Here is a 239,319-nt window from a genome sequence, read left to right as displayed (position 1 = left end):
AATGTCTTGCCCAAGGACACATCGGACATGTTGCTCAGCTGGGGATCGAATAACCCAAATGTCAGTCATCATTAGAAATTAAGTTAATTATTAATAAATAAGCTAAGCGCCAAATCTGCGTTTGAGAGGAGCTGCGGCTACGATCAACGATTTGTGTCCCCGTAGATACAGTCTTTATTCATGACCATTGTAAACAAGATTACTGTTTATATCAGAGTATATCAACATTTTGCATTACCAGCTGCCAGGTAGGTCAGGTAGCATCGCATGACAGGTGGATGCCGCTGTAACCGTTTAAAAAGTTACCATGTTAACTGGCGACTTGCAGCCTAATGTGTCTGATTAAGACGGAAACGTTCCTAATTTATTAGGAATTCATTTTTATTATAAAAAAAAAAACCAACACATTGGATATGTCTTCATTAAAAAAAAAAAAACATCTCAACATTAGTTAGGAAACTTTCCTTTTTAGGACTTCTGTCACATCTACGATCACCTCAGACGCTTTTGGCGGTAAGTCACCATTTAACTTGGTCACCATTTAAACTGTAACACCACCTACTGTTAGCTAGCTGAAAGAAAGCTACTAACCAGCCGGCCAATAAGTCTGCTGCGAGCTTATTTTGGCGAGTAGCCTACATTAGCTAACTAGTTAGAAAACTAGTAAACAAGTTAGTTAACTAGTTAGCTTAACATAACAAAATAATTCACGGCCACATTTTGTATCTCTAATAACTTTTTATTTTTGTCTACACCTGGATCTTTGCCTTGATGAAGATTGAGCAACTCTTCGGAAGGTCTTTGCCTCTGTGAATGTGAGTCGCCTAAATATTAACAGCATTTCGGTCACATTTCTGGCTAGTGCTAATTGAAAAACTAAAACCCTGTGTCATGAAAATGAGGCTACCCTACAGTTAACTCAAAACTATATTCTCAGAAATGTATTCGTAGATAAAGTTGTCTCATTCTCCAGAGTTCAGTGGTCTGACCTTTTATGAGACTACGTGCTACTAATGAAACCATTAAACATTCTTAAGCACTGCTTCATATGGTCCCAATTGTGTATTCTAATGAATGTTGTTGTAACTACTAGCAACTTTTAAATGCTTTAATTGTGAAAGCCAATGTGCTCAGTTTCTGGTCTCCCCCTGCCTCACTCTGTTTGACTTGATGCAGCTTCTGCCAGACTGGCACCTCCAAACCGGTGCCAGTCAAATGTCAGGGGAAGCTTCAGGACTGATGAGGTGCAGAGGAACACGGTGTTCATCTGAGAAATACTTTGTTTGAGATCATGTGAACGATCTCACGCTGTATGTTCCTGAGATGGCTGTACAAAACATAGAGAGGACAACTGCAGTCTGCAGAACATGCTACTGCAGTGGTCCCGGCTTTTGAGGCTAATGCCTTTATATATTGTTGATGTAGTGCTTTTTAATATCAGGAAGCAATTGAAGACGATGCACATAAATCACTGGATTGATCATCTGGTCATGTTCCACACATTGCAGGCATAAAATAATAAGATCTAAAAGTTAATCTAATAATTACAAGCTTTATGAGCTTTGTAGTAATGTGAGATGCATGTAAGGCTTATTTAATGCCTTAACCTTCTAGATTATTCTTTCTTACAGCCACTCTATTCTTCACCATAGAAGGTATTCATTTACAAACTACTTTAATCACCACAAAAGTTTTATCTTTACCTTGCAATTTTCACAGTTCGTGTGCCAGGTGTGGAGGAGGTTGTTGTTAATGACATATTGGGACAATAAAAAAGAATGTGGCTTTTTAAACAGCCCCAGGAGTATTTTGTATTTGAAAGAAAGGTCACACACATCAGTCAGTGCATTTAGAGTTTGGATATATCTGAACCTAAGGGCAGACTGTCCACCTATAAACCAATTGATGATCGTGCTGATCTCTTAAAATCTCTCTCTAAAATACTACTGTTAAAAGCCGATGATATTGTGGCATTTGTTTTCATCGTGTTTACAATGCTGTGGACAGTTTTACAAAGTTTGATCAGTGGCATCAGATTGCTATGAATCTTTCTCAATTCTGTTGACAAGTTTCTGTGCTTAAATAATCTAACTTAATGCAATATTTTAACAGCCCTAGATAAAAAACACATCTTGCTCTCGTTGACATTACTGCACCTCTTTAGATCTAATTGCTTTACAACTTACATAAGCTTGTTCACCGTTAATTATACTCATACTCAACTGAATATGAAACAGCTCTGGTAGAGTAAATTGTGGAAAGATCTTCATCAATCAACAACTCTGATATTGTACAACGACAATCTAAAGGAGTGATCTTCCATAGCTACCATAGTTTTTGATCAGCATCAAATGTAGATGGTGCAGCGTCCATTCATACTGCTGTGGGGATCTACCTGCAAGATCGGTTATAGATATGTGGCATATTTAAAGGGCACAGACAAGAAGAAACTGTGAAGGAGTAGTTTGGCACAGAAATTCAGATTATCTTGACGCCTTCTCCAACTATTCAATTGTTTGGAAGTAGAAGACAAGTTACAATTACAACAGTGACAAGCTAACCTTTAGCATTAGGGCTTCATGTCACATTCATTCAAACCTGGGGGGGAAGTTCACATTCAAACTGTAATGAGCTGTTCAAATGCAAATTATGCAGTCTATCAGCGCATTGGCTGTCTGAAGTAGTTTGCGGTTTGAACCAGGAGAGGGAGCTCTCAGCATAATTTGACCATTGCATGCACTCTTGACCTCAGTAAAATAAGACGGTGATCTTGCAGCAAAAGCATCGGGGGCGCAATTAAGGAGATGATTTAAATTTACATGAGTGTGACTCTCGGCAGACAGCAACCCACTGCTTTGGTGTAGAGACACAGGTTGTGCTACATAGCCGCAACTCTCCAAGCTGGCTCGCAAATATTTTTGTACCAGCTATCTCTGTTAATTTATTTCTAAAGCAGTGGAGAACTCCAGATTTAATGGAAGATCTTCCGAAGGCTTGTCATCTTCAGGTCAAGTTTCAAGATTGAATGCCATGCTGGAGGGATGTCAGAGAAAGAGTTGGAAATGGCCGTTATCATCTCGTGATGTCCCAAGGTATAGGCCAACAGAAAATGTAAGTGGAAGAAAAAGGTAGCAAACAAAATCCTGCTGACTGGACATGGCTCCCATCCTTTCTGACTGTTATCTGCATTACTGACGGCCCCTGTTAAATGGGATCAAGGCTTAAAGCATAGAGTGGTTCCCGACCCTGTTTAAGACAGAGAAGACTGGAGAAACTAGTCCAATTATGACAAGATGCACTGTACATCTTGTCACAACAAGGAAGGCATGTGAAACTGTCACGGTCACTTACTTAAGTTGCTTTGCAGTTGCTGCAAATTACTTGAGAACCAAATTTGATCATGCCATATGAAATGGCCACATCGAAGGGTTCAGCAGAAATTTCAGCAGCATGATCAGGAATGTACCCCTAAGTAGGGACACAGATGCTGCAGGCGCTGATTTTTGCTGTACAGTCCATGAGCTGACTGGTTCCGCTCCCTTACCTGATTCATGAGTGGATTTCCAGCTAGCATCACAAGACAGATTTGTGTGAGTCATTGAGGTGAGAGAGCGGGTTCTCTTGGAGGTTCCCATTTTTTAGGGTACATGGAATATAAGTTTACACCTCAGAATACAATACCATCCTGAACATCCTGAACTACCCCTTGATAATACCAAATAATACGTTTTAGAAGCCACAAACAAGTGACAGTGGTAGGTTTAAAGATTGTACTCTGAACCAGCTGTTTATGTCAGAGAAGCTGCCACAGGCAAGATATCTTCACTCTAAACCAGACAAAGACAGTAGCAGTGGAGCAGAGTCTAAGCACAGTGGAGGATGACCAAAACAAAGTGACAGTCATCCAGGAAGGAGAACCAACAGGGCAACCTCAAAACCCAACAGACTCAGCTGGCTGGTAGCTCAGTGGGTCACATTAGGGCAAGAGTATCCAGGATTGTAAAGCCAGTTAACAGACTGATCCGGAACATGACACAGAGAAATTAAGAAGCAAGCAAACTGGTCAGTGGGGTTGCCAAAATTCCAATTACTGTATGTAGGTTATTATGTCATTAGAGAAGTCTTTAGTTGACTGTGAATGTGCAGATATTTTCAGTAGGCTCAAAATAAAGGTATTTCATTTTTTTTTAATTATCAGTGTGACATTGTTTATAAGATATTCTTTATGGCAGATGATTGGGGTTGTGTGTATTGACTTTAACCCCATACTTTTTTTCATAAAATGAATGGGAATGCTGTTCTTTGGCATGTTGCCAGCGTACCAAAGCTGCTACAATTTGCCATCAAAGTGCCGAAAAAAGGTTTGGCAAAGTAGCCTGTCAAACTGATCACATGGCAGAAATAAGAATTGCTTGTGAGCTGATATTGTCCTTAGGTAATGAAACCACTTGTAGATTATCCTGCTGCCAGTGTAGGAATGGCATTCTTGTTTTCTGAATACATTTTGTATGATTTCACAAAGTCCCCTTAAAAATATTATAAAAATATCTTATTCAGCGGTGGTCTTCACTAGGGAAAAGGGAAGATCTTGTGGCTTAAACCATCAAATATACTGAATATATATTAGTTTTTTTCCTGGATTTTTTAATTTCTACATTTTTGATAAATGGCTTTGATTCAACATTTTTACAAACTGCTTGCGATCATTACTGTGAGGTAAAAAGTGTAACCTGATTGCACTTCTGCTATGTGGTTGTATTATTGTCAGAAAACCCAGATTTTTCTGCAGTTTAAGAAATTGTGGCAAAATGACTTATTAAGTACAGCATACGAAGCCTATTGCACAAGACTTGCTTTGGGCAAAGCAGGCCTTACATTTTCATGGGATTCTTCCACTAAAGAAAAAGCGGAGTCACCCCAGTCACGCTAAGAAAAAGCCAGCACAAAGCTTGTTAGCATCACTGTAACTTGCTTAGGGATTTACGTTGACGTGTCACTTTAGCAGGCTTCAATTGCCTTACTGTTCCTTCTTCATAATTGAGAGGAGATTTAATGTTGCTGATGGTTTAAGTATGTCATCCTTTTTTCCTGTTTGTAGGCCTGTGTTAAAACCTGCTTAAAACATATAGCTTGTTATAATTGTTGGAATGAATCCAATTTAGAGGACATAGACCACTACTGTAGAACTTTCTAGCTATGTATGGCTTGCCCAGAATTTTCACGAGTAACTGGCCTTTACTGAACTTGTGATTTATTCGTCCACTTGTTTGGAATCCAAATTAAGTATGCTGTCAGAATTTCATTTGGGAATATAGCTTCCATACAAACACTCATTGGTAGGCAAGAAGACAAACACACTCAGACACTATCTTCACTAAAACCATATTTTATTTACAGAAACACATTGAGATCACTTTCAAAATGAACAAAACAGTCCATGCAGTTTTGATGAGATCTACCTATTTGGCAAATTGATTAAAAATCTAGACAAGTAGAGCCAACCTATGTATTAAAATAACATATTTTGTTCTGAAGATACCCATCAAAATAAATTCAGACAGCTTCTCCATTTTCATCCGGATTCCTTCTTTTCCTCTTCATCCAGGATTTAATCAGTGCTTGAAGAACCAATGCTGGTGCTAAACACCTCACCTCTAGCAGCCTGACAGTCACGTAAATGTCCTTTTTTTCTGAGCTAACTTTGAAAGTCAGTGTATGTTAGAAGTGGTCAGCAATGAACTCCCAATGAAAAATCTGTTGTTGGAGGAATATCCCATCTTGACATTGCCCTCACATTGTTGCTTCAGTATCAGTGCTGCGGCAGTCAATGAGCAAGCCAACAGAGAGTGACTGAACAATGCTTTTGCTGGTTTGTTGAATTCAGTGTGATTAAACCATTGTTTTGTTGATATCTCCTTTTGTCAGGGGTTAAGGGAATCCAAGCAGAGAAAACTTTACTAAAAAGCCCCCAACCCCGCATGACACAAAGACAAGCTATATGTACAAATTTACAATATATACAAAAGACAGATGACTCATAAGACTGTGTCCTACCTTCCTTTATGCCTGCTTACCCTAAATGTTCTCTTGCATTCAACACAGTTTCTTTGGGGTTGGGCACAAGAGGAACTTAGTAAATACTTTTCCCAGAAGACCTTAGATAAAGTCTCTTGTTTGGGGTCTTGGAGAACCCAAAAAGAAGACAATAGCTGAAAAAGCTCAAGACACAACCAGACATGTTCTCTAGAAGATGGCAAAACACATGTAAATGCTCAATCTGCTGCAGCACACCATTGGAGATGATCATTGAAGTCACAGGTCCTCCTGTTGATGTTATATTACAACCCTGTGTAATTTCCTGTCCACCATTTCAATGCAGTAGAATCCATGCAGCATGTTTCAGTAACATGTTTCATGCACTGTGGGTGAAGCTGTTGTGAACATGCTCTGCAGTTAGTGAGTAAAAAAGTTTGGGTCTTGTTTGCATGCAGTAAACGTCTTCTACAATTTGGTAGAAAATGTCAGCATGATGTTAGAAGCATTACATACAACATTAAAAACAATACATAACCTGGGTATTACCATAACATAATGAAGGTAAAAAACAAACTGTGGATGTACATAAGTCAGTCTTTTACAGGACAATAACATATCAGTCCCATTATGGCATTTCTTTTTAAAACATACATGTAATTAAATGTTGAATTTTCTGGTAATGACAATCAGAAAATTATTCTAAACTAAGTTTTAGAGCATGTGTTCATCTTTAGATACAGTTAATGAGGCTGATAAATTAGGATGAATAAATCCTTAAGAGTGGATTAGAATTTAAACCGACCCAGAAAAAATAAGTACCTTTTATATATATATATATATATATATATATATAAAAATATATATATATATAGACTATGAGATGAACAAACCAGGTGCTTTGTTCAACATTTAGATCATGTCTCTTCTTAAATGAAATGTTTTAATAAAAATGCTCACACATGCTCATACAACGCAATACACGGCCGATTTTCGACCACAGATCTAAACCGTGGGTTGATGTTGAAACATCTATTGTTCCTGTCCATTATACCTGAGATGAATATAACCACTGTTGTAGTATATACCTTTGGGATAATCATGATAAAAATCTATCCAATATCTATACAGAGCAAAAATATCAGTAAAATTACATACAGTACATGAAGTATTAGATGACACTGTGTCACTTATTTTTAGACACATTCATCACAAACCATTAACGGTATGGCCATTGCTGTCCTCTAATTTAAAAAAGGTTTTCTGTAAAAGACAAATGTTGAACATATTCAACACGGACAGTTACCTCTGTTTGGCTCATTTCTGTATCTCAGAGCCTCGGGGGGTTTAGAATGGCATTGATCTACCAAAGATACGAATTAAGAGAATGATAATCCCCAAGAAAAAATTACGTTAGTACAGAAACGATTTCAACATATCCAACAGATGTGATATTGCTGCTGCTTGCTTTTGTTGTATGCAGAGCACAGGTAAAGTACTCTGCAGTGAGATGTGGACCCCTCCTTTATGTTTCTCTCTGTGGGTCCTTTCTGAAAAATCTCACTTTTTATTTTGGGATTGGGGGGGGGACTTGCTAGCCCATCTTCTTCTGTCGGTCCAGGAATTTTTGTCTTCTATCAGGAGGTACCTCCTCTAAACTGATGCCATGATTGCTTCCCCTGTGTAAGGAAACAACCTATGTTTTAGTTACTGGAAAGAGACACAGTTCACAAGACAACATGACATCAACACAAATCGATCATTTGATTACATTAGACTGTTGTGTGAGCTAAAATCAAACGGTATACATTTAGTGGAAAAATCACTATGATGCATATGGAGAGAGAAACCACAACAGACTCTTACCCTTGAGTGTCTGGAGGAATAGGAAGAGGCTTGGTGAAATCTTCCCTCCCTACCAGCCAAAATGTGTTCTCAACACCTTTTCCCTACAAACAAAGAATCATTATTCAGTATGGGGCCAAATAATATGGGTTGACTCTGAAAGTGCTTTTCAGGGTTACTTTATTTTACCTTTAACTCCGTCATGCCTCTGCATTGAATTTTGTATCCCAACTTCAGTTCATTCAGGATATCAACTGTGCTTTGATTGACATGGATTCTGTAAGCTATGATAGAAAATACAGAAAAACCATCAGCATTAGCACATATTCACTTTGCTTTGGTATTAATAGAAAAGTAAAGTCTGCTTTGGTCTTTGAACCCTTTAAAGGTTTCACATTTGTATTTTGATGACATCCAGAGCACCAAGCTGTTACTCCTGTATCATGCCACTAGGTGGCAGTAGACTTCTCAGCACTTAGTTCAACCTTACAGAAATAATACAATGTAAGATAGAATAAAACATACAGGGAATCAAACTGATTATACTATTGATGTATAAATGTGAATACTTTGACTTCTGAACTAAGTACTCGACTCTGTAACCCATTTAAACGGCTTTATTTTTCTATTTATTTTATCCAATATTTAGACTCGTGCAAAAACTGAAGAATAATACCTATTCACTTTGAGTTGGCTGGTAATAAAAACGAGCTTTGTGGGCTTTATGTTGTGGGCGATCACTGTTTAAACAAGCATTCTTTTTACAAATCTAGAAAACGTTTATTTGATATTATTATCATGGACTTATCAAATCTAGTGTTGGCTAGTGTCAAGCTTCAGATAGCTTATCAAGGTGTCACTTTTTTATCTATTTGTAATGTTGTGTTTGACTGTACAGTACTTGTATGTCTTGTTTTTTTTTAACAAGTTCAATATGCTCTTCTGGTTGCTCCATGAAGTGTTAGTATTCTACTCAGATCATGAGAAAAGTGTGTTTCTTTTTGTTTTCTGACTTAATTCTTGATATTAACAGCACGCAGAAGGATCCTGAGGCAAACTTGGTCATTGACGACATTTGACTGAAACTTCAAATTGGCCTCTAACTCTGCTGATAGCCTTAAAGGATTAGTGAGGACTGTACACTTAAAGCCCTGTTTAGCCTCAGGCAGCATGCACACTAAATAAACCTGACCTCCCAATGACTGTCAAAAAGTGATAAAAAGGAAGAATATAGTCTCTAAAAATGATATATGAGACACTCACGCAACCCTGTGGACTCCATTCGAGATGCTGTGTTGACAGTGTCTCCAAACAGACAATACCTTGGCATCGTAAGACCCACCACTCCTGCCACCACGGGACCTGAAAACATAGTGTGCAAGAACACACATAGATACACACAAAGGTTAATTGAGTTTTGGTTATTACAATTCCTCTTGGCAAGTAAAATCTTAACACTCTGAAGACTCAATTTTTAATATATTTATTTTGTTCTACACTTTTTTTAAAGGCTTACATCCTGTTACTTTTTTATGGTTCAATAAAAGTATTGGTTATTATTCAAGCACGTATTGAACTACCTGGTCCATGTGCAAACAGAAAATCATAGAATAGTTAGAAATCCAAGGTATGCAGTGTGTTAATTGGATGACAGAACTCTAAGTGGATAGCGTTTCACTGTTCCAGGAATAAGTTCCAGACGGGGATAAAGGCGTTAAAAATATCTCCCTGCCTTAGCGGCTTGTCTTTCCGTATTCTTATTCCACTGCAACACACTTGCTTTTACTTACTCTGAAATAGAGTTCAGATTGATTTCATACCACATGACTTATTACACATGTAACCATGTTACTGTGTGCACTAGTTAGAGCAGCGTTTATCCCATCATTGGACTGATGAACACTCACCGGAGTGCAGGCCGATGCGGATCCTGACTTTCAGTTCAGGCATGTGCCTCATCTTGAAGGTCCCGATGCAGTGGAGGATGTCCAGAGACATGTTAGCCATCTCAGCAGCATGACGGTTGCCGTTTCTATTGGGGACTCCTGAGGCCACCATGTAGGCATCTCCAATAGTTTCCACCTAAAGGCCATAGAAATAACAAGGTTATAACAAAAACGCGAACATACAAAGTGATATACGTACTTGATGTGATCTGAAAAACCAATGCAAAGTTTCAAAGTACAGGCTATCAATAAATAAAGGAACTTTTAAGTAGTATGTTTATGTTATAGCTAGAATGATGTATTGATACGGGTCGTACCGTACCATGCTGTCTCTACCTTGCCGTATCATATCTTATCGTATCCCATGTCATGTCATAATGTATTCTATAATATCACATTGTATCACGCATACAATCTAATTATTTTACATAAAATAACCTATATGTTTGTAGTAAAAAAGACAAATTTTTAAGAATTTTGTTAAAAATGGACACCAGAATGAGAGGTTCCCCAACACTCACCTTGTAGACATCATGCAGTCCAATGATGGCATCAAAAAGTGTGTAGAGGTCGTTGAGTAAGTCGACCACCTCGATGGGTTCACTGAGAGCCGAGATGGTGGTGAAGCCCACGATGTCACTGAAGTATAGCGTTACCTCGCCGAAGTGCTCTGGCTTGACTGGCTTACCTGTCTTCAGCGATTGAGCCACAGACCTGTAGGACAGAGATGATGAGTGGAAGACAACTCTTTCTCAGCACACAGACTTTTACAGATATTTGACGAATGTCAGATGACTCTGAAAACATGAATGAGATACAGGACGTTGTGTGATGATGAGATGCAGCATAGTGAGTTATATTTTGAAAACATATGTAGCCTCATTGATTCCCAATGCTTTAACACCATTAAAGAGAAACAGACTTTCTTTTAAAAAATCATCTAGAAGGACATTGTAATAAATATATCTGCTGGTTCATTCTGAGTGTTGCGTTTGATACAATAATAGGCCTAAACCTACTGTTCTTAAGAGCACATTCAAACAGAGTTTACTTAACTGTTTTGACAGACAAATCAAAGGAAACCTAGTAATGTTGTGTTATTTATGAAAAGCATAAAATAATTAGAACAACCAAGCAAACAAAAATGGAAAATATGGAAATGGTAATAATGTTTTCAAGAGTGATGATTTCTTTATACAAGCTTGATCACAGCCATATAATTGCTTGTGGTACTAATCATTCCCACAGTTGATTAATGCTGCAATACTACTGCAATTGCTATGGTGTCCAAGCTTAACTAAGAACCAGCTTCTGGGGTGGTGTCTCTGGCCTTTGACGTACTTTAGGATGTAAAATAGCCCCATTTAAGTGTCATTTTCTATCGTAGTAACTGAGTAGTGCTAACTCTGGGCTGGCCTGCAGAGGCTGTGACTTACAGCTTTGACACAACCATTTTAATAAGTCTTTACTGTGTCATTTAAGGTTGCTGGACACTCACTTTGGTAACATCTGTGCCACCAGTTTGTCAGTCTTCTGTCTCTCCACCTCCAGCTCCTCTGTCCTCTCTCTAATCAGATCTTCCAGGTTGGAGGAGTACTGTTCTAACATGCGCAGCATAGAGTCAATGATGTTGGTCTTCTTTCCCTTTGTGATGCTCTTAAACTGTCACACGGAAAGGAGAGAATAGGGATGTCATCACCAGCTTGTCTCTTGTATAGCAATGTAAAAAGTTGGATCTGATCTAGAGCGTTTGTTTCTACCTGTTTGAAGATTTCCTCGAAGGTAGGCCTCTTGTCTGGCTCTTCACTCCAGGCCTGTTTCAAAACTTGTATTACATCCAGCGGAGCCTCATCCACTGACAGAGTTGGCCGACACAAAGGAGGAGGGTCTTTGACCTTGTTGATGATCTCTGTAATCACACATACATTCAAGACATGAACACGCAGAAGTTAGGAACACACACAATTATTTACAATTTACTTTAAGCTCTGCTTTAACAGTTTTTGTATAAAGTGAGTGACAAAAATGGTTGTGCAAGTCATTGCCCTTATACTCAAAAAAAATCAGATAATCTATTCAAATAGAAAGCAGATTTAACGAATGAAAAGTGTTTTGCACATTGCTTCAATTCCTAGTTTTTCCTGTCATGTTACTTTCTTCCGAGGTGACTAATGCTATGTCAATTACCCTTTGGTGGCATGTCCAGCATGCAGAAAGGTGCAGAGCGAGAGATGACTTCTTGTGAGACAATGGCGAAGCTGTAGACATCTCCCGAGAAAGTGCCCCGCCTCCTTTGGCTAGAACTTCGCAGCAGCTCTGGAGCCGTCCATAGTAGCTCTTCATTGGAAAAAAAAAAGATATGCAACGATAAACAAACAAGCGACATGTACAAGAAAACTCAAAGAATCAATTTGTAGATGCTTATTAACTCACCCTCTGGCTTTTCGTCGTCATTGTCAATGCTTTGGGCGATTAATATTTCATTGAACCCGTAATCTGTCACCTTTAATACAAAGCGACCATCTACGACACAGTTACGGGATTTGAGGCGTCCATGGATGACGTCACGATGGTGCAGGTACTTCATTCCCTGTAGGACAATTTTTTTTTAAAGGTTTAAGTGATGAAAAATCATAAAAAGATGGGAAATTAAACTATTTTCTTGACTCTTACTCGTATCAGATCCATTAGCAGGGACGACTTGAACATCCAGTCAAGACGCACTTCATCGTTGCTGAGCAGATCTTCCAAGCTGCCCCTGGTGCAATGCTCAGTCACAATGCCAAAGATCCCAGAGTCAAAGAACAGGCCCAGGAACAGATTCAGGTTTTCATGCCTCATGTCTCTTAGCTGATAGGAAGCGAAAAGGAAACATCAAGGCTGTGAACTGCAAGGTTTGATTCATGGATGTTTCTTTGTTTTGCAAGACGATGATGAGGAAAACTCATCTTATTATTTTACGCTTAATTATTCAGCTGAAGGCGATGATTACCAGATCTGTCTCAACACATTGAAGCATCAGCAGAGTATATGTAAAGTCTCAAGGCTCCAACTTAGTTATATCTTTCATTAAAGAAATTGCTCTTTGTAAAACATTCTCAATCAAAACCTGCAGCACCCCCAAATCCTTCAACCAGATGCGGCTCCTGTCCCAGCAGATAAATGAGAACAAATAGTTCTTTAACTAAGGAAATCTTGCATGCAAGATTCCCAGAATCCACCAACTGCAACTTCTCAACCAAACATAGGACCAATCAGATTGGTATTTTATTTATTTACAGTATGTGTTAACATGGATATACAGTAACATTGGTTCTGTAACATTTAAACAAGTCCCAGGTGCAATTGCTCTTAGTGTTTATAGCAAAATGCTAATTTGCAACACCAATCAGATTTTGCATTGGCTGTGGCACTTGTCAGTTCTTTAGCTATGAATTCAGATTGCAGGATATTAAGAGACATTTTTTACATAATGAGTGACATCCTCAGACATTGACTTACCCTAACAAAGACATACTCCGTGCTATTGTTGACACTTGATACAGATCCATTGGGGCATTTCTTCAACCAAACCCAGTCCCCCTAGGATATACACAGAACAAAGCTGTAATTGTGAAGCCAATACTCGAGGCATGAGCAACAAAATGGAAAACAGAAGATTACTGAAGGTGTCAGGGCAAACTAGCCTCACCTCGAACACAGCAACATTTGAGCTGTCAGGTGTTGAGGCCATATAGCTGCGACCGGATACTGAGTGGTGTGGTGTCTTCATATCAAGCTGGCTTTTCATGATGCTATCGTCATTGAGCTTCTGCTCACACACACAGTAAAAAGAGGACAAGGTAAAGACAGCATACAATCATTCACAGAACAAATAGAGGCAAAAGAAAATATACAGTTGGTATTGTTAGATTTAGCCCTGTACTAACCCGTTTGCTGACTTGAGTGTTGATGAAGACTAGGTCGTCAAGGGTCAGGACTACCTTTGATGATCCACTGCTACCCCCAAAGCTAAACCCAACCCTGCCCATTTTCCTGGACAGACACAAAGACAAACCATCACAATTCAATTTTCTTGAAAAATCACGTAAACTGCTCTGGATTACATTTCAACTTGATTCTCAACTGTACACACTTGTAACGCATAAAGATGTTCATTCCACATCCGGACAATGCAATGAATATGAGGAAAAGAAAGAGGAGAGTGACTGTATCCATGCCTTAGGGAGAGACAGAAGAGAAGAAAAAACACAAAGACAGTTTAAATGCTCTGAATGTGCACTGTATCAACTCATAATTTCTGTGAGGACAATCATTTTGCACTTACCTCCACTGCAGGCAAAGTATGGGCTAAACCAGCAGCCTGAGTCTGTGTAGGGCGTGCTACCTGCAAAATGAATCGAACGGCTGAGGTATTTCAAACTGCCCACCCCGCCGTCTGTGTGCATGGCCTGTAGAGAGTGAGTGGAATAGAGAAAGGAGCCAATGCCACTGTAGTCCAGGACGACATAGTTAGCCTGCATGCCTTCACCGTCTTTGCCAGCCCTCAATGGCTGATTGAAGCCTTGAAATTCTATGTTGCCCCTGCTTTCACCCAGGATGTGACCAGTTACCCAGCGACCTCCACTTTCGCGGGCTTGCTCAGTAGCCATAGCTGTGTAGTACATCATGTTGTAGATTGAGCCAAAAAATGGTGAAACCTGACAGATAGAAGAAAAAAAGACAGTGAGTTTAAATAAGCTTAGTTTTTTTATCTTTCTTTTTTTGGTAATTTTTAGAAGATATTATTTGGGCCATTGTTGCCCCTATTGGAATGGACAGCTGAAGATAGAAAGGAAATGCCAGGAGGAAGAAGGCAGCAAACGTCAGAGGCTGGACCAGAACCCACAGCTTCTGAATCAAGGACCAAATTCTCCGCACACAGGAGGCACACGACACGCAGGCCAGCCAACACCCCTGAATTATTTTAATCTTTCTTCTACATTTCTTATATTGCTTGTAGAGAATTGTACCTGCTCTGGTGTGGTGCTGCTACGGATTTCATAGCTGTCTTGGGCATCTCTGAAGGCCTCGTAGAAATTGCGCTCTCCAGAGTCCATAGTGATGGTAAGGACTCCGTCATAGGCTTTCCTTAGCTTGGTGTCATTGCCAAGCATATAGTAGGGTGAGTCCTTGTAGGGTAATGCATAGAGTAGGGTGTCATAAGGGATGAACACGTAGCCACGGTCGATCATACGCATATCCAAGGCCGTTGTCAATAGTTGGTACTGGGCTTGTCCACCAATCAGGACAGAGGGCATGCACATGATGATCACTGTGGAGATAGGAAGGTTAAAAACAAAGTTACTTACATGATTTGTATTTAATAAAACAGTTTAGAGATTGCTATATGTCATAAATGTTTTCAAAGGTTTTTACATCTTTGATTTACCTCTGACCCGGTCTGCATCTCTAATTTTTGACAGGGCTCTCCTAGGCCCATCTTTGTCATCCTCCATGGTGACCACAGGGCTCACAGGCAGGCCAAGGGCCCTCAGTGATGAGGCCAGCTCCTGTCCTGTGGATTCCCACAAGTCTGTCTCCTCTGAGATGATGGCCACATGAGCCCAACGAAAGTAGCGCAAGACTGAGAAAAGTACATGCGAGGACAAAGGTAGCGGCCGCAGGTAGGTGGGATACATGCCTCCTTTTTCCATGTTGGGCTTGAGGCAACCCCAGGAAAGAATCCCAACATCCCACTCTTTTGCATACAAAGCAGCTGAGGAGCAGTAGCCTGGGTTGGCCGGACCAAGGATGGCAGCACCATAACCTTCCAGTTCGGCAAATCGAGCGAGTGCTCGGGATGACTTGCAGTCTTCGCTGATCAGTGTGTAGTCATACCAGTAGCCTTTGTTGAGGTAGGGGTCCTTGTTTATGCGGGCAGTGGCTAGTCGCGCTGCAAGATCAGGAAGGGCTTTGGAGTACAAGAGGTCACACGTCCAGGGTCCAACCAGGGCTATCTTGAAAGTGGCTGCCCAGGCTTGACAGGGAAGAAACGAGACCATGAGTAAGGGAAGAAGAAACCAGATTGGCCGGTAGCTCCTGTAGCGTTGCGCAGGGGAACATGGCAACTGTGGTTTTGATGACAAAGATTCTAATGATTTAAACTGACTATGTTCATTGCAAATGTTTGAAGCCACTGTCCGCATATGCCTTTTTCTTTTCACTTTTAATGAGTTATGCTGCCATCGTGGGTGGTAGGAAAGGTTGTGCAGAAAGCGAGGGTCTCGATGATTGGCCATTTTCTCACACACAAGTATTCTGATGCCTCGCCACAGAAGAGGAGTGGAGACTTTATGGTGATTAGTGTGACAGGGACTGTGCCTTTGTGGGTGGCACTCTAGGCACTAATCTGCACTCCTCTAGTCCAAAGCTGGACAGGTGATGAGAAGACCCCAAGCCATCACTGCCTCCAGAAAATGAGAGGAAAAAGGAGAAAGGAGTTAGATTTTTTTTTTTATTAAGAAATACACTTCTGTCAGTTGCTTTTCTCAAATTCTAAGATACAAACAAGCATTCAAAAAGAATAATAATTCTGTCAGGTACAATTCTGTCACTGGTTGAGAGAAGCTTAAATCCATAAGAAGTTCAGAACCAAGTTGTTGAAATCTCTCTGAGCAGAGGGAGTTTCTGGTCAATATTGAATATTCAAACATTACAGAAAAGAACAGACTATATACGAGTTGTTGGTGGGGATGAGAACAAACAAACAACCAAAACCGAAAAGGTAAAGATCACTTCTTGAGGTCCTTACAGTGGGCTACACACCTGCACTAAAAAGGTACTCCAGGTTTTCTTGGTAAACTTTAAGCATTGTTTTGCACTGAATTAATAAAGGTAGCTTATATAACAAACTCTTAATATACATCGTGTTTCTGATCTGAATTTCCTAAACTTATAGGTAAATAATATTTAAAACATTTGAATAAAATAAGAATTCAACTATTATTATTATTATTATTATTATCATTATTATTATTAACAAAGTTAGCAAATAAAGCATTATTATCTAAGGTTTTTTTGTTCCCACGCAAGGCTACCTCAGGTCTTGAACAGTCCTCAGGACACAGTCATGATCTCTGACCTGACCTTGCACCATCCTGAGCTGTTTCACTTCACAGAATGTGATGTTGAATCTTATCAGCATCCATCTGTCTCACATAAGACATGGTGATCAGAGTTCCAATGCAATTCCTCGAAGAATTAGTGCCATGTGTGTGGCAAGCTGATTAGCTCTGCCGAGGCCAGGGAGTTTAACAAATCAAGTGCCAGGTAACGTGGGGCTAAATCTGGACTTGATGTTTTAATTTGGTCTTGGTATCTGTTTTGACTTCTTAAGTCAAGCTCTTCACATCTTCTCAGCCATCCATTTCTGGAAGATTTCTCTTCTTTAACACCAGTTAACCCTAAGATTCCTGAAACTAGCATCTAAATTTGTACTAGTTGCTGCTGGGCTTTCTCAAGATTAAGTGACCACTATAGGTCCAAACAACATCATGTGTGATGGAGCTCATGCTGGAGTTTCAGGACTATCAGGCCCTATTTATCTTTAAACTTAAACATTTATTTAGAGAGACATTATGGCTGGGAGACTGTTACACATAAAATGATCGTGATCCACAGTGAAGCTTAGAATTTAGAGGAAAGCCCTACCGTTAAATCTTGTTTGTGACTTATAGACTTGCTAATATTGTGTTTAAAGACCCACACGCTCTTTAAAAATGGCTGCCAAGGAAATTTGTGCAAAGGGCCTCAACAACATGTCAGTGGTGAGGAGTATTTGATGACCGCTCGATCTGTGTAGAGTCATTTATTTTGAAAGGGAACAAAATCCAACAAAAAGTATTGGTGAATCCAAATCATTAAGCCGAGCAGTTTCTATGTTTTTTAATACAGCTCGACTGACATGAGAGTTCACCAGGGCTGGTAGTTTTACTTTAGAATAAGAAAATATTTGTTTTGGCTGGTGGAGTGGAATTTTTTTTTACCTGGATACAAAGGAAAGTCTAATGATCATGATACAGATCACTTTCATTATCTTATTTTCCTTTTTATTTAAAGGGTTGTTGCAAATACACTTTAATTTGGACATTGCTTAGTCAACTACAATTTTTAGTGCTTTTTAGTTTATACACTATGTAATATTTACACTGTGACGAATAATTCAACCTCAATTTGTATTTTCCCTTCCTTACTTTGAAAAATACATGAACGCATGCATGCTTGGAAACAGCCAGTATACAGTATATGTGCCTCACTTTTTGTGCTCAAGTTTTGATTGGCACGTCTAAGATGAGGCCTACCCTGAATGAAATTCTGAACGTGAACTAGCCGTTACAATCAGGGGTTAAAAACGGACATTTAAAAAGCATAAAATCCCAGAGAGTGATGTCTCTTCCTGTCTTAAAGTGGAAATGCAGCCAGCGACCAAGGTGACCAGCGAGCCCTCCAGAGTGACTAATACATACAGTACATTGGTTTACCAGTTGCTAATAGATTAAGAGGAGCGCTAACTAATATTCAAGCCTCGTTTAGAAGTGCGACTGAAAATAAGAAGTGGGTTAAATCAGTGGGTTAAATCATACTATTCACTTAAAGCTAATTACATTTAACATGAACAGCATTTTTTAAGGGTTTTAAGTAACTTTTGTAAGCATTAAACAATCATTGGTGTTAGAACAGTGTCCCCCTGACTGGAGTAGCTCTGCTGCAAACAGATAAAACAATGCTTAAATGACATGATACAATTGATAAAATGTTCTTCTTACTAATAATTTATCTATATTATGGTAAATCAGTGGAAGACAATTGAAGGAAACAGATTATATAAGAGACAACTCTGACCTGGAGCATTTTTTCTATAGGAGCCATGTCAGCATCGGAGCCTGTTGTTGAATAGCACCATCCAAGTTCCAGGTGGATTAAGCAAACAGAAGTTTACAGCAGGAACAGTTACCTTTGTCCTTTTGTTTGACAAATATATCATATGTAATCCAAATGTGGCATGAAAAGGAATAAAAAAAGGAAAAAGAATCACATTATTTCCTCTCGTATCGAAGTTCCTTGAAGAATATATCAAAAAGGAAAAACGTCTCCAGCAGGTTAGTCTCGCTTAAGTTCTTGCTGTCCTTGTTTTGGACTGGGACCCACCCCAAACCACAGAGCAAGGGACGATGTGTGAGTAGAGCGGGGATGGTAATTGAGGGTCTGGATTGGTAAAAATAAAACATAGATTGGCAGAGAGCTGGGGAAAGGTAACGGGTAAAAGAACGGGAAGAGTGGGAAGGACCGGCAAGCTTTGACTCCTCAGCCCTCTTTAGCTTTTAATCCATACTAGTGTGGGAAGAGTGTGTGGGGGGAGGGCCAGAGGAGATGGAAAAGAAGGTGAAAGTAGAGGCCTATCTTGTACACCTAGGTGCTGATGTAGCTGGACATTCAAAGCTGTTTTAAACTAAAACACCTCTTGAGCTTGGCTAGACTTATTTGATCGATACATTTCGATAGCCAGGATAGTTTGGGCGGATCTACTGTCCCTCCTACAACCTTAATTGAAATCAAAAGGAGGAGGAACGACCTAGAACAGCTGTTAAATGATAGATACATTCATCAGATCACTCACCTGACATCTTATTTGTGAGGTGAAGAGCACCCTGAAAAAGGTACATGATCTTGTTAAGGATCTCATCACTCGATTGTTGCAGTAAGGTTGAAGCTTTTTGTTCCAGAGCTGGGACACTTGACTCATCAAAATCACCGAAATTTGCCTTTATAGAAGTCTCACTTTAAGGCCATATTTCTTTTCAGTGTCTTCTCATTCAGAGCAGAACAAAGAAAGCCTTTTGCTATGTTAATACTTACATACTCATCACTGATACTTTGAATTATAGAACTGCTTGCAGCCACTGGGGGCTTGAAGCTGGTGCAGTCATTATGAAACTTGTGTTCGTAGCCTCATATAACCCTGCTGCTGCACTTCAAATCGTGAGACCTTAACTCAGGCTCTCCCTCTAGTCATACTACTGCAGATAAAGATGCCAATTGAAATGAAGCACAGCTAAAAACCCTCCTGTTCACGCTTGTAAAATGAGTACCGTGTCCAATAATTTGACCAGCTGAAATACAAGAAAAGGGAACATGCCAAATGAAGTCGCTGATAGATTCATAAATTGTGCTGATGTAGCTTTATTATGAACTGTTTCTGACACGTCGTATGATGTGGACTTCATACTGACATCTTTGTGACCTCCTTCTCTTCCTTGAGGTCATGCATCATATTATGTACAGGTCACAGCCTCAGTGCAAAGGTCACAGTGAGCATTTTACATACGGAGAAATGCTAATAAAAGCGTAAGAAGTATGTGAGCTGTGGGCAGAAAATAACTTCAGGTAAGCCATTGAAAGTCTGCCGTGGCTCTTTTGACCTGGCAGCATGTACAGCTGGAATTTAAGCCTGTCGAGACTAGGCTGGCTGGGTGGGTCGGTGGGTGGCTAATCTGAGCGATAGATGAAATATTACAAAATTAGATTTAATATGCAACAATTACAACACAGTATATGAATATGGCAAAGCTCCTGCGTGGCTCTATGAGGGGCGACGCAGGGTCCCCTATGTGTGGAAGCATGATGATGTGTTTGTTCTTGTTTGCCCTGCCTTGCAGATTGATAGCAGCCTTGTTGAAGTAATCAGATTAGACAGGTGAGGCTGTGCTAAACTGATCCGCTGCCTGCAAGCCTCTTAGTGACATGACTAACGGCACTGACAGAGATCACTTCAAAGCAAGGTCAGACACACAGCCAGCCCGGTTGAGCACAGAACAAGCTTGGCCGACTGCAGAGGCAGCATCCCCGCTCTGCGCAACACTGACAGGAGAATACATACACTTTTGACCTGTGATGTTCTTATTATAGTAAGCCCTGGTTATCCCCGTTTTGGTGTCCTGCCTTAAGCAAGATCAGCCATTTAGACAGAACATGTAAGGTATCGCACAGTATTTGTGGTAGAATTGTACTTGACATATGAAACATTAATGGCATCTAAATCTTTAACAAATGTGTGAGGCTGGCAAGCGCACGGTCACATGACTTTCAAAGCTGTCCTGTGATTTCTCTGAGTCAGAAGTACATCTCTCTTAGAGTGCTTTACTTTCTTTAGTGAAGCTTTTTGTCAACGTTAATTAATCAGGTCCTGAGCAGAAAAAAAAACGAAAAAAAAAAAAACAGGTGGGAGGAGCGATAGAGAAGCTTAGACATTTGCCTCCTCCCTGACCCCACCTAATTGATCAGGTGAATTCATTTGGCTGCCTCGTACGTTTGACGTCACCTAGTCTTTCCTGGATCACAGATTCAGAGCTATAGGAGTATAAGTATTTGTACCCGTTATTTACATTTGGTTGTTACATAACAGTAAAACCCCCCCTGTTTAAGTTCTTAGAAAGTGAAGTTATTTTCACCATGGAGGTGGGACCAGAAAGCAGGTGTTCTGAATAATTAGTCAGAAAAGTACGACTCATCGTATAACAAAGCACATCCTGACATCAGGAATAACACAAATAGGGTTACTTTCTCCAAGACTTGATTTAGTCTGACTTTTTTTGCAATCTCAAAAAGCACAAAGGTTCAATGCACTTCCACATTCACCATTAAAACCAATAGGCTAGCCCCTCCTCTTATTTACAGTATAAGGACCTTTATATAAACTCTTTTAATGTCAGGGACACTGACATTTCCCCAAATGGTGTGTTTCTTTTACTTCCACACTGTAACCCGCTAATTTTAAGAGTTAATTTTGCTATTTTCTTTGTGGTTTTTTTTTTGTGTTCTAATGCTGTATTCTTTGACATTTAACTTTGATTGTGTAAACTGTTCAACAACATCAACATTTTCTCTGCAGAATTTCTGTCTGTCAAGTCCAGCTCCAGCTGTGGTCTATTAGGGGGCAGCAGCACCCTCTGGTGGTTAAGGGGTTAAAGGCTGCAGAGATCTCTGTACCTTATGTCAACATTTACTCTAGACAAACTGGCATGGTTAGAATGACGTTAATATTTCATTGATTTTGTGTGCCTAACCGATAAGCACATTGCCGGATTCTGGCATCAATTTTGCAGCTGGCTTCATTAGGGCCTCGGGATCGTTGATGGAACGATCCGGTACCTGTGGGTACATCTAAATGTGAAAGCACATCTTAACAAGCTAACTGTCTGCTTTAAACATAAACGCATGAGGTCCCAAAATCCAGCTTTCTCCCTTTAAATAATCAAAACTACCACTGCACCGTTTATAAGCCAACAGATGCTGTGCAAAGTCTCGTATGTAATTTGATCCCTGATGGGCAACTTTGGTCACAGCAAGGGCCACATTCATTTAATTCTCACTGCCAGGGGGCCGAATTGTAGGATTCCAAAAACAATTACAGTCAATGATGTCTCAAATTTAGCTCAACATATACCACTGATCAAATATTATAAATGACATTTCTGGTTTTCATGATTTCATGGCAAATTTTGTCATGTTTTCTTGATGTTTCCAATTAATTGATATGTTAAAAATTGATCTGAGGGCCACGTTGAGGGTTGATGGGGGCCGTATGTGGCCCCCGGGCCGCCAGTTGCCCGCCCCTGTTCTACATTAATTGACTTTAACTGAAGATGAATGTTTAACTTCAGTGGTAGGACAGATGCTTTTCCAGAGTTAATATGGTTAACGTCACATAAACTGTAATCCACCATGACAGACTTTATGGTTTATCTGAGAAGTGTTTTATGTTTTCTCTTGGATGATAAGCACCTTATTTTCCTCACTATCACAGTAATGCACGATGCGAATGCAAACTGGAATTTGTTGACTATCACAAATGTAATCACGGTGACATTTAATCAAGAGCATTTTCAGTTTATCTCTGTACAAACGCTGATTTTACAACCTGACAGATATTAACTCTGGCTAACAGTGACTGAAATACGCACCATCAAAACTAAGTTACTGTTTTTTATCTGTATTGGAGGGATTATATCTATGTTTTTTCAGTTTGTGTTTTTGATTAAATGTAGAAGTTACTCGAGTAATGACAACAGTAATCTGATAGAAGAGGAAAGTGGTGCCAACAGTTGAACAATGACCTCAATGGCTTGCCAGAGTTTGGGATGTTAACCCTGATCATGTCCCAGCAGCACACTAACAAGTGTACAGCATGATGTGAAGACAATACAGGCTGCTGTGGAAAAGAAAGACGAAGACTTGAAGAAGACAATGGACATTTCCAAACCTTTCAACCCAGGCTCCAACCACATCAAGTGAAGGACACTCGTAGGGCCTGAGGTTCATTTTACCAGTCTTTAAAAGTTTAGTTTTGTATCTTTTCCATTTTGTACTACAATCAAAGCTATTTTTTCATGGATAAAAATATAGTTTTAGTAGCTTTAACCAACTTAACTTAATTTAACATTAAGGTTAATTTAACATTAAGGCTGAGATTGAAAGATCTAGGAATTTTATCTGCAGGAAGGTTTTAAAGTTACATGATCAGAAATACAGGATCCAGCTATGTTTGACTTTGATTAAGAGCAAATTCTGTCTCTTGGGAGCTGCTCAAGGTTATGAAAACAAAAAGTAAACCTCAGACACATTTATCAGACATCCTTTTCAAGTTATTGAAGAAGCTCAACCAACCAAAGAAGTAATTTATCTGGTGTCTAAACTTAAGACACAGCAGTCTTTAAAACACAAGCCTCCTTTTCCAGATCACAGAGGCTATCATACAGAACACAAAAGAATACAAGAAAGCACCTTTACCCTATCTGTTTGACGTGCAGCTGGAGAAGCCCAATCACCCAAAAATAATCTATTTCAGTCCTCAAACTCTTAATGTGTTATCTAAAAGTCATGAAGCCAAATAGTTGCATGAATAAGCAGAAGCAGTTGAGGAGGAGGGGGAGCAGTGTGGGAGGAGCACAGTGAATAAATGTAATTTCTTTGGATATAAAAGAAGGACTCCCCACCTTCTCAAGCGTTTGTAATCATGTCCAGTCTTGAGCACTGCTGCAAAATGTCTTTCTCTGCAGCTCTGGCCGTCGTTGGGGGTTTAACTGTGCTTTTCTTTGCCTGGAGAGTTTGGTGTGAACTTCGAGAGTTTGTTCTGGCACAGTTCTGGAAAGCAGATTTAAGGAAGTTTGGGCAATGGGCAGGTAACTAAAGCAAATTTACATTGTTTTTTATTTTCAAAATCAAATGTAGTTTGATGTTTAAATAACAGATCTGTTTAGATGTGAGTGAGTGAGTGAGTGAGTGAGTGAGGGAGGGAGGGAGGGAGGGAGTGAGTGAGTGAGTGAGAGTGAGTGAGTGAGTGAGTGAGGGAGGGAGTGAGAAAGTGAGGGAGTGAGTGAGAGTGAGGGAGTGAGTGAGTGAGTGAGTGAGTGAGTGAGTGAGGGAGGGAGTGAGTGAGTGAGTGAGTGAGTGAGTGAGTGAGTGAGTGAGTGAGTGAGTGAGAGAGGGAGTGAGAAAGTGAGGGAGTGAGTGAGAGTGAGGGAGGGAGGGAGTGAGTGAGAGTGAGTGAGGGAGGGAGGGAGTGAGTGAGTGAGAGTGAGTGAGGGAGGGAGGGAGTGAGAAAGTGAGGGAGTGAGTGAGAGTGAGTGAGAGTGAGTGAGTGAGTGAGTGAGTGAGGGAGTGAGTGAGTGAGTGAGTGAGTGAGTGAGTGAGTGAGTGAGAGTGAGTGAGTCAGTGAGTGAGGGAGGGAGTGAGAAAGTGAGGGAGTGAGTGAGAGTGAGTGAGTGAGTGAGAGTGAGGGAGGGAGGGAGTGAGAGAGTGAGTGAGTGAGGGAGGGAGTGAGAAAGTGAGGGAGTGAGTGAGAGTGAGGGAGTGAGAGTGAGTGAGTGAGTGAGGGAGTGAGTGAGTGAGTGAGAGTGAGGGAGGGAGGGAGTGAATGAGTGAGTGAGTGAGAGTGAGTGAGTGAGTGAGTGAGTGAGTGAGTGAGTGAGTGAGTGAGTGAGTGAGAGTGAGTGAGTGAGGGAGGGAGGGAGTGAGAAAGTGAGGGAGTGAGTGAAGGAGAGTGAGTGAGGGAGGGAGGGAGTGAGAAAGTGAGGGAGGGAGGGAGGGAGGGAGGGAGGGAGTGAGTGAGAGTGAGTGAGTGAGTGAGGGAGGGAGTGGGAAAAAGTGAGGGAGTGAGTGAGAGTGAGTGAGGGAGGGAGTGAGAAAGTGAGGGAGTGAGTGAGAGTGAGGAAGTGAGTGAGTGAGGGAGGGAGTGAGAAAGTGAGGGAGTGAGTGAGAGTGAGGGAGTGAGTGAGTGAGTGAGTGAGTGAGTGAGGGAGGGAGTGAGTGAGTGAGTGAGTGAGTGAGTGAGTGAGTGAGTGAGTGAGTGAGTGAGTGAGTGAGAGTGAGTGAGGGAGGGAGGGAGTGAGAAAGTGAGGGAGTGAGTGAGAGTGAGGGAGGGAGTGAGGGAGGGAGGGAGTGAGTGAGAGTGAGTGAGGGAGGGAGGGAGTGAGTGAGTGAGAGTGAGTGAGGGAGGGAGGGAGTGAGAAAGTGAGGGAGTGAGTGAGAGTGAGTGAGGAAGTGAGTGAGAGTGAGTGAGTGAGGAAGTGAGTGAGAGTGAGTGAGTGAGGAAGTGAGTGAGAGTGAGTGAGTGAGGAAGTGAGTGAGAGTGAGTGAGTGAGTGAGTGAGTGAGGGAGTGAGTGAGTGAGGGAGTGAGAGTGAGTGAGTGAGTGAGTGAGGGAGTGAGTGAGTGAGGAAGTGAGTGAGAGTGAGTGAGTGAGTGAGTGAGTGAGTGAGGGAGTGAGTGAGAGTGAGTGAGTGAGGGAGGGAGTGAGGGAGTGAGGGAGTGAGGGAGTGAGTGAGTGAGTGAGTGAGTGAGTGAGTGAGGGAGTGAGTGAGAGTGAGTGAGTGAGTGAGGGAGGGAGTGAGAGTGAGGGAGTGAGTGAGTGAGTGAGTGAGGGAGTGAGTGAGTGAGTGAGTGAGTGAGTGAGTGAGTGAGTGAGGGAGTGAGTGAGAGTGAGTGAGAGTGAGTGAGTGAGGGAGGGAGTGAGGGAGTGAGAGTGAGTGAGTGAGTGAGTGAGTGAGGGAGTGAGTGAGTGAGTGAGTGAGTGAGTGAGTGAGTGAGTGAGGGAGTGAGAGTGAGTGAGTGACTGAGTGAGTGAGTGTGTGAGTGTGTGAGTGAGTGAGGGAGTGAGTGAGAGTGAGTGAGGGAGGGAGGGAGTGAGAAAGTGAGGGAGTGAGTGAGAGTGAGGGAGGGAGTGAGGGAGGGAGGGAGTGAGTGAGAGTGAGTGAGGGAGGGAGGGAGTGAGTGAGTGAGAGTGAGTGAGGGAGGGAGGGAGTGAGAAAGTGAGGGAGTGAGTGAGAGTGAGTGAGGAAGTGAGTGAGAGTGAGTGAGTGAGGAAGTGAGTGAGAGTGAGTGAGTGAGGAAGTGAGTGAGAGTGAGTGAGTGAGGAAGTGAGTGAGAGTGAGTGAGTGAGTGAGTGAGTGAGGGAGTGAGTGAGTGAGGGAGTGAGAGTGAGTGAGTGAGTGAGTGAGGGAGTGAGTGAGTGAGGAAGTGAGTGAGAGTGAGTGAGTGAGTGAGTGAGTGAGTGAGGGAGTGAGTGAGAGTGAGTGAGTGAGGGAGGGAGTGAGGGAGTGAGGGAGTGAGGGAGTGAGGGAGTGAGTGAGTGAGTGAGTGAGTGAGGGAGTGAGTGAGAGTGAGTGAGTGAGTGAGAGTGAGGGAGTGAGTGAGTGAGTGAGTGAGTGAGTGAGTGAGTGAGGGAGTGAGTGAGAGTGAGTGAGTGAGTGAGGGAGGGAGTGAGAGTGAGGGAGTGAGTGAGTGAGTGAGTGAGGGAGTGAGTGAGTGAGTGAGTGAGTGAGTGAGTGAGTGAGTGAGGGAGTGAGTGAGAGTGAGTGAGAGTGAGTGAGTGAGGGAGGGAGTGAGGGAGTGAGAGTGAGTGAGTGAGTGAGTGAGTGAGGGAGTGAGTGAGTGAGTGAGTGAGTGAGTGAGTGAGTGAGGGAGTGAGAGTGAGTGAGTGACTGAGTGAGTGAGTGTGTGAGTGTGTGAGTGAGTGAGTGAGTGAGTGAGTGAGTGAGGGAGTGAGTGAGAGTGAGTGAGTGAGTGAGAGTGAGGGAGTGAGTGAGTGAGTGAGTGAGTGAGTGAGTGAGTGAGGGAGTGAGTGAGAGTGAGTGAGTGAGTGAGGGAGGGAGTGAGAGTGAGGGAGTGAGTGAGTGAGTGAGTGAGGGAGTGAGTGAGTGAGTGAGTGAGTGAGTGAGTGAGTGAGTGAGTGAGGGAGTGAGTGAGAGTGAGTGAGAGTGAGTGAGTGAGGGAGGGAGTGAGGGAGTGAGAGTGAGTGAGTGAGTGAGTGAGTGAGGGAGTGAGTGAGTGAGTGAGTGAGTGAGTGAGTGAGTGAGTGAGGGAGTGAGAGTGAGTGAGTGACTGAGTGAGTGAGTGTGTGAGTGTGTGAGTGAGTGAGGGAGTGAGTGAGAGTGAGTGAGGGAGGGAGGGAGTGAGAAAGTGAGGGAGTGAGTGAGAGTGAGGGAGGGAGTGAGGGAGGGAGGGAGTGAGTGAGAGTGAGTGAGGGAGGGAGGGAGTGAGTGAGTGAGAGTGAGTGAGGGAGGGAGGGAGTGAGAAAGTGAGGGAGTGAGTGAGAGTGAGTGAGGAAGTGAGTGAGAGTGAGTGAGTGAGGAAGTGAGTGAGAGTGAGTGAGTGAGGAAGTGAGTGAGAGTGAGTGAGTGAGGAAGTGAGTGAGAGTGAGTGAGTGAGTGAGTGAGTGAGGGAGTGAGTGAGGGAGTGAGAGTGAGTGAGTGAGTGAGTGAGGGAGTGAGTGAGTGAGGAAGTGAGTGAGAGTGAGTGAGTGAGTGAGTGAGTGAGTGAGGGAGTGAGTGAGAGTGAGTGAGTGAGGGAGGGAGTGAGGGAGTGAGGGAGTGAGGGAGTGAGGGAGTGAGTGAGTGAGTGAGTGAGTGAGTGAGGGAGTGAGTGAGAGTGAGTGAGTGAGTGAGAGTGAGGGAGTGAGTGAGTGAGTGAGTGAGTGAGTGAGTGAGTGAGTGAGTGAGTGAGGGAGTGAGTGAGAGTGAGTGAGTGAGGGAGGGAGTGAGTGAGTGAGTGAGTGAGTGAGTGAGTGAGGGAGTGAGTGAGAGTGAGTGAGAGTGAGTGAGTGAGGGAGGGAGTGAGGGAGTGAGAGTGAGTGAGTGAGTGAGGGAGTGAGTGAGTGAGTGAGTGAGTGAGTGAGTGAGTGAGGGAGTGAGTGAGTGAGTGAGGGAGTGAGAGTGAGTGAGTGACTGAGTGAGTGAGTGTGTGAGTGTGTGAGTGTGTGAGTGTCATGATAACAGTTTACAAACAACAAGTTAAGAGAGAAGAATTATTTACGATGTGCAAATTGATTTTCTAATAAAATGCAGAATCTTGATCACAGATTACAAATCAGAAACTCGGACGCTGTCCAATCGTCTCATGTATTTTATCTTTTAGGATTGAGCCAAAGGCTTCAAGCTTTCAAGTGATCATGATTTTCAGATTTTTGGCTGAAAATATTTACTGACTTTGAATCTTCAAGGTGTCACAATACGCTCAGATTTGGGGAGGATTTGATGACGCCCATACATGCCTGCCATATTTCATACATGTAGCTCCAACCTGCTGTAGGGGTTAGGGTTAGGGTTAGGGTTATTTAATATTTCAAAGGGGTGCTATGTAGCCATTTTGCAGAAATCCTGCGACCTAAAATATTTCCACATTTTCACCAATCCTGACAGGTGTTCAAATTCGGGTCAAAGTCCCCAAATATGAGATTTATTGGGGAATAAAATTATACAGTTGGTTATAATAATAATCCCTTGCATTACAATAAGGCCCTCACACCACTTTCACTGCTAGGACCCCAATAAGACAAACTGAGAAAGAAAAGGTATAATTACATCTTTCAAATAATGGAAGGCCATTCTGAAATAACTGTTAACAGATTCCTTTGAGTGATGTATCTCTGCTCTCTCCTTTGCACAGTCGTCACTGGTGCAACATCAGGGATTGGTAAAGCTTATTCCAATGAGGTGAGTACCTAACCTCCATGTAGTAACTCTCTTTATGATTCAAATGTTACGTTTCCAGCGTGAAACATTTGATACTTTCAAGGTCTGAGTGTTTTATCTCTCTCTGGTGCTTTGTGTTGTTGGTTAAAACTGTCCACATTGTTTCACATCTTTCAGCTGGCACAACGAGGCCTGGATGTTGTTTTGGTGAGCAGATCTTCTGATAAGCTTCAAGCCATCGCAAATGAGATAGGTGAGCTAAATCAAAACACTAAGTTAACACTTTGTATTTTTATGTTAAAAACTGGAGAAAATACATGACGTTTGTGTTTCTCTTTTAGAGGAAAAGTATGAAAGAAAGACTCGCTGCATCCAAGTGGACTTCACAGACGGCCCCAGTATCTACCCTACTATAGGGAAAGAACTACATGGATTGGAGATTGGAATTCTGGGTAATAAAACCACCAAATACAGCGCAGAGTAAAGCAGTAGATATTTTTATCACATGAAGCATAACTTAGTTTTTGTTTTGTGTTAAGCTAACAGTGTCCTGGCTGTAGCCTACCTTCATGTGTATTGTAAAGGCTGAGCTGTATTTATTTATTGCCAATTGCAAGGTTGATTAAATCTATTCATCTTCATCATACAGTTTAAAGTCAGCGGGTAATTCCCCAAGCAAATTCTGTTTTAAGTGTCCAGAAGTCAAAATACAAATATGGAAGGAAAAAGCCACAAAAGGCTGCAGTATCATTACACTAAATGTTAACAAAATCCAAGAAGAGAAAAACCAACGTGTAATATTCAGGAAACTCCTCTGATGAACATGAAAAACTTGAAAAAGATTTAAAGACACATTTTGCTCGTCCTCTGCAAAGGGACACGCGAGGGGAGTTAGTTTATTGATTTCAAACAAGCTGACTCTCCAACTATCAACTCAGTCTACTGATAAGGAAAAACGTGATGTCCAGGTTAAAAGGATTCTCCACTCCAGGGAAAAGGTCTGATCTGACTCAATGTTGACTTTAAAAACAAACAAACAGGGCAGGATCATTTTCAAGGAATATATATTTCAGCCCACCCTCAATTCCACTTATCCAACCAAAGCATAATCACCTTCAGGCAGTTTATGTAGGGGCATTGGTAAGGTCTAATCAACTAACTGAGGAACTAAATATTTACAAAATGACTCTGATTAAAGATTAAATTCACACAGAAGCAGCCAAAATGCCAAAAAAAACTTCAAAATAAAGGATGAGGAAATGATAGAGTTTAAGGTAAAGGCTTACGATATATGATTATTAACGGAGCGTCTTGTTTGCGTCTTTGTAACCCACACAGTTAACAATGTAGGAATGATGTATTCTGAAACTTGTGAGTATTTCCTGGATGCCCCGGATGCTGAACAGGTAAGTTTAGCATTTAAAAGTCATTTTCTGAATAATAAATGATTAAATTCACAATTCAGATGTTTTCACATTTTCTCTCTTGTGTTCAATCTGACCAGAAAATCACTGATGTCATCAACTGTAACGTGCTGTCTGTCCCTCATGTAAGATATATTCATGTGATTGTTCTGTACTTACGTTGTGTTTTCTGTTTTTCCACTGCATTATAAAAAACACATTTTTTTTATTTTGCACACAGATGACTCGACTGGTTCTTCCGGGCATGGTTGAAAGGTATTGCCATAAACGTAAATAATAGAAATCTTGTAAATGTAGGACTGCATTCATGAACGTTTCTCTGCTTCCCAGGGGAAAAGGCCTGATCATCAATATGTCCTCTTTAGCGGGCCGCCGCCCACATCCTTTGGTGTCTCTTTATTGTTCTTCTAAGGTACTCTCATCCATTTGCACATGATAATTCTAATCAGAGCAGATCACATACATTCCCAAATCAGTGCACACCAAGACACTCACCCACTGGTCTGGTCTTTCTTCTCTTTTCAGAGTTTCGTTTCATTTTTCTCTGAGTGTCTGCATGCTGAGTACAAGTCAAAAGGAATCATTGTTCAGGTGAGAATGAGAAACTCTTTGATAGACGTAGGCTCAGTCACATGAACTCCATCCATCCATCGAACAGCATGAAGAAGAAATATGTTTAGAATGAAAAGATTTACATTTGTTTAATTTAACCTTTATTTAGCCTGGTGGCAGAAAAGGGCTTGCTAGTGGAAAATTAAAGCACAGTGAATTTGTATTAATATATTGTGCATTTATCCCGTTTTTTTTTTTTTTAACTTGGTTATTCTTAGAATCTGCCAAATTACATGGAGCAAACATACTCATCTGATACAATGTATAGCCTAGATTCAATGCCTGCCCTCCCGCTTTTTTTATCAATAGTGGGGCTGAATAGACTAATATCTTCGGTGGCTAATATCCGTACCTCATATAACCCAAATTAAAAAATACAAAACAATCCCTTTAGACTAGATTTCATTCAACTCACCTGTTATTTATGTTTATTTGTTTAGAAAAGTTGCAATAAAAACAGGAGCCTACACTGTTGAAAAATGAAGCCAATGTAGAAGTGCAAAAAAGACTGCAGTTCCTTGAAAGTCCACTTGAGGCCAAAAGCTTCAGAAATCACATTCAAATCCCATTTTAAAAAAGCCCTTCATTACAACAGACAAATGCTTACCTTGTACAAACTACAGTTGGATAGCTGATGTCTTCTTTGGTAAACACATAGATGTTTTTTATAACCCACAAACATATAATGTTTTCCAGGAGGCACCAGGCCTGCCTCTTTCTTTTTGCCTGTGTCAAGCTTGAATGAAAGTTAGTTTGAGAACATTATCAACATGGCAACCGCCATCTTTGGGCTTCAAAATTCCACTTCAGAAACCATTGAATGACAACACTGAGACTACATCCATATTTTATACAGTCACTTCTTTTTGGTTTAATTTAATTTCTGACTTAAATCTTGTTTTAAGCCACATTTTAATGAATGTTAATGCAGGCCAACATATTGAAGGCATTTTCCACAAACAAAATCTCTCTGAAATTATTATCCAGTAGTTTGGTTAGACACTTTTCAATACACTAATATTGACCTTAGTGCTGATGCCTGGTTTCTAGGTTGATATTCTAAGGACTATGATTGTGACCATATTGAAGTTACAGTTTTTATCATATTCACCAACCTGATCACAGTAAATCTTTCCCCAGTGTGTGGCCCCCTTTCTGGTGTCTTCCAACATGATTCAAAATATTAAGAACAACTACTTTGTGAGGAGCGCTCCAGTGTTCGCCCGGGAAGCCTTGGACACTGTGGGTCACTCCAGCTACACCACCGGCTGCCTGTCCCACACGCTGCAGGTCAGGGGAAAGACAGATAACAGACTGTGACCACGTTCAGTCATTTAAATACTGCTTTATCCCAACACCTCTGCTTCTCTTTCCCATCACTCTACAGAGCATGGCCCTCACAGTGCTCCTACCCGACTGGCTCCGTATGTCATCGTTCTTTGTCCGAAAGCAACACGACTTCTTGAAAGTCCGAAACAAAAAGAACGCCAAAAAATCAGACACTCAGTGAAAAGGAAGGAGACAGAGATGTGCCTGCAGCTACAAAGAGGATTCAGACGACTAAATGCAAGAAAGATTTATTTGTAGTTTTTTGTATTTCAGGAAACATAAACATATCCCCAAAAAGGAAATATAGAAGCCTGTTTGTACACCACTACCCTTCTTTGACACCAATTTTTTTAATTTACAAAAACAAAAAGAGTAAAATTAGGTTTAAATAATTTAATAAGAGAGGATAAATAAATAAAATAAATATTAAATAAAATGTATGACGACAAAGGGGTTAAGATTGTCCAGAAAAGGACCCCTTACTGAGCAGACACTAAAACACTTAACCAAAGAATGGAAATTGGTCTGGGTGCTGGAGAGTTGCCAGTTTACTTTCTGAGTACTGCAGAGGTGCATTTGAGCAAGTAACAGAAACCCAGACTGCTCGGCGTGTCCCTGTTTATGCAGCCCCCCCGCCCCCCCCCCTTTATGCAGCCCCCTCATTCTGACATCTCTATCACTGCATGTCCATGTTTGTGCACGAGTGTATTTCAGATCTATGTGAGTAACATGACGCTCAATGATAGAGAGTAAACTTGAACGTCTCCTTGGCAATAAATAAAGTAAAGAAAATAAAATATACCATAAAAACCTTAAGTTAACCTGAGAGACTGGCCCGGTCCTCCAAGGTGCTGCAGAATCCACCAGCGACCTGCAAGAAGACAAACACAGAACAACAAGAGGAAGAAAAAAAATTCCCCAAATTGAGTTTTTTGTTTGTTTTCTAAAGGGCCCCACATGGGCCCCACATGGGAAAAGTGATATTCAGTAGATTATGAATAGATGGACTACACACAGCACACATATTTACTCCTTTGACAAACAGCCGTTTATTATGTACATCTTCAGTAACAAATGTCCGTCCTTTAAGGCTCTCTCATTGTGGAACGTGCCAAAGCGGCAGATTGCTTTCTTAGCAACTATTTGTGTTTTTATTAAAAGTCCAAGTGAAACATGACAAGTAGGCGGTACAATATTTGGTGCATTTTTTTGTATGTATAGTGAATTAATTGAGTAAAACAAGCTCTGGCATCGTTCTTCATTTGGTCTGAATCATCATTGGTCAAAGTCCTGACTGAGGCTTTTACAGTAACCACGACTACACCTCTTATCTGATGTATTATAGACAATCTGCGTTATTATGTGCATTATAGACAATCTGCGTTATTATGTGCATTATAGACAGTCTGCATTATTATTCACAAATGTTTGTTTTCTTAAGTTAGGACATACAACAGTGTCTATTATTTTGAGCTCAGGTGAACTAAACTGAAGAGCTTACACGTGAACAGGACGAGTGTTTGCACAGGTGCTTCAAAACTAAAATCAGTAATTAATACAGTAAATGTCTTTGCATCATTGGTCCTGCAGACACCAGCAGAAGTGTGAACATGTAGAAGCAAGCAGAAAATAAACCCTAGGAGTTTAAAAAAACAAAAACGATTACCGGTAACACTACTTCATTGAGAAAGTGAACCAGGTCAGACGCTCTCACGGTACGTAACATAAACTCTACAAATTCATAATTTCATCCCTGCAATTATATACAGACAACTCTATATGTCATCATCTGTAATGCTCAAACAAATTATTTTTGTTCGAAAGTCTTTGACACATTACTGTCTTGTGTTTAAGGACAGTACTACAGTTAATGACAACAAAATATTATATTTACTAAAATCAGGCAGACACACCCAGTTTCTTGGCTTCATCGCAAAGCCATTTCAAGTATTTGAAACTATCCTCACTGAGCGCAAAAAGTGGGAAGTGTTGTCGAGTGGTGTGACGTTTAAAATGCATTCAAGTGTGGTCCTTTCCTGCGCTTCTGTAAAACTACCCCCAACCTCCGAGTTTCATTCAGTTTTGTGTCAATTTTAAGAGTTCTTATAGTGCTAAAATAAGTGGACAGATAAGCTGCTGCTTCATGTACATTATCGAATGATGAGAAGTGATGACGGCTCATGCTCACAGTCCTGTGTATGTGACCGGGGTGACGCCGTGGATCAGCAGCGTTGGCCCCAGGTTATTAGTGACTGCTTCCAAGTGAGCCAAATACTGCTGCGAGTGGCCGCGCTGAGCAGGAGGCCGAGGCAGATACAGGAAGCGGACGGCGGCCTGTGAGCTGTGCTCCAGCAGCATGCAGTTCACCGCGGACAGGAAGTCCTCCGACAGAACGTGTTTCGGTTCTTCAACCGGCTCGATGTGGTGCTGCACCACAGTGTCCCACGGCACGATCTTTATCGACGCCCTGATCCTCAGCTTCCTCAGCAGCTCTCTGAACGCCTCCTCATTCACCACCCAGCCCTGGTCGTTGGACTCGGTCTCCACGTTCAGGAAGATTCTCATCCTTGCGCGGCGCCACTTGTGAGACATGTTGAGCACGCAGGCCATCTGCAGCAGGAAGAGGCTGCACACGTCCTCGTAATCACGGCTGCCCGGCTGGAGCAGGTTGAGAGGCCACACGTCGATAGTCCGCTCCGAGCCATCTACCTTACTATCTTTATCCTCTCCCTCCAACTGGAAGAAATAGCGGGCAAGGCACGCATTCTTGCCCATTTTTAAGGCGTCAGAGATGATCCCTACGTACTCCTCGGGCGACAGCGAGCGCGGGCTCTCAACGTGTCGGACCGGGGGGAAGTGGGCTTGCAAAGACGGCAGGTCGACCCCGAAATTATACTCGCCCTCGCTCCCTTGTCCCATGGAAGAGTTACAGAAGGCCGTGTCCTGCAGGAAGAAGTCGTCTGGAGTGCAGCTGTCATAGAAACCCAAAATCAGGGTGTTGGGCTTCATGCCACCTTTGGGAAATAAAAACAAAAACTTTTTGCTCAAAAGTCACGAGGTAGCAAGAAAGCTGCATCATGATGAGAAAGAGAAATGAGAGCTTACCGAGGCCTGTGATTCGCAGCAGATGCTGTGTTCCCTGTCTGACAGAAGGGGACAGTGAGAGGTCCACAAAGGCCTTCACATCCAGTTTATCAACCAGGCTCAACCAGAAGTTGTACTGCTGCTGGACCGGGTCTGTAGGCACGGTGTCTACAAGACAGGGGAAAGCAGAGGTTGAGAACATGCTGAGAATACAAAGAGAAAGCAAGTAGTGAGTGGAGGAACATTTAGTGGAAATGTCAGACCAAAGCAGTTCAGGTGAAGAAGAAAACAACAAAGCTTCCTGAATTGAAATGATAAGTTGAAAATAAAAACAAAAATGGATACACTCAAGTTGAGTACTAGCATTTCCAATTTGTACTGCAGGTATAGAAGTAGACATTGCGATGCATCACAATGGACACCAGGGGGCATAAAGAGAATCTGTGACTAAGTGACTAATAAAATAAATATCCAGCAAACACTGTTTGTATATCCAAAGGGTGCATCATACTGAATATGTTTACAAAGTAAACATGTGAGGCGCTAGACATCTGTCTGGTTCAAACTCTCAGGCCCGGTGCTTCAACGAAAACTTACTCTTTCATTAATAATGCAAGAAAGGCAGCAGATGGAAAGTGAAAGCCCAGGAGGCAGCCTTCCATGAGGGCGCCCACAGACTTTAGGTAGTCTGAGCAGAGCTGGTTTAGATCATCAGTGGTATGCAAACTACTTTATTATGTCCTGTGTGTATTGATAATGTGACGGCATGCTTTTTGATTCAGGACAAATATAATGGATATTGGACATCAAAACCGTTTCTCCTTTATTCTTTAGGGTGTTTTGTAGCTTTTTACAGATGCTTTTTCTGTCCTTTGATTGTGAAAGCCTGAGGGAGACAGGAAATGTGGAAAGAGTGTGGGTGGCTTGAACATGTAAAAACAGATTTTAGGATTTAACTGGTGCTGCTGTAAGTATGACTTTAAGACTCAACGCCAACTATATACCAAGAGCTCCATCGGGGTTCCCCATTTGAGTTTTTTTCATCCATCATTTTTTGCTGGAAATATCCTTCATGGAACAAAATCTAATTTCTGGGCAACTTATTTGCTTCCATAACTTAAGTCTAACATTTACACCGCGTGAAAGGCACCTTAAACATTTTCAAGCTAATTTAGCTTTGACCTTAACCCAGTGACGTCACCACCCATCACCGGCCATCAATTGAATCTGAGTCTCTATGTTAGTGGAGGGACTCAGACAAAGAATGAAAATCATGAAGTTTATTTATTTTGCTTTACTTGTGAAAAAAAAAAATAGAGAGAATTTTGTCACCTCACCTCAACTGCACTCACCTTCCCACCCTGTAGTTTGCTGAAGGATGGAATTATGAATTACCAAATGAAAAACTATAACAGGGTCACTACTGTTTCATCACCAGCTGAATCAGACTGAATAATTACATTACAGAGTTGAAGGACTATTTCAAAAACCTTCCACAACTGCCTCCAAAACCGCCTCAAACACAACGTCTAATCCGACGTCAACACAAAAGAGGGATTCATTTTTTGTTTTTCCAATAAGAGATCCACTATGAAAAATGTGCCATTTTACCGAACGCGCACAGAGAGACAGCTGTCTAAGATAAACAACTCGTCTGCAGCCGAGGGTGATTCTGTATGTGAAAGGTCATAAACGTCCATACTGGAATAACTTTCTTTCAATAGCAACTGTTTCAAGGAAACATCAAAGCCTTAAACGAATCCCTCCATTGTGTTGAAACGTGTTTAGGCTGTTTTGGAAAGTTTGAGAAATAAGATTACAAATATGAAATGCATTTAATGATTTAATCTGAAACAGTGATGAAACAGTAGTTACCTTATTACAGTTTTTATTTGGAAATGTATTATTCCTTATTTCAGAGTGTGCAATACAGCTAGGTAAACATCAATAATCCTATTTCTCTCAGCTTAAATCTAGCTCTAAAGTGAAGTTTATGCAGGAAGTTGATAATTTTTTAAAACTAGTTTATTTTGTGTTTCTTTTGAATGCTTAAAAATTCACAAATATGCAGGAAGTAAAGAGGCTCAAATCTGCCCAAGCCCCGCCACCCTAACATTACAGGCTGAAGGGGTGAAATGTGAATCAGGTTGGAAAATGATTCAAAGATAAAAAAAAAACAACATAATTTAATAATGTAAACTGCACATGGCCATCGCAGGCCATCCACAGTAAATTACCCAGATCTCCCAGCTGCACGTGGCCCAACACGAACAGTCCTCCCTTCTTCAGCTGGTTGACAAACAGGATGAGCTGACAGGAAGAGCGAGGGTTGGCCACCATTAGCAGCACCTGCGGCCTCCAGAACTTCACGTGGTCTTTCCTCACGTCCAGCATCAACAGATACTTGCGCACCTGAAGAAAACAGAAGACAGACTTTACAGCGGACCGCAGCATATTGTCTGTTTAGATCTTTATCGAACAGGAGATGTCGATACCTGATGGAAAATGAGAGCCTGGCTGATGTAGCCCCAGCTGCTGGTGGGTGATCTGTAGTGGAGGAATAGCAGCAGCACCAGCAGGAGGACTATGCTGCCCGAGGAATAAACGGGGTTGATGACGAACATCATCACCAAACAGCTCAGGATCCCCAGAAGGCAAGTGTGCCAGGAGAAGACTTGGAAGGTCGGTCTGTTGAATACAAAGAAACAAAAATAATAAAGCGGCCACATTTCAAATTCAGAGATCACTTTTACTGTCTTGAAGAAAATAAAAGAAAGATCAAATTAAGTGTAAAAAGGCTGTGAAAAATAAGGATGTTTGGAACTTGTGCTAAACTTTTGGCTTTCAAATTCTTCATTTTGAGCCCGCAATCAGCGAAAGAAAATACCTTAAGCTACTCCACTTTTTTCAGCTTTTCTCGAATCACTGAGCAATTCAAGTTTTTTTTTCCCCCTGCACCCTAAGCCCGAGCACATGACATCACTTAACGATTGAAATAGGAGTAAATGGCAGGCAATCCCAGTGACACTTTGACTCAGAATTAAGGATTTTTATCCGTAAATTTCCTTTTGAACATTTGGCTTACCTGTCTGATTAGTTTAAGGGGTTTTGGATGTTGCATCACCAGTATGCTGGTCAAACAAGTGAGTGAGATAAAGTGACTAATCTTCACCTGAAATTTGGTGCAGATGCCCATTCCAGAGCCAAACAGGCCAGGTCGACGGCAGCGTAGGCAAGCAAGTAAAAAACAGTCACCAAGGCTGCTACTGAGTTGAGCTCGCCTGCGAACACTACACACTGAAACACAAACACAAACACAACACAAACCTCAGGACACTGCTTGTAATAATATATGATCTGCAGTCTGCAGAAAATATCCTCACTTGTGCCAGACCCCAGGTGTACAGCACAGCCACCCATGGGTTCCCCGAGCTTGATGTGATGGCGGCAGGCGCTAACGGCAAACCTGCGAGGAAACCAAAAGTCACTTAGGAAATGCCACTTTATTAGAGAATCCACTGTTGGACAAAAAAAACATCTGTCCTTACCGAATAGGTGATCCACAGCGAGTGCATGAAGGATACGGGACGCTCCGATTAAAGAACACATGGCAGCTGACAGTGAAGCGCAGTATATCCCGATGGTGACTAATGGTGGCCAGACGTTTATTTTCTGCAAGAACCCATAATCCTGAATCAACAGGGTCCTGAAGGAAAAGAAAAAAAAATCACAACCAATTAGGGATCTGTCTTTAGTTGGTTAAATCACACCACACCATAATGAACATCGTCTGACCTGTCACAGGTGGCGCTGACCATGAGGAGGAGGAGGACATAGACCGTGAATGTGTAAAACACTGCTGAGATGGTGCCTTTAGGGATGGCAACACTTGGATTCTTCAGCTCCCCTAAAAAGACAATAAATGTCAGTGTGCATGTTTGTCTGTTAAAACAATATTAAGATTTACTAAAGGTGGATAGGTGTATTTAAGAATATCCTGTTTGACATGTTATCCACATCAGAGCATGCACAATAACCAAAGGTAAAATTAAAAGGCAGTATGGAGAAATACTTTCAATTTAGAAGTCCTGATAAAAGATAAAAGACAACATGTATGATTAGCAAATTGTATTCAAATTATCAAAAGAAAAACACATCGCTTTTGTTGTATTAAAACAGTGTTGTGGACAACATGCTGAGCAATTTGATTGGAAGAGAGGCCTTCCATGAGTGCTGATAAAGAGTACCACAGCTTTTTTGCCTTTGTTTTGAAAGGGCAGCTGTAGAGAGACAGGAAATATGGTGAGAAATTAAATGCAACAAATAGCATCGTCACCAGGAGTCGAACCTGCGACCAATGCAACGTGGACGTGTATCTTCTGTACATGGGACGCCCGCTCTACCAAATGAGCTAAATTAGCAGCCCAGCCTAGATTATTTTTTTAAGGTTTATTTTGGGACTTTTATGCCTTTAATTAGAGATAAGACAATGGATTTAGTACACAATCAAGGAGAGAGAGAGAGAGTGGGGAATGATATGCGGGAAAGTAGTCACAGGTCGGTACATGAGGCACGCACACTCCCCACTACCGGCGCCTCCAGCACTCAAATTTTAGCTAAAAGTATCACTCAGCTTCAGGTGCTCTTTATATCCTTCATTGATGTTATAATAATTGTTACAGAAAGCTGTACACAAAGAAAGGCAGGAAAATGTTTGTGTGTTGTTGGGAAACAGTCCAGTCAAATGATTAAAGAAACAACTACGATATCATTTTTACTTTTTTGCTACTTGAAGCTGTAGCAAACCTAGTCTACTGTAAAGTAAGATTTGAGTAATTAACTCACAATTTGTATTTATATACATAATATCAATCAATGTACTTTTTAATTTTAAACTCGGACAATGATAGATGTAAGACAACAAACTTGTACCTGACATGTTGGCTCCAGCCATTATCCCAGTGCAGCTGGTGAAAAAGACGGCAAACACGGTGGCAAAGGACATGACGGTGTTGGTGCTGTAGTCCAACGAGTAATCGGCTGCAAGTACAAAAAAAAAAGACAGGAAGGCCTTTAATAGATGCTCCTAAATTTAAACCCACTGTGTAGCTTTTTCTTGTGAAATCACTTTTATGACCTCCCTAACACAACCCCAGCTCACAGTGCCCCAACACTCACAGTTCAGGTTTCTTCTCAAAGTGGTAGAGCTGAAGCCTGTGAAGCTGGCGTTGAACTGGGTGGACTGGTTACCAGGTCCCGGATGGCTTATGATAAAATCGAACGGTTTGACCGCCACAGAACTGATGAAGATGGACAGCAAGGATGCAGTGACCACCAGCAGGATGACGAAAGCGGTACGGGAGTAGATGTGGGCGCCCACGAGACAAACAATCAGGCACAGCAGAAGGACTACTGATGAGTACAGCACCGTGTACCAGTAACCATGAGGGAGCACTCGGAACCCCTCACCCACATGTGTGTCTATTACAGAGGAAACAAGGCAAGGAAATTGTTATAATTATCATAATAACTGAACTGAGAACTCTGTGAAGGAATGCTGAAGACATGATGGATAAGAGGCACAGAACAGAGCCTAAAACTTACCAGGATTTGTCCCAAAGACATCGAGGATGGCCTCAACAAGTCCAAGAACGTACTCTCCACATGCACATACTTTGGCTAAGAAGAACATCAAACCAATGCTTCCTCCAAACTCCGGGCCCAGAGAGCGACTTATCATGTCTGGTTTCATTCCGTTAAGGGGGATGTTTTTAAGCCAAATTAATGGAATTGAATCGCATCGATTGGATACGACTCGGAGGTGCTGACTCTTTTCCCCCAAAAACTGCAAACTCAGCTTGCAAACCACCCAGTGTCTCTGCTGGAGGCCAAAATGTGATGGAGCCAACAGAACTACGTCATCTAGAGAAAAAAAAAGCAGAGATGCAGTTCTGTTTTCCCCAAACTGGACTATCTCTTCTTCATGACTTGAGATCCTGTCCATGAAACTCACAAGCAGAATCAATGAAAGGGTTGCAATTGTGACTGACTTTGTGTCAAGGATGCGTACACAGATCTCGCTTTTGGTTATACGACAACTGGCTGGCACCCTGAAATAAACTTGCCTTCCCACTCTGAATCGTTTAAAGGTTTGGCAGAACTACCTTAAGGCCAAACATAGGAGTGGCTGCTGTTTCTTCAACCACAGAAGATACAGCCCCTTGTAGCCCCCAGGTACCTGTCTGCTGCTTTTGGAGACCCCCCCCCCCGTGTATACCAAGGCCAGAATGACCTCTGGCCACAATTCCCATCATTTGCTTCCACAATGAAGTCTTCAAACATGGCCCACTCGCATACAAGAAGGCGGCAGACCCCAGATAATGCAAAGAAATGGATGGATGGATCGGGTGGTGGATCATATAGTATCATACATGTACTATGGTTTCCTGCCTCTAAATACTTACTGGAATGTAGTATTGGTAATCCATGAGTACGGTTATAGCATAATCTGCAAAGCCCCACACATGAGCTAGTTGTTCCTCCATCAAGAAAGCCCAGTGTGGGATATCAGACATTGATGTGTATACCACTAGTGCCTTAGCTCCCACAAAAATCTACTCGTGTCAACATAGTACAATGTTACAAAACTGCATTGGAACATCTCTAACCGAGTTGCATTAAAAAACATTTTGAAATTTTGAGTAAGGATACAGTAGGCACCACCGCCCTGCACAGCACCATTGGTGGAAATGGCGCAGATGGACAGTATTGTAAGGGATATAATGGTGTAGGCTACAAACACCATTAAGAGTCCCTGTAACAGCCCCGCATGACCCACCACAAACCCTGCAAGAGAGAGATCACGTCTACGTTAGTCACAACTGTACCCCCAACACAATGACTCATTTATACTCCGACATACAAACACACACTGTCTGCAAAACCAAATCAGCTTTCTGGTTTTTTCTAATCTCTCCATTCATGTAGCGCTCACCCATTCTCAGAAACAGAATAATGCTGAACATGGAGAGGATGGTCGGCACCATCACGCCAAAAAAAGTGTCCAGTCGCCGGGGGTCGTTGGTGGGCGTGTCGGAGCCAGAGTCCGGGGAAGAGTCTGTCTTTGCGCCACATGCTGCTGCGGCAACGTCCAAACCGCAGACCCCTGAGGGGATCAGGGGGCTGCGTTCGTTCAACATGGCTGGTAAAGAGTCTGATTGCCCTGCGAGACACAAAACAAACGAGGACAGAAAGAGACATCTGACTAATCTCTACTGTAGAGCCAACAGTTCATTGGCAGTATAGAAGTCTGCATTTCAAAGGCTTTCATTGCCAGAGAAAGAGCTTTCCATCCTTAAGCCCAACAGGAAAAATACATTGCTCAATTCACTTTTTTTTTTCCACCAGACGTATTACGGTTAATAAATGAAAAACCTTGAAGGTAAAGGTTAAGACGTGCACCGCACAAAGTCCACTAATAAGTCAGTTTTTTTTTGCCCTTTTTGTGCTTTCTTTCACACTTTCCATTCTTTCAGAGACAAACCAGGTTCACTTATTGATGACATGTTTGTGTTAAGTTTTAAAGATGTTTTACTTTTCAAAGCTAATGTATTGTATCGAGACGTCACAAACTCTTGCTTTGGCCTTCTGTTTCAGTGAGTTCTCATTCTTTTACCCTCTCCTCACTGAAGATCATCATGCGCACAGTAGCACATGTCCTGCACTGCCATGTGAACGCCTGGAGCCTCACGTAAACACATTGTTTACTTCAAAGGGTTGTAAGGCTTCAGGGCATATACAAGTATTTGAATAAAAAAAGGGGAATCTGAACATAGTTTGAGATTTGGACTCGATCAATGAATATGTGCAACCTTTTTCTTTCATCTCAAATTATTTCTGCTCCGTACAGGTATGAAGTAATACCAGTTCAGCAGCAGTCAGGTTCAACACAAGCTTGTACTAAAGCGGGATTTGTGGCTGTGGAGGTAACTTTAGGATTAACTCTGGGTTTTCAGGACTCAGAGGTACAGTAGTTCACTTCTTACCGCGGTAGACTGCCAAGGTTACTTATGCAGAACACCTAACTTAGATATTTATGTTTGGAAAAGAGATCAGTTTGAAGGAAGAAATGCCCGCTCTACTAACCTGTAAGATGTCTGTGAGGGAAGAGATGGGCAAACACTTTGTCTTTCCACTTTGATTGACATAAATTCATTTTCAAAAAGTTGTATTTCTGCTCTACTGATATCATCCCACAACAATGACTGAAAGTTGTTGATCCTACAAGACTTAAGCTCATTATTAAATGTACTATCACAATTACTTTCACTTCCATATTCTCTTTTATTAGTCCCTTACCGCTCTGTTTGTTACAGTCGGGCCTGCAGCTAAAATGTAACGCCTTTAACTGTCAGACACGCCCATCTTGTATATGTGCAACAAATTAATGAAGGGGAATAAACGGAAGATGTTAGTCACAGCTGTGTTGGTTTTTGTGTGTTTAAGTCTAACTTCCTCTTCTTCTAATATCAATGTTTGCTCATGTGCTGACGGCAGACTTGATCATGTCTGGAAATTGGTCGTATACGGCTACGACCGCCTCATTCATTTGAACGTGCACACACAAACTGTGGATTGATTTATAGAGTCTGATTGATTTAACCAGCCTCAGGAGTCGACGGCCTTTAACGGGGTTAGTGAAGCCAGGTAACCCAAAGATACTCTGGATCAGGTTGAACTTCAGCACAGGCCTTTAATTCTACAACAAGGGATAGCTCATCTGTTCTGTCACTTTTCCTACATTAAATCTCTTCTTTGCGTCCTATTACAACCACAAACAGTCTCGGTAAAACTCTACCACAAAGAGCCTGTGATTGAAGTTTGCATCTCTTCACACTGAAAGCCTCTGCTCACACCTCATGCTGGTATTTGCAGTCAGCTGATTCACAGCCGTGTGTCTGATTTTACACACAGCTTAAACCAAAGAGCAGACATTTCAGCCATCTGTGCGCTGTCTGTTTTCTGTCTCTCAGCTGCCAGTGGTCACCTTTGCTATTCTCTCACGGAATGAGGCGGTTTTCCATCAATGAGGCCGTTAGGAGCTGCTTTAGATCAGCTACTGAGATCACATGATTCCCGACTGGCACATTTTACACAACAAAGCATGATCGCACATGACGGACATAAGCTCCTAATCACTGTATGGTTCACACCGTGTAACTTTTTTTTTTTTTGTTGGGGCTACAGCAGGTGTTTACATTAGTTTGACTGAAGATCAGAACCTTTGAATTGATAAATCATGTCACAGAATATTATTCATCATCGGTTTGATCATTCAATCCAATAATAAAAGCCACTTTTCAAGCTACTTTTTGCACAAACAGACTGGTGCCAGCTGCTCAGGATTTGGGATTTTTCTGCATCTCATATATGTAACTGAATATGTGGAGCTTTAAGTCAGAGAAACAATTTGAGACTTGCTTTACTAAGAATGATTATAATTGATTATTTTGAGAGATTTTTTAAAGCTGAGCAAGTGAGCTAACGTATTTAAACTTCTGTCCACAGCTGGTGGACTTAAAGCCCTTTAAACACACAAATCATAATGAATGCAATGGTATTTATTCACACATTTATAAGCACTAAATAAAATACATGTGGTATAGATAAACTCTCAACCTCATCATAATGAGAAGTCAAACATTTAGACGCCTGACTTCCTCCTCCTTCACTAAAAAGTGTCACTCAGTCTCAGGGCCGTGCTCTGAAGGAGGCTGTTTGTAATGCACTTTACAGATGTTCGTGAAGAAGAAGAAGCAGTCCGCCTGAAAATACAGGCCGGCCCTCACAAGGTCCGCGGACCGTACTTTTTAAACAAGTCGGTTACCAAAATAAATCATCGCTACCGTGGTGGCTACGTCGTATTGGGTGGAGTAACTGCGACAGGACAACTTTGCGTCTTTTCGGATGTCCAAAAATGTCAACAACAATGCGCTACGCGTTCAGCTGCGTGCCGGCTGAACGCGTGTTTACGTTTTGAAGCTGTGTGAGAGGAAGTAGCCGCAGAAAACACCGAGAACGGTCAAACTTACCCCCCCTCCTCCCCTCCACTCCGAACCAGCTCCAGAGAGTTTCACGCACTTCCTGCTTGGCACCCCGTGTTTCTGTGCGTGATCCCGGGTTGTCTTGTGCGTGTCTCAGCGGCGAGCCTCCGGGAGGATGTGTCCAGGGTCGGATGCGCAGAGGACGGAGCACTGTGACCACAGCAGGCCGGCGCACAGGGCTGCTGAGTTGTGTCTGGAGTTGGATGCTGTGAAAGATGTGCTGCCCAATAACAACAGTGCAGCCATGGCACGCCTCGTCCCCCCTATTATTTGTTCTTAAGTGTCACGGGAGAGCTACAAACAGCCCATGTGACTGCCGAAAGGGGAGGGCAAATATCTCAAATATGAGCAAAGGTACTGTTTGTCAAAAACTAACCCCGCCCCTTACTGTAGGATACGCCAGTAAAAAACCTGACGTCACCAATGAATATTTACTTTACCTTGACATGGGCTACAGTACATGTCCATGATGTCAGTTTCACTACGATTCAACTTCAGTAACACATCCAGTGTATAAGCATCAGACCTTAATGTTAAGTTGTACTGTAGTCTGGACTGTAATAATAGACTTGCTCGCCAGAGGTCACTGTTGAGATGTATATCCTTATGGAGGCCTTCATTACATGTATAGTCAGTCAGAATTTCCATTAAATAAAAAATACAAAAATAGGCTACTACAAAAAAAGCGAAAATCTATCCATCTATGATTTAGCACTTTTTCCCAACTTTATCCATTCTGCTCCAGGAAAATAAAGTTAAAAAAAGAAGAAGAATAATAACAGGAGGGTGATTGAATGTGGGAATTTCAAGATGTCTTGGAGAGGAATAGGGGAGGGTTGAGGTCAACCCTTTAAATCAACCTCTTATTGGGAATATGGCATTCCCCTTGGGAGACCCCCTCTTTTTCCCTTTGCTTCGCAGCCTGTACTCTGCAAATGGTTTATGAGACCCATCCATGTTTTTTACGGAAGCCCTCAGGCGGACATGCATCCTTTCTTTTTATCCACCCCTTAGTGATAATGAGTCATTTCTGGTTGTGTTCTTGAAACTTATTTGATTTGCAATCTTGAGATAAGGAAGCTAGTTTTCTGGTGAAAACAGGATAATTGTCTAAAGATCCAGAAAACAAAACGATAGTCCGTCAGTGTTAGAGGCCGGACCAGACATGTCATGTTGACACTGCAAACACTAATGAGGTAAGTTGAGCCTATTAATATGTTTATTTTGTGCTTTTGCAAGTCTGGGGATACGGGATGAATAAGTCAAGATCTCGGCAAAATAACAGGAAATTACGTATCACAAGATAAAGCCTAAATAAATTGAATGAATGCATGCACACTTAGGCCTTTTGAGTTTTCTATAAAACGGTTTGTTTGGGGGGCAATGGTCAGAAATCTGGGAGAGAGAGTGAAGTATGACATGAGGGAAGGGAGCCACAGGTCAGATTCAAACCCAGACTGCCCACAATCGAGGACTCACAGCCTCCATGCATGGGGCGGGCACATTGACCACTAGGCCACTGGCGCCCCCAATTTAAGGTGTTTTTAATACAATTAGTTGACATTACTGTCTAGATTGTGGCAATGCAAAGATAGCCATTTTTTCCAAGTAGCATTTGAATTAAAATATGCATTGTTATGAGCTGCAGAAAGTAGCAAGTGTGCAGAAAAGCAAAACGAATTAGAAAATATACATATATATGTATGTATATATATACATACATATATATATAGTCTATTGTAGCCTGTTGACTATTACCACCAGTAGAGCTGTTGTACAAAGTAATACACTCGTGGTTGTGCTGTTGTTCTGAGTATCAGCATTTGAACATCTATGATCCAATCACCGACGTGCTTATGTTCATTTAAACATCACTCCCACTTTTGTGATATCACTTTAATTAAAACAATGTAAAGATTCAATGACCTATGCACAAACAATAAACCAGAGAGGAATTAAGAGGAGTGAGTAAAATATGTATATATCTTTTGAATTATTAATCTATTTTTGTGCCTTAATCCCTGCTGGGCTGTTAAATCCCAGCACCAATCATTGACCGAAGAGATGGATTAACAGCATGAAGAAACAGAGATACCAGAAGATGATATTTTTATGAAACATAAATCACACTTGGATTATTATTTGTCTTTTTTAATTTACTATTATTATTATTATTATTATTTACTAGTTACTAGTTATGTACTAGTCAAAAAATAAGAAGCAAACAAATACATTTACGTCATCTCTTATGTGTTTACAGTTTATTTTAAGCATCTTTAACTTCAGTGACATGTCCATTCTCGTGCTCTGCCACTTTAAATGTATTTTGTAAGTTAGATGAAATTAAAATAATTATAGGAAAACATTTTGGCAACAATTGGACATCATGAAAGTGAGATGATGTGAAGTAAGGTGAATAGATGATGTTTAAGTTGTGACTGCTGAAGTTCTTTAGTGTCACACCAAATAAAATACAACCAAATGTATAATTTAAGTATTAATATTTTGTTTATGAAAACAGTTACACCGTTTCCTTTAATTATTGGAGTAATAATAATAATAATAACTTTATTTATATAACACCTTTTAAAAACACAGGTTTACAAAGTGCTTTGACAAACAACAAAAACAAGAACAAACTAAACCAAACACAGAAGAACATAAACAAAAACAAGAACAAACTAAACCAAACACAGAAGAACATGAACAACAGCAAGAACATAACAAATTAAAAATACTAAAAATAATGAAATACAACTCAACAGAAAAGAACCCAAAGTGCACGATACCCAACAGACATATATATAACCCCGACCATCACAAGAACCATCATAAGAACCCAACAACACAAGCTGACACCAAGAGGAGTAGAGGAGGTGTAGTAAAAATGTATGCATGCACATAGTAACTAAAAGAAGTAGACTAGAAAATAGAAATAGAAAAATAGAAAATATAGTGCTTTAAGTTGAGGCCCATTGAAAGAGAAATGGTACAAGCACATAACTTGGGACACTTTTACAGTGATTTCAATTTCTGAACACATATTTTAATAACCTAATACATGACCCTTTAACAGAATGAATCCTTGTGTGGACCAACTCCATATCCCATTGTGAAGCCAACATGTTTGACTAACTGTGCTGAGTTCTATTGTACAAGCAGACGTGTAAATATAGGCAAATATAAATGTAAATCAGATGGTTAACGTAGCCTCTATCGTCATACTTTTAAATAGCATACTTTCCTATTGTCATGCAGTCTGCAAATATCACAAATAAAAACACGTAGGCATATTCACAATGGTCGTTAAAGTCCCTGATTTACAGCGAAGAGATCAAGTGAATGCTTATATGTTTAAAAACACGATCCATACCCTACAGGGCGCTGTGATCAGAGGGGGGTCATGGGATTTATTAGTATTTAAGAGATGGGTGTGGTTGACACATGCTTCTTGCCCGGATTTGAAGATCCTCCTGCAAGCGTTCACCGCGTGATCTGCTAGTCTGATTCTCAATGATGATATAAAAAAAAAAAAAAAAAACAGGAACCGTGTGGATAGTGACCGAGAGGGCAGCCTTTCATCTGACCAAAAAGAAACCCCCCCCCCCCCCCCACACAGACCATCATAAACAATGTTAGGTTGATTTCCTTTCTGTAGCCCTTTTTTGTCATTTAAATATCGTTTCCTTCGCTGTGTGAGGAAGCTTTGCAGATCTTCCTGACTTTTTCATTGTGGGTTTGGAGGCGTCTGTCCTGATGAAGTGTCGGCAGGGGAGGGAGGAGGAGACCAGAGAGAGAGGAAGGAAGGAAGCGAGGATAACGTCACGAGCAGCAGAATCGGAGTAAAACGGACTCTGTGGTGTTTCATGGACAGTCCTTGATGCGAGCCGGGCTCCGAGCTGCTTTTTGGGGGGTTTTTTAAAGACGAAATTTCGGTGTGTTCAGAGAGAGGATGCTTTTGTGAAGAGAGAGGAGGCTGTTCGCAGAGGAAAACGGCGACCTATAAGCAGCAGATTTCCCATCTCTTCTTTCTGGAGCTCCACTAAAGCCGAGAAAATGTGTGGAGCCCTCCTCCGTTCGCCTGCTTGCTGAAAGGATTTGCCTTATAATCGTGACATAAGTGGACCCTCTCTGCTGCAGCTTCTTTCTTTTTTTAATGACTGGAAAAAATATCTAGTTTAACCCTGCGTAGGATTTGTAAGTGGACTGTTTTTTTTTTTGACGACGGGGGAGAAAAAAAAGCAGCAGAATCATCGGGAGAATTAACAGGTAGCCGCCCATTATCAAACGCAGTGACAGCAGCTGTAGGCCAGTGTAAGAGTGTAAGATGGCTGGGGTGATGATGTTGCCTTTATTCATGGCATCATTTCGACTGAATTCATTTAGTCTCACTACATCCGCATTTTTCTTCTTTTTTTTTTTTTTCTACAGCAGCTTAGAAAAAAAGATGTGGGCAAAAGCCTCCATCAAGCCGCTCTGTGCTGATCAATATGTGATGTAGCTGCATTCATGGGGCCTGCCTGCCTGTTTGGGAAGCCCTCAATGCTGCAGACAGAGAAATATAAGCCGACATTTGAATCCGGCTTCCGCTCGCTTTTATTTCTCTCCCTACGGCTTTTTATTTCCTGCCTAGTGTTTGTTAGTCAATCGGGGGGGGGGAGGGGGAGGGAGGTGGCGGGGGGGGGGGGGGTGAGCGGCGTCTCTGTGACTGTAACATTTACTCTTGTCAAACATGCAGTGGACGGAGGCTGAGTGAGCACCGACTCTTCCTCCAGCTGCAGCTGTAGCCATGCCATGTCGGTGTAGTTGCACATCAAGATGTGCATCCAAAAGGGGTGGGGCAAGTTATACACTTTGCATCCTGTTTCTTCGAATTTTACGTCTGCTTGTGTGTGCGTGCGTGTGTGTGTGTGTCTGTGTGTGTGTGTGTGTGTGTGTGTGTGTGTTACAAAACAAAGCACTCCCTAAAAAAATGCTCAGGCTGATTAGCTTTAATGCGATAGGCCCTCCTCGTTACCATCATTATGAAGTGTATAGCCTCTTGTCTGCTGAAGACAATGCATGACTGCAGGTGGGATGTATCTATGGGGGCTTCTGCAAAAAAAAAAAAAAAAAATCCAGCATATGCTCTTTATAAAGATGTTCCAATATGACATTTTTTTTTTTTTTTTTACCTGATAAAGATTTTGACACCAGAGTATTGACTGCTTCAGAAATCCCCCTCAAAAAACCAGTTTGATTCAAATTACATGATGCAAAAACACTGATTGGTGACATTAAGATAGCTTTGACTAACATGTATCTCTCTGGCAGCACTGCTGGTTCTCATCACAAGATAATTACCCTCAAATTTGTCCATTTTTTTTTTTTTTTTTTTTTTTTTTTTAAATCCTGCTGAATTGGTGACCAGTATCATTACTGGTATCGGTGTCGAAACAACTCTATAGCTCACACGCAACATGCAAGCAAGCATCTGGCTGGACCCATCCAGGCCTGATCTCTGATGCATCAACCCCCCCACCCCCACCCCCCTCCCCCTCCTCCCCCTCTCCTCATTCTCTCCTCCTCATTGGCTAAATGAGCAGCTGTGCCAGGAGACCGAGGCCCATGATGATACACCCCTTTTGGCCTCCATTAGTGCTGTGTGATCCATCTGGTCGCAGGTCCCTCCAGGGAACAGTGACCTACTGTAGCTAATTGCTCTTCCTCTGCAGCGTGCACTGTATGCATGTTTGCTGCGCGGCCGCTATCATGGATTTGAATCGCCTCTCATATGCAAAAAAGAAGCTCCCTGTTTGAATGTGTAACTGTGCCCCTGACAGTTACAGGAAATGCTGCTTCCTACTGAGGGCGTGATGTGATGTACAGTGTGTGTGTGTGTGTGTGTGTGTGTGTGTGTGTGTGTGTGTGTGTGTGTGTGACCTGGGTTGGCCCTCAGCTAAAGGATCTGCAGCCAGCCTTTGGGTATATTTACATTTTATGTAAATCTCTTGGAGCAACAGCGCCTAAGATTACAAGACAACCACAAAAATGGCTGTGTGGCATTAGCACAAGTTTTGCCTTCATACACAACCTGCTGGGAGTTCATGGTGTAACAAGTTAACCCTCTGCTTTTTATAGAGGGAGTGTTCACTCTGTATCTGCTGCCGCCTGGTAGCGATGCTTGCTGCTCAGTTGCAGCTTAGTCATTACAGATTATTCTCCTCTGTAAAAACCCGGCATGACTGCACAGACATAAACAGATTACAAGTTTTTTTTTTTCTCTCACTATATGCAGGTCACTAAACCCCAGAGATTAATATGTGTTTTTTTTTATTAAATATTTTCTCTTGAAAATCTGGAACAAACAGTATTTAAAGCAAATGATTTAGTTAATTGGTTCATTTTTGCTTAAAGTGGATTCCTGGATTACTGGATTATGAAAGGCATGCATCTATGCTAATCCCAGTTGGCCTCACTGATACACATTATCAGTTATTTTGATGCATTTGCAGATGATTCTTAACGTAAGTCCGCATTTGGTCATTGACTAGGTGACTGCTAAGACAAATCCAAAATGAGTGAGCTGGAGCAGCTTCGCCAGGAGGCCGAGCAGCTGAGGAACCAGATAAGAGTAAGTGGGATATATTTTATTAGTTCACTTTTCTTCCCTAGCACGTTAATGCTGATGCGTGTTGCCTGCTGTGCAATGTGTTTGTTTTTTCAACCTGTAATTCCGTCTTCTTCAGGATGCCAGGAAAGCATGCGGAGATTCAACCCTGACACAGGTAAGAGGTGGTGGGTTCAGATGCTGTGCTATAAAAAGGTTCTTTAGCTTTTATTTATTTATTATTTGTTCGGGGGAGGGGCACTGTTCTATAGATAACCAGAGTTTTGGAGACCATCGGTATGAAAAAATGACACAAAACCTGTGCAAGGATTATAGTTTAAAGACCTGATTGTATATTCGTTTACACACAAATGTAAAAAAAAAAAGGCATACAATGATGTTAATCAAAACTAGCATCAGAAAAAAAATAGATGTCATGGGTTCCTAATAGCCCTGCATGAGTTTCCTACGGTGTTGTTTTTGTGTATTAATCTAAAGTAACCTTTTATGCACTCGTGTTTTCCAAGTTGTAAGTATCATTAAAGGTCACAGATTACACTCCTTTTCTACAAGTTTATATAAGTCTCACTTCTCCCCAAAACTCGTCTGTCATAATTGGGGAATTTGTAGTCAGACTAGGGACACATATTAGTGTTAAGAAAACATGGTGAAGTGTATTTAGCATAAAATGTGACCTTTAAACTTGGCATGAGTTAACAGTTGTTCCCGAGCTGTTTTTAAGACTCTGGCAGTAGATGTAATGTATTTGACTTATCTGAGGAAACCATACAGAATAATCTTTTCGTAACACACAGTTATGAATTGAAGGTTGGATTTTCATCTTTGGTTACCCTTTCTGTGCTTCCTCAGATAACAGCCGGTCTGGATCCAGTGGGGAGGATTCAGATGCGGACGAGACGCACCCTCAGGGGCCACCTCGCCAAGATCTACGCCATGCACTGGGGAACAGACTCGAGGTGGGTCCACGCTGACTCAAACATTTTCTGTATGTTTAAATGTTTTGCTCCGTGCTTTGCTAAAAGTAACATGACAATTTTACATGAAGTGTGCCAGTATAAAGAAACATGTTAAAGCTTTCAGCTGAGACACATTGTGGGATTATGTATTCAAGATCAATACGGATTTTAATACATAACTATGAAAGAATTCTGAACCATCAACCCGAATAAAACAATGAAAGTTACATCCCAATAAGAAAACGGACACAAACCAAACATGTTCATGCTGCAGGCACATTCGATTTAGAGTAAAACATCTACGCTCTCTGATCCAAACAGAAAAACAAACACAAACCTATTAACATACTGGTGCAGGAGTTTTACATGTTGCCATTCCAAGAAATGCATTTGCATGTTTATGTTATGCAGTCAAATCTGTCTGTGTCAGAATATTAAATTTCAAGATGAACTTTTAACTTCCGCTGGAAAGATCTAGAGAAACCAAATCGAATGTTAAAATCTGAGCTGTTGAAAAAATGAAGCCAATGTGGTACTTCAAAAGACTGCAGTTCCTCAAGTGTCCACTTGAAGTTGGCTCCAAATACCAAGAACTTCTCATTAGAGCCCATGTTAAAATGCCAGCTTTTGTTCAGCAGAAATAAACATGTTTACAGCCGAGGACAGAAAACAGTTTTGGTTTCAGTTTCTATAGCAGAACTCTTTATTGGTATTAACTGAATGAGCGGAGAATTTATAAAACTGATCTATTTTGACAACATTATGGCTAAGAGTTCATCGTAAAAATTGAATAATTAGGGGCGTGGTTGAGTTGACTGACAGGTGGGTACTTTGCAGCTGTTTGCCAGGAGGCTAAGGCCCGCCTCCTCTTCATCATGTCGCCTGTTTCTAGAGATTGGTCAAAAATTAGGAGGTAGTATTTAAAATTTGTCTTCATAGTGCCTCCAGTGGGTGAGGTCACTGAGTCCACGGTCATGTTTCAGTCTATCAGGGTCCCGCCTTTTTTAACCTAAGCCATTGGTATGGCTTGATATCACTTTATTGGTTGGAGGTTCAACGATTTGGTCTTATATGAAGTATTTCAACGATGCTTTCAGTTGTAATAAAATCTGATATTAACATTCATAGTGCTCAGAGGAGGAATCATAATGTCTTAAGTTATCTCTGACTCTCCCTTCAGTGCCATCATAATGTACTGTGTTACATGTTTGGGCATTATTCGGTTGGTCTGCACTGAAACTGGTTACAGACCTTGGAGATAAAACACCAGAGGCGTATCAATACCTCTCTGATTGGTCAGACCCAACTGGGGAACTGACTGAGGGGACACACACATGAAAGAATAGCATTTAGTTACCCTTTCTGTCTCCTGTAATAAGATCTGTTTGAACTATTAACTAGGGCTGTCAAACGATTACAATTTCTAATCACGATTAATCGCTAAATTGACCTCCACCTCAGCGACAAGGAAGTGTGGACAACAGGAACGCGAGGAACACAAAGGAGAAATCTTTCCTGCATATTATCTCATATGCTCTTTTGTAAAGCGCCTCGAGGTTACACTTGTTATGAAGTGGTGCTTTAAAAAATAATGATTGATTGATACGTTTCATTAGTTTATCACAAATAATCACATTTCTAATCTCATGTTTGTAATTCCATTATTTCTCATTTAAATTTAAATAATTCTACAAATTTTATTTTGTATATTTTTACTGTCTTAAGCTGAGAGTACTTCACTTCCTTTTTTTTTTTAAACTAAAGTAAGGATCCTCCTGTAGATTGAAGGTTATGACATTAGCTTAACCACAGAAAAAGGAACTCGTTACGAATCAAAAACTAACTGAAAACAGCTCAAAGTAATGGTAAAAAAGATAAATGTCCGATGTCATAAGGTGGATCACCGTGACTACAGCGAGACACTGCGGAGGCTTATCCACCTGCACCAATTAAATGCTGACAGCCCTCATATTAAAGGCAGGGTTGGTCATTTTTAAATATTAGCATGATTTTGAAAGTAGCATTCCCTCAGTGTCTGCACCCACCCCCTCCCCTCTGTGCTCCCTCAAAAGCCACGCCCCTCACTTACATGCACAAGCGCCATTGGTCCAGAAGTGGAGGTCAGCTCATGCTTTGAGTGTGGGCTCGTGCATACATGTTGTAGAGAGCGAGCAGGGAGATAGAGAGACGTGTTTGGTTCATCAAATCGGAACTTCCTGGCAGACATTGGTCAAAGTCTTTCCAGACTTACAGCTGCTACAGATGACAGATTTATTTCCTTTTTCAGAGCACCTGAGTTATTAATGTCTGTCAGGACCTAAAGATAATTTCAACCAAAATCTTAAAAACTGTATCTGGAGAAAATTACCAACCCTGCCTTTCACTTAAAAGTATCATAGAGATGATATAATCGTGTGTATAATTTTTAATGTGGAAAAAGTGGCACAACCTAAAGTCACAATTTGAAGTACTAACAAAAAAATACATGTGCTATGTTGAAATCATCGACTGTGTAAAACATGAGCGGAGTCTCAGTGACGTCAACCCATTGGTTTCCAAAGAGGCGTCATGAAGTCCCAACGACGGTGGTCTCCATATTTGAAATGTTAACTCTACGAATCTTTGGATGAATCTAGAAACGGGCACAGAAGTGGAGCTGAGGTGGGCCTCAAGCCTTCTGAGAAACGGCTAAATGTGCGCCCACCTGTCTGCCAGCTCAACCACGCCCCTAATTATGCAAATCTCTGCATCAATATGTAAATTAGGATGAGTATTGCAAAAATTCCCCCTGTACAGTTTTTACACATAGATAAGGTATTCTGAGTCCTGCCTCAATCATAGTTAAAGGTTTTGAGTTGGCACAGAGGCTGATTAATCAGATTTCAGTGCACTAATTTTATTTGTTTAATGCTTTGGTTTGAACGAGTTACAGTTTCCTAAGTGTGTTTATTACTAATTAGCAAATGTGAGTTCACTAATTTACTAAATTGAGATGATGAGCCTGGTAAACATTACACTTTATTCGCATGTTAGCATTGTCATTGAATGCCTGTTAGCATGCTTATGTTAACATTTAGCTCAATGAACTGCAGTGCCCAAGTCCACCTTCATCAAACTGCAAACATCTCTTTAGTTTTCTCTCTTAAAGAGCACAGAGGGAAAACATCAATCACATCAGTGTCTCTCAAAATATGTCTGGAGCAACCTGTGGGTTCGGGTTTTTTAGGTCCAGATCTGTCGAGTCAAATAAGATGAAAGTAGACGATCCTTTTATAGTGGAAGGTGTGTGTGTGTGTGCTTTCTGAAGTACCTGTTAAATGGTTTTTAACATTTTTGTCTGATGGTTACATCGTCAAACAGTCACTAAGGAAGAGTGTCTTTTCAACACTTTATCGTGAAGAGATAAGATCAGGTTTGAAACGTTTGTGTTGTTCTCTCTGTAGGCTTCTGGTTAGCGCCTCACAGGATGGAAAACTGATCGTGTGGGACAGCTACACCACTAACAAGGTAAGGTCAACTTCTCATCAGGTCATCAGCTGGCTCATTAGTCCGACTTTCTCTCAGCCTGAACTAAAAAATGATAATAAAGTCTTTATTTTGTAGAAGTGTGCGTCAGTCATGTAACAACGTGCTTTGTGCTATGACGTACGGGAGCGTTTACAGTGAAATAAGGAATTACATTTTTAGAAATCTAACCCATTTTATGTCCTTGGTAGGTCTTTACATTAGCTGTCCTTCTATTTCCGAAGGTTAATTAAGTGTCATTTCTGAACACCTTTCCTTTTTAAGATCCATGCCATCCCCCTGCGCTCGTCCTGGGTGATGACCTGTGCGTACGCTCCCTCTGGGAACTACGTAGCCTGCGGAGGCCTGGACAACATCTGCTCCATCTACTGCCTGAAGACACGTGAAGGCAACGTCAGGGTCAGCAGGGAGCTACCTGGCCACACAGGTGAGAGGACTCCCGCACTCTGCGCCGCTTCTATTTGAGTCTTCCTGGGGAGTCAGGCTGAGGACACGTTTCAGATAAGCACCAGTCGGCCCCGCCTCGTGGGGAAAGCTCTGCTCCCAAACGCCCTGAACAATAAAGATTTCATTTACATGGTTAATTAATCGCAGGGCAACACAGTCTTAATGGGCTGAGACATCCACTCCTGTCTGTGAGACTGTAGCTGCTGCGCTGCTGCTGCTGCTGCGTGCTGTAAGTTTAGCACCGTTTCTTCTGCAGATGTGAACAAAGTTGAGACAATTAAAAAGAAGATCCATTAAATTACACTTAATGGTGGAGTAGCTTGAAGTTTTCTTTTCCTCCCAAAGAAAGAAAAAAAACATCACCCAGTACATCGACACTCTACCTGAAATAAGCTTTATATCGAGATGAGCCTTTTCACACGCGCATATATCTCCTGAAAATACCCCTTCAGGCATGGCTGCACGTGTTTACACAAGCGACCACAGTCACCTGCCTTTAGCAAAGTGTCCACAAGAAGGGTGTGTCGAAGTGGGAGCGCAGCAGGTAATATTCAGGAAAAGTCGTCACAAGCGAGCGGGTGCAGCTGATGACATGTATATAACGCGATCTACACACATGTGAAGAAACGGCCTCTTTACTCTTTTCCTGCTCACCTGCATTTTCTCTTCTTCTCATTCGCTGACGCTGTGGATACGTCCAATTACAAGAAGAACTGACATGAAGACAGAAATGTTTATCGTGGCTCTCTGTTGCCTTGTAAACCTTTCAGACTTTAGACGGCATCCTTTCAATGTCACGCTTTGTCACCCTTCCCCACCCCCCAGTCTGACTCAGAATCTCCCGCTGTGAGGGATGTATGCGAAAGAGCATCTCAGTATGATATCGGGGGGGCGTCGCCGTCCTACAATTTTCAAGAAATGTTCAGGAGTGCATGTGTGAAAAGGGCTAAGATGTCTCTAAGGGAAGAAAGATGGCAGGTGACATATTAAACTCTAACACGGTCTGTGATTTTCTTACTTTAGTACCCGTCTGTCCTCAGCCGCTGTAATCTGCATTAGAAGAATATGAAACCTCCCCCCATCACTTATTATGGTGTGCTAGCAGCACTAACACTATTTTTCCCAGGCCCAACCCCTCCTCAGGCTACATCCAGTCCCGTTCAATATATCGGAGCATGTTTGCCTATTCATTGGGGCAGAACACAGCTTGAGAGGAAAGCAGGTGGCACTGCTGCTCTGGATATTTTGGAGGTCATAAAAATAATTCAGTCCATGAGGGGCCAGTGCCTTTTGTTAGGAAAGCTGTAAATACAAAGATATTATTTCATATAAAATGCTTGTACTGGCGCTGGTGGCGCACGCGCCCCATGTTTGGAGGCTATAATTTTCCAAGTGGGTGGCCCAGGTTCAAATCCAGCCTGTGGCTTCTTTCCCGCATGTTATTCGCCACTCTCTCTCTCTCTGATTTCTTTCTATCCACTGTCCTATCTCTCCATTAAAGGCGCAAAAAGCCCCAAACATAAATCTTTAAAATGTATGTAATGTACTTATAAGATAAGGGTAATAATAGTTTCAGAGATCTAATAAAGAGAATACTTTTTATATTACAAGCGCAGCTGTAAACTTGACAACAGCTCCATTTAAAATAATAATGAATAGTGCTTTAATATGTCGCCTACTCTTGTTTGTGTAAGTTGTAATAACAGTAACTCACCCAGTACTCTCTGTTCTCGTCTCTCAGGTTACCTGTCATGTTGCCGTTTCGTTGATGACAATCAAATAATCACGAGTTCCGGAGACACCACATGGTGAGCGGCAGAGATCATAAACACAGACGAGCAGGTCAAATCTGTCCCCCCCCCCCCCCCCCCCTGCATTGAAACCGGTGTCTTTACTCTGGGTCTCTCTCTCTGTCACAGTGCACTGTGGGACATCGAGACGAGCCAGCAGACCACGGTTTTCTCCGGCCACAGCGGCGACGTCATGAGCCTGTCCCTGGCGCCCGACCTTCGCACCTTCGTGTCGGGAGCCTGTGACGCCTCGGTCAAACTGTGGGACATCAGAGACAGCATGTGCCGGCAGACCTTCACAGGCCACGAGTCAGACATCAACGCCATCTGTGTGAGTGTGCTCGCGGCAAACTTGAGTTTTGTAAATCGGGAGAGTTTTTCGCCTATGTGCAATGGCAGACAGTTTAAAGGGTCATATAACATCAGAGGCACTAATAGGGCACAATTTGTCTTCAGAAGCGCTGACAGAGCTCTGTTAAGTCTTAAAAATAGCTCTGATGATGTCATCAGTATGCCAGGAAATGGCAGGGTAACTCACTGTATGATATGGTGATAAGATGATGTGCATGGTTCATGATCATGACAACATATCGATAGAGGCATTCTGCTTTAATTGATATATTACAAGACACTCATAAAAAGATAATTCACAATATCTGATTAACTGAAGAATATAAAATGCCCCCTTAAAGGTAAAGAGCAGGATTCATGTATTTAGTGACCGCTCTTTGTTGTTGATTTTTCATTAAATCCAACCTGACAGAAAGTAAATAACAGACTACGTCACTATGATGGATCTAAATATAAACCTGAACCCACAGAGCATGTAACTTCATCGTTTCTTTACCACTTTATGTTGAGCCAATAAACAGATGTTTCATTAGATTAGATTTCAATGCTTTCCGCCCCCACAGTGGTCCAGCATGTTGGTTTTTCCCCCCGTGTGTTTTTTTAATAACACTGTCATCAGAGCGGCTCCGGGATTTGTCTCTTGTGACGTCACACGCTGTCTTGTCTTCAGCTTTGGGAGGGATTTAACCCATGAGCACGCTAGAGGATTAACAAGATTATCAATTAACACCATATCTGAACATCTGCCATCAGTCCAGACTCCAGCTGAGACCAGCTCATGTTTGAGTCTGGACTGAGGCACAGAACCGCGTTATCTGATGGTGTGACGGCCGAAACAGTGACACGCTAATATTATCTCCTACACACACTCACTTTATATGTTTGCATGTGCTCTCGTTTTATCTTAAATACTCAATTTTCTTCCCTCAGTTCTTTCCCAACGGCAGCGCCTTCGCCACAGGCTCCGACGACGCCACCTGCAGGCTGTTTGACCTGCGTGCAGACCAGGAGCTCAGCCTCTATTGCCATGACAACATCATCTGTGGCATCACCTCCGTGGCTTTCTCCCGCTCTGGCCGCCTGCTGCTGGCTGGTTACGATGATTTTAACTGCAACATCTGGGACGCCATGAAGGGAGACCGAGCAGGTGGGTTGGGACAGAAAAACACCTGGGTGGAGGTTTGATGCCAAGAGGTTATATCAGTTATTTTATTAGTTAATTTGACTTTGTTTTCAGGCTCAGTAAGGTTTTGATATGATCTGAGAACTGGTTTGTTTGTTCATTATGTTGTGGAAATGCATCGTTAAAATTTAGCTTTTATTGGTTTTAGTTCTTTTTTCTCGATGCCTTTGAGGGTCAGTAAAAGTATTGTGTAAAAACAAAACATCCGACTGTTACAACAAAGTATTTAATCCGAAAGATTTTGGGAAAACAAAATGATTAGAAGATCTAGTTTGTGTATTGTCTTTAGTTTTCAGTGATGTAAATGTTGGTTTAAACGGAAATCTATCTGCCACAGAGGTTTGTGTTTCTGTATTTTACATACTTCATCTCATCAGGATAGTGAGTCGGAAACTGGGGGAGTCGGGGGTGAACGGGGAATAACTTGCATGTGAGGAGCCACAGGTCTGCCCGCTTTGAGGAATACGGCCTCTGTACATGTGTCACTCAAACTAACCGCTAGTCCACCAGCTTCCCTGTATTCTTATTCTCTTATTCTTATCAACTTATATTTCTACACTAGTTTGAGCAAAAGAAAAAACTGCGACAACAGACATAACTGAGGGACGCTGGTTCTGATGTACGCCACGGGTACGGACGCTATAGTGAAGAAAGTACGATGAAAATGATCTAAACTCCAAAAAGTGTTTCCACTTTTGTCAAGCAGCTTTTCACATGATTTGCAATTTGTATGACGTTACAAAGAGGTTAAGCTCCAGAATCTAACCTAAAAGCTTCATCACTAATTCATGGTGACTTATTTTAGAGGGGAATGGAGCTCCATGTCAGACTGGCTGCTGAATAACCGCCTGGTTTAAAAAACAGAAAACAACTCTTTGGTTAAACAGCCCGCTCTGTGTTACAAGTAAAAGCAGTGATAAGGTTTCTTTGTTCTCTGTGTTTTAAAAAAAAAGCTTTTCACAGCAACAAGTCTTCTTTTGTTTCTCCTCGTTCCTCCTGCAGGAGTCCTGGCCGGCCATGACAATCGTGTGAGCTGTTTGGGTGTGTCGGATGACGGCATGGCGGTGTGCACCGGGTCCTGGGACAGCTTCCTTAAGATCTGGAACTGAGCCACATAAAACCGCAAACACACATACACACACACACACACACACACACACACACAAACACACACACACACACACACATGCACACATACATGCAAACATGCACGCACATGTCCGACAAACAGGCACCGCTCCCACTGCTTGGGACACAGTTTGCACCCTGTAATCACTGTATGTAAGATTCAATCCGCAACATTTTACTGTACATAATATATATGACTTAGGTATGAGTTTACACACACAGACAAACACACACACACACACACACACACACACACACACACACACACACACACACACACACACACACACACACACATATGCACGCACACACATGAAAACATCCCGCTGTATGCAGAACAAGCCCTGAACACATGCCCACACTACCTTCAGCTGATTTAAGTTTAAAACAGCAAGGCTATAGTTACACAGTGACTTGGTATGAGTTGAGACACACACACACACAAGCACACACACACACACACACACACACACACACACACACACACACACACACACACACACACACACACACAACATTTGTGAAATGTAAAAAAAAAAAAAAAAAAATGTGACCAAAAAAAAAGTTGGATCTTCAGCTGCTCGAATACACAAATGCCACTTTTAGCTGAAACCTTTTCACACGTCTAACATGCTCATTTAGAAACACACATAGACATGCACACACACACACACACACACACACACACACACACACACACACACACACACAGACATGCACACACACATAGACATGCACGCACGCACACACACACACATAAAAACACTTTTTCCTGAGAGACACAGCTTCTCGAGTCAAACATGGGGAGAGACATTATTGGACAATTCTGTCTTTGTTTACAATGAAGTAGAAAAATGCACTTCAGATAAATTTTTTCTCGACTATTTTGGTCTCGGTACCCCCCACGTATCTCAGCGATGCTAATGTGAAGGAAGAACAGTGTTTGTGGCAGAGAGTCATGTGAGTCCTTGAATACTGAAAAACAAACAACCACTGAAAGCCGGGCCGGGCCGCCGATCGCCACAGTCCGAAGAAAACATTAACTCCTGTTTTCAACTGGCTCCTAACATCGAAACAGTCAGAGTTTTTATAGATATGTACCCCCTGCATACAGTACAGTACATCTGCTCTTCAGTTTTTCTTTTATACTTATTTTATTCATGTTCTCCCTGTGTGCCTCAGATACACTTTAAGGATTATTATTAGAGAATATTGATGAAGTTAAATTAAGGAAAAAAAAAAAAAAAAAAGATTTGAAACTCAGAAGGTGGGTGAAGAAAAAAAAAAAAGCATTGTAAGACGCATCTTAATAAAGCAGGAGCCAGCATTCGTACTTTGACTTTGTCATTGTATTGTCTGGACATTATGATGGTATAATTGTACATAATATTAATAAATGATAGCCTCTCCTGCCAGCTTTTGTGGTTTTTGTTCTTGGAGCACTTTGTCAATTGATTTACACGTCTGTGTTTTTGTACAAATCTAGTAAAGAGGAGTTGTTGTGGGGCTGATGTTGGAACATGCCTTTAAGTAACCGAGTATCGTTAATATGAGTGGGAGAAAATAACGATACCGCAATATATCGTCTTCAGGACTCGGGCTGTAACCAAATATCGATAATATTGATAACAACTCTAAAAGATTTGACACCGCGGCACCACTTCATGACTCCTCACGGGGGCGCTAATGACGTGAATGAGGGTAACGTGAGCGAACACAAAGTGGACATACTTCTAACACAAAGTATCCATAACACAATTGATTAACACTCTCTGTGTGAAATACCGCGATTTAAAACGGCAAGAGTATCTCCATGGCGCCTTCAGACACTTCCGTCTTTTCACTGAGACTCTTCAACAGGATTTACCGGCAGTGCATTTATTTTACACATTGATGATCCCTTGGGGGTCGATTTGAGCACATCACGGATCAGCTGTGATCTGTTGCACCACTGGCGGAATAAATAAGAAGACGACGACATGGGCGGTTCTAGGCAGGGGCCAACAGGGGCCAGTGTCTGTAACAGTGTAACACCCCCTGTGGCCACCGCTCCAAAAGGAAGAGCCCCCCTCATAACACATGCACAGTATTTGACTCAACAACCGGACTCACAATCTAGTATTAAATACTGTTACTGAAACAAATATAAATCATGGTATTTTATGATGAGCGCTATTATTTGGCATAATATTTATATATTTTTTAAAGGGATCATCTTTGTCTATTTTTCATCTGGGTTTGATGTTCGCCTCTGACAAAACAATTAGCCCCAGTTTGGCCCCCTCTGTAAATGTGGTCTAGAACCGCCACTGGACGACGATGACAGCGGGAAAATGTTGGACTGCGGTGAAAGAAGGTAAGAGAAAAGCGTGATAAGCGGTGAACAGGAAACCATATTTCAGTGAAGAAATACATTAGGGCAATCAAATAATCAGCCGAGGTGAATCACAAGTTAGAGAATTCTCTTTATTTAGGTGCACTTTGCAGATTTGGTGGTGAAATTTCAAAGAAGTGAAACGATTCTCTGCTGTATTTATGAACACATATCACAGAATCTGTACATTTCACCAACTTTCACTTTTCTCTACCAAAACTCCACAGTGCACCTTTAAAGTGAACCATCATCAAAATAACTACTCACTACTTGTTCTCCTCCATTGAATTGAAAGAACTGAATTATTAATGTTTCATTTTATTTACTCATTACTGGTCGAAGGAGCCGCACAAGCTGTTCCAAATGAACACTATCATTAAAGACTCAAACCAGAATAGTATCTTATAGTTTATGTTGGAGATGAATACTGATCAAAGATTCAAAGTTTGACCTCATCTACCCAAAATATTATTTTTATAATATTTTGTTTGTTATACTTGGTGTTTAAAACCAGTTTAATAGCTACAAAACAGTTATTATCTAGAAATCCCCAGCAAACTAACAAAACTAAGATTTTTATAATCATCTAATCAAAGCGCTCTGTGTTCCTGCTTCTTCTAACAGTTATTATTCAATTAAAACAGAAAGGATGAAACAGAGGCCACTTATCTGCTTCTTTTATTTGAACTGTGGTTTTCTTCTACAGCAGGACGTGCTGCTTTTTCTTGCAGGATTGAAATGTTTTTACGCTCAGCCACCACCAGGAGGTGCTGCAGCTTTGTAAGCGCGTCACATGACGGAGAACAGCAGGTCCAAAGCAGACTTCAGCACCACCCTGTGGACGAACACTGACATACGTCGTTTGGTAAAGACACTGCAGGTTTTTTATCACACAGATGTAGTATTTTTTATTATCTCAGGATGGAGTGGGCTTGTTCACACACGTTTTATGTTCCTCACTCTCTTTGTACCTGTGCTGCACCCGTCAGGACAAATGACACCTTTATTATCTCTCTCTGCAAACATCAATCCTGAGAACAGATCTAATTAGCCCGAGTCACTGTGAGCTCCTCGGGGAGGGGGGCTGCGTCGGGCCTTTAAAAAGTATGCAAAGTGGAAATTATTTGATCATTTTAGAGACAGAAAGCAGAAATTAAAGATGACTAACAGACGGAAAATCAGATCAAGGTATTTATTTTTCAAACAATTCCGTATTAAGACATGAATTCATTCAACACAATCTTTTGAAAGTTTAAAGTTTATCAGTCTATGAAATACAATCTGCAGTGAACCTCTCACAAGTAACACAGACGCGCGCACACACACTAAAACATTGCAAAGATGTTTACCGTCTTTAAAAATAAAAAAAGAGAGAGAGAGAGAGAGAAAAAGTTAGTGAAAAAGAACAAAAATATTTTAGTTCTGTCCAAAGATCCGAGTTGATTTAGAGCTCCCCTTAGTTAGATCTGCCTCACTCCCAGCTACAGCTGCTAATCCAGTCATACATTATTGATTAGAAATAAAAGCTAAGAGAGAGGAGTGCCCCATCACAATATCATCAATCACTCCTTCAGCCGCTGTTCAGAGTGATAAAGGCAGGTTTCAGGAGGCGATTGTAGCAACACAAGAACAAGCAACCAAACAGGAGAATGAGTCAAAGTGTCAGAGATTGTCAGTTCTTTCATGTGATCACAAACGTCATTACAGAAGTTACGTCTCTCATGTATTGCTCTTTTAAAAAGGAAATATCGTTTGTCTTTGTCGAGTCTGCCAAAGTCACAAACAGTGCCCGTCAAACTAACGCGTTGTGAAGTTCAGATCGTTTAAAGGCTCTTGGCACGATATGAAACAGCACTTTGGATTCTTATGGTGCCTTCAGGGGAATCTCAAAAACAAGATCAAAATATTCCTCTGTGTATCAAAAACAAATAAAATGAGGTTTGCTTTACTTTAAAGACAGGCTTAGTATTTGTGAGAGACTGACTCAGTCTAAATAAAAGGCATTCATTATTTTGATGTTAAGTTACACCCGGTTGAAGCCCATTTTTAAGGATAAATATTTAAAGTGTCTTAACAGAGCCCGACCGATGTACGGGCCGGCCGATAATACTGGCCGATATTAGCATATGAAGTGACTATTGGTATCGGCTAATTTCATCTCAGATATGTGCAGATATAAGAAGGTTTATTCCAGTTAAGGTTAATATGTATTTGTATAATTGTTAGTATCTACATTTCTAAATAAGTGGGTCTGTTGAGCCGTCCAATTGTTTTTGTTCAATGGTAAAAAAAAAAATCTTGTCTTCATTATACATCTTTTTCACTAGTGTTTGATTTAAGGGATCAATGCACTAAATGTGTCTGTATCTATTTCTTAAGATTGAACATAGATCCAAGAAGGATATCGGTCAATATCAGTAATGAATATTTTTCTCTGCCTAATATCGGTATCGGCTCATAAAAATTCCATATCGGTCTGGCCCTACTTTGTAATATTTCATAAGCTAGTATTTCCTTTATCAACATAAATGTCGGTCAATCAAGGCAACATGGATGGTTAAATGCATTTGATTTCATGATACTTTTGTTTGGCTTGTGTACAAGCAGCCGAGGTAGAAATACAGCGACGTATTTCAAGTAAATCTTACAGTTTGTGACTTCAGTCTGTGTGTCGAAGGAGAACGTCCATTCTTCACTTCAAACTCTGACTAGAGGGCTCAGGGAGCTCTGCATGCGCGAAGAAAGATAAAAGCCCTTTGTGGCTACGCTATCAGATAAAGTGCCTCTAGTGATGTCACTTGAGTCAGTTAATAATAATAATAATAATAAAAAAGGATCTGGGGCTGTGGAGGTAAGACTGTTTGTGGTCCAATCTCCGTCTTTGTTTAGCCAATCAGGTGAAGGCTGAATTAGGAAAGTTAGGATGAAACCTTCAACAAAGTGTTAGCAGTAGAGGTGCATTGTGGGTAATGTAGGCATCAGGTGTGCCAAAAACAACAAATGCCTTGAATCAAAAATATGGTAGGCATTCATTTACACACTTTCTTTTTTTTTTACCGCTCTGTAATCCTCACTTAGTGCTGAGACACTTTGAATTCACTAAATGCTGCTTTAAAAAAAAAAAAAATCTCAAAACCAAGAGCCAATAACCTTTGACACAAGGGGTCCCTGTGCCCTTCATGTCACCTCTGCACCACCTGTGTGATGATCTCCATCCACACCTGAGCACACTGACAGCCACAGCCAGGAATGGGCAACTTTGGTCACAGCAAGGGGCCACATTCATTTAACTCTCACTGCCAGAGGGGCCAAATTGTAGGATACAAAAACGATGACAGTCGATTATGTCTCAAATTTAACTCAATATAAACCAGTAATGAAATATTATTATGGATATATTTCTGGTTTTCATGATTTCATGGCAGATTTCATCATGTTTTCTTCATGTTTTCAATTAATTGATGTGTAAAAAAATGACCTGAGGGCCACGTTGAGGGTTGATGGGGGGGCTGCCAGTTGCCCACCCCTGGCCACAGCCGACTCTTTGGATATTCTTTCTCTCTCTGGATAACTGAACTGAAATGTTGCAGGTCCACATACAGACCGCTGTCTCAGCAGACTATTCTGTCCGCTAGAAGAAACTACTCACTGATTACTCGCTGGCAACATTGACGACTGCTGACTGCATGAGGGATGGGGCGGGGGGGGGGGAATGGTAGATGGGGGGCTCCATCTCTTTGTTTCAGTCACTTACAGCGACCTCTCTGCTCTAAAATACATTGTGCTTTGATTAATAGAGCGGTACATGTTTTTATATAAATACAACTCTGTCTGATAGATGTACATTCACTTTCATTTCTCAATATAGACTAATTTACATCGTTTATAAAATAGGCTTCTGAATATATCAAGCTAATTTTTCCTACTACGAGATCACACAATCCACATGTTTAGAGAACAAGCGCTTTCCTCACCTCTGATGCGAGAACCCACATTTTCAGAGCGGACATCACGAGTACTACATTTCCCTACAGACACGATTCATACGTATGGCTTTACTCTATGCTGGCTCCCACTGCGAGTCCATTCACTACATGTCACACCCGATTCATCGTACTAGCTCGTTCGTTATTGCAATTTACCAAATAGTTGATCTGCGTTGATTTGATTGAATGTGTGGTGCCAAAAAAAAAAGCAAAAAAAAAGCTTTTCAAGTCCATCTACAGGATGTCGTGGATTGGACTTAAGTGCACTTGACTGGCACGGGACAGAAATCTCAACAAGGGTGCAAATGTAGTTGTGCCTCCTCTTCATGAGATTTCAAGTAAGAGACAAGTGGAGGGGGGCGGGGGCGGGGGGGCTCCTAACCCATCACTTAACCTTTCCAACTCCAAGGCACTGCTTAAACTGTAAACAGATCGATAAAAAAATCACCGTTGAACCATAAAAAGTACGAGTGCCAGAGCTCCGAGTGGATTGTAGGTGTGACATTTGACATGAAAGTCATGGCACATAACGTACATTTAAGAATAAAAAGACATTCGCTAGAAGGGGAAAACAACTCCGATACAGTACTATATACTCTTCTTCAATGGCTCACATGCACACCAACATGTCTGCTTATATATTTGTTCATATTAGTTTCATCTCAACATAGAATCCTCTATTTATATCATCTTTGATTAAAAGCCTTCTGGCCCTGACCATATACTGCAATCTGAATAACTGTCTTTAACCATATAAAATATTCATCTTTAGCATAAAGCACAACTTTTAGCTGATAACCCCATTGATCACCGACCCAGGTTCCTTTCATTAAATCCACAATGTTTACAGCTGCATTCTTTTCGCATCAACGTGTCAGCCGATGAACTCACATGTTGAGAAATGAAGATGTTTTGCCAACAACTACAAGCTGATAAGATGTGTCATAAATCATCTCGACTTCAAACATGTCCAACCCTCTTAATACCAAAGTGCTGAGGCAGCGTGTCGCCGTGAATCACAACAACAAAAACAAAGCCTGATTCATGTGTTGACTTACCCGCCGCTCACAGATCGTCACCGAGCTACATCCTGATTACGCTGCCTACTACTTACTAACATCGCACTGCCTGGAGTACCAGAGCAAACTGTATCATCTTCAGCTGCTTTTTATTTGGTTCATGTCCTTAAAAACACGATTTGTGCCATGACATCAGCGAGAAGTCGTCTGACATTGTGGATGTATAATGTGAAATGAACATCGGTTAGTGATCAATAGGAAGTTTCTTTCTTAAGTTGCACATAAGCTCTATTTTCCTTTGGCCATTATTCCTCCTCCTGTTGCACTGAACTTTGGCAGAATGTACAAAATATATTAAGTCTGATGTGTTCCTCTTCCTCCAGAGTGACTATGTCGTATTACAGCCACCCTATCACATAATCCGTCCTCTGACCCGAGACAAATTTAAACTGTACCACACCTAGATCTGTTCTACTGAAATCCCCTGGACAAACAGTTCTCACATAAAGATCCACACCAGCAGAAATAGTCTACGAACTGAAATACAATACAGTAGAATTAGATCACTGTGGTAGCAGAGTGAAAGGACCTTGAAAATAATCTGGGATCCAAAGCGACACCCTCCTTTCACGTCTCTCTCTGATGTCCTCGTACTCCCTAAAATCTACCACGCTAAATACAGGAACTCCCCTTTTCAAAGGCTCCACGAGAATAGCATATATTGCAATATAATGGCAATATAATTACAGTAAAAGTAAGAATACCAGTAGGCTAATACCAATACAGAATCACTACATATACATATCAAATTGTTGTATTTTGTAAATGTATGAAAACAGAAAGTTTAGATACAAGCCTGATGAGTCAAATAAACGAAGGTTGTTGTTGTTTTTTTTTTTTTTTTTTAAATCATAGAAAAAGAAAAAAAATAGGCAAAAGCAGGAGATTTCACGTGTGAGACTTCTGATTTTGATCCACACTGAAATGTTCCTCGCTTGTGAAGCGTTCAAGGCTCATGTGCAGGGATTTAAGAGACGCGAGCTCACTTTGCCATCCGGAGAACAAAGTTGGCATGAACATGACTTCAGTTTGACTTCAGGTCAACGGTCGACAACTGATTCAAACAAAAGCTGCTTCGTCCTGACTTCAATGTCCCTTTGCAATAGTTTTGTACTTAATCCTTCCTTTAAGCCTCCTTCAAATTTATGATAGCCTCATGATAGGTCTACAAGCCGCTGCAGATGGACATCCCCCAGCATGTTGATATTTTACATCCACATTGAATGGAGGCTTTATAAGAGGCCTGCAGATGATTCAGATCTAAGTGTAAGGTGCTACCTATTTACAGCTTCATTTGGACACACAGTAAGGGTAAATAATGCCTTCCTCAAAATGTACTGAAGAACCATCAAGGAATGTTTTTTAACATACTTCACAATTAGGAACTAAATCACGACTGAACACAGGTCCACCAACTAAAGTAAATCAAGACGAGAATATATACATTACAAATTGATGGTATTAACATCTGAAGGTCATTGAGATTTTTCATGATGACTCGAGGGAGAGGGTTGTCAGTGAGCCTTGGTAGAAACCGTATCTTCAGAAGGAGTGTAGGCTGAAATGGGTTTTAGATCATTTTGTTTGTGTGTGTGTGTGTGTGTGTGTGTGTGTGTGTGTGTGTGTGTGTGTGTGTGTGTGTGTGTGTGTGTGTGTGTGTGTGTGTGTGTGTATATTCTGTATTAGAGTACGAGTGTGTGAATGATAGAGAGCGCTGCAGAGGAAATTCAGATTAGCGTGCATGCGTTTGTGGGGAGTTTTCAGATGCACTTCCTGCTGGGATCCACTCGCTGACCGGAGCAGCTGATCCTTCACCAGTTCATGATGCAGTTTCTGTTCAGGGTCATGAAGTAAACCTGGCTGCTGCCTCCGGACCGCACCGATGCAAAGAACACCTGAAGGCCAGAACAGACACACACAGGGCCGAGAGTGTCAGCAACACCTTTTTACAGTCAAGCTGCTGTCACTGCCTTATCTTCACATGATTGAGCTCTCTGCAGCTCTCTTACCTTGTCATTTCTCTCACAAAGAAACTTCAGCCTTTGGGCTCTTTTGTGCATGAAGACACCATCCAGGTGGCCGGTCTCTACGGAGCGGATCTCAATGGCCTTTTCCCCCCATCCCATGATCTGGTTAGAGCAGATATGAGCTGAAAAGCAAATGTAACATTAGTGATAGGCTGGCTGATGATGACAGTGTAGACATCATGGATGTAGGCACAGTGACATCACTCTTTGGTTATTGGACAATTGTTTTGATGCCTTGAGTTTGGTATCGTGATGTCACCATGGGGTTCCTGCCAATGAGAGGCAGGAAGCACCAACTGAGTGACAGCGTCAGCAATCAGTATGAATGAAACTGATAAAACACACGTACACACAAAAAAAAAAAAAAAAAGACTTTTAAGATGAGAAAAAGCTGAGCGGTGTACTACAAGCAAGGTCGTTGAAGAAAGTGAGTCTGTTGAGATTAAAGAAAGAAGCTGGCTCTGTTTTTAACCTGGCTTGAGCATCATGGTTACTTACTATGCTAACAAACAAAGCTAACCAGGTCAGGACCAGGTCAGGACCAGATCAGGACCAGGTCAGGACCAGGTCAGGACCAGGTCAGGACCAGGACATGTCCAGAGTTATCTGCTAGAAACTTCCGTCTTTCTCAGTAATGTTTTCTTGTAGATGTTTTCTCAGTAATGTTTTCTTGGTGATGTTTTCCTCTGGCGTTATAGATTTTCTGCAGACATTGTGCCCATTTGGAAAAGCTTGGAATTGTAACGTTTCATTAATTAAGCCCAGAGATTGAAACCCTGCAGTGAAAGTAGCACACTGGAGCCCATTCATGTACTGAGGGGGCGTCCTGGTGGGAACGGGGCGTCCTCTACTTGTTGTCTCCATCCAGTTTTTCGGTGGGGTGACTGAAGTTGGTAGCTAACATATCAGCTAATGGTAGCGTTGGCTTGGTAAGCAAGGTGCATCTGTACCACACACTAGGATGCTAGTTTTAGCTTGCAAAAAAAGTGGTTTACTATCCAAAAACAAACAAACAAATAAACAAACAAACACAACTGTCTGCTAACTGCAACTGGTCAATCAAAAGGAAGCCAAATCATCAAATAAAACCTGCCTACAATCTATTGTCTCTTAACGGGAGCATGAGATGCACAGATTGTAAAAAAATCAGTGCAGATAGCGATGTTATAACAGCAGGAAAGCCGATGGCAGATTCCAGCCTTTGTTCATCACTTCTTTATAATTCTTTGTCTGATTTGCCGATTGGATGTATTCAATTTGTTGTGAGTGTTCAATAACTGCTCACACTTTCAACATGAGAGCATGAAAACAAAGCAAGAGTTTGAGTTCTTCTGCCCTAAAATATCATTTCCTCTGATTCAGCCGTTAGGTGCTGTATACCAACTCGCCACACTCGCCACACTCGCCAATACTCTTAACGATGCGATACAAAAGGATTCATACTGCTCACACTGCTGCGTGCCTAATGGTTCGCCAATGAGCCAAGGCGTGGCAACCAGGCTGACATCGTCCGGTACAGACGTTGAACTGATCCCTCGGGACAGTGATTCAGAAAACTGTTCTGGATGAGGACTTCAAAATAGAAACTGAGAACAACACCTTATTAGAGGATGTGTTATCTCCGTGGATATTTTCCTGAGATGTAATTTTCTGTGACTTATCTGTGCAGCCAGTATAGTAACCCCCTGCTGGCCGTCACCCTGAAAGGAGCTTTTAGACACGTCTGCATCTCGCTTCACTTTTTCAGACTCAGAGGCCACATTTCTGCTGTTTCACGGTCTGAGATCACAGCTGGCGACAGACGAGGCTCTCTTTTTCTGTGTCACTGTGCGTTTTCAGGGTTGACTCATACCAACAGATGTGGGCATCTCGCCCCACTGCAGCACCACGTCCTTGATGATTCGTCCGTAGGTGTTGACGTAGACGCCTTCGTCCTCGTAGCAGAGCAGCATCTCCATGCCGTCTGAGCTGGGCAGGAAGACTATCGCGTGAGGCATCACATGGCTCTGGATCTGTTTGAGGGCGAAATGAAAAAAAGGGATCAACTCCTGGAGGTTTAACGTCTTTCCCTTTAAAAAAAACAACAAAAATAAACACCAATGTCTGCATAACTCACATGAACAGGTATGTAGATGTCATAGTTGTTTCCAGAGTCCACGTCGATGGCATGAAAGCCAGCACAAGAACCATAAATGACTTTCAACCTCTGACCCTCCTCCACTGTCAGGTCCACCAGGACCGGCCGGTGAGGCAGGTCAGCAAAAGACTGTTTACAAAGGAGCGGGGGAGGGGGAGTAGAAAGTGTGTGAGTTAATCAACTTGAATGCTCTTCTGGTTGATTGATCTGGCATAACTAATCCAGCTCAAAGGGGAAAAAAAAAAAAAAAAGGCAGACTAACCTTGAAGGCCATGAATTTGTGATAAGGTTTGGGCGCCCAAGCGTACACCTCCACTGCATTCTTCAAAGCAATCACCAGGAACTTTATCCTCTCGTATTTCACTGGATAGAAAACCACCACAAGGCCGCGCGACATCAGACACTTGTTATGAATTATTCACTCTGCCAGATGCATTCATGAGGACTGGTCAGGAGTTGAAAAAAAAAGACAGCAGAGATTAAACTGCCATCGTCTTGTCACTCACCCACTTTGTAGTGCACACAGCCCTCCATCTCCCCCACAGTGGTCCAGCCTTGCTTCTTCTCCACCTCGGGGTCATTGTGGAGGATCTTGTTCCTCAGCCAGGCGAGGTAGTAGACACGCACTTTGTTTTTCTTGCCTTCATGAGCACAAGGGGGGGACATCGATTATAACAGGCATTTATTCATTTAGTCATGATCTGAATGCTCTTATAAGCATCACAAATTTCCCCCACGGGGATAATAAAGTTTATCTTTAAGTTTATCTTTATCTTTATAAATAAAACGTTCATCAGCGCTCATCGACGGATTAGCTTTGGTCAGACTCTTCATTACATAGAAATTAAAAACATCCTGTCCCTTTGAAGAGCAAAGTCAAAATCCATGACACTCTGAAGGCATGAGGACAAGTTTGGCATCTCGTGTTTGGCATCCCATTAAAGACAATGGTCCAAAGCCAAAAAAAAAAAAAAAAAAACCCCTACAGCTCTGACAGCTTTAAGCGAGTGTGGAGGGAGCAGCCTGGCGACGAGCAGCAGTAATGACCTGATATTGTGATGAGCAGGTTGAGGCCCTCCAGGACGTCCATCTGTTGGAACCTGCGAGAGTTGATGAGGGGGTAAACCTTGCCCTGACCACTGCGGTCCAGCAGCTTCAAACCGTTCTCTGTGCCCACCAGGAGGTTCACACCTTGAACAGACACACACAAGCACACACACACACAGTGTTTTATTGAACAGATAACGAGTGAAATAATTGCCTTTCCACACCTACATGTGCTTTCTTTGCCGTTTACTTTTGTTGTAACTTGTCACAGAAATGTCTAATGCTTTCATATTTGATGAGTATTTCCCCATAATAACCTGAAACTTTTTGGTAACGAGGAGATATAAAAAAAAAGAAAGACGCTTTAATGGGTAACTGTCAACTAGAATAGAGCCGTGGAGGAACATAAAAATACTCATTACTTTTCGAAAGAGTTTGAATTGATTTGAAAAAAAGAAAGACGTCTTCTATGGAAAGCAGGGACACAGTGTTCTCCAGCGAAGAGTTGTTAATGTCACGCTTTGATAATTAAAGGATGACCACTGGACTGAAATCAAATCTTCATGTCACATTTCTGTTTTTAAAGAGCAGAGCCCTGCTGGAGCTGACAGAAGAGCTTCTTTGTCAGGATGGTGAAGGACATAAGAAGGGGTAAAAAAAGACATAACAATAATTATGCAACTGGTTTCTCTGCACAGCACAGAGTAATAGATTAGTTCTGTGGTATCTGATCGTGTCTGTGTTTCATTTTTTCTTTTTCTTAGCTCCGTTCTCACCCCAGAGCGCAGCACACAGGATCTCAGAGTTGAACCTCTTCTTGTACTTGCGGATCTCAGGTGTGTCGTTGGGGGGGCGTGTGTTGGTTGGATTTACATTCACCATGGATCCTTTCCTCACCTCCATCTTCAGCTGCTCAAACCTCGAGCCTAAACACGGAGCAGTGTTGTGATTGGCTTAATTGAGGGAAGGAAAAAACACCAGAGCAGAAAGGTGCAAGGTTCGGGAGCTATGTGGTGATTTAATAGAGTTTCAACTATTTTTTTTAATACAAACACTCGGCTACATTTCATTTCCAGATGTGTATTTATCGTACAGATTATTACGGCAAATGTTAATGTTTATTATTCTTGTTTTCATGTTCATGAACACCTGAAGCCGCGGACTCACCAGTGACAGAGATGGTATCCCCTGTACTTCCTGGTGACTGGTACATGCCAAGATCCACAAAGGTTGTGAAGGAGGACTTTCCAGATGCTTTAACCAAACCTCTGGACTGATACTGCAGGAGAAGAGAGGGTGTGTGGTGTTTCCACATCAACATGGAAGTCCAGTAAGACTTTACATAACTGTACTTTTTTTTTTTTAGAGAAAACTGAGAAATGTTAATTCAAAGAAAAGGATGAGTACTGATTGTGATGACATTCAAACTGACTTCAAAAGACCTCCTGGCTGGAATGATGGCAGACGGGGAACACGTAAAAATAAACCAGGAATTTAGGCCTGATATATTTAGCATCGTTGAACTCACATCATAAACAGAGTCCTTCCCGGGGGAGGAGTGGGAGGCTGAATCCGTGGGGGAGTGGGAGGGCTGAACCACATCTGGCAAGTTAGTGTACCCATTATGACTCCGCTTCTCTGGGGTCTATATGGTAAAAGAGAAACACACACACACACACACACACACACACACACGTTATGTAACACTGATTACTGATTTAGCTAATCTGCCGCACCAATTACCAGAATATGATCTATTTGAGTTGGACTGTTTTCCTGCAACTTAAAAGACATACAGCACCTTTAACAGTTTTTCACCTGACTGCTGCTCTAAGAGAGGCTGGCTGAATAATTTCATGCTTGGGTCAGTAAGCGTGCATTTTTGGTATACGAGTAACTTAAGAAAATAGTTAACGACAAATATCGGTTTATGCCAACTGCATGAGTTTGTCTCAGTAAGATTAAGATTATCGACACCCTCTCTTTTGTCTCTGTTACAGTAGAGCCGTGGTTTGCTCACCCTCTGTAGTAAATGGGGAGAACTTTGTTTGCACATAAGAATGAAACATGACCGCCTGGAGATCCAAACTAATTTCACAGTACTATCTAGTGGATGTCAAAAAAAAATGTAGCACCGTTTCTGTTCTCATGTGATGCAGCTGAATGTCTGATTTTAAAACAGTTATTAACATATTAACTGTACGTGTGAAGATCATCTAAATTCCTCCTCTTTGTCTGCACTTCTTCATGTTTCCTCTTGTATTTATAATGGCAGCCAAATGATTTCCACATCTTTGATCTCCAGTGATGTAACTGCAGCTTGGCTCAAACACACAACACTTTTTCTTATTCAAATACACACACACACACACACACACACAAAAGCATAACCACAGCAAACTGTTGCACTTCAGGGGAAGGTGACACTTCTCACATCCAACTCATCATCCGCCACCTGCAAGTCTGTCACTGAATCATATCCACGTCTCTCCAAAAACCTCAGAGATTTATACCAGCCTTACACCGAGTGGCTAAGGCAAGCTACACAATATAACGTATATATAGTTCCATCATAATTGACTAGGGTTGCAAAATTCTGGGAATTTTCAAAGTTCGAAACTTTCCACGGGAATTAAAAGGAATTAACGGGAATAAACCGGGAATTTATAGAATTGAAGGTTGGCCCTTAACGGGGAACTTAAATATAGTTGGGGAAAATATATTTTAGCATCATCTTGACTAAAACAAACAATCATGCAAGTACACTCTATGCTATTCCTCAATCACACGCACATAGCACACTGCTTAACGCAGGGCTATTGAGGCCACGCCCCCTACATGCGCTGTGCATTCCTCCATCACATGCACAGATGACTTCTAGAACCCTGGACCACACTTTTGAGTCCAGAGCACAAGACTATTGAAGCCACACGTTTTAGCCCGGGGACTGCGTAAAGTGAAGTAAGTTTGGATGATATTATTAAGTAATATATTTTAAAAATGTGATGTATGGTATTAATATGATTTGGAATATTTCCAAAATTCCACAGCTTAAAGGCTTTATATGTGATTTCTTGATCCAGCAGGTGTCGCCCTTGAGCACCAGCATGAAACCAAAACAACTCGTGCTGCATTGTTGTGTTAGCATGCTAATGCTAGCGATCTTTATTATGCTGGTATCTTCACACTGCATGTAAATTTACCTGAAATGAGCGTGATCTAGAAACACAGTTAAGCAGTGAGTACAGTATGTTATTCTTCTTTTCTTTAGTCCCTCAATTAAACAACTTTTATTCACGAGGGGAGGAGTCAGCCGGCCGTCCGGGCGATGTAAACAAACTGAAGATAGGACTCTGAAAACTCTGAAAGCATCACAGACAGTGGGACTCGGGTGTTACACCCATTGTAGACAGTCATGACTCACAGAGTTATTTTCAGAGGATATACTTGATTTCTACATTTAAGTATGAAAAATCACATATTAAGCCTTTAACTTTCCATGGAAAGTTTCCTGAAATTTACTGGAAATGTTCCACCCCTTTGCAACCCTATTATTGACACATACACATTTACAGGAGATCAGTGATTCTGTACGATGGGCTTTTTAATTGTTAAATGTGGGACGAGATCCTGAGCTAGCCAGTGGCTGATTTATTTCCCTAACACTCTTTAAATTACCAAACAGCAGATGTTGAACAGTGAAGCTGTGGCTATGGAACATTAATGTCTATTGTTAGCAGAGTTGGCACTGTATGTCTGTCTGCATATCCTCTGATTCATTCCTTCCTGGGCGCTTGTTGAACAATGCTGTAAAGTGCTGAATGAACAGAGACTATCTCAAGTGTTGAGGGCGTGACGCTGAAACCTGACAGCCATCATTGATGTGTTTGGGGCATCCTCCTGTTCTGCTATTAAAACCTTTTCAAGCAGCTTGCAAAATGTCGTCTGATGATGTCATGCCTCCTGCAGTTTTGCAGTTATGTGTGGAAATAAAAACACGAGCAACATAAGACAACAAAATCAGTCGGTTTGAATTTTTCATGCGTATTTACTGTGATGATTTTTTTCCCATCGAGTCTCATTGCATTTTAAGCATCGTTATGTATCAGATGACTCACCCTCTGCACCAGCATGGTCTGATCCCCGTAGCCTCCAGCCTGCTCCCCCTCACCCACCTCGCCTTCGTCTTCATGCACCACCATGGTGTTTACTGAATCTGTGTCTGCGTCCCTTTGACTGAAAGAGGAACACAAGTTTAGGAAGACAGAAACAAACGTTTTTATAGGGAGCACTGAAAACTTGTTGAGGATAAATGAAAACTTTGAATTCCTGTCTTTGTGTGTTTGTAGGGGCTTTGTTGTTGTTACCGATCAGTCGGGCTCTCTTCCTCTTCAACACCCTCCCCGCTCTCGCTTTCCTCGCTGCTCTCGCTGCTCTCGGAGGACGAGGAGTAGTCGTTGGCCTTGACCGGGGGTCTCGGCTGCTCCTCGGTACGCTCCTTGGCAAAGAGGCCGTGGTCCTGTGTGCACACATTTCACGGTTACTACGGGATTTGACTTCAAACAATGTTTCAAACAAAACCTCAGGCTTGAAAGAAATGAGCAAAACACAGAACTGTGGAAAAGGACTGAAGGTGAGGAGTCATTGGAGGTTAAGAGACGAGACTTTAAACTCTCAATACTCTCAGAATTCATGATATCTTAGAAAGAATTGAAGTCATGATCGATTACAAGGTCTGTGAAACTATTAAACATATCACATGCACTTTCAAATCAAGAGTGGTATTTCATACAAAGACTAAACACAATTTAGCAGATGAATCAGGACAGTGTAGAGCAGGGCTATTCAATTGGCGGCCCGGGGGCCAAATGCGGCCTGCATGTAATCTCAGAGTGGCCCCAACCCAGTCAGCATGAATCCAATTAATGAAAAAAAAAAAAAAAAATCAACAGCATACCGGCATGTAACTAGCGTGCAAGTGAGGCATCTTACTTCATTCTCATCTGTGTCGGGAGTTTGCCGTACTGATCAGAACGGACGTTCGTTTGAATGTTTTGTGGTATTCAAAACATTCAGACCATGCCTTTCCAAATGATTTATATAAAGAAAAATATACAGTGAAAAACCGCCGGTTTAAATGTGCCTGGGCTGCAAAGTATTTATTTGTTTTACTAACAACTCCAAATGCAAAACTAACGTTGCAACGAGTGCGTTGCAGTAATTAAATAATATAACACTCGGATGCATCACGATGAAAAACACCTGACTTATCCGGACTAACTTTCTTGAGGGATCACAGGAGAGGGATGTTAAAGTACAGTTTGTCTCCAGCTTATGAGCGGAGACGTAACCCTGATGCGGACCTGCACAGCCCAACAGAGAGACACAGCAGCTTCCCCACAGCGTGTCACTCACAGAATTAGAGCAGTGAGAGTATGCATGCTGGCCTTTTTGGATGAAGTGGCAGATGATGCGAAAAGTCCGGCCCTCTTCAAATTCCTGGTTTTAAAATCTGGCCCTTTTGAATTTGTAATTGAATAGCCCTGGTGTAGAGCATGCAACTCCACCAATGAATGCAGAAAAATAAAGTCATGCATGGACACTGAGCATTCAAAGACACACAGAGATACTAACCTCCCCTATAGCTCTCTTGTAACTCTGCTTATACAAAGTAACGCCAACAGGAAGGGAGGGGATTTAAGAACAGGAGAAACGTGAAGGGAAGGAGACAGCATCAGAGTCTTGAGAGACAAATGTTAGTGTGAAGGGAAACCCTTTAGATAGAGGACTATAGGTCAAGTAACAGAGCAGAACAGAGAGATATTAGATCAAAACAAGCATGAGTACAGCATGTTAGGCTTTTTTATAACTTCTAATATCAAAGAGACATTATGTGCTGCATGCAAATCTTCAGTAATAATAAAACGGGTTGCCACAGTAGGGGGTTACTGAAGAGTCAGACAGTGTAACGTCTGTTTGAAGACGAACTTACAGCAGGGCGCCCTGGGCGAGAGGAGGTGCGAGACTCCCCCGGCTTATGACGACTATCGTGGGAGAGGATGGGTGAGTCCATTTTGGAGGTGCCTGAAAGGATTACAATGTAGAGTGTAGTTAGGATGATGAAATGAGACTTACAGCAGAGACGGTCTGCAGAGAAATAGCACTTGGGGGGGGGGGGGGGAGGCAGGGGACTCACTGAGGATGCGATGCCTCTCTAGAGAGCCAGTCTGGGGCAGGTTGGATATGATGCTCATGCTGTCTCCTCTCTCCCAGCGATCATTACGGCTCAGATCTGGATTGCTGCCAGGGGAATATCAAATTATCTCGTGTTGTTGCGTTAACCTTACATTATTCAGGAGGCATTTATTTAAAGGAAATATCCCATCAGGTGATGTTGGCTTCCTTCAGTACCTGGCTCTGACTGGATGCCGTATGCCAGAGGACAGGTTGGTGTTGAGAGCTGTAGCGATGGATGCCGTCCTCTGAGGAATCTGAGGGTGGAAACATCATTATCTGACAAAACAAATAATGCACACAAAAAAAAACAGTGGCCGAGAAGAACTTTTTGTTGTTGTTGTTAACCTCATCCTTAGGGTCTGTGTCTACTCAAGACTATTCTTTGTGCTGGCAGTGCCCATTTTGCGGCGTCAGTAGCATCGTTTGTTGCGACATTCAAACTGGGCCCTTCCTTCTGAGCTCATCGCCCCCATAAGAGCACACTCACCGCAGGGCGTGTGTACGTTTACTGCTTGTACCTGCACTGCAAGCTACTGCACGCTAGCACAAGCTAACCACAGGTGTTTGGCCTGTCCAACAGAGAGAAGGCAAACTCCTCGTCTGTGGGTGTAAGCCAACAAAGTGTTCACCCTCGTTTTCAGAATAAGCTTTACATGCTTGCCGTTTTGCCTCACTATGATTAGCCTATAGTTTCTCTTTCTTTGCTGCTACGTCCGCCTCTGTCACTGACTTGTATCCACTCTTAAACTCTCCTGCGAGCTGTCATTGGCTGGGTGAAACACAGCAAACGCCCCGCCCTAAAACTTTCCGTGTCAACCAAAACATGAAAATCTGAGTAGAGGACAGGCTCTCTGCAGACACAGTCACCACCACACATGTATGGAGGCCCATAAGTGAGGATTGAGCGGCATTGCTTTTCTTTAAGTCTATATTTACACACACAGCTCCTACACTGCACCTTTTGTGTTTTTTATCTTTATTTTTTACATTTTACATTTTTAAATTCTATTCTATATATTGTAATAGCTTCTTTTACTGTACTATTTAAGTTGTTGCTAGTTCTGCGTTATCTCCTTGTTAATTGTTTAGCACCAATACACCAAGTCAAATTCCTTGTATGTGTAAATGTACTTGGCAATAAACCTCGATTCTGATTCTGATTTTTGATTTTTTTTAGGGAAAAGCTACTGACTCAAATCTTTACATGAATTCAGTTTAGTGTTTTCAGCACTCAGCTTCACAAAAAATATCCTGAGTGTCAGCTGTTACTTGTCCCTGCGCTCTGAGCTGAAAATAGTTCAACTTTTGGGACAACATGTGCTTGTTAATGTCACTTCTCTGAACCAATCAAAATCAATTACTCAAGTACCTTTAATTTTTTTAGGCTATTTTTGTGCTTTTATTGATATGAAAGTCAAAGAGAGACAGGAAATGTTGGGAGGAGAGAGTGGGGATTGACATGCAGCAAAGGGCCGAGGTCATATTCTAAACCACGTCCGCTGCGATGAGGACTATAGCCTCTGCAAAATGGGGAGCACAACATAACCACTAGGCTATCGGGCACCCTCCAACCCAGTCATTTTTGACCTCACCTTGAAGGTTCCAATGATTCAGACAAAAAGGCTGAAGCATGGAGAGATCTGCAGGGATGTCAGGCAAGTGTCTTTAACACTAAACATCTGTGAGAAGCACTCTTACCTTGGGTGGGAGTTCCACATCCGGCAAGCGGATCCACGGCCCGCGGTCCTCTCTGATTTGGTGAGCCTGTGGTGCCGGAGTTTCAGAAGTAGGGTCTGAGTTTTGACGCACCAGCTCTCTAGAGTGGATGGGGCGGGGTGTGGGAGCAAGTGAGGGGTCCTGGGTGGGGAATGCGGACATGGTCTTAGTGGGCTGGTCACAGAGAGACTGGGAGCGAGGGACAGGGGCAGCGTAAGGCTTCAAGGGGACCAAGTGAGCCATTTGGAACTGCAGAGAGAGAGATGAGCAGAAGCAGCCGTGAAGAAGAAAGAGCACGCAGGAGAACCAGAAGAGGCGGGCCAGAGTCAAGAAGAATGCAAGGTTGAGTTTTTATCCCAAAGTTTTTACATGGATGATTGCACATGGGGTTGGGGGGGAGGAAAAGAGAAAAGAGGGGGAAGAAGATGTAAATAAGGTAGCACAGAGCAAGAAAAAATTAAGCAACTTCAGAATTAGTGGCAGAAGGGGCTAAAAAGTTGTAATGCTTTTTATTTTGTAAGGAATTGTAAAAACCTGGCCAACACCCACCTTTCCTTGACCCCCCTGCGGTTCAACAGGCCTCTGCATGGGTGGGGTCTGAGAAGACTGCCCCACTCCTGATTGGCTGATTGAGTCAGAACGCGACTGGATGGCGGTGTCAGAGACGGTGGTGCAGATTTTGGGTGAGCCCTGTCTGTTGAGCTTACTCCGCTCCTCCACCTGCATTAAGAAACAGTGAAATGAGTTTGTTCCCTGTAAGCCAGTGCACAAAAGATTGACACTTGTGTGCGTGTAGTCGAGATGAAAGCAACAAAAATACCTCACGAGCCCAAGTGGGTTTGTTGTTGGGCTCCAGGTTTTTGTTAAAGTGGTAGAGCTGGGGCTTCTTCTCTTGCTGCTGCTGCTGCAGAGACACAAGGTAAGCGTGCTCCTGCTGCAGCTGCCTCTGCAGCCGCTCTGACTGACGCTGCTCCTCCAGCTGTTTGCGCTTATACTCCTGAGCAGAGAAGCACACAGCGCAGGTTAGCCGCCGCTTTCTTAAGACTGCACAACAGAAGGATCAGACAGGTTCATTTAAAGTTCATGCAGAGACTCTGTGTGTATATTTGTCTGACCAGTACAGATTGAATCCATAGAGATAATTCATGTTCGGCTGACCAACATCTCAAACAGTGTTCCCCTATTTTTAGTGCGGCGGTCAATTTCCATCCCACGTCACTAGAATATTGACTTATGATGACTTATTGTTTTCTCATCGAGAGTTGAAGGCCCAGATCTCCAGGCCTTTTAGAGCTGCTGCTTTCGTAAGAAATTAAAAAAGAGTGAAGGCTGTCAACCACGAGTCACTCCAATTGACATTACTTTCATCAGCGAGGATTAGATTTCCATTCATCAACAGCCAAATCGACTCTCTGAGCATCACAGACGTTCCCTTCAATATATCTAAACAATCTTAGGACCAAAGAATCAAAGAAGAAATGTTTAATTTCTCATACATTTGTTCAATCGCTCTCAACTTTAATCCCCCTGGGCCACAAAGCAGAGCACTAAGACACGAACAGAGATCTTCAGTATGAGGCATATCACATATGGCCCACGCTGAGAGGAGACTAAGAGCACGAGACTGCGGATACAAACATCCAAAACAAACATTTCTCAGATGTCCCTCCACACTGAGAAAAAGAACAGTCTGGCACAAGGTGACTATGCCTCACTGTGGTGCTTCCCTGTGCTGGGGAGAGGACACAGGGAAGCAGACTGAGGATACAATGAAAGCATTGCAGAACGTTCCTAACAAGAACCTTGAGAAAGCTTTGATTAAAAAGCATTCACAGGTTCCTTTTCCTGCTCTGCTCCTACAGAGAATACAGTATGTTTAATGTTAGGTAACCTGTTCCTATTTTAACACCCCCAAAGCGGCCTTGATTTCATTAAAAGGTCAGGTTAGTGATGTCATCAAGTTTCACACAGCATAGGAGATGACAGAATGCTGATTTTCCTTCCTGAAGAATAACTGAGAGGACAGCTTAGTGCAGCTGAAGAGAAGGCAGCTCAGACTTCCACCTGTTAATATATTCATCTGATGTTGGCCTAACTGCCTTAAAACTTTCATAATGGCAAAATTTGCATCAGAAAAAGTCAAACAGAGATTGATACTGATTCATATCCAGCAGTGAATTTGTGGTCGACTCCACATTTCCTGTCGTTCCTTTGCAGTCTTTGCTTTGGTTAGATTTAACTTGATTTCAACAGTTCAACAGTTTGGCTCCCAGTCTACCTGATGCCAACTTCATAACATGTGAAAAAAGCACTATGAATAGGTTTTTAAAGTGAACCAGGTGTAGAAAGATTGAAGTCGTGTTTGATTTAAATTTAAGGACCAAAACGGAGATGGTTAAAGGTGTATTTCAGATGCTAACATGTGTGGTTTTACATACAGTTCACAAAAGCTCCCTGAGTCCTTTGGACCACGATGGCGCACTAATGACTTGAATTAAAGTTGGTCAGCTGAAAATCAACTCCTGTCTTCAGGCTTCAGCGTTATCGGGCCCAATAATGATGAAGCAGCTTATTACTTTTGGGATGACCTAAATGGGAAATAAAGATGACTGCCTCATAGCACTGGTCTGGGAGTGAACTGCTAACACCTTCTCAAATTCTAATATTCCTTAAGCATGGCACTGGACTCAGAAAACCACCCCACAATAACACTGCCTCTATGTGACTACGATCTGGAGCCTTTAGGTAGAAGATAGGGCGTATACACAGGGATTGAGTACAGTGAGGATTGAGCTCTTTCTCCCATTCCAAAAAGAAAAAAAAAACAAGAACAAAGAGCTAACACAGCACAGAAGCCAGCTCAAACTAAAAATTCATGATCGTTCATTGTCAGCAAGAAACACTCACTGAAATCTGCCCAAACTGGCCCAAAATGTAGGTCAGCGCATGCTTTTTCAAGACATGCCATATTGTGGGATATGCACCCACACTCTTCGTCAAGTAGAGCGTTTCTACATGAAGACGCCGCACATCTAGAACCTGTATACCAGGGCAACTGTAATGAAAAACCGCTACATATATGTTTATTTTGACGACAACAGAAACTATTGAAAAAGGGACAGAAGTAAATTTTCTCATCGCCGATCAATACATTTCCCTCAGGACGTGGAAACATCCGCGACAAAGACAAAAATTATGTGAAGAGGTAGTGAGGGTTGGTTACCATGAGCAGTGCTTGCTCCTGAAGCAGCTGCTGCTGGAGGATTTCTAACTGCCGCTGCTCTTCTTCTAACTTATGTCTGATAAACTCCTGGATGGGAGGAGAGTGGGAATGAAAGGTATTAATGTGAGAAAGGAGAGAAGAAGATATACGACAGAGGAGGAGAAGACAGGGACAGAGAGCAGCAGTAATTCCTCTAAATGACACAAACTATGTTACGTACTGATGCAAGAATAGACAGTCTGACATTGGATTTTCAAAATAAAACATGCACACAGTTGTTAGAGAATCATATGAATTAAAACATAAATCACTGTCGTGCAACTTTAAGATTGTGAAGTTTTAGAATCATTAAAATACTCAGCAGTACTTTATAATTATTGTAGGGTGCCATACAAACATTAAATCAGTGTTTTTGCACTACTAGGTGATAGTGTTGTGAAGCCAGACTCTTGTGTTACCGAGGGTAGACTGGAAACTGCAAAAAAGAGACGCAGAGAGCTCACCCACAGAAAACTCATCTCTGAATAAATACACTAATTTAGACCCTTGCTGCTATGGCAACCTACTCGTGGAATTTCACCACCAGAGCAACTTGCACAGTGCTGCTAGTGGACACGCCCACACAGCACACTGATTGGCTGATCGGCAAACCCCACGTCTCCTGCTGGTTGGTTACCTGCTCCCTCTCAGCCAACCTCCTATCTTCCTCCCGTCTCATATCGTCGAGTCTCCGGTGGGGACCCTTTTCCTGCTGCCTCACCATCTCTCGCTCCTTTCTCTGTTGCTGGGAGAGAAGGGTGACAGGAAAAAAAAAAAAAGAAGAGAAAAATGAGCACAGAGGCTATGTTTGCACAGGGGAATTCATAATGGGGAGCCTGCTTATGACTAAAACCTCTCTTGTTTTCTTTTGTGCGCAAAGAGCTGGGAAAAAAGGAGAAGAAATAAAAGGTAGCGGAAGTGCAGGGCAGAGAATAGAGGCTGTGAGTCAGCCTCACTAACACACACCTAAAGCATCCTAATCATCTCAGAGTGAGCTGCTTTGATATACATTTAAACCGACTGTCACTTCCGCAGGTGGCAGGCTTTTTATGTTTCTTAAAAAAGGGGACATTCAAAGAAGAAGGTTGGGTCCCCATGAGAATCTCCCACTTCAAGACACTAAACACTCAGAGCTTGTTTGAGCTCCTTCAGAGAGTTCAGTCTTTACAGTTTAAAAAGAACAGACAGGGAGGACAGAGGAGGAGGAGATGCAGGTATATTAAAGGACTTCACTCTTACTGCAGTGAAGCGGCTCACCGATACAGCACAATACTTAATGACAATATCGCTGTAATTATGTGCTCCTCGTTCAAATCCCAACATAGCTTGTCAAGACGTTTCACAGCTGCGGACCCTTCGCACAGCCCCACCGGTGAGCTGAGTCAGGTTAGACCGTCTTCAGCACCGAGCACAAGATTTATTCAAATGATGCCTAAGATCTTAAAGTTGCAATCTCCGTCATCACAATCAAAACAGTATGAACACAAAATGTTTTATCAGTTTGTAGCTTTCACATATTATCTGCTCTGAAGCCTAATCCACTGGTTTACAGCTATTCAAAATCAAAAGTCAAGAGTTGTTAGCCTCTGTTAGCATGACCCATGAAATGATCGTCTGACTCCACAAACCAATCATTTTGTAGTCCTGTCTTACAGTCTGTGACGTCTACAGGCTGTTAGGCAGAGCTTTCTAAAAGGCTCTGTTTTCTTTTTCACCACAATGACATTGAAATCAGATAAAATGTTCAAGCATGTTGTGTTGCCTTCTGGAGAACAAAGAATATATTTGCTGCTAGCCTGGAGGAGTACAGCCTCTGCACATGGGGCACGCACAACAACCACTAAGCCACCGGCACCCCCCCAAAGATGATGTGTTGAAAAGGAAGCAAATTTATGCAATATCAGTTTTAAACTATTAATTTCAGTCTTTCTTAGTTAAACTGTTTTCTTAGTCGAAACTTCTGGAGCAGCTGATTAAGTGAAATATAAAAAACCATAACTTGATTATATCTGATATGGATTACAGAATGAATCATTATCAGTTATTTCAGCGTGCACTTTCAATCGTGATGTTTTTGTTATGTTGTTCTTAAAGCTCTACCACTGCTAGCAGGTAAGCTGGCCTGCATAGTGTTTACATTATTTAATCTAGAAATCTTTAAAATAAGAAATAAATAGAAATGATTTAGCACACGTGTGGTTTCTATGCACTCCAGTGTTCGATCTGTTCAGCACATGAACACACGGGTGTTTTGTAGTGTGTGGAAGCTCATTTTCAAACTGCCAAATGTAGCTTTTCAAATATGTTCACCCTGTTGTATGCGTTCAAAGTTTATACATCTAAGGTGTTATATAACGACTGAAGTAGGGCCCACAATAGAAGGCAATCAGAAATACTGTGAACTCATGACCAAGTAAGCAACGGGAAATACTGACCTGAAGATTAGAGAGAATACAAGGGCAACGGCAAGTAGTTAAGAGCAGGCACATTACAGCCCATTATTTCACTGCTTCATACAGCTTAGCTTTGAATTTAAAAAAAAAAAAAAAGTACAATCATGATGCATATTGTGTAAGTAGCTGCAGCCTCTGGTGTGTGTGTGTGTGTGTGTGTGTGTGTGTGTGTGTGTGTGTGTGTGTGTGTGTGTGTGTGTGTGTGTGTGTGTGTGTGTGTGCAGGACATTTATCCATTGACTGACTCAAAACCAAACAGCAGACAGACAGATCGGGATGATCAGATTCAAGTCGATACAAAACATTTGGAGTGTGTTTTTCCGAGTTTGACACAATCCTGACTGTGTGCTTCTGCAAGGACAAAGACACTAAAGTGAGTCTTTTCATTCTCTTAAGCAGGGAGAGGATTCATGCTCTGCTGGTGCTTTATTTGAAAACAAAAGGAGACGGTGCCTTTGAGGTTGTGGCACCTACATTTTGGATCTGTCTTCCCCCCCCCGGAACTGAGAGCCGTGAACTCTGTGGACACTTTGAAAAAGCAGTGAAAGACCCATCTGTTCAGACTTGCCTTGGTTTGATTTGATTTTTTTTTTCTTCTTTGGGTGCTGTGGTTGTCTAGAAATAATTACAGCACAAATATATATATTCTTTGGGGGGATAACTCTAATCAAATAATTCCCAGAAGGAAAATGTTTTTCATTGTATTGTTAGACCAACACTTCATTTAGATTTGTTTTAGGGCTTGTTTCGACCTAATTGAGACGGGACAGTGTATGGAGTCAGATACTAGGGAGAGAGAGAGTGGCCCAATGGAGCCACAGGTCGGATTTGAACCTGGGTTACAGCCTCTAGGCCACCGGCGCCCCAAACCTTCACTTTGAAAAGTGTTGATTAGTACCTCTTCAAGTCGACGCCGCTGTTCCTTCTGTTCTTCAATGCGTTTCTGTCGGTCGTGCAACAGCTGCCTCTTGTGCTCCTCGGGGTCTCTGCGCTGAGCGGCCAGTTGGGCCTGCTGCCTCTTGTGAGCCTCGGACCGCTCTTTGTTCTCCTGCTGCAGACGCTGGAAGTCCCGCCTCAAGGTGGACTCGCCGGGCACATTGAGGATTGAACTGATGACCAAAATAAAATAAAACATGACAGAGATGATTATGAAGGCAATCGTGTATGCAGATAACATGAGGCAATGTGTCTGTATTGATTGACAGTGATGACAGAATGTTTTTAACCTAGACTCTCTGTCATCGCCACGATTTTCATCCTCTTCATCACTACCGCTGTACTCATACTCCGTCTCTTCTGTAGGACCAATCAGAACAAAGAGAAGTCAAATACTGCTTTAAAATACATTGTGACATACTAACCTTTCCTATACATCACATAATAAATGTTGGGCCATATCCATTTAGGTTCCTCTCCATCTCATCTTCTCACCTTTCTCTCCTCGTTTCTTGCGAGTTCGGTCGATGTGGTCTTTGAGCTGGATTCGGACCTGGCGCTCGGTGGGCTGGTCCCTGATGAAGGAGTGCTTGAGCAGCTGCTCCGTCGATGGTCGGCTGGTGTAAGTCTTCACCAGACAGCCCTCTATGAAGTCAATGAACTTCTTGGACCTGGCGTGAAGTGGTGAGGTAAGAGGAGGTAAGAGAGGCCAGGCTGCATGGTTATCGGATATGTTATTTGCACTTTGCATGATATCAGCAGGGCTAAAAAGTTAGAACAACACTATCTCATTGTAAGTGACACTTGCCGGTTTTGTTTACATGCTACAGCCGAGTAAGTTGTCGTCTGCCTAGCTTGTCAATAGCAGTGCCCGCGTTTCCATGTTCCCATGAATGTTTGCTTGCCGACTTGTGCGACACTCAAACACGTGGGACAAGATTTGTGTTCATGGTTTGAGTAAGAAGGAGAACAAACAGGAAAGCTAATCTTGTTAGCAGACTGCTCTCTGGCTGTGTGTGAGCGTCTGCCTATAGTAGAGGCTCATGTTGCTGCTTTATGCAAGGGGGGGATTGGCTCTATCAAAATAAGGTCAACCTCTAATGTTAGATCAAACATGACAGGATCCTGTGGAATTAAAGCTAAGTTAAGGGTGCTGCATAACACACACTGCATGTGATTCACAGATTTACTCAAACAGTAATGACATGTAATATCAGCTGGACGTTTGACTTTCCTTTTGCAGCATGTTGAGGTTTTTTTTATAATCCATTTATAACATCTAAAAGGGAGTCCCTTAAACAGGATATGACATAAGTGAACCTGAAATTCAAGAAAACCGCAGGAGGGTTTGTAACTCACCATTTTTTGGATTTCAGTTTCGGAGGGGGATTCCTTGGAATAAGGAAGAGGGCTCTCATCGGGTGCATGTCACACAAAGCTGAGGGTAAAAAAAGAGGATATGTTGATTGTTATCAAATCCTCCTACCCATGCTAAGAGACTCAGTACCAATAAAGGGGGGGGGAGGGCTTTTATGTAAGACAGAATATCATGTTTTAGTACTTTGTAAATAATACTATCCACCGTTACACGCTCTTTGTATCCTCAAACATGGCTACAGCTGCTGTTATCCAATAATTCCTGGTGCCCCAGGCTTATTGTTACATTGAATGTGAGAGCAAGGCCTGTGAGTCATTGTGTTCCCAGCGTAGGTAGGTAGCTAAACCTGACTGGTTAGCTTTACAGTTTCACAGTAAATAGGCTTTTGTAAAGCAGATCTTTTGAAACCATGTGGTTCAGACAGCCGGAGGCAAGAAAGTAATTTCACGTAAGGTTAAGGAACACATGATATCAGAGCAGCTGAAGACCCATTTCTTTAGACCTGCCTTTGTTTGATCGGTCTGTCTGTTATTATGTAATTATCTTCATTTAATGTCTTTTTTATTCATCTTTTAGAAGCATTGTGTCACGTCTGCGCTTGAAAGTTGTTTTATAAATAAACTTTGCAGGCCTGTTTGTGGTACCTACAGTCTCTAAATGTACTCTGGGAGGTAGAGCCTTCAGTTATCAGGCCTGCTCATGGTTCCTACAGTCTCTAAATGTACTCTGGGAGGTAGAGCCTTCAGTTATCAGGCCTGTTTGTGGTACCTACAGTCTCTAAATGTACTCTGGGAGGTAGAGCCTTCAGTTATCAGGCCTGTTTGTGGTACCTACAGTCTCTAAATGTACTCTGGGAGGTAGAGCCTTCAGTTATCAGGCCTGTTTGTGGTACCTACAGTCTCTAAATGTACTATGGGAGGTAGAGCCTTCAGTTATCAGGCCTGCTCATGTTACCCTACAGTCTCTAAATGTACTATGGGATGTAGAGCCTTCAGTTATCAGGCCTGCTCGTGGTACCTTAAGTCTCTAAATGTACTATGGGAGGTAGAGCCTTCAGTTATCAGGCCTGCTCGTGGTACCTTAAGTCTCTAAATGTACTATGGGATGTAGAGCCTTCAGTTATCAGGCCTGCTCGTGGTTCCTACACTCTCTAAATGTACTATGGGAGGTAGAGCCTTCAGTTATCTCGTGGTTCCTACAGTCTCTAAATGTACTATGGGAGGTAGAGCCTTCAGTTAACAGACCTGCTCATGGTTCCTACAGTCTCTAAATGTACTATGGGATGTAGAGCCTTCAGTTATCAGGCCTGCTCGTGGTTCCTACAGTCTCTAAATGTACTATGGGATGTAGAGCCTTCAGTTATCAGGCCTGCTCGTGTTACCCTACAGTCTCTAAATGTACTATGGGATGTAGAGCCTTCAGTTATCAGGCCTGCTCGTGGTACCTTAAGTCTCTAAATGTACTATGGGATGTAGAGCCTTCAGTTATCAGGCCTGCTCGTGGTACCCTACAGTCTCTAAATGTACTATGGGAGGTAGAGCCTTCAGTTATCAGGCCTGCTCGTGGTACCCTACACTCTCTAAATGTACTATGGAAGGTAGAGCCTTCAGTTATCTCGTGGTTCCTACACTCTCTAAATGTACTATGGAAGGTAGAGCCTTCAGTTATCAGGCCTGCTCGTGGTTCCTACAGTCTCTAAATGTACTATGGGAGGTAGAGCCTTCAGTTATCAGGCCTGCTCGTGGTACCTTAAGTCTCTAAATGTACTATGGGAGGTAGAGCCTTCAGTTATCTCGTGGTTCCTACAGTCTCTAAATGTACTATGGGAGGTAGAGCCTTCAGTTATCAGGCCTGCTCGTGGTACCCTACACTCTCTAAATGTACTATGGGAGGTAGAGCCTTCAGTTATCAGGCCTGCTCGTGGTTCCTACACTCTCTAAATGTACTATGGGAGGTAGAGCCTTCAGTTATCTCGTGGTTCCTACACTCTCTAAATGTACTATGGGAGGTAGAGCCTTCAGTTATCAGGTCCCTCTCCTTTCAAATCCTCTACCAGTCAGGGTCCGAGAGGCAGACAGACACTGTACTTTTAAGAACAGACATTTCTTTTTGATAAGGATTATAGTTAGGGCTGGCGCAGGTCTGGACCAGCTCCTCGTTATGCTGCTATAGGCTTAGACTACTGGGGGAACTGGCACCTTGAGCTCTTATCTCCCCCTCTCTCTCTCCTTCTCTCTCTGTGCATTCACATCAGATTACTACATGTCACTATCTGTAAATCTTAGTTTCTAAACACATATTTTCCTGGGAGCTCCTGAGCTCTCATGTCTTGTAGGATAATCGGGATTGTTGGTGGGGATGGCCTGCTACTATGCCCCCCCCCCCCCCCCCCCCACTCCCCCTATGTTTGTCCCTTTCCTTCTTCCTGCATCTTATCCCATCTCCCCGTTCCATTTTCCTTTTGTAACAGAACAATGAATATGGTCTTCTACCTGCTTTTTTAAAAGTGTCACAAGATTACGTTTGTTATAAATTGGCACTATACAAATAAAGATTGATTAATTGACTTACAGAGGGAACGCAGTTACCCTGATAATAATCATGACACTTAACGTAATACCGTTATACATGTTTAATATGTACAACAGAGGGAATCTAAGCATAAACACATTTTTTCTCAGCTGGATTGCATTGTTTACTTTGGATTGTAAAGAATGGGACACCTGCTGATAGGAGGACGGTAGGTGAGGTGTATCATCATCTTGTCAGTGGAAATGATCGAGTACACAGACTGAAATGTTCTGCTTGTTCAAGCGAATAGCCGAGTTATTGTACAGACAAATAATGAATGATCCTTTAGTCATCATAAAAAGTATTCATGCCAAATCAGTTTTCTCATACTTTAAAGTCATATATCACAGACAGTGTGGCGCTATCCCTTTGGTTAAGTGCTGCCGTTTTGAGAATGTAAGGAAGAAACATTTTCACAAGTCTATATCAATCATTTTCTACACTTATATACTTAAGACAAACTATGATGTGTGAACAGAGTAAAAGGCAAGCTGGGACATGTCATAAGATTTCTGATAAGCGGTTTCAAGTGTTGATGATGAAAGGAAACAATGTTGAATTCCCAGTAAGGCTGACTGATAAGGAGCTCAGCGTAAGCTTAAGCAGGAAGACAGGTTATATTCTCTCACACGTACTTCAGTTATCAGATTGATGCAGTGAGCAAGATCACACTGTATAATTTATAATGGTGAATCAACACTGGTGTCACTCACAGCAGCTTCAACATGACCTGCAGGAGCTCTGGCTTCATCAGTCAAGTTCAAAAAGGAATCAAAATAAGTTTTTGACTAAGGAAAGGTAGACTTAGATTGTGCTTTTCTTTGACTGATCATATGTGTCTGGTGTGACTTCCACATCAAAGTTGAATATCCTTGTTTTAGAATTCTTAATAAAACTTTTCCTCTCATTGGAAAAACCTACAGGAAACTATTCCCGGTGTATGTCCCCTGCAGACGTACATGTTTTCATATCCCCTTCATTAAAATCGGAAAAGCTTTAATAACCAAGTGTAGTCTCAAAAAGTAAAACTCAGTTTTGATTGGAGTAGAAATTCATTTAGACTCAAATTGTTATTCATGACGGCTTAATTAGCCCTCAACTCAGCGACTACCCGCCCATGGCTGTACACTGCAGGCAGAGTTTAAACCTAGTTTGTTACAATAAGGAGCACATTAAGCAGCAGTCCCATAGTATTAGTGTTATTTTTATGTAGAATGTAATTCTTAACAACAAGCCAACGTGTGAAGAGTGTGCTCTCTTCTATTGTTGCTGGGCTTTAAAAGCTGCACTCCTCCAACCACAGACTGGTCAAATGTAGCAGGATCCCATTTAGTCTTTTTCCACAACAGACTGGAGTCCTGTACTGTCCAAACACATGAGCTGCTTCTCTAAAGTTTTATATTCTTTTTACTTGTGTAACTCTGTCCTTATAACACCATTCTGATGCCAATCTTGCAGACAAATGTGTGAAAAGCGACGCTGAAATGAAACCATTGTTTCATTCTTTTTTTTATGTGATAGTCCGAGGATCAAAGAATAGTGGAAAGATGTTACCGACACGTTCTCACAAAAAAAAGCTACCACAATGTCCACAGCTCTGTGTACCTGATGTGATTTCTTTCTCTCCTTTTCAATGCAAATGCTAAATGGACTTGAGCTTGTATGGCGCTTTTCTAGTCTCCTGACGCTTTCACACCGGCAGGTCACACCTACACATTGACACACTGATGGAAGAAGCTGCTATGTAAAGTGACCATCAGAAGTAATTAATCCCATTCATATACATCTGTATGCCGCAGATGAATCAGCAGGAGCAACCTGAGTTTCAGCGTCTTGCTCAAGGACACATCGGACATGTGGTTTTGAGTGACTCCACCAACTCTACCAACTGATCCACAGCCGCCCAAAATGTAAAAGGAATTTATCAGAATATCAGGAGAAATACATCAGTAAGTGTTTGAAAACCTCTTTTACTTTCACCTTTAGAATCACAGAAAACCGGGTACCGCTTTAAAACATGGTAGCCTTGGACAGTTAGAAATAAAGATGTGACTTGAGTCTGTAAAGTTTTTATATACCAGCATAGCAACCACCTGTTAGGGCTTAGTGACCATTTCAGTTTTTATATGCCTGTTATATTATATCCAGTTACTGATTCAAATTTACTCCAGTTATTATATTTAACTTTCACTAACCTTTTTTTTTTTTTTACTAAACTATGTTGACGTTAATGCAATCATTAACCTTTAGCTCTCTTTGTAGATGAATACTGACAGACAGAGACGGAGAGGGAGCTTTGGAGCCTGTGCCAACTACCGGCATTCTTTTCGCCCTGCCAGTGCTTATTTTACAAAACCAAAGCTCAGCGTCCTCGGCACTGAAACGCATTCTGATCTCTGTCGCTGCACTCACATCGCTCTCGATAGAAAAGTGTGTTCGACTTCTGGAGCACCGCCGCGCTCGTCACTGTTCCATCTCCCTCTTGGAAAGATCAAAATCAAGAAGGAGAAGGACTCCCCAACTTTGCCAGTAACAAAATGGTGAAAGAGAAATGAATGCATTACCATGGTTGATCTCATGCATTCAGACTTGTTTCTCAGAGGCTAGAGCCGCTTATATGCCAGGACATGATCCCTTCCCATTTTCTTTGATAAATATTCTTGAATACTGGCTAATATTTATCACACTAGCGATTTAAAACACACTTATCAGTCAATACTAAGGGAAGCACTAGTGCGGTGGGAAGACTTTCTAACCTAACAACAGTAAGTGGTCTGAAATTAAAGTTTTGGAAGCTGTCAGAGTAAAAAAATACCTAAGCAGACACAGGCCCTTGGTACTTTTGTAATCGCCTCAATGTTTTGGTACAAAATGGCAAAAATATATCGAAACAAAAAGAGACCTTTTTAGTAAAATTGACATGGAATCTCAAGGCAGAAAGACCTCACTTAAAGCAGAGAAATCTGTGCAATCAGCCTCCACGGGGCCGACTGCCAGCTCATGACTACACTACCTTGATTACAGTGAGTCAGCTGTCCATCTGAAGACACAGTCTACAGGGCTGCATATGCAAGACGGGACTCATTCACAAGGTCTTGCAGAATGCAGCTCAGAGACGGTGAGTAATTATCTGCTGCCGAGCACAAAGAATTATGTATGATATAACCAAGAAGGGATAACTTACGTGGAGCTCCCTCCGCCATCTCTATGGCTGTGATCCCCAGGGACCAGATATCGCTCTGCAAAACACACGAGGTACGGTGTCAGACTCTCTCTTTTAATGTTATCTCACAGCACAGTGCTAACACACAAACATAGCGCTGCTGTTACCCTGTAGTCATAGGTGGAGTCAGGGTTCTCATCACAGGCGATAACCTCAGGTGCCATCCAGTAAGGTGTACCGATAAAGGTGTTCCTACGCCCGACTGTCCTGTCCAACTGAGCGCTGACACCAAAATCCACTGAATTTGGAAGAAGGAGTCACAGTAAGGGATAAAGGTTTAGATGATGAGGGATCAAACACAGTTAGTTTTCAAGGTTTCAAAGCACTCAGCATACCCAGTTTGACCTCTGCGTTCTCTGTTAGCAGCACGTTCTGGCCCTTGATGTCTCTGTGGATCACTTTGTGGGCGTGGAGGTGAGAAAGGCCCTGTGAGCACATGAGGAGGTCAAAATGATGGTCAGTAAGGAGCAGGGAGTGCCCTCTGCTGCAGACTTTGTTTTTGCCTGATGCAACAGCGACTTCTCACCCTCAGGATCTCTCTGCAGATGTAAGCAATCCAGTCCTCCTTCAGGGAGCTGCCCTTTGTGTTTTTCACCAGGTCGGTCACTGATCCCGCGCCACAGAACTCCATCACCAGCTGCATACGGACAAGCACAGATTTTTTTTTTTTAGTGAGTGTGATCAATGAGGCGCAGTGCTGCTGTTTCATCAGGGCAGCTACAAAGACAATACAGACCCAGAGTTGGTCGTCATGTCCCGGTGGACTCTTCTTGACAAAGGCACCGTAGTATGTGGCTATGTTTCGGTGGTGGCTGTATTTTTTCAGCATGTTGATTTCGGCTTTGATCTCCTCCTCTTCCTCCTCTGTGACATCCATCACTTTGATGGCGGCCAGCTGGCCCGTCTTCACGTGACGGCCCTGGTTCAAACACAAGTCGGATCATCAGAACAGTGGTCGACATGGGTTGAAAAGAGCTCGGAGCTCCTGCATTTCTGACCGTTTTTTGAATTTTGCCCTTTCAGTGCAGCTAATTCATTCATCCGGTCATTTCGCTGTGACTCTCTTATCTTTGTGTCATAGTTACTTTAAACTCCTCAGACTGCTGGGAAATGTGCTGGCGTAGCAGTGAGATAAATCAGGTGTAATCTCAGACATTAATGTACAGAACATTTAACTTTGAGCAGGCACTGGAGCATCACTCCAGCATGCTCAGTTTAACAGCCGTTAATGCAAATTCCAATGCATTATATATGCATCATCTCTCACCTTGTACACCTGCCCATACGTCCCATTGCCGACCACCTCGACCAGCTCGAAGATTCCTGCTGGATCCTATAGGACACAAAAATAGAATCTGAAGTTACACAACATGCAGCATCAGATACAGCAGGACGACGTTCATGGTTTTTTTCTGCCTTTGTGTGTTACTTCAGCTGAACACTTTGTACCTCCATATAAAGAAAGGATGTCAGTTTGGTGAGCTGACATACTTTATCCTCTTTGAAAATTCAAAAGACTACACACTCAAAACAAACCATGTTTATTTCCGTTTTGAAGTGGGTGAAGGTTGCTTTGCTCTTCTTCAATCCTAAACATTGATGGTTAAATGCCGACCCCTAAGAGGAGCTCTAATTTCTTTTAATGTTGTAACACTCATGTTTCTTTGTTAAGTGTATAACCCTTGAGAACTTAAATCCTACTGAATGGCACTTGTTGGAGTAACTTCTGCAATCTGGCTTCAGTATGTAAGCAAATAAGAGACACAAGTATTTTAATTTGAACAGCCACTGAAAACTTAATATTGAAATCTAAACACCACTGAATTCATACTTTGGAATATTTTACTTTACAAACCATGTATCTTTACCTCTTTGAAATTCAGATCCAAAAAATGTAAGTTTCAGAGTAAAAGAAAAATAGATTTAGGTGGCTCAAATTCAATTGGTCAAATTCAGATCCAAAATTTCAAGTTTAAAATGTTTGTCATTGCAACGTCCGGGCTACCGGGGACAGGATAGGCAATGAGCCTGAATGCAATCGGATCGACTTCGGGCCTATCAGAGAACGGTCGGGCAGATCTAAATTTGACCAATCGAATTTGAGCAACCTGAATCTTTTTCTTCTTTTTTTTTTTTTTTTCAAACTTTAATTTTTGGGTCTAAATTTCAAAGAGGTGAATTCAGAACAGATGAATTCAGACACCTGGTTTTCAAAGTAAAAAAGAAATCAATGTTATGAATTCAGTGGTGTTTAGATATACAGGATGAAGTATTCAGTGGCTGCTGAAATTCAAAAACTTCTCTCTAATTTGCTTCCATACTTCAGTTATCTTGGCTTAAAACACTGAAATAAAACCAGTCTAGATGCAAAGTACTGTTGAGGCTTTGCTGATAACAAAAATGTAATCAGGCCAACATTATTTTACAAGTCTTTCCTCTGTTTGTTTAATTTCCTCATCTAAGCACAGAGCAGCAGAATCCTTAAATTTATTGTACTGCTGCAATCTGGATTAGTCAAATGATCAACGGCTGCACTTTAAATCGTTTCCCCCGAGCTATAGAAGCTGTTTACATCCTTTAAAGTGAACAGGCTGCAGATCTATGGACTCCACAAACAAGGTCACGTAAACACAAAAAGGCCTAAACTGTCTGTAGAATTAAATCACATAGAAAAACAAGAAAACCCTGCCACACATTTCTGTTGACTATGACCAATTTAAATCCTAGACTACAATTCCAGATTTCCATACAAATCACCTTGAGCTCAAATCCTCCAGGCCACCCACTCACACACTCACTGCCCACCCACAGGACTTCACATGGAGGAAACAGACAAGCAAATACACTAAATATTGATACTCCATGGAAGCTGAATTCAGACAACATTGACTTGACTTCTATCCTGTACCTGATTTGTTCACTGCAATGAGCAAACACCTCATTGACACCAACAGTGAGTAGGTTGCTTGGACTTAATTATGCAACCCCCTCGACAAGAGACAAGGGAAAAGTGACAAGCAGCTCCACTTTCATGCAATTTCAATATGGCTTTAAGAAGATGTGTGGGTGGTGAGACTGCTGCTTTGGGTTTAGAACATACAGCATGACCTATCCTGCTTTCATCTGTTTCCAATGACGGCTTTTCTGCCTCCAACAAAGAGGGGGAAATTCTTGAGAGACACATTAATGGGAGGTGGGGGGAAAAAGCATGTATATTTGTGGAAGACTTGCCGGTAAGATTGGGAAATGACCTCAAATTGAATAGCTCATATGACACAAACATAGCCTCTAGATTTAAAAGCATGTTGTGTACGAGGACATAAATAGGGGGTTGGGGGGGTGTGACGTCAAGTAGGAGGCTTCAGAATAATGTTATGAAGAGAATAATGTAGCGATTGAGTGGGTGGCGAGGCAGGGGCGGCGGATTCACCCACGTCCAGCGCTCGGAGTGGGCTGAGAGGAACAAAGTGATGGAAGGGGAAGGGTACAGTCATGTTGGAGGAGCAGCACCACCACCACCAGCAGTACACAGACAAGACAAATCGACTGCGATGATTTGCAAGGCAAGGAAGCAGTAAAACTACAGGGAAACCGGAGGAACCATCTACTGTCAGCCTCCTTAAATCATAAGAACAGCAGAGTTCCCCGAGTCTTGGTGGATATCATGCTGCGGTGGTAATGAGTAAGTCAATATATCGGAGAACCTCAGGGAACAATACAGATAGAAATCTCACAAGACAATTAAAATCTGATACAAATAAAGGGCGATTCAAATTGATGACACAAAAAAAATTGGTTGCGTTTCTCTAACCAGCCGAGGGCGCTATCTGCTATTGTCTTTTTTTTTCCAGGTGGGTATCTGAAGAAGAGAGGCGTACAGACACGGTGGAGAGACAAGTGACGATTTTAAGGATAGGAATGAGTCTAGTTACAAAGCGGGGATGTAGAAGCAAGGCAGGCAGACAAAACTGGCATGTGCTAATACTGCGAGTGACTAATGAACATCACAAATAGAACAACCGACATGATGCAACACGTAAACTGGAGCAACGTCGAGAACAAGAGACACAAAATATCATCTTAATGACATAAACCTGGAAGCGGATTTGACACCGCCCACGTCTGGGTGCACGAGTGCAAGAGCGATCAAGATTACGAGGTGCACTGGTGTTTTAAGGCTTTTGGGCTGCTGATTAACACGCAAGAGCCAGAATCTGTGACCTCACTTTTCAAAAATATCAATCAAAACTTACAAAAGTCGTTAGGTTAGAAAATGTTGTGTGTTTAAAAAAGCTTTCTGTGTTTCAATAGCCCGATTCAGACTGCCGTTTCAAGTCGCTATATTTCTGCCCCGTGACGTTTCGCCTTCAATCTGGAGGTCACGGAGGCGTTATGGGGGGGGGGGGGGCGAAGTGATCGCACCTTGAGAGAGAGACTGTATCAGTGGAGCCAGCAGGGGGAGCACAGCTGTGTGTTAGTGCATGTCTGACTGTGTGTGTGTGTATGTGGAGCTCCACGCTGATGAAGGCTTAGTGCTGAAACGCGTCCGTTGTTGTTTTGCTGTTCTTTACCCAGACAAAGGAAACTTAAAGGACAGGTGTGTGTTGACTTTTCGGTCTCTTTTTAGTCGCGTTGCGGTCGCGCACCTGAAACTGTGTTTACTTAAAGTCAAGTGGCTTCCAGCCTATTGTCAGAAACTTGGTGAAACAGGGTACCAACACAAAGAGACACAAGACAGAGGTCAATGAGGAAGTGGAACCCACATTTCCTGAAGGAGTGTTGATTTAGCTGACAGAGGCCCGTCTGTGGTTACACAGCTGCAAGAATCATCACACCTCAAACACTCGCACTTCCTGAATATCATTCAAGAACGTGATTCTAGTTTTGTTTTAGTTTCAAAATATAACATGAATCAAGCACCAGAGGAGGTTTGTGACCCTGTATAAACCAGCTCTCTCAGAACGCTCCGTTTTGGTGTGTGTGTCTCTTTAAATGCAATGAGCACCCCCCTGAGTTTTCCCAGTAGACATAACTCCTCTGTATGGAGAATAAAAATGGAAGACCTGCGCAAAAGTTTTGTTCTAGGCTGGTGGTGGAGTCCATGGGTGGCGATATTTTGGATATTATTTTTATTTTTTTACCAGAATCCCACAGTGACATCACAAGTTGAGCAAATTTGAAATGGAGCACTTTTATCGGTGTGGTTAGACTTCAGCAGACTACAGAAAAAAAACAGTGTAAAAGTGGATTTTTCACAATATGTCTCAATAATGAGCTACAAAGAGCCTTCTAACAACAATAAAACTTTACTTTTCTCACATCACAGAAAGGGATCAATTAGAAAAAACCATGCAATCGAAGAGATCTTGTGACTCCCCAGTCCCATTCTAGCATGAGAGAGAAGCTAGTTGACATTTCTGATCTTTTGGCGTGTAACTTATGCTGATGTTTTCAATAAAGCTTTGTCGAGCGGAAAGCAGCCTCCGTCTGAGCTCTTCTTCATATTACAGCATCCATCTCTCCCCATCTTATGTAAGGTTATTTATTCCAAACACAACAAGCTCAGACTACTCCACTCCTTCAAAATAAAATCACAAGAATCATTTCTCAGAAGCATCGCGTCCAGGTGGCTGTTTGCTGCTCCGTCTAATCTGCACCCAATATTCTCACCGCGCTCTCTAAGTTTCAGTTTGAGAGAGGTGACGAGCGCTGGGAATAATCAGAGGTGTTGTTTTCAAATAGTGGAATGAACTTAGAACTAGACAGGTGAGATTCAGCAGATTTGTTTTAGTGTATCCGTGTCAGATTTTGCTCTTATAATGACACCAGACATCAACATTCTCAGGTGCCTTGATTTGTTGAAATATCTCTGTTGACATTGGCGGGGGGGGGAAAGAGTTTCTGCAAAGATGGTTTCTTGTTGCCTGCCTGTGTACAGTGGACTGTCGTTATGTAATCCTGGAGTCTTACTGGGTAAAAAGAAATCTTGAAAACGGTGCTACTGAGCCTCTTAAAAGATCCCCTGTGGAGTTTTCTCTCCTTTAGTAAGGCTATGGAGCTGTTCCTTTCTAATGAGTGGGTCCCTGTTTGGTGTCACTTGGATCAACAGGGGGCGCTTACACCATAGGCAGACTGCAATGCACCAACAAAGGTAAGGAGGACAAAGACTGCTAGCTGCTGGAAATAAATGTAAACACTGGATTGAAAATGCTGGAAGAAAAAAACAAATACTCTTTGCCAACTTTACAAGGGGACGGAAATACAATTAGTTTATCTGTTAGTGCTCAATGTTAAGACAAACAATCCCACAGGGTAAGAAATGCAACTTTAAGGCCCCGTGTCCACCTAGTGTTTGGGAGCGCTTGCATGAAGCGTTTGTGTGTAGAGAAGAAAAGCGCCCGTCTCCATGACAACAGTCTGTTGACAACGGCCGCTGTACGCTCTGTTACTTTTTACTGCGTGTTTTATTTTTTATATTTGTTCATTTCCCGATCAGACACGGAGCAAAGAGGATGTGGGAACAAGCCAAGATCTGGAAAAGAGCGCCGGCGACGTCAACAGCGCCTTTCTGAAAAGTTGAAAGAATTTCAATTTGAGCGCTCGAACCGGCCGCACAAACACGGAAAAATGACGCTGGACGCTGTGCTTTTTCTCCAGGCGGCCGCTTTCTGCTGCGAACGCTCTCTCTTCACTGAAAACAGACGCTGGTGCTCAGAAAGAAGAAACCATCAAATTAAGATCACTAGAGTGGCAGCTGGCCATGCAGATTCTGGCAACTTCCGCTGCCTCCATTAAATGAAGGCAACAGGTCACGTTGCTCAAAATCACAGAAACATTAATCCAATGTCAAGAACAGTGCAAGCGTTCAGAAAGACACTAAAAATACAACAACAACAACAACAACAACAACAACAAAGTGACTGAACTGCTCCATAACGAGTCGGACTGATAATCCACCTCAACAGTAAGTGATTGTACTTGCTTTACAAAATGATCATTTAAACTTTGATGACACAGGTAATCATCACACGTCGCCATGTAACCAAGAAGTCTAATTATGAAGAATCGTGTCAGTTCAGTCTGTGTGCGGAGATTTGTTTGGTTCGATTGTCAGGTGAGTGGGAAAAAGAGGTGACACCGACCCAACAAAAAGGGATTTGGAAAAAAAAGTACCTCTAATCTCCTGTTAAGCTCCATAAAGCTGTTAAAGCTGCACCAGGGCAAAGGGAAATTGATTTCCCTCTTGGATATTTTGGGGAAGAGCTTGTATGTTCTCATATACGTCTAATTTGAATCAATAGCACAACTTCTGTACCTGTGATTTTCCTAACCACCATAAGTTTATGAAGCAGACTTTTGACTCAGTACAGTTGAGACCAAGAGGAAAGTTTTTACAGTAATATCAGCACCTCACATCCGCGCGTCTCTTAAATCACAGCCTTAATGGTGCCAGATGCACATTTTAAGTAGCTTTAACTCATTTCCAGTGACAGAGATTAAAAAGGGCCACCTAACATCAAAGTTAACATCAAGGACAAAGAGAAATGATGGTTATACCCAAAGCTGTGCCTAAGCCGGGGAGACTGGGCTTTAATACATCTTTAAAAAAATGTAATAAAAACACACTGGATGAATGAGAAAGTTCGTTTTTATGCTAATATGGGTCAGTCTTTAAGGGGCTGAGAGCCGGAGCTGAGGCGGGTTTTAAGTCTCTTGACGGACCGTTACATCGCACCCACCTGTCAATCATGTCAGGTACACGCCTAACTATGGATAACACGTATCGTTCATAAAACCAGTATTCACCCCTGTACAGTGTGCACCCATGAGGACAACAACTAATCAAACCTATTTGTTTTTATGTAGTACCAGGCTGTAAACATGTTTATTTATACTGTAAAAACTGAAAACCAAAACTTTTTTTTGGCCTGTTGTGTGTGTATGTGACTTTCGGGGTTCCTGCAGCCGGCCTCAAGTGGACACTCGATGAACTGCAGGATTCTGGCTTCATTTTTTCAAGACCGGAGGTTGCTGCTTGGTCTCAATTCAAAACCTGATGCCATTCCTCCAATCAGGAAGCACGAAAAAAACAACAGGTGCATTTTGAGACTGAGGCCTTCAAGGTGGGCTACACAGAATCCTTTAATGCTGATGCAGTAGTACCTGGACTTTTCTGTTTTAATCTCTCTAAATCTAATGTGATGTATTTAATAGTTGAGGAATGTTGTAATTTAAATGAAGGGACTCGCCATTCAACTTGGGATCTCAGGTCTCACGCCTTAATAGGGAAAAGACCATCTAAAACAAACAAACAAACAAACAAACAAACAAACAAACAGCTTGGGTTTTTGGTTGCAAGCTGAAAAAACAGCCTCATAATGAAGCAATGTAATCCATCTTGGCTACTTACTGTGTTATAAACAAGAAGTGCACAACAATCACAAAGTGTGTCATGTGTTATGTGCAGCCCTGATTTAACATATTCTTGTTATTGAGTTATCAGGACTGCAGAACATGCTTTTATATTCTTTCATCTTATAATATCTGTGATGTGAAACTGTGACACTTCCAACAGATTTACCCAAAGAGCTACAACAGGCCCAATGGATGTTTATCCAGGCTCAACTTTAGATGCGTGGGTGCAACATGGTCGTGCTTTTTCTTTGTCAGAGACAACCTGACACTTCAGTTCATGTGACACAACACCTGTCACAATTACACACGAATAACAAGTGCGGCACACTTTATCTCGGTAATGGCAAACACTCACCCTCAGAGCTGCGAGGTCGATGTCATCCAGGCTTCGTGTGGGGGCGTTTTCAGACATGGCTGCGCGAAAACTTAAAGAGACGTTAGCTCACCAAGTTAGCCACTTAAATGTCTCACGAAGTAGCAAAGAGGGGTGGGGGGAAAAAAAGCAAAAGAAGCTTCTAAAACGAGCTTGTTGGTTGGAAAACAAAGCAAAAAAAAAAAGAGCTGCCCTGTGTGCTGGAACAACACGGTGGATCTGCACAGACGCACCCAGCTGACGAGCTCGCGTTAACTCCGGCCGAGAGCAAGCAACTGTTATCCGCAGTTGTTTTTTTTTTGTTTGTTTGGGTTTTTTTGTTTTTTTTACAGAAATGCCCTCTGTAACATCCGATCAAAACACATGCAAGCTGAAATAAAAGATTTAGCCGGCCATCGGTACCGTATTCACAACTGGCAGCCTTTCAACGCGATGCACCGCCGCTGTTGTTGAACACCTTGCTGCGTTCATTTTGACAAGACGCCGAGTCTCCGCTGCTCTGACACATCCCCGGTTTGTCTTTTCAAAAAGAGACAATGTTGCGTGTTGTAGGAAAAAAGACAAACTACCCAGATGGATGTAACACATTCCTCGCTGGACTGATATTAAGAGTGCAACAAAATAACATTTTAAGGGCTTTGCAGCGCAGTGGAGAAACGCAGCGGTCTGATTGTGATGGCGTCCGTGCGCAACCAGAACCAGAACCGACTGTCAGGCTGTCATTATCCACCTCGAATACAATACACTACCCGAATATAACGCAGGAAATGAACACAGCCGCCTTGATTGAATTGTGCATCTATGCAAACTGCAGTTTTTCCAAACTTAAAATTATATTCCCCAGTTTCGTCCGGAAAAGCCCAGCGGCGACACCGCGTCAGGTGCGCTAACGCAGCTAAGCTAAATGGCCAAAATACTCGTTTCCAGAATAAACTTTTCCGTCTTCATCCATTTTCTGTGTTGACAGTCGCGCCTAGCACTGCCAGCCTTCCGGGGGAAGGGAGGAGGAGGAGGAGGAGGAGGGAAAACACAGGCAGAAAAGGCAGGCGCAATGTGTCTCAGCCACCGTACTTGTAAAGCTGGGGCCCTCGACTGTTCAAAGTTTCTGCGTAATAATCGTTCTCTCCAAACGTCCAGGGGCTTTTCCCGAGCTTGCTGTATTCGTCCAGCACAGACAGAAACCATGCAGATTCAAACTGCGGATGACGGCCAAACTTGTTATTTCGCCATGTTTTCTTTTTTTTTTTTTTTTTTGCTCCTTCCCTCCCAACTCGCAGACCTCGTAGTCTCGCAGCAGGGTTGTTCTGACGATTGGCTGCACACAACACTCCTCAAGTGTTTTCGTCTGTTGGTTTCGCTACGGCGGTTCATCAGGGACAAATTACCTGAGGAATTACAGTGGCCCTTCTCTACCTACGCAATAGCCTCTGTCTGCTATGGGCAGTAAACTGAGGTCATCGTCTGACATGGATGTTTCTGCACTGACCGAAAGTAGTCCCTGAAGACACTCCCTGAGGACGTTATCTGGAGATTTGTTAAAGTTTGATGTGTTCGTGCATACACACCTGTGTGCAGGACTGTTGCATGTGCCCTTCTTCACTTTTAAATACACTTGTACATTATATAGTTTTCCCCTATATTTACTTTTTGGGGATATTTTAGAATATTACCACAATTTTGCACACTGGATACTTTTGCAAACTGAATGTAAATAAAAATGTTTATTTTTCATTTCTTTATAAAAAGTAAATGTAAATCTGTTTAAAAAACGGATTTGAGTTTTTTTGATGTTTTGTTTTAGGTGCCTTAATGTTCTTTAAATTTTTAATGTGTCTTTACTGTGATTGCAGCTGCTGTAACAGACAGTGTAATGTCCTTCAAAGGATTAATACATTATATATATATCTATCTATCTACTGTCTGTCTGTCTGTCTGTCTGTCTGTCTGTCTGTCTGTCTGTATGTATATCTATAAAGATAAAGATAAACTTTATTGATCCCCCATGGAGGAAATTTTTGTATTACAGCAGCTCAAGAAAACAGGAAAAAGGGATAAAACTATTAAAAATAAAAAATAAAAATAAAACTATTGTACATCAGTTAAATAACGGCAGAGAAAAAATAATAGAATAATACCAGGTATGTGCATTTCCACTATCTAATCGAATCTAATTCACACTAATCTGGAGTATTCTTAGTGAATATTTTGCTCTTAAAAATGAAAAACTCATCTCTCTCTTTAATTCTTTTTTTCCTTGGACTTGCTCTTTTCTTCCTGCCATTGTAACACATCTTTTTTCATCAAGGCAGGCCTAACTTATCTCCAGCAGATCTTAATGCAATATTCAATAATGCATGATAATGGTCCAAAGCAGTTCAAGAGCTCAACAGAATAAATTGGTCTTCTATCACATAAAGAAAACGGATGCCAGTAACGTGATGATTGTTATAGAGTTCTTTTCAACATGGCAGCATTAAAAGATTAGAATTCTGTTTTAGTCTTGTTCTTACACTGGACTTAATAGTTACTTGTTTGATTGTTGTTTTTCTTGTCTGTTGCTTTTTTGTTTTTATCTGTGCTGTTCAGCACTTTGGATCCACTGTGTTGTCTTTAAAGTGACATATAAATAAAGTTAGGTTGAGTTGAGAATTATTATTTTGTTTTGAAGTAGAGCCCATTAACCAGAAAGAAGAACGATTTTTAAAATTATTTGTCTATAAGTTATTTGATCAAGAGCACAAGAGGGTGCTCCTTTAGTTTCATCATTAGACATTGAACTATCTTTAAAAATGTTTATAAAGACCTTAAAATACCAAAATAATTCTACCGCAGACCCTAACCCTCCCAACACAAACATTACTCAGAGCCTCACCTCTCACACCACAACATTAATACACACATCAACACATAAGAAGAAAGTTCACACATAACACCCTTCTCCCTCTCAAGGCCATCATACAAAAATTACCATGTCCCCTTCCCCTTATCTCCCTCTCTTCTTTTCTTTGTTTCTTTATTTTCATTCTTTATAATCCATTATTTTTTAGTCATTTCTGTTAGTTGAAGTCGATGCTATTATAGTTGAAGTCTCAGCATTTGGCAGTCTTTACTGTCCTCCTACTCGATGTTTTGCATGCTTTGTTTTGTATCGTCCAGCACTACCGTTCAAAATAAATAAATAAACAAAGACCTACAACTAACAGAATAACAAACGGTGTATTCTGATGTAAACATAGTACTCTGACAGGTTGCCATTTTGACGTGAATATTTATTCTGGTTGATGAAAGTTTTTAAAATCAAAGGTAGAAAAACAGATATCCTTTTAGAAATTCAATTAAAAAAAATGTTTTATTGAGAAAGTAAAGTAAAACAACAACAGTAAAGAACAAGTTGTTTAAACCGTACTAAGTAATGAAATAAACAAATCTTTATCCATCTTCTCCCTTGTGTTAGTAGCCTAAACATCATTTTAATGTTTTATAACCTTGAGCTATAGAAAACCATACACGGCAGTTAACACACAGTGACTTTTATGGATAATAGGTACAGGCTAAAATCACAAGTTTCTATCAGTTATATTTACATGAATCTGTTTTGTAATGCTGGCTGTTACTGTCATCAAAAATAAAAAGTAGTTTCATAGAAAAAGTACAAGGTCACCGTGGAAACCGTTAAACAGAGACAAGGCAACCACGATGTGTTGTTTAAGAGAGGCCAGCACATCGTCAGCTTCTCATGTGCAAAGACTCACAATGTGGATTTTTTTTAAAGTGAAAAGTTCTGCAGCCAGCGTTGCACCAATTTTATAAAAACACAGATGGTCTCTCTGAGTCCTCTGTGAAAGGTGCTTCATGTAGCGTAAGGCAGCATTCCTGAGGGATACTTATCATCTGTCACATTCACAGACCAAGTTTGCACTGAAACCACACAGGTAGTGTTGATGACTAGTGGGCAAGTCTCCAAAGGCTGTGAGGCAATCTGTGCACTTTCTCTAGCTCTGCCATCGCTACAACCAAGTCCCACTCATTAGAAGTTTGAGCTACATTACAACATAATCACCACACCCCTCCACCGAACGTCTTTAGATTCAGACCTCTCTAAAAACATGGGGCAGTCATTTATTAGCATTTTGTATAGATCTCATGTGAACACGATGAAAAGGCTAAGACTATGAGAAACTGATCCCCATTCATAAGGTCCATTATACAACATATCATCTGTCCCTCTGCTGGTAGTTCACTAAAAACTTTGTTATGGAACAGATGCTTTACAAAAGGCACTGAATGAACTTGGAAAGACTCGGTGCCATGTGACAAACTATGAGAGACATAAAGTGGTCTTAGAAACATTGTTAAATCTGAGGTTAAAGAAAGCCCTCGTCTTGGTCAAACTCCTGTGATGACGCCTGTGTTAAATAGTTATGGACGATATATTGTCATTGTAAAATGATTTTTTTTCTACATAAAGAAGACAGCTCATGTCAACTCTAACATGATATCAGTCATAACAAAACTTTCAAGAGCCCTTCGTTCATCACTGGTGCTACATTAGTCCATTGCGATTAAAAAAATCGATTTATGTAAAAATCGAGATTCTTATCTTCTGAGATTTTAAATCGATTCATAACTTGTTTTTTGGTTAATCAGTCACTCCCTGCTAAGTGCTAAGGCTAGCTCTTTAACTCAGTAGAATGATAAATGGGGCAGCAAGATACTCAGCCGGTCTCACAGATGACTGAAGTAAATCCTGATGAAGTGTGTACTTATTCAAAAAACACTTTGAATCATGAATCCAGAATCTTTTTGAATAGAAAATAGATTCTCAAATCGAATCGTCATCACAAGAATCGAAATCGAATCGTGAGACACCCAAAGATTCCCAGCACGAATTGCAATACCTTTCTAAACTGCTCAGTAGTCACTGTGATTCTCATGGCTCAGTAAAGGGAATTAGCAGAAAAACTGACATTTTTTTTTTTTTTTTTACATCCTTGACTAATTTGTAATGTTAAGCTAAATTCTTGATGTATTTTTTTTATATATATTGTTAGGGCTTATTTACTTTGTATCTAGTTTTCTGTTTTATTTGCTTTAATAACCTGTTGCTGTATCACCACAATTTCCCAGTCTGGGATCAATAAAGTAAACTTATCTATCTATTTAAAATAGCATAAAATTCTTTTGCATTTTAAGATGAAAAATATGACGTGATAATGCTCTAACCGCGGGAGCTGCATGATTCATGTAAGACACGTTACAGTAGGGGGCGCTCCACTGTGTGCGACCCAGCAGCCTGCCTGTCTACCTGTTTTTAGGGGTTTTAGTTGTTTTTAAATTGTCTTGGCCTCTCTCAATGACTCAGTAGGCTGTGAAACTGAACTGCTCTTCTAGGATTCCTAAACTTGTCTGAATCCAAATCTGAAATAAGACAATGCCCAATGTAACACAAATGTAAATATAATGCACCGAACAATTGCTTTGTTGCGAGCACATTATTATAGGGTAGATATTCTGGGCATGTTATGGCACCTGGATGCAGAACCGTGGAAATAATCGAGACACTCTACAGTGAAACACTTCATGTCTCTGCATACAGCTTTGTCAGAGCAGAGAGGAATGTTCTGTTCTCGACTGCAGACAACATGGTTAAATAATAACTCACTTGGTTGTCATGGTGACTTTGAAAAAAGGAAATGCAACAATTATCGGTAAATCAGCCCCGACACCCTTTCATTATCTTGTCCTGCTTTTATTTCACTCCCACCTTTATCCCACCTGATCTTTCATCCAAAACTATTCAAATGATTCGGCCTCCACAGAAATCGTCCGTCCTTTTTCTCTCTACGCATTCCCGTCTGTCTTCCCACAAACACCATCGTGATTTAGTAAGTTATCTCTGTTATCAGTACTCTTCTTCTCCTTCTCTATCCAGTCTGTGTTTCAGCTCCAATCCAGTCATCTCTTTATATCCGTCGCCATAACAACCACAAATGTTCTGACAGATTTGCTGGCACTGCAGTGAGAGGTGAAGCCTCAGAGGGAGAGAGTGAGAGCGAGTGAGTGTGAGAGAGAGAGAGAGAGAGAGAGAGAGAGAGACACAGCCACCCACCTAAAAACCTTGCACCAATAACTGTACACGATGTTCCCAGATCATGTGAGATGCTAGGTTTCCAATACAACCTCACATCCTCACTGACTCATACATTCATTTGTGCTTTTTTTTTTTGTTTTTGTTTCACCAGCGTCGGTTCAGATTGTCTTGAAGAAGTTCTGGAGCAGACATCGAGAACAAACTGGCCGATACAGATGATGAAGCTACTGCTCTAATAGATAATCATCATAAAATCGAACATTTTAGTGGTTATATTCAGACTAACTCATTGTCAGTCACAAAGACAATACAAAACATCAGAAGCCCCTTTCACACTGGAACTAAAGTCCTGAAAATGTCCTGTTTCTTTCAGGGTGGACTGCATGTGTGAACGCAAACGGCTGCATGATTCACCCCAAATTTATTCAGACTTTTTCCGCAATAAGTCAGGGTGAGCTGATGTGTGAACACAGCCGGTTATATTCAGGAAAATTCCCTCTGAGCGAGGGGTGGCTGTGGCTAGTGAAGTTTATAAAATGTAACCAGTGTAATCTTTGTAGAGGGAATGAAGCTGCCCCGTACAATTTCTGCTCATGCCCATGTTCTTTCCCACTTGTGTGTTGATACTTTTAATACATCCAAACACACAGTATATTATAAAGAGGGTTATCAAAAAGCTATACGACTACGTTGCTTTTTCTGCCATCTTGGATATGTTGTAAACTTTTCACTCTGTACGTTTACACGATAATAAAGTTGATATATTGAGTTAGTTCGACTAAAACTGCACTTTTAAAAAGAACGTGTAAAAATGTTAGTCCCACTAAAATCACTCTAAATCCCATTTCTTTAACTCACACTAACACACCTACATAATGCAGTTGGGGTTCGATTCAGTCTTGTAGTAACACCTCAAACAGCCAGAAAAGGACTTTGGCGTTTTGCTCATGCTCCACGGTGTCCACACCTGGCTTCAACGGTAACATTTAAAACAAAGGTCACAATATTCACCATTAACTAGCTGCTTATTAGCATGCTAATTAGTAGCCTACTGGGTTATTATCAGTCATTAATACGCACTTTGTATGTGATGTAATAAGTCAAGCAGAAGATGGTCCAAAAGTAATAAGTTGAAAAACGGCTTATCGCTAACTACGGTAGGTGAGTCAGATATACTTCCATGAATAAATCAATTCTTCCCCGGGGTTTGTATACAGAGACAAGGACAGTAGTCCTAATGAATGGTCTAATCAAGCTATAACTGTACGATGACTACAGAAGCACCCTTTTGACGTCATGTTCGGGCTCCTGGGATCTCCCCCCCCCCCCCCTCCTCCTGAACGACGGGGAAAATCTCCCGCTGTGAGGGACATGTGTGAAAGGGCAACTCAGGACGTTTTTTTGTGTTCTGAGATTTTCAGGTGGGCATGTGTGAAAAGGTCTTATGAGTCATATCTTTTCCTCACCGTTGAAGTGCCAGTGCTATAACTACTTTAGTGTGCAGCGCTGACCATGTGATTATGGAGCATGTGGTACAGCAGCCCTTTAAACTGTCACGTAGTGGTCCGGAGCTGTGGTTACGTCCACAGCCCAACGGGAGCCATGCCCTCTTTGGTGCCCAAAGGAGGTAACAGGTTCTCCTCACACAGGAACCTCAGGGGATAGTGGACCAGCAGCCCTCTGATCGCCTTCAGCTCCTCTGCGGCCTTTTCAGGGTCTGTGTCGCAGAGTCGCTCCTCGCCGGTGTACTCCTTCAGCTGCCGCATGTTGTGGACTGAGTTGTAGGGCAGGCATTTGAAGACCTGTTTGCAAGAAGGACACACAAGCCAAGGGAGCAACAGAAATCAATCCTATGAAGACGGTCTGGTGTGTTTTGAAAGGTCACAAACAGGCATCAGTATCAACCTGAGACAGTTTTTATAAACAGCTAAAAAAAAAAATCCTCCCTGTAGCAGTTATTGTAAACATATAAAGGTCAAAAAGGCGGTATTTGGATCGAGGGTGTGATATGAGCGAGGAGGAATAGTTAAGACACGATCAAATACAAGGAAATATACACAGAGGGCCGGGGGGAAATTTATGTAGTGTAGTATAAGTTCATACACAGGTTTGGTTCAACCAAACTTATTCAACCATCTAAGTAGGACCAATGTATAACGTACCTACGCCATGACTACGCCTAACTGGGGAGCTGATGGCCTAGCGGTTAGGTTACACCCCATGTACGGAGGCTATAGTCCTCCAAGTAGGCGGCCCAGGTTCAAGTCAGACCTGTGGCTCCTTTCCTGCATTCCCCACTCTCTCCAGATTTCTTACCAACCCCAAAAAAAGACTGTGCCTACTTGGGGACCAGACAGGATTACCCAATAAATCAAATTATGGAAAAGTACATCCTCTACAGATCTTTACAAAATGAATCAAATTTATGTTAGACTATGATATCAGGGTGCTGGTAGACTAGTGGTTAGTCCAAATGCCCCACGAACAGAGGCTACAGTCCTCGGGGGCAGGCAGCCTGGGTTTGAATACAACCTGTGGCTCCTTTACCGTATGTCATTCCCACTCTCTCTCTCTCTCTCTCTCTCTCTCGCTCTCTCTTACTCTACTGCCCTGTCTCTCTAAAAATACATCTTAAATAAAGGATAAAAGAAAAAGTAAAGACATAGTATAATATGAACAACGATGAGAACGTTAACAAGCTGTTAAATTGTTCTGAAAGTTCAGATTTATCACTGGCCTTTGGATATCTTATAATGGAAAAAAAAGTTCCATACCTTGTCATAAATGATGGCATTCTGTTTAGCAGCTGCGTTCCAGGCCAAGAAGAAGAAATCATCACTGATTGGATCTTCAATATTGATGCTGGGGTCTGAAGAAGCTCCAACAAGGACTCTAGAGGTGAAAATTAAAAACACAAAGATTAATTTTGCCTCTTATAATATGGTTTAAACATTCAAAGTTTTGAATACATCTGTATATTTTACAGAAGGATTGTGTGTTGCTTATTTGCATCCTAGTTTGCATTTCATAGCCTCTTTCCAGTGCAGGACCTACACTACTATTACAACTATAATCATGTCTAGAGGAGCACCCTGCATTTGAATGAGTGTGTTACCTGAAACACTGTTTGCGCAGAGCGAGTGTGAGGGGTCCCGCCTGGTACTCCTCCCCTCCCATGACGGACGGGACCCTCTCTTCGTCTTCCACAAACACAGCCATCTCACTGTCTCTGCTGCCCAGCATGCTGCGGTCGTTGATGTTGGCCGATCCTGCAACATATGTGGAAAGAACAGACATTAACAATCTTTTATTCTGAGCCATCATTACGTCAAAAGTAGTATTTAAAGCCCCAAAAACCAGCATAATTAAGCAGAATAAGTGATGCTCTACAGGTTTGAGTAGTTTCTCTGAATATTTTTGTGCCGATAAGGAGAGTAAATGCAATTTTAAAGGCTTAAACTAAATATGATCTTAAATATCTCAAAATGTAAAGTGAGAGTTAAACAACTTAGAACTGAGGGGCTGACAAATCATAGGATCTGTTAAATACCTGGACAAACAAAGAAATGCTTTTTTAAATTCTGGTTCAATATTAGAAATGTTTTGCTCATTGGTTGCTTTTACTTGAATACACAGCAGTAGGAAATGTTGGGTTTGTAACAAGCAGTCGTGTGCAGGGGCGTGTCCAGACTTTTTAAACTGGTAAACATGCTGAAGTTGTGACATACAACATTGTAATATTGGCTTCTAATAAAGTAAAATATCGTCCTTGTGTGGTCTTAACAAAGAAAAAGAGAACATTAAAACATTAACTATCATCCTTTGATTATCTAATTTTTAAATATTTGTTTACTTACTACTACTACTAAAGTTTTAATGAACACCAGTTTCATTGAATGGTATTTTGGAGGATATAAATGAGGGTTTTTTTCACTGGTTGTGACCCACCAATGATATAGCAGCGGTCGTCAGCAATGAGGGTCTTGCTGTGAACGTAGATGAGCTCTGTGACGAGCGACTGGGAGAGCTGGGCGTGTGTTCTCAGGCCGCAGAGTGAGATGTACTCAGTCCACTGGTCCTTAACTGGGGGAGCAGAACAAGAATCCCGTCATTTGTAAGACATCATGTTAGAATGAAATGAGAATTTAGTAAGAAACTCACATAAAGGTATGGACTGTAAAATGGATTTGAAAGAAGATGAAGAAGACAGTGGTGAAAATGTAGACAGGTGGGAAGATTTCTAGCACCACAAGATTCTGTGTAAAAGTGAAGTAAATGGAGAAAGAAAGACAAAAGTGTTAGAATGAAAAGAGGTGGTTAAGATGTCAGATTGTTAAGATGAAAACAGATGAAAAACAAAAAACTAACCTTCACTAAGTCTTGCCAGGATGGAGTGCTCCCCTCGGCACATGGTCCTAGATAGGACATTAAAAAACGATTTAAAGTTATGACACCATGAACTGTATAAAAAAGATGGACGACATGACAGCAGCATAAAAGTGAAGCCAAAACATCTAGAGCTGCTTCTACTGACTGGCTGCAGGTCATAAACTATGATACAGTAAAAGATGGGACAGGGGTCAAACTACAAAATCAAAATTGTAGTCTAATACAGTTTCCCCAAACATGGTTTCCGTCTTTAAAGTGAGTTCATATTTCAGAGGAAGTTTAGTTTTAATGAGTTATTTGATACTATAAAAGAGGTAAAATGCCATGATTGACATCTCTTTTGAAAAATGTGGATCCTGCTCCACTGTGTGCTCTGGTGTGTTCTTAGTGACCCTTATGGATAATGATGGCAGTGGTGTTCTTTTTTTTTAAACAAAAAAATCACATCCTACTATCTTTTAATCTGAAACTTCACCATCAAAAGAGTCTGTCTGTGCAGAGTAACTTGTCTTGCCTCACCAGTCACTGCCCCAGGGGCATGACAAATGTGTTTATTTATTGATGAATCAATACGGGCAACACTTGGCCTGGTTTGCTTTTGTAGGTTATATAGACAAATCACTGAGGGAAATGTGTGTGTCAGCGGAGAAGATGGGATATCAAAACCAAGGCAACTCAGGCTCAAAGTGACGTCACCAGCGTAACATTACAATGCTAGAGCGCAGGCATCGACTGCCGATATACTCTCAGATAGTTCAATTCAGGCAAAATAGTCTTCACATGTTTAACAACTGTTTAACTAGTCCCTGAAAATATCAATGACACTACATGGGAATATCTAAAAATGAGTACAAACTGGAGACAGAGAAAGAGATACTCGCAACACCACTCAAAATCATTTGGAACTTGTCTGTAAGTGTGGATAAAGGTTCAAAGGTTGTTATTTCCCTGTGGTTGATGTTTGTTATAATTCTTACTGTGGTCTGTGCTGGGCTGAGTGCAGCGTACAAATTGGAGGAAAAAGGCTCTTACCTGTAAGTGAAGTGCAGAATCGCTTGGATGGCATTTCCACCTCCTGCACTGATGTCTCCCTCGAACCCAGGAAGCAGAGGAACCACCACGAACACTCTGTACTTCTTCTGCTCTCTGCAGGAGACACATCGTGTACATGTACAGTACCTGGTCATTCATGTTTCTGTTCTGGTTTATTCTCTATTTCACTCACACATGTCCATTCTGCAGCACATCTAACCAAGATCTGAAGTAAGTACATCACAGCTGCTTGAAGTCAAGTGTGTTCTGAAGGCTACAGAGTATTTCCAGTATTAAATGCTGGGGTGTACTTTCTTAGTTCTTTGTTGACATGTTTAAATCCACTTTCAGAGTACAGATTACATGTAAAGCTGCTTTACAACTTCAAGGCTCAAGAATGTGTGAACAAAATCTGGCGAGTATTCTCAAAGCAGACCTGTGTGCACGCAAAATCCGCTTCACAATTGCATCACCGATCCCGTTGTAGACAGTTTTCCCGTCGGCACAGCTGATGAAGAACTGGTTCTGAGGGCAGAGAGAAGGCAGATGGTGGCTCAGTGTGAGGTGGGCTTAAACAGGCAGGTAGCTGGCAAGAAAGGTCTGAGCTGTGATTGAATTTAGACTCGTGTCTGGACACACATTGGCTACAGAAACTCACAATGTGAAAATATTGTGATGATGGCACGTGAGAGAAAATCCCACACTGAAGAATTAAAAATAGTTGAGGCTCGTCATTAAAAATCAAACCTATTTCTGTATGTTTCAAAGCCTATTTTATTTTCATAATAAGAAGATGATGCTTCTTACAACAACACAAAACCCTCTGAGCCAGTATTGTGCAGGACTGATCAGTTTGTTTGTCATCAAAAAGCGTAGGAGAACAATTTAGCCGAATCCAGTCTTTGCTTTAAGGCACTAGGCCAGAAGAATATTAGAAATATTTGTGAGGTGCGATAACATGAAATGCACTTAATAAACAAAAAATGTGAGAATACACAATAGCTATAGCCGTTTTCACTTATGGACTGCTTCGGAGATTCTCCTGACTTGCTGTACACATATGCTGCTCACAGCGGGAGACTATATCCCTGTCAGACAAGAGGGGGGGGCGGGGAACTCCCGAGGTAAGATGTGACGTAAAAAAAGACGCAGACAGAGCCAACAGAGTCTGCTATATGATGCTATAATGAGAATATTTGCTTTTATATCAATGCTACGTGCAGCAGTCACATACATAAACATATCTCCCCCCCCCCCCCCCCATTGGCTTGAGGTGAATTCTCCGGAGAATATCCTGCTTTGTTCTCACATAAACTCACTTCAACTTGCTGCGGAAAAAATACTAGGATTTGGCAGGAGAAACTCTGGCAGAAATCAGAGCGAAAAATTGGGCGGTTTGCGTTCACACATACAGCTCCTCCGGGTTTTAGAGGAGTTTTCTGCCAAGTGTGAAAGCCCTTTATAACTCACAGTTTTTATCCCTGTGCTTGTCTTCATAGTTTACACAATAACTGTGTTTGCAACATGCTTCTCTTAAATCCAAAATAAATCCCAAACGTATTCTTTATTTATTTCCCCCCCCATGAAATTGGCAGCTATGAATCTCATGGTGGCTGCCAGCTAGCTTGAGCTTTATCTGACTGCATCAAGATGGAGTGAAAGCATGGACATTACACCCAGGCCTCCATTCAACAGAGAAAGTGAACACATGCAGAGTGAGAAAGTGTTTCTTTCTCACTCAGCACCTAAGACTATTGCTGTTTAGGTCACACTCATGTTACGATTATGGGATTGAGACTGGGATTGGGATTGATTTCGCAGCCCTACAGGGTACATATTCGTCTCTAACTCCCCTCGGTGTTCCTGCGTTACCTCGATGTAGATGTAGTGCTCGCTGTTTTCGATGGTGTGGATGTACGCGTTGAGGATTGAGCTCTCACAGGTTCCAGTAGACCAGCGATCGGCAGAGCGCAGCACCTGAAAGAAAAGACACAAAAACAACACTTAAGGTTAAGAACAATGTGATTAAATGAACTACATTCAATGTCCCTATCATGGCATGTGTGGTTACATTAATAAGACATATTTCACCTAATTTATTATCCTTAGTGCTTTTCTCTGCTGATTTGAATTCTACCATGTCGTTGTCACAGTATTATTATTGCAGCAGAATAAGTGACAAGCTCTTTACAGAATAACAACCACTGATATCCAAACTTCATTTTATTCACTATATATTTATATCTTAATAATTGTTTTTGCTTATACACTACACCACATTTTCATTCGCTCTTATCAAATTCAAATAGTTTTTTGCAACGAAACTAGTAGTGCTTTAAATAATAAGATTTGTAACAAGGGTAGGCATAATAAGCTAAAGCTTCAGCCTACACCTTTTTCTCGTCTTTTCATGAATGCACATGCTTTTGTAAATTTTATATTTTTTATTCTACCATTTTTTACGCCTTTCAAATGGAAAACTGTATATGTTGACCGAAATAAATTACTTCTACTACTAAAAAAAACCAAGATCCAGATGTAGAACTGAAATGACAGCGAGCAGAAACGTAAGTACAGGTTCTTTGTATACAAATTTTTTCAAAGCGTCAACTTTTTTAAAAATCTAATGTAGCAACAATTTACTTCTACTCTACATACATGGTTACTCTATATAAGCTCTCCGTCTCTCACCGGAGAGCTGAAACTTGAATAATGGATCAACCACACCTGATGGGAGAGCTAAGGCATAATGGGGAGCGAGGTTTAGGGTTACAGGTCAGCACACACAGAATAAAAAACACACACAGAGCAAAAGCTATTGTTACGAAACACGCACAGCCTGAAAAGCTCCACAGCAGATGAAGAAGAATGAGAACAATGTTACTGATATTGAGAACATTTTGGGAAAAAACAACACAACTTCACTTTTCTCAATAAGTTTATAAGCTTATATGTCAGGTCTGTGTTTGTGACTGCTTTTTTAACTATGATGTCATCTAGTGAACAATAACTGATTGCTGCTTCTTTACAAAGATGCATCATGTAGAGTCTACTGAATTACCTTTTATTATACCAACATAGAGAAAGATGGCCTCTAGTTGTGGACCACATTTCCCAAAGCAAATAAGATGCTTCCATTTGGTTTTCTCTGGCTTTAGTGGAGAGGATAAACATGTTGGAAGTGATTTTTCTCCACAGGATTTACTCTTGTTCCACCATCTGCTGCTGCAAAAAAACTCTGAACAGCATCTCTTTGTTTTACTCTACAGAAACACATGTGATTTCCTGCTTGATGAAGAAGAGTAGAAACAAGCAGGGGCTTTACACTTATCTGTTACAGTAATTAAAGTCATTTCACTAATGTCTGTAATTGTATATGGAGTTTTTTTGTGTTGTCATCATTTGTGTATGAAGGCTGTGTTTCTGTGCAGGGGAAAGGTTTCTGGCTGCTTTCTAGTCTAAAGCTTTTTGTTATGGACTCTTTCAAAGCTTGGTGAGCTTGTTTTACAACTGGCCACTGTTCTGCAGCATGACTGCCACCCACGGTGAACAGAGAGTCTGATTTATCTGGCACACTGACATCACGTGGGAACAGTCTTTGTATAACAGACTGTATGTACTTGTAAAGGCTAGAAAACACGACATTACCCAAATAACTGCACCTGAGAGAGTTGTAGGAGAAACTTAAAGGCAGGGTTTGTCATTTTCTCCAGACACACTTTTTAAGATTTTGGTTGTAATTGTCTTTAGGTCCTGACAGAAACTAATAACTCAGGTGCTCTGAAAAAGGAACAAAGAAAATCTGTCATCTGTAGCAGTTGTAAGCATGTTAAAACTTCGACCAATGTCTGCCACGAGGTACCAATCTGATGAACCAATCACGCCTCCCTGTCTCCCTGCTCGATCTCTACCCCATGTATGCATGAGCCCACACTGAAAGAATGAGCTGAGCTCCGCTTCTGGACCAATGGCGCTTGTGCATGTAAGTGAGGGGGCGTGGCTTTTGAGGGAGCACAGAGGGGAGACGGCGCACTAAGGGAATGCTTCTTTCAAAATCATGCTAGTTTTTTTCCAATTACCGTACCAACCCTGCCTTTAAATGCATTGTGACAAGAAAGACACGACCACACCGGTAACAGAACACCATCTGAACTTTTACATAGCTTAACGACATGTTTTATATCGCTTTATATAGCATGTGCATTGTCTGTCAAATGATGTGTTGCATACAATGTATGACATACAGTATATTGTGACTTAATCTGGGCATAAATACCTGCACTTTGGCCTTTGTGGACCCAGGCACAGTGTATGTGAGGTTGTCAGCAGTACACTGGGACTTAGGGAGGAGGTAAGGGTAGAAGTCGTCCTTGTACTTGTTTTTGAAGATCTGGAAAAGACAAAACAAAAAGATATATATTTTTTACCTTCCTGTGAGTCGCTCCCTTCCTACAGAAGCATCGCCTTAAAGTTAAATAAACTATTTTACATGTATGTACCTGAGTCAAATAAAAAAGGTTACTACAACACAGGAGATGCTGTGAAGAATAGCTTGAGTTTTTATTTTGAGTTAAATGTGATCTTCAGTTTACAAAAACTTGACACCTCCAGATAACTGATAACTGAATGAAGTTGTGTAACTATAAAGGCTGATTCCAGCTCCAGTCTACAATATGACAAGAATAGTTTATAATACTATTACGCTAACATATAGCTCATTCAGGCCAGATCTATGACGATCTAATTCAGGCAGCTTTCAGCAGACTGAACGTTTGAAGATGTCCTCTGAGTCTGACCTTGGTGAAGTTCCAGCGCTGGATGAAGTGGCGGGCCACGTCCCTGGCAGCGCTGCCATGAGTAGCCGCAGACAGATCACGCCACGGCATGCGAGGAACTTGAGTACGGTCGATGTTATCTGCAAAATATAGAGAGCAAGCCTTTTTAGCTCCCAGACTCAGTGTGTGTGTGTGTGTGTGTGTGTGTGTGTGTGTGTGTGTGTGTGTGTGTGTGTGTGTGTGTGTGTGTGTGTGTGAGAGATTTAGATAATTCACCCTCAAACGGTCTGTCCAGTTGGACCCAGTCTTTCCTGATAAAGTTGCTGTAGTCTTTGCCAAGCCACAGTTTAGTGTTGCCAGTCAGATCCCCGGGGTCCTGCTCTGCTTGCTTATCTGGTTCAGAGGGTTTTTGACCATCAGCCCCACCATTGTCCTAGTTTACAGAAACATCAATCAGTGTGGAGCGGGTGTAACATTCAAAGCACACTGGCTTATGAACTACAATAAACACAGAATCAGAGACTGAAGACGAGCTCAAAGAGACTGTTTGTACCACTGTATCTGCTTTCAGGGCCTCGTCCGTTTCACCGGCAGCCTTCTCCTTCAAACCCAAGTCAGTCAGCCGGTACTGGCTATTGTCCCACCTCCCAAACGCCAGGTCAATCCCCCCCACAAAGGCCACTGTTTGGTCAATGGCCACCATCTTTTCATGGTGAGCCCACATGAACACCACAGAGGAGACGTGGTCAGGATGACGCATCACCTGCAAACATGAGAGATTTTGAATAGAACATGAGATGAGGCCTCTCTGTCCATCGTGTTGCTGTAGCCTGCTAATCAAACCATGTGGCGGTGTCAGACCAACCTTGATGTTTGGGTGCATATTCATAAGAGTCCTCTTGCTGTGCTCACTGTTGATGCCGAGGGCCATCTCCACCTCTTTGTACAGCAGGACGCACACTTTGACCCCTTGCTCCTGCATGAACAAGTTCAAACTTCCAGCTTATAATACGATTCATTTTGATTCTATAATACAGAAGATGAAGGTGACAGAGAGCAACTCTACCGCTTTGCGTTTGAGTATGTGATCCAGACGCCAGTAGTTATCAGCTGCTGGTCTCTTGAGGAAAACTTCAGGGCTGAGCCTTTGAGAGAGGACACATAACACATCTTATTTACAGCAGCTGGAGCGTATCCAGACGTTTTGACTGAAGTGGCCAAAATGTGAGAACTGACTTATGCAGGGCTGGCATTAAGTTGTTGTTGCACATACATTTTCTATCTCTACCACTGGGATCAACTTTGAATTAACACAAGGGAATGGCAACATGTAAGTCTTAGTCTTAGTTTGGCTCTTTAGGGACTCAAATGAAGATGTATGTACAAAGTTACAATAAACAGTACTTTAAAAATAACATGCAAACTCCTGCACGTTGTCGAACTCGCAAAATATATATATGTGTGTACAGGCACTTTTTCAACACCAAAACATTGCTTGAAAATATGCAACATTGACATGAAAACAAAGCTATGTGCAGCGTGTTGTCAGGGTGAATCATTATTTCAGATTTTGGCATGGCACCTCTGGTAGCCAATCAGATTTCAAGGAGGGTCCATGCCACCGCTGGTCACTTCTCTGAACAGAACCCCTTCACAGCAGAAATGCCCTATAAAAAAAAAAATTCCAATGTCACAGTTTGATGATTTTGTCCACTCTTACCACCAATCTGTGATGAAGATTTCCTCCTTTGCTTGTTCAAGCGCATCAGCCAGGTCTTCAAAGTATCCACTTCCATTCACATACCTTCAAACAAAAGCCATACAAGTTAAGGATATGAAGAAACATGTTAAGACAGAAAGTTGCTTATCTACGGCTGTTGCTATCTCTGACCATTTAGTGAGCATGTTTTCTCTCGGCGGAGCAAAGCAGTCAAAGCGTTGCACTTTGAGAAAGTCACAGGTTTCTGCCAACCGGTTGATCTCATGACTCCACCAATGAATCTGTCTATAGCTGCTGCATTTGATGATCAGGCTCCTGGATGAAAAAAAACAAACAAACAGGCCAGGTATGAATCACAAACACAACATAACACCAGACTCAAATATGAGCAATATTGTGGCGATCTGAGTGTACACACGAACACACAGCTGACCTACCGAGTGAAGTTCTCAATGCAGACTCCATATTTGGTGTCTGTGTAAGCGCGGCCCACTTTCACTTTGAACTCAGGGTCAAACAGCAGCACAAAGTTGATGCTGCCGTTGTCTCTGTTCATGTACAGCAGGAAGGAGTCTTTGACCACCAGCCAGCGCCGGGACCAGCGGAAACAGATCTGATGGTGGCCGATGCAGTTCAGGCCTTGAATCCGGTGGCCGCCTGACCTCTTGAAGATGGGTCCCTCCCTGAGACAAGTTGACATCTGTTACATATTAAGTCTCTCCCAGACACTTCTTCATTTCCCCATTTCTTTTCCTGTAACACACACTCTTTAAATGTTTGCTTACAAGCCTTTGGGTCCAAGATCAGTGACGAAGGAGAGTGCGCCCACAGAGAGGAATTCAAGCTGTAAAAAGAGGATGAGAAAGAGTCATCTTACTATGTCAGATAGATTCACTTTCGTTGTGTGTGTTTGTTCGTTTTAAAGCTGTTACCATGCTGTGGTCGTTCCTACAAAACACATTATCCAGCAGACCGTTCAGGTACTCCTCAAGGTATTTCTGCAATACAGAAATAGAATAAAACAAAGTTATATTTATGTAAAAGTAAGGATATTCTGAATGCAACTGGACAAAAAGTGCAACCATATTCTGTTTGTGATATGTTCTAAAATCATTTTGACCAACAATCATTTTCATGCATGAATAAAAAAAAGGTTTTTCACACACAAAACGGCACTAATAAAATATAATATTGCCCTGTAATATAATAAGAAGAGCAGATCACTGTAGTCCTTAAATAGAAGAGGGCACACCAGGTCCAGTCATCCAACATAGCCTGCATATCCTTCTCTAGTCAAAACATTCCACCTGCATCATCAATCACCAACCTCACCTGGAGGTAAAATTTGACCCTCATATGACCTTCGAGGCTCACATTAAACACATGTGCAAGACGTCCTTCTACCACATAAGAAACATTGCAAAACTCTGCCCATCAGTCTCTCCCACGGCCCGCCCACGACGTTATCACCTCCAGGCTGGATTACTGGAGTGCTCTACTCATCTGGCTCTCTAGCAAGAGCCTCCAAAAACTGAAATGTGTTCAATGTGCACAAATATGAGAGTGCAAAGACTTGAGTACATAACACCCATCCTTCAATCATTACATCTGCTTCCTGTCCACCTCAGAATTTAATTCAAAATCTCCCATGTGCATCCATGGCAAAACCCAGCCTACCTCAAGGCACTCCTTAACCCCCAAACCTCCATAAAAACACCCCAGCTGTCTTAACAACATCTGTGTCCAACCCCAATAACTAAGCTTGGTACAACCAACCTGTGGCTCCTTTTCCACTTCATTCCTCACTCTCTCTCTCTCTGTCCCTGATTTATGACTCTATCCACTGTCCAGTCTCTCTAATAAAAGGCATAAAAAGCCCCCAAATAAATCTTAAACAAATAAAAGAGCTTCCTCTTGATGGGCCAGACTTTGACTGGCACCTCGACCTCACATGACTCTTTTATAAATGAAAATGAACTCTTGTTCTAAACAGTTTTGATGCTTGTTTTGTGTTGTCCTTAACCCTTTTTATGCTCATGTTTCTGTATTTGTAGCATTTTTAGATTTATTTTAAATTTAAAGTGCTATATAAATAACATGTCATATTATTCAAATTAAGCAAAAGCCAAAGAGACAAGCCAGAGCACTTCATAAAATTGCTGTTTTCTTTGTATGTCATAAATAAAGAAAAATCTCCTTTAAAGTAGAATACTAAAATATTGTTGATGCAATATTCTGCAGGAATTTAATCTGTATCCACAAGGACTGTGCTATAAATACTTCACATGTACATGATTAGTTTGTTTGATACCATTTTGCTTGAGGTCCTTCTGGTGCGTTCAGTCCCGTGCAGGCTGGGCATTTCCTCTGACATGGCTCTCAGCTGGTGCCTGTCCTTTGCAAACCTTTGAGAGAAATTTGAATATTCAAACCACTGCTGTAGAAATCTGAAAACGAGAACTCAAAGCAGCCTATCACTGAGACTTCTACTGCGTGCCTGTCGAGAGACAGAGAGGGCTTCATTTGCATGATTAAGACAAACAGAGGGGTACGCCAACCTTCCCAGAGGCAGCAAGTGAATCATCATCTTGTGCTTGTAGAGGTCTCGATGCAGCTCCTGGAAGTGCTTGTACTTCCTCTTCACTGTCCAGTGGAAATGACCGTGCGTGAGCCGTACTGTGTACAGGGTGCCCACTCGGACCTGGAAGGATGTTATTGGATTAATTCACACAACCATGATGGAGAAAAATTAAAAACTTAAGAAACACAAATTATTAAACATGGCATCCAATGATTTTTATTACTTATTTACTTGCCAATTTGTTTTTTTATATCACTTTAAACTATGAGAATAAACCCATTTAAAACAAATCACATGAAAACAAAGAAAGCAAACACTACAAACTGACTAAGCCGTCCGTATTTAGCTCAGCTGGTACTAATCCGTGTACATTCTGAAGTGTGTTAGAAAGGAAATGCAACATGTGATGCTTTCTATGGGTCAGACCTGGACTGTATGCATTTACACAACATATAATGCTCTTTAATTTAAATAGTCATGTTGAAATGTGGTATGTAAGTTTAAGAAACAAGGTCTGTGTGGGGGTGCTGGTGGAGCAGTGGTTAGTGTGCATGCCTCATGTACAGAGGCTATAGTACTCCAAGCGAGCAGCCCAGGTTCCAATCCGACATGTGGCCCCTTTCCAGCATGTCACTCCCCACTCTCTCTCTCTCTCTCGCCCTGATTTCCGACTCTATCCACTGTCCTATCTCTCCAATTAAGGCACAAAAAGCCCAGAAGAAAATCAAAAAACAAGGTCCGTGTGAGTCTAGATGTAATAACTCATCATTATAGGCCCCTGTAGTAAAGCAAGACATCCGAGTAAGTGCGCACTTCTTTAAATCCTGTCATATACGCTGACATGTTCTAACCTCCTGCTGCCTCTGCACCTAAAATTACTCTCCAAGCAGAGAAACTCCACATGTAATGAGCAGGATACCTCTCTATCAGGCTGTGTTTGTTTGCTGGCTAAAATAGAAAAAAATTAAAATGATTTTCCTCATAAAGAAGTAAACATTTGGAGGTTTACCTTAGAGCGAGTAGTGTATTTCTCTGTGTTGTCCACTCTGCATGTAACAGGAGTACCAGGCATTAACATTGGCACTCCCTCTTCTTTCAGCTCAGGAAGATGATGCACCACGAGGAAAGGCCGACCCTCTGTTGTTTGGAAGATAAGAGCTGTGTTAGTGGATTTCTTCTGATACAGCCGTTGAGACTTTTAAAGGGAAGCTCTTATGATTACTTTCATGTATTCATTAAAGTTACTCCTTTCTCACCGCTGCTAGACATGAGGCCATCTATCTCGTCTGGACTCAGGTTCTGGATGTCGTGCATAAAGCGCCTTCTGCCCAGCTTTTGGGCCGCTGAGCTTTTTGCCACCGGCTCGATCACGTCCTCCGGACTCGCCATTGCGCTGTTGTCGCACGCTGCAGCTGCTCTGCTGCAAAGACATGAGAGGAGGAAGTTTTACATTCACAGTTTGAGTTTGTTCATCTTCATACCACTACTCATGCACAGTGCAAATACAGGGGCAAACATCAGAAGCAAACATCTACTTCTCATCTTGTAAACCCCAACAGAATGAGATTTGAGTCATTAACTTGAGGTTCACTGTATTTGATCACCAAATAAATTAAAAATGAGTTATTCAGTCGTCTAGGACGGGAAAAGTCGAACAGTTTGCAGACAACTGCATTCTGTAAAAAACTTTGCAACTTCACTAAACTTAGGTTTTGATATTTGTACTGACTGTATCCTTTTAGCAACACCCATATTCTATTCTTTGATTTAATTTGTGTTCTTTCGCTGCGTTTTTATCCAGTCTGATCGATTACAAATCAGCCTGGTTTCTCCTTTTAGGCCGGATTCTTAGTTTTAGGGCTCTTGTATAACCTGTTGTCTGTACCTGTTGTTTCTGCTGTATAAATCCAATGAAGAAATCGTGAAACAGACTGTAGATTATAACACCATTTAATCGGCCGAGGTCAGACAACTTCACCAAACAACTTGCAAAATTGCAAAAAATTGCAAAAAATTGCACGCTTGCAAATTGCCGACAAAGTCACAGTGTTCACAGTGCTGCTTATATTCTGTTACAAGGTGCAACCCACAAATTCCTTTCTATTTGGGTACATCACTATAAAACAATAAAGATGACATGACACTGATTTGTATAACAGATGTCGACTCTTTGTCGAGGAAACAGTTGTTGACAACATATGGTTGGCTCTTACACAAATAAAGATCTGCTACAATTTAGGTGTTTCACTCATATAAGTTTACAGCTTCAGACACCCAAAAGTAGGAGTGCTAACACGTGGTAGACAGACTTGAATAATACATTTCACAAAGTTACCAAGATGAATGAATTTCATGAAAATTCATACTAACAACTACTCACCACTGCACTATTGTCTCATTTAGTCTTGTACAATCTGAAATTCTGCCGGTCCTGCTGAAACCAATGAATGACAATGTCAGCTGGCAACTAGAATAGTTAAGAGTTGCAAAGGAAACAGCACTTTGACTGATCTTAAACCAGCTGTAGCAGTGAAATGGGCAAAAACAGAGTAGAGAGATGCAGACTAATGATAACGCACAGTGGTGCCATATCTGACATGTTAGTGAAATCATCTGACAGCACAGTGAGTCTAATGCTTCAGGAGTGTGACATGTCTGGATCACACAAGAAGAGGCGTTCAAGAACAACTCAGCCTGCAACCGGTCAAACCAAAGATGACGTCATTATAGAAGTGCTGCTGTTGAAAATGCAAAAACAAAAACAGGACGAAAACAGGGAGTATTGAAGCTCTGCAGGCTCAAACCAAAGATGAAGTCATTAAATAAGTACTGCTGTTGATAAAATGCAAAAACATTGCAGGAATGATAGGATGTTTGCCTGTTGATTAGGCATAATTCACTCTGTGACACACACAAGGAGTAAACGACACAGAGAAAAGGGTGTGTGTGCGTGTGTGTGAACCCTTCTGTGACGTGTGTGGGCAGATATCTCTGAATGGCTTAGTTTCCTGGGAAACGGGGGGGGGGAGACACAATTTGTACATGTATGCGATTTTTGTGTGTGTTTGTATTAAGAAGGGCAAGAGAGTGTGTGTGTGGGAATGGAGATTAGGATGAAACATGTACAGGACCACAACATGGAAAAAAAGCAGTTTAAAGCAGTCATGGATTAAGTTGGAAAAACCTCTGATTAATTAAAGTATTGAGTCAATGACTTAATGAAACTTTCATACATACGGTTTTATAAAATGTTCATTACGATATGCATCGTTTCCGTTAACTTCTATGTTATAACTGCAGGAAAAATGATGCAAGGCTGAGTATTGTGAAGCAGGTTAAGGCCGGGGCCAATCTGAACACTGGGTGGGTACATCACCTTTACTGTACAGGCCAAAGGCTATTGGCTGCATCCCAATACTTCAGGAGTGGCTCTAAACACAAAGGACAAGTAACACATGACTGCAATACAACAATGTTGTCATGTTGTTAAAAATATGGTCATTGTTTTATCCTTATTTTTATTATCTTTCTCCTAAAGACCTTTTCCCTTAAACCTGCTGTTAGATCCTGTTTTATGCTCAGGTTCTTAACTCTGATTTTACCTTTGATTATTGCTATTTTTTTATGATTTTATTGAAATTGTAGCACTTTGAGATTTTCGTTTAAATGTTAAGTGCATCATAAATAAAATGTATTATTCTTCTTATTATTATTATCTGTATGACTCGTCCTTGTAAAGCAATTGTCTTAAACTTTACTTAGATTTTCTGAGATCAGATGAAAAACACTTCTTAATCATTGATTTCTTCCATTGATGCAAAGTTACGATGGTTACATTAAACACAATTATTTAATTCTCCACATATTTCACTGTCTAACAAAGAGGAATGTCTTGACCAGCTCGTTCTGTTGTGCTTTGAGATAACATTTGTTGTGTATATATAAATAAAGATTGTTTGATAGTTTAGTTAGATTTTCTTTCAAAAGGGTTATTAGGCTGCAGAACATCTTTCTACTGGGAGTTCATCATCCGGTCCAGAAGTGACTGACTCATTCCCATTAGGACTGATCTTCAACAGATGTTGTTTTGATTCCTTAGGAAATAAACAACTTAACCTTTTGTTGCCACACTAAGGACAGCCCTTGATTATTTAAGCTATTCAGTCATTTAAAAGAGATCCAACCCGTTTGTCTGTTTGTGAATTGGGACGCTGAATGCTACTGTTGGCAAAACACTGTTTCCCAAAGTAAAGGGCTCTGAGGTCCATTGAGTGCATGAAAAGTGAAAGTCATTTTATCTCTGTTCCGTCTTCTCTGAGATAAAAAAAAAAAGAAAAGCTAACTGATACTTGCCTTTACTCACACATAATGTTCAGTTCAAACCCATGCATGAGAAAACTAAATACTGATCAAACAACCTTGAACTGAGACCAATCTTTTCCCACAGTCCACAGAAGAGTGATTATCTGCAGACATGCCATTCTTAGCCTTCAATGGGGGGGAGGGAGGGGGGGCAAGATTTTCTTGTTTACGCTCATTGGAGAGAAACGTTGTCTGCACCGTTTTGCTCAGTCCCTACCTGTGAAATCCTAAACTACACCCACTCAGGGGCCTCCATAACATGAGCAAACAGGGCAAGAGCTTTAACTGAAAGCAAAGCCACATGTTACAAACACTAATAGTCACATCATTATACATCGCTCTAATGTGCCAGCGGTGTTGGCTTAGTGACCAGTTCAGAGTCACCAGCAGCTTTGAGTGGTAATGCCAGGAGCGACTTTTGAAGACTCTTGATGTTGGACTTGTAGATTTCAGATTTAGGGAGTCCACATGGCTTAATCAAAAAACACCCAAGCAGCACACAGGCTGCACAATTTGAATTTGTACTGTCTGAGTTTTCTGCTAATCCAAACATATACTATCAGAAACATGTATTCTACTGCTGACCTCTTTGAGTTCTCATCTTGCTGTCATTATTCAGGCTACAGGGGTGCTCAGGGTGTGGTCGTTACCCTTTTATGTCACTGCTGGGTGTGGTTACAGGTGACACTTCTCTCTCAAAGTTTGAAACTTTGGTAGGTTAGCAAAACAAGACTATTCTGCTCAGTAAAGTTTTTTTTGTTGTTGTTTTTTTTTTTAAAAGCTGCCAGTTGCAGAGAAGATGATGTTTCATGCTTCTAATTATTCCAAAAACTGATTTGAAGTTAATTAAGCATAAGTATAGGCATTTATAGACTGATTCTATAAAAGTAGTCATTGTGACCCTTACAGAAATGTATTTCCATCAGCACTTAGTTTAAGGGGGAAAAGTGTATTATGACTTTAAAGAAGTTGTGTATCAATGAATTAGCCTTAGCGGTCAACAAATGTAGTTCTTTGAGTTTTTGCACACGTGTCTGCAAGAGTCCTAAACATGAATACTGAGCAGCGAAATTAATGGCAACAGACAATAACTTCCTGACTGAATGCAAGGATGTTATTATGTGTCATACATTCCAACATGACTAAAGCAACCATGCTGAGTCGACTCTTGCATGCGTGCTGGTTGTGCCCAGCGGATTTCCCCCAATCTGCACATTAGTCGCTTAAAAAAAAAGACCCTCTCTTTGTGACGTTTCACCAAACTTTTAACAAGTTTAAGTAACCTGCTTCTCACAGAAACGCGGTTATAACGTGTATACAAATAAAAAACGAGGGTGGTAATGACACTTTTGCCTCTTTTTTTTTTTTGGATAGTTAAGAAGAGTTAAACAGGGATGGTTTGATGTGATAAGACTACCCGCTGCATCTTCTTCGCCTCCTCCACAATCTGTACGTTTCTTAATCTTAAACTACAAGTGCGGTGACATCGTTAAAAAGTATACAACACCAAGGTCACTCACCTCTCTGACAGGGAGGGTTGAAAATGCTGAAGGGTAAGTTTTGTCGTCTCCACCCATAGACCATGGTTTCCTATAACGTCGCATTCCTCAAAGACTCTACACCCAAACTGACGAAACTACGCCACAAATGTCACTTTTTTTTGTCTCAATTTACAACATCACGCCGACGGTCTCCAGGTGTGGGTTTTTTTCTTTTCCTCCGTGGAGGTGATAATGAAATCTGCAGCTGGACATATTCATGGGAGTCGGAAAATGCTGCTTTTGGCTCAGACAGAGGAGAGAAATATGCGTCAGAGTTATCAGGCCGACATGTACTTACTCAGTTTCAAACACCACCCGGTTCAGTACGCGCAGCAACTCCACCACACGAGGGACAAAAAGGTTAAAATTACATTCAGGTTAAAAGTAATGTTTCATCGTATTCCAGGCTGTGTTTTTTTTCCTTAGTGGAGAGTTCATTAGTATTCCCCCCCTAGGTGATGCACACTTAAGTCCCTCCCATTTGGTGTCCAGTGGGACAGAGTGAGGAGGAAAAACGACAAGGAAATATCTTTAAATGTGTCAACTCTGTCGCAGAAGGAAAGGGCTGATAAGCACTCGTGTTTTCTCACGGTTTGCACAAGATTTTCACTGAAATCACGTGGTGCATTCATAAAAAAAAAATTGAATAAGAAATGTTCAGCCGCGAAAGCAGAAAACAGACAGGAAGAGAGCGATCATCAGGCTCTGCTACAAGACAACACATGTATGAGAGGACAACTTCCTACAGAAGCCCATCAGGGTAACACGCAGGAATGTAGATAGATGAGAGGGGGGCGGTCAGTGGTTGCCTACTTGGTAAGAATTAAACAGTTAGCGTCACTCGCTTGTCATATCGCGAGACTTCCCGTAAGACTTTGGCAGAGCTTCAAAAACCTTTTTTAACAAAAATGTCGCCAAGGAATTTGCCTCCAACTTCACCTCTGTCATATTAAAAGGTTTCAGAAACTGTGTTCAGTAGAACATGTCGTCCTGAACTGTAACAAAATGCCTCGAATATAGAAATCAGGGGCGGTTCGAGACCACATTTACAGAGGGGGCCAAACTGGGGCCAGTTGTTTTGTCAGAGGGGAACATTAAACCCAGGTGACAAATAGACAAAGATGATCCCTTTAGAAAATATATAAATATTATGCCAAATAATAGTAGCTATCATTAAATACCATGATTTATATTTGTTTCAGTAACAGTATTTAATAGATTGTGAGTCTGGTTGTTGAGTCAAATGCTGTGTATGTGTTATTAGGGGGGGCTCTTCCTTTTGGAGGGGTGGCCACAGGGGGGGACCAAGCTCAGTGTAACAGGGGCACTCGGCCCTGTTGGCCCCTGCCTAGAACCGCCCATGATAGAAATGACTCAAGCCATGGCAGCTTTTAATGATAGGTCTACTAAAAGCTTTAATTAGTTTGAATCATAGATTTCGGCTACTTAAAAAAAAAAGCAACGGGAACCAGAGGTCAGCTTATGTAGGCTACTAGGATACATGAAATACACATTAAACGATAAGAGAAGGGATGACTGAGATTTAGTCCTTTCCACACACGTTAATTAAAGATGTAGCCTATAAACTACATTTTCATGAATAAACAGAAGTCAGAGTCAGGTGCAAAATAGCCTACAAGAAATGCAAATGTCACTGGGTCACGAGTTAACACGTGCAAAACCACTGTGCACTGCAATTCAAAACAGAAACAATAGCCAAATAGAGACGGTTGCTAATGTGGAAATTTCCAACAATTACTTTGGAGCCTTTCTTTAAACTGGTTTTTGAGGACTGCAAAGACATGCTCAACATTTAAGGCTTCTGACATTAAACCTGGCTTCACATCAGTCATCCTCACATTCTTCTTTTTTTGCATACACAGACAATATTGTAATAATGTAAAATTAGCAAATTTGGTTATTTGATTGCAAAAAACAAACAAACATGTAGGCCTATTAGACTAAGGCCTTCAGGCCCTACACTATGATAGGCTTACAGGTAATCGAACCTGACTTACTGTTGAAGGCTAATCCTCCTGTCGTGGCTCTTTGTTTCTGTTAATGTCCAAACTCACTGCTTATTTTCTTTTTAGTAATTGTCCTTCCTACATCACACTGGAAAGGCGGGTCTTTTCTTGTTTCCTCTTGTAAGATTTCTCACATTATCTCCATGTATAGTAATAGATGTTGCTAGGGGAATTTGTCTACATTGTCTTGATTTGCCTGTTGTCAGCACAAAGAGATATTGCATAAGACATGGAGCTATGCAGATAAACTGATTTATTTCAGAGGCGAAAACTTTTACTAAGGTGGTTATAAAATAGTGGATCATCAGATGAGTACTTAAAATGTCCATATTAAGCAAAAAAAGAACAAGATGATCACCATTTAAAAGCCTCTGTTGCACTCGTTGATGACTGAACAGCTATAAAGTCGTTTCAAACAAACGGTCTACATGATGTAGTACATTTTTACACCACATGGAGGTGTTAAACCCCACTATAGTTATACCAGGGATCTAATATTAAAATCACAATTCTAGGTGACCTAACCTTGTGGTTTATGGCAGAAATAAATGTGTTTATGATGGTTCTATTTGAACCAGCACAATATAATGATTTTTAAAAATATAATGTTATAGTATGACCAATCCAAACGTATGCATCATGGTTTCCACTCTGATGTAACTTACTACACGTGTGCATATATACAGAGAACAAACAAACACAAATTTGATTTGAGTGATACATTTTATTGCAAAATGCATTTTATCACAACTTCATCAAATGTTGAGAGTGTCTTGAGATAACATATGATAACATGTAACATAACATATGCTATGATTTTGTGGTGTACAAATCAAGATTGATTGTTTGAAATCTCACTTTTTATTTGCTCAATGTTTCTTTAAAAAAAACAACAACAACTTATATACGTAACTTTTTGTAATGATAACTGTCATTTGATATTTTGGGCTAATCCTCCAGACCATTTGTTTCTGTTATTGTCACATCTTGCTGTTTATATTTACTTACCAATGTCCGTCCTACACACAAGACTCAAAAGGAACGGTCTTCCATTTGTTCCCCTCCTGGGATTTCTTACTTTGTTTTTCACTTCCTCTAAATGAGCTTGTTGGCCTGTAACCTTGATAAGAAGTATTGCAACATAGGGCTATATGGATGAACCAACTTATTTCTGAGAGGAAAAGTTTGACTGTGAAAAAGTTTCTAATCAGATATAAGTGCAGTGTGAAAGGTCTATTGCAAGCTACAACTGAACAACATGCTGAAAGTTAAAGCCCCCTCTTTGACTTGACCATTAGACCATCCGTTAATTTTGAGGAAAATAAAATGTGTACCTTTCTTGTAGTACAACCTCAGACCACATGGAGGTGTTAAACCACACTACCAAAAGAACAAGTAGGGATTTAACATAATTCACAACAGCACATCACTGACCAAAAATGATGATCTTAAGGATAAATAGAAATTTTCAGTGACTCAACTCTGTCGTATATGACACTTATATGTTACCATTGCCTATACTAAAACATAAAGTTACATAACATGATGACAAATCTAAACTTATACACCATTGTTGCCTTTTATTCCCCCGTGAACAAAACCAAAGCGTAAATCAAACACAACTGCACATACGGAGAACAAAAACCATGAAGTTGAAAAGTTCAAAATGTAACTGATAAACCAAAATGGATAGGAGACTTGCATTTTTATCAGGACATTATCAGTTATAACTAAACATTATGACTTATAACCTTTATGCTCTTTGTTTGTTTCTGAATGCTCCTGAAAACCCCTGTCGAAATACATTTACACTTCTATACTTTAGTGTCTCAGCAAAATGACCAACACTGATAATAACCAGCAGACACAAAGGAAGTATATTTAACCATTCAGTCGCAGCCATTTTTGTATATTATGTATATGCGTAACAGAAAAGAAGTTGATGAATAAAATTGAATATTTATTTATAAAACATGGCACAATTCATTTTGGACAATACACCCCTGAGTCATCTACCCCAAACAAAAAGTTCTAATAAATAAGTCATGGTACCAATATTATGGCTTCAGTTCAGAGTCGGCTGGCTCAGGTTACATGCACAGGCTTCTCGTATAAGACATTGTACATGCAGGAAAACATTTCCAGTCTGCAGCGTATATGTTTTACAGTCTGATACATGAAAGCTTTTTATCAGCCACTGGAGGATTGGCAACTAAATCACATCACATGTTTATAAGGTCCATCAAAGAGCTATCTATATATCTATTTATATATTCAGTACAGTGCTGATGGCAGCATTCAAAACTTAAGTGCACAATAGTTCTGAAAAGTTCTGAAATCTCAGCGTGGTTGTAAATCAGCCCATTGACCTGAAGTCTAAATAAGCTTAAACTCACGGTCACATTATACCCCACACGTACTTATATTTGGTATGGTTAGGGTTAGCTAACCCTAAACCCCATTCAGCCATTAAAAGTATAAGCAGCCAACGTTCTTAAATGAATGACTAAGAACTAAGTTGCAAGTTTAAATTAAATCCCTCCGCTGCTGAATCTGTAACTGGGGCGCAGCGTCTCTTGTAAGGGTAAAATGAAAGTAAGTGGTTGTGTTCGGGGCTTTTTTTAAAAACATTTTTTAACTTGGGACGTATTTTCTGTTGTCTCCAGGAAATGGAAAATCAGGCGCCACGTTGAAGTGTCCTGTTAAGAAGATCCACACCGTGCCAAAGATGAAGAGGAGCATGGCAGCCCAGAAACACACCTTGTCGATCATCTTCCCAATCAGTACCCAGCTTTCAATTTCCTTTATTTGACAAAAGTGAGTAGAGAGGCAATTGAGATAACAGTGTGACTCAAACCATTAAAGACAGTTTCATTTAGAATGAGGTTACAATTTAAAACATAGGGTACATAAATTTAAAGTAACACTCACAGATCCAATGTCATTTTGTTGTCTTGTGCTGTCAGCAATGAAGTTGCAGGCATCCACACACTGCTTGATCTCAGGTGCATTTTGCGCCAAACTCTTATAGAGGTTGGCAGTGCTGCTGACATCTATGTTATCCACTAGAGGGAGAGAGACACTGACAGTTAGACCACAACATACAACAACATACAACAGCATTGCCGAGGCAGTCACAGGCATTAGACAGTGAAAAGGAATTGAAGGACTTACAGTTTCCTGCAAGTACAGAAATAGGTGGCTTATATAAAGGTCATGAAATATGATAAAGCTAGCACCTACAAGTACAAATGTATCATAGTGTTTATACAAAAAGGCATTTATATTTTATAGCAAAAAGATTATTAACTCTATGAATATTAAACCAAGTATTATAGGTCAAATTTGCAACAATGATGATGTGTTCATACTTCACGCTCAGGCTTTAAAGAAAGTCAGAATTTTGTGATTGTTTTTTTATAAATAGACTTCTGCATCATGATGCAGGCAGCTACGTGGACCCAAGCCCAGGACTTATCAACCCCAGCTGGGTTGTCCAGGTCAGAGTGTCTGATGATCAAAGTCTAGAAACACTCTTTGACCTAGGGTTCATCACTGTTGCACCTGATTGTGTTACAAGAAACTTGCTTAACCTGGCCTTGCCGGTGACTTCCAGGACACCTTAGATGACTACTAATTAATTGGGTGGTGATGGCTGGATAGAAAGTTGACAGGTTAGAGAGATGGCAACCATGAGGGTTAGCACCCCAAACTGCATCTCCAGCGAGGGAACACCCACAAACAGAGCTACAGATAGCTGTTCTGAAAGATACCCAAAGGGTTACCTGAGAAGAGGGGGGAATGAACATGCCAAATGAAAAGTTGAACATTTAGCAATAACCTAAGGGATCTAAAGATCCACCAGTTCGAGATGGGCTGCACAATCATGAAGCAAGTGAAGCGATGCATAAGGTAGTGAATGTGACTCATGGGGAGACTAAAGAGTATCAGATCCTGGAGTCAACCAACAGCATCCAGAACATCCAGGCTGCTAAGGCTGCACTGAGTATAAGATCAAAACATTAATTCAGTCAACGTTTATTTAGATCTCGAAAAATCATTAAGGGCGGGAGTAGAGTAGAGGCAAAGTGCATTAAAACAGAATAAATGTGCACAAACAATAATGCAAAGAATGGCAAGAACACAATTAAAAACTGTTACATTCAAATGCAGCTAATTCATTATCATAGTTATAAATTGACCTATGGGAACAAGTGTGTGTAAAGGCAGTTTTACTAAAGAAGTCTTTGCCCATGGAATGCCGAGAACTGTAGAGGTATCTAAGTTTTTGTTTTAATTTGCTGGCCAGGGTATCAATGTGGAATTTGAATGTGAGTTTGTGATCTAACCAGATACCAGGATATTTGTATTCTGAGACTCTTTCAATGCTGTGTCCTGTCAAAGTGGTGATATGTGGATCTCGAGAATAACATGTATTTTGGTCTTGATTGGTGTGGTTAGCCAGTTTCAGGTTGAACAGTGCATGTTGTGCATGATCAAAAGCTAGCTGGAGGATTTTAACGGCTGTTTGTGCAGTGTTAGCAATGCAGTTTGATGGGGAAGATCATCCCCGGCTTGGTCGCCCATGTGAGGGTATCTGCTAATCATAGACCCGAAACACGCCATGACTCTGGGTTGATTACTAAAGATTTGTCCAAGTTGCACCTGTTGGTGTTTTAAGAAACGTACCATTTGATCCCTTGAGACTATGTCTCTCTTTTTGTTTGTCAAACATCATTTCACTGCGAGGTTGTTTCAGAACATATTCCTCTGCTCTCTGCATGAGGCCAAAGGAGCTACGCCGCCGCTCCCTCACCCCATTCATCTCTGTTGTTACTTCACTGTCATCCACCAGAGGGGACATGCCAAGAAAGCGAGGTACCATCTCCAGGAAAACCTGCAGGGAGCAGATAAGATTGTTCTAGTTAGTAATATTAGTACATAAAATGTATTTTGAATAGCCTAATTAAAGTTAGCTTCACAGGATGTACTTACATGCTTGATGGTGTAGGACATTGTATGAGTGCTTGGGCTTCGCAGTGAAAAGTTCAGCACCACAATTTGATTTGTGGCAATGAGAGTAGTGACAGACATGACAAAGATAAGATACCTGGGAAGGACATTAGAGAAGATCAGTGTTTGAGAAGAGACTCAAACTGTGGGGATTGACATGGAAACAACCCCGAGCAGATGTCGTCAGACAATTGCACTGTGACTCACTTGCCAATGAGAGGAGTAGACTTGGATGTCTCTGGGATCTTCTGAGCAATAAGAAATAGGAAGACAGTCTGAGCCAGCAAGACAGAGATGGACACAGTCAACTTTTGTCCCCCAGCTGTGAAAGGGACAGCGGAGATTTAGACCACAGGGGATGGCACCGAATACAACAATCACCAGTTTTTTATGTCCCAGTACTTTAAGTGCTCAGACAGTATATATGCAGCAGAAATCACTATGAAAGATATGGTTAAAGGCTTAGCCATGACAATAACTGACATCGAATCAGCAAATGGATAATGGTCTTTTCTTAAGATCACATCTGTCGCAATGTACTTTATATGAAGTACATTGCGTCAGATGTGATCTTAGAGTTCCGATTGATCTTAGTGATTTTATTGCTTGTGTTCAAAAATGTCTAATAGCCTGTGTTGAGGGGTGGTGGATAGCCTAGCCGCATGTTGTACATGGGTTTGATTCTGACCTCTGCATTTTGCTGCATGTCAACTGTTCTATCGAATAAAAGCATAAATGGCCCCAAAAAAGCCAGTTTTGAATTCTGGTCTGTTTTACTGGGGCGACATGGGAAACAGCTGGAGGGAACTATACGTGGCTTTACAAACCCTGTGCCGGTAGGAAGTAGGCCAACACAACCAGTGAGGAGATGAGGGAGCATGGCAGGATGATATTGATGACGTAGAAAAGGGGCTTCCTTTGAATGATTATATTGAACAAGATCTCCTGATACTCCAGGTCATCTGGGGAATACCGCAAGTTGATTTTCTTCCGGGCTGGGCGATGGACGATGGCCCACTCGCCATTTTCTGAGACGTGAGAAATAAAAAAACATGACAGAAAATTGTTCTGTTTTAAAATATTGGGGTAGTTAATGTCGATGTATGTACTGTACCTGTGAAAGCCTCAGGGTCGATTTCCACCCACTCAATTTTTTCGCCTGTGTCACCAACAGCTAAGATCAGGTTCAATTCATTGGCACTGTACGTCTGGGATCTAGTGATTGACGCAGAGAGACAGTTATACAGACACTTGTTTTTCCTTGGATGTATCTCCAGTAAATGTATGTTGATTTTTAAAGTAGTTTTCCCACACCTGAATGCTAGTGTGCAGTTCTGGAAATCAAACGGAAAGTAGGTAATCTCAATGGAACAAGTGCTGCGGTAGATGGCAGGAGGCAGCCAATACATCCAACCGTTATTATCGATCAAAACATTGGCATAGTAGGCAACATCAAATTTGCCATCAATGCTGCAGAGATTGAGGATAGAAAAAAGAAAGAGTTGGCCCCGTGGCTTATACCAGGAAAAAGACAAATCAAAAATGTGTAAGGTGGCACGGCATGCTGGGATACTTTGCTTACTTGTTCTCAAGAACGATGTCAGGAAGCCAAACATAGTTGTATGGGATACGAAGCATATCAATGCCATAATGTTCAGATGTGTTCCAGGAGAGACGAAAATCACTCCATTGCTGTGCATGACACATGAGAAAGAGTACAACTAGACACAACTTAGGCCTGGTAAAGTCAGAAGAATTGAGTCCTGTTGGCAAATTAAACATTGCTAGAGTCTTGCAAGGATTTGTACAAATCAGAAAATACCACAAGTAAGAAGAAAGGGAAAACTCACAATCTCAACCCACACATTGGTCGTGAGAGTCTCCTCCTTTTCATTCTGTGGTATAAGTGAAAAAGTAGTATGATTACTTGAGCTGAAGGTGCTGACGATATACATTTATACTCCAGTAAACGTCATTTATTGTGCTCATGTCTAAAGCTTTGACCAGAATGATGGCGGTTATTGCTCGTGTCCTGTAGAAGTGATGGTGAATGTAGTCATGCTCCTTTTTAAGTATCATACATGTCTACTTTTACAAGAAGAAAGACTGAATTCTCACCAGAGAGATCAGGTTAGTGAGGGTCAGCTTGATCATAACCTCCACCTTATCTTCAGGATTGACCACAGGGCGGATATTCTTGTTGTAGTTTTTGAACAAGTGTTTGATCAGATGTGACTCCTGATTACACTGAACTGCATGAAAGAAAAGAAATGGTTTGGGTTCATGTGCAAAACTGTTGAAATAACGTCTGGTGATCAAATTCAATTAAACATAATGAAAGCAGATATTGTCCTTCAACAATGCACCGCACTTTAGAGTTTTACTCCTTCAAATTTCTTTCATACGATACAAGTTACAAAACTGACAAAAGCCTGTGAAACTGTGACACTGGTATTGAATGAATGCTGCCAGTTTGCATACCCAATGAGTCTAACATTATGTTTCTTTACCAAACTCATCACACTTTCGGATTCTGCTACAAATGCCTTGATTGGTTTGATATTTTCGTTAGTCTGCAGTAGCTAATGTTATCTAATGTAAGCAAAACTACCACTTATTGTTGTGTGCAACTAAGAAACACCACCAGGTAGACAACTTATTGACTTTTCTTTATTGAAACTGCTGTTGTGCTTATGGCGTTTACCAATATTCTTCTATCGTCCCCTGTGGCCACCACATTGAGCACAAGATACAGAGTCTCACTTTGATCCCGTTTTCATCTACCAGGTAGTCAGAGCCCAAGTGTGCCAACTAAATGTAATTTTTGAGGGGATTAACATGCTCACAAATTCATGACACTTTGCACACGCATCGATTTTTTATTTGATGTGGGTGACGCAAATACATTTTTCAAAATGGCTCCATAGCTTCCCCTACAAACTTTCAAACAAGTACGACTCTTACCCTACATCAATGGTAGGAATATGTATCATGTAAAAAGCTTCGACAAAAACTTCCACCTGCCAAAAATCCATACCCAACAGCAGGTCTGCTTTTTCTGTTAGAAAGTAAAATGCTTCTTGTGCCCTATTTCCAGGGGCCATACTTGGACCAACTTCTGAATAGACTTTGTCCGATCCTGCTCAAATGTTGGCAGTCTACAGAGGAGCCTTCCAATGTGCAGGTTTCGCCAAGAAACAGGAAGTGGTCAGTAATTCCGCTGTAGATGTTTCAGTCCGACCTAAACCTTACTTATGTGATAAGTTCCCAGCCCTAAACAAATCTATATGGCAGTATTCAATTATAGTCAAAGCTCAGCCTGGTTACAACAGGATATGTCATGTTTTACCCTACAAGCTCCCCTCCCTTGCATGTTTAGCCAATCTTAATTAGATTTCTTCAAAAAAAAGCTTGTGACCTTATGACCCTGATAAAGATTTATCGTAAAAATGTGTTTTCATTTAAGTCTGTGGCAGTGCAGTGAATTTTGGTATCTTGCGATGACAACTAAAGCTCCTATAACTCACCTGTACATGTCATATGAATTTGTTTTAAAATCACTGTGTATTTTTGCAAATTTTCAGGGGTCATACTTATAAAATCCTCCTATGGCTTTTGTCCAATCCAGCTCAGCTAAAAGGTGCAACTATATCAAACCTGTTCACAAAGCTCAAATGTCACACCATGAAAGAGCTGTGACATCTAAAGCTGTTATAACTCTCATATCCAAAGTAACTTCTTCCTCTCAGAGTCCTGGCCCAAACAGATCCATCTGTATTCACTCATTCTCACCATGTCACCTATTGGTAAGAGACGGTCTTGAATGACATTCATCGTCCAGATTACATGACCTGAAGCCAGTGTTGTCTACACTTCATGCACAGCACTTACGCATGATTACTGTTTGTTTACTAGAGTCACAGGAAGTGACATATAACTCCTTCTTGCACTGTCCAGATACATGACTGCACTATTCACACAAACCTTAAATCCTTTCAGTTCTGCTTCAGCTTTAATAAATTGATGCATTCACAGTTTAATTGAGAAAAAAGTTTCTTTTTTGTTTCTTTTGACCTCCTATCTCGTCAGTTAAAATATCCTTTTACAGCCAATAGCAGGACAAAACAGTTGAACAGTTCATGTTTTGAGAAGATTGGCTGTCATGTTAATAACTGAAAGCCATTGTGGTAAATAGAAACAACCTTTACCCTTCATACATACTTTTCTAATACATTCCCACCATGCTCCACCATGCTCCACCACTATCAACTGAAAAACGTGCCTAAGACAGGACTATGGACAGAGTCAGAAACCTGGGAGAGAGCGTGTGGGGAAGGACATGCGGGATAGGAGTCAGGTAGCGTCCGAACCAGGCTGTCTGCTCCCAAAGATCCCAGCCCCCTCTAAATGGGGCGCCCAGAGACTACAGTCCATGCCTGGGCTCCTCATCCCAACACTTTTTTTTTTAACTGTATTTACCTTCAATATATATAAAATTCAAGACAGTATTGTGTTAACATTATTAGAATAGATTAGAATATCATTTGCATTTTGAAAAGTGTTGAAAAAAAACCCAACAGCAAATCCAGAAGAGAAGAGTTAGGACACATTTTAATGAAACTGAGAGTTATTACGGCGTCAAACGGCATTCCCTAGTTGTAGTACAGTTCAGTATTAACTTCCAAAGAGTCGAGGAGAAAAAGGCAAAGGTTATTTCAGACCCTTACCCCGTTCATTGCCAACTGTCACTATCCTACGCTCAGGTTACACAGCAGCTGGGTAACTCTAAACCAGGACTTAAAGTCACACTCAGGTCATCTACAATAATCATCAATATCACTCATGGGCAAAAAAGATGACAGTAGCACATACAACACAGCAGTAAAGATGTCAACCCCCATGATGCAGGTCTGCCTGGTTCAATCTGGCACACATATGTCACATAGTTAAGAGCTGTAATTCTCCCTTGGGACAATCAGTGTAGTAGAGATGTCTCACTTCCTCAGGGTCTGACAGTTGTAAATAATAAAATGTTGTTAATTATTACCCTTGATCCATGAATGGGTAACTGATAAGACAATGGAAGAGGGACTGCAGCCTCAAGGTTTGTCATTTACTTGTGTTTTATTGAAATGCATCTCTATAATGAAATCAAGCAAATTCAAATTGTAATTAGATTATATTGAAATAGTGTCTCTCTTCATGAACAGAGAGAGACCACTGACTTTAAAACTGAGCCTTGAGAGTATATAGTGTAGTATGTTGTATTCTTCATAATGCATTGCAATAAGCTCAGTTATATTATTATGCCTGTCTTTGCTAGGAAAATAGATTTTCAATCTCAACTGGGTCATCCTAGTAAAATGAAGATTAAATAAGAAAATATATTTGGATACACAGTGAGGTTAGTGTGTGCTTTAACCTTGTAACTTCCTGCAGCTGACAGTAAAGCTTGCTCAGAGTGAAGCCTGGAGAGGGATGATGGGAAGCTAAAGGCAAAGCTTATAGATGACCGCTGAGTTGATTACCAAAGGGTTGAAACTGGTTAGCTATCTCAAATCCGAGGTGGCATTGGGTTGCATTAAGTCAGAATTGTTGTTTTAAGTGTTTTCACTCAGCTGACCTGAAACTTTCAAGTCACGTAGCAAAACAGTGTCAGAATAACATAACCTCAAAGGTAAACATTACAACATCACTGCTGACTAAGGTCAATGCAAGCCAAGATAATCCTACCTGACAGTGTCTCTTTGAAAATACTCTTGGAATGAATCACACAGGAGAATCTAAGGTCAACTATCTGCCATGTTAATACAAGACACTGCATCATGTTCTGATCATCTCAACTCATTGAAGGCCAATACGAAGTCCCAGCATGATCCCTGACATCACATCTCAATTTTAGATTGATTTAATACCAAAGTTTTAAGAACAGCTGTTTAAAGATCCATTAAACACGATTTCCCCCCAAAGTTTCCCCCATCAAAATAATCATGTTATCAACTTCAAAGGTTATGCATATAACATATGGTTCCTCCTAGACAAAGATTTTGACTTGCATCATTCTTATTGACGACATGCTTTCTTATCCAGGGTGTACAGAGTTTGGACACCAGGTCAACAATATTGTCCCCAAATCACTATTCCATTATAGTAATATCAAAGTCATTTCAATGAAGGAAGAGTTTTGTCCGTGTCTGATCTGAGCCACAGAGAGATGGACTCAGATGACTACAACTTTCTAAACCTTTCCTTCCAGACTGACGGTGGATTTGCATTCCTAGGAGCACACTTGTCATCCTTTCTAGACAAACATTAAGTACGTTTGTCTTTTCTGCTTACACTGCATCAGTTGTCTTTCTGGACGTCTGTTAACCTGCTGTGGCAAAACCCAGTCCCTGTCAACCAGAGGACTCTTAAACAAACACAGGCAACTCTATAAACTAAATAACATTTACGGCCCATTTGATTCAATTCAATTCAATTTATTTTGTATAGCGTCAACTCATAACAAGTGTTATCTCAAGACACTTTACAAAAAGCAGGTAAAATACCTTACTCTTTGTCTGTTAACATTACAAAAGAGCAGGTAAAAAGACCTTACTCATTGTAATGTTACAAAAAGCAGGTAAAAGACCTTACTTATTGCTATATTACAAAGAATTTGATGAAATGCAGCTGCTGTACTCATCAGAACAGATGATTTTGGACGACATAAGTGTCAGTTTTATCGGACAAAACCTCAAAATGCTGAGGGATAAACAAGGAAAGAAACTTTACAAGGCTCATAAACATTGTGCAGAGTCATGTACATGTGTTTATGTTTGTACGTTATGTATATATATTTAGATATGCTCTGTATTAATACTGTTTTAAAAACTTGTCTAATGTATAGAAAGTTTTCTCTGGCATGCAAATCGATGTAGTTCAGGCTTAAGAGGCAGATATCTCTCTGAACCCTGATCTTCTGGCTGCACATGATAGGCTGTAGATCATTTTGATAAATTGACAACAACCTAGTTGGTGGGTATGTGCCAAACGTTTGCCACTGCGCCACTTACCCTGAACCATTAAAGTCCCGAGAATAGTTACAACTCCACAAAATATCCGAAAACTGCGTGCTTCCATCATGTTTCCGAGACCTCTCCTCTGCCCGGCACCGCACTATATATAAATGTTAAGTTTGAGAGAGCGAGAGTAAAAGACAGAGAGGAAGAGCCCTTAATCCCCCACCACCAAACACCCTGACTGTCGCCCACCCCGGCTGTCGCTGGTCATGGCTCCAGTTACACAGCAACTGGGAAGCACTAAACCAGGACTTCAAGTCACACTTTGGTCCCCGACTATAACCATCATCAGGATCATTAGACAGCATTTATCTGTAGTGAGGCCGGTTTTATTCCATTAGGATTTTATCTTCAACAAATAAAATGAGACCTAATGCTAATTATCTAGCATATGCTATATTGTATAGGACCCGTGTAATACTCCCATAGATGATTACAACCATATTCTGAGAGAATAGTCATGGATATAATGTAAGACGTTCAATGATTTTTGGAAAAATGCTTTACATGTCTCTGTGTGTGTGTGTTTGTGTGTGTGTGTGTGTGTGTGTGTGTGTGTGTGTGTGTGTGGATGTGATATAAAAACCGAGATACAGACACCCGTGGGTACAGCAAGTTGAACAGGTGACAGCCTGCACAGGCCTGCAGCCCCCTTGCAATGTGTCGGCGGTATTTATACACACAGCAAAGCCTAACCAGTTCAGAAACAAGGTTCCAGTAGTCTACAGATTACTGCAGGGGGAGAAAGCTGGAGGCCGGCATTAGTAAAAAAAAAAGTGTACAACTACGGAGTCTCATCTGGATCAGTCTGATAACTTCCTCCAACAGAAGATGATTACAATACACACAGCTCAAAATGCACAAACACACTGACATGATATCTTACTTCCAACGTTTCCGTTTGCATTTATAATGAGTCCTGTGAGTAATACAAGAGGTGTCACTGTGTAGCGACAAGGGCAACACACTGATTTCTGGAATGCGCCATGTGAGTTGCGCAGTATGTGATGTTCTTCTAAATATATATTTAGGGAAACAGAGCTGAGCTTCTTCGAGGTAACAAGACTCCAGAAGGCAGATTATGTGTCTCACTCTCTGGCTTAGAGGAAGTAGGGCTCGATGAGAAGGGCAGCAGGAAAGTGTAGCAAAACAATATTCATTTAGGTGTTGCCAAACAAGTGGACTCCAAGCAAGCTGAGGGAAACAAATTAGGGTGGGTGATTAGAGGCTAAAGGACCCATTGTGCAGAATGTAATGTTGGAGTTTGGATTTCTAGTTTTTCATCTTTATATTTGAATCCAAAACTTCACTCAATTTCAACCCACTATATTCAGTGATCTTGTGAAATACGTTACAAGGAGACCAGTCTGTGTCATCGGTTTCTTAAATATAGCCATATCCGAGTATGTGTAGTGTTCTAACCATTGAGTAAATGAGGTTTGAGCAATGACAATGATTTAACAGTCAATGACAACATCTTTTAAATTGGCAGACGGGCATTCATGGATATTGTTACAGTTCAACTCATTTAGAAGGGGTAGCAATCACTGAGTAACTCAAGTTGCGATAGGCAATACATGGCCCACAATACCATAATATCATGATACAGCAATTCTTCAATAATGTTACATTGAATTGCGATCACATTCATCAGGTTATCTGAATAATTGAGGAATATAAAATGACCCTTAAAAGTAAAGTGCAGGGTTAATGTATTTATTAACTCTAACATGGTGTCGGTGTCACCTCCTATCATGCGCCATTCTGTTACTTCTTTTCACCGCTGTCTGACATTATCCCGCGGTCATCTTCTTTTATCCTTATAAAGGTTTAGAGCATGGCGCTGGTTTAGCTCAGATGGTAGAGCACACGTCCAATGTACAGAGAGTCCTTGTCAGACTGGTCATACCATGATACCATTTGGTGCATGTCATCCCCAACTTTCCCCCTGTATTTCTATCTTCAGCTGTCCCACATCTTTTCTTTAACTGAAATACCAATATTTAGCAGCAGTGATTCAATAAAGGTAACACAAGGTTCAGAATTACGGTTTATTTCCGTAAACAAGTTTTTCATGGGCTCATTAGCATTAGATTTATTGCCAAGAAGTGTGTCCCACCGCTACTCCTAAATAAATCTCCTCAAATGAACAATGAATCTATCTGCCCTCAGTTAGCCTCTGTCAGTGGATTCAAATGTTGTTTTGAATGCTTTTTGCTTTTACAAAGATTCAGAACAATATTGTATCTCAGCCTACAAGCCACAAGGGGTCCAACACACATTTTTTTTTTTAAATGTCACTGTATTCTCCTAATTGCTGTGACTCTTGTGTTTTGTTTCTTGTGTGCTCATCTTAAATTGGAACTTGAAGAAACCAAGAAAGCTCTTAACCAGCAGCCTAGCTGATTCCTAATTCTTAATCCCGGCACTGTGGCTCAATGTTTTCACTCCCCTGATCTAACATCTAGTGTGGGGGTATTTGACAGTGACAAAATACCTCTTTCCTGCTCTGCTGAACCTCCATACATAAACATACTCTTATAGAGTGAATGCATACCAAGCGCTTCAGCCCACCAGACAAAATATGTAGCAGCTGCTTTTTATTTTACCACAGACAAACCTGCATTTTTAAGAACCATATATCTTAAAGTGAATGTTGTTTTGTCACATCAGCAGCTGTGTGGAGTCAGTCAGTTCAAGTCCTCTGGAAGGGTCACATGTTTTCTCAGGGATTGAGTCTCTCCCCTTGTCAGTTGTTGCCTGTTTCAGCTGCGGTCATCCATTCAGTGCACAGACTCAAAGCCCCATGACCGGCCCCTCCCAGCCAAATCATTGCTGGGCCTGCTTTCACTAGTTTCCCGCTCCACTGCTGCAAAATACCATTGTTCAGTCCCCCTCTTCACAAGCATACATGTGGTTTCGGCTGGAGTGTGGAGTTCAATGTCTGTTCACCTCCCCCCCTCTTCAGCAGCAGCATCAGCAAACATGGTGATAGGGACCAATCAGTGAGTACCCCCCTGATAGTGATAATCATGGAAACACCCTGCATGTGTAGCTCATGTTTTACTGACACGTCTTAGACTTTAGACTCAGATAATAACATCAAATCATTAAATAATTAAAAAGTAGTCAGGGGTAAATTGTTTTGAATCATTTTTTGTAAAAAAGAAGGTGACGAGAGAAAGAAAATTATATTTTTCTAATTTTTAAATGTAGAATTTATTTTAGTTTTTTGCATGACAAGGCATTTTTTCTTTCGTTTGTGCAAGGAAAATCTCGGTTAAGCCTCGTTATTCATTGACACAAATCACTCCCTGTTTAGACATCCAAAAGGAGATTATGTCGATGAATCAATAAAGAAGGGTTACTCTGGGAGAGGTATCTGTTTCTTGTTATACTGGAACTCACTCCCTACACACGTTCAACACTGCACCGACCCTCCTACTTTCAAATCACTTATCAAAACTCACCTCTTTAAACAAGCTTTTAATGTAGGATTGTGATGTATTTTCTGTTTTCTGTAGTTTACCTTTGTTGTTGTGATCTTTATGATTTGTGTGTAATGTTGCAATGTCTAGTTTGTCCGTGCTGTTCTTTCTGTTTTTAACTATTGTACAGTGACTTTGAGTTTTTTAAAAGCACTTATAAATAAAATGAATTATTATTATTATTATACTCTCCTGCAAGGCAACATGTTTTCAGAAATGTGTGTCCGCACGGTGGTCGTGCGTGGTGGTCGTGGTGTGGCTCCTAATGGTGTGTGAGTGAATGAGTTATAGAGGGTGGGGAGGGAAAAGGGAGGAGGGAGGGTGTTGGTAGTGGGAGGAGAGGAGAGGAGAGGGAGCAAGTGTTTACTCCAAGTGACCAGGAATACGGCGCATATCTGGAAGATGAATCTAGAGGAAGGGGGTTACTGGCGGACAAGCTGTGCTGGCTCTGCTTTATCAGCCGGTAGCTTCTCTCGGTTGATCTCTGGACCCTCAGATTGAGCAACACAACAGGAGACGGGCAGCTTCTAAATCAGAGAGAGAGACAAAGGCAGGAGAGGGGCAAGACGTGAATCAAAGAAAGTGAAAGAAGGAAGAGGGGCAACGAGCAGAGTTGTTATAGAGGAATGAGGGAAGGGAGCAGTTGTCTGACAGAGCACAAGGGCTTCAGCGTAGAATGGTGTGGAGAACTTTTGATTTAAGAAGAGCATGAGAGGGAGGACTGGGGGGGGGGGGTCAGAGGCAGGGGTCCGGTACAGACTAATTGCGGTGACAGCTTGTGCCAGGGGAAAAGGACTCATGTGAGACTCAGAGGAATGAAAAGATAGAGACAAAGAGAAGGAACAGAGAGGGACTGAAAGACCCAAAACTGGACTTCAGTATGGGTGTGAAGAGCAAGGCTGCTGCTGCTATCTTAGTCCTGCTGCTCTTCCTCGGCTCCCTGTGGCTCCGTGAGTATCTCTCTACCTATGTGTGTGTGTGTGTGTGTGCTTATGTGTGTGTGTGTGTGTGTGTGTGTTACCCTGTTGTACTATTAATCCATACAATCCCTTCCTTGTTTGAAAGGCTAAAGCTCCAGATGAGGAATGTGTCACATGGTGCTGTGGCTGCAGGATCCAGCATGGTGGTCACACATCCCTACTTTTCATACAACATGGCAGAAATATTTTGTGGGATTTGACATGTTATTGAAATTTGAAATTAGTTCTTAATTTAAGCCAATTTCAGTTATCAGAGGAGATTTTTATACATGTTGTACACAATCATTATATTTTTGCTTGGGCTAGATCTTAATTTAAAAATTTAAAAAAATGTCCTTTAATTTGAAATCCAAAAAAAAATCAACAATATGTTATCAATATGTGTATTTTATTGCTATTTTAAACAGTATGTCAATCTTCAAATCTGCCTGTGATCTGTTTTTCAATAGCTTGAATTAAATCAGAAAGAGACAAGCGAATCAAAGGAAGGCAAAGTGAGCTGAAAAGTTTTGGGATGAAAGCATGAACGACCAGCAATGGATCCTCAAAGTGACTCAGAGAAGAGAGATTTAAATACGGCTCTTAGTTTGTACATGGCACTTTTCACATCCCGCTTGATGTTTTTGGCAACGCCATCAGGATGTCCCTGTCAACATGTTCCTGCAGCTGCTGCATGGGCTCTTGAGTTTAATTTGAACTTGGGGATGTTGGTAACTCAGTCAAGACAGAATATATGCGGCAACAGTTCATGGGAGTCGTCCTGGGTCATCCAGCTCGGGGGCTGATCCTTTTAGTTGTTCTTGTTAATGATCAGCAGTGTTTCTGAATGGGTGCTGCAGTTACATGCCAGATTTGTGGAGGACATCCCCTGCAGCTTTTGTGGCTTTTACTTATTTGGCCGGACTGTGAATCTGAGGGCACTCCAGGTGGGCCCAGATTACTTCAGTAAGATGACTTCACTAAGGCTTACATTTGAACTTAACAAATTGAAGACCTTTATTTTGAATTTGACTGACCACTGGTAAGAAGCATAAAAAAGTGCTTTTGTTGACAATACCTAGCTTGTTAGTTATAAATATGGCGTGCGTAGAACTTTTGGCCTTTCGGAAATATTAAGGCATGGCCCATAATTGATGCCAGCACCATGTGCACATGACAGTCACATTCCTTAGCTTCCTCTGCCACAGGCTGAAATAAGCTCAACGTGGAATGAATCAACAATGTGCGATCGAGTCAGCAGCCTCATAATCAGTTTTCAACATTTAAGGATGATATCTTTCACATGACAGCTTTGGCTGGTCAATGAGCTAATAGCCTAATGAAGAAGGCACACTCACAATTTAAATCCTATTTCATTAAAATGTTGCTTTGATGTAAACACACCGATGTACTGTGATGGACCGTCAGAGAATGATCATCTGATTCTGAAGCTAACAGAGTTTTACAGGCTAACATTCTTAGCTTGTTAATTAGCTGGCTAGCTTGCATTGCTGTATTGTTGACTCCCTTAGCTGTGTGTTTTTCTGCAGCATCAGGAGGCTTTTAAGAGCAAAGATCTCTGAAAAAAATTCACAGTACCTGCTCAGTACTTCATAGCAGACACAAGCTAAACTAGCCTGTGAATATATTTGAGCAATTAGCAGCTTAAACGCTGGATTTCTGCCCAAGCTGACAGAGACCCAAAAGTAAGCTAAAAAATGAAATTCACCATTGCTCAGTAATTCCTTGATGCGTGAGAAAGCAACCATTTGGTAACAAGTTCAGCAATGATATGAACAACCTGTTTCTGTTTCCCCCAAGTAGCCAGAAACATAGCTGTTGCATGTTTTATGTCTAGAAATTGTGAGCCTTAATGAGCCATAATTGTTAATAATTTATATGATATATATCAATTTTTAATTTCTATGTGCTAAATGCACCCTTATCTCACTGAATGTCTTTGTGATTGAATCAGAGTTTCAGTTAAAGTTGCAGGATTATCTGAAAAATAATGTCATTGTGTCAGAAGGCAAACACATACTAACATTTCCCTTGTTTCTATCTTGATGTTTAACTCAGATGGCGGTCTGGATTATCACTGGGATTCCTGTTTTAAAGGTTATAATCAAGTAAATAAGGTAAGCGCACAAGCAAATGAGAAAGCAGTATGCTACTTTATTACATTTCCTCCTGAAGGTTGATCTTGTGAAGCAGATGGCCAATTTGAATGTAGTGAATCACTTCCGCATTCTCTCTTTCTTTGTCCACAATCGCCCCCTCACTCAAACACACCTCCCATCCCCCACCGGCAGCTCCACCAGCTGTACAACAGCAGTGGGGCAGAAGGAGCGGAGGGCCCACAGGTCCTGGAGGGGTGCCCTGGTCAGACCTTCCAGGTGTCACTGCTGCTCTCCCACCTGCTGGCCGCTCCGGCCTACACCTCTGACGTGCTCCTGCAGCCGTATCTTTCCAGCTGGGACGAACTTGTGAGGTAATATCATCAGATAACACAGGAATGTTCTGAGAGAGAGATACAGCTACTGGAAAGAATGAAGTAATTTATGACATAATGGCATAATCTAGACTCATGATATGATATGATTCATCCCGTGATGTTTTACTCCTTAATTGGTTGAGCATATGAATCATATCAGATTGGCTCTCATCTTGTCAACTTGCAGAAGTGTCACTGTCTATAGTGGGAAATTTATGTCTGTTTTGCCTCCACTGTCTTGTGGAGTCCAACAGGGCTCAGCACTGGTGACCCTGCTATTCCCTCTCTAGTTGCTTTCCCTTGGATAAATCTTGGATAAAAAATTTGAAAAAAAGCATTTAATTAATTTAATTTAATCTTTATGCAGATGATACACAACTCCACTTTTTATTTAAACCCTTATGAGCCGTTAAGTTTGTTGCCTAAACTGCCTAAATTCTGGTACTGGAAAAATATATACAGCTTAAGGATCATAAAACAGAGGTTCTGATTGTTTCCCTAGATAAGGCTGTTCATATCATTTTGCAAAACAAAGGGCCTCATTCTTATGCCTCTAAGTTAAATCTAGTACATAATCTTTTCACACATGCCCAAAACTTACAAGTGGGCTGCATGTGTTATAAAGTAGACAGTCGAATCTTTCACCCTTACTTTATTGTGACTTTTTCCAGTCAGCCCCTTAGTAAAATTCCCACAAGATGTCAGGATGAGCCGATGTGTGAATGCTGTAGGTAATCAGAAAAATGCCGCAAGCGGGTGGGCTGGGGTGATAACGTTTATATATTCTGTGGCCGCCTAGAAGCCGGCAGGATCTTCGTGCATGTATTGAAGCTGCTTCACACTCTTTTCAGCCTGCAAGTGTTTTTTTCCCACTAAACATTTACACTGTGAATTCATATAATTACACCCAGCACTGACATACAAGCAACAACTGCTTCCTCCACCAACTTGGATAAGTCGTTAAAATCACACTGACATCCATGGTGTCCTTTTTTACTTTATGACTTTATGACACCCCCCCCCCCCCCCCCGTCCTCCTGGCAGGAAAAATCTTGTGAAAGAGCTGCTATGTAAAATGTCAAGGGCAGACTGTCCTTAAATTTTCTAGGAATCTTCAGGAGTGCATGTGTGAAAATGGCTTTGGAGTAATAAAGATTTAGGCTAGCAACATTATGTTTTTCTTTTCATTTTGGAAATATAAGTAAACTGACGTCAATAGTTTCAACTACTGAACCTAATATGCTTATGCAAGCCTTGATCTCAACTGAGCACTCTTCTCAACACTCAGCATGTCCGCTCTTAAACACCTACAGTAAAAGCAGCATGCTTCTGCAAGACTATTTTCCAGGTTGTTCTCACATTTCTTCCAGGCTGAGATCTTCCCTGGCTCCCTGCTGTGTGCAGGATCAAGATTACAGTTCTCACCGTTACTAATAAAATGCTTCACAGTCAGACATTGACTGTGTTACAGCCTCCATAACAAAACTGAGGGTCAAAGAGGGGGCTGCAACGTATAAAAGAAGTGAAACCCCTCAAAAGTTAAAACGATTGATCCACAAGCTGTGTTTTAAATCAAATATCGAATAGAAATGAAAACAAAATGGAATGGAGACCCGGCCAACATGAACAAAAGCAGTGAAGATGTTGGGCCAGCCAGGATATGGACTGTCACATTCAGCACCTTCCCCCCTCATCTACCAAATAAACAAAACTAACCTAGCAAATAAAAGGTCAAAAACTGGTCTACCATTAGACCCTCTCCGGCCCCAGACTGAACTACAAATAAAAATAACAAAACCCGACGACCTGTAACATCTTTGGGAACCTTCCTTATGGAAAAAGGAAGAGATTAATGTGGACAAAAAAAAACACTACTCACCACATGCTGTCCAGTGTGTGCCTGCCAGTGCCTGCACTCCATGCTCCTCTAAATCCCCTCCCTCCTCCTTCAGGGCAAATTGTCCTCACGTGCAGCAGCAGGCAGAGTCAGTAGAGATACCACAGCGACAGGAGAGAGAACAAGGCTGCACTTTAGGTACCAATTCACCTCTTGTCCACCTGCTCGCTTTAGACAAACATGCTAAAGTTTCTGTCTGTTCCTCGCACGACCTTTAACCCCATGATGATGGAGCGTTAAGGCCATGGCCCCAATCCTATGTAATGTTTTGCCCCCCGATCTTCTGCTAATAACACTCTTAGAGCCTTATTACATTTAACTTTTTTTTTTTATATAAACATTCTTGTTTAGACAGGTGTTTAGGCAACATGTTTGGGTCATCATATTTTGAATGTACCATGCATGATTTTTTTAAATAGTGTATTGTACTCTATTATTGTGTCTTGAAGTTGTATTATGTTAATGTAAAGCTCTTGGTGATTTATGTCTCTGATAAGATGTAAAATGATGTCTTACCTCGTGCTTACTTACCTGCTCCTCCAGGTTTATGGAAGCTCTCGGTCCAATGGTTGGACTTATATCCAAAGAGATAGAAACTAAGACTTCTATCATCCGGCAACTGGCTGTGCTGGCTGCAGAGGGCCCTGAAGCCGAACTGGGCCCGGACGGAAACTCAATAAACTCTGTGAGCACAGAAGCGGGGACAAAGGACACCAGTGCCTACCACTCTGTGCGCTCCATGATCTTGGCAGAGCTGAGCCAAGGCCAGGTGGACTTCAACCAGCAAACGGACTCTGGATGCCGGACTCTCCTGCGTCTGCACCGCGCCCTGCTCTGGCTGAAGCTCTTCCTGGAGAAGCTAGCCGAGACGCCGGTGGCAGGGCGGTTCAGGAGCCCCTCGGAGCTGTGTCGCGAGGCCTACCAGAACACCCTCGCCCACCACCATACCTGGTTTGTGCGCAGGGCCGCCGAGCTGGCCTTCATAGCCTTGCCAGAGCGAGGTTTCTTCTACAGGCTGGTGTGTGTGCAGAACCAGGAGGAGTTCGGCGTGCTGCTCAACAGAGTGGTTCAGGCTATTGGAGAGGTTTACGACAGGACACAGAAAGCACTGGAGGAAAATGGCATGCTGGACTTGCCATAGAAAAGGGGACCGTCAGTCCTGGTTGTTTCCAGGGCTTCATACGTCAACAAAAATGTTGTAAACTTCTCAATGATAGATGAATAGACTATTTTTTCTAACTGAAGTTTACATGTGCCATATTTTCCACTCAACCAAAGTGCTGTTAACAATCAACTTACACTGAAAGATTTTCTTTTTCATCCTGTTAACATTCCTCATTCAATTAGATGAGATCATATGTTGATTGGAGGTATATTTAAGGCAGCTGATGAAGCATTTACACTGTTTAAACACAGCTGGTGGACACACAATCATGAACCCCCTCCCCACACACAAAGAAACACAATGTTCTTGAGACTGGGTCACAGGGGAGATGATTAAAGCTGCTGTGAGGAGTTTAAAGCTGGTTTTGAAACACACTGAAATGATTGTTTATGCCTCTGTAGACCTACAGAAGCATCACTGACTTGAAGGATAATTTCTATATATTTTATTTAATGCTTGTAACCAGAAGAAAGAGCACACCATCAATCCACTCTAACTTTGCTAAATGGTGCTTAAAGTGTTGTGCACAAGGTGGATTCATGTTGGCTCTTTGTAAGTATTATAATAAAGAGTATGGTTTACACCTGCTCTTTTTGCAAAGTGTCTTAAGATAAAAATTATTATGAACTGGTACTATACAAATAAAGATTGATTGATTATGATAATATATAATACACTTTTATCGAGCACCCATTCTGGGACATTTTGTTTTTACAACAGCTCAAAATAGAGGAACAGAATCAGCTAAAGATAGGAAAAGGTTTAAAACATATTTACATTCATTGAATATAAGAAGAAAGATACTGTAGTAATGAAATTATACTAGAAATATACATCTCTGGCGCCGGGTTCGAATCTGACCTGTGGCTCCTTTTCCTGCACGTCATTTCCAACTCTCTCTCTTTCCAGTTTCTGACTCAGTCCACTGTCCTATCTCTAAAATGAAGGCAAAAGCTCCACAAAACAAACCTTACAAAAAGTAAATATATACTGTATATACTATGTAGGCTTTCACTGCGTGTGAAGTGTACGTAGTGATTGATTGACTGCAGAAACAGCCTTCTGTTTACATTTTTCTGTTCACGTTCAGTGATGAGGTTTGATTGTTCAAAGACAGCAGGATGAGATTTGTTTGTTAAAACACAAACAGAACCGGTACAGGAAAAAATCTGCAAAAAGATCAACCATGCTTCTTTGTCCACAAGGGGCACCAAAGTGCACACAAACTGAATACTCCTCATAGAAGCTTTAAAGAGTTGATTGCATTAGTTCTGTACAGTTTATGTTTTTAAATGTGGTTATTTTGTTTAACACACAAATGTTTCTGTTCTCTTTAAATTTGACTTGATTTAGTATGCTACCTCATAACCGGCTAGGTCTAGATGCCTTTTTAGCCTTAAAATCTGGGTCCAATCAATCCTGATCAAAGACGTTTTACACTTAATCGATAATAATACAATAAATCGACATGTGATGAACAGAAGACAGTAAAAGGGCTTCACACTGACTGTGGTGTGAATGTTGAGTATGAATTTCTGAGTTTTACGCTGAAAGCTTTTGTACCATGTTCTGAATGATCAAATATATAAGAGAAGGAGAAAATGCAGTTGTCTGTTTTTCTGACGTAGTCTTGTCCAGTTATGTGATAAGTCTGACATTTAAATGCCACTTGACTGTTATGTATTGCCATCCAGTATCCAGCTCTGAGACACTTAAACACTCTCCTTATATAATCGTGGATAAATCTTTTTGTTGCTGCTTTTACCTTAAAACCTTTTAAATTAACAAAGGGATGTCCAAATGTCTCTTTGTCTATAATATACATTATTTATCTTTCATGTTTGGGCCTATCTTCTCGATGACAGAATCCATTGTCTGAAAAGTATTAAAGGATTGCAGGATTTTAATTATTTTAGTGTGTGTAAGAGAGAGTAGTATAAGTAAGAATAGGACACTGGCCATTCTCTTGATCAGACTATTTTAAACCCACAAATACCTCTAATGCCACATAATCCTGGCTTTCTCTCCCCCCCTGCCCTGCGCTCTCTCTTTCTGAGGTGGAGACGGCGAGGAAAAGAAGAGATAAGGACAGAGCCTGCAGCCTCGGAGCCAACTGGAGACGGGACCTGGTTGAAGGTCAGAAAGCGGAAGTACACTCCGCCTGTAATCTTGTCAAGCTGTTGGAGGCAGTCTGTGTTGAAACGACTCCCGATGGAAGAAGAAAAAAAAAAGTGAGCCTCGGTGCAGTTTTTTTTGTGTTACGTGCAACTGCTGTGTGTGTTGCTCTGGACCTTTGACCCATGGTGTGTCAAGGAGGATGACGTGTGGCTGACGTGTGGCTGGTGGTATTTCCACCACGCACACACTTCCTCTTGATACTCATGTGAAAATAAAGTGATTAGAGGTTAGCAGTAGTTCACTTCTCACATCAAAACGCGTCACATTAAGTCTCTTTTTCTCTGTATCCACCTCTCATTTGTTACTACACACCACGGTGTGTGCACAGGATAACACTACTGTCCAATGGCACTGCAGCCAGCGGGGATTATGGGGAATGGGATTACATTAGATTACATCCACTTGATGCTACTTTTGACACCGACTGGTTTCTTTTTCCGTCTCCCCAAAGGCAAAGCTACATTTGACTACTTTTGGAATTCCTAGTAAACCATGAGGAAATAATCAACATTAGCATCATTGCTTAATATGAGTGTCTCTCCATGTCTAAGAACTCCTCTCTCGTCATGAAAACAAACAGTTAAAGAGGCAAAAAAAAAAAATAAGAGCGAGTCTTGAGTTCCCTTAAATGACATTTATTTATTTCTCTATCTTGGTTTGCAGTAAACATGAGCAAAAATATACATACAGTAAGAGCAAAAATAAAGATCCAGAATAGAGTTTTCATCCTTTTGGGTTAGAGTAAATTTCACTGATTTCTGTGTTGAACTATCCGTGCACCACAATCTTAGGCAATAGTATGATTTAAGACAAGAGGGGTTAGTTGGGGAGTTAAAATGATTTTGTTGATTTTAGACACAACTAATGGACTCTGGTTGACATGTCCGTGTGGCCCTGTTGTAGTTTCATACCAAAGAAAACGTTCTGAATAGATTTGCACGTGAAAGCCCTCTGAAAACGCCGCTTGCAACATCCAGTTTCTTTTCTGATGACTTCATTCTGGTAAAAACAAAGCAGCCGAGTTCAGAGTGCCGTCACTGCAAAGCTTAAAAATCTCCATTTAAGAAAGTAGAAAGGACTTAAACTATGACAATGAAAAGGTTCTACATTTAAAAAAAAAAAAAAAAAATGATTCAGCCGAGCCGTTAAATGATGAAAACCTACCAACCAGCTCCCATGACGTGATACAATCCAAGCTTATACATTCTCTCCTCTTTACAATAAAATAGCAATAAAAATACTCTTTTTTTTATTTTTTTTATAAACAAAACACCACTTGTCTATCCTGTCCCATCAGTATAATGCACCGGCACAAAGCCTGAATGCACCATCTGTAGGATCTTTCTGGACTCTTCCTTGCTCTTGATGACACACTGATTTTGTTTCTAGTAAATACATCATACGGCCACACAATAAATAAATATATTGCTTTTTGAGAACATCTCCAAGTAATCGAGAGAGAAAATAAAAACGGATAAATGGAGATATGAGGAAAAAAAACATTCTGTGACACTGGGGAACAACACTGTCTGTCCACCAGGAGGCACTGTTAAGTTGCAGTGAAACATGTTCCTTTTGTGCGTATTCTTATTATATAAGAGTAGGCCTTCTAATAACACAAGGTGGTAAGCCCTCCACCCGGGTTCCTACAGTATCTCCACACTCACATCTGCGCCTGGTTAAAAAAAAAATAAACTGTGATGAAGGTCTTTGGTTGAAGAGCGAATCTTCACATGCACATGGGCAAAAAAAAACATGAGCGTCCGATTAGATGATGAATGGGCACGTTTGATTGGATGTGCTGTGATTTCAATGGACTTAAATTTATTCTACAAGGGTTAAAGTAGCATTAAATGGGAGTGAGTGCATTGAGTACTTTGCAGAAGAAGAAGAAGAAGAAGAAGAAGAAGTGGAGGAGGAGGAGGAGGAGGAGCGTCAAAGTAGGGTAAAGAAGTTCAGCGTGCCTCCTCTGGATTAGCCGAGCAGATTAAGAGATTACAGAGAAATTAAGTAAGTGTTGCAGGAATGCCAGAGGAGAAATGCATGTGAACTGGTCAATGGACTGTCTCAAAAAGCAAGGGATAAAAAAAAAAATCCTCTGACGGCTGTTGGATCACACAATTCATTGTGAATAACTCCTCCGATACAGATCAGATAATCACATTACACCTAATAGTCCTTCTGCCTCTCTTTGTCAAATCTGCGTCAGGCAATAAAGTCCCATTCAGACCAGAGAGGGATGTCTCTGCGAGCAGACTGAGGAACACATTGCAAAGAGAGAAATGAATCAGTGGAGCCGAGCCAGGCCCGTAATGTGAGTGAACAGATGCCACATTTGCTGCGATGACATTGCAGGTTCACAGACATGATTTTGTAGCTGTGATAAAATAACGTGCCTGACTCGAAGAAAAAAAGAAAAGTGTGACTTCACAGATTTCCTCCAGCCAATATATGCAGGTGTTTCTTACATTTCTGTGTGACTGGGACTGCAGAGTGAACAGTAAACAGCTTCAGCACCAAACTCAGGACTAATCTAAGATCCTGTCAAATGTTTGACCTTGTTAACATGATGTCTGGGCTTTCAGACAGCTCCTTTGAACAATGGAGAAACTAAAACAAAAAATTGTGACAAGAAAAAAACAAAAAACCTGTCTCTATGTGGTCAAGGATCTTAAGTTTGGGCCTATACAACCAAACTCTGATGGACAAACAACTCACATATTTTAAGACTAATCACCTTCAAAAGAACCTGGAGACTACATTTTTGATATTTTAAAGTATGATGATGAGTATGAAGGAAACAAAGAGAACAAACCAAACTTTCTACATCAATCTTCTCAAAAACTGTACATGAGTTAATTCAACTCAGATTCACAAAAAAAAAAAGAAAAAAGAAAATAAATCACACTTCCAGTGCAATTCAATACAAAATATGACAATGGCATCTATTTCTGATACATTTGAAATAGATGCAAAACACGCACACAAAAATACTTAATTAAGTTTTATAGCTATTGTTAAGGATTCGAATGGTAGACGTAATGGCTGGTTGTGCAGCAGGGGTTTTCTTTTGCTTTTGTTGTTTGATATTCAGACATTTTATTTTGTACCTGGGAGCTGAACTTGTTTAGAGACTTTCTAAATGGTGCTGTTCAGGGCATGAAAAACAGCTTTTTGCAATCCTAATGTGATGTTGTAAGACTTCAATTAAATCTAGAGATATTAAATAAGGTGAGAAGTCCATGAAACATAACAGATGTACTGTAAGGTCACGCGGCATCACTCATCATAATCATAAAACGGAAAGAAGTGCTGCCTGCACTAACAAAAAAATGAAGGTTTGAGGTGCTCTTCGGGATACATGCAGTCAAAGAGAACAAGCTCCATTGACTCTATTTTAAACAATTCAAACCTTTATTTCATGGCATGGTCGTTTAAGATCTAAAAAAAAACGTTGGTGCATTTCTGCATCCAGCCTTCATCAGGAAGTCAAGGCTCGATGATGAAACCAGCAAAGTTGTAAAGATCTAAAAGTGCATGCCATGAAAAAAATTCTACGCTTTTCAAAAGTTAAAAAGAGAGTGCATTCGACATTCTTCTTGTTCTCTATGAAACCCCTCTGTTATTCAAAAGCTGCTCCAGCTCAAATAAAAAGACTGACTATCAAACGGTCCAAAATAATTTGTACTTGATTGATTAATTGTCTCCTCAACTAAAGAATTGACTCAAGCATTCATAGTGTATGCCACGAAATGAATATTGCACGTTGCATGCAACTTCCCGACCTACAGTATGAAATGGGACATGTCAATGAATGGAGCACACACACACACACACACACACACACACACACACACACACACACACACACACACAAACACACACACTCTTAAGAGGTTTTCGAGCTCTCCTATGACTCCCTTTCTCTTTTCGGGAAATTATTTAATTTGGTGATTTTGTACCGACTACAGTGTGTTCCCTCCTGGTGGTCAGTGGTCCAAGTTATCCGTTTTTTTCCACACTGAGCAGAGAGGCGGGACTCGGGGGGTGGGGTAGGGTCGGGTGGGGGGTAGGGGGGGGGGGCCTCCTGCCCTCATAGCACACTAAAGACAATACACACATGCAACATGGCTTCATCTCTGCATCCATCCGTCGAGATATACGCGAGTCTGTTGGATTATTCTTTTAAGTGCAACAAAATACTGATATAAGGTTATGATGCCGTATAAATACTGTAGATATACACATTTTGAATTGTAATTTGTGTATATTCGTATATAGAGGGAGGCTCTGTAAGGAGGCAGCAGGAGGGGGAGCAGCATTAAAGTGGTACTGTTGCTGATCCTCGCAAACTCTGGAAACACACGTTCACATCCTTTACATCTCCTAGTTTGGTCATGCAGTATAAATAGACGTCACCTCAAACTAATGTACAGAGAAGAATTTGTCCCAAAGCTCACAGACAGAAATAATGCCAGGATTAGCACCCTTTTTTTTTTATTTCCTCTTCATCCAACGACTAAGATTAACTATTTCCTCCCAAAATGTGGAGGTTTGTAAACAAATCCTACAAAGGGTGTGAATGCTGAGATTGCTTTCTGTGTATGTGCAATGTTGCAGAGAACGGAGACGTAGTTTTCAGGAGAAGGAAAAGAAGGTCAAACTAGGTGGAGACAGTGTTGATCCTCAGCTTGAACGACACCCTCCCAGCATACTTGTCCCTTTCACTTCCGACGGGAATGTTGTTGGCGAAAATCCTGCACTCGATGTTGACTTCTTGATTGGTGGTAATGTTGAGGAACTTGACAGCGACCAATGGCTGAGAGTAGTTCACCTGAGGAGAGAGAGAGAGAGCAGATCCAAAGACGTCTTAGAACACAGGAGCCGACGTGTTCCATCTGGTACGTCGCCAATGAACTGTCTGGAGATGCTGCTGGGTTCATGGGGACAATCTTACCTGAGCTTTCTTGCCATAGTAAGGGTAGTACATAAGGTTGAAAGTGCCGTTTGGTGGGAAGTACATCAACTCTCCAATTTTGTCAGAGTCTTCTCTCTGAGGGAGGGAAACAACCTTTTTGAGTAACAGCCTGAAAAATCCCTTCATCCCACATATAGGAGAGGAGGTGAGTCTCCTTTTCTCTAAATCTAAACTATTTCATCTATTTTATGTAGGTCATGTCTCCACAGCAGACATATAAACATAAAGCTAGGATCTATACCTCTATAGATCTAAAAAAAAACAAAAAAAACACAGGTTCTACTCTGTTCTTACCCATTCATTTTTGCCAACTTTGTATCTCTGTGAGAGGGCAAATGAGTGGAAAGCAATGGAAGAAAAGCCACACAGACAGGTGGTGTAAATGACAGAAGTTGCATGCGATACAGACAAAGAGAGAGAGAATGAAGCGTAGTGATGGGCGGCGTATTGCAGACATGAGTGAGCTTGGAAATGGGCTGAAATCCAGATGGTTATGTGAGAGCGTTAATTGTGTCAGACAAAGCTGGGTTACCTTTGCAGCACAGCTGACATATGGAGCCTGTCCATCCTTTCCTGGAAGCATCCCAATCACCTGGTGAGAATAAAAGACATCACTTATTCATATTTTTTTTTTTTGCTATTAAACATCTTTTATTTATAAGGAGGAATGTAAAATCATGTTTAAAGCTGACACCAAATGTGTCAAAAAGTGAAATAAATGCGACAATTAGGGACAGTATTCTTTCTCCCTCTCTCCCAACCAGTTGGTAACTGGTAGCTCGATGTCTCCTAGCAACACCATCCTTTTCCCTTTCATACCCGATTTAGCTTGATGATGATACACGGTTTGCCTTCCTGGTATCCATAGTAACGGTCATTGATTCCAGAGCACTCCTCTAGCATGGTGCGGTTGAACTGACAGGAGCGCTTGGGGTTGTTCTTCACGTCGCCGCTGTCTTCCTGCAGGAAGTACTGGTCAGGGGTGCACTCGTCGTTTTTCTGGGTTTGCAGAGAGTTGTTGTAGGCTGCAGAGGAGGGAGTGGGGGGAGGGGGGAGAGAGAGAGAGAGAGAGAGAGAGAGAGAGAGAGAGAGAGAGAGAGAGAGAGAGAGAGAGAGCAGGGGAGGGGCTTATTTTATGTGTTTAAAGGCTTATGATGCGGGGCAATCTCCTGCCCGCTCACTGTAAAGGAATTATCTCTTATTAGGTAAAAACAATTCATTCTGGATGGTCAAGATAATCCGCTCTGAGCCCATTTGAGTCACAGTGCAGAGTCCAGACTTACGTGACAGGAACTTGTCCAGGGTCTGAGCGTACATGTCCCAGCTCTCAGTATCCTTGATGCTGTAGGCGATCTCAAAGGTCTCATCTGCTTTGGGTCTAATCACCATTCCTGTGAGTGACAGAGGGCAGAGAGCGGGGGGGTCAAGACAAGATTGCAAAAACGATGACCTCTGTGTCCATGCAGTTTGTATCATTAGCTGCAGCAGCACCTGGTGTGGAGAGCCGGTCCTGCCAGGTGGGTTTATGGTCATCCAACGTCTGCAGCATGACATACATGGTGAGGGCAAACAGCCCAGCCAGGAAGATGTAGAAAACTACATAGAAGAGAATAATAAGACCTGTGGAAAGAAGAGAAACAAGTTTTATTTCAAGGAGAAACGGAGTAAACTCACAAAAGTCATAATCAGTAATCAATAATAATAAGTAAAAAAGGCCCACACCTTTCACACATCATTAACTTCACTCATAAAGAAATGTGAATTTCTACATTGTTACAGATACTCTCGCTAAACAGTCAGTTCATCTAGTATTTTGAAATTCACGGCTTTTTCTTAGAATTATTATTTTTTTTAATAAGATTTAATAATTGCTTTAATGTGCAAGAAATGATTCAAGTGCAATTCAATGGATTTATCAACATCCCAAGTTTAAAATTATTTTAAAATGAAATAATTTTCAATTCTTTAATTAAATACATAGACCGATCTTTGTGGTAACTGGCATGTTTTGTCCAAGAAGAAAATAACAATTTATTGAAATAGAAAGTAATTGAGAATACTGAAAAAAAAAAGTAAAAAAATAATAAAAATGCAATTTCCATTCTAACAACAAATATGCATTGCAAGCAGCCCCCCTCTCCACTTTTAAACCATGTTGTTTGTATGTACACAACTAGACATTGTGGAGGAGTTTTCAGTTTGGCACAATGTTTAAACCAATACAAGATGACATGTTTGCATGTTGCTTGCTTTAAAAGATGCAGACGTTGCATTTGATGATATCTTTTTTTGCAATGATTGCTGAGTGTTGTGTGTCTCAAAGGACTCTTTGATCTAATGACTGCATTACAATGAAAGGCGAGTTATTGTGCATGAAAGCTGCATTAGACTACCATCTACAACTGAGTGTAAGTGCACACCATGTTATAATTAGTGTTACACACAATGTATTTATAAATGTGAATAATCTGACATTTGAGTTGATAGTGGAATCGGCTTTGACAAAATCTGTGCGGTCAGATATGTTCACAGGAGGTTGTTTAATCCTAATTAAACAAGAGTGTTTCATTCCATCTGCAGCATCTGCCCCTCTCACTCATTAATAGTCATTTAGATAGTGGAAATATGCATTATTCCAAAATACGGTCTAACGTGATAAATATTCATCACCATTGACCTGACCGAGACTGAACAGTGACCTGAAACAGTGTGAAATAAATCAGCTGGAATGGCTGCCCTCTGGTGTATTTCATTATAGCGTTTCCCCGTCCACAGCGGGGGAGTTAAGATAACAGAGGGAGTCACAGGAGGAGGGAGGACAAGGACCCCCTGGAGATCGGGCCACAGGGTCATGAGATTAAAGGCTATCATAGACTAGGTCTTTATTCATTACCGGTGTAAGGAGACCCCTGTGATGCGAATGTAAAATAGCTGTTTTTCTCTCTGATTATTGGCCTGTCAAAACAGAGTCACATCACAATCTCCCAGAGCTGAAGATGAACCCATCTGAATGCTTGTTATGTACATTCATCTGTTTCAATCCAGCAGATTTTTAAATTTACGATTGAAATTAGATAAACAACTTCAGCTCTGAGAAGATGAAGCTTTTTTGAAGCTGTTGCTCAATTTATAGCGAAAAGAAATCTTGAAATAAAAATCGCATCGTGCGAAACATCTGACTATTAAAGATCGAATAACTGTCTTGTTTTTTTTTAGCAGTGTTTAAAAAAAGTCTAATAGAATGAAAATGATGTAACACTCATCCACTGCTGCACTATATAGAAAAACACTGAGTGTCAGTCAACCTAATGATCTCCAATGATATTGCCCCATTCTTTGGGAGCAGCTGTTTGGTGCACTCCTGTCTATAAAAAGACATTTTCTCTGACATGTCTGTCACTTTAAGAATCCACACCTGAGGCAGGAGTAGGGAGGCGATTGGATGCCCTGACCCTGTGCCTCTGTTCTCTCCCTCCTCCCTCCTCAGTGTGGAGCTCTTTCACTCTGTCAACAGCTGCACCTACCTCCACACGCAGCCGGGCTTTCAGGATCTATAACAAAATGTCAAGGGGAAGCTGCTCAGTGTGGGGGGGGCGATTACAGAGAGCAACCTTGATGAATTAGAACCTGTTTGCATATTCATAAAACTGCTTCTTAAATCATTGCGATCTGAGTCGAAGCAAATGAATGAACGGCTGAGTAAGACGGCAGAGAGCATCCCGTCTGTTGCATGGAAAGGACCCAAGCTGAGTCATTAAAAATACACAGAGTCAGCTCTACAGGCTCGGGGCTGCACTGGAGGCACTACAGTGAAAGAGAGAGAGAGATAAGATGTGACAAAACAAAGTGTTTAAGTGGTTTTCTCTGTCGTCCAGTGGAGGTTTAGCGCTCGCCACAAACATGACACCACCCAGGGGAGAGTGATTGTGCACACGTGCATACAGCTAGGGTGGCTTTCCCGCTGGCAAGGAGGGTGTTAGGTTTACAGTCTGCTCGTCTCGGTCCGTGCCGATGATGGACAGTGAAGGCTCTCTCTTTCAGCCGGGTTTTTGTTTGCAGACGGCAGTTGAAAGAAAAGAACAGAAAGGCCGGGGCGGGGGGGTTCAGTATCCGGTTCTTTCTTTGGAAATAATGGCGCAAGGTGTCTATTTGCTATCAGAATTAATTAGAGGACATGACGATTAATTGCTTTGTAAATGGGTGATCAAATAGAGCAAAAAGTGGAAAGCTGTAGAAAGAGAAAACAAACTAATGCATATGGTGCAGAAACCTGGGGTGTGTTCCCTGTTTGGCACTCCTAGGATGAATTCTTACAGAACTTGATAGAGTGGTTTTCTTTTTTTTTTGTTGCTGTGGGAGGAGCAGGATCATCAAAGAGTCCAATTTTTAAAACCAGGGAGCTGTTTGAACACGTTCCTCGGACTTGAACTGGTGGCAATGTAACATCTAAATTTGCAAGCTTGTCCTATTTGATCAAGGCTATTTCCAGAGCATTACATCTCCCAACGCAGCCATGAAAACACGACTAAGTGTCCTTTGTTCCATCCTCAAAGAGCCTTTGATCTGACTCTCTGAATTTGCATTTCTCTGTATTATTTTAAGCATGAAAAACCTTTTTGCCTTTTAAATAGACTGGAAACTTTTTTTTCTCCCGACTTCTCTGAGAGCATGTCGAGATTAGTTGGCATAGAAACAGGAAGGCTGCACTATAAATAAACAAAGCCATCCATTCAGAGAAGTGAAAGTGGAGGTACAGTATGCAGCCTTCTGGGTTTGCGTCATGGGGGGCATGAGGAAGTGCAGAGCTGATGTGCCAAGTTTAGCATGTAGCTACATGTAGTGGCAAAGTCCAAAAATAGCCTAATTAACAAGCCTAAGAGAGCACGGCTTAAAAGGGCCAGCAGACCTTAAAGCACCTGGGACGCTCTGAGCTGGATTAAGTCTTACACTGTGGGAGGATTCCGGCAGAGGAAGCTGTAGTCAATGATTCCTGCACTAATAGTACAATGTCCATTGATGACACATAATCACCACAATACCACTCCAAGTACGACCTCTTTCAGTATAACTACGATAAGAGACTAAACTTTAGAGTTTCCTTTAAGAGCTTGTCGACCAATGGAAAGATCAGAATAGTCTAAATTCTTGAAAGTGGTTTACTTTGCTGGCTCCCACCATGAATTGATACCTTCCCCAGCAGCCAATGAAGACATTAGATTAGGATTAAAGCCCTCACTGAATTACACTCACTGGGAGGGGCCGGGGGTTGGAGGTGATACAAATAGCATTTGGCCCTCGGCTTTACCCAGATTAAAATGTTCCAATGTCATTAGAACCGAGCCATATGCGCCCTATCACTTCATCAATCATTCAAACAGATGAAGGCTGGTTGAAATAAAGAAAAGAGGACAGTATAGCAATAATAATGTGTGTTCACAGAGGCTGGGTTTTGGCTTTATCTTTAAAGTCTCAGGGGAAAAACTCTGAAAAAAAATGATTACATCATGTTGAACGCTTCAGTCCTTTCTCTGCTTAACTTCAGTAACACATCTGTTAATCAAAAAGTCTCTCTCTGCAGAGGAATTAACATTATTGCTGGCTACAGCAGCCCCTCCGGAGAGAGGAGCTGATGGTGCAACAGAGTGGAACCTGTCTCAGCACTGCTGCAGTAATCTAGCTAATTCAAATGTAAAAAAAATAAAAAATAAGACCAAATGCCTCCACCCTTATGTTGAACGCATTGCGCAAGGAAAAGCTGTGCCATAAATTAATAAATAAAGACAGAAACTGAGGCAGAAGGGAGTTCTTTCCTTCCCCCAGGAGCGTTGCCGCATTCAAATTTCAGCACTGGAGTAGTGGACAGCGACAGTCCTCATCTCATTACGTTACCCTAAGGACCATAATCACCCAACTTCTATCAGGTTCATATTGACATTGAAGTTGCACACAATCTTTTTTTTTTTTTCTTTTTTTTGCAGGAGTCCACTCTGAAAAAAGCATGTAAGTGCATGCTTTATAGACTTTAAAAAGAAACCTGTTAGGACAGATTTGCTGCATTGCTGTAGCTTGACTCCACTTACCCCAGCTGCTCGCCGTCCTGCCCAGAAACTCCCTCGTCCTCGGGTTCCATATAAATTCTTTCCACCCATCTTTTTCTCCATCCTTTGCCATTTTCTCATAAACGTGTGGACACCAAACTATCTAATTAACGCGTCTAAAAAGCAATAAAGAAAAAGAAACGCCGGGTCCGAACAGTTAGCAAGACGGCGGAGAGAGAGAGAGAGAGAGAGAGAGAGAGAGCTACTGTGCCTCAGCTCAGAGGGATATGAGGTATTTGAACAGGTCTGCTCAAACTAAGACGTAAATGACAGAAACACGCTACAGTTGTCTATCTAATAAAAACAAAGTAGACAAAAAGAGGTGACGTTCCTACACTCAGCATAGACCTAGTATCTGCCCTCCCCCCCGGCTCCTCTTGTCTGCATGCCGCAGAGTTTTGATGAGTGGTGCAGAAATCTAGTGATACTGCGGTAAAGCACTCCCTCCGCCTCCCTCCACAGTCACCCCCCCTCCTCCTCCCCCCTCTCCATTAACTCCCCCCCCCCCTCTTCCCCCCTCCAAGAACCTCATCCTCTTTCCATTTCTGGCAGGGCTGCTCCCTCCTCCTCATCACCCTGCTCCCGCTTGGCCAATCGCCTACACCTCATGCTGTGATTGACAGCCACCAGAGCCAATCGCGTGGTTGTAAAGGGCGAGCTGTTATTGGCTCTGAAGAGCGAGTGGTCACGTCACCGAAGTAAAACCAATACAATATCTCTTAAATTCTTTAAAGTGCTTTGGGTTGTCTGTGATGAAATGTTGTTTGTTGTTATTTGTCTGTAAATTAGCTTAATATCGATATTGTAATTAAACAGTATAACTATATTATAATTATACATCCAGCTTGCCATAGGTCAGAGTTCAGAAGCCTGACACATGTTTTCACCTATTTTCTTATTGCTTGCTTCGAGTCTAAGTATATCTATAAGAGTAATACAAAGCTAATGTGTACATTAATATTAATGCAAAAAATAATATTTATATATATTAAGGAAATTGGAACACAAGCTGTCTTCTAATGTACCTGATTTTACAAATTAGATTTGTGGCATTGGTTGCAAATTGAAAGCTATATGTAAAGAAAGTTTCTGCACAACTTTTTTCCTAAAATATAATTAATTCTGGAAATGCAGCTACTTAAAATTCAGTCTCGAAAGGTCTGCGGATTGCTCTTAGTGCATTTGCTTGTGCACACTACGGTATATTGCAGTGCTGCCTCCAGTACTCGGCATGCAGCCACATCAGCAGCAGCAGCAGCAGCAGCGGAGTGAAGGCAGCTCCCTCACCTGGACACTGAGGGAGCTGCAAATCCTGCTGCAGGAGTGCAGAGGGAACATGATGTCCACTTCCCCACCATCTTTACTCAGTAACACCACGAGGCATGAACACATGCAACAGCTCTGTTTGTTGTGTAAAGTTCATTATATAAAATTTATTTTGAATGACAATATCAATGCAAATATAGCACTACAGTGATTTCCAAGGTACACCGTATCTTACCATATCAATATAGTATGGCACTCGTATAATGGCCACTGTTTTCGAAGACACACAAAACCAACAGGTTCTGTAAACTAGTTTGGAAATGATACCTAGGGTCCATAGTGGTCTGAAATTAAAATCGGGCACAATAGTCAGCATCATAGGAACATTTTCAGTGTAAGGAATCTCTGCATGCATTGCACTCGCCCATTTCCTTCACCCTGACCTGTGTTTGTTTGAAAATGGACGCTCCAAAAAAACTCGAGCCTCAAACACGAGCAGGTGGGACTTGGAAAAACAAAAAAAGGCCGAGCAGTGACTCTCAAACATTTAGATAGGTCGTCTTCTCACAGGGTGTACTGAAACTGTACAGCTTGGGGCTAACTATCATTAAAAAAACAACAACAACCAAGAGACATTCAAGTGCCTTAATACTATTACAGAAGGGCTCACTCTTCAAGGTACAAACTTCAGTTCACGTGGCTTTCAGAAATAAAACAAATATGTAACAATAACCACTATATTGATAATGTTTCACATGGCGACACCATGTGGTCCAATGAACAACACCAGTAGTTCAAGATAGCAGCAAAGTAGTTCAAAATGTCAAGACAAGGAGCTGTTAAAATCTGTACACAAATAAAAATGTATGTAGTAAAAAAAGGCATAAATAAAAGAATAACACAGCTTAAAGGGAGTCTTGCATAAATTCAAATAAACAACTGTTGGCCTGTGCCTTTCTTCAGAGGGCTTACCGTTTTATTAGTAGAACTATAAGTAATGCATGGACTGGCTGCAGCAGATACTTAAATCTTTTAGAAAAAACAAGTGAACAAAGTTATGTTTATACAGTATATGCTACATAATATGTATTGATTACAAGTATGAAAATGGAAATAATTGCTACATTTTCAATACAGTTGTACATATCTATTTACAGTACATTAGGGTTTAATTTCTCCTAAGCAAATACCATGTTTTTGTGCAGATTGTTCCAGCATTCTGTTTGAGGTGATCAATACTCACAGTCTCATCAGTTGCACCATGTTGTACAGTCTGTGTTGATGGGTGTCAGTGCTTGTTTGTTTTTTTTCTGTGTGGTGGAACAATCACTAATGTGCAACTGTGGAGAAGCATGAGCGATGATGTTTTTTGTACCATTGATCTGTGTCTGTATTTGGCTGGACCTGTCACACCACCTTCATGAGCAATATAGTTCTCGTTTTTTATACAACCACGTGGTGCCATGGTGAAGATCTGCTTTGTGTGTCAAAGTCGCACATGATCATCTCTACACATATTCTTTTACAATACTGAATGTCTATTGTGACATGCAGAGAATGACACAGTAAATACGACTTCTTCAAGTCTTAGATATGTATGTTAGGCTAGTCGACACAAGTTTTGATTATGTTGCTCTGCTGCCGGGAGCATATTGCTATAAAATTGCAGAAACGTTGAGAAAGTAAATAGATTTACATTACAAATATGCAAACAGATACAGTAGGTAGCTTTTACTTCGTCGGTGATGATTATTTGCATCCACAATGACAATCTACTGATATCAAGACATCTCATAATGCATTCACGAATTCAAGAAACACTTTGATTACTTAGCAATGAGTCTCGCCTTCTCTCTCCTCCACGGAGTCGTTTCTATGCGCGTTGGAGAAAAATACATGATTTCTTTATGTCTCAAGTAGTCAGGAGGAAAATTTGGCAACACCAAACTCTGAAAACATTCCCACCCATTATTGTAAAGTTGGCTTTTTTTTGTTTTGTTTTGTAGCGACAATACTGGCGTTTGTGGCAAAAAACTGTTGGCAATTAGAACACATTGAAAAGGACAGAGCAAGTACAAATCACCCAGAAAAGAGATTAATTTAGTCTGATTGTGACACTTCTTTCACCTCTTTTGACAACCTGTTTTTTGTTTTTTCATTTGAAACAAATTCAAAGTCTCCGGTGACCTTCACTACTGTGCTCAGATCAGTTTATCACACAATAAGAAGCAGAGCCATCTTTCACTCCTTATTTGCTTGTAGCTCTTCAACCCTCATCTCCTCTGTGTTTATTTGTCTTTAATGCTGTATACCTTTCAGCCTGTCTTTCCACCTCAAATAGCGGTGTCCCACACAACGGCCTGTGGCCTCTGGCAGGGTGGCGTGCCAGTCTTACGAGGCTCAGGTGTCCGTCTCCAGCTCGGGAGGATGGGCATGCTGTCCTGCTTGCACAGACTTTTGTCAGGGCGCCTGTGGGCCTTGATCTCTTTGCACAGGCAGCGTTTACGCTCGATGACTTCCAACAGCTTGCCGTCTCTCTGGGTCTGTGATGCAGACGGGGTGGTGCCCCCGCCGACAGGAGGCTGTCCCTGTGCCAGCTGGGCGAGATGCTGGAACTGCAACTGTAGGTGGTGCTGTTGCTGGAGCTGCTGGAGCTGCTGCTTCAGCTGGAGCTGCTGCTGGTGGAGCTGGAGCTGCTGCTGCTGTCGAGACACGCTGGGGCTGCTGGGACTGCAGGGCGCCTGTGACTGGGCCAAACCATGCAGCTGAATAAACAAGAAAAAGAAAAAACTGTTATATTTAACACAATACATTTCAAAAGAGCCGACATGAGGATGCCGGCAAAGACAGCCAATCATAGCACATGATGATTGAAACTGCAGTTCCTCTGCACAGCCACCAGGATGCAGCGATGCTTCATTTACGACAGGTTGAGGGAGGGTCAACCAGCCGCATGCAGACTGTCTCTGCAGCACACTCAAACTGCGTCAGCACTTGCTATGCAGCCAGAATCTGGGAAAATGTGTTGCTAGAAGGCTGCAGCTCATCACTCCAAAAGAGAGAACAGCTTGTTCTCCAATCCACCACTCTCTCTCTTATTTCCTGATTACATATCAGCCTACGTCAAATACCTTTGCAGCGCTTATTCTTTAGAGGCGAGCCAGAGCCTTATTCTGCTCAGTGGGCATATCTAGCTGCTAAAAATAACTCTGCTGGAGCACTGTCTCTAGCAGAAGGGGAAGTAATAATGAGAACAATATTAATGTTCTCTCTCAAATCTACTATGAATGAAGTTAATAGAGTCTATATCTGGCTGTTATAGATTCACCTGATTCAGGGCTTCTCGTGCTGGTAGGCTGCTCTGTCTCTGGACGTCTCCTCCACCCACCTGTCTCCCTCCAGCAGCAGAGGAGGAGCGGCCCAGCCGCCCCACTTCTGTAAGGAGACAAACATTAGACTGGGTGTCTTCTAATGAGCGCTCTCTGTAATATACATTTTTGTTTCAAAAGAGATGCTTGTTTTGAATCAGTTTATCACATAGATACATTATCTTGACATTTGATTTCAACTTATTTAAATAGATGGTAATGTGTCATTTCCACTTTTTTGAAATTATTGTTTATGAATAATTCAACAAAATAAGATCTCAGTTTTATTTTTTACTTAATTGTTTTTACAAAAAAAGGTGTTCAACATAACTGACAGAAGTGATGAAATCGAGTCAAGTTTTACAGTTTTGCATAAGCGCAGTTTGTAACCTTTCACTGATAAATGTCACATCACTTAAGTTGCTGACAGGCGATATAGACTGCACCTTTCTGTATCAGTACTAAGTTCATAACACTAAATTAAATAATAAATATTGACAAAATGTCTCTAAATCAACATTATAAGTACCAAAAACAGGATGAGGGCTCATGAATGTTTAGAAAAATCCTTCTTTTCAGTAGAAGAAGATGTAATGGAGGCAGAGCTGGTGGCCTTGTTATGACAGTCAGGGGAGAAGAGGACATAGTCTTCACTTCTGGAACATTATTAAAGTTGCATTTGATGTCAGACAAGGACAAAAAAAGGAGTACGATTTCCAAGTCGGCAGAAGAATCCCTGTGAAAATCCACAGCCGTAGTTCCTCTCTAAATATGGTGTGGGTAGAGGCCATGACTAAAAGATGTGCGTTTTTTTGCTTACCTCCATTTCGACAGGCAGGGAACGTCTGGCAGGGAAGAGGCAGACCCGCTCTGGGGAGCGCTCTGAACCCAGGGCTGCCGTCCACACCGGCCAAGGACTCGCTGTGACCAAGAGCCCTGCTGGTGGCACCGCTGAAGTGGACTGGGATGCCTGAGTGTCCTCCTCGAGACCCCATGCAGAGGTCCTCCTTATCCATTCTTAATAAAGCATCTGCGCTGCCATTCCACGCCCGGCCTTCATCCTCTGAGACAGGGGAAGGAACAAAATGAATATTTTAAAGTCGATTCAACTTTAAAAAAAAAACCCAATCAAAAGCAGGTTGTGTTTGCATTTTTATAAAACGACTTCTGACTTACTCTCTGTCTCTCTGGTCCCATGGCTGAAGGACAGTTTCCTCGGCATAGGCCAGTAAGACCCCTCATCTGCAGCTAAGCTCGCGCTGCTGTCCCATGGCATGAAGCCAGCTTTTGAGTGCGACCCGGACCCTCCATTACTTTTGGACGTCCCTTCAACGCCCGTAAGACTCAAAGGCTGCTGCAGGGACGGTGTGTAGGAGCTTCCTCTCAGGCTCTCGTAAGCCGGCGGTCTCCGGAATCCGCCGGATGGGTAGGTCCACAGCAGGGGGCTGTCCGAAGACGGGGGCTTGTACGCTGGCAAGCCGTGAGGCGTGTGAGAACGAAGATGAGGGCGGGAATGAGGACGCTGGGAGGAGGATAAAGGCGTAGGGGTGGAGCTAGTGCCACTTTGGGAAGATGAGGAGTGAGTGTGCTCAAGCGGTAAAGAGTATGGACCCCCATCGCGGTCTCGATCTCGGTCCCTGTCTCTGTCCCTCTCTCGGTCCCTGTCCTTCTCCCTTTCTCTGTCCCTGTGTTTTTCCCTTTCCCCGTCCCTGTCCCTGTCCCTGTCCCTGTCCCTATCCCTAACCCTGTCCCTCTCTCTATCTCGGTCCCTGTCCCTGTCCTTATCCCGATCCTTGTCACGCTCTCTGTCTTTCTCCCTCTCTCCTTTGTCCGACTTCAACAGGAAGCTGACCGACTTGCCTTCCCTGCCCGTACTCGACGTCTGGGTCTGAACCGTGGCCTGGTTCGACGACTGAGAGCCGCTCTTGCTGGGGACAGGGGAGTCTCCCCTGTCCGGCTTGCGATAGTGGTGGTAGTGCGAGGGTCGATGGTGAGGGTGGTGGTGGTGATGGGAGTACGGGGAGGTGGATTTGGAGGAGGGCGGCAGAGGCGTGGAGTGGCTCCTCGCTCTCAGGCCGGGGGCGGGGCCTAGCTGGGAGTCTCTGCTGTGTTTATCCTGCTGGTTTGCACTTCCTGAAGATTCCTTGGACGCAGAAACATTAGAAGAAGAAGTGGAGGAGGAGGTGCTGGCTTGAGCTGTCCCACTGGACGTTTGCGTTCCCGATTTGGCGGAGGACGATGACTTGTTTTGAACACCGACCCCACTGGAGGCTGCGGCCGGCTGAGGAAAGGCAAGCAAAGGTGGGCGGTGCTGTAAAAGATTTGGGAAAGGGGCTGGGATTTTTGTGTTGGATTCAGGCTCAGATTTACTCCCTTGCAGCAGGTAGGGAGTAGGAGCTCGCGGGGTGTGCGGACTGGCGGAGAGGACCTGTGGGACCGGGGTTGAGGACGCAGAGGAAGGCAAAGGAGACGAATGGGAGATGGAGACGGTGGCTTTGGGTTTGGAGTAGGAAGGGGAGGAAGAAGAAGGGCGGGGCAGAGAGGAGGAGCTATTGGAGGAGGACGGAGTGACGTGAAAGTGTTTCGAGGTTTTGAGTTTCTCGTGTTTCTGAGGGAGGTGTCTCTGGGAGTCTCTGTCCTCATGCAGCGGGTATTTCATCTCCTCGTAAATGGCCTCGCTCTGATCTGAGTCAGAGTCTGGCGTGGTGGCCACAGGGGTCACAGGGTGGGGGGTGGCTGTCTGACTGTCTCTGGTGAACACTTGGCCCACCATCTCTATATAGACCGGCTCATCGTCGCCGTCTCCCCGGATCTGACAGTCCCCCCCCTGGAAAGGCAGGGATGCGGCAGAACCAGGCACACGTGGAGGGAGAGAGTCGAACGTCAGCTGGGTGCTGGGACTTCTCTTGGGCTTTAAAGGAGGCACCTTCTTAGAGCTCATCTCCCCAGAGTCAGACTTCTTCATGGCTGCAGGAGAGGAAAAGCAAAAACAAACATGTCAAGATAAAGAACATTTTCAACGTGGAAAATGAAACTGAAAACTAATTTACCATTTTTCTTCTCTGAGTGTTTGCCCTGCGAGTGAGAGGACACAGACGGTGGCGGCGTCTCCGGGAGTCCTCGGCCGTCAGCGGATGAAGAGCTGAGGCGAGTGCTCGGGTGACGTTTGGGCTTGGCCGGCGGGCAGCGGCCGCCGTGTTGCGATTGGGTGTCAGAGTAATCTCCGTTCTCCAGACTTGTGTCCCCTGCGCCGACAGCGTGGCAGGACTGTGAGCGTGGCGCCATGGCGGAGGCACAAGAGTGAGGGGACAGGTCCTGGGAGGCGGGCATGGTCATGAAACCCATCCGGAAGTGGCGGCGGAAAGAAGCCAAGTCTCGAACTTTGCCGACAGTGGCTGAGGGGTCGTTTTGGGTCGAGCTGTAGTTTGAGAGCGGCAAGAGAAAAACGATATTGAAGTAAATATAGTAAGGTCCAAAACATTCATGAACCTCTCTTTATATTGACCTCCCTCTCCCCTCACTCTCTCTTCAAACATCCCCTTTGCAATAAAGAAATGCCTGCAGGGCTTTCACTGCAAAACGGAAAGCCCTAAAGACTCCTCCGTCTTTAATATTTTCGTATATCTTTCCATCTGAATTCCTCCACATCTGCTTCCCCCTCAAACACATTCAATTAGGAAAATCAATTCCCCTGTCAAAAACAAAGTGCTCTTAGTCTTGTTCACTGTGCTGCTGGATTCCCTTTTCTTTTTTTTTTTTTTTGCTTTATATCTTCATATCCTCAGCCCACATCAGTAGTCTGTCCTCATGATTGCCAAAAGCATTTAATCCGTTGCCATGGGAACAGTTGTGATTTTCATGTATTTTACAGTTTTTCTTTGAAAGCCTTTATGAAACGAGCTGGAACAGCAAGAAATTAAACTGCCAAAGAGACACATCTAAAACAAAATACTGCAGTGGTTTACCAAATGATCAATTAAAATAATGAACAGTCTGAAGCGTTAACCTGCTCTGACTCATTCTGATAAAGGTGTTACTCTCTGCCTTTATTTCTTTAATACTATCAGATCAAAGTGACACCTGTGACATCACTGGCATGTCCTTTCACAAAACAGTCTTTTTTGTGGCTTAAAAAAAATCAAACTCCATAATTTAATTTCATTTAGTTATCAAAGACGTTACAATTACCCAACAATCAAATCAGTAAAATACATGATTTCTAAACTCTGGATGGTAAACAAGACTAAAACGCAAAACCTAAAACAAGTAATTTTCTAGCAGTTTGAGGTCAAGCACAGTTCAGGCATCCGTGACAGCTGTTCGTGTTGTTGACATAAAACTGTGGGGGTACGATGACCTGCTGGGTTCTCTAAAGGCTTATTAAATGACTTCGGATAAAGCTCAGCTTGCTCCTTCGCTTTCGAGAAAGGTGCTGCGATGATGTGGAGATTTCCCAGGGGTGTTACGCTGCTTCACCCCACAGTTACACACGATAAGCCCCTGGCCTTTACGCTGGCGGTTGTCGATCGAACAAGGTTGACTTACTTTCCAACAGTTTGGGTGTAGGTGGAGCAGCAGGAGACTTTTTTGTTTCTTGTATCAACACGACGATCTAAACTAATGTCAGAAGAGAGGTGCAAATGTATGAAAATGTTTTAAATGGAAAAACAGACTCCTGATGGATATAAGAATTTACTGCAGAGAAACGTGAGGAAACCACAGCTACATGAGGATGAGTTATATTTTAGGTTTGGTGCTTTAACACATCTGTATCTTCCCATTTCATTTGCAAAAAAACATTTGTTTCTGAGTGAGCCAACACAAAGCTCCCAAGCAGGATTATTCTGTGTGTCGGAGATTCATCAAAGGGCATATTGGCAACATATGACTGTGGGTCATGCTGTGCTCCTTTTAGATCGGTTGGGATCCCTTTGAGGCAGCGAAGCAACAAAGAAGACAATCGGAGCTTACAATTTACGGTCAACATGACAAGCAGCAGAAGCAGAACTAAGGGCGCTCAGCAGTGAGAAGACGAAGGCTCCTATTTTATTACCACTATGTCTGAAAGCGCGTTATGTGGGTGTATGTATGTCTGAATAATATTCTATGTGGAGTACAGCCAGAGAGAGGATTTTGCATCTGAACGTGTATGTTGTGTCCTTGAATGCCGGTTGAGACGCTCTTGTGACTCCTAACAATCGACATACATACTACAGGTCCAAATATAGCCCAGAACAGAGGCTGAGCAGCTCCTCCGGGTAGCCTCCAGTGCTCTGTCTGTGTTTCTCCTCCTTCTTGGGGCAGTCGAAGCTCTGAACATCTTCAAAACCAAGGCCAAAGACTCGGCTCTTCAAAAAGTATCGGGACTCTTATTCACTTCTCGTTTCTCACCACTTTACATGGTGCACTGTATCTATGGCGACAAGAACTAAAATCTGCAGTTTGGTGAATATCCTAATCTGTTTTCCGAGAAGAAGAAGAAGAGGTCAGAAGTCTGTTTGCTTAATGTGGAACATAAGCTAACAGCCTGTTTGGTCAGCAGAGTTCAAAAGAACGGGAACATTTGAGTACTGTTAGCTTATCTTTGTTTGAAGACATCTACAAATCTCTCATATTAAGGAGTAAGGATGTAAAGATGAATCGTGATAAATCGATTCAAAGGTGTCAAGATTCACGTAGATACTCTGAAAAATTAATCGCAGTAATATCGTGAACGTCAGCAGCTGTAGAGCACGATTTTGAAATTTGGAGGTGTGGAAGCATTTTGGCTTCTCCAAGACAGACGAGACAAAAACTGTGTGCAAACATTGCAAGAAGACGGGGAACTACGCAAATAACACAACCAACATGATGCAGCATTTACTCGACACCACAACGAGAAGCTCCAAACATCTCCCCTTGTTGAGAGAAAATAAATATATAAAAAGTCCAAACCACACTGAAAAGCGGGTTGCAGCCCCTTAATGACTCTTTTTCAGTCATCATTTGTCTTCAGTCTCATTTTGTGAAATAAATCGTGGATGGTATCGTGAGTTGAGTGAATCATTACATCCCTATTTAGGAGTTTAACTAACAGTGGTGGGTCCAAACATCGATACAGTAAAGTATTGTTCTCTTGACTTGTGAGATACAATTATCGAGTAAGGCTGACATAATAAGGCTGACAGCGGGATAAAAGAAGAAGACAGAGGGATAATGTTAAACAGCAGTGGATAGAAGTTTAAGGATGAAACATTTGCAGTAAATAAAAACATGAATCCTGCTGTTTAACTTTTCAGGAGCATTTCATTCTTCAGTCAATCCGATATTGTGATATTTCAGCAGGCTATATGATTGTCATACAATTCATTTAATAACCGCAGAATTGCTGTATTGTAAAATGTTGTGTCTTCTCTTCTCATAACCTACCAGGAGTTACCCTGCGATTTCCCCTCCTGCAAACTAAAAACTTGGAGTGGTGGAAAGAAAAAAGTAAGGTTTCAGAGTGTGTTAATGTGGGACTATTTCTCGGCTGGGAGCAGTGACTTTGGTTTCCTAGCAGCTTGATGACACTAATGATCAAGAAGTAGTTCTGTGAACAAAGAAACACTGAGAGTTAATGAGTTTTTTTACAACCTAAAAAAAAGTCAAACTCTCTTTTATTGTTTTGTTTTCCACAGTAAGAAGACTGTTGTGCTATGCGCTGTTTCAAAGAAAATGTGTTTTAGAGAATTGGTTGAACTTTAATGCAGATTGAAAGCTCTTATGTATAACAGATCTGATCTGCTGTGAAATGTTTACAATCACCGGATCTGATATGCTGCTAAGAATGACCATTTAGTTCTCAGCAATAGAAATATTACATGAAAGTTTCAAAGCTTACACTACTAATCTCATTTTCTGCATAAATACGAATCATCAATTATTCCTTATGAATGTAACTCAAGAAAAAAAAACCCACACTGTTTGCTGAAATTATATTTTACATGTACTCCAGTAATTTTACTAGAAAGAATCTGAAGAAATTGTTCATCTGTGACTCTTAAAAAAACGAGGAGGTCATCTGCTGCTCCTCTGAACAGCACCTTTCTTGGGTTTATCCTTGAGCAGATTGAATGCCTCCTCCCCCTCCTCCTCCCCCTCCTCCTCCTCCCCCTCCTCCTCCTCCTCCTCCGAGTGGGAGATATTCCCAAAAGTTTAAAGGCTGTGGTGTTAAAGCTTTAGCTGAAGAAATCTAGTTAGGAAAAATCTGCCCTATAGCAGCTACCGTCCTAATTCTAATTTACATTTTTGGGGCAAAGTTTAAGAGCGGGTCATGTTTAAACAGCTGAATGAGACTTCCTGTGTATAATCGTGGGGAACATCCAATCTGGTTAAAGGGCATATCAGAGCAGTTAAGTCGTCTCTTGTTGAAGTTTTAGATGGGTTAAGGTTGAGCTGTCCTCATTCTGTTGGACCTCATTGACATATCTGATACATTACACGACGCTGTAATTGATTGCCTTAAGTCATGGGCTGTCTCCAGCATGGATTCTCACTCATCCAGAAGAACCAGAAAGAAAATGGCATAGAAAGTGAAATTGAGCGAGGGGTTTGACTACAAACAAAAAATGAAATCTTTGTTCATTGATTCCTCTGACAGTATAATTGTAGGATTGTTTGAAACCCTATACATTCACCCTTACATCTGGCACGTCCAGACTTCTTTGACCAGGGTGACCCAACTGGGGCACTGACTTATGCAGGGGTGGCCTAAAGTGTGTAACACAAGATAAGGGCATTATCTTAAAATTTGAATGAAACAAAAATGAAATGTATGCTCAAAGTCAGAATTTAAAGTACTTGCATGCACACTCCTGCAAAAAAAAACATTGAATGGAAATGTTTTAGTCCTGACGCATCGCCAGTTAGTTAATTACAAGTTAGACAGAGTGCATTACTTTCCTATGAACCTGTTTTATGAAATAGATGTGAAAATGATTTACATTGAAGGTTTACAAGAACACTACAAGCAGCCTTTTGTAAAAAGTCCCGCCTCTGACAGGGCAAATGGCCAATGGGGTGGCCAATCATATTTCTGGGGGGGGGGGGGGGGGGGGGCAATGCCACCTCTCGCCAACCCTCTGGACACGCCCCTAACGAGTTACCATAACAACATCCCTGTGTGTGATGTGAATGACACAAGAGGTGAAACAAACACAAAAAGATTCCCCTCATCATTTAATAAACTCTATTAATAAAATCATGTCCAACTTTCATTATCCTTTAATTCGACTATACAAGACTCAACTTAATTAAAACAACTCTTCTGAATAAAAATCTATTTATCCATAATTTGATTTATATAATGAATACTTTTCTTATAAACATAATTGTATGATGAGAATTTAAATGGCCTTATTGAATGTTGTCTACTGAATTGCTTTCAAAAGGGGATCTGCTGGGCTTTATAAGTCCACTGTTTATCTGCACACTGGACACTCAGACCCATTCACTCTCCAAGAAAATGATAAAACCTCAGCTGGCTGAAAAGTTTTCTTCCCCCGGTGGTCACAACTGGGAATAGTCTTTTTGTCTGTCTAACAAAACGTCTCTATTTTTAAAACTCGCACTGAAACTCACCTATTTACAATTCTATATCTCCACAGTCGTCTCTGCTTTATAAATGTGACTTCTCTCCTGAGGCCTACCCCTGCCCGTCATCCTCCTTATTCTCCTCCTGCCTCCCTCACTCTCTCCCTCCTCTCTGAAGTCGTGCCTGGTCCGTTTGGTTTCCATCCTTTCCTCCCTGTGTGGTTTCCTCCCTGACCCTCTCCTGTTCACAATCATCGCTGGTCATGTCCTGCTTCTCACCTCTGCTGCTCTGGCTCAGCCCGGCCCTGTTTTCATCGCTCATCGTGCCCCTCTGTCCCACACGGTGCCCTACAACTCCACTGGCTCGCTGCTGCTGCCGTGGCGTTGATCTCTGCTGCCAACACAGGCGGCTCTCCAATTACCGCTGTGAGTCACAAAGCACTGGATGACGCTTCTAAACAGACCGAATTTTTTTTGTATTTTATTTTCCCCCTCTTTGTGTCTTTGTGTGCAGCCTGGAGTTTGGGGAGTTAAAGGTGACTCACTTCTGAACAGTACGTCTCTTCTCTGTCCCCGGATCACACCCTCAGACACACAAGATCACTCATTCAGGGGCACCCACACACTTTTAGAGACAACACTGTCATGACCGGCTCACATACACAGTGTGATGATGTTATGTTGCCGACACCTAGAGTGCTCGAGTTAGTCCTATCGTCTTTTATTAGTTTGATTTGATGCTTGATTGTCTTTTAGCATGTATGTGCAAATCATGACTGAATAAATGAGAGAAAATGAGCCTTAAATCACCTTAGAATATACTATTGTTTTCATTATTCATATTACTGACAAGACTTGATTTTTTTTGTTGTTTTTTCATTCTGCTCGGAAGAGAGAAAGAGGACCAGAAACACCAGAAATCTGTCCCCTAATAGAAGAGAAACAACAAACTGCAACACATTCACAAACAACTCTTCAGTCCTTATGAAGGGCGAGGATTACAAGTATTCAAATATGTTCAGTTTTACAAAAATTACAATCTCTGCTGTGCTCAAAATCTCTCTTTTAGCAACCGTAAGCAGAACGGTATCATCATCAAAGTGTGCTTAAACTATATGAATAAGGTATTTGTGAGTGTGATATTATTACATAACTGGATGCATTAATGCTTATGTGGCATTTTACTGTTAAAGCGTGTACACAGTGGGTAGTTCTGTGGGGTATTTTAGTCCAGCGGTCTCCAAAGGGTTACAAGGTAAAGGTGAAGAGGTCATGATTTGAATGAAGGAAGTTCTGCTTTATACATTTAAAATGATTGTTTTAAACTCTTTCCCCTATCTTAGATTGTTAGTGCAATACATGAAACAACTTCATCATGTCTGAAATATAACAAGCAGCTAGCTAGCAGTATCTCTTATGTCTTTTCTAAATTTGTTCTGTAGATGCGTACGTAGTGTTTAATGACAAAAAGAATCTCATCCTGCTTCTTCAAAGGTATCACTCACTTAACAAAATGATGTTTCTGAAGGGAGCAGTTCTTGCTCTAATACTTGGTCTTCAACTTTCCACGCAGCAGCAGATTCAGGCTTTAAACATTACTATGAAGACAAGTAATCAATCTTGGTGATTCTGTTCATACAGAGGCGGCAGTGTTTAATTCAGTCCATTCATATTTAATAAAACTCCTCACAGGAGTGTTTAACTAAGTGGATTATTCTCTTCTGGCACTTATATCCTGCTTTGTTTTTATCAACCAGCAAACAACCATCTATTTTATATCCTTATCACTTCATGTGAGCCAATGACCCACATTCTCTCACAAACTGCAGTGAATTAAAACTACTCGTCTCACTAAAGTTTAAAGGTTAGACTCTAATTAAAGTTTGAAATGAAAACACTAAATATTCACATATTTAGTGTGAATTAAGATAAATGAGGCCTCAGCAGCTCTATCTAATTTCCCTTTTCTTGTGGCTCTGTTTTGCCCTTTGACACGTTGGCTGATATCATAGTACTTTATCTCCTCCACAGAACATATTCACTTCATTATTAAAGCCTTGCTATTTGTCCAGCACTCTCTGAGCGAACTACTAGAGCTCGACCGATTAATCAGCCAGCCGATAATATCAGCCGATATTAGCAGATCCAGTGACTAATTATCGCAGATATTACTAGATTTATTCACCAGTCAGAAAGAGTTTTATACTAGCAGTTCTCTTTCACCAACAAGGTGTGCTGTATGGATTACAACAAACATTATCGCTCTCCAGAGGGTCAAGCGGTGATGCACGTACATGCACAGTTACTTTCCAGTCAAGTGACCATCTTTATCTTCTACAAGTGTTTGATAACTGCATTTGAGGGATCCACACGACGCATTTATCTATCTCTACAGATGGAAGATAGATCTAAGGAAGACATTGGACGATTTATCTGATTTTTCTTTCCCTAACATCGATATCGGTATCGTACCCAAAAAAAATCCCATATCCGGCCGTACTTTCTACCTTCCTGGACTTTGGCTGGAAGACAGATTTGAAATGTAAACTCAGACAGGCTAAGATTTACATCCCTGCTAAAGTGAAGCCCACTGTAATCTCATACATGCAGAGCTCCTGAGCTCTCATCCTCTCACCTCTTTTTACTTCCCTCCTGGTCCCTCTGCCTCCAGTCCAAACGGCTCTTACGATACAGCAGGTTCATGTCGCTGCGGGGTCGCTCCTCCTCGCAGCCTATCACAGCGCAGTGCAGCCGCTTGCTTCGCCGCTCTATGTCACGCAGGAAATGCTCGACTGCCACATCCTGGGCAGAGCCAGAGCTCATGGTATAGAAGAAGGGACGTATGTCACAGGCAGCCTCCTCAAACTCACCTAAACGAGAGGAAACAAGGGGAGGGGGGGATGTTTGAGTTCATTAATCATTAAAAAACATGTTGAACAGCTTCCCAGCCTACTTTCAACCGACATGACTGACAGTGATTGCTTTGAGATGTGGTGACGCTCTATGAAACCCAAATAAACAAACCCAAATTACTGTCAGAACTTCAGGGGAGTCTGTGCTCATCATGCTCAGTGTGTCATCGTGCACAACCCCGGCCCATTACTCCGACTGGCAGCTTTCAGAGCAGAGACACAGTGATGCATGATGATGCAGGATGCAGTTTTGTTTACCCCCACCTCTAGCATATCACATGAAAACTATTTATATTTTCATTATCCCGTTATGAATATTTGAGTAAGCATGGTAACTCAGCTGTGCAGCGTCTCTGGCTGCGGGCCCTGGGATGGCCTAGCTAAGCCTGTCTGCTAGCCAGACAGTAATGTGGTTTGTCATATGTAGCGCATGCACAGCTTCCAACTCACGCTCAACCCATGAGGAGTCAGGCTTGTTGTGGGGCAGATATCGGAGAGCCCAACTGTGTTTTCATGTTGCAGAATGTGTATGTGCAACGCAATTGGCCAAGAAAAGCGCAGCTGTCAGCTGATGCACGTTTGCAGTGTTTTTCCATCATAGATAGTAACAGTTTGGAGGTTTCTCATTGGTGGACAGTGGGAAATCAACATCAGGGCTTTTGGCAAAATTAGTTTGTTTAACCAAAACTGAATTTGTCACTTCCTATTAGATGCTTTAAGCTTAAGCTTCCTATATTTGTGTTGTGGGCACACATAAGAGATGTGTATCTGTACAGGGGTTAACAAAAGCTGCTACAAGGAATTAAGATCGTGCTCTTCACTTTGTGCTTTAAAAAAACCCATTTAAAAATAAGGTCTCAATCTTTATTTGTAGAGACCAATTCAAAACAAATGTTATGACCGAACTTTTTGTCGTACTATTTACAAGGACCCAAAATAATCCTTCATGAGCACAAAGTTACAGCGGTGAGGAAAAACTTCCTTTAAGAGGCAGAAACCTCGAACAGAACCGAACTCATAATGAACAGCCGTCTGCTGAAAGTGTGTAAAGGCCGAGAGGGGATAGATGGAGATGCAGAATATACAATATAAAAGAGGTATGACAATTATTGTTTACAAAAAGTTTGAACTTCTTGTTTACGGCTTGTGGAACTTTTGTTTGTTTTGTCATTTGGATGTTCTAATCTTTAACTTTAAGTAAGCTTTTTATTTTTTATTTACGTGGTTTGTAGGGATGCAACAATGCATTGTTTGAGCATCAGCATCAGTCGATTACTCGCTCTGTTGACAGAAATTGGCCTATTGCTAAATAATATGACATGCGTTGATGTCAGTAACCAACGTGTATCTGTTAAATGCTGGAGAGCTAGGATACATAAATGCTGATTCAGCGTTTAGGGCAGAGGAAGTCACCTGTTGCAGAAACTCTGCCGTAAAAAAAAAAGGGGAGAAAAGGTGGCGTGCACACACGTTATTTGTTTTCATGGTCAAATGTGAAAGTATATGGTGACAGTGTGGGTGTGCTAGACTGTCGCTCAGTTTGTAAGACATGTTCCAGTGACATTTCAAGAGCTGGGACTACAAAAACAAATGTAATACATCAAATCTCATTGCTGATTTCAGGAGCAGACATTAGAAGAATTATGAAGAAGTAATGGAAAAAACCAATATGTTAGCAAGCACTTAAATTATTTTAAACATCTATACAGTAACAGGCTCTGATTATGATTTATAGTTTATTGCATAACTTAAGCTCAGTAAAAGGGCTGCCTATAAATTCATGTTTTATAGGTATAATAGGAGAAAGCTTTTCTCTTCGGGGGATTTCATTTCATTTCATTTATTTAATCCCTCCATGTAGTTTATTTAAACTTCTATCTTTGGCTATATTGTTAATATCAGGCAAAATTAAACTAATACTAATACTAATGGCCCAAATGGCTTTGGTCTCCTGTTTAACAAGAAATAAAACCCAACACTGAAAAGATTACACATCAAATGACGTTGTCTTCTTGGAACTTTCAAAAATCACATGAAGCTGCATGTGAATCCAGTGTAATGAGCTCTGAAATATGCTTTTATACTCCTTGAGCACGCACCATAAAAAATACATGACATGAACAATATCCTGCAGTGTTACAGCTCTTTAAATTCTTTATACATTCAGGACCATTTAAACCACATTTGCCCCCAACCGCACAGCAAAAACCTCTCAACTATCTCACCATTAAAACAAAAATCCACAGTGGGAGCATTAGGGTATGTGTGTCACCTGGGCCAGGCGGCATGTTGAGCATGTGTAGCAGTGTGTGATTCTTCTGTCCTGGCCCAGTGTGTCATTCAGCGTGTCAGCGTGTAACGTGCTATTCTTGTATCCCACAGCCCTGACCACAACCTCGACCGCTGCTGCAGACGTGCTTGCTGACTCAATGATAATTAGGTTACGGAGCTGCGACTGTAGGTTTGGCCTTCTGTTAAATGAAGCTTTGATTTGGGTTTCGAGGATCTGACAGCTGAGCCGGCCGCCTTGCAATTGCTTCATTACATGCTGTGGGTTGGTGTGCAATTAGCTGAGCTAGAAGCTAACAACGAGATCTTTGTCGTCCATCTACAGGCAGGTTTTGTCCAGTCGAAGTAGGCTACTAACATTTCTTAATGCAGTAAATGGAATAGCTTGATGGATTAATCCCTGGTGTCTCTTTAAATTTTTAATAAATTCAGAGCATTTAGCGAGTTGTTTCAGGAGCATCTGCAGGGTCAGGAGTCGCTTGAATTCCTCTCATTAGAACCAGGAGGCAGATGGAGCCATGATTCATGTCGCTGGATCTGCATGCAACCCTGCAGATCGCTACTCACTCATGCACATGAGCAAACACATCACACACATACTTAAATCCATACATGCAAAGCGCACACACATGGTGTGCAATGCAGTGATTTCAAAGGCTCAGCAGCTGATTTAAGTGGGAATACTGATGACAAGGAATTGAGATGATCATCAGCAAAATGCAAAACATGTAGGATGGTCTCTGGAGCGAAAAAGTGGAAGATTATGCACCAGAACAATTTGCTTTGACTGTTTATTCAAGATGCCTTAAGTCTTCATTCCCTGCTCCTTCTCGAACACTTCGGGAACGCGGTGTGCTGCGGCCCTCTGCCACTCAGCCTCCACCTCATCAAGAGGTCCTGTGGTGTTGCCACTCCTCACTGCGAGTGAGGCGGGAACGCTGCAGAGGAGCAACACTTTGCAGGTCAGGGCCGGCCTTGACACAGACGCAACATTTATATATGAAACCTGCTCACAATGCGCATTTGACTACTTTAGGGTGTCTGTGTTTTGCAGAGATCCACAAAAACTGTGAATGGATACAAGATATTTTAACAACCTGCCTCCATTTTGGTTACAGAAAAAAACACTACACCACTACATATAAACAGTATGTACTGTATCGGCGTTTAAAAAGCTGCTTGAATGACAGAAAATCGATGAAAAAGAGCAGTTAGAACATCTTGTTCGTTCTACACACTATCCCCTTTCTTCTGCATATCCAGTCCTCAGACTCATGTGCTCCAACATATAACAGGATATTCACAAGTGTATCCCTCCAAGCCTGAATTACTTAGCAAATAAGCACAAATCAACTTTGTAACTTATAAGGGGGAGGGAAATCTGCAGGACTTGTGTGAGTAAAGGATGTTTATGTCTCATATTATCAATCACATCTGTTCTCTTATTTTAAATACGCAAAATACTCTTTTAATATTTAGGTTTGTGCAGTTTTCTCCCTGCTGCAGTTCAGCATCATAACTCGACCTCGAAGCTGCACCATATAATTCACGTTATATCTGCACTGAATGCAGACACACAGTGCTGCAGTTCAGCCAGAGAAGCAAACAGAAGCGAAGGAGAGAGGAAGAAGCAGCATAAGAAGATGGAGCGATACGTTGAGGAGAAGAATGAGCAGCTTGAGGAGAGGAGGAGGAGGAGGAGGAGGAGGGAGCGAGCAGAGATGGGAGGGGGCGCCGTAAAAAAGAACGAGGAACCCAGTAAATAGAGAGTCACTGAGGGTTCAACGGGGCTGAAGATAAATATGATAAGGCAGAAAACATACAAGCGATCAAAGGGAATATCGAGGCAGGGGGATATGAGAGAGGAGGGAACAGGCAAATGGAGGCTTGTGTGTTGAAAAACAGTGAAAAGAGGCAGCCAGACTACAAGAATGGGGGAGGGAGGGAGGGAGGTGAAATCAAGCCTCTCACACTAGTCGCTGTGTGTGGTCTCCTAGCAACACTGTCAGCCATGCATCTCTCCCTCAGCCTCCTGAATATGCACAAAGACGGACGTCAGCCTCATCACACGTGATGATCGCAGGGTGAAAACTTCACCGCCGCTTCATTTGCACCTGATCCTCCAGATCCATACTGCATCTTTAATGGAGATAGCATCTGCATCCAATGGCAGCCATACTACCCAGCTGTATGGCTGATGACGTAAAAAGCTCCACGCTGCACATTGTCCAGACGTTACATAGGCTGCTAGTCAGACATAATGCTTCTAAACAAAAGAGAAATGAGACTTTACGCACCCGAAGGAGGAGTGCAAATTTGAACTTCTATTATTTTCTTTGTCTGGTTAACCAATTATCTTATTCAGCTGCAAACCTTGATATGAGAATATGTTATTTTGCCAGGAAATCCAGTGTGCATGTTTGTATATTTACGTGTAATCGCCCGTCACAGAAGGAAAAAGGATGTTGACATGAAATATATATCAGTGTGCTGGAGAGGCTGGAGAATATCTGCATCAGCTGATAATATTAAAACAGAAGCTCCGTGAAGTAACAGCTGATTCCTCTGAAGGATCTGTAATATGGTTTAAATCTCTGATCTGGTAGCACACGGTCGTCAGTTTCTGCTCAAAGACAGACCTTCACATGTGTTTAAACAGATAATGAGCGAGCAGAGCAGAGGTTGTCTGACATTAGAATAGGCGTCATTTTATTGACATTTCAGGGTTTGCAAAGCAGGAGCAGCTTTCAGAAGATAAATATTCACCAACAGTGAGGGGCTAACAGCATGTAGCCTGTCTTTAAACACTGTTTCACATCTAACACACCATTTTTTCAGTCTTTAAAGAAGGATTTATCGGTAACTGTGATTATGGTTCATCAAAGCATCTTTCCATTTATATTATTAATATCTATTTAAGCAAATCACACAAGAGGGAGTGATGTACTAAATATCAGCACAGCTGTGATATAGGCACGAGGCAGCAGCCCGAGTGCTGCAGATCATCACAGCAGTGCTGATATTCAGCGAACATCTCGACCTTAAGTTTGACATTTTAACAACGGTTACAAGTGCCAAATAGTAGTCAAAGTAATAATCAACAACAGTTATGATGGATAGTAATAAATAAAACTAACAATAATAACCCAAAAAAAACTCAGCTAGTTCCACAACTTAGCTGAAACTAGATGGTTGGCAAGCAACCCAAACATTCTGATGTTTGTGTCCATGGTTACCACGGACCAGCTACTTCGTTTTAGGCAGATTTATCTGTAGCATATGTTTTAAATTCATCATGTAGCCATTGAAATAAGAGTGTGTTGTGTTATTCAGAGGAATCAAATTAATGAAGAGATAACTTTCTGCTCACTGACTGACACGTATTGTGAAAAGTGTCAGTGATGTTGTTTTGTATATCAGCACCCATTGAATGTCTCTAGTCCAATCAGATCATTTGGTCTGAACTAACTGAGGTATAATGAACAATAATTCAGTTTACAATCTGCATAGAAAGAAAATGAAACTGGAGTTTTAAAACCTATCATACTGAATAACATCTTCTCAGCGATAACTGATTTTATTTTTAAAAAGCGTCTTGCTGTGGCATAATGATCGCAGAACTCTTCATGTAATAACTCTCATTGAAGTCATTCCCTTTGTAACATTATTAACCATGATATAGCCTATAACTAAAATAATGTCATCATTTTTTGGGTGGAAAAAAACAACAACATTTGCCCAAATGAAACAGTAAATAACATATAATGTTACATGTGAGGGAGTGTTGTTATACTGAATATATATATATATATAAATATATATATATATATATATATATATATATTGTCTTCATACAGCAGCAACAAGCAGCAGATTGAAGTAAATATAATAAAAGTGAAGCTGTGTAAAAATAATAATTTAACGTAATAACAGGAAACCAAAACCTTAAGACATCACTTTAGACTGTTGTGTAGGTGTAGCTTCAGATAAAAGAGGCTAGCTAAGCATAATATAAATAATGGAAAAGAGGGACCAAGCAACATCTGCCAAACATCATCCTCTCAAACTTACAATTCAAGATTTAATATCTTATTTGTGTACTCGTACTTTCATAGAAGTGGTCGGGCAGTGTAGCTAAAAGCATTATCTGTTGGACGATGTGTCTGGTGGAGGAGGCCTAATTGCATTGAGTAGCCTAAATGCTGGTTGCCTGGCAACATTTTGATTGCTGCAGGTTTGTATTGTTGGACAAATTAAACAAATGAGATTGAATGTGCTATTAGTTATTTAGTCATTAAGGTGTTCTCGGGAGACGCAGCCTGTTAGCTGGCTGATGTTACGATGCCAACCACTATTCCTTTAAACATTTTAATGTAATTCAACACACTATAAAACAATACATTATACTTTTTTTCTTTAATTTGTTTATGTATTTTGTAGGCTACAAGATTATTTATATATATATGATTATTACTTTTGTTAAAATATCCTTTTTGATAATTGTTATTGTTACGATTTAATTATTAATTACTACTTGTCATTATTGTTGTTGTATTATTTGTAATTATATGCTTTGGCAATATATTTACACTTTCATGCCAATAACATTTTTAAAATTGAATAAAATGGAATTATTTAAACATAAACAAACTCTGAAATGACTTTATGGAGAGGCTGTGAGTTCTGACCAAGTGACAAAGACGAGTTATTTGTCTAAAAGTCATCATTGTGCTGACCAAGTACAAAAAAAAAAAAAAGCTTTCAAAATATGAACGTCCAGATGTCACACACTTTCTGTTCACACAACGTGCACTGAGAGATGCTGTCAGAAACATTTGGTCAGTAGGATAATTTATGCTGCATTACACAATTGACCGTGAGCATTTCCCCCGACCGCTGTGACAAGGACAGGAAACCCTGGACCACTTCAACACTGACCCAAAAAAACCTTTCATGACATCCACCTCTTTTTTAACGTATACTTTTATCGCTCACCGTTCCTGATCTAAAAACATTTTGATGCCTTTTTAAAACTTTTTTTTCCATGACTTTGTTCATGTTCTGATGACCTGTTTCATTTTTCTGTCAATGTGAAGCACTTTGTAACCGGATTCTGAAAGTGTTCTTTATTTTATCATGAATAGTATTCTTCTCTTTATTATTATTAATTATAATGCCAATATCATACAAACGGTATTTCAAATCTTTGAACCTCCTTTTTGTTTAACCAGACATTAAACTCCATAAACATTGTGCTTGATGTTCAGGCCGTGTCTGGTTTAGGATCTAAAACAATGTCTGTCTTCCTGCACTGCATCAACTTAAAAATATATACTTTTTTTGCACATGTAACTCCTCCAAAGGACAAAACTAACTTTTCTGTCAGACTGACTTCTCTTTCAGGTGTACAGATATATTCACCTTATACCGAAAGCCATGAAAAGACTGCATGCTGCCTGACTGACCTGCAGACTTCAAACTCTTCCAAACAACACTACTTCTTTGTGCGGTTTCTACACATTTTTAAGGATGAAAGGAAAATCAATCTTAACCTTCCTAACATCCAAACAGTCACCTGAAGTAAACCTGCCCCATGTTCCAGCCCAACACACACGACAATCAAAGCAGCCACACGGATGCTACGACTCGTTTGTCTTCTGTTTGTTACTGTTGCTATGGGAGTCCTCCTTCCCCTCTTGTGTCTCATTTTCTCCTCTGATCCTCCAATCTCACCAAAAAAAAAAAAAAGTTAGATCCCTGAGATATTCTCTTCCTGGCTCCCAGGCTTTCTGTGAATTTAAAATGTGGAGGTAAAAGAAACCTGGGAGCAGATTTTTTATTTTTTTTTGCACATTGAGCTTTATTAATATGAATTTCTAAGTGTGTCTGTGGTGAGAGGAAAAGAAGATTATTCAAATAATTCCCTCATTGTGCATCACTAAACCAGAAGTCAGTGTTTTCACCTCTGAGTTATATGGGGCTCTTTGCTGCCTCTACTTCTCTGCATGCACTGCTACTGTGTGCTTACTGCTCGACAATATTGCATTGTGCAGTGAAACGCCTGTGGCTGATGAGAATGGACAGGAGGAGGAGGAGGGGGAGGAGGAAGAGGAGGAGGAGGAGGAGGAGGAGGAAGAGGGAAAAGATGTAGAGGCTGATGTATCACTCCAGCACAGATAGAAGGCACATAAGATGTGAAGAGGAATATTGAGAATTTTTACTTTGACATCTTTCTGATGTTTTGGACACAAAATAAAAAGAATAATAACCTCAGGACTTTGTTTTTCCCAGGATGTAAATTCAACCTGAAAGGCATTTTACATTGTTCTCTTCTCATATAAAATATAAACAACGACAAAAAAACCTGAGGTCAGTAACCCAAAGAAGGCCACATCAATGTTCTGTGCATCCACTTCACACTCTTAAGTTCCTCCTCCCCAGTGTTATACAAACTGAGTGACCGCTAAATTTTTCATAAACTTCAACCAAAAATACCCTCTAAAAAAGCTTTTCATGTTCCCTGTTGCCTTGCGCAACCAGGATTCAGCCTTGGGCCACAACAAACTTACGAAGATGCTCCATGTTTGTCTCAACAATGCCCCGCCGCTGCCTACAAATGAACCGATTATTGTCGGTGTGTGTGTGTGTGTGTGTGTGTGTGTGCATAAGTAAACATTAGTACAACGTGTGGATCATGAATAGTTCATGAACGTGAGCAAGCAGCAGTACGAGAAGGGCTGTAACGTTTTGAGTATTTCATCACTTAAACTATTAACGCGATGACACTTTGAGATGCTATGGGAAGCAGTTTAAATGGCATTATCACTTTTCAAAGTCTGGACAATTCATCAAATTACAAATAAGACCTTCCTCCATTTTCTCTGTTCGCTGATGCAGCCTGATGTTTCCTTTAAAAAAAAAAAACCTGTGCAGGAAATATTTAAGGAATTTAAGGAAAGTCACTTTAATGAGCATCCCAAAATGCATTTCTTATGTACTCCTGTAATGCTAGTAGTGTGAAATATTTGCTAAAGTTATTTTTCAAATGGGGTACGCTAATGTCTAATGTCAGTAAACAACCCACACACAACAAACAGATGAAGAAAAACAGAAAATGTTATCTGAAGAAGCCTTTTTGAGCTGAACAGTAATGCAGCCTGTGTGGAGGGAAAATGAGGGTCAACACAGGGTCTGAATGTGTGCAGCATTTGGAGTCCAAGACCAATTTCCCCAACAAGGGACAATAAAATATATTTTATGGTATCATCAATCGCTGTTAGTGTCCTGTGAAGTTCACTGACTGTTATGACCAAAATCCATGATCTTTTCCTGAACTCTACCGAGTCATGTCGACCAAACTGGGACGTCAAGACTTGGTTATCTTACAGGCTGAAATATCACATCAGTGTTTCCTGTTGGTTTAACACACAACATGAACAGCTGTCTCATTAATGACAGGCTAGTGGTTGACATATAAACTGTATAAAACATGGACATCTTCACACATTGATTTCCGAGGAGGAGTTATGATGCTCAACGATGGCGGGCGACGTGTTGGAAATCCTGATTCTGAAGGATTTTCAATCAGCAGCAGTCAAACAGGCGGAGGTGAGGTGGGCCATGAGCGGGGGAAAAAAACCTTTTTTTCTAAAACTGAAGCAGTTATTTTTTGCACTTCCACATTGGCTTCATTTGTCACACACTGGAGGTTGCTGTTTGGTTTGACCTAGCAAGGCACGGCACAGTGGGGAAGGGATATGGTGACTTGGCATTACTTCATTTGGATTGTTGGTTTTTCTAGCAAAGCTTTCTAGATAGCTGCTAGCTAAACAGTGTAGCAAAATACTGTCTTGAGGGAATACTGTTGTGCAGCTCCTTTTTGCATTTATCTACATCAGGTCACACTGAAACCGATACACTGCTGCTGCTTTACAGAGTGTGAACGGTTCCAAGGTAATGAATTATCAATCAATATCAATAATGCATCACTTTTCATTGGCTCCCTGGTTCAAACACAGATAGCCCGTGACTGACCTCTCGCTCCGTCTCCCACCACACAGCCCGCCCTTGCCTACATTATCTTCTGCTTGAATCTGCAGGAACCAAGGTGACCCAGTGCACTTAGCAAACATGAACACTTGAGCAAGCTTATAGATCCATGAGCCCTTACAGACAACATCCCATAGAGCTTCTCGCTGTACTGTTTATTCATTATTACAAGTTGACTCATGAATGGTTCTTTACTTTAAACATCTTTAGCATCATTTATTACTTATTCATCATTCATTATTTGTGTCTCATATAAGCTTTACTCACCACTGTTTATTGGGCTATGGATGCTGTTTGTGATTATATGTTATTTATAACTGTGCTGTCATGTATGCAAACTGTACTGATGCTTGACGTTCCTAACGGATATATAAAGTAATTTGCATTACATTTGAATTTAATATATTTTGTTTCCTGTCTCTGTCTTGCACATGTGGGGTTCACATTTCTGTGGAAAAGCCACATCATTTACAATAACAGCATCCTAGGTGACCTTTACCCTGAGAACGACACCTGGTGGAGACGAGGAGAAGCAATGAAGATTAAACAGGGAAGTTCAAAGGAAAGCTGTGTGCTGGGATTCTCCGAACGTGCGCAGTCTGAGCTCTGTCACCGGATGATGAAAGAGTGCACTGTGTTCAGATTGTTTCTGCAGGCTTCCCTCAAGATAGTCTGCCTTTCTGAAGCATTATTCAGTCCATCACATCGGAAATAAAAGAGAGAAATCGCATCATGTACAGAGGGAAAGCCTCCTATTTTGTTTCCTCTTTGTATAAGGCTGCTGAAACCCAGACGTATAGAGCTGCAGGGAGCTGAGAGATCCGGGGAAGAAAAAAAAAAAAAAAAAAAAAGCTTTACTCTGCAGCTGCACACGCTTCACTGAGCCAGCATCCCTCTCTAACCAAGATCTGACTTATTTTAGACGTGGATTACACAGCAATATTGCCCGCTTCCCAGTTCGTTTGTTCACTTTGAAGAAAAACACAACGTGAAAAATTCTGGACATGCTGTCTAATACAAAAGGAAGGTGCCATGATGCCCTTATTAATTTGGACTGCATATTTAGCACTAAATCTCTCCCTGCACATGATGTCCTTATCTCTTATTGGAAGTGAGAAATTTCTTGTCAGCTTTAACAAAGCTGTACACTCTTGACTGTGAAATAACAAGTCAAAACTGTTTTATGATAGCAAGACTTAACTATATGTGCTCACCGGCTACTGATTCTCTTTTCACAGATTTAATTTACCTTTGAAAAAACATCCTAGCCTGCAGCGCTGCACACTGGCCCTGCCCCAACATGACAAACATCATAAACTATTCAGCAACAATTAAGCAAAGCCAGCTAGCCCAAAGCCAAACCAGGGATCAGCTAAACATCTCTGCAACGTAGACATGTGATTTGCATCACAGCAGCTTGTAGAGGCCTTGACTTATATCTTTCAAGGGCCAGGATGTTTTAACCGCCTTAGCAAGCTGATCTAAACAACACAAATTCAGAATTCACAAAATATGCACAGGAAAAATCCAAACATCACCACCTCAAGAAAGCATCAAAAACGTACCAACAAGGCATTGGATCTTATTTTTATACAGCTGCTATTGCGCCTGCTGAGCTGCTTTTCATCTGACTGGAAGATTGAGCAGCAGCAGCAGCAACAGCAGCAGCAGCAGCAGCAGCGTTGGTGTGATGAGAAAAAGCTGGGTAGGCCACAAGTGGTCTTCCAACGTTTGAATCATCCTACTCCTTGTCCTTAAAATCCCCCGTTAAGCGAGTCATAGCGTAGGCTGTTCAGGATAAGCACACACATGCCCACACACACAGCGCTCCCACTCATTCATCTCTTTACAAACAAATCATGTCTCTTGTGTCCGGGCTATTCGCACCCCACAGTGTTTACCGGCATGACAGTGAATCAGAAGAGGAGGTTTGAGAAAAATATAAAATGGCAAAGATAATTGATGGTTTAGAAATACACACGGTCACCTCAAAGGGAATTTTTTATACGTCAATAAAAACCCCAGCTGACACTTTCTACAGCTGTTGAAAAATCAGTAGGTCAGACATGTTTAAGAGCATTTAAAGGGTCTGTGCTGCACTCTCAGAGTACATGTTTATTGGCCTGGCAAGTGTGATTGGCAGGTTTGCAGCTCAGGGTCTCACTCAAGCAATTCTTATTCCTGTCAGTCTTGCTGCTCGCTGCACCGACAGCTACGAAATGAAAAGGGACTAAATGGGGCAAATGGCAGGTGAGAGCAGATTACGCACTGCAGGGTGTCTGGTTTTCTTACATCATACTCCTGAGGTTGAGTCAGAAACAAGGCAGATACAGCGATACCAAAGATTTAAAGTACATGTTGTGATTGGGCAACGAGGAGACTTGCTGTCAACTTAAATGCATCTCTCTGATTTGCATCTCAAGTTATCAAATATCAAAAAGTATTAAAGCGATGATAATCGACAAATGGAATAATGTCAAAGAAGATTAAACCTGCATTATATGAGGTGGCCAGCAGGAGGCAACTCCACTGGTTGTGACAAAAAAAAGTTGATTTAGTCGATTTATTTTATTTGCTTATTGATTTTCAACGGCTATTTTCAAATCTTCTACCTTACTGTTCATTTTGTCACTCTTGGTCCCTTTTTTTAAAAAAAAAGCAGGCTACCTGTGATTGACATGTTGCTACCATGGCAACTTGTCTGTCAGGATAAAAGCATCCATCCTTTATTTTTTGCTTCTAGACTTCAAAGTAGGAATTAAAAGCCGTCGCATTGGCTGGGTTAACTTCTTCACCTACTATAAACTAAGCAGGAATTTGATGAGTAAGCCATTATACTGGATATGTATTCAAACTATCACCTTCAGGGACACTGGTTCAGTTTAGCTCTGTTTCCTCTCTCCATCGTTCTCCGCCCCAAAAAAGGTTAAAAAAAAAAAAAGAAGCCAAAAATATAACCTGAAAAAAAGAAAAAACATCCTGATTTTAATCATATCTGAATCTTGGTGCCTTTTATTTAACTCGAGCATCTGTGTAAAAATCAGTGAATAAAAATGTGTTGGAGCCTCTCCGGCTGCAACCCGGCCAATCAGCTGGCATCGGTTTCAGCAGAAAATGCAGATTGCTCTGACATTTACAACACATACTTAAGTTCTGCCCGCAGATTTGCATTTCTGTCCCTGTGTGCGCCCACTTACTTCACACACCGTTGCTGAAGCCTGAGTTTCTGCTGCCTTGCTGTGACCTTTGGGAATGTCACAGACGATAAATCACCATTTTGAGATCAGTTTCAGACCTGTGTGTTCACATGACAGTGCGGGGTATTAGGACAACAATGTTTATGGAACATTATATGCTGTATGTTTCCCTGTTTGCCCGCTAATGATTTAGTGACCATTATACAAGGTCTTCTGAAGGTCTTTGGCTTGAATGTGGCACTTTAATGACAACAGGGACTCTGTGACACAGTATTCTGGACCTGTTTCGTTCTACTTCTGCACGCTCTAACATTTAAAATTCAAAGTAGAGCTACAATGCACTCCTCTGATAATTCCACATCTTGCCAATTGTTGTTCTCACATAATGAAAATGAAATGAATTTGCTGAGGGCTCATTGAGGAGAAACAAAACATGAATGCCACACACACACACACACACACACACACACACACACACACATATGTAAACATATTAGTGTCCCGTCCCCAAAAAACTGACATGTTTACTCAAGTGGAAGAGTCTGCATGGATACAAATAAATAGGTGATGATTAACATGGCTCGAGACGGAGACCTCTGAGCCAAAAAAGAGAGGAGCAACCGTTGGCTCCCAACTTTATTTATTTTGCATGGTAGCATGTGAATGGCTTTGAAAGGGTTTAATGAGAAGAAAACAGAGGGGGGAATGAACAAGGATGAGTTGCCTCAAGGAAATCATTACCACACATCATTACTCTTGACTACACACTGCAATGAAGACTGCATGCTGTAAGATGCTTTACAAACCAGACAGAAAAAGCATTTAAAGGGAGCGCTTACTTCAAATTTTCAAATGCTCAATTGGTCCGTATGCGTCCCAGACATCCTCCGGTCAGACGAGGGACGCGCTTGTTTGACCTCTTTAAAGTGGGGAGCACCCAGTGAGCCAGTACAAGAGTGTGGCTGCGTAGGGAGCTCCCCAAGTAAAGCACAAACAAGTCGTGGCTACTCGTTAAACAAGAAAAGAAATCCTGTTTTACTCAGTTGGCAAAGGGGATATCAGGCCACTTTAAATATGCTGCATGTGCATCACAATACAAAATAGAAAACTGCAATACCTAAACTGACATTTTGAATCCACATGCCTTCACGATGTCATTCAGTGGGAGATACAGCAGAAAATCTCTAACGGCGTCTGTGTTGTTTACTAGACGGTCGATGAGCAAAGAGCCAGGAGAGACAGGAGACAAAGTGGGCTGACTTCTAACAATGTCCGAGCAGGATTTGTACCCGGGACATGGCTGGTAAATGGCATGCCCTTTAATCAAGAAGCCACCAGAGAGGACCTTTACACCTTCAGACTATTTATAACTCAACTCTGTGACTGACTCAAGTGCATGGAAAGTAGATTTGATCCACAAGAAACACCGGGGTTTATAGTAAAACAAAAAAAGAAGAAGAAGAGGGTAACTGGGGACAGGATATCGATTTGAAGCCAGAGCGATGAAGAATCCATGTTTTTATTAAATAAAGGAAAGAAAAACAAAGTGAAGTTATCTGATTTGACCTACATTAGTGACGTACTGTTAAAGATTTAAAAACCTCTTTCCTTACTCGGTAAAATAAACCATTATGATGTCATCCCGGGCTTTTACTTTAGCTGGGTTTAGTCTTACTGAAACAACAGGATGACATCGCCGTGATGTCATCCGGGTTTAAAGGTGATCTTGGGTGTTACACATTCATAACAGTCTGGGTTACAAAGTTGTGAGCCGCGAAGGTCTACCCATGAGATTACATTGAGGTGCATAATGGGATGTGTAGTCCAAAGGGTTATAAGTGACTACAGTCAGGATGTCTCCGTCTCTGCAGTTTCACTTTCAGACTCGTCTTTCCGTCTACTCCACGTCTCCAGTGATGTCTGAGTTTTAAATTAATTGTGAACAGAAAGGAGTCCCAAGAAATATCTGTATCACATTATCTGAATATTCTTCTGCCTGCTGATACAAAAACATTAACATAAACTAAACTTACTTTGACATATAATCTCAAGACGCCAGCCTGCTCTTACACACATAAAGAGGAACATTACATCTCTGGGTAGACATATGTAAACTGTATAACTGGGAAGAATGGAGCTATCTGATGCCAGTACACATTTCTATATATAAAAAAAAAAAAAAAAAGACACAAGGGGCTTAGGGCTGTGATCTAGTTGATTATTTTTATTGTGGATAAATGAGAGGAATTTTCTCTTTATAAATTGTAAAGCATCTCTCCTTTGTGCCCTGGTGACTGGGTGGTTGTTTTCGCGTGTCCCATATGCGGAGGCTGCGGGTTTGAGTCCGACCTGCGGCTCCTTTAACGAATGTCATTCCCCACTTTCTCTCTCTCTCTCGCCCCAATTTCAACTCTCTCCACTGTCCCGTCTCTCCAATTAAGGCACAAAAAGCCCAGAAAAAAGAAAATCTTGCTGTACACTCCCTTGTTTATTTTGTACAGCACTCTGGTCTACATGAGTTGTTCTTAAATGTCCCATGTAAATATATTTATTCACTGTTCAATATTTGTAAAGCAAAAAGTTACAGGTTCAGATGTCTTGTATTATCTGACAGAAAGCCCAGATTCAGTTTACTATTAATTAAAATAAGAGATCATCAGATTTGAGAAGCCAGAATATGGACTTAAGTAACATTTTAAGCTCTGATTGTTTGGCCGCATTGACAAAAAGTTACTCTCCTCGCAATCAACTTTCCGCCTGTCTTTCCTTAAGGACTGTTTCATTCTTTTCACTCTCAGTGTGAGAGTAGAGGGGTAACTGAAGCAGAGTAATGGGAGGGAACTTTAACCGCCTGTGAGCTAAAAACAATCCTCTTTTCCCGCTAAGAGAATTACTCCTGAGTCCAAATCAGCTGATATTGCTCCACTGTGATGATCCGAGGCCTGATGAAAACTTTATATCCTCAGAAGCAGAAGCAGAGCTTATAAATCCTTCATCTTTCACCTGATAGCATCCCTTAACATCGCTCTCATGCTGCAGCAAAAACAAGTCTTCCTCCATCTCTGCTGCTGCCATCTCTCTCTGTGACAGAGCTGCACCTGCTGTCCCCTTAAACAAAGAAACAACACACTGGAGCCAGCTACACATAACTACGCTGTTATTGATTCTGAAACACCCGCACAACTGGCCAGTAGCATCCATTTTTATTATTTGTTTAAACCTATTGACCTGCTGCTGCTCGAACTCAGGGGAAACAACCTGTTCGTGTGCTCCAGGAGGTCCACAGCAGGGAAAAAGAAAAAATCCATTACTGATCATCCAGACAGAGGGGATCCACTCGACTAGAGACATGGGCTTAAAATGTCAGAATCTGCCATGTCTGTGACACATCCATCAGTCCCCTCGTGCTCTCTGGCCCCTGTGTGGGCCTTCCCTCGCCGCCCTCGCAGGGTCCAGTATGAACGTTCAATCTGATGTCTGAATGTCTCATCAGAGCAACTGAATCATCGTCTTCCTGGAGAAAAGCTCAGTCAGAGTCCTTCCTCCTTTACTGAAAAACTCTCCTCACTTTTAATTCTTTCCAGTAATCCATCACAACCATCAGCTCTGCCAACTTTTAATACGTCTTAACCAAAGTCTGCAGTTGATTTCCATGTATCTAACCCCCCTGATTTAGAACTCGAATGCTCCATTCAAACAGATTGCATCCATTCCCAACACTGCACTGCACACGCTGGACCTGCTGTTTTCCTCGATTTAATCACATTTCTGTACTAAATTTGGGATCACCAGGTGAGCAGGGACAGTCGGGCGACAGCTAACTGCGAGCGCCGGCTCTCTTCTGCATTCGAGACACTCTGCACAGTGTGTGTAGCTCACAGCACTGCACTCAATGACCCCGAATTCGCAGCTGCTCTCACCCATCCCCTGCTCTCCTCTGTACCTGCACCAACATCAACCAAAACAGCACCAAAGACACCTTCCTGTTTATCTGCATTTGTTAGCCTGTTAAAGCATGTATGAAGAAAAGACGTTTGTCACATGCGGCTCCAAGGTCAAGCCAGACTGAATGGTAATTAGGTTTTTTTTTATTTCAGCTAACTCCCAGACAAATGATGGTGTATTGTATGCTCGTGCATTATCCTTACAGACAAATCCTCCTTAGAAACACATGTTTCATATTCAGGTGGATTGGCACATGTATGGTATTTGGCAGACATGTTATTGTCTCTGAAGGTTTTTGTTGTGTTGCCAAATAACTGACATGACTTCTCACTTTAAAATAAAAAATGTCTTGTCGGTATAGATGTAGCATTTCTTGCCAAGTAAGGCAGCCCTTTCCTAATTCTTCCAAGAAATATTGGAAGATACATTAAAGCCAGTCAGGTATAACGAGACATCCACAGCAAACCTTTTCATTTGAGCAGCCTGATATAACTGTTTATCGATGTTTCTTTCAGCTTGTGGCAGAGTGGTGAGGATGAAATCTCACAGGGTGTGTGTGATGCACGTTTTTTTTTTTTTTTTGGTGGCTGTCACGCCCGGATAAAAAAAAAAAAAAAAAAAGGGGGGGGGAACGGAATAGTGTTCACTAACCTTATGAACACGTTTAATTCACAACCTCTCGACCCCTTTGGATGAGGGGTCCTAATGAGGATGTTCAGGTGGGATTGTTTATCACCAGGTATCATGTTATATCTTTAACACACACACACACACACACACACACACACACACACACACACACATCTGATGAACCGGCTCCCCTCATCCAGACGCCTGCCTCTCCCCGCACCTCAAAGACGCGCCAACACATCCTCACCTGGCTGCGCACAAACACAAACACGCACGCACACACACACACACACACACACACACATTACGAGTGTATTCACCACCCATAGCTCATGCATTATAACCCCTGTTATTCTCTTTTTTTATCTGTAAACATGCAGATGTTTTCCCTGCACGGCCTCCTCCTCCTCCCGCTGACACTGCTGCTCTGCTGGTGTAGGTATTTGTTTAATACCGTCGTGCATGCCCCAGCACCAGCAAGTCAGCTGATGGAGGCTTGTTTTTTGGTGAAATATTTATCAGACCTTGTCACGACTTCCAACTTAAACACGGGGCTGCGCGTTACGCTGCGCGCTCATCACATATCTTTACATCTCCACGGTGTTTTGGGGGGCTGGAAAAAAAAAAACGGGCCCTATAGCCACCGTCATGAGCTGTGAGGCTTCAAGGTTGAACAATTTCGCTTGTGGACACACGGCAGCTCACTGTCAACCCTGTGTTTGATGAAATTTACGCGGAAAAAGCCGATCAGGCCCGAGGTTTTTCCTCCGCAATCATCTTTTCTTTTTTTTTTTCTGATGCTAATTAGGCAGACAGTGCGTCCGGGCTGTGACAGCTGCTTGTGAAGGCGATGTGATGTAAGCAAGCTGATGCGGGGATTTATGGAGCAAAAACATAATATTAATGAAGGTGTATTCCTACCTTAGTAACCGGGGGAGCCTATGTGGCTGGCGCAGAGGCAGACTGTGCCGATATCCAGAAGCCCGGGCTCGTAAAAATCAGACAACAACAACACCACGCCGGTTGTTGATGACACAGCTGTCTTGGTAGAAGGGAGGGAAAGAAAAAAAAAAAACGCTTTCCCAGATGTGTCAATTGACGTGGAGATGAAAAATCAGTTATTCAGACGCATATCACCGGAATGACGCCTTTTCTTGACGTGAAAGGTCTTCCATTTTTATGATAAACAGCGCACTGTACCTACTACCGAGGCAGGCAGCTCGGTGGAGTCTGGCCGGGGTGAGATCTGATCGAAAACCATGATGCAATTCAATGCGACGTTACTAAATGTTACTACCTCTTGGAAAACGCCATTCTGTTTTTTTTTTTTGTTTTTTTTTAAGGGCTTTCCATGGAGCCTCCTGCAAGCGACCTCCGTAACATGCTCTGCGAGAGGAAGAGGAAGAAGAAGAAGAAGAAGAAGAAAAAAAACACCACGTCAAAACAAAAATGCGCAGATATGAGCGCTGGGCATCCTCACTGTGTGTTTGCATCCATATTAATGTCCACACACACACACACACACAGGACTCCCTCAGAGCAGCACAGTTGTTGTCTTTAGATGGAAACAAAAAAAAAAAAAGCATCAGACGTGTTTTTCTTTTTTTTCTTTTTTTATAGTCCAGCTGCGATGAGAGGCTGTTCTCTTCCTCTGGGTGTTATGAGCAGGGCGAAATGAAATATCCCTCCACGGTTCATATTTAGCAGCAGCACACGCATAGATTCATGATGAAGTGGCGGGAGATTTTATTTACCTTTGAAAACGGGAGACTACTTTTATTCACCCAGAATACAAAAAAACAAAACAAAAACAAAAGCCAAATGATCTCCTATGGGACATCATCGTGCTTGTGATGTAACAGGGGATAAAATACTATTAAGCGTAAAATACGCATGTAATGTAAGAGCATGAATTCCACAGAGATAAAGTAGGCTAAGCTCTCATTTAAATTTTAGGACATTTTGATTGGACTGTGTTTACATGAGCATTTGGTTCAGCTGAATTAAAGACTGTTGGGGGTAAATAAAATACAATATGACTAAAGGGTGTAGAAGTTACTCTTACCACAGCTTAATAATTTGTTTTCTTTTTAAGGGTTATTTAAGTCTACCTTAGGATATAAATGTGGTGTTGTTTTTTTTTTTTTTGGGGGGGGGGGGGGGGCATGACAAGCTAGGCAACACATGGCTTGTGTGAGGCAGACACGCCCCCTAAAGTCCACAGGAGATGTAAAGGTGAAGACAGCTGAGAGAGTGAAACGTCGAGTTTTAAAAACAGAGAGAGATTAGGAGTGTGTGCTCTCTGTTGACACACACACACACACACACACACACACACACACACACACAAACACACACACACACACCTCTAATCGTGTGTAGTATCTGTATCAGAGCAATCATGACTGGACTTTAGAGCTGTGCAGCAATATCTAGAGGTCAGGGTCTGTCTGTGAGGGGTCATTTTAGCCAACAGGTAAGGCATTTGGTGAAAGTTGAGTCAAAATATTTCAGTGATTGATTCAGATTATTTCTTTTACGGGTAAAAAACTTGAAGAGGGTGGTTTGTCTCGTGCAAAATGTGCTTTGACTGGTGTGTCCCACAATGTGAGAGCAGTTTCTAAGAAATCTGCAATCTATAAAATACCTCACTAATGTAAAAGTTAGCTTTTATACACGGTTTAATGCAAGGAGCATCAAAAACATGTGCTGTGATGAGCCTTAAGTAGTAAAGCTGTGGTGCAGGGTTTACATAATACTACTTTCAAATCATGTTATAAGAAGCTGATATTGGTATTTCTTTGTCCACATTCAACTCCTGCATCAACTTTTAATATTTTGTAACACCTACATGTCGCATGAGCTTTGTCAGCTCCTCTCTTTGGCGTGAGGTTAAATGTTGCCTCTGGATGTGGATATTTCACCTGCACAGGTGCCTTCACTTAAGCTGCCTGATGAAACCTCTTCTCAGCACTGTGTGGGGCGTGTACACACTACATTTGACTGACATCTGCTGTTCATTTTGTTGCACCTGATAAGGCGGGACAACTGAAAATGCCACCATTTGATTGGTTCTCAGAGTTTAGTGACACCAAGCTCCACAACAAGCTCCACCTTATTTCCACCAGACTAAAAATCTAATCATTCAGGGTTATTGAAAAAAACCATGCAAGTGTCTAGGCCTTTAAAGAACCCCCCCCCCCCCCCCCCTTTTTTTTAATGGCATACATATTCATTTTTAAAAGCTGCAAAAAGCGTGGCTGTGATGTGAATAGTGTTTAATAAAGGCTCCATGTCTCAGTAAGCCTTGTTAGAATGCACACATTAGCCATGTTGGCATATTGTTGCTACTGTTTCCTCTCTTTTATTTTACATTAAAAGTCATTTTGTGCAGATTGCAGATTTGTTTCACTTTGAGAAAGGTGTGCAGGAAGTGTCTACTGTAACCTTCATCAGAGAGTAACTTTTTGTATGAGACAAACTGGAACCCTGACCTTGGTGCGATGAAACGAGAGTGTGTTTTATATCAGCACGGTTTAAATAACATGCAGGAGAAAACTTGAAGCTGAAGACGACCAGCACAACAACAAAGTGACACGTAACCATGTTGGCCACTAGAGTGACCATGAGCTGAAGAGACCGAGCCCACACACTATAACCCTGATGTGATCATTGAATGCCCTCCTGAGGACGCTGCACACAGATCCAATCTCTGAATTATCAGACTATAAACCTCTGTCATGTTTATCTCTGACTTTGCCTGCTTGTGTGTCAAAGTATCGGGGGAGTGGATTTGTTATCAGCAGCTTTACATGATCTGGTCAAAGTGCATGCTACATGTCGTGCTTTTTTCTCAGCTGGTGAATCTGCATCCATTTAAAAAAACAACAACTTTGGAATAAACTCTAACCAGGTAATGTGTTTGATAGTTCAAGTGGTTTTGTGATGTGGTTGCTTAAGGCTAAGCTGAAGGTTGTTTTGTGGTTGTACTTTCTAGGCAGTTTTATTCAGAAGAATGAAATTGAAATACTGTCTAAGTTGGCCTCTGAGCTTCTTCATGAGTTAGTCACTTCATCGGGCTGCGGCATGCCTTGCATGTTTGAAAAGCCCATGATTTCCCTCAAGGAAGATCACAAGCTGAAGTGCTGATTACTGATTAAATCTGATCTCTGTCATACTTTTTCAGACAACAGAACTTTGAACCTATTCATTTGTGCTGACGTTTTTAACTGGGACGTCTCTTGAATGAAAGTCTCTGTTTTCAATGTGACTGATGCTGCATGTTGACCGTATGGCCTCCAGGTTGCAGGAATGACTAAGGAGAAGACTCAGTGGAAGGAGTTTTTGGAGGCAATAAGTGTTCTGCAATGGGTGCTAACCTTTCTCTTCTTAGGTAAGAGCCCACTACAATCACCCTTTATGATCTTATAAAAAACACCACCAGAAAGTATGTTGAACTATTACATTTGCAACAAGCGTAAATGTTCTTTCACAAGCTTTTCACTGCATCTGTAAAACCATCCTAACTTATTGAAAATATGTCTTGTAACCTCTGAAACATGGACTAAGGTATGTATTAACCTGGCACATTTTCAGGATTATTTTGCAGCATCTTGACGGTGTATCTGATGTTCACGTCGCTGTGGCCCCTCCCTACTCTCTACTTCATCTGGCTGGTGATAGACTGGCACACCCCTGAGAGAGGTAAAGGACAGGACATTATTCATGCATCTTTACTAAAAAGAATACACTAACTCTATTGTAACAACAAGCAGGATGTGTAGTGTGTTCACACTGATGAATTGACAAAATAAATTGTATGCAAGAAAAAAGTCAGTATGGACACTAAATGCCTTTTTGAGTTTGTTTTGCTAATTGACTATATTTTCCCATCATGCACTCTGTATGTATGTATTATGGTTTTTGGTTAAACAGCTTCATGGACATATAAACAACTGGAAACATTAATTAAAATAAAATATCCTTAATAAAAACGATAGTTTCATCTAGAGCCCGACCGATTAATCAGCCAGCCGATAATATCTGCCGATATCAGAAAATCCAGTGACTATCGGCCGCAGATATGCACTGATATTATTAGAGTCATTCACCAGTCGAATAGCATTTCATTTGAGTATTACACTAGCAGTTCTCTTTCTGGCTGCCACCAGAAGAGTGCGCTATACAAGCGTTATCGTTGTAGAGGGTCAAGCGGTGATGTACATATATGCACAGTTACTTTCCATTTGAGTCACCATCTTTTCTTCCTTGTAGATCTTTTCCTCAAGTGTTTGATAACTGCATTATAGGGAAAATATATCTACAGATTGAAGATAGATCTAAGAAAGATTTCTTCCAATATATATCGGTATTCGATTTTTTTCTCTTCCTAATATCGATATCGGTATCAGTCCCTAAACTGGCCCTAGTATCATCATTTGTTTTGATGTTGTTTCTGGAGCTTGTTCACTGACAAAGTGTTTGACCTGTTTTCAGTTCCTGCAATGTTTAACATTTTACAGTTTAGCAAATATAAGGGGCAACACCAACATGTACTGGTACTGTTAAGACATGATTTTGCTACTTTTTCTGTGTGAATTAACCTCTTACTCTGATTTTTTTTAATCAGTGCAGAAAACAGAAATATACACAAAAATAAAAGAATACATGTCTTACTGTATACAGAAAGTATTTTGGGACGAATAGGGACACATTCTGTATCAAATATTCCTAATGCCTCCACCAGGGGGCATGAAGAACCAATTTGTGAGGAGGTGGAAAGTTTGGGAGCACCTGAGAGATTTTTTCCCAGTCAAGGTAAGTTTCACTTTGCATCTCGTTTGGTGTCTCATGGTCTGATCTGATTTAAGGTTGTCGGAGGCCATGAATGTTAAAGTGAAATGAGGTTTATTACAAACAGGACATAAAACATCCTGAGGTAAAGACATGTCATCCTCCCAGTCATAAATTCCTGGTTTTATTGTTTGAATGGGGCAGATACAAAGATGTTGGAAAAACATATTTGAGATAAAAAAAAATGTTGTTGTAAACATTTTTATTACAAAGTCTTCTAATCAGCAAACTATCATCAGTGCTTTCAGTCAAACATTAAGTATTTATTTTTATCTGTTGTTCAATTAAATCATAGAAAGTAGAAGATTTTTTAATGGCAAGCAGCAGAGATCGACTCTAATAATTGACTCCCCCCCCCCTCCCGTCTTTTTGTTGCTCCTGCTCAGTTGGTGAAGACGGCCGAGCTAAACCCAAACAAGAACTACATACTGGGGTGTCACCCTCATGGGATCATGAGTGCTGGAGCCTTCACCTGCTTCAGCACGGAGAGCTGCGGCTTCACCGAGCTCTTTCCTGGAGTGAAGGCCAACCTGGCTATACTGGCTGGACTCTTCAGGATCCCTCTCTTTAGGGAGTACATAATGTCTGCAGGTATTTAAAACCTCTCTAACCCCATCACATCGTTGGTTTAATAGCAATTCAAGCTTTAAACATCTCACAACACAACAAGTGCAGTCTTGTTTTAACCATCTTAGAAACATTGACACCATCTTTAAATATAGAGACCGTTTTACACTCCATTATTATCATCACACTCTTAACCAGGACCAAGACAAGTGACCCCATCATGCCCGTTGTAGTCTCCCATCGATTTTAAGATCTTACTGCTGACCTCTGAAGGCTCATCATGGCCTCTCTCCTGTGCTGCATATCTGACCTCTTGGTCACATATGAGCCAGTATGCTGCCTGGGATCCTCGATTAGAGGTCTTTTTTTTTTTTATGTGTTTCTGAGGCTCGGCTGGAAACTAGGGGTGATAGAGAGCATACACAGTTAAGGCCCTCGAGCTCTTAGACGAGCTGCCTGAGGAAATCAGGTCAGCAGACTGTGAACACTTCTAAATCTCTTCTTAAAGCATGCTTATATCAGCGAGCTTTTCCTCATTTCACTTGAGTTTTAGACCGTCCTGTTTGTTGGTGACGTTGTGGTTTTATGGGTTTTATAGAGTTTACCGGTTTTGATTTACCTTTTTATTTGTTTTATGTGCTTGTGTTATTGTTGGTTTGTCAGCAACTTCAAACATGACTTTAGAAAAGTCCTCTATAGATATTATTTTCATCAAACAACTGGACGTTTTTCGAATGTTCCAGATATAAGTTATCTGTAAATCTAGTTGGGGTTGTGTGACGGAGATCCTGAATGCAGAGAGACAAAATATTGATACGGCAATATATTGTCGCCCTGACTCGTGTGATGCTATTATCTAATTGCTGGTGCCAAATATCAATATTGCATTTTAAAAAATGACTTCTCTGCCATCATGACTCCTCATGGTGGAGCTTATGACATAAATGAGGATAACCAAAGAAAAAACAGGGTCCAGTGTGATAAGATGTGAAGGTGAAGCTTACAGTTTGGGAGGGATGTTATAATATTCAGTGAATCAGATATCATGATTTATCATTAGGATTGTCAATTATCACATAATCGCTGTACCATAATGTTATTGTGGATGACATATCGTATCGTTCGTTACCCTGCAGTCTCTGATGCATGATGCGTTTTCAGCTCTTTTCACAAAAGGACATTTTAGACTCTTTGTTTCTTGTCTCAAAACAAAACCACACCCTGCAGGAGTTTGACCTTATTTGTTGCTACCGCCTCACTATCAGGTCTTTATCCGGTCAGCAAGCCGAGCCTTGCCTACCTCCTCTCACAGAAGGGCAAAGGAAATGCTGTGGTGATCGTGATAGGGGGCGCTGCCGAGTCTCTGGCGTCCTCTCCTGGAATGAACACAGTCGTCATGAAGAAGAGAAAAGGATTTGTCAGAGTGGCTCTTGAGTCTGGGTGAGAAGACTCCTTCAATCAAACACATGGAATCTGTTATCATTGAGTCTTTGTATACTCACATGTGACACACACACACACACACACACACACACGTGGATGTAATCTCTGTTGATGCTCCACAGGGCTGATCTGGTTCCTGTTTACTCATTCGGGGAGAATGACCTCTTTCGGCAGGTGATTTTCTCCGATGGCAGCCTGGGTCGGAGGTTACAGGATTTGTTTAAAAAGATCATGGGTTTCGCCCCGTGTCTGTTTGTCGGCGAGCGCATGGCGTTCATGCCCTACAAGTCTCAAGTCACCACCGTGGGTGAGTGTTTCATTATTCTGTGCACAAACATTACTCACCGAGCCAACTCTCTATTCTTCTAACACGCTGCTTCTTCTTCTAGTGGGAAGTCCAATCTCAGTGCCGAAGCGTACCACGCCTACTGATGAGGAGGTCGACCACTATCACAACCTCTACATGGACGCTCTGACCGAGTTATTCCACCAACACAAAGTCAGCTGTGGACTTTCTGAGAATCACAAGCTTCAGATTATTTAGATTTGACACTTGGGAGATAAAACTGTGTGGCTGTTTTTTTCCTGAATTGCTTTTGTAAGATGGAAATGATCACACACAACACTTCAGGCCTGCAGGTTTGTGTTCACACAGCAGGCTCAGTCTGTTTCTGAGAATATTTAACAAAAACATGGGCCTTCAATAATTACACAACTGGGACAACTTTGTCTTACTTTGCAGTAGTTTTGATTTCCTAAATCCGGACTGTTTTTGATAAATATTTGTGAAGAAAGATGCATCAAATAAAATACTGTCAAAATGTGTAACTCTGCTGACAGTCATCTTAATTGATGAGACGCTGTCTTTAAAGCTTGTTATTCAGCAACTCGTAAAAAAAGTTGCGGCTTGGTTTTTATTGCAGAAATTAGTCTTGTTTTCCCTTTGCTGCAGGGCACTGACTCATCACTGTAATCCGTATAGTTGAGTTGGCTGGCCTGCGTTGTGTCTTCTTAAAATCATTGGCATGTCCTTATTTATAAAGCTATTCTTGACATGTTTGGCCCCTACGTGTGTCATTTTATTTATGTGAAATGTGCTGGAAGTCACAGTCACAAAACTTGTTATCTCTTCCCAAAGTGCGTCTTGAAATGGGGGAAAATGAGTTTCGGGTTCGCGTCTCCTGCATGAGGATTTATGTCTTGGGGAGACCCGAGTCTGTAATCGCTCTGTTGGTTCTGTCTGTAACTTGTTAAATGTGCTGCGGCCTGTTTTGACCAGAACAATCTTGTAAACAAACTTTTTAATCTTAATGAAGCTTTCCTGGTTCAATTATTATTATTATTATTTTTTTTTTAAATCTTTCTGATTCTGAAAGTATTTACATGAATCGATTAGATATTAACAGGAGAGCAGGTGTACTGAAGCTTTTCTTTTAACACATTATGGGCCAGGACCAACTTCCCAACCAGAACTTGTACGCTTAATTATTTATTAGAGTATTTGAAAATGGGGATTATTACTTTGACTAAAAAGTTTACTGCATATTTCTTGTATCACTGCAGTTTTCAAGTTTACTTCTGAGGCACTAAATGTTCAGCAGAAATGTGTAATTCTGTGTTTTAACCACTAGAGGGCAACCACTCAACACTCCTCAGGAATTCTTCTACAATACTACTCACATGTGCACAATAATATGAATATTAACTAAGAACAAATAGAGAACACGTAAAACAAAATGTCATTTATATTTTATCTGAAGGTGTGCTTCATGCCAACCTTCAGATTTGTCTTATGAAAGTTTAACCAGCCAATTGTTTTTGTATTATTCAGGTGATCTGATCAGCTTTAGGTCACTGATTTGTTTCTTTAAACATGTAATGACTGTTTCAAGTGTTCTGACCACTCAGAGTGTTTTTACACTACATGTCACATTCACTCCTTTACACACACATTCACACACTGACAGCAGAGGTGTCTAAAGTAAGAGTCCATTTAAAAGCTTTCACACAATCTGAGGTTCAGTGTCTTCCCCCAAAGGACATTTCATCGCTGCATGAGAGGTGGGCATCGAACCGCCAAACCTTTCCATTGAAAGACGACCAACCCAACCGTCTCTGAAGGTAGTTAGATCACAACTTTATTGAGGAACCAGTTCGCATGAGAAGTTTGTTCTAGTTGCACAATAATTAGGAAAAGATATTCAAGAAAAGAAATAAGCTAATCACTACAAAAAAAATAAAAAAAACACATTGTGACACAAATCGAGGGCGAAGACGGAGAGGGAACCTTTTAGAAGAAGTCCATGTCATCTGGTGCATCCAGGTCTCGATATTCGATGATGTTGCGGGGGTCGCCTCGTGACATTCTTAGATAGTTTGTGGAAAAAGGGGAAAGAAGGAAAATGATCATTAAAAAAGAGGTTCAAACTTAATTCATAGCAAAAAAATCGAGAAAATAAGAACAAGACGTACAGTGGTCTCACCTGATGTTGCGTGGCTTCCCCAGGTAGCCACCCTGTCCCCGGAAGTTGTCATAGTTACCTCTTCCCCCTCCACCATATTGGTTAGGGGGGTAAGGGGGACCACCTGTTGGGGGGGAGAGACTCAAATGAAGAGATCTGATAGAAGAACAGTTTGAGAATAAACAGTACAGTCAGTGAACGCACCTCCGTAGCCCATCAGCGGGGGGCGAGGTTGCCCAAAGCCCATTGGACCCTGAGGACCTTGAGGAGGAAACGGCATGTTGGGAGAAAGCAAACCTGTAACGAACCAAAGGATAAAAAGTTGACTTTTTAAACAATTCGATCCCTTTTGTTCTAAATTCCTGCATCTGTGTGAAATGTTGTGTAGACGTTGACCTGGGCCTGGAAGCGGAGGAAGTTTGATCTCTGGCAGAGACGGTCTCTTTGCGTCCATCAGGAAATTGTTGAAGAACGACACTTCTTTTTTAACTTCTTCAATTTTGTCCCCGTGTTTGTTCAGGATGTGCTTCCGTACAAACTCCGGACCCTTGAAATAAGTTTAAATTTACAAACAATTTAAAAAAATTACTCAAGAAAACAAAACCCTCGGGGCAACGTTCAAGAAAAGAAAACGGTATAATACTGTATATGTGTTCTCTATTAACTCGAGCTAGTCATGGAATCATGTAAATGTGTTTTACAGTTTTGAAGACTTTGCTGCACTCACCTTAAATTTCTTTCCACTCAGCGGGCACAGCCACTTGTCCTTTCCCAGCTCTTGAGTGTTTGCAGACACAAACTTCTCCACCTCGTCCTCAGGGTCTTTGCGGCCCATCTTGGCCGCCTCGTCTTCGGACAGGATTTCTTTTAAGCTAAACAAAGGACTCAGCTTCTCCTCTACCATCTTCTGCCACTGTTGCACTGTTTGGAGACGACAGAAAAAGTTTATTAAGCAGTCAACAGGTTTGTCATTATAAATAATGTTTTTAAGGTTAACAACAATTGCAAATAACAGTAGGCAGTGTATTACTCACTGCTGCATTTATCAAAACATCTAGGATAGTTATGTGTTCATTTTTATGAAATAGCAGCCGGACACAATAGTGCAATAGGAAACTGTAGTCCAATTAAATTTGCGACAAATACAGAAGCAATCAAGTATATCCTCTGTGAACGTCTCTGAGTCATGACTGTCTACAATGAGTGAGAAGCTCGAGTCCCGCTGGCTGTGTTGTTGTCAGGCCGTGTTTAAATGGACGGGACGGCCGGCTCCTCCCCTTGTGTATAAAAGCTGTTTCAGTCAAGGACTCGAGAAAAGAAGAACATACTCACTGATTATTTGGATGTTACATCTACAAGTGTGTTTGGATCTCTGTCATTCAGTGTCAATTTATGTGCAATAGAAGCTATGAGCTAACCAAAGTGTGCTAACATTAGCATGCTAACAACAATGCAGGACAAAGGGAATTGCAGCTTTTGCAAAGGACAATTTTGTCCACCGCTTGCGCTTAATGGTGCTGAATTATGCCGCTTTCTAATTGATAACTCCTTGCTGATAATGCGAGGTGTGCCATTGGAGGAGAGGGGAGGCTTCAGAATAGCTGAGGTGTCGCCAAACAGCATTTTGTTTTGGTTGAATGCTGGTGCTCAATGGCGACATCGAGATTATCCTGCATCAGAGCTACGGTCACATAGAAACCTTCTTCACTTCCCCTCATCCTAACAACTCCTCCTCCACGTTTAAGGGACAGGAAAGTCTAACACTGACCTTCTCCATGTGCAATGCGGTTGGGAGGGATGGGTCCACGAACATGGATCATGCCGCAGCGATTTGGCATTTCATCCTCACTGGGGTATTCACAGGTGTTGTAGTAGTCAATTGAATGCACAATTCGCAGATACAAGAGCAGCCGATCCAAAACCTGAAGGAGGGAGATGGCAAAGAAACTTCAAAAACTGGACGTCCATTCCTACTTGACTAAAGTTGTTAATTACAGTCAGCCACAGAACAAAAACAGGGCAGATTTATCTTAGACATTATTATAGAAGGTCAGACCTTGGCTAGCTTGTCGTCCCTCTCCACCGTGGTCTCAGCAGGGTTTCCCTCCTTGACGCTCTCCTCAGATTCCATCCCGCTCCCAGAACCAAGCAGCTCCTCCTCCTCAGCGCTCACCTCCTCTATCAGGTAATCTGTGATATTCTTCAGGATGGGGTTCTGAGCTGGCCGCTTATCAAAATCACAAAACACATGGATGAAAACGTCACAATATGATCTGGAGAAAACAATCTGTGTGTGGATTTCACAAGGCAGAAATACAACATCAGAACTTAAGGGGATCAGTGCTGTACCTCTGCACTCTGCCCCTCCTCCTTGTTGCTCCACAGGTCTCCTTTCTCATCCAGGGCATGGATGAGCTTGGCAGCCAGCTTGATGTCATTGCGGAGCACCTGCTTGTGCTGAGTGATGCCGTTAACGTTACGCACCCTCCGGGCCAGGTCCCTGTTCACCCCGGGTGCTAGTTCACAGTCTCTCAGCTGTGAAGGGTAGAGAGTTAAACAGACGTTTAATGGCCTCTACGGATATTTAGCAGACTATACTACTAATAAAGACGGGAGCAATAACCATCAGAGGCTCCCCCGAGTGCAACATGTTTAGATAAGCTTTGAAGCATTAGTTTTAAACACATGCTTTCAAAGCTGCTCTGACTCCCTCATTGCAACGGGAAATTGTTCCATTACAATTACCGTAAAGTCCGCTACATAAGTTACATAAAACACATTCAGTTTTTAGGGGTCTCCCGGAGGGAATAAAGGTTTAAAGTGTCTTTCCTGTGGAGCTGTGTAGATCTTTACAATCCCGCTAGCTACTGCTGGTATGGTAGTTGAGCGCATAGCCTGTGACCAATCCACCTAGAGTTGTGCTGCCGCTGGTCACATGTTGTCTTCAACCGAGGAGTCTGACAGTATACCACCGTTTTCTTTAAATGCGTGATTATGACCGAGTAAGGGAGAAAAGCAGCACAGACGGGGCGCCAATGGCCTAGCGGTTAATCATCCTCCCGCATGTACAGAGTCTCTCTCTCTCTCTGCTGTAACTAAAATAATAAGCATCACTCAAAAACGACAGTCGATTGTTAACAATGGAAAACTTACTCGAATATTCTGAAGGTTCCAGCAAACCTCTTTGATGTTAACGCTGCGGTCGAACGTCACCCAGCAACGTCTGAAAAACCTGCAACAGCACAGTGTTTGTTTTAGGAATACTGTGTATTCATTTTCAGTGTGAGACTTTTTAAAAATGCAGGGTTTCTTAACCAACCTGCGCTCTGGATGGGGGTCAGACAAGCAAACACGCAGAAATCCAGGGTACCGCCGGCAAAGCTGAGAGAAGAAAGCGATAAATAATTCAGTTAAAACACATTTCAATCAATGCCGTGCGTGTGATCCTTCATCCTCTGGGTCATACGCGCTACAGCCTGTGAACTACTCACAGCTATTATCTCAGCCTTGGAAATGGTGGGGGCGATGCTCCTCATGAACAGGGAGCAGGTCCTGTGCAGAGGCCGCGGTCTGGGAGAGTCGTCTTTGGGCTTCTTTTCTTCTTTCTTGTCCTCTTCGGCATTCTCCTTTGGTGTCTCTTCTGTGAACGTTGAGATCGGGTAGAGGGAACAGGAGGGGGAAAAGTCTTTGAATACCGTAAACAAAGACCAATGTTTTGAGACGATTTGGACTTTTGTGATTTGATTTCTTACCTTCGCCTTCTTCCTCCTCCTCCTCCTCCTCATCCTTGTCTTGTACCGCTTCCTTCTTCACAGGTTTATCAGAGCAGTTCGAGTTAGAGTCTGAATCCGAGTCAGAGTCGCTCTCGGAGGCGCTGCCTTCATCGTCACTGTCTCCACTGCGCTTCCTCTTTCTTCTCGGCTGATGAATAAAAAAACAACAATTAGAGCTTTCTGGTTGCGTCTCTTCAAAGTAAATCAACTTAATAATGAAAGCACTGTTTACTTTTTTGGGTTCAGGCAATTGGTCTTTGGCATCTTCTTTCTCCGCCTCTTCCTTCACATCCTCCCCCTCCTCTGCTGCAGCAGCTTTCTCTGGGCTGGCACAGTTACTCTCCTCCTGTGGCAAAGTTAACCGTCATTAACGGAGCTCAGAGAAATCATTATCGAAACCCTGAAGACTGAAGAGAGCAGAATATACCTTCTCGTTCTTGTCTTTCTCCACAGAAGGTTTCCGGTCTCCGTCTGAGGTTTTGACGTCTTCTCTCTTGGGAGGGTCACCGCCTCCTGAAACTGATGTGGACTTCTCCCTCTCTTCCTCCTCTTCAGCTGGCAGGTCCAAAATGCGAAGGTCATGATCAGTACCTCCCTCCATCTTTATCACAGCTGAAAGCAGGAAGGTCGGCATAAGTTACAAAATATTTCACTGATTAAAGGGTCTTCTTCTGAGGTACTATTCAGTGTTAAATAACAGGAGTTTGATTGACAAAGGACAAAAAGGCTGGAATAGAGGGGTCAGGACAAAGCATCCCTGTAAGCTTTGTATCTCATCACCCCTGTCTGCAGTGAGAGCTGCTGACTGAGATCAATATGAACAGCATGCATGGGAATAGATAGATAGATATACTTTATTGTCTGTCCCAACAGAGACAGAAATTCTCCTTTGACAAGGCTCGAACAATGAACACAACTTACATTAAAAACAGAAAGTGCAGTACATTAAAAGAGGACTTAAAAACAACAGTTTCTAAAAAGGGGGGTCTATTTGATTTTGTTCAGAATGGTAATTGCAAAGGGAATGAAGGATTTTTTGTAGATGTTTTTCCGGGCCAGAGGGACTTTGTAGCGTCTGCCTGAATGCAGTGACTGGAAGGAGTGGCAACATCCTGATTATTTATACCGTTAAATAATCCAGATGTTTTAAATGATAAGGTCAGGACCTCGACATCTGCCTCTAATCCTTTATCTCTGCCTGTATGTGTCTGACACTCTTCAAAAGAAGTACTTATCATAATGTCGCCAAAACAACACCTGCTTTTGTTATCACAGCAGGTGAGCATCTTATGAAAAGGTTTGTTATTAAAGACTTGGCAAAAGTAAGAGAGTGTATAATAACATCGGCAGCAAACAGCTGCATAAAAATGACCAAAAAAACTACTAGCAGGTTCATATTAAACGAGACGTACAACAATCAATGTGACTAAGGAGAGACGTATCAGTGTGTGTTGTCTCTCTCTGATCAGCTGCAGAACAGGTGACAGACACCACTCACAACACCAACATGAGCCCTAGAGAGCGAGTTCAGATCGTCCTCTAGTTTGTCGATCTTAAAAGGCAATCGTACGTGGATAAAAAAAGAAAAGAAAATGGAAAAACGGTTTGTGACACGATCTGTGTGGGGAACACTTTCATGAATAAATTAAGTCTTGTGGGTCAACTTTCCAGGTCAGAAAATCCTGAAGAATTGCATCCCTCGAATTAAATATTGTTATGTTTAAAAAAAAGAAAAGAAAAGAGAATGGAAAAAAATAAATTAAATTAAAACAGGTTTTGGGGGCCTCACCTGCGTCCAGAACCTTGATGATGGCCGGGGTCTGTTCGATGTCCAGGGAGACATTATCAAACCAGCTGTTCTCGATCAGGAACATGAAGACATTGAGCCGGTTGTGCAGGGCGCTCTGAGCCTCTGCCTTCAGCCTGCTGGCCTCGTCTGGGTGATACTTGGACCTGAACCTGTGTCCGGAGTTTGGGTCCACAAAAGAGTGGGGAGGGAATGACGGGGGGAGTTGGGATGAACGGGATGTAAAAGTTAGAAAACAAATACATATTATATATCCATGTTGAAACTGTTGAGTCAGAAAATGGCACTGGGCAATATGGTGTATTTGCATTTTAAAATTGTCAATTTCAGATAATAATGATGGGTGAGGTGTGTGCTTGGAAAAAGTTACAAATTCCAAATTCAGTCGCTGAACAGACTGGTGTGAATAAGGCTGTGATTTCAGTCTTTCATTTAGTGTATGCAGTGTTTGGCCTGGTGATTATTTTGAAAATTATTGCCATGTGAGAGATTAACTCACCAAAAATTTAAGAGAAAAACACAACAGAGAGATTATGAAAATTTTGCATTCACATATTCAAAATGTCACATTAGAAATGTTGATCATTGAGTGGACTACAGTTACCTTTCGCTCTGCCAGTTTATTAACATATAAATACAGAGAGGGGGTCTCTTCTGTGAAACTGCGCTCCACTTCACCCCAATGGTGTCTGTACACACAAATTCGGTTTTGGGATTCGATTTGATCCGAATATAAAAAGAAAATGGTGTAGAAAAAAGCATAAAAGAAGAAAAAAAAAAAAGGTCTCCGCGCGCGATAGTGTGCTTGACTGTCTATCTAAAATCCCTGGTACTGTGAGTCTAAGAGCTACTGCATTGTGCGCAGTGCTGCCCTTGCTGTCTAAGACCGATTCTTGCTGATGCGCTCCACTGTTTCTCCTCGTAGTAGTGGGAAATGAAGTGGGGGAGGGAATTGGTTATATCAAGCAAAACAAGATTGCATGACACCTGTGAAATAAGTGTCATAAGCATTAACAGGCATTAAACAACTTTGCAATTTTGTAAAAGTTAAAAAGCCAAATGAAAAGAAAATCAACCCAAACAATCAGAGCAAGCTGTTTGTAAATAAAAAGAATAAAGAGCTGTTTACTCAAATTGCTGCAGGACATAGGAAGAATGCAACGCTGTGATTCTGACCTGCTGAGTCACTGTGGCAGGAAGAAGTTTAATCAACGCCTTCTGTCTCAGCTAAGTCAATTTAACAATAAATAAAAGGAGTAATATGCGCGATGAATTTGGGTTGAGATTCTTCTGTCAATATAAATACTGTATCAAAAGGTAATAAACAAACGAGGAGTTTAGGCCTGGTCCTCGTACATGGGTGTAATTGCCAATGGGCTCGCTTGTTAAGAACACGAGATTTGTTATAAGCCTCACATGAAGGTAGAGTATAATGTTGCCATGGTAACTAGCAAATGTTTATCTTGCAACACTATCTGTGTACACCACGAGACACCCACCATAGGACCAGGCTTGAACTGTTTAGATAGGTCATTTTAAAAGAACCAACATGTAATTATATCTTTAAAAAATGATAATGAATGTTGAGCTAAAGAAGAGACACTGTAAAAAATGTGGAGATGAAAATCAATCGACTAAATGACTGTTATAAGAGAAGAAAGAGCAGCTAAATAAAAAGCAAGAAAGTATGCATGAATAGGACGTCTGTAGTGAAAACAACTGAGATCGTACCACTCCTCATCTTTATGAGCCAAAAAGAAGTCCTGCATCTGCTGACGGCGGAAGTCGATCTTGTACTCGTTGTAGCGTTTGACAGCCTCGGTCTCGTCCACAGAATCGTCCAGAGACAGTAGGAACTCCTTAAAGGTCTTCATTATGGGAGGTGGAGGGCCTAGATCCATGTCATGGATGTTCCCCAGCCTGAAGGAGCAGAGAGAAGTTAGAAAGGTTTTTTATTCTTTGCATTAGTTGTGCAATATCAGAAGACAAAACCTACTGATGAATTATTCCACATGGATCCTCTCTGATTTATCTAATAGTTTTAACAGTTACTGAAAACTTTAAATTCAATAATTTAGGAAGAATTTAAAGTTCAGAACGACGGCCGCCTCAGCCCTGATTTCGTCTCTCACCTTGCCTGAATGGGGATACCATGATGAGGCTGCATGAGGTGCATGTCAGGATGGCCCCAGTGCTGTGGTGGACCATAACTTGGTCCTCCAGCGCCACCATAACCCACGTCGTATCCCCCACGATACGGGTCTCCACCATGATCATCCCTGCCAGGGTCAAGTCAAAGAGCATAAGTCACAGTAGATACAAGAAACACACACTGCGCATGTGTTATAACAATGCTCTCACCAGTCTCTTCTCATGCGTTTCTGTTGTGGACTCATGTCGTGTCTGGGCGGGCTGAATCTCTCTCTGCGACCTCGGTCATAATCCCGATACTCTCCGCGATTACGACGTTCCCTACCTCTGTCCCACTCCCTAAAACATTTGAGGAAAAGGAAGTAACATGAATTCGGTGAGAAACACTCAAAAAATATTCTATTAATCTCAAAAATTCTACAATTCACTTAGCAGACGCTTATATCCAAAGCGCTGTACATCAGAGACATCTTTCTAACAGTTAAGCATGTCATTCCAGGATTCTTCATTCGTTTTTAAAAAGGTAGGTAGACTTGCAAGTCATCTGCAAAACAATGGAAAGAAATGTTGTACTTTTTAAATATGGACCCCAGGGGAAGCAAATATAAAGAAAAAAGAATGGGGCCTAAAATGGAGCCTTGAGGGACCCCACAGCCACATTGCAGTGGAGTTAAGGTGTTATGCCTTTGTTTTAATATCTGTCATCAACACACACAGCAGCTTGACTAAAGTGTAGCAAAGAAATAGTGTTTGGTTGTGTTATTTTAACCAACCAAGTGAAATACAGTATCAAATGGAAGTTACTGCCTTTTGCCTTGACATGACCACGTTATTATTGTACAGGCAATGCAAAGGCAGAGTACCTTAACTTCCAAATAAGGGTCAAAGGTCATGTTTGAGCTAAAGATTTTTATGTACATTAAAACCTGATTTGCCACATGTCCAATATTCTGTCTGCAACTCATTTGGCTGGACAACAAAAAGACTTTAAAGTCATTTTTCTCAGTTCTACACTCTGGCTGAGTTCAGATCTTTTTTGCCTTTGCAGGGCAGAACTGAGTCCTGTTTCTGCAGGTATTTCCTTTTCAATTGGTCCTTTAGTTTGAGATGTGGTGGCTGCATCATGGTTTTTACTGAGTCCTGTTTCTGCATCTCTCTGGTCTTTTTCCACCTTTTCTTTGTCCTGCATCGCTCTGGTCCTTTTCCACCTTTTCTTTGTCCTGTTTCTGCATCTCTCTGGTCTCTGCAGCTCTCTGGTCTTTTTCCACCTTTTCTTTGTCCTGTTTCTGCATCTCTCTGGTCTTTTTCCACCTTTTCTTTTTCCTGTTTCTGCAGCTCTCTGGTCTTTTTCCACCTTTTCTTTGTCCTGTTTCTGCAGCTCTCTGGTCTCTTTCCACCTTTTCTTTGTCCTGTTTCTGCAGCTCTCTGGTATTTTTCCACCTTTTCTTTGTCCTGTTTCTGCAGCTCTCTGGTCTCTGCAGCTCTCTGGTCTTTTTCCACCTTTTCTTTTTCCTGTTTCTGCAGCTCTCTGGTCCTTTTCCACATTTTCTTTGTCCTGTTTCTGCAGCTCTCTGGTCCTTTTCCACATTTTCTTTGTCCTGTTTCTGTATCTCTCTGGTCTCTGCAGCTCTCTGGTCTTTTTCCACCTTTTCTTCGTCCTGTTTCTGCAGCTCTCTGGTCTTTTTCCACCTTTTCTTTGTCCTGTTTCTGCAGCTCTCTGGTCTTTTTCCACCTTTTCTTTGTCCTGTTTCTGCAGCTCTCTGGTCTTTTTCCACCTTTTCTTTGTCCTGCATCGCTCTGGTCCTTTTCCACCTTTTCTTTGTCCTGCATCTCTCTGGTCTTTTTCCACCTTTTCTTTGTCCTGTTTCTGCATCTCTCTGGTCTTTTTCCACCTTTTCTTTGTCCTGTTTCTGCATCTCTCTGGTCCTTTTCCACCTTTTCTTTTTCCTGTTTCTGCATCTCTCTGGTCTTTTTCCACCTTTTCTTTGTCCTGTTTCTGCATCTCTCTGGTCTTTTTCCACCTTTTCTTTGTCCTGTTTCTGCATCTCTCTGGTCCTTTTCCACCTTTTCTTTGTCCTGTTTCTGCATCTCTCTGGTCTCTTTCCACCTTTTCTTTTTCCTGTTTCTGCAGCTCTCTGGTCTTTTTCCACCTTTTCTTTTTCCTGTTTCTGCAGCTCTCTGGTCTCTTTCCACCTTTTCTTTGTCCTGTTTCTGCATCTCTCTGGTCTCTTTCCACCTTTTCTTTGTCCTGTTTCTGCAGCTCTCTGGTCTTTTTCCACCTTTTCTTTGTCCTGTTTCTGCATCTCTCTGGTCCTTTTCCACATTTTCTTTTTCCTGTTTCTGCATCTCTCTGGTCCTTTTCCACATTTTCTTTTTCCTGTTTCTGCATCTCTCTGGTCCTTTTCCACATTTTCTTTTTCCTGTTTCTGCATCTCTCTGGTCCTTTTCCACCTTTTCTTTGTCCTGTTTCTGCAGCTCTCTGGTCTCTTTCCACCTTTTCTTTGTCCTGTTTCTGCAGCTCTCTGGTCTCTGGTCTTTTTCCACCTTTTCTTTGTCCTGTTTCTGCATCTCTCTGGTCCTTTTCCACATTTTCTTTTTCCTGTTTCTGCATCTCTCTGGTCCTTTTCCACATTTTCTTTTTCCTGTTTCTGCATCTCTCTGGTCCTTTTCCACCTTTTCTTCGTCCTGTTTCTGCAGCTCTCTGGTCCTTTTCCACCTTCTCTTTGTCCTGTTTCTGTATCTTTCTGGTCTTTTTCCACCTTTTCTTCGTCCTGTTTCTGCATCTCTCTGGTCTTTTTCCACCTTTTCTTCGTCCTGTTTCTGCATCTCTCTGGTCTTTTTCCACCTTCTCTTTGTCCTGTTTCTATATCTCTCTAGTCTCTGCAGCTCTCTGGTCCTTTTCCACCTTCTCTTTGTCCTGTTTCCATATCTCTCTAGTCTCTGCAGCTCTCTGGTCTTTTTCCAACTTTTCTTTCTCCTGTTTCTGCATCTCTCTGGTCTTTTTCCACCTTTTCTTTTTCCTGTTTCTGCAGATCTCTGGTCTTTTTTCCACCTGTTTCTTTCTCACCTGTCGTTCCAGTCATCTCTGCGTCGCTCCTCTCTCTCTCTGGACCGATCATAGTCACTCCTCTCCCGACGAAACTTGTCTCTTCTCCTGCGATCGTACTCATCATCGCTGTCCCCCATCTGCCCAAACACACACAGAGGGTTTAAGATAAGATGTGATCGGACATGAGGAGCTCAAACATTCACAGAAAAGTAACAAATGAGAACAATGACCATTCACTGACATGGCCTGCTAACACCTTAAAAGTAGTTCAATAAAGTCTTTGATTTGCACAATATAAAGGCGTGATTTGTATCCTCAACATACTTATATTTAAAGTCTTCTGCATGTGAGAACAAAGTGAGTGTGTCTTCTGAAGCAGGTTGTTTATTGTAATGTTTGTTAGCGAGGTTAGCTCAGAGCTAATATGCTATCAGCTGACTCGATATTAAACATTTCTGTTCGTCTTCGTGAGCTACGACTTGTTTTTAACTCGTAGAACAACAGCTCTGATGCTTTTTAAAATACACGAGTGATTAAATATCTACACAGGGTCTTTAAAATGTGCACATTTGTACCGTGGTTACTTTGCTCTCTCGTGTGTCCCCCACTCTCTCTCCGGCTTCCGCTTTTTCTTCTTCGCTGTTTTTTTTTTTGGAAGCAAACAACGATACGTGCGCGCTGTCGCCATCCAGTGGTAAGAAGAGAGAACTAAACTTTTATTAATTATTATTATTTATTTATTTATTTTATTTATTTATTTATTTATTTTTTCCTTTCTTCTTCTTCTTTGGATTTTATTGGCAGCTGGCATCCAAAAAGTTGCATTACTGTCATCTACTGGATTTAATTATTACTCACATTCCTAAATCCTCCTCAATGAACCTGTTCTCAAGAGATATTTAAACAAGCATCTTCGGCCTCTCCCTCTCTCCCCACACTCCAGAATACTTTTGAAATCCCTTCTTACGAGTCCCTCTCTCTCCATTTCTGACATCATGTTATGTCTACATACTTTCTACGTTTAATAACTACACGTTCAACTGTTTCTGCTGGATTGAACATCTCACAAAAAACGGATGAATGTTTTCCAATGATATGTAGAGTGCTATTTAAATTACTGTGACCAATTCCTAAACTGGACATTACGACCTCCTCTATTCTGTTGCTCCCTCTGTATTTTACTTTATCTATTTCAATTTTTCCTTTCAATGTATGCTTATTTATTTATTTATTTATTTATTTATAAGGCTATACTTTATCTGCTTCCCTCATTCTTGTGTAATTGTATTCATGTGAAAAGAGCTGGCAGCTACAGTCTTTGCTCTACGACTCAGTCACAAAACTTATTTTTGTTTTCTGTCCCCAAAGTGCGACTTGAAATGGGGAAAAGGAGTTTCGTATGGCTGACCTGGAGGATTGTTCTACAATTCTACAATTCACGTAGCAGACACTTTTATCCAGAGAAAATCCTTATCCTTACATCAGAGAGTAAGTATAACACAAGCAAGGATCCAGAAAAAAGAGAACAATGTCAGTAAGAGCAAACGATCAGCTTTGAGTCTGATTGGACACACAGGTGCAGACAGGAAGTGACCAGAGGCAAAGCACAACATTGAGGGCAGTTCTTGAGAGCTCTAATCAGTATAGAAACCATCTTATAAGTCGTCGTTATCAAACAAAAACCATCGTCATGACCATCATCATCATCAATAATATGGAGACCATCATCATTAAGTTAGTAGGTATTCATGAAAGAGCTGAGTCTTTAGCTTTTTCTTAAAGGTGCAGAGGGACTCTGCAGATCCAATGGAGTTTTTAGATTATCTGTGTCTGGGGGAACTGGTCTCTTTAAAAGCTTTTGAAAAATAGATTGAAGATTTTGGAGGAAGATCCATCAGGTTGTAATTGCTTTGAAATAAAGACTTTTCTGCTCTGTGACCCAACATATTCTGATCTGTGTTTGTAATTGGAGCTGTGTGTTTTAGTCATACAGTCAAAGTCATCTTTATTGTCAGTTTTTACTGGACATACAGAAAATCAGGCGAAAAAACCTTTCTCTCCGAACCGCGGTGCAAACTGTAAAAGTATAAAAAAATACAAAATGTAAAAGATTCAATACAGATTAACAAAAGAGCAACGATAATGTGCAACAATATGTGCTTTCAAAACAACTGTATCAACAAATGGGTGCAACAATTTGTTTAATATTGCAAATAAATAATATAGTGAGATCCCTGTGCAACACTCTTATCTCTACTGTGTGATACTGGGATTTTATATACATTGTTTTTTTGTTTTTTTTAACTCTGTGCTTTGTATGAATTGATTGTACTTATTGCTTTGTTTATGAGTAATATTTGTTATTTAGTCCCAGTTTCTGTTCATATATTTCCTACTGCTATTGTGTAGCAGAGCAACTGTAAACCCCAATTTTCCTTCAGGGAGTAATAAAGTATTTCTGATTCTGGTGTCTTAAAGTTAGTTTGAACTTTGAGTTTTTAATGTGCACAGGTTTGTTTCGGCTTGTTAAAATCATAGACTGTGATACCTTCAGTGGTTTAAAGCAGATCAGGTTTTAATGTGATGATGTGAAAATAAGAGTCACAGAGGGCGATTGTTATTAGAATGACGATTTTAATAGATGAGACTCTCACACTACATTGTTTGTCATTTGTTATCCAGTAAACGTTTGAATTTATTCTTTTTGGAGCTTTTCTTTGTCCTTCCTCTGTAGCGTAACTGTTGCCTCATATAATCCAGCATGACGCGGGGCCACAGCTGAGTGGACTGCGCTTCATCCTCCAGGATAAAAGATGAATCCAGCTTTAGAGGGAAGGTTTGGTCATCCCTGGATCCAAAGGTGAAGTCTCCTTCAGGTCCACCGTCGCCTTCCAAAGGAGGACCGGCGATGAGATGCCTTGGGAAGGACCGGTTCAAAAACTCCTGTAAATATGTCAAAAATGTAAAAGAAAAATTATTTCCAGGATCGATTCTTTTGAACAACTACTGAAGGGTCTTTCCACCTTGTGTGTGTCATTAAGATGGGAGAAAGATGCTAAAAACAGGGAACTGATTATGCCTGCTTATCAGACAGTTTATTTGCCTTTTTGGTTTGACATTGTTTTATTTCCTTTTTATTCCTAACATTTGTGGAACTCCTGTTGAATAATCTCGCTATTTTGTTTTTAATTTTGAATTAGATAGATAGATAGATAGATACTTTATTGATCCAGAGGGAAATTCAAAGCATCCAGTCGCAGGTTACAAAGACGTACATGACATGAAACATTTGTTACAATTATTGTCTTCCTCAAATTTTATTTTCATTTTGTAAATCACTTTTTAACCCTGTTTTGTTTTGAAAAGTGCTGTATTAATAAAGTTTCTATAAATGAAAGGGAACAGATCATAAAGAGGGACATTAAAGGAGGGTGCTGGTGAACAGTGCGGGGGTAAGTATGTGCAGGATGAGGTAGCAGGCGGACTTTAAAGAGTCTACCCAGATAATACATCCTTTAAAGGACATTTAGTGTGATGACTTTTCTGTTTTCTTCTCTGACTTTAAAGTGTCCTCACTAATTAAGATATTTTAAAGCAACTTGGAAGATAAGGACAAAATATTTATTTCGCTCAACAGTGAGATGTTTTCTTCTTTCACTCTCTCCTCTTTGAAAACAAATTATTTCTACATTTCCCCAAAAACTAGACGTTCATAATTCAAAATAACAGATATAGAAAAACAAGATTTTTGTCGTTTGTACATCAAGTTGATCATTGGTTTTCGGTGATGGAGGTCAAAAAAGAAAGTGGGACTTTACCTTGTAGTCTTGAGGAGTTGCACTTGAATGCATCCTCACCAGCAAAGAGACGATGAAGAAGAGTAAGAAAGATGATCGCAGCACAGAGGAGCATTTCTGCAGAGACCCAGACATGTCTTGACCGTATCGAGCAGGAAACAAGAGAAAGTACAAATCTGTCCCGTGTTTCCAAATGCACCAAAAGCTTCCTTACCAAGAATGACCTCCTGGAGGCTCTTTTGCTTTTAGGGAATCATTTATGTGATGTCGTGTCACGTCTTTTGCACTCCCTGCACATGAGCCCACACAGGCTTTTATCCACCTATCGGCTCACCTAGGCAGCGCTCGGCCCAGAGCTCTGAAAAGGCTTATTCAGATCCAATATGAATTGTCTTTTCTCTCGAGCAGCAGGAGATGATATTTCATGCTCATGAAGTAATGAATGTGAAAAGAAATGAAGGGATTAAGAGGAATGAATTAGACAAACGCAGGAAGTCTTAATGAATCACACAAACATCTTACAGTCACTCATTACACACTCTTTTTTAATGGATTTAAAGCTACAGTGAGGAGTTTTTAACTGGGTATGAAACTGACTAAATGTAATACTGATGCCTCCATATGACCTACTAAAGTAAACTAGACCACTATGTAGTTATTGTTAATGTCTGAAGCTTCTGACACCAACCCTGTGGCAGCAGCTTCAGACAGAAGAAATTAAAACCTTTTTTCACAGCAGATATTCAAGATGAGTGACACATCCATCCATACGTCCATTTTCTTCTGCTTATCCGACAACAGAAACGCGAGAAATACAAAGGACAAATCCTGATGTGAATTATGGAACAGCCTACCACTCTGTCAGGGAATGTCCGAGCTCTGCCGCTTTATTTTTTATTTAAAGATTTATTTTTGGGCTTTTTGAGCCTTTAATTGAGAGATAGGACAGTGGATAGAGTCAGAAATCAGGTAGAGAGAGAGAGTGGGGAGTGACATGCAGGAAGGGAGCCACAGGTGGGATTTTAACCCACTTGGACACTTTAGAACTATTCTTCTTAACCGCCCAATACCTGACTGTAACTGTTTAATTTGATTTGAATTGTTGACTAATCATTGTCGTAATTCAGGCTTTTAATTATTTTTAGTTTATATATTTTATTGTTCTTACTGCTTTCATTGATTTCATTTCCTGTGGTAGCCTTAACTCATTTTGTTTGTCACTTATGTCTGTACTCTCTGCATCATTGTAAATGAGGGTCGCCCTCCATGATCTCTCTGAGAACTTAAATAAAGGTTGATGATGAAGAAATGTGCAATTTACACCAGTACCTCTTAATTTATGAGCAATACTCCAGCACTGAGACACTTTACCTCCCTTAGCAGCACCTTAAGCACTTTTAACTCTGAGTCACTTTATGGTCTGAACAAAATCAAACAGCCACTCTTTGAACTGGTATATTTATGTGTCTCTGTTAACTAATGTACATGTTGTTGTTTGGTTTTTGCTTGTCATCGTGGTTTTCTGTAACCTTGTTTCCCTGTTCACCACCAACCTGCCACGGGACTACAGATGGAAATCAGCCTGTGGCTATAATCTGTCATATTTACATTTCTATGTTCATTAATGTCCACTATCCACTATTCGAAATAAATAAATTGGCACTATACATAGTGATTGATTGATATCTAGATGTACTGCATCACAGGAGCTTTAAATGATGCTGATTGAAATGACTGACAAATAAGGAGACTTTTAATAAGAAACATGGCTGTTATATCTGAACCCAAAGAAGATACAGAGCAGCCGAAGCTCAGCATGTACAGTATTAATAAAAAGTCTATTTAAACAGCGTATGAATACCATGTGAAAAAGGATAATTATACCAACTGTGCTTTTCTAATGAGAGTAATCATTAGAGAGAGCAGTGGCGCATGAATGCAACATTCAGCAGGGTTTCTCTGCTCTACCGACTCATTCGTTAAGAATCTCATGCGAATAGGATTAAAGACTTGAGATTAATGACCAACACATTTCTGAGGTGACCCATGCTGATGCTGAAGTTTGACAAATATAGTTATTTTTACTTAAGCAAGAGCTAATGCTAGTGTTGCACATGTATTGTAGCTTTGCATTTAATTTTTGAATTTGAATTTTATATCTTTTATTAATCCCTGAGGGAAACTCAGGTTTACACTCTCTTATTTAGAGATATGCTTCTCACACACATCAGTGTTTCCCCTACCATCATATTAGGGGGGCACCTCGGTAGTACTCACCTCTCCACCTACCAGACCAACTTCCATATTATGGTCCGCATCGGGACTTGACCTGGCGACCCTCCGGTTGCCAACCCAAGTCACCATGGACTGGGGCTACTGCCTCAAACTGATATCATATATGGCAGTAAATTGTGTACAATAAAAGGGGTTTCAATTATTCTCCCGATATCACAATAAAAAAAAAAACAGCATCTGAGTTCCTTTTTCAAGATCAATTTAATCTTCCACGAATCACACATTAAATGCGACTTTCCACAGACTGTTTATACATCCTAAGGATTCTCAGACGTGCTTTATACATGAAAATCATAGTTGACACTGTACATGTTTCATTTCAAAGTAATGAACTAGGCACATTCTAAAAGAAGAGGAGCAATAAATCATACAGGGGGGAGGGGGTTCATTGTTTAAGTCAACAGTCTCTCAAAGTGAGACATTTAGAGCCAAACAGAAAGGACACAGTACAAAAGACATCGAAGCATGAATAGGAAAACAGCGGTTCAATTTTACAATATTGACTATTGCCAACGAGTCCCGATTAAAACATCATTGTGTTAAGTCTTTTGATCAACAATCAGTGAAGTATAAAGAAGGAATGTCCTGTTGATTCTCATCTTTCACACCAAAATACAACGGTGAGACAACAAATGCTGAGATGGAGAATATAAATGTACGCAGTGTCTGAAGTGTTTCCTATTATCTGTAGTGGTGGTGTTTTAGGGGACGGCTTTGATCTCGGGCCCGACCGATTTTTAGGGCCGATATCAATATTGGTAAGAGAAATAAACCCGATGTATATTGGCTGATATCGTTCTTAGATCTACGTTTGATCTGCAGAGTTAAATAAATTTAGATATAAACGTTTATTGGGTTGATCCCTCAAATGGAGTTCTCAAACTCGTTATAAAGTTTTATAACGAAGACTAGACGGTCACTCAACTGGAAAGTAACTGCGCATGTACGTGCATCACCGCTACACACTCTGGATGGTGATGATGCTTGTTGTAGTCCATATAGCGCCCTCTGCTGGTGAGAGCCAGAAAGAGAATTTCTAGTGTTCAATGCTACTCAAATAAAATGACAATTGAATAGTCAATAAATCCAGTACTATCAGAACATATCTGATAAAATTAGCCAATACCGAGTCACTGGATTATCTAATATCGGCTGGATGATTAATCGGTCAGGATCGAGTTTGATCCCCCTTTGAGCTTAGTATAAATATGAGTTAGGGTTATAAAGTGGGACCATGATGAAGCAATTCTTTAACACCTGCAGCACTCGTTATTTGAATCATACATGACAGAATCTTTAGGAAAAGTTCCACAATGAGTAAGCTTTTTACATTAAAAAAAACAGTTGTGAATTGAGCATCGGAGATCAAAGTCAACACTTTGAAACATTATAGAAAGAGTGAAACAGCTAGAATAACCTCGTTCTGCTCAATACAGAAATCAACAGTTTGGACCCTGAACAGGTCGCTTGGTAAAAGTACAGAAACAAGTCCGATGTGGTTTGACAGCCAACGAGCTTGTACAAATATCCAGGTGTCTATAACGTCTCATTAGGAGCACTGAACATGTGGAAACAAATGAGCTCTCGTTCTTTTTCTGTGTCATTATACAAAAGATGTGGAGCAAAATGTCAGAGAGGGAAACAAGAAGAAAGCGGCATTAAATACAGCTAGACATTAGGAAAGCCAAGGAGTGTGAATCCTGTCCCTTCAGTTTCCAGACATTTAATTGAACATATGCAATCACACCAAGGCCAATATAAGGCAATAATGCTCTTCTTTGCTAAAAAAAAAAAAAAGAAAAAAAAAGAAAAACACTGGGTCCCAGATTCATAATCATGACTCTAAATTTCACTGATTCAGAGAAGAATAAGAAAAAAAAAGTTAAAAACAATCTGTAACAGAAAACCCTTAACTCTGTCTTTGTCATTCATTTACAATACTCACTGACCTTTAATCTGCTGCAATAAAAACCTGAGTTTGTTCAACGTGACAAACTGGATAAAGCTCAAATTAATTTGTCCTTAAACTGACCACATAGAAAACAAATACAGACGCAAAGCAGCAGAAACGTGTAACATCTTCGCAGTGTGCTATAATAGTATCGTTGTTTAGTAGTGAGACTTGAGATGAGAACGTGAGCGTAGTGGACTGAAAACATTAAATGAAGACAAACGTGTCCCTCCATTTTCACACCATGTTCAGGAGTGCTGGGAAAAAGGAGTGTCGGATAAAAAAAGGGATTCTGATTAAGACAACAGCGAGTCGTTAAAACTGCTCTGACCTAACCCACCGCTCACATGGGGAGCCCAAAAGGTCCAATTTAAATCATTTAGTTTATGAACTACAGTAACTCTGTTATTCATACAGCATGTTAGATTACCAGAGAGGTTAAGGGGCCCGTTCTTTATGTGTAGCACAAGTGGTTAGGTAACATAGTGTGGGTCAAGTTAGGACATGTGGCTTTAAAACAAATTCTACCCACAGAGAGGATTGAATGTGTGTAAACAAAACTTGAGTGGAGTTGCTTGACATTTCATTTTTAGTATATTTATCAATGCAAAGTGTTGCATGTGCTTTGACACTAACGAGAAGACCTCCTCTGGTTACTTGGTAAAAGGTTCTGATACGTTTAATGTCTCGCAAACCACAAAAGTGTAGTGTAGTGTGATAAGCGAGACATAACGACCCCCTTTTTTTTTTTTTTTTTTAGGTTAAACTAATCTCATTGCATCCAAGTTCCAACCATCAGACCTCCACACTATCCCTACCAATCAGCTGTGCGGTGTCATCGTCGGTGTGGTGCCCATCACCCTCGATTTCTGAGTCCGTGTCCTCCAGCGGGGAGTGGTAGCCTTCGTAATCCAGGAGGGGGGAGTCGCAGCGTACAGGTGAGGCGAGGCACTGGGCAGTGGTGATGGTGGTGGCTGAATAAGCTCCCAGGCTCCCCGAGGGGGACCCGGGGTTGGAGGGCCGAAGCAGAGGAGTGCGCTCCGAGTCTCCGTCGCCCTCTGTCCCTTCTTCCTCTCGGCGTCCTCCGCTTTCCTCCTCGGACTCGGATTCAGATTGCTCCGTCTTGTTCCGGGTGACTCGTTGTTTGCACACGGGACACGTCTTCTTGGTCTGTGTGAGCCACGGGTCCACGCACTTGCAGTGGTAGGCTTAAAAACAGAAAGAAGAATTTAGAATCTAATTGTAATGAAGAATAAGTAGAGATGAAAGACAGTGTAAATTGTTTGCAAGCAAATTAGAAGTTCACAAGCAAAGATTAGCAGGAGGGCTTTCTCCAACTGTCAGATAGGAACACAAGGACTAGAGCCAACATAAGATAGCATCAACAGAGCTTACTTAAACACAAAGAACCAGGCCTATGAGACAATCATTAAGAAGCCTTCCTCCCCTCATGTCCCAACTTAATTCATCCCTATATCACAGGACATATTGTTTATCTAGATTCTTCCCTTATTACAGGCCTATTTAGCTACCCCCCCAATCCCTAAATAAAAAAGCACTCAGAGGTTATTGGGTTACTCAGGAGGACATGATATGACACACAGACTTTCATTAGTCATTAAATGCTAAATGACAAGATGAGAAAAAAAATGCATGTTTGGCAAACAAAGAATAATGTTCCAATATTTAGTTTCCTCACTTCTAGCACTTTATTTAACATTTGCGCTGGTGGTGCAGTGTTAAGTGTGCGTGTCCCATATATGGAGGCTATAGTCCTCGATGCGGACGGCCCAGGTTCGAATCCAACCTGTGGCTCCCCACTCTCTCTCTTCCCAATTTCTGACTCTATCCACTGTCCTATCTCTCCAATAAAGGGCCAAAAAGCCCCCAAAAAATTAAAAAATAAAATAAATTTGAACTACAATAGACAGATGTGCTGGTAGTTTCAGTTCAGTAGTGACATACTTTATAAATGTCACCATAACCCCATCAGAGTGTATCAAAGATTTACCGTGTGAACAAGGTAACACTCGCAGCTTGTCTCCCTCCTCATAGTCATCCAGACAGATAGCACACAAATCATAATCGTCTCCTGAAACAGACGAGCAAAATGACATCGTTATATTTGGAGGTAAAAATGAACCTTTCAAGACCGTTCCAAAGTGTCGGTGACGGTGAAAAATGACTTCTTGTTACCTTTACGGAACTTGTGGGTCGGGATGCGCTTCAGTTGTTCTTTGGACAAACGGTTTTTCCTCAGCCGTTTTCTGTATTGTACACATCGTATCATCTGAACAGCACAACAACAAAAACAAACAGCAAAAGGTTACAAAACAGGAGTCAATGTGCATGGATTAGTTTGTTGTTTTCATGGAGGATCCTGAGGTTCAGATTCAGCTGAGTCTCACAAGAACGGCAGGGAAAAGGCATTTTGACCTGGGAACTATGACAACAATGTGTTGCACTTCTTTCCCTAACACTGTCTGTTGGACTAGACCTGTACCTGCAGTGAGACAGAATATGTTCATGTGTTCGGCTTGGCATTTCCCCAGGCAGGGTTCCATTAAAATGGTAGATGTAAAATGGACTTGAGCTTGTATAGCACTAATCTTGTCTTCTGACTACTCAAAGCACTTATAAACCACAGGTCAGACCTACACATTCACACACTGAGGGTAGAGGCTGCGATGTAAAGTGTCCATCAGTATTAACTAATCCCATTCATACGCCGCTGATGAAACAACAACGAGCAGTTTTGGCTAAGTCTTGCCCAAGAGTTGGGGATCAAACCCCAGACGGTCCGGTTGAGAGACGACTGACTCTACCAACTGATCTGCAGCCGCCCTTGAGAATCTGGCTTACTGTTATTGCTTTTCAACAGCTGAAGGACTCTGTGCTTAATAAATGTTCAAAACATCATACTTCATAAGCTTACTTACCAAGACAACACACATCACAAGAATGATCATGCCAATGACTCCAGTGAAGGGAATCAGGTAGTATGAGAGCGGGAAAGCAAACTCTGGCTTGAGGATCACATAAGCCCTGAAAGAAAAGAAAACAGGATTTATGAAATTACTCTGAAAGGTCATGCAGGTTTGTTTTGGCTTTTAAAAGGTTTCACGAGATCATTGTTCTGTTTTACAAGTGAATTATTAAAACGTTTTTAATTACCCCTGCTCTGGAATTATGAAACTCCTGAGAATTTGGGAAGCATAGTAGCTGGTAAACACAGAGGATATCTCGATCTCCTCTGCAATAGTGTCTGAAAAATGAAAAAAAAAAAAAAAAACACAACAAGAATATGAAGTTAGAGCATTTTAGTCAAATAGTGCGAGTGTTTGAAAGAGTGAACATTTGTAAGAGTTGACTTACCATTGCTGTAGTTCATATTGAGCAGAGTGTCTGAGTACATGTTGTGAATTATTGCTGCACTGTATCCAGCTTGCTGAGCGTGCAAGACCTAAAATAAAAAATAAAAAGTACCTCCTATTAAACCAGTTCGCCTCCAGGAAACTTCGATGTTTGAAAAGTCAAACAAACATTACTGACCTTAATATCAAAATTGCAATCAAAGCGCCTGATGAGAACCATGAATTTGGTCGTGTTGGCATCATGAGATGGCGGCAGTGGAGGAGGTGGGTCGATTATTGAACAGCCATTAAGTGGATTGGAAACCACCAAAACCCCCTTTAACACACAGAGAGAATAAAGTGTTATTGACAAGGACTATTAAACTAATGTGTTTCTGTGTACAGGCTTTGTCTTGTACTCGGCTCTCACCATCAGTCCGTCTTTAGGAAGTTGAGCTCCAAACAAGGCAGGAAGGTCCTCGAACAACATGGATGTCATGTTGCTATAATGCTGTAAAAACAATATAGATATAACATCATAGGAGAAATCATAGGAATCCCACTAAAATTTTAAACTTAGAAAGCCAATGTGTTCCATGTCTGTGATAACTTACAGCGTAGATATAGGCATGAGTGGGTGACGGAACAAGTATGGTGCAGAAAACCGCAATAAGGACGCTCCATTGAGCTCCATCGCACCACAGACCACCCCGAACCATCCTTAGTTGCTTACACTAATCTGTGAAAGAGATAAGACAGTTGCATATCATATTCATGGGAACATTTATTGGGAGGAGAAATGCATCAGGTACCAGTTTGACGCTCATTTGTAGTTTGATTACAGTTGTAAAAAGGCTATTCATATGGCAAATGAATATGCAAACAAGTAAATGCAAAACGGGCTCTTTGACATGCATTAACATGTATATGTATAGTCATGCAAAGTGATTCTGTGAGCCTGGGAGAATACAAAAGTCCTTTGAAGGCCAGTTCTTATCAACAAAAGGGACATATTATTCACACAAGTGAATTGTATTGATGTTGACTACAATCTGTCCAGGTTTTCTGATAAACCCACTGTAAAGAAAACCCCTTGTTGAAGATATAGCAGCTTGTTTGAACAGCACATAACAGGCTGTGGTGTCTTGGTAATCAACGTGTTTTCCTTTGTGATAACATGTTATACATTACAGTTAACTCTTAAAAGAAGGTCTTCAATAAATCGTTCAAAGTCGATTCCCTTCCACCTTATATTTCTTGAGCCTAATATAGATTTCCAATGATCCTACTTTTATACTGCCCCTTCAAATTACCATGTTCCAACATTCACGTTAAATTGAAACAACAAATTTAATCTGTTATTTCAAAGTGGGTGAGCAGCACAGTTAGAGTCTAGATTTTCTACATATATGTTTTTTTTTTAACTGAGTTTTCTGCAAAAAGTCGAGTCTTGTTACACACAGAACAAGCCATTAGCTGCCATTTTACATGCACAGAGTAAAAACAAGTCTTTGAGTGGACCCCAGAAAGAGTAGGTAGTAGCTAATGGAGATCCTAATAAATAACTAAATAGATCATGTTCAAGATCCGTGTCCCTGAAGTATTGATTAGAATATATTGTGGAGAAAAGCAGACAGCGTAAATATGGGATTTTCATATTTATACAATATATGCTTGAGAAACACTTTCCCAAGTTACGAACATTTCAGGCCGAACCAGGGCTGGGCAGTCCGGACTTACAGACTGTAAATATGAATGATTGTTCACAAACACTTTTCTTTGTTTGTCTTTACTTCAGTTAATTTGTTTAAAATACAACAAGCATGGTGAACAAACAACTTGGAGACCGAGGCATACATTGGAGAGCATGTTGTTTATGAGCTGGTTAACCTGAAACCTGAAAATGTAAATGCCTATATTTGATCTTTTCAAGTTTTGTATATGTAAAATATTTAATTGTTAGCTTGTATGTTATCTTGGTACATTTGTTACATTTTATATAAATCTTATCCATTTTGATTCAAACTCCATTGTATTTGTATGTTTTTTTCTTCTTCAATTCAAACATATATAGAGGACTGGTGTAGTTTCAAAAAAGTTGATTTAAAAAAAAAAGGTGTATTTTACATTGAATACATATCTATAATGACACCTAAGTAAAATTAGTTTTACAGCTTGATACCTGAAACATTTCAAATGGCACAGATGGTGCCAAACTGTAACAATATAACTTATTCACATCGAGAAGATCAGGATTCAACTAAAAAAAAAACAACTAAATAAACATGTCAAACAAGTTATTTCGGTTAGCAAGTGATTCTGTGATTCTGGGAGAATACAAAAATCCTTCAAATGCTGTCTCAATTCTCCCCAGTTAACTTCATCATTCATTTTGTACTTGTATACACCCCCTGTTTTTATTTTTATTTATCTTATCTATTCTGTTTAATGTGTATTTTTCAGCTTTCTTGTCTGTGCTGCTGTAACGCCCCTCTGGGGATCAATAAAGTTTTATCCTATCCAAACCCAACACAACAATAAAGGTGCTCAGAGGAGTGCATGTAGGTCACTTTCTCTCTCATGGCATTAGAGTTAGAAATTAACCCACATGCTCAGCAGCCCGTTTGTATAAACACCAAAAACATGTTGAAATACACCTTTTGTTTTTGCAGGATTTTGCTGGGGGGGGGGGGGACTTAATCTTGTTGTGTTGCAATGTTTAACCTGTTTAAGGTGTATCTAACTCTCCTCATCACGTCATCAGAAACATTATTATACTGAAGGAAAGAAGGAGATTAATGTGTTACGTTACAGCAGTCTGAGCTTTACACTGACCTCAGATTAAAATTAAGACTTAAGAATGGACATGAACACATCTATTGTTTTGATTGAGTGATAAAACATCTCAGATAAACACGACATCACAATCAGCTGGTGTTATCATGTGTGTGTGTGTGTGTGTGTGTTTGCCCCGGTGTGGAGCTAATATCGGCTCCGCTAAGGTTTTTCATTTTTAACTTATTTCTCTCATCAAACTTTGTTTTCTTCACGTCAACATGTAGGAACGATCAAATTAGCTTTCCTTCACAACTGTACAGTCAGCTAATTTCTCGACAAATCCTTTTATTCCTCAAGAAAACTACAAAAAAAACAACAACCAGGAAGGATTACCATTAGCTCACGGTTAGCTCGTGTTAGCAGATGTTACCTACCAGTTTATTTGTCTTCTTTGTTGGCTTTGCACATCGTATCCTACACGGGGGTTTTCGTTGGAGTGCAAACACAGCAGTATGGTTTGTCAGTCGTGAATGAGATACTTCACGGATGGTTCTAGGCTTTTTCCAAAAGTTGCGTTAGCTTGCTGCTAGGTTTGTTTGTTTGTTATTGCTTTCTTGCTCCCTGGTGGTCTCTTCGTGTTGTGACGGCAGGGTGACTCACCAGCGTCGTGAGCCACAGCGCCATCAGCGGCCGGATGGACTAACAGCAACGAACAGTGTGCACTGTTGAATCCATGGCCTTCCAAGGTCCATTGACGATTAACCTGAAAGTTGAAAATGAAACCCGAATGGAAGCAAAATCTAAACAAAAGTTTGTATAAAAAAAACTGTCTTTATTACAGTATATTACATTTATAATAAGAGAAAAATGACATTAGGTAGGCCTATTGTCATGATTTGGTTTTGTGTTTTGGCGTTTGGGTTTCCATGTTTTGCTTTCTCCTGTTCTTCCCTAGTGTTGCTGGTTTTTCCCTTGTGTGTTTCCTAGTTTAGTCTTCAGTGTTTCATGTATTTGTCATAGTTGTCCTCAGCGTTTCTTGTCCTGCCTCTGTGTGTTTCCCTCCAGTGTTGATTGCCCTAATTGTCTTCACCTGTGTCGTTAGTCTCACCTGTGTCTGATTACCCCATGTCTATTTAGTCTCTGTGTTTCTTACTGTCTGTGTCAGGTCATTGTTATTTGTCAGTATTGTTGTTCAAAGTTTCTTGTGTTTCCTTTTTTGGATTTTGTGCTTGTAAGTTTTTGTTTTGCATTTTGCGTCTAGTCTTTTCGTTGAAATAAATAGTTTTTGTCATTATCAATCCTTGACACCTATGTCTGAAGAAGACATTAGTTTACCACAGTTCAATCTGTTTTCACAACAGAAACAGACCAGATGGACCAGTTTTAGTCTGGC

At 41.4% G+C, this 239,319-nt stretch overlaps 13 protein-coding genes across 26 annotated transcripts; 4 read left to right on the top strand and 9 right to left on the bottom strand.

Moving 5' to 3' along the window:
• Nucleotides 1–5,370: 5,370 nt before the first annotated feature.
• Nucleotides 5,371–19,175, bottom strand: gucy2d (guanylate cyclase 2D, retinal). The gene is made up of 19 exons (XM_020646202.3): nucleotides 18,708–19,175; nucleotides 15,256–16,269; nucleotides 14,837–15,138; nucleotides 14,152–14,524; nucleotides 13,960–14,044; nucleotides 13,754–13,859; nucleotides 13,516–13,635; nucleotides 13,326–13,406; nucleotides 12,498–12,674; nucleotides 12,258–12,414; nucleotides 12,012–12,161; nucleotides 11,585–11,733; nucleotides 11,323–11,486; nucleotides 10,346–10,538; nucleotides 9,786–9,960; nucleotides 9,142–9,240; nucleotides 8,068–8,162; nucleotides 7,900–7,982; nucleotides 5,371–7,712 (listed from the first exon to the last, which is right to left on the bottom strand). Exons 2-19 carry the CDS (start codon nucleotides 16,103–16,105, stop codon nucleotides 7,628–7,630), a joined length of 3,444 nt encoding a protein of 1,147 aa, XP_020501858.2. The 5' UTR covers nucleotides 16,106–16,269; nucleotides 18,708–19,175; the 3' UTR covers nucleotides 5,371–7,627.
• A 4,681-nt stretch (nucleotides 19,176–23,856) lies between these two features.
• On the top strand, nucleotides 23,857–33,365 carry hsd20b2 (hydroxysteroid (20-beta) dehydrogenase 2). Its single transcript, XM_065963048.1, has 11 exons — nucleotides 23,857–24,043; nucleotides 28,805–28,851; nucleotides 29,008–29,083; nucleotides 29,172–29,282; nucleotides 30,169–30,236; nucleotides 30,335–30,379; nucleotides 30,475–30,509; nucleotides 30,585–30,666; nucleotides 30,780–30,845; nucleotides 32,007–32,156; nucleotides 32,254–33,365. Exons 1-11 carry the CDS (start codon nucleotides 23,878–23,880, stop codon nucleotides 32,374–32,376), a joined length of 969 nt encoding a protein of 322 aa, XP_065819120.1. The 5' UTR covers nucleotides 23,857–23,877; the 3' UTR covers nucleotides 32,377–33,365.
• Nucleotides 33,366–33,674: 309 nt separating this feature from the next.
• On the bottom strand, nucleotides 33,675–45,722 carry slc12a9 (solute carrier family 12 member 9). Its single transcript, XM_029280692.2, has 14 exons — nucleotides 45,371–45,722; nucleotides 42,274–42,501; nucleotides 41,991–42,125; nucleotides 40,884–41,021; nucleotides 40,458–40,760; nucleotides 40,212–40,319; nucleotides 39,075–39,186; nucleotides 38,828–38,985; nucleotides 38,663–38,745; nucleotides 38,452–38,576; nucleotides 37,775–37,967; nucleotides 37,517–37,691; nucleotides 35,301–35,447; nucleotides 33,675–35,209 (listed from the first exon to the last, which is right to left on the bottom strand). The coding sequence occupies exons 2-14, from the start codon at nucleotides 42,476–42,478 to the stop codon at nucleotides 34,380–34,382; spliced, it is 2,712 nt and encodes a 903-aa protein (XP_029136525.1). The 5' UTR covers nucleotides 42,479–42,501; nucleotides 45,371–45,722; the 3' UTR covers nucleotides 33,675–34,379.
• A 3,419-nt stretch (nucleotides 45,723–49,141) lies between these two features.
• gnb2 (guanine nucleotide binding protein (G protein), beta polypeptide 2) lies at nucleotides 49,142–62,787 on the top strand. 2 transcript variants are annotated; one of them, XM_065963047.1, is made up of 10 exons: nucleotides 49,142–49,579; nucleotides 51,916–51,995; nucleotides 52,111–52,149; nucleotides 52,842–52,948; nucleotides 56,392–56,455; nucleotides 56,738–56,900; nucleotides 58,662–58,728; nucleotides 58,840–59,041; nucleotides 59,992–60,208; nucleotides 61,247–62,787. In XM_065963047.1, exons 2-10 carry the CDS (start codon nucleotides 51,939–51,941, stop codon nucleotides 61,351–61,353), a joined length of 1,023 nt encoding a protein of 340 aa, XP_065819119.1. In that variant the 5' UTR covers nucleotides 49,142–49,579; nucleotides 51,916–51,938; the 3' UTR covers nucleotides 61,354–62,787. The 2 variants fall into 2 exon arrangements, with proteins under 2 accessions (XP_065819119.1, XP_020507090.1); XM_020651434.3 differs by having other exon boundaries at nucleotides 49,145–49,651.
• A 2,137-nt stretch (nucleotides 62,788–64,924) lies between these two features.
• Nucleotides 64,925–105,939, bottom strand: mink1 (misshapen-like kinase 1). 3 transcript variants are annotated; one of them, XM_020651449.3, is made up of 32 exons: nucleotides 104,569–105,939; nucleotides 97,066–97,131; nucleotides 96,535–96,717; nucleotides 96,325–96,435; nucleotides 96,134–96,224; nucleotides 95,906–96,036; nucleotides 95,760–95,814; nucleotides 89,986–90,064; nucleotides 89,122–89,297; nucleotides 88,917–88,986; nucleotides 88,589–88,799; nucleotides 85,875–85,982; nucleotides 85,199–85,285; nucleotides 82,796–82,972; nucleotides 82,525–82,695; nucleotides 81,958–82,224; nucleotides 80,434–80,513; nucleotides 80,219–80,322; nucleotides 80,015–80,106; nucleotides 79,657–79,680; nucleotides 78,390–78,541; nucleotides 78,141–78,258; nucleotides 75,551–75,667; nucleotides 75,190–75,301; nucleotides 74,799–74,948; nucleotides 74,023–74,166; nucleotides 73,482–73,616; nucleotides 73,238–73,338; nucleotides 72,955–73,104; nucleotides 72,691–72,850; nucleotides 70,821–70,960; nucleotides 64,925–70,706 (listed from the first exon to the last, which is right to left on the bottom strand). In XM_020651449.3, the coding sequence occupies exons 1-32, from the start codon at nucleotides 104,623–104,625 to the stop codon at nucleotides 70,623–70,625; spliced, it is 3,903 nt and encodes a 1,300-aa protein (XP_020507105.2). In that variant the 5' UTR covers nucleotides 104,626–105,939; the 3' UTR covers nucleotides 64,925–70,622. The 3 variants fall into 3 exon arrangements, with proteins under 3 accessions (XP_020507105.2, XP_065819114.1, XP_065819113.1); XM_065963042.1 differs by having other exon boundaries at nucleotides 81,958–82,116; XM_065963041.1 differs by lacking the exon at nucleotides 79,657–79,680.
• Nucleotides 105,940–107,916: 1,977 nt separating this feature from the next.
• On the bottom strand, nucleotides 107,917–131,776 carry pld2 (phospholipase D2). Of its 2 annotated transcripts, none has more exons than XM_065963043.1 (24): nucleotides 131,376–131,776; nucleotides 126,431–126,594; nucleotides 126,184–126,311; nucleotides 125,152–125,294; nucleotides 124,905–124,998; nucleotides 123,526–123,591; nucleotides 123,379–123,437; nucleotides 123,031–123,276; nucleotides 122,765–122,908; nucleotides 122,594–122,677; nucleotides 121,940–122,018; nucleotides 121,739–121,849; nucleotides 121,427–121,636; nucleotides 121,150–121,306; nucleotides 120,895–121,013; nucleotides 120,375–120,488; nucleotides 117,971–118,075; nucleotides 116,535–116,623; nucleotides 116,099–116,212; nucleotides 115,046–115,092; nucleotides 114,626–114,760; nucleotides 113,793–113,946; nucleotides 113,452–113,569; nucleotides 107,917–112,479 (listed from the first exon to the last, which is right to left on the bottom strand). In XM_065963043.1, exons 2-24 carry the CDS (start codon nucleotides 126,561–126,563, stop codon nucleotides 112,255–112,257), a joined length of 2,874 nt encoding a protein of 957 aa, XP_065819115.1. In that variant the 5' UTR covers nucleotides 126,564–126,594; nucleotides 131,376–131,776; the 3' UTR covers nucleotides 107,917–112,254. The 2 variants fall into 2 exon arrangements, with proteins under 2 accessions (XP_065819115.1, XP_065819116.1); XM_065963044.1 differs by lacking the exon at nucleotides 131,376–131,776 and adding an exon at nucleotides 131,057–131,244.
• A 3,275-nt stretch (nucleotides 131,777–135,051) lies between these two features.
• On the bottom strand, nucleotides 135,052–145,315 carry chrne (cholinergic receptor, nicotinic, epsilon). 3 transcript variants are annotated; one of them, XM_020651443.3, is made up of 12 exons: nucleotides 145,176–145,315; nucleotides 140,236–140,369; nucleotides 139,968–140,012; nucleotides 139,700–139,809; nucleotides 139,432–139,587; nucleotides 139,232–139,332; nucleotides 138,945–139,145; nucleotides 138,325–138,439; nucleotides 138,100–138,214; nucleotides 137,794–138,001; nucleotides 136,036–136,169; nucleotides 135,052–135,906 (listed from the first exon to the last, which is right to left on the bottom strand). In XM_020651443.3, exons 1-12 carry the CDS (start codon nucleotides 145,243–145,245, stop codon nucleotides 135,739–135,741), a joined length of 1,557 nt encoding a protein of 518 aa, XP_020507099.2. In that variant the 5' UTR covers nucleotides 145,246–145,315; the 3' UTR covers nucleotides 135,052–135,738. The 3 variants fall into 3 exon arrangements, 2 of the variants coding, with proteins under 2 accessions (XP_020507099.2, XP_065819118.1); XR_010668679.1 differs by having other exon boundaries at nucleotides 135,765–135,906; nucleotides 137,921–138,001; XM_065963046.1 differs by lacking the exons at nucleotides 140,236–140,369; nucleotides 145,176–145,315 and having other exon boundaries at nucleotides 139,700–139,880.
• A 3,722-nt stretch (nucleotides 145,316–149,037) lies between these two features.
• Nucleotides 149,038–156,790, top strand: gltpd2b (glycolipid transfer protein domain containing 2b). The gene is made up of 4 exons (XM_020651444.3): nucleotides 149,038–149,619; nucleotides 151,708–151,766; nucleotides 151,941–152,119; nucleotides 154,563–156,790. Exons 1-4 carry the CDS (start codon nucleotides 149,550–149,552, stop codon nucleotides 155,158–155,160), a joined length of 906 nt encoding a protein of 301 aa, XP_020507100.2. The 5' UTR covers nucleotides 149,038–149,549; the 3' UTR covers nucleotides 155,161–156,790.
• Nucleotides 156,791–157,981: 1,191 nt separating this feature from the next.
• On the bottom strand, nucleotides 157,982–168,862 carry atp1b2b (ATPase Na+/K+ transporting subunit beta 2b). 2 transcript variants are annotated; one of them, XM_065963049.1, is made up of 8 exons: nucleotides 168,421–168,862; nucleotides 163,832–163,960; nucleotides 163,624–163,731; nucleotides 163,160–163,365; nucleotides 162,873–162,932; nucleotides 162,635–162,661; nucleotides 162,320–162,415; nucleotides 157,982–162,196 (listed from the first exon to the last, which is right to left on the bottom strand). In XM_065963049.1, the coding sequence occupies exons 1-8, from the start codon at nucleotides 168,509–168,511 to the stop codon at nucleotides 162,026–162,028; spliced, it is 888 nt and encodes a 295-aa protein (XP_065819121.1). In that variant the 5' UTR covers nucleotides 168,512–168,862; the 3' UTR covers nucleotides 157,982–162,025. The 2 variants fall into 2 exon arrangements, with proteins under 2 accessions (XP_065819121.1, XP_020507097.1); XM_020651441.2 differs by lacking the exon at nucleotides 162,635–162,661 and having other exon boundaries at nucleotides 168,421–168,859.
• A 980-nt stretch (nucleotides 168,863–169,842) lies between these two features.
• Nucleotides 169,843–204,386, bottom strand: LOC109997076 (neuronal tyrosine-phosphorylated phosphoinositide-3-kinase adapter 1). The gene is made up of 7 exons (XM_020651447.2): nucleotides 203,569–204,386; nucleotides 184,261–184,495; nucleotides 176,123–176,490; nucleotides 174,249–176,039; nucleotides 173,893–174,135; nucleotides 173,033–173,139; nucleotides 169,843–172,469 (listed from the first exon to the last, which is right to left on the bottom strand). The coding sequence occupies exons 2-7, from the start codon at nucleotides 184,446–184,448 to the stop codon at nucleotides 172,038–172,040; spliced, it is 3,129 nt and encodes a 1,042-aa protein (XP_020507103.1). The 5' UTR covers nucleotides 184,449–184,495; nucleotides 203,569–204,386; the 3' UTR covers nucleotides 169,843–172,037.
• Nucleotides 204,387–206,363: 1,977 nt separating this feature from the next.
• mogat3b (monoacylglycerol O-acyltransferase 3b) lies at nucleotides 206,364–211,567 on the top strand. Of its 2 annotated transcripts, XM_020651415.3 has the most exons (8): nucleotides 206,364–206,560; nucleotides 206,950–207,040; nucleotides 207,244–207,351; nucleotides 208,394–208,464; nucleotides 208,887–209,091; nucleotides 210,333–210,507; nucleotides 210,633–210,817; nucleotides 210,900–211,567. In XM_020651415.3, the coding sequence occupies exons 2-8, from the start codon at nucleotides 206,959–206,961 to the stop codon at nucleotides 211,052–211,054; spliced, it is 981 nt and encodes a 326-aa protein (XP_020507071.1). In that variant the 5' UTR covers nucleotides 206,364–206,560; nucleotides 206,950–206,958; the 3' UTR covers nucleotides 211,055–211,567. The 2 variants fall into 2 exon arrangements, with proteins under 2 accessions (XP_020507071.1, XP_065818897.1); XM_065962825.1 differs by lacking the exon at nucleotides 206,364–206,560 and having other exon boundaries at nucleotides 206,926–207,040.
• Nucleotides 211,568–212,626: 1,059 nt separating this feature from the next.
• srrt (serrate RNA effector molecule homolog (Arabidopsis)) lies at nucleotides 212,627–224,430 on the bottom strand. Of its 6 annotated transcripts, none has more exons than XM_020651438.3 (20): nucleotides 224,328–224,430; nucleotides 223,771–223,889; nucleotides 220,914–221,042; nucleotides 220,685–220,831; nucleotides 220,284–220,472; nucleotides 218,535–218,704; nucleotides 217,173–217,357; nucleotides 216,978–217,091; nucleotides 216,725–216,893; nucleotides 216,464–216,612; nucleotides 216,292–216,353; nucleotides 216,126–216,204; nucleotides 215,322–215,507; nucleotides 215,029–215,199; nucleotides 214,741–214,894; nucleotides 213,700–213,893; nucleotides 213,369–213,519; nucleotides 213,177–213,269; nucleotides 212,983–213,096; nucleotides 212,627–212,876 (listed from the first exon to the last, which is right to left on the bottom strand). In XM_020651438.3, the coding sequence occupies exons 2-19, from the start codon at nucleotides 223,887–223,889 to the stop codon at nucleotides 212,990–212,992; spliced, it is 2,568 nt and encodes an 855-aa protein (XP_020507094.2). In that variant the 5' UTR covers nucleotides 224,328–224,430; the 3' UTR covers nucleotides 212,627–212,876; nucleotides 212,983–212,989. The 6 variants fall into 6 exon arrangements, with proteins under 6 accessions (XP_020507094.2, XP_020507091.2, XP_020507093.2 ...); XM_020651435.3 differs by having other exon boundaries at nucleotides 212,994–213,096; XM_020651437.2 differs by having other exon boundaries at nucleotides 212,994–213,096; nucleotides 224,337–224,377.
• A 5,596-nt stretch (nucleotides 224,431–230,026) lies between these two features.
• Nucleotides 230,027–238,588, bottom strand: rnf167 (ring finger protein 167). Its single transcript, XM_020651448.3, has 10 exons — nucleotides 238,361–238,588; nucleotides 235,763–235,887; nucleotides 235,579–235,659; nucleotides 235,348–235,485; nucleotides 235,171–235,258; nucleotides 234,970–235,060; nucleotides 234,735–234,840; nucleotides 233,992–234,085; nucleotides 233,807–233,887; nucleotides 230,027–233,003 (listed from the first exon to the last, which is right to left on the bottom strand). The coding sequence occupies exons 2-10, from the start codon at nucleotides 235,865–235,867 to the stop codon at nucleotides 232,591–232,593; spliced, it is 1,197 nt and encodes a 398-aa protein (XP_020507104.3). The 5' UTR covers nucleotides 235,868–235,887; nucleotides 238,361–238,588; the 3' UTR covers nucleotides 230,027–232,590.
• Between the last annotated feature and the right edge of the window lie 731 nt (nucleotides 238,589–239,319).

This window comes from Labrus bergylta, chromosome 14 (genome assembly GCF_963930695.1).
Source record: "Labrus bergylta chromosome 14, fLabBer1.1, whole genome shotgun sequence".
Classification (NCBI taxonomy): domain Eukaryota; kingdom Metazoa; phylum Chordata; class Actinopteri; order Labriformes; family Labridae; genus Labrus; species Labrus bergylta.
This window is presented reverse-complemented; position numbering and strand designations above follow the sequence as displayed.

Excerpts from the sequence above, each read along its gene's own strand:
- gucy2d (XM_020646202.3), bottom strand. The coding sequence starts at position 16,105 with ATGGCCAATCATCGAGACCCTCGCTTTCTGCACAACCTTTCCTACCAC. Across the intron at positions 13,407-13,515 it reads CAAATGTTGCTGTGTTCGAG|GGGGACTGGGTTTGGTTGAA; the intron begins GTGAGGCTAGTT and ends TGTATATCCTAG. Across the intron at positions 9,961-10,345 it reads GACTGCATGATGTCTACAAG|GTGGAAACTATTGGAGATGC; the intron begins GTGAGTGTTGGG and ends TATGGCCTTTAG.
- hsd20b2 (XM_065963048.1), top strand. The coding sequence starts at position 23,878 with ATGTCCAGTCTTGAGCACTGCTGCAAAATGTCTTTCTCTGCAGCTCTG. Across the intron at positions 28,852-29,007 it reads GTAAAGCTTATTCCAATGAG|CTGGCACAACGAGGCCTGGA; the intron begins GTGAGTACCTAA and ends CACATCTTTCAG. Across the intron at positions 29,283-30,168 it reads ATTGGAGATTGGAATTCTGG|TTAACAATGTAGGAATGATG; the intron begins GTAATAAAACCA and ends TAACCCACACAG.
- slc12a9 (XM_029280692.2), bottom strand. The coding sequence starts at position 42,478 with ATGTTGAACGAACGCAGCCCCCTGATCCCCTCAGGGGTCTGCGGTTTG. Across the intron at positions 38,986-39,074 it reads GTCAGCGCCACCTGTGACAG|GACCCTGTTGATTCAGGATT; the intron begins GTCAGACGATGT and ends CTTTTCCTTCAG. Across the intron at positions 38,577-38,662 it reads ACACCTGGGGTCTGGCACAA|TGTGTAGTGTTCGCAGGCGA; the intron begins GTGAGGATATTT and ends TTTGTGTTTCAG.
- gnb2 (XM_065963047.1), top strand. The coding sequence starts at position 51,939 with ATGAGTGAGCTGGAGCAGCTTCGCCAGGAGGCCGAGCAGCTGAGGAAC. Across the intron at positions 51,996-52,110 it reads AGCTGAGGAACCAGATAAGA|GATGCCAGGAAAGCATGCGG; the intron begins GTAAGTGGGATA and ends CGTCTTCTTCAG. Across the intron at positions 59,042-59,991 it reads CAGACATCAACGCCATCTGT|TTCTTTCCCAACGGCAGCGC; the intron begins GTGAGTGTGCTC and ends TTCTTCCCTCAG.
- mink1 (XM_020651449.3), bottom strand. The coding sequence starts at position 104,625 with ATGTCTGAAAACGCCCCCACACGAAGCCTGGATGACATCGACCTCGCA. Across the intron at positions 97,132-104,568 it reads TCGACCTCGCAGCTCTGAGG|GATCCAGCAGGAATCTTCGA; the intron begins GTGAGTGTTTGC and ends TGTGTCCTATAG. Across the intron at positions 82,225-82,524 it reads CGCAGGGGGGTCAAGGAAAG|TTCCAAATGGCTCACTTGGT; the intron begins GTGGGTGTTGGC and ends CTCTCTCTGCAG.
- pld2 (XM_065963043.1), bottom strand. The coding sequence starts at position 126,563 with ATGGCGAGTCCGGAGGACGTGATCGAGCCGGTGGCAAAAAGCTCAGCG. Across the intron at positions 123,438-123,525 it reads GTAGGAACGACCACAGCATG|CTTGAATTCCTCTCTGTGGG; the intron begins GTAACAGCTTTA and ends CTCTTTTTACAG. Across the intron at positions 113,947-114,625 it reads CGACCGCTGCTATATCATTG|GATCGGCCAACATCAACGAC; the intron begins GTGGGTCACAAC and ends CATATGTTGCAG.
- chrne (XM_020651443.3), bottom strand. The coding sequence starts at position 145,245 with ATGATGGAAGCACGCAGTTTTCGGATATTTTGTGGAGTTGTAACTATT. Across the intron at positions 140,370-145,175 it reads CGGGACTTTAATGGTTCAGG|TTCAGTGTAATCAGGAGTCA; the intron begins GTAAGTGGCGCA and ends TCTTTCATGCAG. Across the intron at positions 139,333-139,431 it reads AACTGCACACTAGCATTCAG|ATCCCAGACGTACAGTGCCA; the intron begins GTGTGGGAAAAC and ends GTCAATCACTAG.
- gltpd2b (XM_020651444.3), top strand. The coding sequence starts at position 149,550 with ATGGGTGTGAAGAGCAAGGCTGCTGCTGCTATCTTAGTCCTGCTGCTC. Across the intron at positions 149,620-151,707 it reads CCTCGGCTCCCTGTGGCTCC|ATGGCGGTCTGGATTATCAC; the intron begins GTGAGTATCTCT and ends TGTTTAACTCAG. Across the intron at positions 152,120-154,562 it reads AGCTGGGACGAACTTGTGAG|GTTTATGGAAGCTCTCGGTC; the intron begins GTAATATCATCA and ends CTGCTCCTCCAG.
- atp1b2b (XM_065963049.1), bottom strand. The coding sequence starts at position 168,511 with ATGGCAAAGGATGGAGAAAAAGATGGGTGGAAAGAATTTATATGGAAC. Across the intron at positions 163,366-163,623 it reads CCTGGACAAGTTCCTGTCAC|CCTACAACAACTCTCTGCAA; the intron begins GTAAGTCTGGAC and ends CCTCCTCTGCAG. Across the intron at positions 162,197-162,319 it reads ACTATGGCAAGAAAGCTCAG|GTGAACTACTCTCAGCCATT; the intron begins GTAAGATTGTCC and ends CTCTCTCCTCAG.
- LOC109997076 (XM_020651447.2), bottom strand. The coding sequence starts at position 184,448 with ATGAGCTCTGGCTCTGCCCAGGATGTGGCAGTCGAGCATTTCCTGCGT. Across the intron at positions 176,040-176,122 it reads ACACTCAGAGAAGAAAAATG|CCATGAAGAAGTCTGACTCT; the intron begins GTAAATTAGTTT and ends CCTCTCCTGCAG. Across the intron at positions 174,136-174,248 it reads TGGGACCAGAGAGACAGAGA|AGGATGAAGGCCGGGCGTGG; the intron begins GTAAGTCAGAAG and ends CCCCTGTCTCAG.
- mogat3b (XM_020651415.3), top strand. The coding sequence starts at position 206,959 with ATGACTAAGGAGAAGACTCAGTGGAAGGAGTTTTTGGAGGCAATAAGT. Across the intron at positions 207,041-207,243 it reads GCTAACCTTTCTCTTCTTAG|GATTATTTTGCAGCATCTTG; the intron begins GTAAGAGCCCAC and ends GCACATTTTCAG. Across the intron at positions 210,508-210,632 it reads AGAGTGGCTCTTGAGTCTGG|GGCTGATCTGGTTCCTGTTT; the intron begins GTGAGAAGACTC and ends GATGCTCCACAG.
- srrt (XM_020651435.3), bottom strand. The coding sequence starts at position 223,889 with ATGGGGGACAGCGATGATGAGTACGATCGCAGGAGAAGAGACAAGTTT. Across the intron at positions 220,832-220,913 it reads AAACGCATGAGAAGAGACTG|GGATGATCATGGTGGAGACC; the intron begins GTGAGAGCATTG and ends TGACCCTGGCAG. Across the intron at positions 215,200-215,321 it reads AGGAGGGGCAGAGTGCAGAG|CGGCCAGCTCAGAACCCCAT; the intron begins GTACAGCACTGA and ends GATTTTGATAAG.
- rnf167 (XM_020651448.3), bottom strand. The coding sequence starts at position 235,867 with ATGGTTCGGGGTGGTCTGTGGTGCGATGGAGCTCAATGGAGCGTCCTT. Across the intron at positions 235,486-235,578 it reads TTCCTAAAGACGGACTGATG|GGGGTTTTGGTGGTTTCCAA; the intron begins GTGAGAGCCGAG and ends TGTGTGTTAAAG. Across the intron at positions 235,061-235,170 it reads CAATATGAACTACAGCAATG|ACACTATTGCAGAGGAGATC; the intron begins GTAAGTCAACTC and ends TTCATTTTTCAG.